Source organism: Rhinichthys klamathensis, unplaced genomic scaffold, assembly GCF_029890125.1.
Source record: "Rhinichthys klamathensis goyatoka isolate OS25496 unplaced genomic scaffold, OSU_Roscu_1.1 h1tg000341l_1, whole genome shotgun sequence".
Taxonomy (NCBI): Eukaryota; Metazoa; Chordata; class Actinopteri; order Cypriniformes; family Leuciscidae; genus Rhinichthys; species Rhinichthys klamathensis.
Window position 1 is genome coordinate 565,761 of NW_026606855.1, and position 264,513 is coordinate 830,273.

Here is a 264,513-nt window from a genome sequence, read left to right on the forward strand (position 1 = left end):
AACTCTCGGGATAGTTTAAGCATGGTATTAAATATGGCAATGTTAATGTATTTGGTCTTGTTGGACTAGATGTGCTACACTGCTGCTGATGCAGAGCAAGTATGCTAACAGATACACAGAAACGCTGCTGTGAGCATGTAAGATTTGCTGCTGCTGCATAAATAGACGTATATAAATCACGTAGCAGATCTAGGCAGGTGGAGGGGTTCAGAGGAACAGACTACTTAAATGTTGAGCAAGCAATCTCATTGGCTGCAGGATCAGCAGAGGCCAATCAGCATGCGCTATACAGTAATGATGTGATTGCTTGGAGATTGCATGTAAAGGACCGATTAGTTGGCGCCCTCTGGAGTTTCATGCATGAACTAGATATTTATGTTAAAACAGACCATGTTTATTATCCTTTGAGAAGACTTTTAGTAGATTATGGAACTGACAGAATGGGAATCTGCCAATGTGCAGTTACTGACAAATTTCGACAGATTAAACGGTCTATCAATATCAGCAATGTAATTATTCCTAGTAATAAACTATTCAGTGATACCACTATCAATCACTAAAATTTTGATATTGACTTCAAACTGCGATTTTTACTGTTTTCTAAGTGGTTGCAATACTAAAAACACATAGTATACTTCTTATTCATTTTTTTTTTTTTACCAGGGTTGATATTATAACTGAAACTGAAAGTGAAACTAAATGTTTATTTTATTTATTTAAATTACTTGAAATAAAATAAACATCTGAAATAAAATGAAATATTTAAATATATATATACATATTTATATATTTTTGAGCTAGTTGCCAAGGCAACATTTCCCATTTTCATTTAGTTTAACTTAATGTACTATTTTTTTCAGTTCACAGATATAAATTATGATCATTTTGACATGTAAGGATGATATACATCTCTATAAATCAAATCCCTTACAAAAAGAAGCACGGGATCAGGTAACGGTAACGTTAGTACTTTACCATCATACAAGATTACCATTTTCATGTAACCATGGTATTTGCAATGCATAGAACTGTGAGGTACTTCATTGAACGCTATGGTACATATCATGTCTGAAATTAATAGTATAACATGACACTTTTGTAAATGATATACGACTTACTCTGTCCAGAGGAGTTTATAACGAGTCATCTCCTCATCAAAGATCAGTGCGCTTCCTGACGCCATTAAAACACTCTGCTCTGGATGATGTTAATAAAAATAACTGATTAATAACTGTATATCATCAGTGTGATTTATAATATTATTCACAGACTCATGAGGAAGCAGGCGTACTTATATCAAAGTCCACTGTTGTTTGCATAGGTTGTTTGTGTCTTTTTCTTCGCTGTATGAACAGCGCGCGGATGTTGAATTACCGCCTCCTACAGGATTATACATTCAATAACAATCTGAGAAACGGGTTCAAATAAAAGACATTTACCTTTAAAAATTGTGATTTAAAAATGTTTAAGTAATAGACAAACTGCTCTGTATGCTACACTTAAATTGATCTACACGTGCATATCCGTCCGGATCTTTCTTACTGACCATTTGATTTGGGGGTTTTCTTTGTTGTTTAAGGATGTACCAGAGAAAGTCTAATATGGGGAGAACTCCATAGGAGAACTCCCACTCACATTAAACTTCCGGGTTCTGAACTGTTGCAGTTCCACTCTGGGTCCATATGAGGGCGCTCACAGGCGGAGTGCAGAATGAATGGAGGTCTATGGAGCAATACCCCTAAAAATCCACTTTTCTCAGGATATAATTTTTTGTCTAGTAATTCGAATGTTGTATTCGAAAGAAGATGCAAAGAAATTACACATTGCTGGGTGTTAGATTTTTTAGAGTCACTTATTTGCTTTAAAAAGTCTTTTAAAATGTCAATGACGTCATACACATCGTACGACCAGAGACCTGCTACGGCAATCCTTGGTGCTTACGCGCATAGACAGACTAGAGAAGCCGCGAAATTTAAAAATACTACTGTTATTGTGTCACGAAATGTAGTTTTAATAGTTTTTCAGTCGACAATGTAGTTGTTGAAAGCTCAAATATGTGGTTTATTTATAAAGATAGCGCTTATTTAAAAATTTTATCTGACGTTTTCGGAGTTGTGATATCCTACCGGGGTCTCAGCGCTCTGCACCCCGCCTGGAACAGCCTTTACTCGGTTAGTGCTTCTGACGTTTGTGGTTAAACATGACATATAATTCGTCTTGTGTATATCTAACGGGCGATCTTTGGTCTCATTAATCTTGTTCCCTGGCAAATCGTTTTGGCTGACGGCAAAGTGAAGTTTCATAACTTTATATTGTGGCTATTTTAACGTTACCTCCCAGCAAACACGTGACGTAACGGCGACCAAAAGTGACGTCAGTATTGGTCGTGGGTTCGTCGCGTCACCAAAAGACTATGCCATGACGTTGTGGCAACTTCATCAGAAGGTAGTCTCGTGACCACAGCGCTTGGTCGCTTCCTTACCTTCCCACAACGTTGTCTAAAGACCAGCTGATGACCAATCATTTTCTAACCTCCTCACCACGTCTTAGCCACGTCATTTCTTGACTTAGAAGCAGATGTACATTTTAATAGAAGAATTTTTTTTCAGATATTTTGTATGTACAGGTGCTGGTCATATAATTAGAATATCATCAAAAAGTTTATTTATATCAGTAATTCCATTCAAAAAGTAAAACTATAATTTAATTTATATATATATATATATATATATATATATATATATATATATATATATATAATTTAAAAATGTTACCCTATTCACCTGTGACAGGGTAACATTACCCTGTAACATTACCCTGACACTTGTTACAGTGTCTTAAGTGAGACACTGTAACAAGTGTCTCACTTAAGACTCATTCAAGTCATACAGATTTCAACAATTTCCCTTCGGTACACTAGGGGGCAGTATATGCAACTCAAACGATTGCAGCGAAGAGCTTCCGCTGCTGGTGTATAGAGTCCCACCTCACGAACCGGAACATGCGTGGATTGTGTTTGAATTTTCACTTTTCGTATCCTTTGACCGTCTTCTAGTTGTTTATTTTACACACTTTCTTATCTTTTTAGTTACCTAACGTTACAGCAGTAGTTTAACTTATCAATCGAAGAAAGAAGAAATACACCATTCCTTCAAGACGAAACAGGTAAGTGTAAAAACAACCCGCCGTAAGGGTCCCACACGTTCTCTAAAGTTTCCTAATTTTACATTTTAACCAAGATCTCTATTTCAAATGTAGTTTAAAATGGCTTTTTAACTAGTTAGGTTTAATTGTTGAGTAGACAGTGTTGCGTCACATTTGCTCAAATAGAACATGTCTGAGTGGGCCTAACGTTACTGTAGGCCTACTGTTGTTGTTTTATATGTACAGATACTGGTCATATAATTAGAATATCATCAAAAAGTTGATTTATATCAGTGGAATTTACTGCTGTAGTCTCTTACTGTGGTAATTTCATTATCCTGGTAAATAGAATAACTTATTTCAGCTTTATTTAATTGTTGTTTTGTATTATTACATATTGTTTTTCTCCCTTCCCAGTTCCTAGAAACCCTGTTTTTGTCTGGAAATGTTGTATTCACACAATAGTGGTGTGGGAAACTATTAAACTCGCATCTAATTTCTTCCATTGCAGCTCTCGGTGATTGTCTTCACTGAAATCGGAAATCACAGAAATCTGCAGTGTTTTTCAGGTAAGCATGTTTTTAAAAAAGTGATAGTATTAAATCCAATATACAAATATTGTTATTGGGGGACTGTAAACTATTCTGTTTTTAGAACTTGACAATCCACTAACTTAAACCTTTTCAGAAACATCAAGTGGCTACCATGTCCTTACTAGGGGTGTAGTTTGATACGATACACTTGTGTCACGGTTCGGTACGTTTTCGATACAGCAAAAATAAAGAAATGCCAGAGAAATGTCCTTGATATAATTTTTTTAATTATATTTTTATTAAAACTAACATCATAAAGTATGATATTTTTTTATCTGCTAAGAAAGCAAAATACATTGCATCATGTAGAATACTTGTAAATGTTTAAACTAATCCTATATTGTTTGTACTTTCCCTAATGTTCACATTTCTTTGTAGCTGACTTTAACCAGGCACTTCGGTGGTTGAGAAAGGCCGAAACATTGTCAAACGTGGAAAGTGCAGATGATGGGGCTGTGCTCTCAAAAAGGACATCAAAAAGGCCAGCAAAATTTGCTTACAGCAGCGATGAGGGTATTTACATTTACATGTAGTTATTTATTACATGCTGTATCTCTGACTGGTTTGTTGACTGGAGTTTATTATATGCTTTTTAGATGAAGACTCTGCAGAACAGGTCCTCCAAACTAATAAGAAATCCAGAGGTATGATATTAAATAACTGTTCAATATTTCTCAAGAGTACCATGCTTCACAAGACTGCCCTCTATAAGAAAATCGCTAGCATGACATTTTTGGAATTCATTAGACAGGGTCCCGTAAATGAATGATTAACCAAAGTATCTTGGTAATATGTATCATCTAGGTTTGTCCCATGGACCACCAGAGGTGCCACTTTCATGGAAATCTTCTGCAGGACCAACACACCCTCCACCTCCCATCTGCATCTTTCCGCAGACAAACACTATGAACAGTAAGTTAACAATTGTTGCATAAGCTTTGTCAAGTTGTGCGGATCTATATTAAAATATACCTTATGTTGATATTTTTTATTTATTTACACAGACCTTGATCCAGTTAGTCCTATTCAGCCTGAGATGTCTGATGGTATGATTATATTTTTATTGTTGGTTTAATGACTTTGAAAATCTTGTTTATTTGTAAAGTGTTACAGTTATCAACATATCAACATATTGACACAAAAAATGTAGCCTGGTGATTTGAACTTTGGTAGTTCTCGTTTTATAACATGCTGAACCTAAGTGTTGAGTTTAATCGCTTGCATTTTGTATTGCATATGTGCACACAGAAACTGCCAGCTGCTCCTCAAGTGTGTCAGACTCTATCTCCGCCTTAACCCAAACGGTTACAGTAATACAAGGTATGTTAATTTTTATTGTGGGTAAATTTCAGTCATGTAATAACTGCAATGTGTTATCTTTGCACTTTGTACGTTTCTGACCTTCATTTTAATGTCTTTGAAACATTTTGTGTTTCTGAAACAGAGACACTTAAGGCAATGTTGACCCGCCAGGATGTGATGGCAAAAAACATCCAGGAGATCCTCCTCCGGTTAAACCAGACTGGAGGGGCCAGCCAGGGTCCGGAGACCCCAATAGAAATCGATGTGGCCCAGTCTTTGGAAGAACTTGCTGTCTTGGAGGCAAAACTGAAAGAGCTTCCAGACTACAAGAAGAGATTGGTGGGTAATGGTTTAAACATAAAGCTATGTTTTATGTAGAGCTAAATATTTACTGCATTACGGATTTTTAATTTTCTGTATTTCCTCTGTGTAGACACACCATCTCAGTCTGATTGGTGGAGCCAACCCGGGAGAAGTTACAAGGCGTATCATGAGGGCTGTAGCTTCTAGCAGTGTCTGGAAGAACTACAGCCTTCATGGGAAGAAGGGAAAAAAAACGTTGCTGCATACAGCAGTGTACCAGGTTATCAAACGTGAGTTTAATATAAGTGTTACTTTTGGTAATAATTGTGTGGATGTTCCACAGCACAAAAAAATGCATTTATGCTTGTCTAAACAATTTCTGCTTTACAATTGGTTCATGTTTCAAAATATAGCTTGCTGTTTTCAAATCTAAAAGACAATATCAAAATGCCCTTCTGCTTCATTTAATATATATTAAATGTGTCCACCACTTGTTTTGTAAAACATTGTAATTACACAAGAAATTTACAAAACATTTACAAATTTTTTTATTCTACACAACAGGGGCTATCATGCTGAGTCGGTCCGGACTACAGGACAAAGCTGTGGAGGAACTCGTCACAAATGTTTTAAAACATGCCCCAGCCCACAGTAAACTACAGGTACAAATATACACTTCTTGTGAGCATTTCACTTAAAAGACTGTGGCAATCGACTATTACTTGTAGGGATGGGCCGATACCACTTTATGGAATGAGTAGCAGTACTTAGTATTTCATTTTTTGCACTTGCCGATACTTACAGTGTACCGATACAAAATCTTGACATTAAATCTTGAAGGTCTGTTCACTTAATTTATTTAAATTGTTTGTCTAGGTGCAGCCAGTCCCAGAAGTGGCAGTCCCACATTAGGACAATAACCAGCAATTCAGATGAAGACCTTTTTAAAGTGTTTTAAATAGTGACATTTATTTTTTTCCTTTTTTGCTTTAATGTATAGTTGTTTTTTCCCCATTTGTTATTTTAGTGTCTGTTAAATTCTGTTAAATAAAATCTGCAAAAACACTTTTCAGTTCTTTCAATTATTCTACAATGTTTTTTAACATGTTTAACATTAACATTAGTGAATGTTTAAACATGTTTTTACCAATTGTTTGAGTAAAATGTCGATTTGAACAGTAATGCTAGTTGAAACAACCAACAAACAAAAAGTTCTGAACAAGAACCACAATTATAGATGTTGCTGTGGCAGGTAAATGCTAGTATAAATGGATGTCAATAAATCCACTGCAGAATGAATATATATATATATATATATATATGAAAAAGTCATCAAATGACCAATTGGCGACCAATAACGCTGCCGCAACGTACTGGCTACGTCGCAGCAACGTCATCCAAAAGACGAATCGGCGACCAAAATTAAATAACGTTTAACATAACGTACTGAAGACGTACTGAAGACGTTGTCACGTTGTCGGTTGGCGACGTCGTAGCGACCTCTTTTGGTGTTTCACTTTGGCGGTTGTGGCGACGTCATATGCTAACGTAAGCGTGACTAAAAATGACCAGCACGTGACGTCGTCACAACGTAATATTGTTTGCTGGGCAGCTGCTGTGTCTGAATCGTTTACTTTATTTATTGTCTTGTATAACTCTTCTTATACCTTTTAGGCTACTTATACTGTTATAATGTCTCTTACTGATCAATAAAACTGAAAAATAGACAGGGTTGTGTCATTTTTTTTATATAGCCTATATTTTATATAGCCTTTTCATTACTATTTTATTTGCTGTACTGTTTGTTTGTTTATTTTATTGACTAAACTATTTACTATTACTTCTCACTTTATCTTATATTTACTATTTGCACTGCACTGTAGTTGTACCATATCGTATTACCATAGATAAAGGATCCATCAGTTATCTTTGTTATTGCTAAAATCGGGTCAATCACAGAAAATGCTTTTTCCACAATAAGAAAACTATCGCAGCAACGCTCCAAAGCGGCCATCAGGGCGTCTATGTATTTATTATGTCTATGCTTTTGCGTTCTGCACTTTCTTTTCTCTCGAGGCATCTACTACACAACTGACACAGGTAAATACATGTGGTCCCGCTTCGGATGCCATCAAGCGGTATCTCTGGTCGTAATCAGTCCTTCACTGACCAATCAGCGTCCATTAGCAGAATGCTAGCGTGTTATGGGCAACAACAACTCAACCTGTAAGAAATCGAAAGGACATAAGTACTCGTTCATTCAACTTTCGACCTATAACCCATGTTGGACTTGCAAAACCTACATTCAAATCTAAGATTTCTCAATGACAATCGGGTGAAAAAGACAAATTTAGCCGTTTAGCCCCATAGACTCCCATTCATTTTGCACTCGGACTATTGCCCCCAGTGGAACTCTGGTGGAACTACAACCAAAAGGTCGGTACCATAGACATAATAAATACATAGACGCCCTATTGGCCGCTTTGGAACGTTGCTCCGATACGTCAACGGGTCCGCCATTTTGCCGAGGGCAAGACTGCGCTGTGAACAAATGTAAGTAAACGGGGGAGCTGCGTTTTTTCTGGATAAAAACAAACTGTTTTTACATTTATCAACCGATTTCAGTGGTTTGTATGTGGTGTACAAAAAGTTCCATCTCTAGTTATTTAAAATCTCGATAGTTAGACTTGTAAAATATTTTTTTAATAAAGAATGGTCAATTAAGCTCAGGCTTGTCATGTATCTGGCTTTTTATTCTTGGATAAGAATGGTGAAGACCCCCATACTGAGATATAATTTAAGTTTTCTTATTGTGGAAAAAGCATTTTCTGTGATTGACCAGATTTTAGCAATAACAAAGATAACTGATGGATCCTTTATAATAATACGTTATGGTTCAACTACAGTGCAATGCAAATAGTAAATATAACATAAAGTGAGAAGTAATAGTAAATAGTTTAGTCAATAAAATAAACAAATAGTATACAGCAAATAAAATAGTAATGATAAGTATAATTATATAATATCATAAGTACAATAATACAATCATAAAAATATTGATAATAGTAGTTTATTAATAATACTATAATAATAGCAATAGAATAAGAAATATCAATTACAGAATATACACAATAAAAAACAAGTTAAATAGTGACTTTAATATTTAATTCTTTTTGTTAAATTTCAGTTTTATTGATCAGTATAACAGAAGTAGCTTCAGTCAAACATACAGCAGGATACAACGTTAAAATAGCCTAAATATAAAGTTATGAAACTTCACTTTGCCCTCAGCCAAAACGATTTACCAGGGACCCATTTATAGATTAATGAGACCAAAGATCGCCCGTTAGATATACACAAGACGAATTATATCTCATGTTTAACCACTAGACTACAGACATCCGAGTCAGCGGCAACACTTCAGAAGCACTGGCCGAGGTACGGCTGTTCCAGGCGGGGTAGACGAGCGCTGAGCGCATCTTACAACTCCGAAAACGTCAGATCAAATTTTTAAATAGGCGCTATCTTTATAAACAAACCACATATTTGAGCTTTAAACAACTACATTGTCGACTGAAAAACTATTTAAACTACATTTCGTGACACAATAACAGTAGTATTTTTAAATGTATCCTCTGAACGTTACTATTACTAATTAAATCATGACCAAATACAACCAAAAACAAACGTTCAGTCTTGCTTGTGAAAGGTAATTCCTCGAAAGCTGTTTTCAATTGTGTGGCGATGTGTACAGCCCCAAACAGCGCAAAAAACAGGCATTTTTCTCAATTCCCGGTATGAGAGGTATGGGAAAGTTGCCATTCCCAACATGGCGGCGCCGTTGACGTACGCTCCAGCGGCCAATAGGGCGTCTATGTATTTATTATGTCTATGGTCGGTACGGCCTATTTCACAAGATGGCCCCCGAGACCGGAAGTAGGGTAAACTCTTTTCCGGTGAAAGCGCTAGCAGTTACAGTCGGAGGACAAATGCGGAAACTATAAGCGGTTTAGTCCTGTTGCTTACCTTTTTTTATGGTGTTTATGTCAACCCAAAGAAGAAACAACCCTATTTATCACTTCACAGCTTTCCGTGTCTTACGGGTTTTCATGGAACAACTGGGGAGACGTTAAATCACGCCAGACACAGACGGCAAAAAGACTTCTGGTCGCGCCGCCCGCCCGAATCTATTCATTTTCAAAATGGACTTTGAACAGCTTGTTTTCTCTCCCAGTCATTCATATAACGTTATCTGACAAAAGTAAGAATATCAGATGTTGTCCGTTTTGTTGATAGTTTTCAGGGAGTTGTGAAAAGATCGAAATTGGACAAATTCTTGACGTTTGCTTAGTGCTTACATAAAAAAAGTTCCATTCATTTTTGGCATGACACTTGATGACTAAGCTCACATTTAACGTTAATATATCGAAAAACAATAAATAAATAAATTGAAATGATGTCTGATTGTAGGCTATGAGTTAAATCTAGTGGCTTTTGTTAAAAAAAAAAATCATGTTATTAAGTGTTAGTCCAGGAGATTGCAGCAATCTTCCACTACTAGATTATGGCTCCTTTTTCATGTTACCATGAATGAAACTAAGAATTGTACATCTTTACAGTGAATTTGACCTAACGTTGCTAGTATGTCTAATAATGAAATTAAGGCAAATAAAAAAATATTTAGACTAAAAACATAAATGAAGTGATTGATTTTACATGTTTAAAAAAAATCATGTTACAAAATAATATTTAACTGTCTGGGGTCCCCTTATGAAAAGAAAATATTCCCTATATGAATGATCAATACATGAAATGGTTTAACAGTATATTTGAAAACATACAGAATAATATATGGTGATAATATATTACAATATATTGAATGAAACATGTCATTCAAGTCACTTTTTGCATAGAAACAAGTCATTTTCATATATTTAAAAATGTGAGAATATATTTACTAATATATAATGTAATTTTATATTCAGTAATACACTAAAATATATACAGGGATTAAAGTTATCCGTCGCTACGACGGACTTCCGTTAATATCAGGTTTCCCCCTGTCCTTATGTCTTAAATCACCCTTTTCATTATTTTAAGGCCGTAAATATGCTTATATTTCTCAAATAGTGTAATAAATGTCTTAATTTTAGTTCGAATGGGTCGGAAGGACGAGGTGTTCACCCGCTTAGGGAGATGTGATCAAAGCCTGGACTGGAGCAAAAGCCCGTTCCTATCTGCACAGAAGCGTTCTATTTTCACTCCGCTCCTGATCCACTCCGGGTTTTCCAGTCCCACTCACGGGAAAAACTGCTCCGTGTTCAAACAACTTTAAAAATGATTCCAATATGTTTATTTTTTTAAACCACAAACGTCTGAATTTATAAGACTATATGTAGCGGTTTGGAAAGTATTTTACACGTTTAATAAATGTCCCAGCTGCCCTTGCTTGCACAAGTAAACAACAGGCCTGGCATAGCGCACCCAGGTAAAAAGGAAAGAAAGTTACAGAAAACAACTTCTACAAACAATTTTAATTTGCCAACAGGTAATAATAATAAATAAAAGTGCATGACGTGCAAATCGGGTAACAATCAAGTGCAATATAAACATGTTTTGTCAGGGCATCAGTCCCGAACCGGCATCAACACTCCATTTCAACATCTGCTTCCTCCTTCACACGCGCCTGGCGTGATTTAACTTCTCCCCGGTTGTTCCATGAAAACCCGCAAAACACGAAAAGCTGTGAAGTGATCAATAGGGTTGTTTCTTCTTTGGGTTGAAACATAAAAAGGTAAGCAACCGCTTTTAGTCTCCGCATTTGTCCTCCGACTGTAACTGCTAGCGCTTTCACCGGAAAAGAGTTTACCCTACTTCCGGTCTCGGCGGCCATTTTTGGACTTAATAGGGAGTGGCCAGGCTTTCCGTAGACGGGCTTTGGATGTACTGTTTTTAACTTGAGCAAGTCCAAAAATAAGTTTTATTTGAAATGTCAGCCTTTTATGGTTTTTATATTCACCAAATTTGGGTGTTTCTGCAACTGCGGCCAGTTTTGATGGGGTGAGCTTTTCGAAAATTAACTCTCTTAAATGTACACTTTCAATAGTAACATTTGTTTATTAACAGTATCCGACAAAGTAGATGGATGCATCAAATGAAAAATTCTGGAATTCTTTTATTTCTGAAAGCCATTACCGGTAATATAATCAACTACAATGTCACAACTTCCAACGCATCTCAAATGACGTGAATTTGAGCAGTAACAATAATATGAAGGCAAAGTGAAAATAGGTTTCCAATGCTGTTTTTAATGCACATTATTTAATTTACACTCATATAACACTGTCACATGGTACCCGTTACATTTATAGTCAGATAGACACTAGTTAGGATGGACCTGAATGGCAAGACACAATGCAAGATCCTTTTTTCTGATGACAGAAAAGCAGAAAGTACCTATAATATACAGTAATCAACATTTGAAGTGGATCAAAACCTTTCATCAAAGTTATACATTGCATTTTTGAACAATACCCGTTCTTGTCTTAGGACAACTTTGATGAACTTTTTTGATCCACTTCAAATGTTGACTACTGTATATATACACACACTGAAACAGTTTGATTTAGTGGACAAAGTAGAGATAAGTGTAAGTCCGTCTAATTCGATCCAATGGCGGCATCGATTAGAGGTGAAGGTATCAACGCGCGTTCCGTCTCTTCCAATGGCAAAGGGATTTTTAATTAAATGCAATACATTCTATCTTATGTATTAACTCGTTTCATCTGACTCCATAAAATGAAAGTGTTTTTCAATGATATCTGTGCATCTTTAAATATACGTTAATGTTTGACTATTCCTTTTAACTCCAATGAAAATAAAGTCAAAGTCTGTTAGAATAATCAAATATAACAATTTATTATGTCAGGTAAATGTATTATAACAATTCCATAATCAATTGAAAGCTAATCAATGCAAATCATCAAATGTTTTAGGATTAGAGAAATAGATGCAAACCCAACATTTACGAACTACATGAGCTAGTCCTCATGGGCTATCTGAAATACAGAAAAAGCCCCGACTCCTTGCTGCATCCCATTAAATAGCTAGAACTTCTTTTCAATGGTAATTTGCATTCAGGTTACACCTTGTTTTGGGGGTAGGGGAGAAAGGCCATTTGTCCACCTTTCTTTGTGTGCCAGTTTCTCTAAACTTCTAAAAAACCTTATTACCTTTTGTTTTACTTATTTGGAATGAGACATCTGAACCAGCCACCCTGAGACCTTTAAAATGATACTAAACACAATAATCATTCACATTAAACCATGTATATACATGTGTGCGTTTTTTAGTGTTACTGACTGAGAGAGAGAGGAAATGTAAATCAGGTGAGATTGCGTGAGGGGGAGGTCGAATGTTAATTTTCAGCAAGTTCCTTTGTTTCAATAGACCATGTGGTCAAGACAGTTTCTCCAACCAGTTTTCCAGTCTTACATAAGTACAGGTAAGTACAAATGTATAGTATTAGAAACAACAATGATAAATAACTGGATGTTTGTTTAAAACAAAGATGCAAAAAGTGCAATAAGTGCTATCTCCATTAAGGCCATTTTTAAATCATTTTGGTTGATTTTGCTGCATTTTGCCTGAATTTATCGTATCATTAATATTTAAAGCTATTACACTGATGAATCTATGCTGTCGACTTGTTAGTTGTCATACTGTTAGTTAGTGTTAGTTGTCAACTTGTTAGTGTTTGTATTATAGCACAGGAAGTAGAAACACTGACGTCTTCAGATTCCCAGAGTCTCTTTGGTCACCTGACATCCGAGCAGGACATTACCCACACACACACACTCGGACAGATCGCCCACTGAAACACACACACACACACACTCATATCATCAGTGTGTGTCAGAACTGCAGATATTTGCTCAAGCGTCTCTTGATGAACGCTGGCTGAGTGAATGTGGTCTGGAACGGAGATCTCACCTTTCTGAGAGCCGATCCATGACGCCGCCTTCATGGCCACAAACTGCCACTCGACCCGCTGGTCTATTTTACAGCCGTATAACCAGATCAGAGCCAGGAGAGTGGCCCATACTGACCCCTCCACCTGTGTACAAACCATCATACACTGCATTAGTTACTGGACACAGTCATCGCTGTCTGATTATTCATCACATCTCTCACCTGTGCTGGTTTCTGATTGGTCAGCTCCTCCTCCGTCTTCCCAAACGCATCAGCCAGTGTGACGTCCAGATCCCAGCAGCCTGACGCCTTTTGGAGAGAAACCAGCTGGAGTAACGGGTCTGCAGTTGTAGTTGCAGTTATATGTGCATTCAGTAACAAGTCTTTCTGGGGATCAGGAGCAGCTGAACACACAAAATGATATTGTTCATATTATGTGCATAAAGAATTTTTAAATAAATCAAATAAAATCGAATGAATTTTTATGACCTAGTACATTTGTCAAAATGTTAGGTATAAAACAGAGCACACGTGCAATATTGTATCATGCAATGTGTTCCATTCCATTTCCAGTGATGTGTGTGTGTGTGTGTGTGTGTGTGTGTGTGTGTGTGTGTGTGTGTGTGTGTGTGTGTGTGTGTGTGTGTGTGTGTGTGTGTGTGTGTGTGTGTGTGTGTGTGTGTGTGTGTGTGTGTGTGTGTGTGTGTGTGTGTGTGTACTGTATATACCATGACTTTGAGAGTTTGTCTGAACAGTCGGGGCGGCTGAAGACTCAGAACCACGGAGGAAGAAATTCCAAACCTCTGCAAATGACAAACAATGATCACTTACCATAAGGTGACGCTCCATTTTTGTTTCACATTTAGTGACACTGTGTATTCATGGTATTACTTGTCATAAATCCTTGTGCAGGTATGTTTCCAGCCACTGAAAAAAAAAAAAGAAGAACTTTTTACCCTCAAGTGAAGAACCAAAAAGCACTTTCCCATGAGTGCATTGGGGCTTTTACTTGTTGAAATGTCACGGTGAGAGATGACCTCCTGTATGCCTGACACACAACCTAAGGCTACGTTCACACTCCAGGCTGAAACGACCCAATTCCGATTTTTTTGCCCCTATGCGACCTGTATCTGATCTTTTCATGACAGTCTGAACGACACAGATCCGATCTTTTCAAATGCGACCCAGGCCACTTGGGTATGTGGTCCAAATCCGATATGTATCCGATCTTTTGAAATGCGACCTCAATCTGAACGGGCAGGTCACATGTATCCGACCCGCACGCCATTGATATGCGACAAACATCATAATTCTGCGTTGAAGTAGGCGGGAATGAGAAGATAAACAAGTTAGCTATCGTACGATAGCACGCACCTGTAGCTAGCCACTACACTCCAACGCGTTGCACTGTTATGGTCCGCCGCAGACGTGTCTCTTCCCGTGACAGAGTTAATCGAAGGTGCTCAAACATAATCGAAGGTGGATCTGGTCATTCGGAAGTTACTGATGAATTCTGTAGCGAAGCCACTCACATCAGTATCCCACCACTCCTGGCTGCGACTCCGCATCCACACAAATAACTTTAATATTGCTAAACGAGCTCCACTGTTGACATTCATGTTTAGCTACTTCCGCAAACAAGTGACGTCGTTGACCGTTGAGTACTCTTCTGCGCATGCGGGTCACTTCTGGGTCATTTCACACAGGAGATCAAAAAAGGTCGCATTTAATTGGAAATGTGAACGCCTTGCAAAAAAATAGATTTTTTTCAAAAAATTCGGATTTGAGCATTAAGCCCCTGCAGTGTGAACGCAGCGGGTAATTCGCGCCCAAAAAGAACAGACAACACACACAAATGTTTGATACATTATTAAATGATTGTTTAAATAAAATCGTAATTTTTATTTGGGGGGGGGGGGGGGGGGGGGGAGGCGGGGGGGAAAAGGTAAAAGAATTACCTTTTATTGTAAGTCCAAAACCGGAATCTGAAAAACATTTGATTTCTCATATTATTGAATATCAAAAATTAATTTGATGATAATAATATTTCTTTACCAAATTAAATCGTGACAAACAAATTCAGTCAAGTGTGGTTAAAGTTCAAGTTCAGTCAACTTTTCATTACATACATATAACAGTTTGAAATAGTCAAGTTACAGTAAAAGCGATTTATACACACACACACACAATAGCTGTTCCACTGCCACTTCCGGGGCTTGATTGGGTTTTTTGGCCCGGCGAATACCTTGGTCCAAAACGGGCCAACTGGGGCTTGAGGAGCGATCATGAATAAAGGCGGAGTTTATTTGAGACAGGAGACGGTCAACACCGCTGCTCATTTCCCATTTTATTATATCAGGCTACCAGCTAACTTCAACATTTAAGACAGTTTGAAATCTTTTCAGCTCAAAACTCACTTTCAGACACCAACGAGTGTTTGAAATGACTTCCTTACGATCTGATGGGGATTCATGCTTTATCTGTCTCTTCCCTGTGCCTTGTCGATACTGGAATAATATGTCTTAAATTACATTATACCACGGGCTGTTTAAATACTCGATTCTGATTGGCTGGAAGGTGTGCAGTAAAACCATTTAATGCACAGGTAGTTCCAGTCAGTTTGATTACAGTTCGAAATTAATCAGCTACTATAAACATTGGTAACCATAGTAACAGAGTTACACTTGCAAAAGAGTGAGAGAGAGACACATATGAAAACGTTAGGTAGGCTCAGAGCCATAGAGAGAGTTGCGACGCTCTTTGATCGCTCGCGATGGCTGTCACGTGGTTCATGTAAAACCCAATAGTTCCAAAACATACGCGGGCTGTCATGTTCTTCTATGGGACAGACAGCAGCGATTGCATTATTGACCGGTAAATATAAAATAAAACACACACCCAAGTACTTTTTCAGCTGTTACTGCATTATTGCATTTTGTTAATGTCAGTTATGCATTTGGAGAGGCAGGGTGACAACGAAATAGCCTACTACTGTATATTACTTAGATACGTTTTAGGCTTTTTTTTTTTTTTTTTTGAGGGAAAAGACAGAGCTAGATAAGATCGAAGACGACAAAGATGAGGTCAATACGAAAAAGACAACTAAATGGGCAGTTAACACTTTCAGTGACTTGTTGCGCCAAAGACAGAACAATTGTGATTTCGAGACCTAACGTTACTCTGCTTCTCTTTTAAATGAGACATTTCGGGAGTTTCGGGAGCCGGACGCGAATACAGTGCTGTTGCAAGTTTGATGCGTCTCAGAGCAGGTATAAACCGTCACATTACAAAATACAACATCATAAGGGATAAAGACTTCAAGTCAAGCAATGCCGTCTTTAAATCAGTTTTAAAGCGCTACAGGAAAAATGGAAAAGACACCAGCGTTCATCATCCGCGTAAGAAAAGTTTGGTTTGACATACAGCTAATTCATTTAAATAAATGACATGATTAGTTCAAATAAAGCTTGCCTTGTCACTGTCAGTGTTGCCTATCATTCATAAATAATTTTAATAAATCCATGAATCATTAAGTTATAGGCCTATGCTTAAGCAACGAGGGGACTGTAGACTTTAAAGAAGAGACGCTCATAGGTAACTCGCGCACGCATCTCTCTCTCTCTCTCTCTTTCAGTTCTCTGTCTCTCTCTCTCTCTCTTTCAGTTCTCTGTCTCTCTCTCTTAATAATGAATTTAAATAAATGTGACAATTCATTCAAATAAAAGCAATCCGATGGCTCTACTTTATTTAAAGCGGACGGAGTCCTAGAACTAACGAGCCGTAACTTAAGAAAATAACCGTAATTTTTACACGTCTGTTAAAAAATTACATTGTAAACATCAGTTACAGCTTTAACTTCTTATTAACTTGGCAAATAACCGAGGTATAAGCGGGATAATCCACGGCTAGCCATGCATTAAAGGATTTTAATGCACGACGTAGAGGCGAAGAACCACCCGACTTACTTCACTCCGGTAAACTCGTATAACTGATAACTCGTGTTTTCTTCTCGTAAAAGGATAAGAGTATAGTGAAACGGGAAAGACCGCTCGAACCTCGTCAGATCGCATCGTTTCGTGGACAATTGATAGAAATGCTCACTCTTTCTAAAGAAATGTGATGTAAAAACGTGATATTTTATCAATATTTTGAAAGCCTTTCGACTTAAAGCCATAAATAAATGAAAGCAGGTGCGTTTTATGTGAAATGGTAAACACCAGTTTGATGATGTGCACTCCTGACACAAATTAATAAATTACTGTCACGGTAACATTTTTTATTGCAAAACATGAAAATCTGACTTTCCCTGTAAGATTCCCTGGGGATTCAACCAAACCCAGAAAACGTGAGTGACACAACCCAGTAACTTTGTTTTGGTCAGCCTTTCTCTGCTAGCATGTCAAAAAAGAAGCCAATCAGATTTCGCTCCCCTTCTGATGTAGGAAGTGGATCTTGTTATAATATTACCAGCCCTTAATCTGCACGTTTACACCCACGCCGCCGCCATTTGGTTTTCAAAAGGACCAACAGTGTAAACAGTTCTAACGCAATGGCAAAAGTTCGAGCAAAGCATGCAAACTGTTCTGTTGTTGCTGCACAGACGACCACAGAACACGATTTGACCAAAAAAAGGTCACAGCTGTCTTATAAAAACCTCTGGGAACCGTGTCAACTTGTGTAAAAGTGACTCCACAAAAACTACATAAATGTATCCACTAACCATTCAGAAACTTCCAGGTGGGTCTAAAAGTTCAACCTCTTCTCTCTTTAAGGCTGCACTGCTACTGGTTATTTCTGAGATTGTGGATGAGTGAGATTCGCATATTGTGTTATTGCCGGAGTATCCGAAGCTCGTGTAAAGGATTGGCAGTCTTCTGGACGGGGGCGGGGAGCAGCAGCTCATTTGCATTTAAAGGGACACACGCGTGTTTCTGCTCACACCCATAAAGGGGCAAATTTGACAAGCTATAAAACATGATCTGGGGGTATTTTGAGCTGAAATTTCACAGACACATTCTGGGTACACAATGGTTTTATATTACATCTTGTGAAAAGGGACAAAATATATCACCTTTAAGCAAACGTTCACTTCTGTCATGCTAGTTTTAGTCAGCTGGTGAAAAGGTGGCATTGTGTAACGTTGTTCTATGGAGTTTGAATTTGAAGTTATTGAAAATATCAGAATTAACTGTGGTTCTCTCTGCATTTGTTTCTGTCTCAGGTTCTGTCGAATAAAGGGTGGGTTTTAGGGTGGTGCTGCGAGGCGACTGCCGACAATGGAAACGCAACATGATTTTGGGCTCAGTGCTTGAGGTCCAAGGCTACTGCCCCCAGCCAGAACATTGAAAAATGACTAATCGTCGCACTAACCGTATGTCGGCACTTTTCTCTGCAGCAGGGGTCCTTTCACAGTCTCTCTGCTGTCTTTATTAATGGCAATGAAGGCTGTATGAACACTGCTCACTCCTGCCTGAACACTGAGCTCCACTATCTTTCTCCTGACGCTTTCAACATCTGAATCACATGACCTCTCCTCCTGCTCCAGAGAACGGATCCGGGTCCGAGCCGCCAGCCGGTGGACGGACAACCTACAATTGCAAGATAGGCAAAAACTGTTTACTGCGGTTCATTATGGACTTAGAAAAGCAAATAGCAGATGCAATTAAATGGTATCAAATTGTCAGTAAATAAACTACTACACAAGTAAAAAAAAGTAACTTTGATAGGGATGCACTAATATCGATTCTGGCCAATACCAATAAGCCAATAATTATTTTAATTGTTATAGCTGAAAAACAATAATTGGCTGATATTTTAAAAAAACTTTAAAAGTTATATTATTGTGTCGAAAAATAAACAAAAACACTACATTGATAAATCAAATGAGGTATCACAATATATATTCTAATGGATTGTTGATTTTGTCAAGAAAAAAGTCTTAATTGTTTTTATTAAATAGAGGTGGGATTTATTTATTTATGATTTCATATTATTATTATTATATTGTGGCGTAAATGTATGTACTTGAAAACTAGCATGTCTTGCATGTAACATGTTACCCCAGCACCTGTTATAAATCTAGTCATTTAAAATGTGTTTTAGAGGCGAGTTGGTCTGAAGCAGGACTGGAGCTGTTTTCAGTGTTTGTGTGTGTTTGTGTGTGTTACCCAGTTTCCTCAGTTGGTTTGAGGCAGAAGTGGAGCTGTTTTTTTACTGGATGATCTTTAAGCCTGTATTTGACTGTCACTGTTCCCTCAGAGTCTCCTGAACTCTATAAGAGAGGGGAAATGCAGATTTCTATCATTTAAACAAATTAAGGTGTGTTTACACTAGTAGTTCGGTTCTCTTAGTCTGGACCTAAAAAGATAATTATAGATTTGGTCCTGATTCGCTTTGCGTTCATATTGTAATTTTTAAAACCGAACCTATAGATACAAAACAAAAGGTTTTTATGATGTATATTTTACAATGGAATTTACCGTAGATCCAAAACAATGCTGTGTTCAGGGATATATGCGCTCATTGTATATGTGTAGCCTACGAATGATAGTATTATTACCAACTGAGAACTCGTGAAGAGCTTATAAAGTGTGTAAAGGAGTCAAAACAGCAGCAGGAATCCCTCCGTCACACACACAAACGAGAGAACAGTTCTGATGCCTGTACTGAAACTGTGATGGGCAACATCGTGACTATGGTTTTGGTTTGTTTAGATGTCTTTGGTCCATGTTGCGTTCATATTTGAACCAGAATTTGTTTGGAAGCAGACTGAGACGGCCCTTTTCAGCGCTTGTTTGTTGAACACCAGGGTTCAGATGGCAGCGTTCACACCAGAGTTCGTTTAAAGCCAACCAAACCTGCCAGGTGTGAACACATCTTAATTCTCATCAAAGAAACACAAAATCATCCCACCTCTCCTTTAAGTTGGGCGTAAATGAGTGCCCTTTGACCCTGGAAGAGCACTTTGATGGGTTGAGACAGTGTGTCAACAGTAATGCCATCTGGAAGGGTCCAATCCACAGAGATATTAAACACAGGGGGCTGCAGCGCAAACCTGAGGGACTGCATCACCTGATATAGTTTGAAGAGAAAGAAAAAACCATTGAGACATTTGACTAGGAAACATTTGTGCCTGTGAAATCCAGTGGAGAGCTTTACTTTGGGCTGCATGCGGTCGGTGCCTGTGATGAACTGAGCGTGACCAGATCCTTCCCTGGCCATTCCTGTGATGAGGGCGCTACTTGCACCCTCACCAATCCCGAATGAGAAACACCTGAACACACAATAAACTCTGTTACCGTAAGTGATGAAGAGATGAATGATGGGAACATCAAACCCAGCAGACCTTTACCTGTGAGAGTGAACATGATGTTTCACCAGGTCCAGCACCTCTTTAGTGTTTCCCACCTCTCCATCAGTGAAGATGAACAGCTGAAGAGAGAAAAACATCTGATTCATAAGCCAAGTTTATATTTTAACACCAATGTCAATGAGTAGTTGAGGTGTTGTTGTACCTGTCTGGGATGGTCAGGGTTACAGCGCTGACTGTAGATGTGTTTTAGAGGCTGTAAAATCTCTGTGCCGCCCAGGTCTGCTTTCATTTCCTTCACACTCTTCATAGCCTGATCCATTGTGTCCTGACTGTACACGACACTCTCACTGCAGTGAAACACACACAGTCATCTACTCTCCTCTCACTTATCAAAATATCATTAGAATATTCTAAATGCAGTTACTAACTGGAAGAAGGACTCAAAACGAGAGCCAAATCCAAAGATATTGAAGTAGCATCCCATGGGCAGACTCTTCAACAGTAACAGCAGAGTGTCCTATAGACAGACATGGAAAGATAATGAAATAATTGTCTTAATAACTAGGCGGTATCAAATCAATCACCATTGAGTATTTCACTTCATCAGCAAAGCAACTCTGTTTCTCTGGTTAGAATGTGAGAGAGAAATTTGGCAGATGAGGTTAGCCTCACTTGGTATATCAACCAAACATGGTAGAGATTTAATTTGCATGATTTTAATTTAAACTGCTTCTGCTGATATTCTAGCAGCTAGAAAGAAATTTCATCACCAACAAATTTACCAAGCTACTACTTAGCTATTTTTTCTTAAAATTTTAAGTGAAATTTCTGTCTAAAAGTAAAAAACATCTGCCTACTCTATTTTAAAACCCATAGAGTTTGAGTACCGGAGTAACTGCTGCATTTCTGCTGTTACATACATCATTATCCTGAGATAGTGTATTACCAAATACTGGCACATGTCTCATATCAAAAGACCCAAAGGCACACTTAAATCTTACCCTTGCGCTTTCTATGCGCCTCTGTGCTCCTTTCCCATGATGCATCATCTGACGCATACTGCCTGATCTGTCCATCACGAAAACAAACTCTCCTTGAGTTGCCAGTGATGACATCACTTTCTCTGGGAATTCTGGGTACAAACTTATCATGACCACTGGGTCCCTCATCAGAGAGCCTGAAATAGAGAGAGAGAGAGAGAGAGAGAGAGAGAGAGAGAGAGAGAGAGAGAGAGAGAGAGAGAGAGAGAGAGAGAGAGAGAGAGAGAGAGAGAGAGAGAGAGAGAGAGAGAGAGAGAGAGAGAGAGAGAGAGAGAGAGAGAGAGAGAGAGAGAGAGAGAGAGAAACCTTGATCAATCAATCCCATAATGCCAGTGAGCTCAGCTGCAGGTCCGACCTGATGGGGCAGTGGCCACTCCTGCCTCCACTATAGCAGAGGGCTGATGGGTCTCCTGATAGTACAGAAACAGCTCAACATCCTTATCAAACATGTGACCAGGACTCAGATTCACCTACACACGTAAAAACACATGCATAACACTACTGTGCTCACACATCCAGATAAACACATGAAGACACACGCAGTACCATAGCCTGAGTGTGATCCGAGTGGAGGAACACTAGAGGATCCAGAGTGCAGTTGGACTCTAGTTTGGAGATGGGCTTTGGAGAGCTCACATGGACACTGAGTGTCAGCGTGTAGGGAACAGCTCCACATACTGATGAAATCTCTGAGACTATACCAGCTCCTGAACCTGACACACACACACACACACACACACACACAGAAAGTGTGTTAAAATCAGCTTGTCTCCGCTAATAAAGTGTGTGTAGCAGCTGCTGCACCTGCTGGTGTGTATCGGGGGTTGAGTACAGCCGGCAGACAGAAGCGCAGCGAGTGGTCGGCCTGCACATCGAGCTCGGTGACGTAGATGATGGTGACGGCAGCGTTCTGACCCGGCGACAGACACCCGACACTCAGTCCGAACACATCAGGACTCTCTGCGCTCTCTTCCAGCAGAAACGCCTGCTGACCCGAACTCACAGCATCATCATACCGATCCCTCGCCTGCAAAACACAATTTTTTTAAGTGGTGCAAAAAATATGCAAATGAATGTCCAGCAGACTTATATTTGGACTCACGGTTTCTCTTTCTTGCACCTCTGCCACAATCTCCTGCTCTCCGATCTTGGCACTGAAGTGGCAGACAGCAGCATCAGCGGGCAGAGGGAACACGAACAAGGCCTCCAGGGGGCGCTCTTCCTCATTCACATACAGCAGAGTGGAGGAGACTGTGGAGACATGATCCTGAACACGAACCTCCACTGAGATGCTCTTCAGAGGCACTGAGTCACACAAACCAACAGAACATCATCACAAATACAACAGAACATCCCAAATACACATCAAATTCAGCAGAACAACATCGCAAATAAACCTTTAAAGCAGAACATAAACCTCAAATAAAACAGAGCATCTCAAATACACCTAAAATACAGCAGAACATCATCACATCTCTCTGAGATAAATAAAGGGTTAATATATAGACTCCATCCCCATAAATAAAAGAATAAAGGTGAACGGGAACAAGTGATAACATGCCCCGCCAGCTGACATTGAAATATACTTGATAAAATAGAAAAACCTAAATTATTTTTTTTAATTTACGGTTATAAAGATAGTTTGCCGTTTCAAATTCAGATTTTTGCTATAAATCCGCAGTGCGCTGTTGTAGACATGTACATAATATGAAATGATTTATTATGTCTGAATTTGTGAAAGACTGAAATCTTGACCCGTTTGATTTGTGGTTGTATTTTTTTTCCACAGCAAAGCTTTTGTTAGCTTTTGAATCCACTAGCTTTTTGAATCCACTAGCTTTTTGAATCCACTAGCTTTTGAATCCACTAGCTTTTTGAATCCACTAGCTTTTTGAATAACGTTAGTCAGGATTCAGGAAAAATAGGCGTTATTCATTTTTATAATTTCCAATAAACACGCAGACCGCGTTAATACAAAAACGCCACATCAACATAAGTGTTAAGTTAGGACACATGTAACAGTAAAAGTAAACAAGTGACAGGGCTGCCAACTTTTGAGTTCAGCTTAGAGTGAGATTTTGGGGGGCGGGGCTTGGGTTATGGGGGAGGGGCTTATTGAGGGGCGTGGCTTGGTGTGGGGAAAAATACAAACACAAAATCCTTGCATTAGCAGAAGTGTATTAAGTATACACTCACCGACCACTTTATTAGGTACACCTGTCCAACTGCTCGTTAACACTTAATTTCTAAGCAGCCAATCACATGGCGGCAACTCAGTGCATTTAGGCATGTAGACATGGTCAAGACAATCTCCTGCAGTTCAAACCGAGCATCAGTATGGGGAAGAAAGTTGATTTGAGTGACTTTGAACGTGGCATGATTGTTGGTGCCAGAAGGGCTGGTCTGAGTATTTCAGAAACTGCTAATCTACTGGGATTTTCACGCACAACCATCTCTAGGGTTTACAGAGAATGGTCCGAAAAAGAAAAAACATCCAGTGAGCGGCAGTTCTGTGGGCGGAAATGCCTTGTTGATGCCAGAGGTCAGAGGAGAATGGCCAGACTGGTTCGAGCTGATAGAAGGGCAACAGTGACTGAAATAACCACTCGTTACAACCGAGGTATGCAGCAAAGCATTTGTGAAGCCACAACACGCACAACCTTGAGGCGGATGGGCTACAACAGCAGAAGACTCCACCGGGTACCACTCATCTCCACTACAAATAGGAAAAAGAGGCTACAATTTGCAAGAGCTCACCAAAATTGGACAGTTGAAGACTGGAAAAATGTTGCCTGGTCTGATGAGTCTCGATTTCTGTTGAGACATTCAGATGTTAGAGTCAGAATTTGGCGTAAACAGAATGAGAACATGGAACCATCATGCCTTGTTACCACTGTGCAGGCTGGTGGTGGTGGTGTAATGGTGTGAGGGATGTTTTCCTGGCACACTTTAGGCCCCTTAGTGCCAATTGGGCATCGTTTAAATGCCACGGCCTACCTGAGCATTGTTTCTGACCATGTCCATCCCTTTATGGCCACCATGTACCCATCCTCTGATGGCTACTTCCACCATGTCACAAAGCTCTAATCATTTCAAATTGGTTTCTTGAACATGACAATGAGTTCACTGTACTAAAATGGCCTCCACAGTCACCAGATCTCAACCCAATAGAGCATCTTTAGGATGTGGTGGAACGGGAGATTCGCATCATGGATGTGCAGCCGACAAATCTGCGGCAACTGTGTGATGCCATCATGTCAATATGGACCAAACTCCCTGAGGAATGCTTCCAGCACCTTGTTGAATCTATGCCACGAAGAATTGAGGCAGTTCTGAAGGCAAAAGGGGGTCCAACCCGTTACTAGCATGGGGTACCTAATAAAGTGGCCGGTGAGTGTATATTGATGGTCAAAGTATTTGGTATCTGACTGTACATAATTTCTTGGGAGATTTACATTACATTTAACATTTTAATTGACATTCTGTTCTTAGAAAACAATAATTAACATTAACTACTAGGCATGTCCATATTTGTCATCTCGAAATGCTTTTGTACTGTTTTTATGATAAAGTTATGTAAAATAACTGCTCAGTGCTGCAAAACAAACAACTCTGCTATTGCTAACTTAATTCTATATAAACTATATAACAGGCCTATTACCAGCCTAAACTGGATGGAGACAAGGAGCGCCCAGTAACTCACTGACCTGCCTGCGTTCACAATTCACACGGTGCAGATGGGAGGGAGAACGGCTGACTATACACAGTTTATGGGAATAAATTGTGTATTTCCCTCACAATTGTCACAAAAAACTGTCCACTGGGTTGTGTTGCGAAAGACACGCAAGCTCGCTTAATCACCTCTGTGTCGTCGTGCGCGTGCGCGGTTAGGAGCACGCCGTTAAGAGCTCAACACATCTGTCTCGCATGCACGCTCGCTCGCTATAGATTACAGGATATTTTAACTAATTTGCGGTAAAACTAGTCGATCACGAATGGCTCAACTGGTAGATCTATAAACTTATCTTTCAGGCATTTGACCGACCGGGTTGACACTTCAGCGTGAGAAATCGGGGGTGTGGAGTGAGAGCGTGAGAATTGGCTCAATTGCGTGAGTCTCACGGTGAATGCGTGAGAGTTGGCAGCCCTGAAGTGAATTCATACCCAGCTCGTTTTTCTCATTCACAAGACCGCAGTTCATCATTCTCACGGAACTGACGATTTTACTTCCAATGGAAAGTGAAACTAAAACAACGAACCTAATGCCTTCAAATCTTCACAGACCGACTTATGTATGAGTAAATCTAATGTTTTTGAACGTTTCTAAAGATGCCAAATGTCTGTCGGGGGTGTTAGACCAGTTCTTATTTGGTTCTGTAGTGTTCGTGGATGGGCCGAGACGACAGCGCCAGCCTGACAGTCTGAGGGCGGAAGTGGGCGCGGCAAGGCATTACGCTACTTCCGTGTTTTGGAATGTTTTAAAGTTTAAAACAACGTTATTTTAAAGACTTTTTTAAACGATTTAATTGAATATATATAAATCAAATTGTAGGTTATAAAAGATAAGAATTTTTTTGTCCTATAACAAAAGACAATATAGTAGCCTACTACATACCTGTCAACATTTGGTTTTCAAAATCCGGGAGATTTCTCCGGCGGGGGGGTGTTGTGGTAAATGTACAACTTGTAACGACTGGAAATAAGGTGTGGCCCCTTTCAGAGCTTTGCGCTCCCTGTTGAACTGTCGGCAGTCTGTATTGTGCGCGTCGAACACCCCTTTTACTGTCTATGCATGCGAACACCCCATGTATGTGGGTAATTTCTGTTTGATGCTAATTTTTATCTTATTTTGTTTATTAAGTAACGATGTGGACGGTAGAACGTGTGACAGGCAGTTAGGCTACACGAGTTCGATTTGGGAATAAAGTGCGAGTTGTGAGATGTCAATCGCCTCCGTGTGTCTGTCTGGCCTCTGCATGCAATAACTTCAGTTGTGAGCTACCCCTAATCTTCCTGAAGCAACGCGTTACAAACTGTACTTCAGTTTCATTGCGGGGACACCACCTTCACCTGCCATCATGTCTATCGGCTCGCTTTCGGGTTAAACTTTCCGCGACTGCGCAACTGGGTTATAGGTTGCCAGGTTGAGGTGACAAACGGGTTGAAATTGTAAATGGTCTGTGGATTGTGTGAATATAATGCATTTAATACAATCTGGCAACTGGTCAACATTAGCAAACATATTGAGTAGGGTATAAACGGAGGTCGGAGCCAGCTGCAAATGGGTGGGTTAGCAGCAAGTAGGTGGAGCTTTAGCCGCAAGTGGGCTGTACAAACTTCCAGAGGATTTTGATTGGTTTATTTAGTATCACCTGTGTGTTGTAGTAGCTATTGGTTTATGCTCCACAGTTGGTGGCGGTAATGTGTAAGTTTTGTTGCGATCCATTAGAAAACAAAGAAGAAAATGTCAGCGTTCACATGTCAGCGTGCCGTTGAGATGAAGGGGTAAGCTTGTTGTACAGTTTTTAGTTTTGTAAAAAAGCATTATAAGTTCTGAAAAAGACCATTTCATTATGGCGTTTGTACACTGTTTAGTCTTGATGTTTTAAAAAAGAATAAGGGTAAAGTGTATCCAAATAAATTTCTGTAGTTTTTATAGTAGCACACAAATTACAAAATCTGTAACGTGCATGATTTCTACAATTTGCTCTCCAGATTATGGATTCTGAAGACCATAATAAGGTATTGTGGCAGTGTAATTTTTGTACGTTTTAGGACTGCATTGATTTTCAAATTGTAAATGTCTTAAACGTTTTGTAAATGGATTTGATATTAGAATACAACTCCTAACTTAATTGTACAATGCATGCAATTCTTTTAAAACTTGTTATCATTGTAGTTATGCTTTTTTCTCTGTAATCCACAATGTAATGTAATGTAATTGAAACATTTGTTTTAATATCATAATTATTTTATAAAATGTATTACTCATATCAATCAGTGAATAAAATGTGAAACGCATCTTATTGTGTTTTAGGTTCACTTATCAGTGAAAGATGTGCAGGACACTCTTGAGGCATACCAGTGGCACCAGAGGCACACACAGTTTCACTGTCCGCTTTGTCCTAAGGACAATATAAAATTTGATGAGAACTTCCAGGCAACAGGTCACCTTCAGTCCCATTTATCTTGAGTGGTAGTACATGGGTGTAAGTTGACCAAAATATTATTGTTATATTCACTATGAATAGGAGATCGTATCCAATCGTAATCAATTGCTGTTACCCATTTAACTTTTTTTGTGTTTCTTTGCATATTATAGTATGCACTGTATGTTGTTCTGGGACAGAAGTTTGACTTCACTGAAGTAAGTATTAATTTTTTTGTAGCTACATGCATTTTAATATAATTGAAAATTATACTAATTCATTACTTTATGTACACAGCTAAACATGAAGAACATAAGAAAATGGTGGTGTGCCATCTTGCTTGAAAATTTCTTTTTAGAGTAAGTGTGAAAAAAATTAGCTGTACTTTTAACACGAAGTGTTTTTAAGAATCCCTTAAAGAAGTGAAGAAATCTTGTTCACTCTGTAAACTGTTTTGGGAAGTCATGGAACGGAATGATTTAGTGACTCGCTCATAACACTACTTTTACTTTCAGTAAAAATATATTCTGCAGACCCTTTGAGTGAAAAGGAGTAGCAAAGTGTTTCAGTGATGATGAAAATCAGCAGGTGTAAACACTACTTGCTCTATCAAACTCATTTAATATCTGTTCTTAATACTATTAGGGGTTGGCAAGATTTTGAAATGTTGTTGTATTCATTGGTGAATACGTTTTTTAAAAAAAATTATATTGGACCATTAATTAGATTAATGGTCTACTTGAAGACCATACTACTTGAAGTTGTTCTTCAAGAAGGAGATGCTGCCTACATGCCCCTGTCATTGGCTTGCTCAAGGTTCAGGGACATAGTTGGGGATGACAATTTCAAGAATCAGGCACACTTCTTATGGCTAGAATGTAAATATTGACATTAAAAAATAAAACGCATAACAAGAACATCATTGATAATGTTAAATGTTATGTTCATTTTTTTCAGCTCAGGTGTTGCATGCTGGAAAAATAAGTCATCTCACTACAAACAGCTCTTCTGGAGAATGTACTCAATCTCCACTTGTTTGGAGTGTGGGTTTGAGTACAAATGCTGCATACCTGGTACGTTTTGTGTAAATTGGTGATGAATAAACTAGTTGTTAGTCTAAAGGAAAACTAAAAATCTAATTTACTTATGTCATCCCTTGGAGTTAAAAAGTTCTGGACACCATTCACTTGCATGGCATGGAGCTACAGAGCTGATAAATTATTCGTAAATGTTCAATGTCAACTATAAACCCTATAGTTCTTATTGTGCTTCTTGTGTATCCACCAGGTTATGCTGGGAAGGGAAAGCAAGGCGAGCTCAAGGGCATTTATTCAGAAACCTTCCACCCTGGATTTTGCAGTTTTCACTGCATGCAGATCAGTTCTAATGAGCTGATATAGTGTACTTACAAATAACAAAAGAAAAAACTAAAAATAATAAAATAAAATAAACACTTTTGCAATCAATTCTGAGTGACTTGTACATGATTTTATTCATTGAAAAAAATAATTTATCCACCCTGAGATTTAAATGTAATACATGTGTAAAACGTTCAGAACAACATTATTCTGTTTTTTTTTTTTTATTATGCAGTAAAGATGGATGGTAACCTTTTTTTTTTTTTTTACATTAGCGAAATGTTTTTCATGTATTTACACATTCACTTCACTGAGTCCAATTGCATCACATTTTAATGTAAATTTACTTGATACTGTAGAATATGTAGCTAATATTCAGAAATATGCTTGAAATAAGGCCTACAGCCTGATGAATTTAAAACACCATCACTTTAAGTATGGTAAAAAGGTGTAAAGACGTGACTTCATCATTGACAGTGAGTGGTATTGGACACACACAATAATAACAAAGCTGTAAGAAATCAGACCATGATGAGGAACGTAATATTTGATCGTTTATTTTCATTACTGTCGCTACTTCCTGCCATTCTCATTCACCGCCGTCCTCGGCAATGACAGCTTGGGGATTTCCGCATAAGCTCCTCCCACTTGCGGCGTAAACTCCTCCTACTTGCACATTTGTGAAATCCCTCCTACTTGCGGCATAAGCTCCTCCCACTTGCGGCGTAAGCTCCTCCCACCTGCAGGTCTCCGGGCTGCAGCGATACATACATGGACATATTGGTCCGATTATTCATAAAGGAGTTTGGGCCATGCAAATTACGGGAGTTTCCCGGGAAAAATAACAAACCGGGAGGGGTCCGGGAGATAGGGCTAAAAAACGGGAGAAACCCGGGAAAAACGGGAGTGTTGACAGGTATGGCCTACTATTACAAATGTTAATAGTTTTTTAAAAGTTAAAATGATACTTTATCCATTTGTTTTGTTGAGTCAAAACTTTTGACTCAACAAAACAAATGGATAAAGTATCATTTTAACTTTTAAAAGATTAACAATATAAATTGAACAAAGCTTAAAAATTTAAAAAAAGAAAAGAAAAGGAAAAATAGAATGAAAACAAAGCTTTCATTTCAAATCATTTTTGTTTTTTCAGTCTGTCATATCATTGTTGTGTATGGTCTATGAAAAAATTGACCATACACAACAATGATATGACAGACTGAAAAAACAAAAATGATTAATTTAAATAAAATGAGTTTTTTCCTCTGATATCAAAAGATCGTTATGTGCTCATAGGTGAAATGAAATACAATTAATGCAATTCTCATGGTCAGAAAATTTAACAAATGCTGTAGCCTTCAATACAATATACGCCAACAACAAATTAAATCTCTGTAGATCTAGCACAAAATAGTGTCATAATTCAGCTTAAGTAAGTTCAGTGTTGATTCATTTCTGATGTAAAAAAGTTATTATTTCAGTTAATTAATCTATATAGCCATTCTGATGTCTTCGTCCAGCTCAGTTCAGTTCTCATATAATGGTTCTCATATTAGCCGCGTTTCCATTATACCCTTCAAATTGCGCAAATTGAAATTGCGAATTGAAAATAGCCTACGCACAATGGAAACACGTCCATTTCGCAAAAACTCTCGTTTATAGTAAACAAGTTTTTACGCTCGCATGAGGTGGTTTTTCAGGCAATTCGTAAAAGGAATATTTCGTAAAACGTACTCGGTTACTAACGTAACCTCGGTTCTCTCTAGAGAGGGAACGAGTACTGCGTAATAGCTTACGCTAGGGGAAAACCTCTTTTCCACGAGATATTGAAGCCAAAAATTATCCTTAATTTTTTATTAATGTAAAACGCTTTGCAGCAGCAAGCAGACACAGGCGATACAGCTCGCGCGCCTATTGGCTGCTCTTGCGGCAAATGCAGCAGCCTATCGAGAGAGACTCTGCGTGACGTAATGACCAATGGGGGCAACTCGCGCCCATATCGTCATGTCCCGCCAGAAAGGGCGTGGTCTCACTCTATAAATATGCTCGTTAGGCTGGTACAAGCTGGTTTTCATCGCCGAAGCGAACCAGAGCGTATTCCAAGCACGGCAAGATACGCAGTACTCGTTCCCTCTCTAGAGAGAACCGAGGTTACGTCAGTAACCGAGTACGTTCTCTTACGAGAGTATCTCTCGTACTGCGTAATAGCTTACGCTAGAGGAACACAATGCAACACGCCGTGCGTACAGGGATCCAACACCAAAGTCCCAGGGGCCGAAGCCCAGGGCTCATATAGTGCATAATCACCATAAACTCACATAGAGTGGAGGAAGAGAGGCTGGAAGCGTCATTCCTTATAAAATAGCACCCAGCGGGGCTATCATATGACAATAAAACGCGCAGCCAGCTTTCAGCCTGATCTGGGTGGCCATACGTGTGTCAACACTCATGGGGCTGCAGTAAACTCAGCATCTGGGCCGCACAGCGGGGCAGATAGCACTGAATTTTTTGACCGCCAAAAGCTTAGCTTGTAAGGCGGGTACCTCCAGGTTAAAGTATTTCATAAATGTAGACGGCGAGGCCCAGCCCGCGGCCGTACAGATATCTTGCAGGGAAACCCCGCTAGACCATGCCCACGAAGAGGCCACGCCTCTCGTGGAGTGCGCTCTGACACCCAAGGGGCACTGCAGGCCCTTTGCAGAGTAAGCGAGCTTAATGGCATCCAATTTTGAGGCGGCAAGTCCCTTGGAGCGCCCGCCAAACAAAACGAAAAGCTGCTCAGTCTGTCTGAAAACAGACGAGCGCGACACATAAGCTCTTAATGCCCTGATGGGGCAAAGGAGACTCGCGTCCTCCTCCTCACTGAGAACCGGAAGGGCGGACAGGGAAATTACCTGGGCCCTAAACGGTGTATTGAGGGATTTCGGCACATACCCGTGCTTAGGTTTGAGAATGACCTTCGAGTCATTAGGCCCAAACTCCATACATGACGCGCTTACTGAAAGCGCCTGCAAGTCCCCTATGCGCTTCACTGAAGCGAGAGCCATGAGAAACACTGTTTTGAACGATAGGCGTTTCATGTCCACCAGCTGGATTGGCTCGAACGGGGCGCCTTTCATGGCCTCCAGGACCGTGGAAAGGTCCCACATCGGGACTGAAGGGGGCCTGGGAGGGTTCAGCCTCCGAGCTCCCCTAAGGAAACGCACGACTAAGTCGTTCTTCCCCAGCGACTGGCCAGACACCGGTTTTGCAAACGTTGCTATGGCCGCCACATCTACTTTGAGCGTGGATGGGGTCCTGCCCTTATCCAGTAGCTCTTGAAGGAAGGAAAGCACTTCCGAAACCCCGCATTCCACAGGTGAAAAGCTCTGGGCTTGACACCATGCAGAGAAAACAGACCATTTCGAGGAGTAGAGCCGCCTGGTAGACGGAGCTCTAGCCTGCGTGATCGTGTTTAACACTCCTTCTGGGAGGCTAGCGGGTACCCGTTGATGGCCCATGGGTGCAGGGACCACAGCTCCGGGCGAGGGTGCCAAATCGAGCCCTCCGCCTGAGAGAGGAGGTCTCTCCTCAATGGTACAGGCCATGGGGCAGTGCTGGTCAGCTGCATCAGGGCAGGGAACCACGTCTGGTTTGTCCAGAGCGAAGCTACGAGCAGCACTGGGCATCCGTTTTCCCTGATTCGTTCCAACACCTGAGGCAGGAGCGAGACAGGAGGAAAAGCATATAGGGGGCAGCGGGGCCAAACATGAGCCAGCGCGTCCTTGCTCTTCGAGAAAAACTTCCGGCAATGAGCGTTTTCGTGGGACGCGAATAGGTCCACCTGTGCTCTGCCGAATGTTTTCCACAGCAGCTGGACCGTCTGCGGGTGCAGCGACCATTCCCCTGCTGGAACATTGTTCCTGGACAGTCTGTCTGGTCCCACATTCAGGTGACCAGGCACGTGCGCTGCTCTCAGTGAGAGCAGGTTGTGTTGAGCCCAGACCAGGAGGCGTTCCGTCAGCCTGTGAAGGTTTCGTGACCTGACGCCGCCCTGGCGATTTATGTATGCCACCACTGACATGTTGTCCGACCGGACCAAGACGTGGTGGCCTGTTACCTGGGGACAAAAACGCCGTAGCGCTTTGTCGACTGCTATCATCTCCAAGCAGTTTATGTGAAGGAGCTTTTCCCGTTCTGACCACAGGCCAGCTAGCGGTCTGCCCTCGAGCAGTGCTCCCCACCCCGAGGTGGAGGCGTCCGTAGACACCACCTTCACACACGAAGCGGTCCCCAGACTCACACCTGACTGATACCAGTCGGTTATTTTCCAAGGTTCCAGAGCTGAAACACACTGTAGGTCGACCCTGAGGCGAAACAGACCCGCTGTCCATGCCCTGGGTGGAACCCGCGCTTTCAGCCACATCTGCAGTGGGCGCATGCGAAGCAAGCCCAACTGGAGTACAGAGGCCGCTGAGGCCATCAGCCCCAGCATTTTCTGAAACCTTTTGAGCGGAACTATCGCGCCGTGGCGGAAGGATTTCGCGACGCGCTGAATATTTAGTCCGCGCTCTGGTGACAGGCGTGCCGTCATGGATAGCGAGTCTAACACTGTTCCCAGAAAGGAAATTTTCTGACTGGGAGACAGTGAGCTCTTCGCCCAATTGACTGTGAGGCCCAGCTCCTCGAGGTGCTCGAGTAATGCGGCCCTGTGTTCTATGAGCTCCGATCGTGATCGAGCTAGAATCGGCCAATCGTCCAAGTAGTTCAGGACTCGCATGCCTTGAAGTCTCAGGGGTGCGAGCGCCGCGTCCATGCACTTCGTGAATGTACGAGGTGCTAGGGACAGGCCGAACGGCAGGACCGTGTATTGATATGCCTGGCCCTCGAAAGCGAATCTCAAGAATTGCCTGTGATGGGACGCTATTTGTATTTGGAAATAGGCGTCTTTCAGATCTATTGACATAAACCAGTCCCCGTGGCGCACTTGCGCGAGGATTTTCCTGGTCGTAAGCATTCTGAACTGGCGTTTCACAAGCGCTCTGTTCAGCTGTCGCAGATCTAAAATGGGTCTGACACCTCCATCTTTTTTCGGTACCAGAAAATATCTGCTGTGTAGGCCCCCTTTGCTCTGAGCTTGAGATAAAGGTTCTATAGCACCTTTGCTCAGTAGTTTCGCTATCTCGGCTTGAAGTAGATGAGATACTTCGTTTTCACCGTCGTCTCGACGCGCGCCGTATAACGGCGGGGAAGTCGAGCGAACTGTAGCGAATAGCCTCTTTTTATAGTGTTCAGCACCCATTCTGATACCCCAGGAAGCTGTGCCCACACTTTCGCGTGAATAGCTAGGGGTAGAATGAGATCTGGGCTCTGGCCGAGACATAGTGACGGCAAGGGAGCTCCGGCGTGCTGTAACGCAGACACTGTGTTTACAGTGTGTGAGGCGGGGGGCGCGCCGATCGCGGCGGGCAGCCTGGCCACGCTCAAAACCCTTATAGCAGTTTGCTGAGGGAGAGAGAGCGGGGTGAGCCCCGTGGGGCTTAACATGTCTGTGAGTGAATGTGGGCGCAGGAGAGCGGGCACATTTACTGCACTGAAAAACACCGTCGGCCTGAGCTGACTGAATGCGTGTTGGTTTCGTTTTTACAGAACCCGTGGGACATGTGGTGTGTAGTGTTTGTGGGCACTGAGACGTAGGCACATTCACTACATTTAGTGCACAATCGACATGAGGCGATTTTGTTTGTGCGAGCCCTGCAACTTTGCGGGCTGTGTTTGTGTGTAGAAATGAGCCCTGGGTTGTAGGCATTTTCAATACACTCATAACACCATCGGCTGTGGCCGGAATACCAGAAAATACACCGTTTATGTGATTTGGGCATGGTACGGTCTTGCTAACTGCAAAATACACTGGAACAGTCACATTTTCTGGAACTGAACGAGCGAAAATTTCAGTGGAAGTCTGGCCACGGCGAGACTGAAACACCGTCGATTTCCTAGGAGGCTAGGAAGACTTGTGTTGGTTTCGTTTTACAGAAACCGTGGTAGTGTTTGTGGGCACTGGGTTGTGGGCACATTCACTACATTTAATGCACAATTGACATGCGTCGATTTAATTTGTGTGAACCCTGTACCGTGGCGGGCTGTGTTTGTGTGTAGAAATGAACACTGGGCTGTGAGCATTTTATTACACTTATAACACCATCGGCTGTGGCCGGAAAACCAGAAATACAATGATTACATGATTTTTCTGGGTCGCCGCGGAAACGGCCTTTATGTGCAGGCAAGCGGGCCGTGGAACCAGCTTGTTTACTGCAAAATACACTGGAACAGTCGCATTTTCTGGAACTGAACGAGCGAAAAGTTTCGGTGGAAGTCTGGCCGCGGCGAGACTAAATTTTTATCTGCTGCGAGAGCCGGGATCGAACACGGGTCTCTCGCGTGAAAGCTCCGGGTTCCGCCACTGGGCCACAGGGAGAACTACATTAACGCAAGCAGATAAGAGAGCGTCATCACAGTTTTGTGTATGTCGGCGTTTGTATGCAGGTGTGCGTGTTATACAACAGGCTCATTGCTGCAATAATGACATTTTCAGCCGCTCAAACTAGGAGCTGAGAAATGTTTGAGAAATGGAGATTAGTCCGGCCTCGGCGGGGACTAAAACACACTCTTTTCTCATTTGCCGGTGACGCACGCCCATGGGGGGCGGGGTAGATTCCTTATAACGTAAAGAAAGCTAGCCGCGGTTTTAGGGCTCGCGGTCTTGATGCTGGCCCGTTTCCCTGACGACTCGCGCGGCGGTTGCGCGGGCGCCTCCCAGTCGAGTCCGATGCTTTCCACGGCCTGAGAGAGCAGACGCATCAGCTCAGTCTCAATGCCGGCTCTCTTACCAGTGGTTTGGCGGGAAACGCTAGCGGAGGGGAGGTCCACGGAGCTCGCCCAATCCTCGCTATCAGATGCCAGAAGAGAACAAGCCTCGGTGGGTTCGTCGAACTCGTGGACGGACGCGGCGGCAGGCGGCGGCCGTTATCCGTCAGTGAGCGACTCGAGCGAAGCCGGCGAAGCTGGCGGGCGAACCGGCGAGCTTAGGCGGGCTGGAGAGAGCTCGGGAGCGCGCTGGGCGCGGCGCTTCTTGCGGCGCGGCACCACGGCGGGCTGTGGTGAAGGCTCGGAGAATGATGCCAGGCGAGTCCTCAGAGTCACCATAAGCAAAAGCTCGCAATGAGGGCATCCGCCGTCAGCGAGCGCGAGAGCCGCGTGATCCTCACCCAGGCAGGACACACAGATGACGTGACGGTCCCCGTCGCTGAGTGGGGCGCGGCACGAGCCACAGGATGGCATCTTTAAAAAGACGCAGCTCTTTTGTGATGAGAAGTGTGAGTCGCGTCAAATAAGCGAGCAAACACTCTCAGCAGAGTAAGGATAAAAAGTGATATAAAAGGATATAGAACGCCGGAAAGCGCAGCAGGTACGGCAGTTGAAGGCGGCGAGGCCAGCGACTCCAGAGCTCGTCCCGCTGAAAAGCTTGCTTCGACGGCGCGGCTTTTCACTCCGGATCCAGCGATGCGTGTGCTTCGCTGAAGAGATGAAAATCAGCTTGTACCAGCCTAACGAGCATATTTATAGAGTGAGACCACGCCCTTTCTGGCGGGACGTGACGATATGGGCGCGAGTTGCCCCCATTGGTCATTACGTCACGCAGAGTCTCTCTCGATAGGCTGCTGCATTTGCCGCAAGAGCAGCCAATAGGCGCGCGAGCTGTATCGCCTGTGTCTGCTTGCTGCTGCAAAGCGTTTTACATTAATAAAAAATTAAGGATAATTTTTGGCTTCAATATCTCGTGGAAAAGAGGTTTTCCCCTAGCGTAAGCTATTACGCAGTACGAGAGATACTCTCTAGAGAGAACTGCAATGGAAACAGGTTTTGCGCATTTACAGTCACCTAGAAGACGCGGTCCGTGTCCGCAAACAATAATAATAATTATCATCATTATTATAACATTTATTAGGCTACATATGTAGAATACGCTTTTATCCAAATAAAAGAACAAAGCAATTCGTGACATCTCATTCATAATACAGGGCTAAGATTATCACAAATAAACACAAGATATTGACGCATATCGCACTTGATGACAGGGAGGCGAGGGCGCGAACACTTGCCTTTTCCTATCAACAGTGGAAACAACTTAAAATACTCTATCATTTCTGGTCATACAGAAAATAATAATACATTATTCGCAACTACTTTTATTTCTGTAAACTCACAATAACAAGAAAACGTTGTGCTTTTTGTAAAATAAAATAAAACCATCAGGCGCGCTTTCATGATCTCCGTGAACTGGAGCGCGAGAACTGAAACAAAATATCGCCTCCGTAGGCTAAAGCTTGAAATGTACACTGATTTAGAAAACAGTTTATTAATAAACAATTTAAATGCCTCGTTATTTTTTCAGACACATTTATTAGGCTATAGCCTATAACTCGCCAATAAATCACCTTTCTGTAGGCTGTGGTTATATGGTTCTTCTCATTCAGCACTGCGGGAAAAACATAATTTCCAGGTTCTAATTTGGCCTTAGAAAACCAGTAAAATCAACAAAAAAAAAAAAAAAAAAAAAAAAAATCATATTTATTTGTGAATATTTTAAATGTTTAACGAATGGGCAAAAAGTCATAAACATTTCTTTTTGCGCCGCATTTGGTGTACAGTTCAAATTAAATTTTGGTGTTCAACTTAGCGTTTTAAAAATACAACAACCGTTAATTTTTCGTTTTGTAATTAAGGGTTAAATGGGTTTAAAGTATATTGCACAAATCTGTAATGGAAATGCGCCCAATGACAGATCAAACGTATTGTTGAATATTAACTTAAAAAATACTTAGAGCCGTTTTGTATAAGCGTATAATGTTAAGTATGTTGCATCCATCAAAGATAGAACTTATTTTCTTCTTTTCCTTGTTCTGTTTATCTATGGTTCTGTGTGCTCCGCGTTAAACATGAACTCCGCCCACTTCCGGCATCAGACGGTTAGGCTGGCGCTGTCGTCCTCACACTGCTATGACGTATGGTTCTGCGGTTCTGCAGTTGGTTAAGGCTACGTTTACACATAGCCGGGTATTTAGAGAAACTACTCGGTTACTATCGTAACCTCAGTTCCCTGAGAGAGGGAACGAGTATTGCGTAGCTATACGCAGTGGGGAAACTCCTTTTCCTCGATTTACTGAAACCTATATGTAAAACGCATTTGCAGCTGCACAGCCAGCACACTGAGCGTCTGGCACGCTCATAGGCTGTGCTGCCGCAACTGCACAACCAATGGCGCGGGCGACTCTGACCTGCAGCCAATGAGCTAGCTCAACGTCAGAGCCCGTCAAGGGGGTGTGGCTTAGCCTACAAAAGACCCCCGAATTCGCCATTATAGCAGGTTTAAACGACTGAAGCGACAACTTCACCAGTTACTAAATGCGGCCGGCTACGCAATACTCGTTCCCTCTCTCAGGGAACTGAGGTTACGATAGTAACCGAGTAGTTCCCTTTCGAACGGTCACTTCGTATTGCGTAGCTATACGCAGTGGGGACGCCCTGTAAAACGCCGCACCCTTAGTAACTGGTTGCACTGCAACTCAGGCCCCCTGAGCTAACACAACAAGCCAGAACCCAATAAATAAATATATATATAACAGACCAGACACTGTCAGGCCTGAATAATATATAAGAGTCAGTAACAACCAACAGAATATGCTAACAAACCCCGACACTGTCGGGATTATTAGTACAATTCATAACCGGCCTAAGCGGGTTTTATATATGTATGTATGTGATTATGCACAGTAATTTTTTGTAGACAAGACCAGACAGCATCGAGTCTTAATCATACTGAAAGAACCTTCGCCTGCAGGGAAGGCACCTCCATATTATAGAACTTCATAAATGTGGAAGGCGAGGACCAGCTGGCCGCATCACAAATATCTTGAATGGGAAACCCAGATGACCACGCCCATGACGAGGCCATGCCTCTAGTCGAATGGGCCCTGACACCTATAGGGCAAACCTGACCCACTGAAGTATAAGCCATAGAAATGGCATCCACTATCCATCTAGACAGTCTTTGCTTGGTAACTGGACCACCCTTAGATCGGCCACCAAAGCAGACAAACAGCTGTTCTGACTGTCTAAAAGACGCAGAACGCTCCAGATAGACTCTCAGCGCCCTAACAGGGCAGAGAAGATTAACCTCCCCATTCTCAGCAGAAGGGGGAAGGGCTAATAGCGTGATAACTTGAGCTCTAAACGGCGTTGAGAGCACCTTGGGTATGTAACCATGCCTGGGTTTGAGAATGACTCTGGAGTCATCCGCTCCAAACTCCAAACATGCCGGACTCACAGAAAGGGCCTGCAGATCTCCCACTCGCTTGATAGATGCCAATGCCAACAGGAGAGCAGTCTTAAGCGAGAGTGGTTTTAGATCCACCGACCGGAGCGGTTCAAAAGGCGGCCCCTTCAGGGCCCTGAGGACCGTGGAGAGGTCCCAGGGAGGTACTGATGGGGGCCTGGAGGGGTTAATTCTCCTAGCGCCCTTCAGAAATCTTACCACCAGGTCATTTCTTCCCAGTGATTGACCAGCCCCCAACGCATGATGCGCTGCGATGGCTGCCACATAAACTTTGAGCGTGGACGGGGTGCGGCCCGCGTCCAGTAGCTCCTGCAGGAAGGAGAGTACCACCGATACCTCACATGACTCTGGGTCAACTCGATTTTTCGAGCACCAGCTGGAAAAACCCGACCACTTCAAAGCATAAAGACGCCTAGTAGACGGGGCCCTTGCTTCAGAGATAGTGCTTAAGACCTTGTCAGGAAGGCCCCCGGGTACCCGTTTAGGGGCCACACATGGAGGGCCCATAAATCGGGTCGGGGGTGCCATATCGTCCCTTTGGCCTGTGTGAGGAGGTCCCTACTCATTGGAACGGGCCAGGGGACCGTGTCTGACAGCTGAACCAGCTCCGGAAACCATGGTCTGGATTTCCAGAGAGGAGCCACCAGAAGGACTGGGCATCCGCTCTCCCTGACCCGTTCGATGACTTGTGGGACCATCGAGATGGGGGGGAAAGCATAAAGGGGGCGGTTGGGCCAGGGATGGGCCAGCGCGTCCCTGTTCTTCGAGAAAAACACCCTGCAGTGGGTGTTGGCTCTCGAGGCGAAAAGGTCGATTTCGGCCTCGCCGAATCTCTCCCATATCAGACTGACCGTCTGAGGGTTCAGAGACCACTCGCTTAGGGGAGTGTTGCCCCGTGAGAGCATATCCGCGCCCAGATTTTGGACGCCCGGGATGTGCGCTGCTCTCAGGGAGCTCAGGTTGGCCTGTGCCCATAGGAGGAGGTCCCTCGCCATAGCATGCAGGTTGCCCGACCTGATGCCACCCTGGCGATTTATGTAGGCCACCACTGACATGTTGTCCGTACGGACCAGGACATGGTGACCCCTGAGGTTTAACAGAAATGCTTTCAGGGCCAAACCAACTGCTTTCATTTCCAGACAGTTGATATGTAAGCTCTGCTCCGTGCTCGACCAGAGGCCGGAGGCAGGCCTGCCCTCGTGCAGCGCTCCCCAACCCAGGTTGGATGCGTCTGTAAAAACCACCTTCCTCCTGGAAACTACCCCCATGGTCACCCCCTCGCGGTACCAGTCCTGAGCCCGCCAGGGAATCAGTGTTCTTAAACACCCGTGATTCACCATAATGCGCAGGCTGCCTGACTGCCATGCATGGGTTGGCACACGGCGTTTCAGCCAGTGCTGCAGCGGGCGCATGCGCAGTAATCCCATGTGGAGTACTGATGATGCGGCTGCCATTAGACCAAGCAGTTTCTGAAACCTCTTCAGAGGCGCGCACTCGCGCGCCCTGAATGCGGCTGCCAGTGTCTGCACAGATAGCGCGCGCTCTTGAGTGAGCCGCGCTTTCATTGTCACCGAGTCCAAAACCGTGCACAGAAAGACCACAGTCTGGCTGGGGTTCAGTTCGCTTTTGGCAACATTGATTGTGAGACCCAGGCATTTTAAATGGCCGAGAATCAAATCCCTGTGAATTATTAGTTCGTCTCTCGACTGCGCTAGCACCAGCCAGTCGTCGAGATAATTCAGCACACGCACTCCCTGGCTTTTTAGCGGGGAGAGCGCTGCATCCATACATTTCGTGAATGTACGGGGTGCCAGACACAGACCGAACGGCAGAACGGTGTATTGATATGCCCTCCCCTCGAAGGCGAATCTCAAGAATGGCCTGTGACGAGGGTCGATCTGAATATGAAAGTATGCATCTTTCAGATCCATTGAAACAAACCAATCCCCCGGGCGAACTTGCGCGAGAATTTGTTTGAGTGTTAACATTCTGAAAGGCCGTCTCATGAGAGCCCTGTTCAAACGTCTCAGATCTAGTATGGGTCTGAGCCCGCCGTCTTTCTTTGGAATTAGAAAATAGCGGCTGTGAAACCCCGAATACATTAGCGCGGGAGGGACTGACTCTATCGCTCCTTTTGCTAATAAATTCTGAACTTCGGTGCGAAGCACGTGACCCACGCCGCTTCTCACCGATGTCTCGATAACCACCTGGAATTTCGGGGGTCTGCGAGCGAATTGGAGCGAGTAGCCTCGCTTTATAGTGTTTATGACCCAACTCGACACACCAGGGATGGCTTGCCAGGCCAACGCCCGTGTGGCTAGGGCTTGACACACTGAATGGGGGGGACCGCCTAACATAGGGGGACCTGATACCCTTACACTGTGATTTGTGCACATACTGAGTGTTTGACTGATTATACCGGCTTTTGCCCGGGGGGATTTCAGTCTTACAACAGGCCGGGGGCCGCCTAGTGAAGGGGGACCGTGAACCCGTGTGATGTGATTGTGAAACATACTCTTTTTGTGCTTTATTTGGGTCGCCGTGAAAACGGCGTTTGTTTGCAAAGACGCGCTCACTGCTGCGGGCCTGTTTACAATAATAAAATCCCCAGCCGCCTGAACTGAACAGGGAGCTGTGGGAAGTTTTGCCGGTTTTTTCGAGGGTGGTCCGGCTAGCGCGAGACACGAGCCCTCTCTCTTTCCTCTCCGTGCTAGGACGACTTCGGAGGCACCTGGTCGGCCGCGGCGCTGGGTCGAGGGCCTTGACGCCTAGGGAGCGGGTAGCGCTTCGCGGGCCTTGGCTGGCGTTGGCTATCAGCCGCAGGGCGGGGCTGAGAGGCCTGTTTCACCGGCTTGGCTGGATGAGGCGAAGGCGGCGGCTTGGGCTTGCTGGTCGCGGAGCTCGAACGTTTCGGCAAGAAGTGTCGCATGGCCTGGGACGCTTTCTGTGCCTCTGTGTACCTCTCCGAGAATCCTTTCACCGCCGGGCCGAAGAGCCCGGAGCTGGACACCGGGGCGTCGAGAAACCTCGTTCTGTCGGCGTCCTTAATCTCGGTGAGGTTAAGCCAAAGATGGCGCTCGAGCACGACCAAGCTCGCCATGTTTCTTCCGATGGCCTGTGCTGTAGCCTTAGTAGCACGCAGCGCTAAGTCTGTAGCACTCCTCAGGTCTCGAAAGGTCTCCGGGTCCGGGCCAGTCTCGTCCATGGACCGGAGGAGTTTGGCCTGGTAGACCTGCAACACGGCCATCGTGTGCAGGGCCGATGCAGCCTGACCGGAGGCGGAGTACGCGCGTCCAGCGAGGGCTGAGGTGTTTCGGCAGGGTTTGTTGGGATGAGCGGCTCTAGCTCGCCAGCTAGCTGCAGTGCTCGGGCAAAGATGAGCTGCCACGGCCTCTTCGAGGGGCGGCAAAGACTCATAACCCTTTTCCGCTGCGCCATCCACGGAGGAGAGCGTCGCGGAAACTGCAGATCCCACACGTGCTGAGTATGGAGCGCGCCAGGCCTTGGTTAGCTCCTCGTGGACCTCGGGGAAAAATGGCGCCGGTTTGTGACGCGGGGCCTGCTGGCGCCCCTCCAGAAACCATCCATCCAGCCGACTACGAGGCGGCTCCTCGGGCGAGGCCCACTCTACCTCGAGGTCCGCGACGGCCTTCGTCAGGATCCGAAGCATTTCGGCGTCGGAGTTTGTCCTGGTCGCTAATCCACTGGCCACAGATTGAGAAGCGGAGACGGGGTCGAGAGAGCCCGGCCATTCGTCCTCAGAAGCGGCGATGGATATGCTGTCGTCGCGCTCGAGAGATCCGCCGAAGGAGACGAGGCCCGCCACGTGTGGGGGGGGGGGCGCTGGTCTCCTGTGAACAGGACCGGTGAAGGCGTTTGAGTCGGAGAAAGTGAAGCACGCGGGGACGCGGCCGGCGTGCGTTCACCAATCTCCATACCCTCCGGTTGCCGTTGGCTGCGACGCTTCTTCTTCCTCGGAATGGGAAGCGTGGTTGAAGCGGCATCGCCGTCTCGAGAGAGAGCTAGCCGATTGCGCAGCACGGAGATAGGCATGCAGTCGCAGGCCGCACATCCGCCGACAGAGAGTGCATTCTCCGCGTGGTCGACACCCAAGCAGGAAACGCAGCTCTCGTGTTGGTCTGCCTCGTGCAGACGGCCTCCGCACGTGGCGCAGGATGAACGAGGCATTCTGAAACAAACACAATAATAGAAAGGATATAGGATGTCGCCGGATAGCCACAGGTGAGACGGCGTCAGGAGACGACGGCTTGCAGGCGAAGTCTGCTGAAGAGAAGCTCGCTCAGGCTGAAAGGCTTGTTCGACGGCGAATTCACAGTAAAAGGCTCAGGGACATGTATACTGTCGCTGAAGGAGTAAAATCTGCTATAATGGCGAATTCGGGGGTCTTTTATAGGCTAAGCCACACCCACTTGACGGGCTCTGACGTTGAGCTAGCTCATTGGCTGCAGGTCAGAGTCGCCCGCGCCATTGGTTGTGCAGTTGCGGCAGCACAGCCTATGAGCGTAAGCCATATTGTGTTTTAATTATACTTCTGTCTTGTTTTGATCTTTTAAAATGTAATTTGATACATTTCTTGAATGTATCTGTGGTGGCGCAATAAAGTTTCCGTGGGGATTATATTTTGTCAGTCCCCATTTGGTAGCCAGAGTAACTTCAACCAGACATTAGTATTCAATCACAATGAGAAATGTTTGTCTTTGACATGCATGAACTAATTGATGTAAACCTTCATCTTTTTCCGCAAAACACACAATTCTCTATACGACAAGAAACATGGGGATTTGATGAAATGAGCAACCCTGCAGCACCTTCACAAGTTTACCACAACAACTAAAATGTTAAAATTGAATTACAAGTGGTTAAATTGAACAACATGCAAACGAGTAAAACTGAAAATATTAGTGCACGCTCCTCAAATCGCAACTGTTAATGGATTATTTTGGAATGGTAATGAAAGTGTCAATGTTAAGCATAAACTGCAACCGTATACATGTTTAAAACAATGCAGTTGTTTTTCATTCAGATAAATAAATAACGGCAGAGCAGACATGAGCAAATAACCAATGCTACTATTACTACATTATTACTTGGCTAATACTCTTAAGAGTGTTGAAATGTTGAAAACCATACAGAACCAACAGGACTCGTCTTTTAAAACACTTTTTTTTAAATCTGATTCAAATTATTTTCAATTTCAAAACTGCAAAAACACAGAACAGAACAGTTTTTATGTGTGACCTGATCCATTTAAATGATTGTATGTTGGGGGGGGGGGATTATATAAGAACAAAGCCAAAACTACTTTTACTTTGGTGCATAAAACTCAAATGATCTTGCAGGTCACTCACATATATTTTTACAAATCGGTGTTGATTTGAACAAATTAAATGGATTAAACCTTAAGGAAACAAGTAAAGGAAAAACAGTAAATGAAACTGTAACAGTTCTTTCGTCTTCTGACGGCACAGGAAGTAGAAACACTGACGTCTTCAGATTCCCAGAGTCTCTTTGGTCACCTGACATCCGAGCAGGACATTACCCACACACACACACTCAGACAGATCGCCCACTGAAACACACACACACACTCATATCATGAGTGTGTTAAAGAACTGCAGATATTTGCTCAAGCGTCTCTTGATGAACGCTGGCTGAGTGAATGTGGTCTGGAACGGAGATCTCACCTTTCTGAGAGCCGATCCACGACGCCGCCTTCATGGCCACAAACTGCCACTCGACCCGCTGGTCTATTTTACAGCCGTATAACCAGATCAGAGCCAGGAGAGTGGCCCATACTGACCCCTCCACCTGTGTACAAACCATCATACACTGCATTAGTTACTGGACACAATCATCGCTGTCTGATTATTCATCACATCTCTCACCTGTGCTGGTTTCTGATTGGTCAGCTCCTCCTCCGTCTTCCCAAACGCATCAGCCAGTGTGACGTCCAGATCCCAGCAGCCTGACGCCTTTTGGAGAGAAACCAGCTGGAGTAACGGGTCTGCAGTTGAACACATATAGAGAAAGATAAGTTATATGTGCATTCAGTAACAAGTCCTTCTGGGGATCAGGTTCTAATAAATTAATATAATATAAAAATTATACAAATATTTATATTAAACACACACACACACACACACGTTCTTACCCAAGTTGTGAGACCAACGTCGCTTACCTAAAAGGCAAACACATTTCAAGATGCATATACTGAATATATACTATTATGCGACGGAAACATTCTGACATTATAATTTGAATAATTTTATACATGTTCTGAACTAATGTAAGTGCTGCTTGGCATGAAAGTGTGTATCCACAATGCTAACATACTGTGGGTGGTTTCTTACCAGCTACCAAATGAACACCCTACATCTGATAGCTTAGAAAATAACAGCACACCTCACCTCAACAAGCCACATGAGTGTAAGGGATTTGTTCATGTCTGTAGCACAAATGGTTCGACACAAGCATTCTGTGCTCTTGTTGAGTGTGGTTTGGTTCTGTAGTAGCAGCTGGACTGCGCTTCAGTCTCGTTCTTCTATTCACTGTGTCTCATTAGGTATTTTTTTTATAAATAAACACATTAAATGTACAGTCTTGATAATTTGAAGAACTAAATTACTCTAATAAAATAATTGCATGAACAAACAATTAAATAAAGCAATAATTAAATGTACAAATTTCACAAAACTAATACTACATTGGGGTGCCATTTACCCAGCCGTGACGTAGACTTGACCCGTGACTGTGCGTCTACTAGAAGAGAAACCACAGGTCAGAACAGATTCAGATCTGGAGAAACAGCCAAGAACAGACACATCCAAAAGAACTAACAAACAAGAAAAGCCTTTGCAATAGGGATGGATTGATATGGCCGTTTTTGACTGAAATGTTTTTTAGTATAATCCTAAAGGCCGAAGCCAATATTTGTTTTTCAAATGTTAATGAATCCTTAAAAAAAAAGCTGTTTTCACCATTCCGTCATTTCCAGTCAATATTACAGAATGGATGCAAGTAGAAAGTTGTGACTCTTGTTTTAGCACACAACACAAATACATTCTTACAGGCACAAAGAGATTGAAGAGAATCACTTACCACATCCTCCCTAAAACAAAAACAAAAATACATTTTACATTGCAAACTGAGAATTGATATGAAAAGCTTTTAAAATCCTTGCTGTCATTCAAACACAAAAAAACACTGCTCGATACACATTCAGAGCACAAAAACATGAGATATGATTTATCTTACCCCTGAAAGCTCCTCATCGCTTTCCTAAAAAACACATTTATTTCACATCTTAAAGGCAACATTGAACTTTCTAAATACATTTCCAAAACTTAATTTGACACATTAATATGGAGAAAACATCACATGTACTGTAGCAAATAGTCAACAGGCAGTAAAAATGATTCATACTCACACAATCCGAGCCGGGACCTCCGCCTCTTAACAATGGTCTGTTTGGAAAATGTCGAAACCCTAAAACAGAAATTGATTGTGATTATCATATGCAATGTATAAGGGAACATTGGATTTAAATTTATAATATGAACAGACACAGACATCCTCACAGGTTCACAATCGTCGCACTAACCGTATGTCTGCACTCTTCTCTTTAACAGGGGTCCTTTCACAGTCTCTCTGCTGTCTTTATTAACGGCAATGAAGGCTGTATGAACACTGCTTACTCCTGCCTGAACACTGAGCTCCACTATCTTTCTCCTGACGCTCTTCAGCCTCGCACTACTAGCCCTTTCTTTCTGCTCCAGAAAACGGATCCGGGTGCGAGCCGCCAGCCGGTGGACGGCCAACCTGCAACAACATGGAGGAAATTTGTTGGATTTGAAAAGCAAACAGTGTATGTCAGTCCAATTGAATGGGCTTCTATGCATGTTTGTGTGTGTTACCCAGTTTCCTCAGTTGGTTTGAGGCAGAAGTGGAGCTGGTTTGTAACCAGTCGATCTTTAAGCCTGTATTTGACTGTCACCATTCCCTCAGAGTCTCCTGAACTCTATGAGACAGTAAAAGTATAAAGATTGATTAATAGCAAATAAAGCTCTAAAATATATGCGCTACAAGGAGTTTTCTGGCCTCTTTTCAAAGCATTTAAATATAATAGGTAAGTAGTTAAACCTTCAGGCTTTAAAAAGGGTCACAAAAGCACCATAAACACATCATGGTTGAAATGACTCGTGAATTGTATTATAGGTCTCCTCTAGGGTTGGGTATTGTTTGAACTATAACAAATCCAATTCTCGATTTTCCTAATTTCGATTCCAAAAAGGTAATAAAAAAACTAACTTGGATGTCATTCACATTCATTCTAAGTCTTAATGCAAACCTTTTCATTGTAGCTGAATACCATGAACAAAAATGAACAGGCTAACACTAATAAAAGGCCTAACTAATATAAATTTCAAGCAATTTTAAAGACAAGTAAACACTCAGTAATTAAAAAAAGCACAAAAAAACAAATTATCAATCACACAAATGAACACAACTGAACCAAGATACAACTGGAAAACAACTGTTTTAAGATTTTCAGGTATTCATTTACAGAAACTGTAATCAAATGTAAAATAACACTGCTTTTTATAAATAAAATATACATGACAAATATAGTAACAAAAGTTATTCAATCAAGAACAGCGAGTGAATTTTCTGTCTTTTGTTGTTTGATTAACACCATTATAGAGATGGCAGCAAGAATTTTAGGCTGCTGTCACTTTAAAAGCTGGACAAACCCAATATATTGATAAACATGTTTAACCGACTGCGCTTACGAGGATATTTTTTTATATTTTGTGTGTATTTATCCATTCAAATTCAAAAAGACGTGGAAGAGAACTCATGCAACATTCAGTAAGATGTTGTGCGCACACTTTGGATGAACAGTACACGGGTCTTCTTGCACTTCAATCACATTAAAATGCACACGATAAGCGGAATCAAAATGCATGTTTCTTTTCGAATCACCAGTTCTTGTAAATTTAAAACCGGTTCTCGATACCCATCCCTAGTCTCCTCAAGTCAAACAATAGCTTTGTTTGTGAAAAAGACAAACATTTAAGTTCTTATTCTTGTTTGTCTGCCACAACGCCAATTAATCAGTTAAAAAAAATAAGCATATGTTCAGAAATTCAGAAATGATTCTAATTCATGCATCTAATTAATACATGAAAAATACATGCAATATCATCCTACCTCTCCTTTAAGTTGGGCGTAAATGAGTGCCCTTTGACCCTGGAAGAGCACTTTGATGGGTTGAGACAGTTTTTCAACCTTAATGCCATCTGGAAGGGTCCAGCGCAAAGAGATTTTAAACACAGGGGGCTGCAGCGCAAACCTGAGGGACTGCATCACCTGATATAGTTTGAAGAGAAAGAGAAACCATTGAGACATTTGACTAGGAAACATTTGTGCCTGTGAAATCCAGTGGAGAGCTTTACTTTGGGCTGCATGCGGTCGGTGCCTGTGATGAACTGAGCGTGACCAGATCCTTCCCTGGCCATTCCTGTGATGAGGGCGCTACTTGCACCCTCACCAATCCCGAATGAGAAACACCTGAACACACAATAAACTCTGTTACCGTAAGTGATGAAGAGATGAATGATGGGAACATCAAAACCAGCAGACCTTTACCTGTGAGAGTGAACATGATGTTTCACCAGGTCCAGCACCTCTTTAGTGTTTTCCACCTCTCCATCAGTGAAGATGAACAGCTGAAGAGAGAAAAACTTATATCAGACATGGGAAATCCTTTGGCAGCACCTTTGGACAAAATTTGAAAATCAGAAAAAATGTTAACCAATATCTTGCAATAGCAGCTCATCAGAGGAGGTTAGGAAGGCACAGCTTAATTAAAATTGAGGAGAAAAATCAAACAATTTACTGTTAATAAAATTCACAGTAATTAATTTCATGACTTCAGAATGTGTATTTCACCATTGTACTCCTTGAAATACTACAGTCATCAGAACCCCCAGTGGTAATGCAGCTCATTCGTGTAAACGTGCCGAATGTGTTATGTACAGTATATGTGTAATGTCATATAATTTTTCCTCTCAAAACGCAATTTTATACGATTATATCACCTATTTTTTTAACCATGCAGCAAACATTTTAAAAGTTTTTCCTTTCGTTGAATATATTTGGACAACATCTTGATATAAAAGCTGATGTTGTATTGGCTATGAGTAAAGAAAACAGCACACACAAAAAAAAAATAGAATAAAAGAAAATTGAAGCCCGTTAAAAGCTGATAGCCAGGCGTACTGCGCAAGGTCAAACTGAGCCTGTCACGTGAGCAACCTGTATGTCTTCTAGTAGCTGTGCCGAGTGAAATCTGAATAATTCCCTTCCGAATCTCACAGAGACAGAGAGAGTGAGTATTAGCTGTCCATGAGCTCGCAGCAGGATCAACTTTATGACTCTCTATGGGCTTCTCCCTCGACTTTATGCCTCCACGTCCCCCCGATTGCCTGCGAGCTTCTCCTCCGGTCTATACGGTAATTTCTCTACTGTGCGACGGAGAGTCGATTCGTTATGACGCAATCGTTAGCCTATTTTTACAAAAATGGCTTCTACGGGGCCACAACGTAAGATACAAGGTAATGGAGCCTTTTATACATTGTCGTGTTTCTTTAGAAATAAATAATGGACAAATGGAGTTTTTGGACGTCTTAGATGTAAAGTTATTCGCTGTCAAAGTGACGCCAAAATGAATGGTAGTCAATGGAATGCTAAGAGCAGGTGATGGTCTGCTACAATGGCGGTTCCCGCGAGGCTTCAACTTCCGGCTTATGGATTACCCCCTTGGTTTAAATAAAGTGTCCATGACAGATTTAATATAAAATTACTGCACTTCCTTTATCTGTCACTCTACATCTTTTTAACACATACAATGGAGCATTGATGTTCAGGGGAAGAAAATCCTTTTAAAATTTGAGCTGTATCACTTTAAAAGTCATTAATGTACATACAGTGATTTAATCAATTCATTCACTCATGCATGTTGAGGTGTTGTTGTACCTGTCTGGGGTGGTTGGGCTTACAGCGCTGACTGTAGATGTATTTTAGAGGCTGTAAAATCTCTGTGCCGCCCAGGTCTGCTTTCATTCTCTTCACACTCTTCATAGCCTGATCCATTGTGTCCTGATTGTACTCGACACTCTCACTGCAGTGAAACACACAAACATTACTCCTGACAGATTTAAAAATTGAATATCTGAATATATATGAATGGAGATATAGTTACTAGAAAGAGAAGGCCTCAAAACGAGAGCCAAATCCAAAGATATTGAAGTAGCATCCCATGGGCAGACTCTTCAACAGTAACAGCAGAGTATCCTATAGACAGACATGGAAAGGCATTCTAGTGTGTCTCATCTGAATACGTGTCAACAGACCCAAATGCACATTTAAATCTTACCTTTGCACTTTCTATGCGCGTCTGTGCTCCTTTTCCATGATGCATCACATCGCCCATACTGCCTGATCTGTCCATCACGAAAATAAACTCTCCTTGTGTTGCCAGTGATGACATCACTTCCTCTGGGAATTCTGGGTACAAACTTATCATGACCACTGGGTCCCTCATCAGAGAGCCTGAAATAGAGAGAGAGAGTCAGTGAAACCTTGATCACTCAATCCCATAATGCCAGTGAGCTCAGCTGCAGGTCCGACCTGATGGGGCAGTGGCCACTCCTGCCTCCACTATAGCAGAGGGCTGATGGGTATCCTGATAGTACAGAAACAGCTCAACGTCCTTATCAAACATGTGACCAGGACTCAGATTCACCTACACACATAAAAACACATGCATAACACTGCTGTGCTCACACATCCAGATAAACACATGAAGACACACGCAGTACCGTAGCCTGAGTGTGATCCGAGTGGAGGAACACTAGAGGATCCAGAGTGCAGTTGGACTCTAATTTGGAGATGGGCTTTGGAGAGCTCACATGGACACTGAGTGTCAGCGTGTAGGGAACGGCTCCACATACTGATGAAATCTCTGAGACTATACCAGCTCCTGAACCTGACACACACACACACACAAAGAGAGAGTGCGTGTTAGAATCAGCTTGTCTCCACTAATAAAGTGTGTGTAGCAGCTGTAGCACCTGCTGGTGTGTATCGGGGGTTGAGTACAGCCGGCAGACAGAAGCGCAGCGAGTGGTCGGCCTGCACATCGAGCTCGGTGACGTAGATGATGGTGACGGCAGCGTTCTGACCCGGCGACAGACACCCGACACTCAGTCCGAACACATCAGGACTCTCTGCACTCTCTTCCAGCAGAAACGCCTGCTGACCCGAACTCACAGCATCATCATACCGATCCCTCGCCTGCAAAACACAATTTTGTTAAGTGGTGCAAAAAATATGCAAATGAATGTCCAGCAGACTTATATTTGGACTCACGGTTTCTCTTTCTTGCACCTCTGCCACAATCTCCTGCTCTCCGATCTTGGCACTGAAGTGGCAGACAGCAGCATCAGCGGGCAGAGGGAACACGAACAAGGCCTCCAGGGGGCGCTCTTCCTCATTCACATACAGCAGAGTGGAGGAGACTGTGGAGACATGATCCTGAACACGGACCTCCACTGAGATGCTCTTCAGAGGCACTGAGTCACACAGTCCAACAGAACAACATCACAAATAACGTTACACCTTATATACAGCTCTCTGAGAGATAAATAAAAGGTATATATTCAACATTAATAGTTGAATAAATGAGAACGTAACATGTGACAACAGGCCCCAGTTACCATTTTTAAAATGTAACAACTTGTCCCAGTTGACCGTTGAATTTATATATATAATTAGAGAATAATCTGTCGGTTAAAATCTACATTCGTCCCATATTATAGTAATACTAAATAAAACCCTCGCGACAAACGTGTGTGGAAAAACACCTCAGCCGTCGAACATGTTAAAAACTAAAGTTTAAATTCAAGTTACAGTAAACAGAATTCATAACTTACCTGGCACATTTTTCTGAGTCACAAGACCGCAGTTCACCATTTTGACGCTCCGTTAAACGAAATGACGATTTTACTTCAAATCGAAGGAGAAACTCAAACACCGAAACTACCTTTAAATGTGCCTCAAATCTTCATAGATCTACTCATTCATTAGTAAATCTGTGGTTCTGAACGTTTCTAAAAAGCGACCAAACGTTTGGGAAAGTGAATTGATTTCACCGAGTAACCACCGCTGTTTTGCTCATGAATATTAATTAGGCTACGTCGGAAGGCAGGAGTGATATCACGTGCCCGTTTAACTCTCCTCGGGTCATTTTGACCCGAAACTCAGTTTTATTTTATCTTTAAAATGAGTTCATCGAAGTACTTAGCACTTTTGTCGCACTTGAACTTGAAAATCACAAAAGAAAATTTACTGGATTCGAGTAGTTTATGTTTTTCTTTTTTCAAATTTTTTCCAAATAAAAATCAATCAGTCACATAATGCAGACCACACATATATGAAATGGTTAGACTTGAACACATTTAGGCCTACAAACAACCACCCCACCCCCCACATAAATGCAAAATAAATGGTGAAGTTATAAAAACATTTTTTGATTCTGAATTAAAATCAGCATTTTCAAATAAATATTATTCAAGGTTGTAGGCCTACTTGTTTTTTTTCCTCCTGCTGTCCACCTAACTTGAAGTATTATAATATTTGGCACTTCATTATAAACAGAAGAACCTAAAAATCGCTTAAAATTAAAACTAAAAATGCTAAAACTAAAAATATTTTATAATGTCTAAATATACTTGAAGAAATACTGAAGAGAAAAACTGAAGTAACTGACTTTAGGCCCCAAAGGAACAGTTCATTATTTGCTCCATATAGAGCTATAAGGCCATCTAGTGGCAAGAGTCATTAAATTTCATGAATTTACTTAAATTATATTAGTTAATGATAAAATCTAATAATTTTATGGTAAACAAAATAAACTTTAAAAAAACATCTCCAAAGAATTGCATTAAAAATGAAAAAAAAATATATCAAAATGAAATGATAAGATTTCTGGACAAGGAGAAGATGAGGGTTAAACTGAGTCATAAGTTTGGCTCATGAATATTATTTAGGTTATATTCAAAAACGCCTCCCCCTCAAACTTCTGAGCCAATGGAAAATTCCAGACAACTTCAATACGGGTGATTTATCAGTTATTTGTACTTTACAAATAGAATTTGTTCTTTAGAAACTTTTTTTTAATTGTAGCCCTTTCATTTTTTGTAATTTTAAGGGTGTTGAAATGTTATATACTTTTGGTTATTGAATGCAATTTGTGACTATTTGTCTTAACCAATTTGTGTTTAAACATAATAAGTCTGCTGCTGTGTGAAAGTATCCTCAGTGATTGAGGTCCGGTCCAACGGCTCTAGTAAATCACTGACAAGACCTTTTGATTCAGATGTCCATTTAAATGATTATATATTGGAAACATAATTATATTATTAAAAAGCTGAGGCTTTATGTTTTATTATACAACTCAAAATATGTTTCTAAGGCCAAAGTGACTAAAAAATATAGCACAGGTCACATGGTCACAGTTTGTTTATTAAGCGTGCAGGGCAACCACCCAGTAGAGTAGAGCATTATAATAATCTAGTTTTGAGCTCATGAATGCATGAAATACATTTTCTGCATTTGTCATTGAGAGCTTGTCGTAATTTAGATATATTTTTAAGATGGAAAAATGCAGTAAGCATAGGTGAGCCATACCTGGGTAATTTATCTCAGACACGAGATCAACATTATCAAGCTCTTTTAAAGGAAATTACATTTTACTGTGAGGTGTTTGTGCTGTTGACCCATTTACACTCTTTTAAAGGAAATTACATTTTACTGTGAGGGGTTTGTGCTGTTGACCCATTTACACTCTTTTAAAGGAAATTACATTTTACTGTGAGGGGTTTGTGCTGTTGACCCATTTACACTCGCTGTATCAAGTTACATATTGATAAGCAATACAGTGACAACTCATGACAAGTAATAAACAATGGGGGGGGGGGGGGGGGGGGGGGGCTGTGAAATGACATCAAATGTATCAGAATTACTTCGCAATTCTTATATTTACTTGCATAGTGAGATTGTCAGTCAAGATGGAGTCAGAAAGCCTGGTTTTACACAGTAGTAGGTTTTGTGATTTATCTCAGTCAGTCGAAGGATTTTAATCTGTTTATTAAAAATAATCATTAAAGTTCTTTCAGTGGAGTTAATTTTGTCAATAACTTTTGTCAAAGTGTATACAGGCAACAACACTAGCCTAAATAGACCGTAAATTGAATCTGAATTAAAATAAAGTCTGAAATTACAATTAGTCATTTATCAGATGCTTTAATCCAAAGATAGAAGTAAAAATGCAGGTGTTTTAAAAATAATGTATTTACAGGAAGTGCCTTGTGACTTTGTATCTTATTGCGAAGAAACCACCAGATGCTGCTCGCTCATGAAGCATCGGGGAATGGAGAGAACATGATATCAAATTTGTACTCAACAAGTTGTGAAATGAAATGTATGTTGAAATGAAGGGACTTCATGTGTGGAATTCAAACATAGTAACGTATTAAATGGCTTCAATGTACTGTATGGACTTTTTTATGGTATTTTTTACTTTCATTACATGAAAAAGAATGACAGAGATTATTAAGATATTTTATTACTTTAATAGTAGTCTTTGCTGCCATAATTCAACATTAACATGTTTGTGTGAACATAATCATTTTAGTACCTAAACACGATTCTGTTGCTTTGTATATACTCAGTGATTGAGGACTCATCCAATGAATCTGATTAAAAATATTTTCAATTTCAAAACAGCAAAAACATTATCATGAGAGTTTTAAAATATTTTACATAAAATATGCTGTTGATTTAAGCTAATAAAGAACTAAATTCTAATGAAACACTAACATATACAGTAACAGTAAATGAAATTGTAACAGTTCTTTCGTCTTCTGACGGCACAGGAAGTAGAAACACTGACGTCTTCAGATTCCCAGAGTCTCTTTGGTCACCTGACATCCGAGCAGGACATTACCCACACACACACACTCAGACAGATCGCCCACTGAAACACACACACACACACTCATATCATGAGTGTGTTAAAGAACTGCAGATATTTGCTCAAGCGTCTCTTGATGAACGCTGGCTGAGTGAATGTGGTCTGGAACGGAGATCTCACCTTTCTGAGAGCCGATCCACGACGCCGCCTTCATGGCCACAAACTGCCACTCGACCCGCTGGTCTATTTTACAGCCGTATAACCAGATCAGAGCCAGGAGAGTGGCCCATACTGACCCCTCCACCTGTGTACAAACCATCATACACTGCATTAGTTACTGGACACAATCATCACTGTCTGATTATTCATCACATCTCTCACCTGAGCTGGTTTCTGATTGGTCAGCTCCTCCTCCGTCTTCCCAAATGCATCAGCCAGTGTGACGTCCAGATCCCAGCAGCCTGACGCCTTTTGGAGAGAAACCAGCTGGAGTAACGGGTCTGCAGTTGAACACATATAGAGAAAGAGAGAGAAAATAAGATCCAGGTGCAATCATGGAAAATCTGTTCAACAAAAATCTGGAAATTTCTTGCCTCTTTGTCCTTGTTGGTTAATTCGACTCAAAATATTGGACTATGTTAGGAATTAGATAATAGCATAACATTCTTGATCGGTTCTTTGACTCGTTTAATCTTCCTACCAAAATTTAAGGCAATTATAGACAAACTTGAAAAAAAAAAAAAAGGGAAAATAAAATGTATTTCCAAGATTATAAAAAGACTCTTCATTTCAATGCTATATTTTATAAATGTCATAGTCATTTGTTAACAAACAAGTGTTTATTACTTCAATAAGCTCATTGTTTCTGCATTAAATTTTACATTGTTTAAATTAATAAATTTTTTCGCTAACTGTGACTTTGTATATGTACATTTCTGAAATGCATAACTTTGATGTGTATTGTGAAAAGTCCTATGGATATAAACGTGAACTGAACTGATTAGAAGTTAGTGTGTGGTAAACCCAAAAAATGGGACCAAATGTCCCAGTAATAACCTTTTTTTATAGTCCTTTTTGACATTGTGGGGACATTTTTAGGTCCCCATGAGAAAACAAGCTTATATATCATAGTAAGAAAGTTTTAGAAAGATTTTTTTTTCTGTTATGGTTGCGTTTAGGGGTATAGAATATATCGTTTTGCAGTATAAATATAATTATGTCTATGGAAAGTCCCCATAAAACATCAAAACCCAATGTGTGTGTGTGTGTGTGTGTGGCTGTGTGTGTGTGTGTGTTAGTATACCCCTTTGTCTGCCTAGGGAGTCTGCTTGATAAGAGTCTCTAGAATCTCTGAAACTGACAACAACAATCATTGACCATAAGGTGACTTTGCATTAGAGGTTCACACAGAGTTTGAAATAAAACTCACACACACTCATATCACAAAAACATGTTAATCACTTTAGATTCATTGTCTTACTTTCCAATAGACAGAGGTATTGTCTCTGAAAAGAAAGAAAACAAGAGAATTAATGTCTTTAGTTAATCTGAAGAAATATATTTTCACTAACAATCAACAAGTTCTCTAAAATGAATGTATGTTTCTCGTTTCAGTAGAAAAATTCAAAGTGAAAGACTAAAAAATGAGGCATGAACACATTTATGATCAGCACAAATTCAACACATTTGTTTAGTAATCTCTGAATGATAAATGATGATGTACATCACAATGTCGGAGCCCTGACAGATGTTTGTGAAATGGCCTTCGGTGTGTGTGTTCACTTACTAGAAAGTAAACACATAGAAACTGGTGAAACACAACTGCCAATCCTCTGCCTCTTTGACTGTATTTCCTGTTGGGAATCTGCCAACACATTAAGATGAAAGTGAACAAACAGGAACAATATATAAACATTTATTTTTCTTGCAGAACCACATTAGGATAATGGAAAGTCCCCATAAAACATCAAAACCCAACATGTATGTGTGTGTGTGTGTGTGTGTGTGTGTGTGTGTGTGTGTGTGTGTGTGTGTGTGTGTGTGTGTGTGTGTGTGTGTGTGTGTGTGTGTGTGTGTTAGTATACCACTTTGTTTGCCTAGGGAGTCTGCTTGATAAGAGTCTCTAGAATCTCTGAAACTGACAACAACAATCATTGACCATAAGGTGAATTTGCATTAGAGGTTCACATAGAGTTTGAAATAAAACTCACACACACTCATATCACAAAAACATGTCAATCACTGTGGATTCATTGTCTTACTTTTTGTTAGGCCAAGCTGTTCCTGTTCAAATGGAAAATGAATGTCTTTAGTAAATATGAAAAAATATATTTTCACTAACAATCAACAAGTTCTCTAAAATGACTGTATGTTTCTCGTTTCAGTAGAAAAACTCAAAGTAACAGACTAAAAAAATGAGGCATGAACACATTTATGATCAGCACAAATTAAACACATTTGTTTAGTTATCTCTAAATGAATGATAAATGATGATGTACATCACAATGTCGGAGCCCTGACAGAAGTTTGTGAAATGGCCTTCGGTGTGTGTGTTCACTTACCAGAAACTGGTGAAACACAACTGCCAGTCTTCAGCATCTTTGACAGTATTTGCTGCTGGGAATCTGCTATGCCAACACGTTCAGACGAAAGTGAACACCTCATAGAAAGTGGTGAATAGAGCTGGATACATGACTGTGGCTGCTGCTGGGCATCTGCCAACACATTCAGACAAAAGTGAACAAACAGGAATAATATATAAACATTTATTTTTCTTGCAGAACCACATTAGGATCTCGCCATCTTTATAGAAAAACAAACATGCACAGACACCATATGTAAAGCTATATATTTGAATGAATGCAAAACTAATTTCTTGGTCTATCACTTACGCACCACCACAACAAAAACGAATCAAAACAATTTTTTTTTTTTTTTTTTTACTGAATGAGTAATAATAAAAATCTGTCCTCAGATGCAGTCTTATGTACAAACATATAGGCCTCTAACTGTGTTTCCTGTCGCAGACGAGGAGCCCGGACTGGCTCGAGCTGGGGCGGACTGGTGGTGTCTGTGCTCTCACTGTGCGCTTACGGAGACTTGGTGTGAAATGAATTTCAAGCTGTGGTGGTGGCTACCCTTGTAGACGGAAGAGTGATTTCTCTTACCTCATAGGCGAGAGTGGCTTTTGGAGCTGTGCAATGTGGTGCATTGTGGGAGTTGTTGTCTTCCATACAAATACGCCCTAAAGTTACTTTCTGTCTTTCCTCAGTCAAGAAGGCACCAATTTCAAAATGTATGTTACATTTCAACTACACATATGACACACTTTCAATAAAGATTGATGGGTGAATTTCCCATGGGTGAAAAGCTCCTTCAAACAGCACTGATATGAGACTGAAAAGAAGAGTCAATATATTATCTTACAAGCCAAGGCTCCAGAAGGCAAGGCTCCAAAATTCCGGCTTAAAGGGAAGGCTCTAAAATTCAGGCCTAAAACACAAATTAATTTCACATTAAAATGAGTTGTTAAGTGACAAAGAATTATAGCATGTTTAAATCATCATTTCAACTAGAAAATGTGAGTGGAGCTTGGCATTTAAAAAGTTGTGATTTTTGACTAATTCATTCATAATGACAAAGGATGAGACATTTTTACATTAAAAAAGCCAAATTAATGTTTTTGGTTCCAATATGGTAACTACACGCCCTTCACATGCAGCCTGATGAAGTTATATGTACAGGGTACATCCAGATACAGTTCTGACATACCGTGACTGTGTGTCTGCACTCTTCTCCGAAGCAGGGGTCCTTTCACAGTCTGTCTGCTGTCTTTATTAACGGCAATGAAGGCTGTATGAACACTGCTCACTCCTGCCTGAACACTGAGCTCCACTATCTTTCTCCTGATGCCCTCAACATTTGCACCACGTGACCTTTCCTCCTGCTCCAGAGAACGGATCCGGGTGCGAGCCGCCAGCCGGTGGACGGACAACCTACAAAAACATGAAGGAAATTTGTTGGATTTGAAAAGCTGAGTTTATGTCATCCAATACAATGTCTTTCTGCGTGTTTGTGTGTGTTACCCAGTTTCCTCAGTTGGTTTGAGGCAAAAGTGGAGCTGGTTTGTTACTGGTTGATCTTCAAGCCTGTATTTGACTGTCACTTTTCCCTCGAAACCTCCTGAACTCTATAAAAGAGGGGCAGATATTTTATCATCTGAACAAATGAGAGACACCGGTCTCCAATTCTCATTAAAGAAACACATGCTAAATTATCCCACCTCTCCTTTAAGTTGGGCGTAAATGAGTGCCCTTTGACCCTGGAAGAGCACTTTGATGGGTTGAGACAGTGTGTCAACAGTAATGCCATCTGGAAGGGTCCAATCCACAGAGATATTAAACACAGGCGGCTGCAGCGCAAACCCGAGGGACTGCATCACCTGATATAGTTTGAAGAGAAAGAAAAACCATTGAGACATTTGACTAGGAAACATTTGTGCCTGTGAAATCCGGTGTAGAGCTTTACTTTGGGCTGCATGCGGTCGGTGCCTGTGATGAACTGAGCGTGACCAGATCCTTCCCTGGCCATTCCTGTGATGAGGGCGCTACTTGCACCCTCACCAATCCCGAATGAGAAACACCTGAACACACAATAAACTCTGTTACTGTAAATGATGAAGAGATGAATGATGGGAACATCAAACCCAGCAGACCTTTACCTGTGAGAGTGAACATGATGTTTCACCAGGTCCAGCACCTCTTTAGTGTTTCCCACTTCTCCATCAGTGAAGATGAACAGCTGAAGAGAGAAAAACATCTTAGAATTAAAGGGATAGTTCATGCAAAAATGATTTGTTTATCTTTGATGCACAAATGAAACAATTTTTTATGAAACCTGTGATTTCTGTCCAGGCATTGAAAGATTTACCTAAAACTTTGACACTTAAAAAAGTTCATAAAACATAAGTAGTGTGTAATCCATATGAATCGAGCAGTTTAATCCAAGTCTTCTGAAGAGACACGATTGCTGTGTATTATGAACATATTCAATTTAGGATTTGATTCACATCTAAACTTGGTAAACAGAGAGATTCAAAGGTGTGTGCTTAATACACAAGTACCAATAAGGTTTGTTCTGGTGCTGTCATGAGCTGGGTTTGTTCTCACTCTCTCTTTATCTCTGTCTCTCTCTCTTTATCTTTTTTTCCTCTCTCGATCTGGCCCTGTCTGTCTATTTTTCCAACTGTTCATCGTTGCAATTAGCCTTCGCACTGCTTCTCTGTGACACCTGTTCTCACTTTAGTCTCATTACTTCCTCTCTACTTCTAGCGTATGTTCCCCTTGTTCTTTGTCAGTTATTACGTGTGTAAGTGAGTCATGCCTGTGTGATATGTTATCGCCATGAAGATTTACCTTTTATTATCTTGTCTAGCCTAGAGGAGTTGTGCTAGTCTTGTGTGCTTTCTCAGCCCTGTCATCCTCCCCCTGGTGGCCTTCTACAGTCTTCTCTCTGCAGCTTTGTAACCACTTACAAGGACTGTTTTGCTGCCACGTGAATTACCAGCTCTGCAAACTATTACAAAGAATGGAGTATTCCAATTTTGCTGATCTTCTGCAAAGAACACTATCTTTGAATTTATTCCAGTTGTGTGCCATTGCTCGACAGACTGTCCAAATAAAAACGAGGTTAGGACGTTTGGTGTATACCGCCTTCAAAATATAGGGGGTGAGGGGAGATTTATCACCACAAGAGTTGTTTAATGCTTGAGTTTTGAGTTGAGTTAACTTTATTGTCCCCGAGGGGAAATTTTGCTTGGGCACAGTGCAGAGTTGTTTCATAAAATAAACATCATACAAGACATCACAAAACACATCAACAGAAACAGAAGCAAATATAGACACAGAAGAAAAAGGGATATAATTGACAGCACAATTCCATGGATTAAAGTGCAAGTGCTTAAGTGCTAGTGTGGTTGTTGCACATTACTCTATTGTATTGAAGTTTATGTAAAGTGCATATGCTAAGGTGCTAGTATATATATTGCACGTTGCCCTATTGCACCGAGATCACAAGTAAAGTGCTGAAGTGCTCACACAGTTTTCTTTCACATCGTTCAGCAACTTAATAGAGACTGGCACAAATGACAATTTTAAGCGATTAGTTTTGCATTTTGGTACACGGAGTCTTCTTCCTGATGGCAGGCTTTCATATTCAGGAAAGAGGGGATGTTGAGGGTCTGATTTAATTTTCATAGCCTGTTTCATAACTGCCTGACCATACAGGCTCTGTATAGGCTCATATTCTCTCCTCCCTATAATTTTCATGGCTATTTTGTGCATGTTGGCAAGCTTATTTTTCACCTTAACTGTCAGGTTGCCAAACCATGCAGTAATTCCATATTGGATGACACTCTCTAAGATTGCATGATAGAAGATCATCATGATATGACTACTCACACCACACAACCTTAGGCGCCTTAAAAAAATATAGCCTCTGCTGCAGTTTGTTACACAGGTTATCAACATGTGTATTCCAACAAAGAAGACAGTCAATATGGACACCTAAATATTTGTATGAGGACACCTGAGTTTCTTCCTGGTTTTTAATGACCACTGGTTTGTGGTCTGTAACTTGCCTCGGGTGGAAGACCATCTCCTTTGTTTTTTGGATGTTTAAAATTAGTTGGTTGGTGTCACACCACTTCAATTTTAAACCATGCCGAGAAAATTGTTGAAGACGATACTCATATCCTGAATGCCCACTTTAAATTATTACCATCAGGAAGGAGGTATAGGGTCTTGATGTGCAGGTCCAACTGAAAAATTCCTTTGTTCCTATTGCAATCAAAGCGTTAAATAGAGATAAAATACTGTGAATTGCCATTGTGTCTTACATGTATTTTAACTGTGTTTTGTATAATTCCACTTGTTTCTACTCACTTTTAATGTATGTTGTTTGTATTTACGGACTTTGCATGTCGTCCAAGACAAATTTCCTAACGATGGGACTAAATAAAAGTATAAACTAAAAAAAATAAACTAGACTGCCTATGTTAATTCTTCATTAAAGACTATTCCAAGAACTTGCCTTTGCACTTTGATCCTCTGTTTCTTCTGACAGAATAATCCGACCACACAATGGATCCAGCAAAGGAAGAACCTTTCCACTCGGTGGTCGTGTTGCAGGGGGCTTTTCTCGGTAGTCATGAGGAGTTGTCTGCCTCCAGACACGCTGTGGAGAGTTTAGCAGATCAAGTGTCTGACTTATCTGCCCAACTTCTTCACCTTCATCATGAGTCGTCATCACAGAATCGTCTTCATTCACCTGAACCGAGAATAAATAATCCTCCTTGCTATGCGGGTGAGCCCACTGAATGTAGAGCATTTTTAACCCAATGCGAGGTGGTTTTTTTGCCTTTAGCCTCAGACTTATGTAGGAGATTGTGCTTGGATCGCCTGTGTGGTCTCTTTGCTGACTGGCCGTGGAACAGCTGCTTGGGAGGCACAGGCTTCCTGCTATGGTCGCTACGAGTTGTTCAAGGAGGAGATGATCAAGATCTTCGATCATTCTGTGTTTGGACGCGAAGCCTCATGCCTTCTTGCTGTGCTGCACCAGGGGGAGAGATCCGTTTCAGATCGAGTTCCAGACTCTGGCTACCACTTCTGAGTTCAACATGTGCGTCGCGTGCTGCAACGTTTGCTTGAAAAATCGCATTTTTGTTTAGGCTGAGAAGTGTATGTTCCACTCCACATGATTGGTAATCTTCCTCGAATCCGTTGTGTTGGCAGATGGGATCAGCATGGACCCCGACAAGGTATGAGCGGCCATTTGTTACAAGAACTGCCTTTTTCCACCTTAGAAACATTGCTAAATTACGTAATATGCTATCTGTTTCTGATGCAGAAAAGTTAGTTCATGCATTCATGACCTCGAGACTAGATTACTGTAATGCTTTATTAGCTGGTTGTCCTGCATCCTCAATAAACAAGCTACAGTTGTGCAAAATGCAGCCGCTAGAGTTCTTACTAGGTCAAGAAAATATGATCATATAACACCAATTTTATCATCTCTACACTGGTTACCTATTAAGTTCCGTATCAATTACAAAAAGTACTACTACTGACCTATAAAGCCCTAAATGGTTTAGCTCCTGTGTATTTAATGGACCTTCTATCGCCCTACAATCCATCGCGTTCTTTAAGATCACTAAATTCGAGGCTTCTGGTCTATCCTAGGATATCTAAGTCGACTAAAGGAGGGAGGGCGTTCTCACATTTAGCTCCTAAACTCTGGAATAGCCTTCCTGATATTGTTCGTTGCTCAGACTCGCTCTCCCAGTTCAAAACTAGATTAAAGACGCATCTCTTCAGCCAAGCATTCACATAATGCTTATCTTTTGTACTACTGTTGAATCAGATCAAATGCATTAATATCATGAACAGCAGCTACGCTAATTATTTCCCATCTGCTTTTCTGCTGTTATCTCGGGACGCTAGTCCCGAGGTAAATAGCGTTCGTCAGCTCCAGTTTGTATCCAGCCTCTCACGGAGACTTCAGATGCCCCAACACCTGCGATGAGACGACTCGACGCCTGTGAAGAGACGACTCAACGCCGGCGATATGTTATGCCCTAAATTAATACATGATGATTGACTAACTCTATTCTTCTATGTACATTTCTGAAATGCACTTTCTGTAAAGCTGCTTTGAAACAATATGTATTGTGAAAAGCGCTATACAAATAAATTTGAATTGAATTGAATAATGGCCCGCTCTGGACTCTCGCGTTGCACTCCAACATTTTTGGGGGTTTGCTAATTTATACTGTCAGTTTATCCGCAATTTTAGCCAGGTTGCAGCCCCGCTGACAGCCCACACCTCGACCAGGTCTCATTTTACCTGGTCCGAGGTGGTTCAGAACGCGTTCGATCACCTCAAGAGGTTGTTAACCTCCGCTCCCTTTTTAATCACTCCGGATCCCACGAGATAGTTCATCGTATAGGTCGATGCCTCTGAAGTAGGGGTGGGGGCAATACTTTCCCAACACTCCTCGTGGGATTACAAGGTTCATCCATGTGGGGGTTTTTCCGCATCGCCGCTTTTCTCATCAAACTTCGATCCGTTTAGCTCTGGGGGAGTGGCGTAACTGGTTGGAGGGTGCCAGTGCTCCCTTCATTGTTCGGACCGATCAATATAATTTAGAGTATTCGTGTTGCAAAGACGTTGAACGCTCGACAAGCCAACCGGGCGCTATTCTTTGGTTGATTCGAGTTCTCCATCTTCTACAGACCCAGTTCAAAGAATAGTAAGCCTGATGCTCTCTCAAGTCAGTTCGGCTCGTCTGAAGGGGCTTCTTCCAAAAAGGGTATCCTACCACACCATTGTGTGGTTGGGGCTGCTGTCTGGGGAGTCAGACTGAAAAGAGCTCTTTCGCACATCACAAGATCACCTGAAGTTCCTGAGGGAACTTTGTTTGTTCCAGAAGCCACTCGCTCGGCCCTTCTCCGGTGGGGTCTTTCCTCCAAATTAGCCATCCATCCTGGTCTAAGAGGAACGCTGGCCATTCGCCAAATATTTTGGTGGTCTACTAGAGAGCGTGATATATGTCATTTTGTAGATTCATGTCCTGTCTGCACCCAGACTAAGAAGATTCATTTTCCACCCGTGGGTCTCCTTAGACCACTTCCCATTCCTTCTCGTCCGTGGCCGCACATCGCTCTGGACTTTGTAATGGGTCTTCCGCCGTCAGCGGGGAACATGGTAATCTTGATAGTGGCAGATCAATTTTCTAAGGCGGCTTATTTTATCTCGCGTCCCAAATTACCGTCAGCTAGAAAAAACGCACAGGTGACGGTCGAACACGTTTTTTAAGATCCATGGGCTTCCGACAGACGTCATTTCGAATAGGGGGCCACAGTTTGTCTCCCAATTCTGGGGGGAATTCTGTCAACTGATTGGGGCATCCTCCAGTCTGTCGTCAGGGTTCCATCCCCAGACCAACGGGCAAGCTGAGCGTACCAACCAGATTCTTGGTCGCATGTTGCTTAGTCTGACTTCTCAAGAGTCCTGCTTCCTGGTGCAACCAACTTTCCTGGGCTGAATATGCTCACAATTCGCTCCCGTCGTCCGCCACGGGGTTATTCCCATTCCATGCTTGCCTCGGTTACCAGCCCCCGTTATTCACTTCCCAAGAGACCGAGTCCTCCTTAAGTGTTATTTTATGTTTTTCAGTAAAGGGGAAGATGACATTTAGAGGAGTTTCTGTTATTGAATGTTGTGTTTACCATTGTGGCAAAGAGTAGCTCAGTCAATTGTTGTTTTCACCTTGATGCAAGTTAATGTGTTTAATAATCCCAAATCACATTTTTTAACTGATTGAAGTAGGTTATTACAATGAAAAAATTAGAACTGTGGTAGAATCAGGTAGAAATACCTCCTTAAAGCAACAACTGAAAATGTTCACTTTTAGAGTGTATGTCTGTTTATAAGTTTGAAAAAATCTTTTGAAAACTTAGATTAAACTGCTTGATTCATATGTATTATGTTCACTTGCGTTCTAAGAACTTTTTGAGGCTACGTCCACAATCATTTACATTTGAAAACGGCATTTTTGTTTAAAAACGCTCTCCGTCCACACTAGCGTTTTCCGACGTTTCAGTGTGGATGAGAAACTTCTAAATTCACCATACTGCGCATGCCTGAAAACTCAACGAGACGAAACAGATGGAAAAAAATAAAATAAAGTTATCGCGCAATTCTTCTAACAGGATAATTTTATTTAGCAAAATATCTCACCATCACTGATGCGTCCAGGTCGCACTCAGTCACCATATGTTTGGTCTAAAACGCTAAAACTGCTCTCCTGTATTGCCGCACGACAGCAAATGTGAGTACATTTTCTGTCATCTTTGCAGTACTGTGATATGAAGAATGTGCAAAGTAACATATTTTAGCAACAGTGTAAAAGTGAATAGCACATAACAGGCACTATACCGGTAAACATGAATATCTATTGGTACAACACGGATCACATGACTAAACTTACATCATCGTTTTCAAATACCTCCGGCTTCACTGTCACAGTGTCTGGTTGTGTTCCCTTGTTTGTCACTAGAGGTCCTCGTTATCACGGTGTCCTTCACTATTGACTTCATTTCCCAGCATTCTGTCTGTCACTGTCACTCATCAGTTCATTGCACTCAGCTGTTCCCCGTCATCATTGTTCCCAGCTGTTCATTGTTAGTCTTGTTAGATCTGTGTATATATGCCCTGTCTGTGTTTGTATGTGTACGGATTCGTTGTATAATGTCACACCACTTCCTGGTCTGCTTTCGTGTTGCTGGTTTGGTGCTTGTGCTTGTGTTTGGATTGTTTGGATTACTGACCCCTGCCTGGATGACTATGAGTTTGGATTGCCCTTTAAATTAAAATTACTGCACTTGGATTTTCAGCCTCCTGTGTGTGTTCCGTGACAGAACGAATCCGTCATCCCTTAAATCCAGCGGTAATTTTCATTTTTTATTATTTTTTGTAAGATCTCGTCCCCAGTCACTATGTGGATTCCACGTAGCGAACTTTCTCCTGCAGAGAGAGAGAATGGAATCTCTTTACTAGAATACTTTTCTAGATGTGCACAAAGGCACGAGGAGATCAGGACAGCTGAAGCCTCACCACGGGTCTCATCGAGCGCTGGGACTTCGTCGATGGTTTCGTCCAGTGCAGAGTCGGCACACATCCGTCAGAAAGGACGGAGGAGGAGGAGACTTCCGGCTGCCCAGCCAGAGACTGTTCACATTCCGTCTGCCCAGTCAGAAATTGTTCACGTCACGTCTGCCCAGTCAGAGGTTGTTCACATCTCGTCTGCCCAGCAAGAGACTGCTCACGTCCCGTCTGCCCAGCGAGAGACTGTTCCCGTCCCGTCTGCCCAGCGAGAGACTGTTCACGTCCCGTCTGCCCAGCGAGAGACTGTTCACGTCCCGTCTGCCCAGCGAGAGACTGTTCACGTCCCGTCTGCCCAGCGAGAGACTGTTCACGTCCCGTCTGCCCAGCGAGAGACTGTCCCCGTCCAGTCTGCCCAGTGAGAGACTGTCCCTGTTTCCTCTGCCTTCCTGAACTGGGACTACCTGGAGCGTCTGGCTCGGATATTGGATATGCCAGTCACTGCTGTTCCTGAGCCGGAGGCAGAGCCAGTGTCTGCGGGTTCTGACCCGGAGGCAGAGCCAGTGCCCGTTTCCGAGCCGGAGGCTGAGCCAGTGGAACAGTCAGTGCCCGTTCCTGAGCCGGAGGCGGAGCCGGTGCTCGTTCCAGAGCCGGAGGCAGAGCCAGTGCCTGTTCCTGAGCCTGACCCAGTTTTTGTGTCTGTCTTTGTGACTGTTTTTGTTCTAGTGTCTGTTCCCGAGCCGGTGTCTGTTCCCGAGCCGGTGCCTGCTGCTGCTCCCGAGCCGGTGCCTGCTGCTGCTCCCGAGCCGGTGTCTGTTCCCGAGCCGGTGCCTGCTGCTGCTCCCGAGCCGGTGCCTGCTGCTGCTCCCGAGCCGGTGCCTGCTGCTGCTCCCGAGCCGGTGCCTGCTGCTGCTCCCGAGCCGGTGCCTGCTGCTGCTCCCGAGCCGGTGCCTGCTGCAGTTCCCGAGCCGGTGCCTGCTGCAGTTCCCGAGCCGGTGCCTGCTGCAGTTCCCGAGCCGGTGCCTGCTGCAGTTCCCGAGCCGGTGCCTGCTGCAGTTCCCGAGCCGGTGCCTGCTGCAGTTCCTGAGCCGGTGGTTGCTCCTGTTCCACCGCCCTGGCCGCTCGAGGGGTCTTCACCGCCCTGGCCGCCCGATGGGCCGTCTCCGCCCTGGCCACCCGAGGGGTCCTCACCGCCCTGGCCGCCCGAAGGGTCTTCACCGCCCTGGCCGCCCGAAGGGTCTTCACCGCCCTGGCCGCCCGAAGGGTCTTCACCGCCCTGGCCGCCCGAGGGGTCTTCACCGCCCTGGCCGCCCGAAGGGTCTTCACCGCCCTGGCCGCCCGAAGGGTCTTCACCGCCCTGGCCGCCCGAAGGGTCTTCACCGCCCTGGCCGCCCGAAGGGTCTTCACCGCCCTGGCCGCCCGAGGGGTCTTCACCGCCCTGGCCGCCCGAGGGGTCTTCACCGCCCTGGCCGCCCGAGGGGTCTTCACCGCCCTGGCCGCCCGAGGGGTCTTCACCGCCCTGGCCGCCCGAAGGGTCTTCACCGCCCTGGCCGCCCGAAGGGTCTTCACCGCCCTGGCCGCCCGAAGGGTCTTCACCGCCCTGGCCGCCCGAAGGGTCTTCACCGCCCTGGCCATCTGGTGGACTGTTTGCTTCGCCCTGGTCGCCCGATGGACTCTCTGTTTCGCCCTGGTCGCCCGATGGACTCTCTGTTTTACCCTGGTCCCCGGTTAAACCCTCACCCCCTGTTCCTGTTTCCCTTCATGGACCTGGCCCACCATCCCTCCCCCTGATCCTCCACCGTTCCACCTCCCTCCTGAAGTTTTGTGTTATCTTGTACTATGTCTTGGAGCGTCTGGTAGCCGCTCCGTAGAGGGGGGGTTATGTCACAGTGTCTGGTTGTGTTCCCTTGTTTGTCACTAGAGGTCCTCGTTATCACGGTGTCCTTCACTATTGACTTCATTTCCCAGCATTCTGTCTGTCACTGTCACTCATCAGTTCATTGCACTCAGCTGTTCCCCGTCATCATTGTTCCCAGCTGTTCATTGTTAGTCTTGTTAGATCTGTGTATATATGCCCTGTCTGTGTTTGTATGTGTACGGATTCGTTGTATAATGTCACACCACTTCCTGGTCTGCTTTCGTGTTGCTGGTTTAGTGCTTGTGCTTGTGTTTGGATTGTTTGGATTACTGACCCCTGCCTGGATGACTATGAGTTTGGATTGCCCTTTAAATTAAAATTACTGCACTTGGATTTTCAGCCTCCTGTGTGTGTTCCGTGACATTCACAGTCCACACTACAACGCGAAAACGGCGTTTTCAAATTTATCCGCTTTGGAGAGCGTTTTCCAAAAGATACGTTTTCGTTGACTTAAAACGCCGTCTCAGTGTGGACGGATGGCCAAAACGGAGAGAAAAATATGTTTTCAAATGAAAACGTATTAGTGTGAACATGTCCTGAAGCATCAAAGTATTAGGTGAATGGACTTCAAATGGAGGAACAGAAACCTCTCAGATTTCATTAAAAAATATCTTCAGTTTAAAGATGAAGTCTTAAGGGTTTGGAACGACATGAGGGTGAGAAAAAAGTGGCAGAAATTTAATTTTTTGGTGAACTAACTTTTTAGTTTATAGTCATTCAGATGCATGTTGAGGTGTTGTTGTACCTGTCTGGGATGGTCAGGGTTACAGGGCTGACTGTAGATGTGTTTTAGAGGCTGTAAAATCTCTGTGCCGCCCAGGTCTGTTTTAATTCTCTTCACACTCTTCATAGCCTGATCCATTGTGTCCTGATTGTACACGACACTCTGACTGCAAAGGCACACAAAAACATCTCCTCATCTCCTCTCTGACAGATTTCAAAACTGAATATCAATGAATGAAGATCTAGTTACTAACGGGAAGAAAGACTCAAAACGAGAGCCAAATCCATAGATATTGAAGTAGCATCCCATGGGCAGACTCTTCAACAGTAACAGCAGAGTGTCCTATAGAGAGACATGGACAGATATTTAAACTCAACATGACATCATAACTGATTCTATTTGTGATGCACACCATCAGAATGAGCAGAAATCAAAATGAGCAGTTTTTAGAAAAACATGAATTTTGGTCAAACACTGAAATGTTTTCAAATGTTGTAAAATTCCAACTAAAAATTCTGCCCCAAAAAAGTCTGAAAATTTAACAAATCAGTGTATTTTGAACAGCGTTCTTGTTCACTTTCATACACTGACTGTTTTTTATTGTACACTGAAGTACCTCCGTTTTGAAATCAAGAGAGAAAAAAATCTGTTTTGAAACTACATTTTGAACTGTGCGGTGTGACTATAGCCACTTGCATTTGAGTGGGTTGTGAAGGAGCATTTGACCTACTGAACGAATAAACCCCTTTACTGAACGAGAGACAATCTGTTCATGAATCTAATTCTTGAACAAAATGAGGGATTTTTCATCAAAGCGACTACAATGCAAAAAAAAAGTGTAGCAATATTATAAATATGCACAAAATGTACAAATTAAATTTGACCTCCACTTAAAAAGCAGAATCTTAAATCTTGCCTTTGCGCTTTCTATGCGCCTCTGTGCTCCTGTCCCATGATGCATCACATCACACATACTGCCTGATCTGTCCATCACGAAAACAAACTCTCCTTGTGTTGCCAGTGATGACATCACTTCCTCTGGGAATTCTGGGTACAAACTTATCATGATCACTGGGTCCCTCATCAGAGAGCCTGAAATAGAGAGAGAGAGAGAGAGAGAGAGAGAGAGAGAGAGAGAGAGAGAGAGAGAGAGAGAGAGAGTCAGTGAAACCTTGATCACTCAATCCCATAATGCCAGTGAGCTCAGCTGCAGGTCCGACCTGATGGGGCAGTGGCCACTCCTGCCTCCACTATAGCAGAGGGCTGATGGGTCTCCTGATAGTACAGAAACAGCTCAACGTCCTTATCAAACATGTGACCAGGACTCAGATTCACCTACACACATAAAAACACATGCATAACACTACTGTGCTCACACATCCAGATAAACACATGAAGACACACACAGTACCGTAGCCTGAGTGTGATCGGAGTGGAGGAACACTAGAGGATCCAGAGTGCAGTTGGACTCTAGTTTGGAGATGGGCTTTGGAGAGCTCACATGGACACTGAGTGTCAGCGTGTAGGGAACAGCTCCACATACTGATGAAATCTCTGAGACCATACAAGCTCCTGAACCTGACACACACAGAGAGAGAGAGAGAGTGTGTTAGAATCAGCTTGTCTCCGCTAATAAAGTGTGTGTCAGCAGCTGCTGCACCTGCTGGTGTGTATCGGGGGTTGAGTACAGCCGGCAGACAGAAGCGCAGCGAGTGGTCGGCCTGCACATCGAGCTCGGTGACGTAGATGATGGTGACGGCAGCGTTCTGACCCGGCGACAGACACCCGACACTCAGTCTGAACACATCAGGACTCTCTGCGCTCTCTTCCAGCAGAAACGCCTGCTGACCCGAACTCAAAGCGTCATCATACCGATCCCTCGCCTGCAAGACACAATTATATTACATGATGCACAGTAAACATTATATGCAAATACGCTTCCTACAGACTTATATTTGGACTCACGGTTTCTCTTTCTTGCACCTCTGCCACAATCTCCTGCTCTCCGATCTTGGCACTGAAGTGGCAGACAGCAGCATCAGCGGGCAGAGGGAACACGAACAAGGCCTCCAGGGGGCGCTCTTCCTCATTCACATACAGCAGAGTGGAGGAGACTGTGGAGACATGATCCTGAACACGGACCTCCACTGAGATGCTCTTCAGAGGCACTGAGTCACACAAAGCAACAGAACAAGAACAACATCACAAAACGTGACTATTAGACTCTCTAAATTAGCATAAAAACAATAACGTTTTGATAAAAAAATTCCGAACATATGGCATTTGTGAAAAATATTTCGGTTAAAATCTACCTTCACTATAAAATAATACTAGCAAGCAACTTTATTTATATAGCACATTTTCAAACAACAGACGTTGCCCCAACATTAAAATCGTGCAACAAAACAAAACATAATTTATTCAAAAGCTAAAGAAAATAAATGCGTTTTTTAAATAAGACTTAAAAGTGGTAATTAATGGAGCTGACCTCACGTGGAATGGTAAACTATTCCAAAGTTTGGGACATACCACAGAAAAAGCACGATCTCCTTTTGATTTTAAATGACAACGAGGGACCTTTAAAAGCCTTTGATTGGAGGACCGAAGAACTCTAGAAGGAGAGTAGGGAATAATAAGATCACTGTACTGGGGGGCAAGGCCTGATAGGGCTTTGTAGACAAACAAGAGGACTTTAAAATAAATCCTGAATTTAACCGGAAGCCAATGTAAGGATTGCAGTACAGGAGTGATATGGTCTCTCTTTCTCACACCCGTTAAAAGCCTTGCCGCTGCATTTTGCACTAACTGTAGGCGGACTAGCATAGTCTGGGGGAGACCAATATATAAAGAATTGCAGTAGTCAATCTTTGATGAAATAAAAGAGTGAACCACAATTTCCAAATCCTTAATAGATAGAAAATGCTTTACTTTAGCAATTGATCTCAGGTTAAAAAAGCTACCTTTCACAACAGCACCAATTTGTCTATTAAAATTTAGTGATGAGTCCATGATCAGCCCTAAACACTTAACATGATCTTCAATCTTTAGGGACAAGGAACCTAAATGATCAGGAAAGGTAGGTGAGATGGGAGAGCCTACACAGTTTTACTCTCATTTAATTGGTGAAAGTTGCTAGAAAGCCAAAGTTTTATGTCGCTGTAACATTCCTGTGCTTTGTCCAGTGAACATGTTTGATGATCTAAGCTTACAGGAAAGTAAAACTGGAGATCGTCGGCATAACAGTGGTATGAAATACTTTACTTCTGAAAAATAGTGCTAAGAGGAAGCATATACAGAGAGAACAGCAATGGTCCCAAAATCCATATAAAGCCCCCCTCGCGACAAACTTCATTGTTTAAAAAACACAAGCTCTACCACATATTAATAAATGATAGGCTAAATAAATTTAGAAACAATAAATGTAAACAGGTGAATTCATACCCGGTAACCCAGATCATTTTTCTCAGTCACAAGACCGCAGTTCATCATTCTCAAGCTGCGTTAGAGGAAATTACTAGTAAGATGACCTACTTTAAAGTAAGCGAAAGTGACAATCAAAAACCGAAAATACACATTTTAAATGTGCCTTAAATCCCCACATAAGACTCAATTAACAAGTAAATACGTGTTTCTGAGAGTTTCTAGAGTCACACAAACCAACAGAACAACCACACATCACAAAACGTCTATACATTAGCATAAAAACAAGAGCGAACAAGAGCTTTTTGATATATAATAAAAAAATATGAATTTAAGAAGAGCATGTGGCATTTGTGAAAAATATTTCGGTTAAAATCTATCTTCACTAAAATAATACTGAGATAAAGCCGACAAACTTCACTGTTTGAAAAACACATAAGCTCTCCAACATATTAATAAATAAATAAATTTAGAAACAATAAAAGTAAACAGGTGAATTCATACCCAGATCATTTTTCTCAGTCACAAGACCGCAGTTCATCATTCTTCTCACGCTCATGATGAACTGACTAGATGACCGACCTACTTTAAAAGTGAGCGAAAGTGTGAAACCGAAAAAAAAAAACCGAAAATACAAATACAAAAATAAATCTTCACAGAATACTCAATTAATGAGTAAACAAGTGTTTCTGAGAGTTTCTAGCGCGACCGTTTGGGGAAGAGAAAAGATGATTTCTGGAAGTCGTTGAAACGCTCCGCAGTTTCAGTCAGAGTCAGAAGACCGTTAAACTCTGCGCGAGATCAGTGATCCTGCTATTTAAACAGGTTTGGCTCATGAATATTAATTATCTGCAGAAGAGACGTAAAGCTGAGATTTTTATTCCAAACAAATTTTCTATACAGGAGTTTATAAACATATGGCTGATTCTTACATCAGGGGTGATAATTCCAGATACTTTAATAACTTTTTCCTAATTTAAGAGTGTCTTCCGCACCCGAAGTGGAGGTTTACGGATTCCAAGTTGGAAGTTTCTTCAACTTCCAAGAAACTGCTATCAAATCTGAACATATTACTCGTTAGTTAGATGTCATCTACTTCTTGTTGACAAGATTTTGTAACAACCCCATGTAGGAATATCACTGCAAACATATTTATTGAATTAGCCTACCGTTTCAACAGACAAAAACAACAGCTATCAATAATAAAAATGTCATATACAACAATTCATGTAAAACGGGAGATGTTTAGAAAAAATACAATTTGCTTATATTTTAAAATTATAAGAGAAAACATTGAGATAAAGCAGATTATATGTGTTGGTGACTCTAATGATGTCATAAACAAAGTGGAATCGAACGCGCGGGTTTTACTGTATAAGCGCGTCACAGACTTACACACTTTGTGGGTTTGTTGTAGTGGTCGACAGAGAGTGAGTGTTTTTTTCACAGCGATGGGACAGCGAGGTTGTAAAGTGAGTCCAATTATTGGCGAGGTGTGCGATCAACATCAAAGCACACCCCTAAAACCCAGCACCAACACGGCGGTTCAGCATCCTCATCCTCGCGATGAGACTGAGACCCCTGTTGATGATGCTGGTGTGGGAAAGAGCCAAGAGAGGAGGGTGATATTAGTGAGAGGAGGAGGAGAGGAAGAAAGTGAGGAGGAGTTGAGGAGGTTGATGGAGAGAGGAGATGATGAGGAGGAGAGGAGTGTGATGGAGAGAGGAGGAGAGGAAGAAATTGATGAGGAGTTGAGGAGGTTGATGGACAGAGTAGGAGAAGGAGGAGGCGATGAGGAGGAGAGGAAGGAGTCAGGGAGAGTGCTGAAGAGAAAGAGGAAGTGGTGGAGGAGGCTGGTCTCTTTCCTCAGAGCTGACAGAAAACAGGCTCCAGAGATCAGCTCAGGTCAGGGAGAGGAGGAGCAGAGGGATGAGGGAGAGAAGAGGAAGGTAGCATGGCCAGGAAGAAGTAGTGATGGTAAATTACACCAGACCATCTTATGAGAATATAAATGACTAGATCTCTGTTTTGACCTCGTAAAAACTTATACTGTATCACACACAATATCAAATACACGTCAGTACAAATCATACCAAAATCCACATCAATGCCATGAGATCTTTATTATATGATACAACATTACACTATATATACTGATGTTAAAACTGTAAATATTCAATATAGTCTGTTAAAGCTGCAGTCCGGAACTTTTCCTCTTTGTCGCCATCTCTCTGTTCGAAATCTGTAACTGCAGTGATTCGCGGAATTATCATCTTTACGTGGGTTGTAAATCGGCATGAAACAGCGCGGATGAACACAGTGCTTTGAGGCGAGTGCTGCTGTCAGTCACCGCGCTGTGTGGATACTGTCATACAGAATCACAGATTCACTTTTTGAAAGTTTGACCAACATAATAATTTTCATAAGAAAATGTCTTCTGAACAAGTAAGTAAAATCCATTTTTGTTCTGACCAACTAAGGGGGAAAAAGCATTCGACATGATAAGCTTCGTTAGATTTAATCAACGTGATTTACAGCAACCGTGCAAATTATAGCCTACTTTGTTCTCAAATTGTTCATGTTAACAACATCAGCATTGCGTGACTAATGTTAAATTTAATGTGTTTTATGGTTAGCAGCTACCTGTGTAGTTCAGAATTCATATTCTCCATAAAGCAAAACGAGAAAGGCACAAGGAAACTCCATAACTGTGTGAATTAAGAAAACGTACTGTTACACGATTGAACTATTGAAATGTCTTACTTGTTCAGCAGAAAAAAGCCATCTCTTCTTCCGTTTCGAACCCCTTCAAAACACGGAGTTCACGCACTTTTCAAAAGCCCCGCCGATGTTTAAATCCTTGTGTTCGCATGAGACGGTTTCTTTCTCTTTCTCTAGCCACCTTAAATCCGAAGTACGAAGTCTTTTGGGTTTTATAACTGCTGAATCTCCAGTTGACACTGATGATTGTTGTTTGGATCTTTCTGGATGCCATAAGTTTAATTATGTAAAGTGCTGCGAGAAAAGCCTATACATCTAAACATCTCGTCATGCGCAGTATAGCCGGCTAGCCGAAACTCTTCTTTATGTGTACGGGTGTGACGTCATTACGCAAAGACATGCTCGAATTTCCCGCGGAAACCCACCAGTACCACTGGAATTAAAATCATTATTACAAGCTAACCGTTTTGAATCTAGCTATGGCAAGCAGATAGTTTTGACCACTGGCAGAATAAGTTTTTTTTTAATATAATTATTTTGGATTATTTTTAACTTAAAAAAGTTACGGACTGGAGCTTTAATTATTTAAAATACAGTCAAATGAAAAAACTATATACATCATGTTATTTTGTCTTTTAATAGACTACATCTTCAGTCACTATACTATTGGTGATCAGCTGGGGAAAGGTGGTTTTGGTGTGGTGTACGAAGGGAGACGTCTGGAGGATGATCTTAAAGTAAGTCAAAATAAATCAAACATGATCTAGATTGTGACTCAATCTCATCCTTTGAAAGTGTATTTTATGGCTTCTACACACAAATGAATTGTTTGTTTTGTTCATCAGGTGGCCGTGAAATACGTCACAAAGACGAAAGACGCTAAATGTATATTCATTGTAAGTAGGCTGCACAATATAAAACATCTCATATTAACATTTATCACAGACAGATATTTGATTGTTTATTCAACTAACAAACTGGTCCAAGACTGAGCTAAATCTTTATTTGCAAACCAAATTCTTCTAGCCTGATCATCCAAAGCCCCTTCCTAAAGAGATCGCCCTCACCATCCTGGCGAGTAAAGGTCCCAGCGTGCCGGGGATCATCCGGCTGCTGGACTGGCAGGACCACCCTGACCACTTCGTTATGGTCCTCGAATGTCCCTCTCCCTGTGAGGATCTGGCCCGGTTCATGAGGCGTCACGGTGGAAGACTGGATGAGGAGAAGGTCCGGCACATCATGAGGCAGGCGGCTCACGCTGCCAACATGTGCTGCGATCGCAGAGTCCTCCACCGTGACATCAAACTGGAAAATCTCCTGATTAACAGTGAGACGTCTGAAGTCAAGCTGATTGACTTCGGGTGTGGGGACATTCTGAGGAGTTCGGCGTACAGGTCATACTCCGGTATGTATTGTAACTCAAAACTCCAGTTATGCTGTAATGCATTGCAAATGTACACATCAGACAAAACCTCTTTCCTCAGGCACATCAGCGTACTGTCCTCCCGAGTACCATGCCAAGGGGAAGTACTACGGCAGGCAGGCGACGGCATGGTCACTAGGGATTCTGATGTTCGTGATGTTGTGTGGACATTTCCCTAGTGACTATGACCTGATGCTGCTGAAACAGAAGCTCTGGTCCAAACCCAACCTGTCAACAGGTGAGATCTAGAATTAATAATTCACTATCATACAAAACATGATGTAAAGTTTAAGGTAATAATCAGACGTCTTCTTGCACAGAATGCTGTCGCCTCCTCAGGTCTCTGCTAAAGGAGCAGCCAAGCCGGAGACTTAGTCTGGGGAGAATCCTGTCCCACAACTGGTTTAAGGTAGTGAACCTAAGATCGGCTAAAAATCATTTTATTTTCTCATAGGAAGAATTTGCTAAGTCAAATCTGTTATTTTTTCTCTGTTTTGTTTCAGGTCGTCACATAAGCCCCTTTTTTGTTTTGGTTTGCACCATCCTGAGTCCAAGAGGTTTCCATCATGGCCTCTGAATGCCAGAGCTTTCTGCCTCCACCTGTGCCTCTCCGATGACAGAGCTCCCTTTCCTGGTCACACCCGGTAACAAGGGTCCTGATATGACTGATATATGATTATATATGACTGCCTCCTCAATACCAGTGCTCCCAGTCATGGCTGCCCCAGTGATTCCTGTTCTTGCCACAAGGTCAGCACTCACGACCATTTCAGCCACAACGGTATCCAAGCTCCTAGTTATTTCCGTCCCAGAAGTTCCCATCATTACCGCCTCACAGGCAGTAAATAATTCTTGCCACTGCCGGCCCAGAGGTTTATGTCTCTCTGTTTCTGTTTAAAGCTCCCTACCCTGTCTGTCCAGGACCAGGGGTTCCCGTCATGGCTGTATGGTCCTAGAAGTTCTTGCCATGGACGCCTCAGAGGTTCAAATGCCAGAACTCATCCACCAGAGAATGATGTTCTGGTCTTCAGGCTTCCCGTCACGTCTCAGAGGTTCCTGCCACAGCTGTCCGGGGATCTGAGCTCCTTGTCTCGACCGTCCTGATGTCAGAGCTCCATTTGTTTCATTCTGGGTGTCCATCCAGCCATTAAAGGGTAACTAAACCCTAAAACAACTTTTTTTAGTTAATGATCTGTAAGACTGGGGCTTTATTAATGCCGTTTCAGTGATTCGAGTAAGTTTTTTGACATTTGGGTATAAAGTGTTTTAATTCTACAATATATGGTGTATAAACGTCTGAGTGCTGCCCTCTTCAGGTTGAACGGTGGATACTGCAGTTGAATTTTCCTATTGGATGTTGTGGTACTGCGTGACGTAAGCAGGCACCAGCTCACCACGGCCTTGAGAGAGTCGTTGAAGAGTCGTTGAAGTCCTTGACAGAGAGAGAGAGACGCCCCCCCTCCGCTGGGCTTTGCCCACTTTTCCAGCATTTTTCAAACATTGCCAGTGGGTGGAGTCAGGCTCTGACCAGGGGTTGAGTTACTTTTTAAAAGCAAATCTGAAATAAAATAAAAAAGTCTGAAATTAATATTTACATTTAGTCATTTATCAGATTCTTTAACCCAAAGCAACTCACTGTACAAATGGGGAACATCACAAGCAATTTATCATACGACTCTCAACAATACTCTCAAAAAGTATCACACAATTTCAAACTTTCGATAGTTAGAGTAGATCATCATCATCAACATAATCATCATCATTCATCGCCTTGAAATCAGAATCTTTTTAAGGAAAGAAAACTACAATGTGCAAGTCAATGTACAATTTTTATAAGGATCAGCATATGTGAAAATTCACTGCATGAAATTGACTGATTTGTGTCATCTCGTTTATTTTTTTTATTTACAATTTGTAATATTTGCTTGTTTTTTAAGTTAGTATTTACATTTTTGTTTTTAGTATTTAGTAGGGGTGTAACGGTACACAAAAATCACGGTTCGGTACGTACCTCGGTTTTAAAGTCACGGTTCGGTACGTTTTCGATACAGCAAAAAGTAAGAAATGCCAGAGAAATTTCCTATTTGTTAAAAGAAAAAATATTTTTTAAATAATTGTGAGTTTTCCTACATCTTGAAACTTTCAGGTTTATAAATGGGTGTCATCTTTGAAGGATGAACAAATAATGTTTTGGTCATCACATTAAAAATAACATTTAAATATATGAAGAGTTCATTTTCTTTATTTTTATCAAGCTTGTATATTTAAGTTCAGTAATTTCACTTAAATGGCGATGAAGATTACCTATTAATTGTCATTTGAGTGAAATTACTGAACTTAAATATACAAGCTTCATAAAAATGATCATTCTAGAAGAAAATTTCAAAGGCTTTTGCATCTGAACTCTTCAAATATTTATTTATATAATATTTGAGTTTTGAAGTGCTGGAAAAAGATGTGTGAAGTACTTGAAAGCATTTCACTATTCCAGCCAAACTGATTACAGTTATGGTGAATGTTGCTGGTCTGTGGACGTAAAGTATTACTAACTTAGTTCATTCACGGCACAATATTTCTCCTGGTGTCCACGTCAGCGCTGTTTGATCTAATAGAGATCTACGGTTAATAACGGAGAAATGTGAATGCTTCTCACTAGATCTCGCAGCGATGTTATTACTTCAGTGGCGAATTCAAATGTTTTCTTCACTTGATCTTAGCGCTGTGTAGTGACAGTGTCGCTTGATCGAGATCGGCTCGCGCTGCACAGATGTTGCTGGTCCGAACTCCGAACTGATAAACGATCCGTGAAGCACATAATGAGTAGCGCAGTTTCGTTCCGCTTTCTTTACGCTTGCCATTTGATGTTGCGCAACGTTGTGGTGGTCGCGCCAGCGCGAATTTTGTCGGTAGGAAAAATGGTCCAAGGAATCGTTCGGTTTGTATGCGTACCGAACCGGAAGCCTCGAACCGAAACGGTTCAATACGAATACATGTACCGTTACACCCCTAGTATTTAGTGTTTTTAATTAGTTTAAATTTTCAAATACCCTCCTCACCTGGTGGTGCGTAATCAACGTCATCATCATCCATCAAACAGCAATACAATTCCTTTCAAGGAAAGAAAACTAAAGTTATTGGCATATATTTATGATCTGCAGTTTTTTGGTGGATCTGACTCATAAAAAATGTAATTGACTGTAATGCTAATTGCTCGGTTTCACACAAAAAACAACAGACACTATATTTTTAAAACTGCACAGAAAATGTAAATAAAACAACTTTCCTTACACATTTGGACACAATCTAACATAATGTAAAGATGTAGTCTTCCACTTGTGCTTGTATTAACATTTCTGTGAATATTTCTCCAGGTTACATCACTGGTGTCTGATTCTTATTAAAGAAACACATTAAATCATCTCACCTCTCCTTTAAGTTGGGCGTAAATGAGTGCCCTTTGACCCTGGAAGAGCACTTTGATGGGTTGAGACAGTGTGTCAACAGTAATGCCATCTGGAAGGGTCCAATCCACAGAGATATTAAACACAGGCGGCTGCAGCGCAAACCTGAGGGACTGCATCACCTGATATAGTTTGAAGAGAAAGAAAAAACCATTGAGACATTTGACTAGGAAACATTTGTGCCTGTGAAATCCAGTGGAGAGCTTTACTTTGGGCTGCATGCGGTCGGTGCCTGTGATGAACTGAGCGTGACCAGATCCTTCCCTGGCCATTCCTGTGATGAGGGCGCTACTTGCACCCTCACCAATCCCGAATGAGAAACACCTGAACACACAATAAACTCTGTTACTGTAAATGATGAAGAGATGAATGATGGGAACATCAAACCCAGCAGACCTTTACCTGTGAGAGTGAACATGATGTTTCACCAGGTCCAGCACCTCTTTAGTGTTTCCCACCTCTCCATCAGTGAAGATGAACAGCTGAAGAGAAAACAATAGAGATACTCATTATGGATGGGTCACAATGGTTCAACAGGTCGACTAGCCTGTTTGACATTTAAATGTAAGATTGACACTTCTGATTCTGATAATTGTGCTTCAAATTAAGTTGTGAGAAAGTGGTAAAACACTTTCATATAATGTAAGTTTTTAATTAATTACCTTTAAAAACAAACACACACTTTTAGAAAGATTTCTTTGGCCATTATGTGGCATATCACTGTTTTGGGGCATCTCTAGTCAAGATGGTTGCATTTGATCAAGTTAAAAATACACCACCTATCTTGAGGCCCCTGCTTCTAAACCAAAACATAAATACAAATTCTTCATTAAAAATGATTCAGGAAACCCACTGTAATTCTGTACATCCCAGGCACTGAAGACATCTAACCAGTAGTTCAGATGCATGTTGAGGTGTTGTTGTACCTGTCTGGGATGGTCAGGGTTACAGGGCTGACTGTAGATGTATTTTAGAGGCAGTAAAATCTCTGTGCCGCCCAGGTCTGCTTGCATTCTCTTCATCTATGGAGAAACCATAGATATTGAAGTAGCATCCCATGGGCAGACTCTTCAACAGTAACATCAGAGTGTCCTATAGACAGACATGGACAAATACTACTTAAACTCAACATGATTCTATGGACTTAATGCTCATTCCTGGGGCCTCATTTCTAAAGACGTGGATAGATTGATCCTCTATATGAATGTATGACAGTTTCCAAAATCCTCAGTGTTAGAATCAGCTTGTCTCCGCTAATAAAGTGTGTGTCAGCAGCTGCTGCACCTGCTGGTGTGTATCGGGGGTTGAGTACAGCCGGCAGACAGAAGCGCAGCGAGTGGTCGGCCTGCACATCGAGCTCGGTGACGTAGATGATGGTGACGGCAGCGTTCTGACCCGGCGACAGACACCCGACACTCAGTCCGAACACATCAGGACTCTCTGCGCTCTCTTCCAGCAGAAACGCCTGCTGACCCGAACTCAAAGCGTCATCATACCGATCCCTCGCCTGCAAAACACAATTATATTACATGATGCACAGTAAACATTATATGCAAATACGCTTCCTACAGACTTATATTTGGACTCACGGTTTCTCTTTCTTGCACCTCTGCCACAATCTCCTGCTCTCCGATCTTGGCACTGAAGTGGCAGACAGCAGCATCAGCGGGCAGAGGGAACACGAACAAGGCCTCCAGGGGGCGCTCTTCCTCATTCACATACAGCAGAGTGGAGGAGACTGTGGAGACATGATCCTGAACACGGACCTCCACTGAGATGCTCTTCAGAGGCACTGAGTCACACAGGGAAATAGCTCAATGGCCCATGCAAAATAATGCATGAGCCGGAAGTTATGGAGGTAAGACTAGACAAAAGTTTTCTTTTCTTTGTCTTACGTGGAGTTTGCGTTGGGGTTTGGAATGAACTACAAGCCGGTCTCTTTGAATCCATCTTCTATTTTTGTCGAAAGTTGACTAAAGTTTTGTCGCTCGAGTTGTCTTCGCTGATACGGAGAATGGCGGCGAATACACAAACCTGCCAGACATAGCCAGGTGAGCGTGAACGCACATGACGTCACGCCCAGTCTCAAATTCCATCCCAAATCCCTCTTATTTATTTTATTTACTGTACAGGATTATAGAGGCAGTCGCAGTGATCAGAGAAGGGCTCATTCAGCCCATCAGGCAATTGTTTAACCCTCAGACGGTCTTCCTTTCGGAGTCACATCCTGGGCCTACCCGGTCAGAAGTGACCGGAGACCTAAAAATGAAACTTCCTCCATCCCAGTAAAACCAATGCAATTTATTTTTGTTCTATAATATTTATTCTTTTTTAGGTTAGTTTTTGCATTATGATTACAGTCAAACCTAAACATTGTGTTAGAAAGAGAAGCTTGTGTTGACAAGAAGCACATTTTATACCCATTTTTTTTTATTCAGAATTTGTAACAAAAAATTATTCATTATTATAAATTATTCAAGCAATTCATTCAATTATAACACTATGTAAAATAACATTTAATGAACAAGTCTATATAATGAACATTTGTGTAAGTCACTGAAAGTAACAAAACAGTGAACAAGGTTCATACACATTTTAACCAATACATAGTCATGTCCTCAGCCGTCTAGACTTCGCCTCAGGCAACATCGCAACAAGTGAGTGAATCGGAAAGTGAACTGAACGTTATGCCGGCCGAATATAAGGAAGTTAAGACAAGGCGAAATATTTTTTTTTTATTAAACAGTTTTTGTATTAATCACATATTATGCTGTGTTAAAAATGAATTAAAAAAAAAAAAAATTCAATGACTTTTCCAAAACTTTCTAGGTCTTTTTATTTTTTCAAAACCTTTTCAGGCCTGGGATTTGCATTTTTCAAATTCCATAACTTTTCCAGGTTTTTTTTCAAAACGTACGAACCCTGAATGAACAGTAAAAAAGAAAACAGCAATAATGAATAAGCTAAAGAAAGATGAAAAAAATATAAACTACTATATTAAAAAAAAAATGGGGGTCATTTTTGACCGAAGCCGAAGTGTGACAATTTTTTTACGACCACTTAGCATGCTCGGATCATGACCTCAATTTTTTTTGTATTCACATACATAATGCCATAAAAGTCACCAGGTTTCATAACATTCCGATGAAGCTGTGATTTTTAGAAATTCAAAACAGAAGATGTTTCGGTTAGAAATGACCGAGGACCGTCTGAGGGTTAAGCATGTATGTATTAGAAAAACGGGTATTTTTAACATGAAATGTTGCGCAATGCACCTTTAAGAAAACAAGTAAAGGAAAAACAGTAAATGAAACTGTGTGACAGTTCTTTCGTCTTCTGACGGCACAGGAAGTAGAAACACTGACTTCTTTAGATTCCCAGAGTCTCTTTGGTCACCTGACATCCGAGCAGGACATTACCCACACACACACACTCGGACAGATCGCCCACTGAAACACACACACACACACATATCATCAGTGTGTGTCAAAGAACTGCAGATATTTGCTCAAGCGTCTCTTGATGAACGCTGGCTGAGTGAATGTGGTCTGGAACGGAGATCTCACCTTTCTGAGAGCCGATCCACGACGCCGCCTTCATGGCCACAAACTGCCACTCGACCCGCTGGTCTATTTTACAGCCGTATAACCAGATCAGAGCCAGGAGAGTGGCCCATACTGACCCCTCCACCTGTGTACAAACCATCATACACTGCATTAGTTACTGGACACAATCATCACTGTCTGATTATTCATCACATCTCTCACCTGAGCTGGTTTCTGATTGGTCAGCTCCTCCTCCGTCTTCCCAAACGCATCAGCCAGTGTGACGTCCAGATCCCAGCAGCCTGACGCCTTTTGGAGAGAAACCAGCTGGAGTAACGGGTCTGCAGTTGAACACATATAGAGAAAGAGAGAGAAAATAAGATCCAGGTGCAATCATGGAAAATCTGTTCAACAAAAATCTGGAAATTTATTGCCTCTTTGTCCTTGTTGGTTGTTTGACCTCCATTTTGGACTATGTTAGGAATTACATAATAGCATAACATTCTAGATCGGTTCTTTGACTCATTTAATCGTCCTACCAAAAGTTGAGGCAATTATAGATCAATTTGAAGAGGCAAAAAAGGGAAAATAACATTTATTTCCAAGATGATAAGATGATAAAAAGACTCATCTCTTGTTTAGGAGTTAGTGTGTGGTAAACCCGTAAATGGGACCAAATGTCCAAGTAATATATATATATATATTTTTTTTTTTTAAATAGTCATTTTTTACCTTGTGGGGACATTTTTAGGTCCCCATGAAGAAAAGAGCCTATAAATCATAGTAAATGAAGTTTTAGAAATGTAATAATTTTTCTGTGATGGTTGCGTTTAGGGGATAGAATATATAGTTTTTACAGTATAAATGTCATTATGTCTATGGAAAGTCCCCATAAAACATCAAAACTCAATGTACAGTGTGTGTGTGTGTGTGTGTGTGTGTGTGTGTGTGTGCGTTAGTATACCCCTTTGTTTGCCTAGAGATTTTGCTTCATGAGACAGTGGAATAGGATCTCTGCAACTGACAACAACAATCATTGACCATAAGGTGACTTTTCATTAGAGTTTCACAGAGTTTGAAATAAAACTCACACACACTCATATCACAAAAACATGTTAATCACTGTGGATTCATTGACTTACTTTTCGTTAGGCAGAGCTGTTCCTGTTCAAGTGGAAAATTCATGTATTTAGTCAATATGAAGAAATATATTTTCACTAACAATCAACAAGTTCTCTAAAATGACTGTATGTTTCTCGTTTCAGTAGAAAAACTCAAAGTAACAGACTAAAAAAATGAGGCATGAACACATTTATGATCAGCTCAAATTAAACACATTTGTTTAGTAATCTCTAAATGATCAATGATGATGTAAATCACAATGTCGGAGCCCTGACAGAAGTTTGTGAAATGGCTTTTGTTGTGTGTGTTCACTTACTCTCCATAGAAAGTGTTGAATAACAATCGACCGTCTTCTCTATGCGTTGGATATTCCCTATGCGTTCGATATTCTGGGAATTTGCTACAACTGTCAGATAATAAATAAAATCATTTCTTTGATATATATATACTCTGGGACTGGGACAGAGGATTGAAGTGTGTTCTCGTCTCACCTTTCTTTCCTTTTTTTCCTTTGTTAACTCCCCTCCCGACCCCTAGACAGTTAGGGGAACGTAACAGAACAAACAGGAATAATATATAAACATTTATTTTTCTTGCAGAACCACATTAGGATCTCGCCATCTATAAAGAAAAACCAACGTGCACAAACACCATATGTGAAGCTATATATTTGAATGAATGCAACACTAATTTCTTGGTCTAACACACACACACACACACACCACCACCACAACAACTCTTTTTTTTTTTAAACTGCATCAGCAATAATAAAAAATCTTTCCTCACATGCAGTCTTATGTACTTTGTGTTTCCATTAACAAATGTTAAACAGTTAAATCACACGCATTAATAGGTTTAATTTGATAGCCCAAATATTTATACACTACTAGTTAAAAGTTTGAACATCTCCTTTAATAGTAAAGTCATTAGGAAGCTGGCGTGATACTGACTGGGGACACCTGCGCAACGCACCGGTCTCGTATCTCTCACGGAGGAGCTTCAGAAGCATAAAAGGAGGAGTGACGACAGTGAAAGACGAGAGAGTGTGTGTGTGTGTGTGTGTGTGCACGCGTGCAGAGCCGATCCTGACCTCCCTGTGGCCCTAAGCAAAATGAAGGGGCCCTCCTACCTGACCCATGATGAGCCATGTAAACCATTTGCCATTGCCACACAGTCACACCTGAGTCTGACACCCCAGTGCTCCCATGCACTACAATCCTCCCTCCTTTAACTAGTACCAAAGAAAATATAATCCCTGATATCAGAAATAGACATTGTTACTAGAAAAAGTACATTCTTAATATCAACAATTCACATTTTAAATAGTACAAATTTAATTACTGATATCAAAAATGCAGCCTGTGAATGAATAAAAGCCAAAATGGCTTGCCATAGCATGTCCTGTGTTTTAAATGATAAAAGCAATACTTGATGGTTATTATTTACTGAGGGATGTGCATCCATATTGACCAGTATGTCCAGCCAATCAACATTTTAAATAATGTTGAAATTATTTAAAAAATATAGCCTATAAATCAAGTCAATGTCAATATTGCTTTCCATCTTGCTTTATAGTTGTAACTAAACTGACTTGGAGACAAGATAATCATTGTCTTGTTTTAAAATTATGTGCGCCTATAATGAGGAGTGCAATCACGCCCATATCGGACTAGTCCCCACAGATGTTTCTGCTGGAAACTGCGAGTTTCATTTCGTGCACACGCATATAAACGCATGTTAACGCGCGACGCGTTATCTTTTCCGAGCTGCAGTTTATAAACAAACACAGTTGCCCTTTGTCGTTTATCAAACGTAATAAATAGTTATATTTCACGCAAACTTTTTTTTGTCAGGCACAAAGTCACAAAACACAGCCCTGGAAGACGCCGCCATTAGCAAGCAAGACACAAAAAGACCAAAAGATGCACTTCCCAGCTGGGTTAGACAGACAGACAGACTAGAGAGAGATGCACATCAACTTAACTTTACTGTTCTTTGCTGACCTCAAACTTGGAGAGGAGAGAACACAAGTCTGCCTGATTGCTGTTCCCGCAATTCACAAGTCTCATGGTGTTTTCTCTCTCTCTTTTCGTGACCAGAAGGATAGTTCTGCTTAATCTTCTCATCAATGTTGTAAACTTTGATTGACGTGCTTTGAAACGAGGCCTTGAGTAATTTGCGGGGCCCTACGCAACTTGCGTAGTGTGCATATAGGGCTGATCGGCTCTGTGTGTGTCTGTGTGTGTGTCTGTGTGTAGCACCATTCTGACCATAAAACATACATATGATTTTTTTTTTTTTTATGTTCACATGAAACCTGCATAACAAAAACACCTCAACACAAAACCACAACAGAAGATTAGTCAATATGATTTATCTTACCTTGATTTTTAAACAGGGCTTGAGATAGTCTCCCTGAAAACAAATTAATTTTACATCTTGGTAACTGTTATGTGACAGGAAATCATTTATTGCTCTCCTTTTTGTGCTGTGGTTTGGTGAGGCTTATAAACCAATGATTAACAGGTCAATATTTCTTTCGTAAAAGTTTCTTTCATAAAAATAATATTACATTGAAGTGCACTTACCCATCAGTGACTTAGACTCAGCATCCCTACATTTACCGGCCAGGAACGGAGCAGGTTGTATCGCTATACAGGCAGAAAAACCAAAGGTCAGAACAGATTCAGATCTGGAGAAACAACCAAGAACAGACACATCCAAAAGAACAAAAGCTTTGGAATAGGGATGGATTGATATGGACATTTCTGGCCCAAAACAATCTTGCAATTACCCTTTGTATTGTTTTGTTTGTCAATGAACCCATAAAAACAGGTACAAGAGCTATTTTTAGCACTCAGTCATTTCCAGTGAACGTTACTGAATTGATGTTATGTTGGGAGCTTACCTTTGCAAATACCACAAACACATTCTTGCAAGCACAAGAAACCCCCACAGACTGAAAAGAAACACTGACCACATCCTCCCTAAACCTGAACATTTTATATCTTATCATTTGAAGAAAATGTGATTGGTGCTTGCCATGCAAAAGCCACTGTCACATACTGGCATCCTGGGACTTTCTGTATCCAGTAAATATCTAAAACATTTGTTTTCACATCCTAATGAGATTAACACATAAAAATATAATATACTATAGTATATAGTCAAGTCACTTTTACACATACAATCAAAGCAATAATCATCTGTCGTAAAACTTAGTTTACAAACACAAGTTTGACTTGACATTCAGTATTGGCCATAAATTACACTGCTATGACCCTAAAATAGCATTTGATTTCGATTACTTGAACACACCAAATGTAAAATATGTAACAAGAATATGTTAATAATAATAAAAAAGACACAAATATCCTCACAAGTTTACAATCCTCGCACTAACCGCGTATTCTTCTCTGAAGCAAAAATCGAGACAATTGCGCCGGCGCGATAGCCGACCCCAGAGGGTTAAACACATTTATGATCAGCACAAATAAAACACATTTGTTTAGTAATCTCTGAATAAATGATGATGTACATCACAATGTCGGAGCCCTGACAGAAGTTTGTGAAATGGCTTTCGTTGTGTATGTTCACTTACTCGTCATAGAAAGTGTTGAACAATAATCCTCCATCATCTCTGAAATAAAGTGAACAAACAGGAATAATATATAATTATTTATTTTTCTTGCAGAACCACATTAGGATCTCGCCATCTCTAAAGAAAAACCAACGTGCACAAACACTATATGTGAAGCTATATATTTGAATGAATGCAACACTAATTTCTTGGTCTAACACACACACACACACACACACACACACACACACACACACAACTCTTTTTTTTTTAACTGCATCAGCAATAATAAAAAATCTTTCCTTACAGGCAGTCTTATGTACTGTACAAACACGTAGGCCTCTAACTGTGTTTCCATTAACAAATGTTAAACAGTTAACCCTTTATGACCTGCCATAGAACAATTCCACCAGAGTATATCTTTGTATTTTTACATGCTGTGCTGTCATTCTTTTGAGCATTTTCATATGCCATACATCAAAATAATCCTTACTCTCCCAATTTGAAGGCTATGTTTGTAAAAAATCAATAGTAACTAGATAAATATCTCAAAAGTGCAATAAACAAAAAGAAAAACAATTTTAATTATTTATTTTTTACATATTTTATTCAATACAAAAAATGGATAAATGTCAACCTCAAACTTGTCAATGTGAAAAACGTGCATAAAACAATTTAAAACTACACAGAATTGATTTGAACTGTTTACATAAATTAGTTTTGAAGATACACTCATTTTTACACTCATTCAAAAAAAGGGAGGGGAAATGCCATGTAAAATATTCAATTACATTTGTGGTCAAACAGATAACATTTTGCTTTTGAATATTGATTGAACATTGAATTGGTTAAAATATAAAATAAATAGATGAGCAGACGTATAGTTCATCGTCATCGGACGCAATATGTATTTCCAAAACCTCCGCGTCCGTGTACTTTCGTTTAGACATAACGTTGCGTGCGTGCGCGCACGCGTGTGTGTGTGTGTGTGTGTGTGTGTGTGTGTGAATGTGCTTGTATTTGTGAGTGTCTAAAGGAGAAAGAAATGATAAAATAAAGCAATGGTAAAAAGACAATAACGATAAGAAGGAACATATAGCAAATGGGAGTCAAACGGGAGTCAAACGTGTGATTTTTTTTTCCCCCAAACCACTTTAGCGGAAATCCCGCCCTGCAGCCGATTTCATTGGTTTAGGTTACAGTGACGGGTAGGTTTAGGGATCAGTGTTTGGTGTAGGCAATCTGTACAGTGATTGACATGAGCAATGAAAACTTTAGAATCGGCTGCAGGGCGGGATTTCCGCTGAAGTGGTTTGGGGAAAAAAAATCACGCGAGTCAAACGCATGGTCAAATGACGCAGCTTGTGACGTCACAATATGCGACACACCCGGGGGTCATAGTGCACAGAACGTGATACGTCAATGAGCCATCGGAAGACGTAACTATCAATCGCAGATCTACAGAACATGTGTGCAAAGACGTGCAATGCATTTTTGTGTTGTTTTTTTGTAAACGCATATTACGCAGTTTGTACAGACTGATTAGAGGGTGAAAACAACGCAACATGGGCATGTTGGAGGCTTGATCTGAACATGTTACATCTCTGGTTTTGTATGCAAAAAGAATGATTGAGCTAGCAATTTGGTTTCAGTTTCTATAGGCGTTTAAACAGACACACGCAAACGGGAGCGCCGGCGCTCCCGTCGGTCTTAAAGGGTTAAATCACACGCATGAATAGGTTTAATTTGATAGCCCAAATATTTATACACTACAAGTTAAAAGTAAGTATAAAATAAGTATAACAAGGCTTAATGTTGAGATGTGTCTGTGTGTGTGTGTGTGTGTGTGTGTGTGTGTGTGTGTGTGCAGAGCCCATATATAAATAAATTATTATTTAATAATAATAAAAAAGACACAAACATCCTCACAAGTTCACAATCGTCGCACTAACCGTATGTCTGCACTCTTCTCTGCAGCAGGGGTCCTTTCACAGTCTCTCTGCTGTCTTTATTAATGGCAATGAAGGCTGTATGAACACTGCTCACTCCTGCCTGAACACTGAGCTCCACTATCTTTCTCCTGATGCTTTCAACATCTGAATCACATGACCTCTCCTCCTGCTCCAGAGAACGGATCCGGGTGCGAGCCGCCAGCCGGTGGACGGACAACCTACAAAAACACGGAGGAAATTTGTTAGATTTCAAAAGCAAAGAATGGATGTCATACAGTTCAATGTGTTTCTATGTGTGTTTGTGTGTGTTACCCAGTTTCCTCATTTGGTTTGAGGCAAAAGTGGAGCTGGTTTTTTACTGGATGATCTTTAAGCCTGTATTTGACGGTCACTGTTCCCTCAAAACCTCCTGAACTCTATAAGAGAGGGGAAATGCAGATTTTGTTATCATCTAAACAAAGGAGAGACACTGGTCTCTTATTCTTATATAAAAAAAAAAACACATGCTACATCATCTCACCTCTCCTTTAAGTTGGGCGTAAATGAGTGCCCTTTGACCCTGGAAGAGCACTTTGATGGGTTGAGACAGTGTGTCAACAGTAATGCCATCTGGAAGGGTCCAATCCACAAAGATATTAAACACAGGGGGCTGCAGCGCAAACCTGAGGGACTGCATCACCTGATATAGTTTGAAGAGAAAGAAAAAACCATTGAGACATTTGACTAGGAAACATTTGTGGCTGTGAAATCCGGTGTAGAGCTTTACTTTGGGCTGCATGCGGTCGGTGCCTGTGATGAACTGAGCGTGACCAGATCCTTCCCTGGCCATTCCTGTGATGAGGGCGCTACTTGCACCCTCACCAATCCCGAATGAGAAACACCTGAACACACAATAAACTCTGTTACCGTAAGTGATGAAGAGATGAATGATGGGAACATCAAACCCAGCAGACCTTTACCTGTGAGAGTGAACATGATGTTTCACCAGGTCCAGCACCTCTTTAGTGTTTTCCACCTCTCCATCAGTGAAGATGAACAGCTGAAGAGAAAAAAAGCATCTTAGTCGACTTAAAGGGATAGTTCACCCAAAAATGACAATTCTGTCATGTCTTTCCAAATCTGTAAAACTTTTGTTTATCTTTGATTTCTGTTCCGACATTGAAAGTAGATTTACCAAAAACTTTGACACTTAAAAAAAGTTCATAAAACATTAGTATACGTATAATCCATATGAATCGATCAGTTCAATCCAAGTCTTCTGAAGAGTTTAGATGAGTTTACTCACATCTAAACTTGGTAAACACAGAGATTCAACACTGACATTTAGAGGAGTTTCTGTTATTGAATGTTGTGTTTACCATTGTGGCCAAGAGTAGCACGGTCAATTGTGGTTTTCACTTTGATGCAAGTTAATGTGTTTTATAATCCCAAATCACAATTTTTCATTGAGGCAAAATTCACCAAGGAGCAGGTGAGCATGTGTGGAGGAACAGAAACCTCACAGATTTCATAAAAAATATCTTCAGTTTTGTTTTGAAGATAAACAAAAGTCTTATGGGTTTGGAATGACATGAGGGTGAGAAAATAATGGCAGAATTTATATTTTTTGGTGAACTAACGCTCTTTTAGCCTAGTTGATACTTCACATGAATGTCAGTGTGTCGTTCAGATGCATGTTGAGGTGTTGTTGTACCTGTCTGGGATGGTCAGGGTTACAGGGCTGACTGTAGATGTGTTTTAGAGGCTGTAAAATCTCTGTGCCGCCCAGGTCTGCTTTCATTCTCTTCACACTCTTCATAGCCTGATCCATTGTGTCCTGATTGTACACGACACTCTGACTGCAAAGACACACAAAAACATCTCCTCATCTCCTCTCTGACAGATTTCAAAACTGAATACCTACAGTATGAATGAAGATATAGTTACTAACGGGAAGAAGGACTCAAAACGAGAGCCAAATCCATAGATATTGAAGTAGCATCCCATGGGCAGACTCTTCAACAGTAACAGCAGAGTGTCCTATAGCAGAGAGACATGGACAGATATTTAAACTCAACATGTCATCAAAACCAGGGTTACCACCAGATGCCAGCAAGATTTTCCATCCCAAAACCTCGTCAAAAACCGCGAGAATGCACAAAAAAACGGCCAAAATTGTTTTGGTTTTTGGAAAAACATGAATTTTGCACAAAAAAACGGCCAAAATAGTTTGGGGTTTTGGAAAAACATGAATTTTGGTCAAAAACTGAAAGTTTTCCATTTTTTGTTGTTTTCAAATGTTATAAAATTCCAACTAAAAATTCTGGAAAAAAAAGGCTGAAAATTTAACGAATCAGAATTTTCTTAACAAATCGTTCTTGTTCACTTTCATACACTGACTGTTATTTATTGTACACTGAAGTCCCTCTTTTTTGAAAAAGTGAACTATATTTTGAACCGTGTGACTATAGCCAATAGCATTCTAGTGGGTTGTGAAGGAGCATTCGACCTACTGAACGAATAACCCCTTTACTGAACGAGACTCAGTGATTTGAGTCTGAACAAGAGACAATCTGTTCATGAATCTAACTCATGAACAAAATGAGCGATCGTTCATCTCAACGAGGATCGACAGAAGAGAGAGGGCAAGTCATTCTTTCAGTTCAACAAGGAAAGAAAGTGGTTCTATGTTTATAAATCTATGTTTAACCTCCACTTATAAAGCATAATGTTTTGAATCTGAAATCTTGCCTTTGCGCTTTCTATGCGCGTCTGTGCTCCTTTCTCATGATGCATCACATCACACATACTGCCTGACCTGTCCACCACGAAAACAAACTCTCCTTGAGTTGCTAGTGATGACATCACTTTCTCTGGGAATTCTGGGTACAAACTTATCATGACCACTGGGTCCCTCATCAGAGAGCCTGAAATAGAGAGAGAGAGAGAGAGAGAGAGAGAGAGAGAGAGAGAGAGAGAGAGAGAGAGAGAGAGAGAGAGAGAGAGAGAGAGAGAGAGAGTGAAACCTTGATCAATCAATCCCATAATGCCAGTGAGCTCAGCTGCAGGTCCGACCTGATGGGGCAGTGGCCACTCCTGCCTCCACTATAGCAGAGGGCTGATGGGTATCCTGATAGTACAGAAACAGCTCAACGTCCTTATCAAACATGTGACCAGGACTCAGATTCACCTACACACATAAAAACACATGCATAACACTACTGTGCTCACACATCCAGATAAACACATGAAGACACACGCAGTACCGTAGCCTGAGTGTGATCCGAGTGGAGGAACACTAGAGGATCCAGAGTGCAGTTGGACTCTAGTTTGGAGATGGGCTTTGGAGAGCTCACATGGACACTGAGTGTCAGCGTGTAGGGAACAGCTCCACATACTGATGAAATCTCTGAGACTATACCAGCTCCTGAACCTGACACACACACACAAAGAGAGAGAGAGTGTGTTAGAATCAGCTTGTCTCCGCTAATAAAGTGTGTGTCAGCAGCTGCTGCACCTGCTGGTGTGTATCGGGGGTTGAGTACAGCCGGCAGACAGAAGCGCAGCGAGTGGTCGGCCTGCACATCGAGCTCGGTGACGTAGATGATGGTGACGGCAGCGTTCTGACCCGGCGACAGACACCCGACACTCAGTTTGAACACATCAGGACTCTCTGCACTCTCTTCCAGCAGAAACGCCTGCTGACCCGAACTCAAAGCGTCATCATACCGATCCCTCGCCTGCAAAACACAATTATATTACGTGCTGCACACAGTAAACATTATGCAAATACGCTTCCTACAGACTTATATTTGGACTCACGGTTTCTCTTTCTTGCACCTCTGCCACAATCTCCTGCTCTCCGATCTTGGCACTGAAGTGGCAGACAGCAGCATCAGCGGGCAGAGGGAACACGAACAAGGCCTCCAGGGGGCGCTCTTCCTCATTCACATACAGCAGAGTGGAGGAGACTGTGGAGACATGATCCTGAACACGAACCTCCACTGAGATGCTCTTCAGAGGCACTGAGTCACACAGACCAACAGAATAACAACATCACATCACAAAACGTCTATTAGACTTTCTAAATTAGCATAAAAACAAGAGCGTTTTGATATATAATTTTAAAAAAATCTGAGTTTAAGAAGAACATATGGCATTTGTGAAAAATATTTCGGTTAAAATCTACCTTCACTATAAAACAATACTGAGATAAAGCCCTCCTCAAGACAAACTTCACTGTTTGAAAAACACATAAGCTCTCCCACATATTAATAAATAAATACATTTAGAAACAGTAAAAGTAAACAGGTCAATTCATACCCAGATCATTTTTCTCAGTCACAAGACCGCAGTTCATCATTCTCACGCAGAGGAACTGACTGACCTACTTTAAAAGTGAGCGAAAGTGGAAATCAAAAAACTTTTAAATGTGCCTTAATTCTTCACAGAAGACTCGATTAATGAGTAAACAATGGTAAACAAGTGTTTCTGAGAGTTTCTAGCGCGACGAATGTTTGGAAAAGAGAAGAGATGATTTCTGGAAGTCGTTGAAACGCTCCGCAGTTTCAGTCAGAGTCAGAAGACCGTTAAACTCTGCGCGAGATCAGAGATCCTGCTATTTAAACAGGTCTGGCTCATGTTTGGCTCATGAATATTAATTAACTGCAGAATCGACGTAACGCTGAGATTTTTATTCCAAACGAATTTTCCATACAGCAGTTTATAAATATATGGCTGATTCTTACATCAGTGGTTATAATTCCAGATACTTAAGAAACTTTTAATTGTATCTTTAATAACTTTTTCCTAATTTATAGTGTCTTCCGCACGCGAAGCGGAGGTTTACGTCCTCTTCAACTTCCAAAACTGCCATCAAATCAGAACATATTACAGGTTAATTAGACGTCATCTACTTCTTGTTGACTAAAGATTTTGTAACAACCACTTGTAGGAATATCACTGCAAACATATTTTTTGAATTAGCTTATTGGTTTTCAGACAAAAACAACAGAGCACATGGAAATGTCACATACAGCAATTAATGTAAAATAGTAGGGAGATCCACGGGAGGATCAAGGAGGAGATAAAATCAAGATTTCCGAAATCAAGCAGAACAGATGAGAATGGGACAAGATTTCAGTTAAAATATATCGTCATTACATAGTCTAACGTTAGTAATACTGAGGTAAGGCCCTCGCGACGACTTGAGTGAAATAGACCTTATTCGCAAACACCGGAAGTAGCTAACCGCGGCCATATTGTTGACATGACATCTGTCCTGCTGCCCCTAACCGCGCGCAGATTTGAGTTGAGGGGAGCAGTAGCCTGGCTTCATCTCGTCGGTATCAAGAGAAGATAATGCTATTATTTGATGTGGGTCCACACCAATCAAGCTTAAGTAAAGATCCGTCCTTATTGCCACTTTGCAAGCCGTAACTTATCCGGATATTTATAACGATCTCGTTCATACAGTATCCGTATACAAACTACAATGCACCTCAACACAAGGCAACATAATGAATGACACTCGTCTCATTCGTGGAGGTGGAAAAACAAGTTCTTTGTGACATGCAAGATTTGTTGTATTAAAATGTAAATGCAAAAGAAAAGGTATGAGAGTCGGTTGTTTTTGTCAATTTTAAGTTTTCATTTAAAATGTTTGCGATTTTAATATAAGTACATGGTTACATATTTGACCAATTGCTTGAGCAACTTAATATATAGAAGTAATGCATGGAATAATTGGCTTACGTTGTTGAAATAGCGAGTATGTGTTAAAATAAAAATAGTGAGTACCGGGGTGTTTGTGGTAACGTTACAGCCGCGGATCAGTTAGCTACGCACTGCAAACGCAGCATATAGCACTAACACCGCCTTCACACTGGCAGTTGAAATCATCTCCGATACGGCTCCGAAACGACCGGAAGTCATTCATTTCCTATGGAGATTCGCAGACCGCATGCGAATGGGTCCGAAACGGGTCCGACCGAGTGCGGTGCGAAGGAAATCGTGTCCGTTGGTCATCCGGATGCGTTCAAAAAATTGAACTCTTGCGAAAAGCTACGGACGGTTCCTATCCGACAATTTCAGCGGAAGTTAGCGTTGCTATGATACTGATAAACAAACCTGAATTCTTATCCTTATAAAATCATTATTTATTTTATTAAAAGTTAAGTTGTCATGTCATTTTTTATTTTCATGATTTGCTAACGTTATTAGGGCAGTTAATACAATTAAATTGTAGGCAGACATCGAACTAAATATGATATAGTGGTATAAATTATACCACTATATCACATTTTTAGCCGACCTGACATGTCAACGTCCTGAGCAACTTTCCTCACGCAGCAGCCTTCCTATTAATATCTCTATAACCCTCATCAGAGAGATCATACAGAACTGACAGAATCAAACTATCTAATCTCTCCGCCATTTTTGTTCTACCCGCTTCCGACGCTTTTCACTGTGTAGTACGACGTCCGTTGGGGGCGTATTGCGTACTACGGAGCTGATTTCAACTGCCAGTGTGAAGGCGGCGTAAAGCACTGTAGCGCGTCCTGCTTCTGTCCCGTATACGCACCGCACACGCATTCCACACAGATTATGTGTGAAACCTGTGGTAAAAGGATGGGAACAGACTTTTCTGTGGTGAGTTGGCTGAAAGTTTAGCCTATTTATCCTAGCTAGCCTCTCCTGCGCTGGCTCAACTCTGTCTCCTTCCCTTCACGCTTTCTGACAGTCGATAACTTATCGAAATCATAAAAACTAACCCCGGGGTTCTTATTGCTGTTGTTAGAACAGACGTGTATTACACAACACACCATCACGCTGTTTAAAAAAAAAAATACAGTGATAATACCATGGATAATACCTATGGAACGATATTCCGGACATTATTCAAAAGGAATTGCAAATTGTATTTGCAATTGCATTTTCAATTTGTGGACGCATATAATGTGACATAATCCAAACGCAATTGCAAATCGCGCATTACCGTTTGCATTTTCGTTTAAGCGAACGCACACTGACTGCCAAATTTCAAATGGAAAAGCAAAGTCCGTTTGCAACTGTGTTTCCCATATCTTACGAGATTTGACCCTGTCATATTTAAATAGCAATTTCAATTACCACGTCTGCTTTTTCACTTTCTCAGTGTAGCGTATGTAGCCAGCCAAAACTCAAATGGAATCGCAATTCCCTTAGTATTTGCATTTCCGATGCCTACACGGAAATCTGTCAATCAGTGTCGAGGGTGGGGTTATGCTATGGGGCGTGTTTGTGTTGGGAAGTGACGTCACTCACAGTTGACGGTCAAGAGGTGTTGCCCTGAACAGACGCCTTCATCATCTGATCAAGACATTTTTTTATTGAATACAAAATTATACATACAACCAAGGCAAATGTATTCATCTACAGTGTCTAATAAGAACGAATAAAAGGCTCAACACAGTTTAAAGGAACACTCCACCGTTTTTTGAAATTGGAGTTATTCACTGTCTCCCCTACATTTAGATATGTGGGCAAATACATATCTTCATTTTAATCAATGTTTCATCAACAAATTGACTGTATTAATAAATAAGAAGCAAATATAGTAGACAATATACCGGTAATTAGGACACGGAGGCGCCGGCGCGTGAACTGGAGCGTCTCATAAATGAACCGAAACTCAGCGTTTAAGATAGGCCTACTTGTCTCGCATACCTGAGAAGTATAGAACGATTGAAATGTCTACTTTTAAACCAAATAATTAAAAACTAAAAGAAAGTGTCTGCTCTCTGCTTATGTAGGCTAATTCATATGAAGTGTGCATTTCTCTCTATAGGCGCGTTCACTACTGCGAAGGTGGCGAGTCTGCATCTCAACTTTATCTTTGCTGCCACAGACATAGAAAACTATGTTGAACAGAACACTGCCAGGCTAAGACAATGCATGCACTGAGACAAAAATGTATTTGCCCACATATCTAAATGTAGGGGAGACAGTGAATAACTCCAATTTCAAAAAACGGTGGAGTGTTCCTTTAAACTGTGTTGAGCCTTTTATTCGTTCTTATTAGACACTGTAGATGAATACGTTTGCCTTGGTTGTATGTATAATTTTGTATTCAATAAAAAAAATGTCTTGATCAGATGATGAAGGCGTCTGTTCAGGGCATCACCTCATAGTCTCAGCCTCAGACGTCACGCCCACGGAACGTTGGCTAAACGTCTGATGCATATGGTACACTTAACTGGAAACACTTCAGGAATGTCGAAGTCATCATCTGATTGGTTGAATTTTATCGGATTTCCGGGGGGCGCGAGTGTCGCGTTTATTTTCGGTCCGCCGGGAAACAAAGCGCAGACGTGTGATTGCGGAAGAAAAACTGTTGTGTTTACATGAGTGACAATGAGCATTTATCAAGATCAGCTAAACGTAGGATTCTCAAAAGTATGCGAGGTTCACGGCATAGACTCTTGAAGTTTTCTTCTCCTTCTTTGATTTTCTATGCTGACTGACTTGTTGCACGCAGGTCTGTTGTTGTGGGGACATTTCCACGCCCCGAAACTTGACGCTGAACGAAACGAACTGTAATTGGTTGTTTGACATGTCGGTCAAACGGCCTTATGGGCGGGCCTTGGCCAAAGAAAGCTGCTATGAATTCCAGGGGTGCTTCTCATTTCTTATTTGTGCATCCTCGTTTCCTTTCCTCGCTTCCTTTCCTCGCGTCTCAGCTCCACCCCCTGTATGACGCGAGGGAAGGCTGCAAGGAAAAAAAATGAGGACGGAGGAATTGAATGAAAGCTTTTTTATACATTGGAATACTTGATCACTCGAGCGTCACTTCACTGCGTCATCGGCAGTGCTCAAAGGATCTGCCCTTATGTTGTTAAAGTTTGTTTATTTAAGAAATTCATAATAAATAATAATAAAGCAAGATACCTTGTTGAAATATGTGAGTTGTGTGGTTTATGTAAACTACAAAAGTAAAGTATAAATCCAAATGATTGTGACCGACGTGAAGGGGGAGGAGAATTGATACGTGCGTCACGTTAAGTCGATAAAACTCTTCCGCAAAGGGTACACCTGTGTATCCTCGCTCATAGCTCCTCTGGAAGCCTCCTCGCTCCTCGATCCTCGCCTCCTCGCGGTGCAATTAGAGAATTGAGATGTCCTTTAAGATGGCTGAGCTCGATTGGTTTCCGGGTCATAGGATGGAGGACGGAGGAGCGAGGAGACGAGGAGGGATATTGAAAAGCACCCTAATCACCTCATGACCGTCGGCGTCGACTGTGAGTGACGTCACTTCCCAACACAAACACGCCCCGTAGCATAACCCCACCCTCGACACTGATTGACAGATTTACGTGTAGGCATCGGAAATGCAAATACTAAGGGAATTGCGATTCCCTTTGAGTTTTGGCTGGCTACATACGCAACACTGAGAAAGTGAAAAAGCAGACGTGGTAATTGAAATTGCTATTTAAATATGACAGGGCCAAAACTCGTCAGATATGGGAAACACAGTTGCAAACGGACTTTGCTTTTCCATTTGAAATTTGGCAGTCAGTGTGCGTTCGCTTAAACGAAAATGCAAACGGTAATGCGCGATTTGCAATTGCGTTTGGATTATGTCACATTTTATGCGTCCACAAATTGAAAACGCAATTGCAAATTCAATTTGCAATTCCTTTTGAATAATGTCCGGAATATCGTTCCATAAATACCGACGCTGCCTCGTTTGTCAATTGACAGACTGACAGTTGCCGTGATTTCTATGTCAACAATATGGCCGCCGCAAACATTGATGACGCAGATCGAATAACATCTATAGGCTCCAGCTCTACATATTAAAAATGTTTTTAGTAAGAAAATAGTAAACAGGTTAATTCACACCTGGCTCATTTTTCTCAGACAGAAGTCCGCAGTTCACCATTACACGAAATGACAGTTTACTTCCAATCGAAAGTGAAACTGCTGCCTTAAATCACCGACTCATTTGAGTAAATCAGTGATTTTGATCAGTGGTTTCTAATGCGGCCAAATATTTATGGAAGTGCTGAGGTGGTTTACCGACTCCGAGGGCGTTGTATAACCACTGCTATGAGTCATGCCCAAGCGTGCCGCACAAGCCCTCAAAAGTGAAGCCAAAACGTCTCGATCGCCCCCCGGTGACCGGTCCTAGTATAGGTCATAAACCCCGCCTCCCCATGTTATTCAACGGGACGTGAGACCAACTAAATAATTAAATTACACTTCACATATCTTTTTGCTAAAGATAATTTCTGTCATTTACTGTAGTTTCTATCACGTTGATGTAATTTCAAGTGTTTGTTTTTAAAATAAGTTAGTTTTTAGTTAGTTATTTGATGCTATAAAAACGGTGCTGTGACATCATGATTGACAGCTGTGATTGACAGCTTCTCTGTGCGAAGTAGTCACTGAAGTACTAACGGACTTTTTTTCATAATGTTGACTATGTGGTTAGTAGTTGTATTTACCTTATTTTAACGAGGTACTGCAATCAGCAGACATCATTGGAGAGGAACGGAGCAGACAAGGCCACTTAAGAAAAGTGCAGGGCGTGTGCTTGCGATTGATTCAACGAGAGTGAGGGCGGGGCCTTGATTTCGCGGCTTTACTTCCTGCTCACGACTGCGCATGACTGGTCCCGAAAACGCTACTGCGCAGACTCAAGTTCCAATATGTCAGCGCCATATCGGGACTCTGGCGGGTTCAGTCGTCCATCTTTTTTTACAGTCTATGGTCATGCCCTGTCCCAAATGGAACCCTAAGCACTCGCGGTCTTCCTCTGAGTCCGCACTTTCGCGACGTAACGCCGCTTTGAATGTCGGGAAGAAGTCTGCTGTGGAGTCCGCATCAGCGCGGGCTCGGCAAAAGTGCGCATCAAGGGCGCAAATCGACCGCAGAGCACCCTTCTGAGATCTAAAAATGACAAATGGGACACACTGCGGTCTCACGGACTTAACGGACACGCGCACGCGGCAGCCATTGTAAGTCCACAAGACCGAAAGTGCACATGAAGTGTGCCATTTGGGACAGGGCCTCAGAAGACTATAGAGGGAATGCATTAACGTCACTTCCCCGCCGGAACACGCCCCCCTCAGCGGGACTGAGTGGCAGAAGAGCTGCTGCGTGACTGGAGTCAGAGCCGGTGTTACACCAGAATCTGTGACCGTCATAGTCTGTGACCGTATATGGGCGCGGTTGTCACTGTGCTGCGTGATCTACGCAAACAGCGTAACTTCTGACTATAAGCCAAAGGTAAGGTATTTACGAAACGTTTGTTTAGAAATGATGGTTATTTACACAATAAATGATTATTTGCTTGCCCAGATTGAGCTCAATGTGTTTTTCTTTTTTTCAGAGTAGCCGACTACGTGTGTTTCCGTGTTCATTAATGTTTATGTTCTCACGCGAGAAGAGAACGTGCACGTTTAGGAAAAGTTTTTTTCTCAGTGTGTTTTGCTATTCAGAATAATATGTTATATTGGATATTATTTATTAGGATATATATTTAATTTGTGGAACCAGTAGTCAATGAAAGACATGTATGGCACAAAAAGATTATTTTTGTGTAAATTATTATATTAATGCACAGAATAATAATACAAAAAATCACTCAAAATTGCTGTAACAAGTTGTAAAGGTCACCGAATTGTATGTCGCAGACATACAGTAGGGTCACCAAATATGATAAGGTTATTTTAATTGTCACCGCATTCTGTTACCCTCCTCTATTTCACTCATAATGAATGTGACACACTCCAAATTCACTCTGATGATGTGTGAACTCTCCAGCTTCTTACAGTAGAAATCATTTTGGGCTGACATGAACAGAAGCAGACATACAGTAGGGTCACCAAATATGATAAGGCTATTTTAATGGTCACCGAATTCTGTTACCCTCCTCTATTTCACTCATAATGAATGTGACACACTCCAAATTCACTCTGATGATGTGTGAACTCTTCAGCTTCTTACAGTAGAAATCATTTTGGGCTGACATGAGCAGAAGCAGACATACAGTAGGGTCACCAAATATGATAAGGCTATTTTAATGGTCACCGCATTCTGTTACCGTCCTCTATTTCACTCATAATGAATGTGACACACTCCAAATTCACTCTGATGATGTGTGAACTCTTCAGCTTCTTACAGTAGAAATCATTTTGGGCTGACATGAACAGAAGCAGACATACAGTAGGGTCACCAAATATGATAAGGCTATTTTAATGGTCACCGCATTCTGTTACCGTCCTCTATTTCACTCATAATGAATGTGACACACTCCAAATTCACTCTGATGATGTGTGAACTCTTCAGCTTCTTACAGTAGAAATCATTTTGGGCTGACATGAACAGAAGCAGACATACAGTAGGGTCACCAAATATGATAAGGCTATTTTAATGGTCACCGAATTCTGTTACCCTCCTCTATTTCACTCATAATGAATGTGACACACTCCAAATTCACTCTGATGATGTGTGAACTCTCCAGCTTCTTACAGTAGAAATCATTTTGGGCTGACATGAACAGAAGCAGACATACAGTAGGGTCACCAAATATGATAAGGCTATTTTAATGGTCACCGCATTCTGTTACCGTCCTCTATTTCACTCATAATGAATGTGACACACTCCAAATTCACTCTGATGATGTGTGAACTCTTCAGCTTCTTACAGTAGAAATCATTTTGGGCTGACATGAACAGAAGCAGACATACAGTAGGGTCACCAAATATGATAAGGCTATTTTAATGGTCACCGAATTCTGTTACCCTCCTCTATTTCACTCATAATGAATGTGACACACTCCAAATTCACTCTGATGATGTGTGAACTCTCCAGCTTCTTACAGTAGAAATCATTTTGGGCTGACATGAACAGAAGCAGACATACAGTAGGGTCACCAAATATGATAAGGCTATTTTAATGGTCACCGCATTCTGTTACCGTCCTCTATTTCACTCATAATGAATGTGAACAGAATTCGGTGACCATTAAAATAGCCTTATCATATTTGGTGACCCTACTGTATGTCTGCTTCTGTTCATGTCAGCCCAAAATGATTTCTACTGTAAGAAGCTGGAGAGTTCACACATCATCAGAGTGAATTTGGAGTGTGTCACATTCATTATGAGTGAAATAGAGGAGGGTAACAGAATGCGGTGACAATTAAAATAACCTTATCATATTTGGTGACCCTACTGTATGTCTGCGACATACAATTCGGTGACCTTTACAACTTGTTACAGCAATTTTGAGTGATTTTTTGTATTATTATTCTGTGCATTAATATAATAATTTACACAAAAATAATCTTTTTGTGCCATACATGTCTTTCATTGACTACTGGTTCCACAAATTAAATATATATCCTAATAAATAATATCCAATATAACATATTATTCTGAATAGCAAAACACACTGAGAAAAAAACTTTTCCTAAACGTGCACGTTCTCTTCTCGCGTGAGAACATAAACATTAATGAACACGGAAACACACGTAGTCGGCTACTCTGAAAAAAAAGAAAAACACATTGAGCTCAATCTGGGCAAGCAAATAATCATTTATTGTGTAAAAATAACCATCATTTCTAAACAAACGTTTCGTAAATACCTTACCTTTGGCTTATAGTCAGAAGTTACGCTGTTTGCGTAGATCACGCAGCACAGTGACAACCGCGCCCATATACGGTCACAGACTATGACGGTCACAGATTCTGGTGTAACACCTGATTATCCATAAGGGCACTTGGGCCAGTGCCCAGGGGCACCAACCATTCACAACCACTAGGGGGGCACCACATGAGTCAAGCTTTAAAAAAATTTTTCGTAAATTGTTATATTATTAACTTGAAATTCTTGACAGACCATAAATAAATCGTTTATGAACACTAATTTAACAATAATAATAACAATAATGATTTAATAATAAATTATAAATAAATAAAGATTACATGACCACTATCACTCCCCCCTCCCCAATCTGTCAGAGTTGCGTTGGTCCACAACAAATACGTGCAAATGTGTCATTTTTTTAACGGCTACAAAAAAATGAATTAAAATCAAAACTGGACAGACGTCAATTGAGTGGTTTTGCAAAAAGAAAGTTAAAGAAAGACAAGGACGCTAGACGTAGCTACAATTCACAATGTTCCAGGTATCGAAAGATTTTTTGTGAGAACATCACGGGAATTGCGATCACTAGCAGCGCGTTACATAAAAGCTTTTATGTAAGTATAAATAAATAGTAGTATACATTTATACAAGTATACATGTATACATAAAAGACATTATTCGTTATTGAAATAGTGGTCAAGAACCCCCCCCCCCCCCCCCCCCCCCCCCCAAACAAAAATGGTTTGGCCACTGATCGAAATATGATGTTGTCATTTGATTTGAAGTTCAGTAGGCTAACGTTACGCTCAAAATGTCAGCACAAGTCCGGTGCTCAGAAAAGAAAAGAGCAGAAGAAAATAGAGGCCTTCGAGATGCCCTAAACAAATATTTTTAAAAAGGTGGTGACGGTGAAGCTGGAACTAACGTTAGTAAAGTCAACGTTGAGCAAGGTAAGAAACAGCGCAGCCAACGTTTATGAGTGTTGTCAAAGACCCGGCACTTCGGTACCAAGTCGGTACAAATTTCTTTTTAAACGTCACGCCACGGTACCAGGTTTTCTCAAACCCGGGATGCGCGTGCATGCCCAAAGCGCGTGCAGTTGCGTCCTCTTCATAAAAGCGCTGAGACATGGCGACCGGGGGTGCTGCTGCTGTGGTGGCTGTATGCTGTAAATCCACTTGTTGATAAGAAAGGAGGAAAGAGCCACATATGGAAATATTTTGGATATTAGCTCATAATAGCGACGCGGCGCGCTCGTTTTTACAGGCGCGCCTAAGTTCATTGTTGCATAGCAACGACAGACGCCACGGGAGAGCAAACGCTTGTGGAAAGGAGAAAGCGGTGCGAACTGCGCTCTCCATGATGACGAGGAAGTATTAGCAAAGAATTCATTGATTTCTAGCCCTTGGATTAGCTTTACTACTATTTATGGAGATGAGAAATAAAAAGCCGGCTGAAATGCATCACTGTCATCATCGGTGAACAGATAATGGGTCAGATCCGAGTCTATTTTTGCTGCGCTGCTCATGCTTAAAAGTGAAAGCACACTTTTGATGGACAAAAAATAAATATGATTTCACACAAAAAGTGCCCAAAATGCACAGATTATGCATGTCTAGTGTGTTTTAACAAGAACTGCAGTAGGCTATGTCAGAAAAGAAGATGAAGACATTTATTGAAAATGTACCCATTTAAACGTGTTTTTATTATTCATTTTGGGTAAAAGTAAATGGTGTTTTATAAAAAATAAAAAAAATCGGGGGGGGGGGGGGGGGGGGTGGGGGGCCCCATCTAAGATTATCTTGTCCCGGGCCCAGGCAAGACTGTCAGCTGGCCTGACTGGTATATAAATCATTCAATGGCCTAGGACCTCACTACATTGCAGATATGCTCACTGAATATAAACCCAACAGATCACTCAGATCATTAGGATCACATCAGCTTGAAATACCAAGGGTTCCCTCTAAGCATGGCGAGTCCGCTTTTAGCTACTATGCTGGAACCAGCTTCCAGAAGAGATCAGATGTGCTCCTTGTCATATTCAAATCCAGACTCAAAACACTTCTGTTTAGCTGTGCATTTACTGAATGAGCACTGTGCCACTGTTCATCCGACTGTTTGTACTGTACTGTATTTTATTTTTATTCTAAACTGTTTTAATTATTTATTTTGATTATTTTAATTCATTTTATGTAAAGCACTTTGAATTACCATTGTGTATGAAATGTGCTATATAAATAAACTTGCCTTGCCTTGCCTAGTCAATTTTATCCATTAAAACTCATCTTTGATCACCAAAATAACACATTTAAACTAGGGCTGTCAAACGATTAATCGCATCCAAAATAAAAGTTTGTGTTTACATAATATATGTGTGTGTACTGTGTATAATTATTTTTAATACATAAACACCCACACATGCATGTGTATTTAAGAAATATTTGCATGTATATACTGTATATAGACTGAATGTAGCCTTTATACAATGTATATTTTATATAAATATAAACATTTTATATAAATAACATATTTTTCTTAACCCTCTGGGGTTCTTCATTTTAGACCCACACTCAGGACCTTCGGGTCAAAAATGACCCGGAGGGCGGCATTAAGATACATTTTATTTGAGTAAAATCAATGTAATAATTATTTTAGTTCAATAATGTTTTTTCTTTTCTTTTTTGGTGTTTTGAGATAATTTTATGATTTATAATTAATATTTATGCAATAATTAAGACCCATTTTTTCCCATTGAAAAATAATAGAAAATTTATATATATATATATAATTAAAAACAATTTTTTATTAAAGCTGTATTTCATTTTAGAGTCAAGTCTAGGCCTCATGAAAGCAATTTTTGAAATGAGATCGGAGCCATCTGGTGGACACACTGAGCATTTTTATTACGCAATAGCACATTTTTACCACTAGTGGATTTACAGCTCTCTGTAGAAACCTATGGTAGAAACACTCTAGTGATTTTTTCACATATTGTTTAATTTTTTTTAGGTTGTTTTATTTTGGATGCGATTAATCATTAATCGTGATTAATCGTTTGACAGCCCTAATTTAAACGTTTTGTTCCAGTGGAAAAAAATATATACACTACCGTTCAAAAGTTTGGGGTCAGTGAGATTTTTTTTTATTTTTTTTTGGAGGAGAGAAATCAATACTTTTATTTATCAAGGAATAATTAATTTGATCGAAAGTGACAGTAAAGACATTTATAATGTTACAAAAGATTCTAACCCTAACCCTATTCATCAAAGAATCCAAAAAAAACTGTACAAGTGACAGACCAACAACTGTTTCAACATTGATAATAATAATAAATGTTTCTTGAGCATCAAATCCTCATATTATACTGATTTGTGAAGGATCATTTGACACTGAAGACACTGACACTGGTGATGCTGAAAATTCAGCTTTGATCACAGGAATAAATTACACTTTACTATATATTCACTCAGAAAACAGCTGATTTACACTGGAATAATATTTAATACTATAACTGATTTTTGTTGTATTTTTAATCAAATAAGCGCAGCCATGGTTAGCAGAAGAGAATTCTTTTAAAAGTATTTAAAATCGTACTGACCCCAAACTTTTGAACGGTAGTGTATGTCAGCAGCCATATCACCCTGTAGCCCAAGACTGGTTGCCCACTGAAGCTAAGCAAGGCTGAGCCTGGTTACCTGGATGGGAGACCTCCTGAGAACACCAGGTTTCTGCTGGAAGAGGTGTTAGTGAGGCCAGCAGGGGGCGCATAAGAGACAGTTCAGCCCGCGGCAAACAATTGAGTTATGATCACAGTCTATGGTTATGATCATGATGAGCCATTACATACTTTTGATCTTGGTAGCGCCACCATCAGGTCGATTGGGGCGAGCCTTAGTGACAGTGTAGACGTTGTGAGTAGGCTATACAATCCCTCAAAGTTTCAAGTCTTACAGTTTGGTCTGCCCGATCAATTTTAGAAAAGATAGCTGATCCTTGGAAATTGTAACAATTACAATAGGGTTTCTACCACTTGAACCCCTAAAACCCACCTTTTTTTTCAGGAGGGGCCTTGATACAAAAAAGCTGCCTAAAAAGTCTAATTTAATTTAATTTTGAATCTCAGGGTAACTGGATTGTTATTGGTTACAGATTTCCACAGGACCAAAGCCTATGCTTCAATCATCAGCTATTTTGTTTATTTGCCAAACTCCTCAGATTATTATTTTTTTGACAAGTATTTTCTTGGACTATAGAGAACTGGTATTACCTGATCTTGCTCATAGTGATCTCGAATGATCTAACATCCTCTGTAATGCAACAGGTTTCTCTTTTTTATTGACAGCATTGCAATTTTATCTGCCATAACATGCTAAACTATAATTGCTACAACAAAGACTTTCCATATATTGTCAAAGTATGCACTGATTCCATATGAATTTGATACACGTAGATAAAGATTAACCTTTGTGCTTCCACAAAATGCGCAAAAAAAATATTAAATGAACATAAGGATTTTTAAAACCTGATAATTTTGATCATTTATTTGAGCTGTCTCGCCTTTGTATATTTCAATCTGTCTGCAGACTCTGCACTAAGCCAAGAGAAAACTTGTCTTCGTGTCCAAACATCTGATCATATGTCTGCATACTTGTGCAGTCACTGAATGAGTGAGTAAGAGCAGTATCCTGTTCCTTTGGTGTCAAATCCTTGTTCAAATGAACACACTCCTACGGTAAGCAAAGCGTCACGAGACTCGCTCGCGCTATGAGAAGCAGTCAAAGTTCGCGACACCCGAGCCGCACTATGGAGAAGGATTGTCTCATGAATATTAAATAGGTTTATATCCTATAGGCTATTCATATTACATGTTATATTAAGCCGCGTGCAACACTGTGGTTTAACAACATTTATATTTTTCTTTAAGAAATGTTTAATCACTAGTATCTTTTCATCATTTTATAATATTTTCTCTTTCCATCCATCTTCCTTTTCATAATAATTCCTGTCATTTCCAGCCTACCTTATTTTATTGATTTTTAACTCTATTTTCATAATCAGTAATTAAATCTAAAGTGCAATGAATTTATTATTAGTTGTCATTTTGAGTTTATTTAGACAAATAAACTTTTGTCATTGTTATTTAGACAAATAAACTTATTTATGAACGTATAAACTTAACATTTCGAATGAACTTTTATGAATATTTATAATTGGTCCGTGAATCTCATGAATATTAAGCAGCACAAGCCTTCGCCATAGTAGGACTTGTAGTTTCGCCGGTGATCGCAGGTGAGCGAGGAAGTTCCCATCGTCATTCCCAGACTTTTAGCAGGTGTCGTGACTAAAAAGTTAGTCGTATGAATATTACTTTCACTTGTAATTTTTATCATGAGAAAGTGGTTTAATGTTAAATAAATCGGAAGAGACACCTGTTGCCATGGCTCTGTCGGAGTTGTATACAAAGGTATGAGGAACAAATCCCTTTTAAGAAGTGTTTAGCAAGTTTAGTTACATGATATTTTAGTCTAGCATGTGTGCATTTGAGAAGATATTGATCTTGTCAAAGACTTTATTTACGAAATGATTGAGTCAAACTTTAAAAGTTAGTTATAGTTGTGTGGCATATGGTCAGTAGTAGTTTTGTTATTGTTGGAAGCGCAGTGCAAGCACAAAAAACACAAGCCATACAAAATCTCTTCCAAAGCACAATCTTCTAAAATCGCAGTGTAATGCGAGGTTTCTGTTGTAGTATAACAGGGTGTGGATCCCCGACTCAGAACATGTTTGGAAATCTGCGGAGATTCTGACAGATTTCAATCCTGGAGAAACTGAGCTGGAACTACAGCTGGAGGATGGGACGGTAAGAGCTTTGTATTAGAGCTTTAAATCTGAAAACTGAGCAGCTGTTTATAGAATTATTTTCTTAATTTAATGAATTAGCATTTTCACGCATAAAAGTTTGCACTATAAAGGTTCTTAATGGGTTATTTTCAGCACCTTCAATGTTCAAGAACCTTCTTATTGAGTTTGTGTTTTCCTTATGGTTTTATGGATTTTTTTTTTTAAAATTATGGTTAAAGAAAGGGTTTGTTTACCCCCAAAATTAAAATTATTATCCCATAATTTACTTACCCTTAAAGGGATAGTTCACCCAAAAATGAAAATTCTGTCAGTAATTACTCGCCCTCATGTTGTTCCAACCCGTAAGACTTTCGTTCATCTTCGGAACACAAATTAAGATATTTCTGATTAAATCTGAGAGCTGGATCACTCCTCCATAGGCTTCTATGGGATTGAAACTTGCCGGCCCAGAAAAGTTATTTAAGACATCGTTAAAGTAGTCCAAGTGACTACAGTGGCTCAATCTTAAGTTTATCAAGCGACGAGAATACTTTTTGTGCGCAAAAAATAAAATAAAATAACGACTTTATTTATTTATTTACAACTTTTTAAAAATGTAAAAAAAAAAGAAGTTTATTATTTACGACTTTACAGCGCAGCGCTTCTGTGTTGTATGTCACACGCATCACACACATGACCAGCGTCGGCCAATAGTGAGCCTACGTGTAACGTACAACCCAGAGCCATAGAGAGAAAGAGTTGCGACACTCCCATAGACCGCCATAGGAACTTTGGAATGCGGAAGTAACGCGTGTCGTGGAGCGGCCAATAGTTCCAAACACTGATAGTTTCTCCATTGAACCCCATTCATTTTCAGTGCTTCAGAAGTACGTTCGCTGGTAAATTAATGAAATTACTGTATTTTTTTTACTTTTACACACATTAGCCGACCTCTCGTGAATCTAGTCTGTAGTTATATTTTATGTAGCCAGTTTTAGTAAATGTTTATTGGAAGATAATAGGTTAATTGCAGCGATAGCTTACGTGACCAACACTTCATTAACGTTAGCTAACTGGTAACCTGATGTATATAATATATAATATTTTTAATAATATTTTATATGTATATATATATATATATACACTCACCGGCCACTTTATTAGGTACCCCATGCTAGTAACGGGTTGGACCCCCTTTTGCCTTCAGAACTGCCTCAATTCTTCGTGGCATAGATTCAACAAGGTGCTGGAAGCATTCCTCAGGGAGTTTGGTCCATATTGACATGATGGCATCACACAGTTGCCGCAGATTTGTCGGCTGCACATCCATGATGCGAATCTCCCGTTCCACCACATCCCAAAGATGCTCTATTGGGTTGAGATCTGGTGACTGTGGAGGCCATTTTAGTACAGTGAACTCATTGTCATGTTCAAGAAACCAATTTGAAATGATTAGAGCTTTGTGACATGGTGGAAGTAGCCATCAGAGGATGGGTACATGGTGGCCATAAAGGGATGGACATGATCAGAAACAATGCTCAGGTAGGCCGTGGCATTTAAACGATGCCCAATTGGCACTAAGGGGCCTAAAGTGTGCCAGGAAAACATCCCCCACACCATTACACCACCACCACCAGCCTGCACAGTGGTAACAAGGCATGATGGTTCCATGTTCTCATTCTGTTTACGCCAAATTCTGACTCTAACATCTGAATGTCTCAACAGAAATCGAGACTCATCAGACCAGGAAACATTTCTCCAGTCTTCAACTGTTCAATTTTGGTGAGCTCTTGCAAATTGTAGCCTCTTTTTCCTATTTGTAGTGGAGATGAGTGGTACCCGGTGGAGTCTTCTGCTGTTGCAGCCCATCCGCCTCAAGGTTGTGCGTGTTGTGGCTTCACAAATGCTTTGCTGCATACCTCGGTTGTAACGAGTGGTTATTTCAGTCACTGTTGCCCTTCTATCAGCTCGAACCAGTCTGGCCATTCTCCTCTGACCTCTGGCATCAACAAGGCATTTCCGCCCACAGAACTGCCGCTCACTGGATGTTTTTTCTTTTTCGGACCATTCTCTGTAAACCCTAGAGATGGTTGTGCGTGAAAATCCCAGTAGATTAGCAGTTTCTGAAATACTCAGACCAGCCCTTCTGGCACCAACAATCATGCCACTTTCAAAGTCACTCAAATCACCTTTCTTCCCCATACTGATGCTTGGTTTGAACGGCAGGAGATTGTCTTGACCATGTCTACATGCCTAAATGCACTGAGTTGCCGCCATGTGATTGGCTGCTTAGAAATTAAGTGTTAACGAGCAGTTGGACAGGTGTACCTAATAAAGTGGCCGGTGAGTGTATAGCCTATATATAATATTATATACATACACACACACACACACACACACACACACAATTCATTTATTTAAATGGGTTAGGGCTATGCATGTGCTTATATGTATTTAGGAACATAGTTAATTCACTCATTAACTATCTCTCCGGTTTAATTTTATGAAGAATATTTTTCGGTTGAATATTTAGCGAACATTGCTGTATATAGTCGTTGCTTTCTACGTTATGGGAGCAGTCTATTTCCCTCCTAAATCATTCATTTGTACATGCACAGCGTAATTATTTATATTTTATGTTGGTTGGAGTTCTGAACGGACTGCAGACCTCTTTGCGTGATCACGAAGGTAGGCTAATGGCTGAATCGGAATTTATAAGCAAGATCACGGGAATAAATAGCCTAATACAGCCCAGTTGTGCCAAAATAAATATCATGAGACGTCCATCATCAGATGAATGACATGGAAAAGTTAAGTTAGACCCGCTAAAGCCAGTGCTACTACCCATGCGAACATGAACAGTAAGCTTTTCCCTCCAAAAATATAGCCTAAAACTTATCTAAGTTGTCACCCTGCCTCTCCAAATGCAAAACTGACATTAACAAAACGCAATAACAGCTTAAAAAGTACTTGGGTGTGTGTTTTATTTTATATTTACCGTTTAATAATGCAATCGCTGCTGTCTGTCCATAGAAGAACATGACAGCCCGCGTACGTTTTGGAACTTTTGGGGCTTACATGAACCACGTGACAGCCGTCGCGGAGACATCAAAGAGTGTCGCAACTCTTTCTCTCTATGGCTCTGGTACAACCCAGAAGCACTGCGCTGTTACACTACGTGAACTGACTCAAGGCCCACAGAGAAGGAAATTAATAGTTGAATAAAGTCGTTATTTTTGGGGGGTTTTGCGCACAAAAAGTATTCTCGTCGCTTGATAAACTTATGGTTGAGCCACTGTAGTCACCTGGACTATTTTAACGATGTCTTTAATAACTTTTCGGGGCCGGCCAGTTTCAATCCCATAGAAGCCTATGGAGGAGTGATCCAGCTCTCAGATTTAATAAAAAATATCTTAATTTGTTGTTCTGAAGATGAACGAAAGTGTTACGGGGTTGAACAACATGAGGGTGAGTAATTACTGACAGAATTTTTTATTTTGGGGTGAACTAACCCTTTAAGCCATCCTAGGTGTATATGACTTTCTTCTTTCAGCCAAACACAATCGGAGTTATATTAAATAATATCCTGGTTCTTCCAAGCTTTATAATGGGAGCGAATGGTACCTGAGGGTAAAAATTCTCGTTGATTTTCATAATGAAAGTCATTATAAATTTAACAGTTTAATCACCGTATTAAAAACTTTGACTTTAATAGAACCTGCCCTGAGTTGTGAATCTCTCTTGCAGGAGTTGCAGTATCCTCTGGAAGGGGGTGAGACGTTGCCACCCCTCCGTAACCCGGATATCCTGGTGGGAGAGAATGACCTCACGGCCCTCAGCTACCTTCACGAGCCGGCCGTGCTACACAACCTCAAAGTCCGATTCGTCGAGTCCAAAATCATCTATACATACTGTGGTAGGTTGGCTGGCTGTAGAATGGCTTTCTTGATGTGAACCCCTTTCTTTAATGTGAGAACATCACCATGATTTTTACCATCTCAGGAATTATCCTGGTGGCAATCAACCCATACAAGCAGCTTCCCATCTATGGAGATGCAGTCATCCATGCGTACTCTGGCCAAAACATGGGTGACCTGGACCCTCATATATTTGCTGTGGCTGAAGAGGCCTACAAACAAATGGCCAGGTGAAGCGCCATGTCTTAAACTATCCCTTTAATCCGTGGTTGATTCAGAAAGACTTTGTGTTTTTTTGCTGAATAACCAACTGTGCAGGTTTTACAGGCTGAGCTCAAACTGAGATATTTTATCTTCAAACTGCAGGAATAACAAGAATCAGTCCATCATTGTGAGCGGTGAGTCCGGGGCCGGAAAGACCGTATCAGCTCGGTATGCTATGAGATACTTTGCTATGGTCAGCAAATCCGGTAGCAAAACTCGGGTGGAGGACAAAGTTTTGGCATCCAACCCGATCACTGAGGTAAAACTGTGTTTTTTAACCAAACCAACACTTTTCTACGAGCAGGATAAGATCACATAATAATCCGATGTGTTTGCAGGCCATTGGAAATGCAAAAACAACCAGAAATGACAACAGCAGTCGATTCGGGAAGTACACTGAGATCAGCTTCGACAAAAGATACCAGATCATTGGTGCCAACATGAGGACGTACCTTCTGGAAAAGTCAAGGGTTGTGTTTCAGGTGAAAGCAGTTTTTTTTTACTTTTTGTTGACTTTTTAGCAACAGATTAACTAAATGATAAAGGCGCAAAACTCATAATGTCTCATTTGTTCCCCCTGCAGTCAGAGAATGAGAGAAATTATCACATCTTCTACCAAATGTGTGCGTGTGCAAATCAACCGGAGTTCAAAGGCTTGAGACTCTGTGAGTGTCTCTGTACATGTCATATGATTTTATTACTAATCACAGAAATGGGAATAGCTACAAAAGATGAAATTATAAGAGAATTGTGTCGACTCCAGGAAGCGACAAAGACTTCATAATTGCACTACTTGTAATTGTACTATTTTTGCGGTTTGTATACTGTATATTTTACGTAAATTTTCTAAAAAAATAGATACTTATATAATATAACTTATATAACTCTTGACTTTACATTGTAATTCAGTATCTGATTTTACTGCCAAAAAGTAAGACCTTTTTTAAACAAAGATAGATAGATGGATAATAATGCATTATAATTTATGATTGCATAATGAATGCTTAAAAAATACTTAAAAATGTATAAGAAAATACCTTAAGTCTGTATCATGATTGTAGACTGGTTAAATTAAAGGGATAGTTCACCTAAAAATGAAAATTCTGTCATAATTGATTCATCCTCAAGTTGTTCCAAACAAATTAAGATATTTTGAAGAATATGTTAATAATATATCATGTCTAGAATGTATACTCTGTCATCAAACAGTTGATGGGCCCATTGACTTCCAAAAAAGGTTTGGAACTTGAGGGTGAGTAAATGATGGCAGAATTTACATTTTTGGGTGAACTATCCCTTTAAGTTAATACTTTACTCTTTAAAATATATAAAGGACAGCTTTCAGTTCTTATAAGCAAAATGAGATTAATCATGTAGAGTGTAAATTCAGTCTGTAATGCTAGCATGTTCTTCATCTGTTGATTAGTGGGTGCAGAGAAGTTTAATTACACTCGTCTGGGTGGGGAGACCGAGATCGAGGGTGTGGACGACCAGGCTGATATGGCAGAAACACTCAGAACCTTCAATCTACTGGGTATTTACAAAAACGTCTAACATCTGATTCAATTTAGCAATTTATTAAGACCGTGGTTGTCAATCCATGAACTTCATCTGGTCTTCCTCTGGCTGCCTTGTTTCTCTACAGGTCTTAAGGACAGTTTTCAGGCGGATGTGTTTAAGGTCCTCGCTGCAATCCTGCATTTAGGAAACGTAGTCATCAAGGCGAACAGCCCTGAAAAATCCTCCATCGGTGTAAGATATTATTTCTGTGTGGTTTTAGACAATCTTGATATTTTTTTTCAATTGGTAATTGCCATTTTGTAATACTTTCTGCTTTCTCTCCAGTCCAGAGACCCTCACTTGGCCATATTCTGTGACCTGATGAGCGTCAGCATGGACAATATGAGCCGCTGGCTGTGTCACAGACGGATAGTCTTGTCAGCGGAGACGGTGGTGAAACCGCAGCCCAAGGAACGTGCCGTCAACGCCCGCGATGCCCTGGCCAAACACATCTACGCCCATCTTTTCGACTGGGTCATCCACAAGATCAACCAGGCACTAATGGTCCCTGGGAAACAACATTCATTTATTGGGGTGTTGGATATTTATGGGTACGTTGAATTCACGCTACCAGCTGCTCTTTCTCTCATCTCTCCGTCAGCGAGTGACACAAACCCACCTTCTTTCACTCACTCGTTTTATTTGCTCCGGATGAATATTGTTGGTGTTACAGGGCTTGAATTTCAGCGTGGGATTGCATGTACATAATTTTACTCATTCAATTGTACTCATGATTTTGTGTTCACACCCAAAGTGTGGCACATAAAGCCGCCTCTCAGCACTAAATTGAGTTCTTTTTTGCTGCTTATTGCACTTAAACAGTCAAATACACACAAAATAATGTCAAAACACAGTCAGTTAATGTATGTTTTAAGTGAATGTAAACATTTGAGAAAGAAAACTTTTGCAAGTGTAACAGTTTAATGGATCTGTGCCTCATGTGTTAAAGTGACAGCAGCCTAATATACCTGCTGAAATTATGAGATAATATTAAAATCTCTATATGGGAGTTTTTCCCCATGGTATCGATGTCAAAATTGTGGCTTGTGAAAGTGCTGAGTGGCTTGTAACTTTGGAAAACCACTGGCTACAGTGACTGGTGAGCAAAAAATGTCAAGTCCTATAGCATTTCTATGATTTTACAAATGAGGAGAAAACAGAAGTATGGAGAGATTCAGACATTGGTCAGAAAAGAGAAAGATGTTCAATTCATGATATGATGTCACTCACATAGCAGTAGTTCTGTAATTTAAATTTGGCATGAAACATTGTGACGTATATCTGAGTAAAACGGTTTCTTGAACATGAAAGTACAATATGTAGGGCGGGGCTTGATTTTGTCCATGGGGAATTGATTGGATGGTTGTGGTTTGCTATTGGTGGATCTCATGTGAGAGACATGTTGCCCCGCCCTCATGACAGTAAACGCATCATCAGAGAAGAGATGTCGCTGCAAGAGGGAGGGGAAGTTAGTTTGATTAAAGATTATGAGGCACATGAATTAAAAAAAAAATGATATGCACAGATAAATCATTTATAATGAATACTGCAATATTGCATAAATCAAGAATTGTCCATTTTGATTTCATGGTGACTTTAATGCCTAGGCAATACAACACAAAATACAGTGTTATAAATGCACATACATTTTTTTATATAAATATATAATAAAATACTTTGCTAAATTACAATGTTAATAACTTGAAATCTGTGTCATCACAGTCTGAAAACTAAGGGTCCATTAGTGTAGCTTTTTCTAATGTTGTTCTGTCTTTCGGCCTCTAGATTTGAGACATTTGAAGTTAACAGTTTCGAGCAGTTCTGCATCAACTACGCCAACGAGAAGCTGCAACAGCAGTTCAACCTGGTGCGTTCCTTTTTATTTTATTTAGCAAGAAATCAATCTGATTTGAAGTGGAACTATTGATAAAAACACATCTCTGATCGTCCCATCAGCACGTGTTTAAACTGGAGCAGGAGGAGTACATGAAAGAGGACATCCCGTGGACGCTGATCGATTTCTACGACAATCAGCCCGTTATTGATCTCATCGAGTCTAAGATGGGCATCCTGGACCTTTTGGATGAGGAGTGTCTGGTGAGAATAACACGGATGTGAAAGTTTTACTGTCCTAACCAGCGTAAATCGCAGCATGCTACAAGAAAGTGGCCATTTTTTATTTCTTATGCTGCTTGCTGTGGAGCTCCGCCCACACTGAAATCTCATTGGTTGCACATAGCTGAATATTAAGCTTGTGATATGTTCTGATTGGCTGTTATTTTTTACAGTATCAAGAACAGAAAAATAACCTGGTTAGGACAAAAATTGTTATATGCGTATGACTTCATAATGAAATTCCAATTCCAAACTCGATTTGATCCAAAGTTTCCACTTGTTCTCTATTTAATGTCATTGATTTTTCAGAGAAGCATATATATATATATATACATATTTAATGATTTTTTTACTAACTGAATGATCTCCCACAGTTCCCACAGGGCACTGATAAAAACTGGCTGCAAAAGCTGTACAATTTTCTAGGTTCAAAGCCGCTGTTTGAGAAACCTCGTTTGTCTAATGACTCTTTTATGATCCAGCATTTTGCCGATAAGGTGAGTGACTATTACTTCTCTATATTGTCTTAAAAAATACAGTGGAAATGATACATAAAGAACTGGAACTGTTTTCCTTAGGTAGAATACCAGTGTAAAGGTTTTTTGGAGAAGAACAGAGACACGCTTTATCAAGAGCTAGTCGACGTCCTGCGCACTAGTCAGGTATCAACCTAATGTTTTCCTTTATGATCTTTGAATCTGTGTCTGTGAGTTTAATGTCATTATAATGTTGTTTATCTATTTTCTATGCTGTTAGTTTGCTCTCTTGGCAGATTTTTTTAAAGAGGAGGAACCAAATTCTGGCCACAAAATGATCAAAGTTAAACCAGCACAACCCCGAGTTAAAGCTTCAAACAAGCAGCTGAGAACCACTGTAGGAGACAAGGTACAAAATCACAGACAATACTGTTCTAGTGGTAAAGATAATGACCGATTAACTTGTTTTAAAAGATTTAAATTTATTGAAAAAGATATATATTGTTTTTTACAAGTTACATTATTACACCAGTAGGTGGCAACAAGTGACTGTCTTTATGACTTTTATACTCTATTGGCAACAAGTAACTGTCTTTATGACTTTTATACTCTATTAGTGAGTATTTTTTTATACTCTATAGTATTTTTTTATACTCTATTGGCAACAAGTGACTGTCTTTATGACTTTTACACTCTTATTAGTGAGTATAAAAGTCATAAAGACCGCCACCTACTGGTGTAATAATGTAACTTGCGAAAAGAGCCCTGTGCTCAGCCATGTTTGTTTACATTGAAATACAGCATGTGAAAGCAGCAAAGATCTTTCCAAAAAACCAGACCATCTGCTGTGTTTAGATCCAATCTATAAACTTTTATCCTATTGATTATTTGAATGCTTGTAACACACAAATAAATGAAATTGAGTGGTTTAAAAAGACTTTGTGAAGTTCTTTCATGCATATGACAACAGCTCATTCTGGGTCATCACGAACACGGTGTGATCATAAACTCGATCAATTCATTGAGACAAAAAACAATGGCGTTCTCTATAGGATATGTATCATCTTTAACATCTTTATCTTCTGTCTGATCACAGTTTCGAAGTTCCTTGTCCCTGTTAATGGAGACGCTGAACGCTACTACACCTCATTATGTGCGCTGTATTAAACCCAATGAGGAGAAAATGCCATTTGAGTAAGTGATAAGCCTGAATGATTTTATTTGGGACTTTCTGTTGGTTGTATAGAGTAAATGAAACTGTGTGTGTGTGCGTTTGCTCAGGTACGACTCAAAGCGTGTGGTGCAGCAGCTGAGGGCCTGTGGTGTGCTGGAGACCATCCGCATCAGTGCCCAGAGTTACCCATCCAGGTGACCGGCATTAACTCAAGTTCAGGCCACACCGCGCCGACCGACGGCAACAGACTCTTCGTCGAGTTTTGTCGGATCGGTGTGTTACTCCTGTGAGAAGTGACGTGCTGTAATCTGGTGACTGTCGGCGTTGGTCTGTCTGTCGGTTCAGTGTGAATTGGCAGAACTTATATGTGAAGTTCTCAGAAATCTTCTACCATCTCACAAGTTTTAGTTCAGCCTAAACTCTCAATGCAACATCAAAACATCACTATGTGGCCTTTTAAACTTCATTCTCTGTGAAGACTCTGTGATCTTCATACTGTATGTGTGTGTTATCACATGACTGAATGACACAAAACAGAAATATTTAGGAAGGCATATCTATAGTCATATATATTTAGGACAGAATATCAGTGTTTTCATTTTCATCATTAAGTAAAACTATAAAAGTATAAAAATTTCATTGAAATAAAGCTAAAATAAAAATGAAATAAAACGTTTCCTTGGCAGCTAACTGAAATTAAATAGTTTTAGGTTGAAGCTGAAATAAAATATTTTATTTATATATATATATATATATATATATATATATATATATATATATATATATTTAAAAAAAAAAAATATATATATATATAATGTATTCGTTTTTTAATATTTATATCTAGCATTAATAAATGAATGCTGAATATACCGGTAAATATTAAAAACGGATAAAATAACATAAAGCACATAACAAAATGACTAAAACTAAATTAAATCTAAATAGAAATATAAAAATGACAAGCACATAACAAATTTACTAAAACTGAAATAAAATGTTTTAAATGTAGTTTTTATAAATTTAAACTACACAGAAATATAAAAAACTAATAATGACAAAAGCACATAACAAAATTACTAAAACTTGAACTAAAATTAAAATTAAAACATAAAAATAAAACCTAGTTCAAAACATTAATAAATACTATAATATTTATTGGTTTGTTTATACACATTTTTTTAAACCGTATAATTTGAAAACCAATTACTGTAAGGTGAAAGAAATATTCATGTAATATTTAAAAAATATATTGTATTTTGAATTGTGTTTAATTGCAAAAACAATGTCACAGTGTTATCATTAGAATAATTTTCCTTAAAAATATATATTTATTGTTTGTTTGTTTTGTTTTTTTTCTTATTATCTTTGTGTGAAATGTGACCCGGACATGTTTTTGTGAGAGTTATGCATATTTTAATACAACAAAAATCCAACCAAATCTCAAGACACATTATGAGATCCAACCAAGCAAGCTTAAAACGCCACAGAGCAGCATCTTGGTACAGATTAGCAATGTTTGACTGGCCTCTCTCTTTTCTGTAAAGTCTCATCCTCTCTGTCTATCCTTACAGGTGGACGTATATCGAGTTTTACAGCCGTTACAGTATCTTGATGAGCCAGTCAGAGCTGAAGCTGGGAGAGAAGAAGCAGACGTGCAGGACGGTCCTGCAGAAACTCATTCCTGTAAGAGAACTGCACTGTGGTTCATCAGAGAGCTTGTGATCTTCAACCATGTTCTGAAAAGTGTCATCTTTGGTGCATTGCAGGATTCCAACCAGTACAAGTTTGGTCGGACGAAGATCTTCTTCCGGGCGGGACAGGTGGCGTACCTGGAGAAGCTGCGCTTGGATCATCTGCGTGCGGCTTGCGTGACCGTTCAGAAGCACGTGAGGGGCTGGAGGCAGAGACGCAGGTTCCTGCACATGAGACAAGCTGCCATCACTATACAACAGTACGTGCGTGGAAAGAAACAGATCAGGTGAGTGTTTCCAGAGCACTAGCGATCCAAAACAGTATTTTAAAACTTGACCTTCTTAAATCTTTCTTGATAATACTGCAAAAATACAGTAATATTGTGAAATATTATTACAATTTAACGTAATTTATTCCTGTGATGCAAAGCTGAATTTACTCCAGTCTTCAGTGTCACATGATCCTTCAGAAATCATTCTAATATGCTGATTTGCTGCTCAAGAAACATTTCAGATTATTATCAATGTTGAAAACAGTTGTGCTGCTTTATATTTTTGTGGAAAATATATATATTTTTGGATTCTTTGATGACTAGAAGATTCAAAAGAGCAGCATTTATTTGAAATAGAAATCTTTTGTAACATTATACATGCCTTTACTGTCACTTTTGATCAATTTAATGCATCCTTAATGATTAAAGGTATTAACTAAATATTACTGACCCTAAACATTTAAATGGTCATGTTAACGGATGGTTTTAAAACGGCTAGAAATTAGCACAAAAGAATGGAGCAGAACACATGCATCTTGAGATGCTTAAAACCCTCATGTCATTGCAAACCCATGTTATGTAAATGCTAAGTATGTTAGATGTTACAAGCCAAACTCCAAAAAAGGACAAATTCCGTAGAAGGGTTCCGTATCCGCTGGAAAGCTTTTCTAATATTAACACAGGTCCTCAAGCTCTAGCCTGATCATAACCCTTCTTTTTCCAGTGATATTCCTGTGACCATTTCTCTTTTGTAATGTCTCTCAGCCATTTCTCTTCAAATCTCCCTCTTTCTCACTCTCTCTCCTCCCCCATCATGAGTGGACACGCCCCCTACTGCTGATTGTCTCACTCGCTCTCCTCCCCCATAATGAGTGGATACGCCCCCTACTGCTGATTGGCTCACTCGCTCTCCTCCCCCATAATGAGTGGACACGCCCCCTACTGCTGATTGGCTCACTCTCCTCCCCCATCATGAGTGGACACGCCCCCTACTGCTGATTGGCTTACTCACTCTCCTCCCCATCATGAGTGGACACGCCCCCTACTGCTGATTGGCTCACTCACTCACCCCCCCCATCATGAGTGGACACACCTCCTACTGCTGATTGGCTCACTCGCTCTCCTCCCCCATCATGAGTGGACACGCCCCCTACTGCTGATTGGCTCATTTGCTCGCCTCCCCCATCATGAGTGGACACGCCCCCTACTGCTGATTGGCTCACTCGCTCTCCCCCATAATGAGTGGACACGCCCCCTACTGCTGATTGGCTCACTCACTCTCCTTCCCCATAATGAGTGGACGCGCCCCCTACTGCTGATTGGCTCACTCGCTCTCCTCCCCCATCATGAGTGGACGCGCCCCCTACTGCTGATTTGCTCTCCTCCCCCATAATGAGTGGACACGCCCCCTACTGCTGATTGGCTCACTCACTCTCCTCCCCCATAATGAGTGGACGCGCCCCCTACTGCTGGTTGGCTCACTCGCTCTCCTCCCCCATCATGAGTGGACGCGCCCCCTACTGCTGATTTGCACTCCTCCCCCATAATGAGTGGACACGCCCCCTACTGCTGATTGGCTCACTCGCTCTCCTCCCCCATCATGAGTGGACGCGTCCCCTACTGCTGATTTGCTCTCCTCCCCCATCATGAGTGGACACGCCCCCTACTGCTGATTGGCTCACTCGCTCTCCTCCCCCATCATGAGTGGACATGCCCCCTACTGCTGATTGGCTCATTTGCTCGCCTCCCCCATCATGAGTGGACACGCCCCCTACTGCTGATTGGCTCACTCGCTCTCCCCCATAATGAGTGGACACGCCCCCTACTGCTGATTGGCTCACTCACTCTCCTCCCCCATAATGAGTGGACGCGCCCCCTACTGCTGATTGGCTCACTCGCTCTCCTCCCCATCATGAGTGGACGCGCCCCCTACTGCTGATTGGCTCATTTGCTCGCCTCCCCCATCAAGAGTGGACACGCCCCCTACTGCTGATTGGCTCACTCGCTCTCCCCCATAATGAGTGGACACGCCCCCTACTGCTGATTGGCTCACTTACTCTCCTCCCCCATAATGAGTGGACGCGCCCCCTACTGCTGATTTGCTCACTCGCTCTCCTCCCCCATCATGAGTGGACGCGCCCCCTACTGCTGATTTGCTCTCCTCCCCCATAATGAGTGGACACGCCCCCTACTGCTGATTGGCTCACTCACTCTCCTCCCCCATCATGAGTGGACACGCCCCCTACTGCTGATTGGCTCACTCACTCTCCTCCCCCATCATGAGTGGACACGCCCCCTATTGCTGATTGGCTCACTCGCTCTCCTCCCCCATAATGAGTGGACACGCCCCCTACTGCTGATTGGTCACAAGTGTGTTGTGCAGACCGAATCACTTTCAACAGCGTTTCTCAGAAATCGCTTACTGCTCCTTTAAACTGTTATTCACTTGTTCACACTTATTTTCAGTTCAAAAGGCGATTGTCAAGACATGTCAAGCTGATGTGATATATAGTTGATGTGACGCAACTGACATTGATCTGTTGTATTGTTTAATTGTCTATACATAGACAACTAAAAAATAGCACAGAACTTTCCGTTATATGCTACTTTTGGAGAACATTACAGTTAGGATGATCACAGAAATGAATTTATCCTGAAAACCGTTGCTTTCCTGTCTCAGACGCACGGTGACAGCTCTGGCGCTGAAGCAGGGCTGGGCCGCTGTGGTGATTCAGAGACACTGTCGTGGGTATCTGGTGCGGAAGATTTACCAGCTCGTCCTGAGGGCTGCAGTCATCATACAGGCCTACACCAGAGGATGGATGGCCCGCAAACGCTACAGAAAGGCAAAGCAACCAGTCTCATCGTTTGTCATTTTGTTGATCAAACTTGTGACCTGCATGGTCAAAAATGCTGCATGTCAATTCAATCGCTTGTGTGTGCTTATAGATGGTGGCGGAGCACAAGGCTCTGGTTCTGCAGAAGTACGCTCGAGCTTGGCTGGTGCGCCGGCGATTTCAAACCATGCGACGGCTGGTCATCAACGTTCAGCTTTCCTACAGAGTCCAGCAGCTGCGCAAGAAAGTGGAAGAGCAGGTACGATCAGACAGAAAAGGTTATTGATCAAGGATGTTTCAGGGAGAATTAATTATGAACTTTGTCTCAGATGTTTCTTATAAAATAATTTTTGTTTAAATGAAAATAGACACAAACGGGAGTAGTAGTCGATATACAGTAAGTATATAGAGCTATAAAATTATTGTGGAGTGCAGCTTTCATATCTCTTGTTGAGAAGTGCTCATATTGAGATCTCCCACTTTGGTATCTTGGCAAATTTGACCAAAGTTTGATACATTGTTGAGATTTTTTTTTTTTTGAAACTCTAGAAGAGACATGGGCTCTTCACTGGGCTCTTTTTTCTGGAGACTTCAACCAAAGTCTCTATTTGATCTCCATTTAATCATATTGCTATTTGTGTCACAGGCTCAGCTAGTTGTGTTTATTTGTATTTAGAGACTTGAAATTATCCGGACTCTTTAAATATGTCATTTTCTGCAGTGTGTCTGAAATACAAGCCCTTTCTCTCTTTTCCTCAAGAATAAAGAGAACCGTGGCCTCATGGAGAGACTCGCCAGCTTGTCTAATGCACGAGCTCACGGACTAGAAAAGATTCAGGCTCTGGAGGTCGAGCTTGGAAAGCTAACCAATGAGATGACAGCTTTAGAGGAGAGAGCGAGAACACACTCGGAAGAGTCCAATCAGGTAATAGACACACTGATTTGTACAATATCTTTGTAGTATAGATACAGTATTGAATATAATTATGAGGTTGTTCACTTTGTTCTCTCCTCTAAGGCAATCGCTCTGCTTCAGAATGATAAAGAGAAACTGGTTCAGGTGAATAAAGCTTTGGAGCAGAAACTGAAAGACACGACCCTGCAGATGCAAGGTGAAGAGTGAGCTGTTTTTAAAACCGTGATAATGAAGAGTATGTGACTGTAACTTACGAAACATTTGTTTTCCAGATCAATTTGAGGATGTAAAGAGAAAGCTGATGGATGATCTGGAAAGAGAGGAGAGGTTTAGAAAGTAAGAGCGCTTTCTTAATGGGATAGTTTCTCCAAAAATCATTTACTCGCTCTCATCTCATTCCAAACACGTTTGAGTTAATTTCCTCAGTGAATCTCAAAGTTGCTCAAAAAAACACCATAAAAATGGTCCAAAAGTGGGCGTCTTGATAACTTTGTGAGGAACAGACCCAACTTTGAGTTGTTGGACATTTCCCGTTTCCTTTTGTTTGGCTATCAATCAGACCTTTGTCCAAATCCGTCCTGTTCTGTCAGGGTGGCGGAGCACAACGGTGAACTCCAGAAGGAAGACTCGGATAAAGAGATCGTAGCACTGAAAGAGGAAAGCCGTAGACTGAGAGAGGAGCGAATCAGACTCCAGACGCAAGTGGAGGACGACATGAAGGTCAACGCAGAACTGCAAGAACAACTGCTGCAGCTCACCAAACACGTCAAGGTGAATCACAACTCCAACTCTGCCTTTCTCTTTTTTTCTTACATTTTTCCCCCATTTTTTTAAGAACAGGTACAAATGGCTGTTTTATTACAGCGCTTCCAAGGCATTTACAGTAAACCGAAGCCTAATATTGACTATTGACAATGAAACCTGCAAAAATAAATCAAATGTGCATGGAAATATACAAATAATTGATTAAATTCCCAGCAATGCTAAAATAATACAATATAAATGAAATGTTTGGGGAAATGTTAATGTAAATTTTGCGAAAAATGTTAAAGGAAATGCCAAATTTCCAAACTATGTATTTAATAAAAATAATAATTCCAATAATTGTCTTCGATTTTTAATCTCTAATGTTTTTTTTTAGTTCTTCATAGTAATTCTCCAATTTCTTTTATTATTATTTAATTAATTGTATATCTCCTTATATTTTTTGATATTGAATATTATTGAATATTTTATTATTTACAAATATTATACAGTATACATTATTTACATTTGATTATTTATATATTTGAATGTGTGGTTCGTGCATATTTATTTGTATCTTTACTTATTTATTGTTTTTTCAGATTTTGTCCTCTATAGCCTGAAACCTGAACTTCTCTAAAACTTTCTTCTTTTCCTGATTTTGAAGCACTAGTTTTCCTTTCTGCAAATGCAAATCTAGTGTTAACCAAGGAGGATAACCATAAAGTTTTTTCCCAGCTGCTAAATTATAAAAAAAATTGACAGCCAATCAGAATCCACCTGTCTTTATAGTTACTGTTCTTGGTGTAAACGGGCCTTTATACATTGGTTATTAATATGGACCTTAATGTATAGGGTTTTTCTCTGTCAGTCACACACACAATGACTTTTTTGTGACATTTGAAGGTCATACCAGATTTACGGAAAGAAATCAACAGCCTGCAGATGCAACGAGCTGAAGCTGATAAAACCAAGAGAGCTCAAAGTCTTCAAGCCAGAGGTATAAAACATACTATAAAATAATGAACAATACATGTAAAACTATAAAACGCTGAGCTGTCTTTCTCCATCAGCTAAGATGAGTTTAATCACGAGGCAGCTGCTCGGTCACACTGCAGAGGAAGATCTCATCCACAGGTGCGTCAGAGTATTGGGATTGTCAGCGCTGATTGTTATCTGGATTAGCTTGATTCAGATTGTCTCTTTTACTCCAGGCTGAATAAAGAAGCCTCAGAGAATGATGATGGAGCTGATCTTCTCACTGCTTTTGACGGCGTGGAGAAAGCTGCAAAGTATGACCTCTAAAGGTTTTCAGTTTAATCCATAAGTGTTTGTTTTCTCATCAAAAAGAAAAAAAAAATTGCTTAAAGGGACAATGTGTACTTTTTTAGGTATTTTATTATCTAAAATCAATATTTTTATTCATAAATATGTCCTCAATGGTGTACAAATACCTCTGCCAATTATCTGACTTATCCTCGTAAACGAAGAATTTATTATCTTTATATACATGGGACGGGTAGGTCCACGAGAGGCTTCCATGTAGTTCCACCATCTTGAAAAGATGTTTCCACAACGCGTTTTCGTTCAGAGCCAGTAACTGAAAGCAGCAGAAACGGAGGAGCAGAGCAGTGAGAGGCGCTTGTCACTGCCCCGGCAAGTTTAAAAGGCTGCATTGCACTGTTATTTTTAATGGCGGACCATACATATGCCGAGCCACAGGAGAAGAAATCCTCGTCGCCAAAAAAGTCCAAAATAGAACGTAAAAGATTACAAAAAACAAGAGTTACTCGACGAAGTGCTATTAGAAGACATCCTGTCATAGCTTTTTGGTACATAACGGCTACCGTAGATGCAACGCGGATTTGAAAAAGCGAGGCGCTGGAGAGCACAATTCGCTTGAATGCAAAATACAATTTCACCGCTAGATGGGAGAAATTCCTACACAATGTCCCTTTAAAGAAAAGTAAACATGCTTTTGCAACTATTTCATTTATATAAATAATATATATTATTTATGTATATATACATATAATATGTATTATACATCAAAATAGATGACCATATCATCAAATGAGCAAATTTACTGTCCTCCTTTCTCAGGGTGATGGAAACTCAGCAGCGGGAGCTGAAAGAGGCTTATGAGAGTCAACTGGAAGCTCTGGTCTTCAAAAACGAACATTTGAACCGAGAGAACGAGCAGCATAAAGCTCTCTTTCAGGAGAAAAGTACCGTCAACCAAAGCATCGGGCAGGAAGTGGCCCGCCTCGCTGCTGAGAACATGGTAGAGTGTATTTATGTAGCTTCTATGTTTATTTAGAGTCATAGTTTAACCCTTAAAAATAAGTACTGTTCTTAAATGTTTAATAACTTTAATAACCGTTTTAAAAAGTCTTGTAAAGAGGAGATTCTCGGCTTTTCTGTGGTATTGCGTTTGTCTCAGTTGGACATTCAAAGGCTCCGTAGTGAACGTGATTGCGTCATCAAGTTTTGATCAGCATTGATTGTTTTAAAGAAACCCGTGCGGTTTGTTCCTCTGAGCCAAACAGGAACGATTGTTGAAGCTTAGTCCCACCCCACTCCCCAGATTGGTTAAAACTATCATCTACTCCAGCAATAAACAGTCACCTGGTGATGACGGTGACTTCCTGTGTGCAGGTGATTCCAGAGCTGAAGCAGCAGGTGTCGGAACTGAACCGCCACAAACACGAGCTGGAGACCCAGTTGCAAGATCAGAGCGCTGAGATGAGCGGTAAGCCAACCAGATTTGAAATACATTAGGTTTTATGCATGCGGAAAAATATTTTGGACAGATCTGGACTGCAGGATATGATGTTACACAATTTTTTAAAGTGCCCCCTATTATGCTTTTTCGGATATTGCTTTCATGTAGTGTAATTGAATGTAAAAGGTCTGCAAAGTTTCAAAGATCAAAGTGCAGATAAATGGAGTTATTGTGTCCTAAAAGAAAGAACCGATTCTGAACCGCCTGAAACGAGTCGTCAGTGATTCCAGTCTTACTTCCTGCACAAACCTACGTAGGTTTGTAACAAATTTGCATAATGCCTGCAAACAACGTCTACTTTGACCTGCCCTCAAACACAACAGACTGAGACATCTGACCAATTACAACAGACTGAGACATCTGACCAATTAGAGTAGAGTAGACCAATTACAACAGACTGAGACATCTGACCAATCAGAGCAGAGTAGACCAATTACAACAGACTGAGACATCTGACCAATCAGAGTAGAGTAGACCAATTACAACAGACTGAGACATCTGACCAATCAGAGTAGAGTAGACCAATCACAACAGACTGAGACATCTGACCAATCAGAGTAGAGTAGACCAATCACAACAGACTGAGACATCTGACCAATCAGAGCAGAGTAGACCAATTACAACAGACTGAGACATCTGACCAATCAGAGCAGAGTAGACCAATTACAACAGACTGAGACATCTGACCAATCAGAGCAGAGTAGACCAATTACAACAGACTGAGACATCTGACCAATCAGAGCAGAGTAGACCAATCACAACAGACTGAGACATCTGACCAATCAGAGCAGAGTAGACCAATTACAACAGACTGAGACATCTGACCAATCAGAGCAGAGTAGACCAATTACAACAGACTGAGACATCTGACCAATCAGAGCAGAGTAGACCAATTACAACAGACTGAGACATCTGACCAATCAGAGCAGAGTAGACCAATCACAACAGACTGAGACATCTGACCAATCAGAGTAGAGTAGACCAATCACAACAGACTGAAACATCTGACCAATCAGCAGAGTAGACCAATCACTACAGACTGAGACATCTGACCAATCAGAGTAGAGTAGACCAATTACAACAGACTGAGACATCTGACCAATCAGAGCAGAGTAGACCAATCACAACAGACTGAGACATCTGACCAATCAGAGCAGAGTAGACCAATTACAACAGACTGAGACATCTGACCAATCAGAGTAGAGTAGACCAATCACAACAGACTGAGCCATCTGACCAATCAGCAGAGTAGACCAATCACAACAGACTGAGACATCTGACCAATCAGCAGAGTAGACCAATCACTACAGACTGAGCCATCTGACCAATCAGCAGAGTAGACCAATCACTACAGACTGAGCCATCTGACCAATCAGCAGAGTAGACCAATCACTACAGACTGAGCCATCTGACCAATCAGAGCAGAGTAGACCAATCACAACAGACTGAGCCATCTGACCAATCAGCAGAGTAGACCAATCACAACAGACTGAGACATCTGACCAATCAGTAGAGAAGACCAATCACTACAGACTGAGCCATCTGACCAATCAGAGTAGAGTAGACCAATCACTACAGACTGAGACATCTGACCAATCAGCAGAGTAGACCAATCACTACAGACTGAGCCATCTGACCAATCAGAGTAGAGTAGACCAATCACTACAGACTGAGCTATCTGTTTATTCAGTTGTGGTAGGCCTTAATATGAAAATGTTTTATCTGTTGGCACTTCTTTACAACTTAAATTTTATGTTGCAGCAAAAATAAAGGAGTTATCAAAAGAGATTCAGCACACTGTTGAAGAGGAGCAATCACAACGCAGGTGAGGCGTTTATTACCCTCAAACTGTATTTACACTACAGACTGTGGCACAAGGCTGAAGGAGCAGGTGTTGTGCTTCTGTTCATAGGCACCTGGAGGAGAAGATTACAGAGAGCGAGAGAAGAAGAGAAGAGATGGAGGGACAGATGGCTGACCTCCAGGAGGAGAACCAGCAGCTTCAGAAAGCTCAGCTCTCAGAGAGCGAAGCCAAGAACAAACTCAGACAGGAGACGTCCCGCCTCACAGCTGAGAATATGTTGTGTGTGTGTGTGTGTGTGTGAGATCTCGCTCATGATTGCATTTGTGCTTACATGCATTCATTTAGCCTTTTTTTCCAAAGCATACATGCATAATAAATAAAAGCACCCCCTCATAGCAAAAACAGTACAATAATACAATATATACTGTATATATTTTATTAATGCATGAATGTGTGGATTTATTTATTTATTTTATCTATTTATTTATTTATTTATGCATATATTTAAAATTTAGACTGTTAGTGCCACAAAAATCTGTCTTCCTGAAGGACATTTAGGTATTTGGCGAACCAAAAAGTCAATTTGTTAATCTTAATCTAATGTTAAGATGATTTTCTTCTTGTTTCAGGACTTTGAGGAGCAGTCAGACATGAAGGACAGATTGATAAAACGACTTCAAGACCAAATCAAAGCTCTTCAAACACATGTGACAGGTAAAACTCCCTTCATTTACCTGCTTTCACATTTAGTCAATCCGGTCTCATCCTCTGCATGTTTCATATTCTCATCAGCCAATCAGAAAGCAGTACCGGCCGTGCCCAAAGAGTACTTGGGCATGTTGGAGTACAAGAAGGAGGATGAAAGCAGGCTGATCCGGACGCTCATACTCGGTAAATCTATATTGTGAAGCCTGTGTAAGTTCAAATCATAACTCATAACTTAATCAGTGGTTTGTAATCTGCAGAGCTGAAACCTCGCGGTGTGGGTGTGCAAATGATCCCCGGTCTGGCTGCACATCTCCTCTTCATGTGTGTGAGACACTCCGATTACCTCAACGATGGAAACAAGCTCAAGTCCCTCATGCACGGCATCATTACAGCCATTAAAGAGATCATCTCAGTAAGGGACTTTTTTCTGTTTACTTTCGGGTGAAGTATGAATTACTTCTAACACACGCTGCATTATGTTTTAATTTCAAGCAAACTAATGCTATTCAAACAAAACTGGCATGACCAAAATAGATGACTATATCATCAAACTAACAGCTTGCATGTATTCTGCCTCTTTCAAACACACTCTTGTGAATCCTCTGACATGGGGCTTTGCTGCTGCATGTCGCTAGAGTTTCCTTAATGATGATGATTATGATGATGACTATGATTTTAGGGCCACCAGGAGAATTTTGAAGTTCTGTCCTTCTGGCTCTCCAACACATATCACTTCCTCAACTGTCTCAAACAGTACAGCGGGGACGAGGTAAAGCCTTTTTCTGTGTGTTTCTCCTTCACTATTAAAGACCCAATAAAATGTACATTCAATAGATACATTTAACTCTTCAATAGAGTATGGAGTTTTTTTAATATGTGTTTTACTGCATTTATTGTATTGTATTATGTCTGTAGTTTCTGTATTTTACTTCCATTTCTTGTTTTGTAGCACTTTGGGTGTGAGAAAAGCACATTATAAATACAATCAGGGCTTGAGATTAACAGCCACCAACCCTCCAAACGAGTGTGTATTTCAGCAGTGGCGTGTAACGCTGTCACTCCTACTAGAAACTTTGACGGGTTGAATTTTATATATACGTTTTTTAATTGTAGTCTTTTTAAAAGGCATCTGAAATAGTAAACTGGCTGCAATGTAGTGTTGTCAAAAATATAGATTTTTCAATACATATCGATACTGAAATATCTGAAACTCTTCCAAAACTTATTTTCCGCAGAATAGATACAGGATACCAGCTGCTCTCTCTCTCTTTCTCTCTCATTTCTCCGAGAGCGAGTGACACACAAACCAGCCTCTCCTCACTCACTCGTTTCATTTGCTCCGGATGAATATTGTTGGTGTTGCAGGCCTTGAATTTCGACGTGGAATTCATTGACTTGAGTCAATGAATGAGTCAAATTATTTGCAATACCCGCAAGTATTGCAAATAATTTGACTCATTCATTGACTCAAGTCATTCATTTGACTTATTGCGCTGAAACAATCAAATACACAAAATATAATGTCAAAAATGCTGGTCTTCATTTAGACCATTCTCGAGTATTCATTTAAACAGTCAGTTACTGTATGTATAGTGTATGTTTTAAGTGAACGTAAACAGTTGAGAACATTTGACTCATTCCTTCAGATTTTGTGTTCACACCCAAAGTGTGGCACATAAAGCCGCCTCTCAGCACTAAATTGAGTTCTTTTTCACTGCTTATTGCACGTAAATAGTCAAATACACAAAATAATGTCAAAATGCCGGTCTTGGCAAGTATTCACCTAAACACAGTCAGTTATGTTTTTAGTGAACGTAAACAGTTGAGAAAGAAAATGCTTGTGTAACAGTGTAATGGATCTGTGCATCAGGTCTTAAAGTGACAGCAGCCTAATATACCTGCTGGCAAATATTAAGAGAATATTAAAAATATCTAAATGGCAGTTTTTCCCCATGGTATCGATGTTGAAATTGTGGCCAGTGAAAATGCTGAGTGGCTAGAAACATTGGAAAAGCACTAGCCACTGTGGCTGGTGAGCAAAAAAGTCAATGTCAAGCCCTAAATGCAATGTATTATTATTAATAGATCAACACATGATTTCAAAGGGTCTAAGATATCTTATTTATATAATGCCTGAAACCAACCAATGAGATTCCTTGATTTCCCTCCATCAACAGGAGTTCATGAAGCACAACACGCCTCGCCAGAACAAGAACTGCCTGAAGAACTTCGACCTGTCAGAGCACCGGCAGATTCTCAGCGACCTCGCCATCAACATCTACCATCAGTTCATCAGCGTGATGGAGGACGCGCTCTTTCCCATGATCAGTATGGAAATGAAGTTGATACATTGGCGTTTACATGATAATGCATATTTCTTGTTAAACAGTCCCCTCTCTCTGTTCAGTCCCCGGGATGCTGGAGCACGAGAGCCTGCAGGGAATCTCCAGCATGAAGCCCACCGGTGTCCGCAAGCGCTCGAATAGCGTGTACGAGGATGGCGGGGACCTCAGCGGGACTGAGGCGTTCAGCGTGAGCTCGATCCTGCAGCAGCTCGGCTCGTTCCACACCAGCATGGCTCAGCAGGGCATGGAGACGCAGCTGCAGGGCCAGGTCATAAGACAGCTCTTCTACCTCATCGGATCCAACTCGGTGAACAGCATTCTGCTCCGGAAGGACCTGTGCTCCTGCCGTAAGGGCATGCAGATCAGGTGTGTGTGTAAGCGCTACTGTTATTCAGCGAGGATGCGTTAAATTGACACAGAGTTACAAATAAATGCTGCTCTTTTGAACTTTGTTTATCAAAGAAATGTATCATGGTTCCCACAAACATGAAGCAGCACAACTGTTTTCAACATTGATAATAATCAGAAATGTTTATTGATCCGCAAATCAGTTTATTAGAATGATTTCTGAAGGATCATGTAATGCTGAAGACTGGAGTTATGATGCTGAAAATAAGGGTTATTATAGTTATCTAAAAGAATTAAAAAAAAACATTTAAAAAAAAACTAAATTTAAGGTTTGAAGGTTAAAAAAAAATCTTAAATAATATAAAATTAATGTATATTAATATTTAAATTAAATAATAACATTTATTTTCGCTAAATGTCAAGGTAAAATTTCTCATTTTAATGTAGTTTAACTTGATGTACTAAAATAACTAAAACTAAAACTTAAATAAAAAATGAAAATGGAAAATATGAAAACTAATTCAAAATATATTAAAAAACACTCTTAATAGTAGCTCACTGATACTAAGACAGCACTGCTGAAAATTCAGCTTTGATCACTGGAATAAATTACATTTTAAAATATAATCAAATAAAAAAAGTTATTTTTATTTCACAATATTACTGTTTTTACTGTATTTTTGACCAAATAAATGCAGCCTTAGTCTTTTATTTCATCTTTTAAAAATCTTACCAACCCCAAATGTTTGAATAGTAGTGAATACTGTATATTGCATACTGTTTTTTTTAAACTGCACATGACCTCAATATGTTGCATGTTATTTTTTTATTAGTTTCCAAGATGTTGCATGTTATTTAGTTTTTAATTAGAGTTTGCATTCAAATTTCTTAACTTGGCAGACCAATCAAACAGTGAGTAAAGAAAGAGATATCTTTTTCTGTTTGACTTTATTCATCACAGAGGAAATGAAGTTGAGATCTAGTATGGGTAGGATGGTAGTTTGCCTTTCTGAACGTCCTCAGAAATAGAGTTTAATGGGCATCTTTCTTTTACAGGTGTAACATCAGTTACCTAGAGGAGTGGCTGCGAGAGAAGGGTCTGCAGAGCAGCTGTGCCATGGAAACGCTGGGGCCGCTGTCTCAGGTTGCCTGGCTTCTTCAGGTCAACAAGACCACCGATGAAGACGCAGCCGAGATCAAGCAGAGGTGCTCCGAGCTCTCGTCCGTGCAGGTGCCGCTTTACATATGCCGTTTGCCCACTAATTCATTTTAGAGGAACTTAAAGGTAGGGTATGGGATTTGCAAAACGGCCGGCAGATTTTGAAAAAACACAACTCAAAAGGTCCTACCTTCTTTCCTCCAACACTGGCCCTGACTCCACCCATTCGAAGAACATGGACGCGCGATCATGCATCTGCAAAACTCAGATGCGCGAGATTGCACTTACACTCTCTCTCTCTGTACCGGGGCGACTTGCATTTACTGTGACGGGGTCACGAGCTTTGAGTATGCGCACGAAGGGGACACGCGCGTGAGGGGGATGGGGGAGGGGGTGTTACAACCGTTTGATTGACGCACTGACTGTCCAATGATTCTAGGTGGTCTTGGAAATGATTGGCTGGAGTTTTTCGAGTTCTGCCCGTTCCACAGATGATTAAATTGCTTAAGGCGAGACACGGCAGGCAAAAACAGTTTTTTTTTCACTGGTCAATTTTGAGATTTTGGGCTATTTGTCTTCAATAACATTCCTTCTTTCAGACTTGTGGTGAAAAAATTTCCAAAATACACATTTAGGTCTTTATTTTACTACACTTTGTCTGTTTGCGTCTGTAGATTTCTCCTAAATTCAACAAAAAGTTGTCGTTCTAAATCAACATGCTCTGCGATCGCGCACATACACCGTTGGAAAGCTCTCTCTCTCTTGCACATTGTTGTCGGATCCAAATATGGTCATTTCCTTTTTATCAGCCACCAATCGTGAAAGTACAATGGGCTTTTAACTCTAAAACCGAAATCTCATTGGCTGATGTCAATTTCTGGCAACGTGATTCGTTCAGATGCATCACGTGACGTGCTCTGACATTTAGATGTGTGTTTTTGACACTTTTTCTGTTCAGTTGAAGGCCATAAATGCTGTGTTATAAGTTGTAATGTGATTTAGGTGGTTTGTATTGTTGTTGCTAATGATTTGATGAGATATTGTGTCTGTAAATAGTTGTTTCCACTAAAAAAAGTATGAATTTTTACATTACAAATCTTTAAATTCTCCAGTAGAAACATCTCAGCCTGTGTAGCACCTATGTACACCAAACTTTCCAGTTATACTCGTAGCAGTATTCTGAAGATATTTTCAGAGGGATTTGTTTATAAATCATTCCTGGCCTGATTTATGTGACATTTTAATAATAAAAAAATGGCGAGAATTGATTTTTTAAGGCTATGGACAGTATATTTTGATTTCCTAGGTAATGAAAGCATATATCCTGAAATCCCTCTGAAATTATTTTTTCATCTTGTGTGTAAACAAAATAAAAAAATAATTTTGCACCTGGCTTTATCATATGTTCAGATCTATCTACCAAAAATATATGCAAAATTATGCATATTTAATGAGATAATGCCTAATTTGCATAATTAAACATAAAAATTTCAAAAACTTGTAATACATTTTTTTTATATACTTTTGTAAATAATCAACTGAGAAAGTTTCATGGTGATATCTATTATTTAAAACTTTTACCCTATTCACCTGTAGTGTCTCGCCTTAATTTTCATTTGAGTGCTTCTAACTCAGTGGCTGTAAGTGGGTTAGGAATAGGATTTCAATTGATTTTGAAAAAATGGTCAAAAAAGAAAATCACATACCCCATCTTTAAATTGTGCCAACATGCCCGTAGAATGTCAATTCTTTGTCTTGATTTATAAAAATCTGGTTGTTTTGTGTTTTTGTAGATTGTGAAGATCCTAAACTCCTACACACCCATTGATGATTTCGAAAAGCGAGTGGCTCCGTCCTTTGTCCGCAAAGTGCAGGTACGATTTTTTTTTCTGTTTTTTAAGCAGGTATGTTACCGTTTCAAAGTTTGGGATCGGTATAATTTTTTAAAGGATTAAAAATAGAGTGAAAATTGTGCAATAATATTTCAGTTTTAAATAACTGTTTTCTATTCGAATATATGTTAAATGTAATTTATTCCTGTGATGCAAAGCTGAATTTACTCCAGTCTTCAGTGTCACATGATCCTTCAGAAATTATTCTAATATGCTGATTCGCTGCTCAAGAGACATTTCTAATTGTTATCAATGTTGAAAACAGTTGTGATGCTTCATATTTTTGTGGAAACTATGATACATGCTTTCTTTGATGAATAGAAAGCAGCATTTACAGCATTTATTTAAAATATAAATCATTTGTAACATTACGAATGTCTTTAGTGTCAATTTTGATTCTTTGCTGAATAAAAGTATTTTATTATAATTATATTATAGTATAATTCCTTTTAAAAAGTAATATAAAGATAAATGATCACAAATCAATAAAGCGCAACAGTCAGGTTCAGGAAGTAAAAAAAACAAGGAAATTGATTTTGAAAGATAACTTATAAACCTTTAGAGACAGCTTTTCCGTGAGCTACGAGGTTGTTAATGTTTATTTCAGCCTATTTTTAAAATGATCATATTTAACAGCAGAATTACTAGTGGAAAAACTACATTACACATGATGATGCTGTGCAGAAATTCCACCAATCAGTGATTAGAAAAAAAGCAACACAAGCCTAAATTGCTCTTTAGCTCCACCCACTCACATTAACCCCTGCGAATGTGATCGAGTTGATCTCTAAGCTCTTAAAATACTCAAATGTTTGTATATATATATTTTGCAATAAACTTAAAATATATTGTTTTTATATAGATAATCAACATTTGTGCATGAGAAGTTTACTATTTCTCCATTGTTTTAAATTAGAGAATGCTGTTTGCATTGCTTCATGGGATTGTAGTTCTTTCCCTCACTAAAGCCGTTAAGTACACAGTCTTGTCCTTTGTTATTTTGTCCGCTTTTCAAATACTTTAGCTTCGAATCAATGTTTGTAATGTTGTGAATCACCTCGTAGCTGATTGGCTTGGTTCATGGCTTTAACACTTTGATAAATACTTTTTTTTTAATCTCTATGGGAAAAAATACTTCCGGAACCAGCGCTGCTGAAAAAGGGGGCGGAACTAATGCACTCTGTTGTAGTATTGAGCATCAAGCATCTCCTAGACTTCTGATTGGCCTTTGTTTTTGTCTCCATGGCAACAGGCATTGCTGCAGGAGCGCGAGGGCTCGTCTCAGCTCATGATGGATTCACAGTATCGTTTCCAGGTCACCTTTCCCTTTTGCTCCTCGCCACAAGCACTGGAACTCCTACAGGTGCCCAGCAGCCTCCGCCTGGGCTTCACCACTCGTATTTGACCTTTAACCTCTGACCTTAGTGATATTAAAACCAGGGGCCAGTTGCATAAAATGTTCAGACATCTAAATTTTTTCTGTAAGACTAGTCTTAGTCAGTTACATAAAAACGTAGATTTGTATAATTTGAACCTGAAAATTAAGACTAATAACCCTTTAACAAACTGCTAGTTGGTCAGACTAGTTCTTAAGACCGTTTTAACTTTGTTTATGCAACTGACACCAGTACGTATGATCAAGATGTGTCTATGCTGACCTGAATGCATTATGAAGTAACTGCTAACATTTGTATATTTTAGATTTATTTATAAATATTTTAATCAAATGTTCTCTAAATAGTATATTTTAGAATAGTTTTTTACAAGATCAACCATGAATAAACACTGTAACATAGATTTTAATAACCCAAACCAACCTCAAATGTTCTGCTTCATTTTGTAAATCCTAAATAATTACTGTCACAAATTGCTCTTCTGTTGAATTTTTTATACACCAGAAATAAATCAATAAACACAACTGCCAAATGAGTCCTTTCTTCTTCTCTCTCCGCCATCCACCATAGCTCTCACAATGTGCAGTGGAAATGCAATATTTATGATGGGTAACTCTCTGAGGACTAGAGAAGAAAACCCCAAGAACTTATCTAGCAATTAGTAAACCTCACAGGGTGCATTTCACTAATATATATATATATATATATATATGTAAGTGCTGTCAATTCGGTTACACACATCTAATATGTGTGTGTGTGTGTATATATATGTATATACATATATACATACACACACACACACATATTTATATCACACATATATAAACAAACTTTTTATGTTAGATGCAATTAATCGATTTGATAGCACTTATATATATATATATATATATTACAAAAATTAAGACTATATTTATGATATGCAGTTTTCCCCCATTATTCATTGCTGTAGTTTTAATTTTCAATGATCATTTGCATATTTTCCATACTCTAAGGAAATGAAAATCATCAGGACACTTTTTTTTTAAATCAACCCATTAAAAACAGTACATAAAATTCTACCAGGAATACATCATTATTTTTTTTATATTAGTGTTACTTTAATTGTCATAAAAAATGTCACATAACAATATGGCCCTATACACAATACACATAGGTTTCACTATTTTTAAACAAAAATGTTAAGAATATAATAAAACATTTAAATTATACATACATTATTGTAAAGTTAGTTTATTTAAGTTAAAAATTAGGTAAACCCTGAGATTGTTAAAATGAAGTAGGGAATTTATAGGGAATATATTTTCCAGTCAGGGATTTGAGAAGCCCTTCCAGATGTAGAAAGCGCAAATATTGATCATCATCAGGAGGATATAATATATAACGCACATCCGAGTGACTCTCTGGGGGTTCAGGCGGATGCGCGAGAGCGTGCGCGCGCCCCTCATGACGTCACGCCAGCTGCATCATCCATCAACCGTGCGCTCCGTCTCCAGGCTCTCCTCCGTGTCCCTGCTCTCCTCTCCCCGACAAAACACTCCTCACCTCCGCGAAACTTGTGTTTTCTCGTGGCAATGGCCGCGCAGGAGGTGGTAGAGCAGCCTAGCGACACTCTGTCTACGCTCAAAACCGAATCTGAGACGCTGAAGACGAAGCTGGAGGATGAGAGAGCCAAACTGCACGATGTCGAGCGTAAGAACCGTTAAACCGCCGTATGTGTGTTTAATGAAGACGTATGGCAGGAGCTTAATGATCATATAATAATAATCATAGCTGCCGCTATGTGTCTGGATGTGTTCCGTGAATCAGACTCAAGAGGAAATCAGAGCAATCAGTCTTTTCGATAAAGTGATTAGTGTTCAGAAAGGTGATGAGGATGATAATGGTGGAGGTGGCGAGGGAGCGCTTTATTTTCCGTTCAGCATCACATTAGGATATTCTGAGAAAAACAGGCCAGCCATTACTAAGAAACCGTGTTCTTTTAGTTTTATTATATACTAGTGTTTATATTTTGAATTAGCCTTTATTTTTATATATTTGGTTTAAGTTTTATACATTTTATTATGTGCTTTTTTATCCTTTTTAATTCGTTTTTGATGTTTTCTGTTTAAATATTCTATTTAGCTTTCATTTACAGTATTATTTTTTTCAAACTAAAACACGTATAAAAAACCTAAATAGTAGCAACATTTCTAGTTCTAAGTTTAAGCTTTTAACCTAATATTTTCTTTTATTTCAGCTTTATTTCAATGGCCGCAAACGTTTTTTAATAGTTTGTTTGTTACACAATAACAACACTGCTAAGAATGACTTTATTAGGAGAACTTTCATTCAGCTTTTAAGCTTTTAAAATGTATTTGTTTGTTTTTATTTAGTTATTTTGTGTTATATATTTATTATTTTTATTTTATTTCTTTATACATTTTTATTGATGTATTACATTTAGTGCTGTCAAATTGATTTATTGCGATTAATCACATCTAACATAAGTTTGTAAATCGTATATTTACACAGACACACATATATATTTATAAACTATTATGTTAGATGCAATTAATTGATTTGACAGTACTAATTACTCTATTTGTTTGTTCATTTATTATTGATCTTTTTTATTTTTTGTAAGGCTTGGTCACTAATGGTTTGATAAGAGGCAGTTTGTGATGTATGATTATGCAGGCATGTTCATTAATAATAAAAACAGGAAATAAACAAAATGGCTTTAATATTGTGACTTTTTCAATCAGTACATCAAGTGGCAGAGAAGATTGAGGCTTTGGGTCAGTTTGTCATGAAAACCAGACGGACGCTGAAAGGCCATGGAAATAAAGTCTTGTGTATGGACTGGTGTAAAGACAGGAGGAGAATCGTCAGCTCGTCTCAGGTCAGTCTATGAACATAACAAATACATCAAGGAGGGCCTATTTTTACATGCAATTATATTTTATTAAATTATCATTATTTCATTTTCTCCTGCATTTTAGGATGGAAAGGTGATTGTATGGGATGCGTTTACAACAAATAAGGTGAAAAGAGACTGCTAATGACTAATTTTGATTAAAAGGGTGGTTCAATTTTTAATATAATATTATTCAACTTCTGTTATATTGTTTTTTAATTGTATATTTTACAGCTCCATTCTCATTATTTCAAATGTTTTGATAGGAGCATGCAGTGACTATGCCCTGTACGTGGGTCATGGCCTGCGCTTACGCCCCGTCTGGATGTGCAGTGGCTTGTGGGTGAGTCTCTGGCTCCTTTCTAAATCAAGAGCAGTAGCGGCCTTTGCTATGTTTCAAATAAAGAAAATAGTTCCAAACAGTAGAGCCATTGCGCATCTCCGAGCAACACTTTTTCAGTTTCGTTACCGAATGAATCTGTGTTTTTGAACGAATCCTTCAAATGAATGACTCGCTCACTCACTTCTGCTTTGTCCTTGAATGAATCAGCCGTTTTGAACAAATCGCTTGACTGAATGATTCACTGACTAACTCGTTAAGACAATGATTTGCTGCCACCTACTGGCGGTTTTGAGTATCATTTAATTTTAGCTGAGGGACGATTGAATGATTGGCGATTGTTTTCGGCTGTGATTATAACAATAGTTCTGGTTAAAGAGATAGAATATGTTTATAAATAGACTATTCTAAAATTGTAAATATGACAGATAAAGTAATTGTAGTCGCATTGCATACAGTGTTTTTGTCTGTCTTTTTTCAGTTGTGGGGAATACTAAATAATACTAAAATAACTCACAGTGGCAAAAGAGGCTTTTAGGAAACATGTTTGGAAACAATATTTTATGCAGTTCCATTTGGTGCCACTAGTTGTTACACACTTCTTTCTTTCTTTCTTTTTTTACACAATTTGAGTAAATACAAAATATCCTTGCTTGAAAAAAACAATATGAAGCTATAATTTGCTTGCTATCTTCAGCAGAAGAATGGTTTAGTAACTTATCTGTTGTTTTTCTCAGTGGGTTGGACAATAAGTGCTCTGTGTACCCTCTATCCCTGGACAAGAATGAAAACCTTGCCGCCAAGAAGAAATCAGTGGCCATGCACACCAACTACCTGTCTGCATGCTGCTTTACAAACTCAGATATGCAGGTATGCTTCAATGAAGGATGAAATAATGAAACGGTGTCTTGCATTGTGCCGACTGCCGTGTGTTTTGTGTTTGCGGTAGATCCTGACGTCCAGCGGCGATGGCACGTGTGCTCTCTGGGATGTAGAGAGCGGTCAGATGCTGCAGAGTTTCCATGGACACGCGGCTGATGTGCTGTGTCTGGACCTTGCCCCCTCTGAGACCGGAAACACGTTCGTGTCAGGGGTGGGAACAGCACTGCTCATGCCAAACACTGGCCCTCGCCATGAATGTCACACGTTACCTTACATAATCTTGAAGACACGAGATCAAGGCTTAAACCTAGTCCCAGACTAAAATGCATGTTTGATCTGTCCTAACCGAAAGCAACTTGCACTGACAAATCTTAAAATATGTCAGTGCCATTGTTTTGTCTCAAGATGCACACCAGCAGGGCTTGACATTAACACCCGCCAACCTGCCAAATGTGTGTGTATTTCAGCAGTGGTGTGTAACACAGTCACTCCTACTAGCCACTTTGGGGGGTTGAATTTTATATATAATATTTTTATTATTATTATTCTAGTCTTTTTAAAAAGGCATCTGAAATAATAGGCTAAGTGCAATATTACTGTTGTCAAAAATATAGCTTTTTCGATATATATCGATACAAAAATTTCTGAAACTCTTCCAGGACTCATTTTCCGCAGAATAGATACAGGATATCAGCTGCTCTTTCTCTCTCTCTCTCATCTCTCCGACAGCGAGTGACACACAAACAATGAATATTGTTGCTGTTACAGGCCTTGAATTTCAGTGAGGATTGCGTGTATTGTGCATGATTTGACTCATTCCTTCAGATTTTGTGTTCACACCCAAAGTGCGCCACATAAAGCCGCCTCTCAGCACTAAATTGAGCTCTTTTTCACTGCTTATTGCACGTAAACAGTCAAATACACACAAAATAATGTCAAAATGCCGGTCTTGGCAAGTATTCACCTAAACACAGTCAGTTATGTTTTAAGTGAACGTAAACAGTTGAGAAGGAAAATGCATGTTTAACAGTGTAATGGATCAGTGCATCAGGTCTTAAAGTGACAGCAGCCTAATAAACCTGCTGCCATATTATAAGTTAATGTTACAAATATTTATATGGCAGTTTTTCCCCATGGTATCAATGTCAAAAATTGTGGCCAGTGAAAATGCTGAGTGGCAACTTTGAAAAACCACTAGCCACTGTGGCTGGTGAGCAAAAAAGTCAATGTCAAGCCCTGTACACCAGTAATGTTTTTTCTAAGTCATGTTTATAAAAGTTACTTAAATGTCCTAATTGAAAAGGCCTAATCTTGTCTGTGAAATCAGGCCTGGGTCTTTTTGAATTATTGGGTAGATGATGGGTATTTTTAAAACATAAACCAGAGCTAAGCCTTTTTTCTGGTCATCCCCTCGAGGAGGTTTTGTCTGGTTTTGGTGTTCATCTGGGGACATTCTGGTGCCCACAAGAGTAGCAGAACAAGCCCACACACAGCATTCATTCACACACAGACACATGAGCACAATGGAGCTGTTAGCATGCCTGTGCAGTGACCTGTATGTTCTCGCCTCTCTCAGGGCTGCGATAAGAAGGCTTGCGTGTGGGACTTGCGCACGGGACAGTGTGTCCAGTCTTTTGAGACTCATGAATCAGACATCAACAGTGTGCGGTAAGTGTCCTCAGGCCTGTTTTCCCCCCTTCAGGTTTTGTCATAGAGCATAATAAACAAAGTAGACTCAGGGCTTTACAATGCTGGTCAATATTTATAGTCTGTATACCCTCAAAATGTTATGACCATGTAAAGGCAATGGCCGTCGACTGATCTGACTTGTCTTTGGCTGCACCTTCGAGTGTTGTTGAATGTTTACCGAGCGAGAGGGTCACATGACTGCTCGTATTTTATTATCACTGCAGGTACTATCCAAGCGGAGATGCTTTCGCTTCAGGCTCAGATGACGCTACTGTGAGTCTGTTCTCTCCTTTTGTTTTTTCATACTTCCTGTGTTGAAATAATAAAAAATGCAGTTAATCTTGTCCTTATTGTATGTGTTTATAGTGTCGTCTCTATGACTTGAGGGCAGACAGAGAGGTGGCCATTTATTCCAAAGAGAGCATCATATTTGGAGCCTCTAGTGTGGATTTCTCTCTCAGCGGTGAGCAGTGACACTGTTTAAACTATCATATAACCATCACTGGTAATATTTTATGTAAACTGCATACAGGTGAAACTCGAAAAATTTGAATATCGTGCATAAGTTATAATTTTGATGATTATGGCTTACAGCTTCTAAAAACCCCAAATTCAAGATCTCAGAAAATTAGAATATTACATGAAATCAATAAAAAAAAGGATTTTAAATACAGAAATGTCTGCCCTCTGAAAAGTATAATCATGCATATGTATATAGTTATATATACTAAATATATTAGTGTCACCTTTTAATTTGAATTACTGAAATACATGAACTGTTGCACGATATTCAAATTGTTCGAGTTTCACCTGTACTCACAGAATCTATTGCTTTTATAAAATGTGCAGTGCTTATCCAGAACAAACTGTAGTGTACCGTATCCCACAATTCAGTGCACTCGACCTCCCTTTTTCAGTGTGATTAATGAAAGTAATATCAACCACAATTTGTAATATCTCCTTCTCAACTCACTATTTGATTGGTCTGATAACAGTATTGCTATATATATATATATATATATATATATATATACACATATATAAAACATTATCTGGGGTTTTTTAATTGTTAAAATATTCATTATTATTAATATTTATGATCTATTATATTTTATAGTATATTGACCATATTTTTCTGCCATCATTAGATTTTTTTCTAACTTTCTTTTTGTAATATATATACACACACATACATATAAATTATGCATACATTGAATAAATAAAAAAATATGTAAAATGTATATGTAAAAATATATTAATATTATATATAAAATTGTACATATTTTTTAATGCCTTATTATTCTTTGATAAATTGTTTGTTTGTTTGTTTATTTATTTATTTGCTCCAGTTTGAAAACCCCTTGCATGGTGCATGCTTGTTCAGATTATATATATTTTTTTTAATTGTATTCAGAATATTTACTGTAAAGTGTGCAAATATGCTGTTAATCCATCCCAAAAATGCCCAAATTCCATTTAGAAAAAAGTTTTGTTTCTTCACACATAGTTGATCTTCTAAAGCTGTAGTCAACAAAAATATCACATAACAAAGCACATTTTATAAAGCAAACACATATATTTATTAATGTCTCTAGCAAAATGACCAAGATTCATTTTCTTTTTGAAGGAGTTTGCTGTTTATGCTATGCTAATATCTTTATGCAGGGAGACTGCTGTTTGGTGGTTACAATGACTACACAATCAATGTATGGGACGTTTTAAAGGGCACCCGTGTGTCCATCTTGTTCGGACATGAAAACAGAGTTAGCACCCTCCGCGTCTCTCCGGACGGAACATCGTTCTGTTCGGGATCTTGGGATCACACATTACGGGTCAGTGGAAAACATTTCTTAATACAGTCAGTCTAAGTGTATTAAGCATTGTGATGAAAGTCTCAGAGTTTGTCTTTCTTTCTTTCTTTCTTTTTTTTAGATCTGGGCCTGAATGTTGCCTGAACCTCAGACTGGTTGGGTTTCACATTTCTCACTCTTTTATCAGGAATCAAGGATAACCGCAGACTCTAATAGTGTGTTGAGTGCAGTAGAGTAAATAATACAGACAGACTGTAGTGCATCCACTTCAACTCTAATCAACACAGTCACTCCGTTCACACCACGCTTGATATTATGGGATGGCCTTGGATGGTTTCTATGGTAATGCTGTTCTAGTTTGTGTGTATGAATGTATGTGAACACATTCCAACTTTGATCCAAGAAATAATTTATCTTAAACATAAATCCAAAAAATACAAATGTAATCTATGTTGTTTAGGTCTGTGCATGAGGTTGAGGCTCAACAAAGATTATTTACCAGATTGACGACTTGAATTATTGTTAATGAGTGAAACGGGAAATATTGTTTAGCTGATATGCAAGATAACAGATTTACCAGTAGTTATGAGCTCTTACTCATAATGGTCATGAGTCATTTAATTATTATGCCACTATAGTTGTTCTTTCTTACTGTAGCAAAGTGTATATACCATAATATATAGGTTGTCATATCGACACAGTTATCAATATACATAAAATAAATAAATGGATTTTAAACACCGAAAGCCATGTGGTGTCTCTTTATTTCATGGTTAATGTTCGTTTAATGAAGTGCCTGTTCTTGATATTAGATCAGTTTTATTTATTTTTTAATTATTCATTGATATGGAATGTTAACATAACTGTTCAGTAAAACATAAAGGTTAAAGTGAGTTTAGAGTTAATAGAAAGTAATTCATCTAAAAATGAAAAGTCCATCATCATTGAGACCCATTATTTTTCATTCACCCTTTTCCATTATTTAGCTTTAATAAATGAATTTGATTTTTTTTTTACATTCACCAAATTTCATTATATTGCTATTTCATTCTGCTTAAACATCTGCATATAGTTTTGTAAAAAAAAAAGAAGAAAAAAAAGTTTATTTAACAGTGAAAGTATTAAAAAAATTATTCATAATTTAATTAAAAAAGAATCACACTTATTATTATTATTATTATTATTACTTTTATTATGGTGAAATATCCCTTTAACAGTAAAAGCACTCGTGGGACTTTTATTATGAATAAACAGCAGCGCACTTCCTGTAGGCGGCGAGAAAGTCTAGTCATGATGGTTTGTGTTTTCATACAGTGTGTTATGACTGTAGTGTAGGTCTTGTATGGGTATTTCTCCTGCTGTAGTGCGCTTATCTTTATGTAGGGTCTCGGCTGTGTGTTATAATCTGATTGTCTGTTTTGTCGTGCTGAAATGAGTGATGTTGTGGAGAAAACTCTCTCTGCTCTGCCGGGTTTATTTGATACTCAAACTGGAGCCGCAAAAATCACCAGCGGATTAAAACAACTCATCAGGAGCATCACAGAACTGACATCTAAACATGTGAGTAAAATAAATACTTATAACAGACATAAGCATGAATATAGATAGTGATATGTCATTTCTTTGAGGGTATTTGACGTGTTAAGCAGTGACTAGTGTTTTGCAGTGTGACATGTATGTTAAATCTAAAAAGTATAAACATTTTATAACTCTTTTAAAATGATTTAATGATCAGATTAATTGATTTTACTCAATATTTGTATTTTTACTGGTATATATATATATATATGTGTGTGTGTGTGTGTGTGTATTATATATATATATATATATGAATGTATCTATATGTGTGTGTATGTGTGTGTATATATATATATATGTATATACTATTTAATTCATTCATATTTTTGCTAATTAAAAAATTATTTACTAAATAATAATATTATAGTTAATAATAAATAGTAAAAAAAAACAATCAATAGTAAAATATTTACAAAATAAATATTGTAAAACACTGTATTTTAAAACAATTGCAAAAAGGTCACCAGGTTCAAAGAGATGAAGTACCATATACAAATGCAATGCAGTGTTTTGTTATTGTAAAGCGTGTTGCTGATGTGCATTTGTAGGAGGAGGAGAAGCTCATGAAACAGGAGCTGTCTGCCATGAAAGAGCAGGTTTCGTCTCCCAACACCAGCATGGTGAGCCGTACAGACATCAGCGTCATCATCGCTGTCCTTCAGAAGCTGCTTATTTGAGCTCTCTGTGTGTGTGTGTGTGTGTGTGTGTGTGGTGCTTACAGAAGCAGATGAGAGAGGTCATGGTGCGAGCCATGTACTGTGAGATGCTGGGCTACGAAGCCTCCTTCACCTACATTCATGCCATCAAACTGGCCCAGCAGGGCAGCGTCCTGGAGAAGAGAGTGGGTACGGTCACTTTACCTTCAGTTCAGTCACTGGACAGTTTATACTGGGTCCAGAAATTGTCTTAGTGGAATATTTACCAATTTTAACAAAATATAATAATAATAATATAATATTATTATTAATATTATTATTAAAAATAATAACATTTATGTATAATACATTATTACATATACCGGTATATATATAAAACACAATATATACAGTAAAAACAGTAATATTGTGAAATATTATTACAATTTAAAATAAAGAATATAATGAATATTTTTTTTTATGTAATTTATTCCTGTGATCAAAGCTGAATTTTCAGCATCATTACTCCAGTCTTCAGTGTCACATGATCCTTCAGAAATCACTCTAATATGCTGATTTGCTGCTCAAGAAACATTTGTTATTATTAATGTTGAAAACTGTTGTGCTGCTTCATATTTTTGTGGAAACCGTGATACACTACCATTCAAAAGTTTGAGGTAAGAAAGATTAAAAAAAAAAATCAAATTAAAACGTTTATTGAAGGATGCATTCAATTGATCAATAAAGACATTTATAATATTACAAAATATTAATATTTCAAATAAAGGCTGTTCTTTTGAACTTTATTCATCAAAGAATTCTGAACAAATGTGCCAGTTTCCACAAAATATTAAGCAGCTCAACCGTTTTCAACATTGATAATAATAAGAACTATTATAGATAATTGAGCACCAGTAATAATTGAGCAGCAAATATTTAGCATATTAGAATGATTTCTGAAGGATCATGTGACACTGAAGACTGGAGTAATGATGTAGCTTTGATTACAGGAATAAATTACATTTTTAAAACATATTCAAAAAGAAAACAGTTTTAATTTGCGATAATATTTCACAATATTACTGTTTTTTTTTTTTGCTGTATTTATGATTAAATAAATTCAGCCTTAGTGAGCAGAAGAGACTTCTTTTAAAAACATTTAAAAATTATTCTAAACTTTTGACTGCCAGTGTATTAGAATATAAAAAATATTAAAATATATACACATCTACAGTTATTAATTTCTATATTAAAACAAATAAATTATACAAATCTACTTCTACTATTATTATAATTCCAGATCTCCATGTGGAGATTCTTTATGAAAAAAAAAAAACAAATCAGTTTTGGTCCCTGAATGTGTGTGATTTTAACCCTTAAGTAGATTGTGTTGTACTCTTGTGTGGTCTCAGGGTACCTCGCCGTGTCTCTCTTCCTCAGTGAGGGCCATGAGTTGCTGTTGCTGCTGGTAAACACAGTATTAAAGGTGAGCTTGTGTCTTATTACTTTTGATTGAACATATTACTTGAAGTGTATGACTGAACGTGTCATACATATGTGGCAGGATCTTCAGAGCACTAACCTCATTGAAGTGTGCATGGCGTTGACTGTTGTAGCTCAGGTTTTCCCTAAAGACATGATCCCTGCCGTCCTTCCTCTGGTAGAAGACAAGCTGTCACATCCGAAGTAAGCCAGCGAGAGTCTTTCCTCTGAAATACACCAAATCATAGAGTTATTTCTTATTTGAACACTGGAAAATATCTAAAAGCCATCAATAAGACTTTTAGATAATATCAAATGTGGCTGATGTTGTTCATTTAAAAGTAGTGTAATTTTAGTATTTTTATACACTATTAAAATAGTTATTCATATTTTCAACTAGCTTTTTATATTTTTAGTTTTCATTTTAATGTTAGTAATTTATGTGCTTTTTTGTCATTTAGCTTTAATTTATTTTTATTTCTGTTTTAGTTTAGCTTTTATTTTTGTATTTTTAGTTTTCATTTTAATTGTAGTAAATTTATGTGCTTCTCTTTTGTCATCTTTGGGTTTTTTATATATATTTCTATGTAGCTTTAATTTATTTTTATTTCAGTTTTAGTTTAGCTTTTATATTTGTATTTTTAGTTTTCATTGTAATTTCTTATGTCACTTTATTGTCTTTTAAAAAAATATATTTCTATATAGCTTTAATTTATTTTAATTTCAGTTTTATTTGAGCTTTTTTTAAATATATTTTTAGCTTTCATTTTAATTTTGGTAATTTTTAATGTGCTTCTTTTTTGTCATCTTTGTTATTTTCTGCAAAATATATTTCTATATAGCTTTATTTTTATTTCAGGTTTAGTTTATCTTTTATTTTTATATTTTTCATTTTTAGTAATTTTTGTCATTTTTATTGTCATTTAATTTATATATATATATATATTTCTATATAGATTTAATTTATTTTTATTTCAGTTTCAGTTTTAGTAATTTAGTACTACAACTTAAACTTGCCACGGCAACATTACTAATTTAATAATAACTCATATTCTTGTCTTTCTTTCCTCTCCAAGGGAGATCATTCGGAGGAAAGCCGTCCTGGCGTTGTACAAGTTTTATCTTATCGCACCGAATCAAGTCCAGCACATTCACGCCAAGTTTCGTAAAGCCCTGTGTGACAAAGATCCCGGCGTCATGACATCATCACTACACATTTACCTACAGCTGATCAGGGTTGGTCTTTCAATTTCAGTATTTATGAAACCAAGCCAACATCTTTATCCATTATAATACAGTCAATATAAAGTAACATCCAATTCATAGTTAAATATTATTTCTTCCGTATTAATCAGAGGTTTTTCATAACCCATCCAGTTACAACCTCATATTTACGGAGGTTTGTTTCCGTCACGGAATAAGAAAATAAAAAAGTGATTGGAACTTTATATCTCACAGCTCTGACTTTTATATCTTAAAAATTGCAATTCTCAAAGTCAATTGCAAAATATAAAGTCAGAATTGTGAGATATAAACCCGACTTCTGACTTTATATTTCGCAATTGCGAGTTTTCTGCGAGATCTTACAATCCTGACTTTTTCTCGCAATTGCGAATTTATATCTCGCTATTCTGACTATTTCACGCAATTGAGTTTATATCTTGCAATTCTCTCTTTATTTCTGGCAAATTGTGAATTTATATCTCACAATTCTCAATTTATTTCTCAATATTGCGAGGTTATATCTCGCAATTCTGACTTTATTTCTCGCAATTGTGAGTTATAAAATCCGAATTGTGAGATTTTTTTTTTTTTTTTTTTTAATGATGGAAACAAGCTTCTGTATGTTTAATTGGCTTAAGCATCCAAATAGTTTTTCGGGTTGCTACATCTGTATAGTAAACATTAAATATGTTCTAATTGGCTGTAATTTGTGTCCCGTCATGCAGTATTCCGCTAAACATCGGATGTTTTTCTCTTTATCAGGAGAGTCCAGACGGCTATAAAGATCTGACCGGCAGTTTCGTGGCCATCATGAAGCAGGTGGTGGGTGGGAAACTCCCGATGGACTTTTACTACCACAACGTTCCTGCGCCGTGGCTGCAGATCCAGCTGCTCAGGATCCTCTCGCTGCTCGGGAGAGAAGACCAAAGGTACTCGCATTATGCACTGAAAGTGTGTATTAAACCGGGAAAGTACATACTGTATCTGAAATTCGAATGTAAAATGTGTCTTCATTTCCCAGCACCAGTGAGCTGATGTATGAAGTTCTGGATGAGTCTCTGCGCAGAGCGGAAATGAACCACAACATCACTTACGGTAAAATCATCTTTTCTAATGGACCCAACAGTAATTCGTCAGCAGAATGAGTCCAACTAACACATAATGTGTGTTTCAGCAATCCTGTATGAGTGTGTGAAGGCCATTTACACCATACACCCCAAAGCTGAGCTGCTGGAAAAAGCAGCGAGATGCATCGGGAATTTTGTGCTGTCTCCAAAGATCAACCTCAAATATCTCGGTAAAATGATTTCTTTTGATTTTCACTTGTTGGTTAACCTCTCCTCGCGTTAACTGCTCACACACTGGTGTGTTTTCAGGTTTGAAAGCCTTGACGTACGTCGTCCAGCACGATGCCAAACTGGCCCTGCAGCATCAGATGACCATTATTGAGTGTTTGGATCACTCTGATTTCACTATTAAGAGAGAGGTAACAAACAGACCATTCTCAGACCCCAAAACAAACCAAACGTTTTGTTCATCTCTTCCACTCTCTTCTCTCTCAGACTCTTGAATTGCTGTTCAGGATCACAAACGCTCAGAACGTGACCGTGATCGCTGAGAAGATGCTGGACTTCCTGCGCGGCTGCGACGACGAGCACACCATCATCCATCTGGTTGGAAAAGTCGCAGAGCTCGCTGAAAAATATCCTTTTAATTAAAGTCACCATGAAATCAAAATTGACAGTTACTGGTTTGTTTAATGGAATTATTGCAGCATTTATTATAAATGATTTATCCGTGCACATCATTATTTTTTTTTATTCATCTTTAATCAAACCTGAGTGACCTTTAATCAACCTGTCATTCACATGAAATTGACAAATAGCAAACCACATATATCCAATCATTTCCAGATTTTCCCGCCCTACATTTGTTCTTGTTTGAGAAGCGGTTTCACTCAAATATGCATCACAATAGGGAAGAAAAGACTATTTAACTTGAGTTTATAAAAAAATATACTAGTTTCTATGAAATTAACTCAAATTTGTTGAATGTCAGCTTTTCTATCTCGTCTTATGTTCCTATAAAAAGCCTTACGTTTGCTCCAGATAACTCGTGGTTCATTCAGACTATGAATGATGTTTTTTCCATCGGTGGAGATTCGCTGCAACAGGACGTCCCAAACAACTTCCTGCGATTGCTGGCGGAGGGTAAACGAGAAGTGTAGGCGATCTGAAGAGCTGTGAACTGTAGTAGAAGGAGCCTTGTTTAATACCCCTGCTGGTTTTTTTGTGTTTTTGCCTCAGGCTCAGAGTGTAAAGAGGAAGATGATGAGTTACGGCTGTTTGCTGTCGACTCTTATCTGACTGTGCTGAAGGGGGACGCTTCTCATCTGCCCCAACACTTCCTTCAGGTCATGAGCTGGGTGTGTACAAATTAAGATACTCTCCTTAATTTGAAGGTGTCTGTGTTACAGTGTAATTATACATTGAAGTACTGAGTAATATTAATTTACTACATGTGCTTACTATAGGGTTAGGATTAGGTTTGTTTTAGGGTTAGTTGCATGAAATTATGCATAATTTATAGTTATCACTATAGTTACTACATGTAACATGTGTAACAAAGACACTGTAAAATAATATAGCGTCACCAGAAAGAATATTCCAAAAATAATTTGACGTATTAAATAAATACATTCATGTATAAAATGTAAAAAAAAAAAAAAAATCCTCCTATTTGGAGGATGAAAAAAGATTAGAATTAAACCTCTGAAGGTGAATTTTCTGATGAAAGAAAGACTTGCAAGTTACGACAGATGTATTATACAATTTGCTGTTTTATTTACCCACAAAATCCTGTTTGTACTATTATTTGGTGCTTAATAAGTGTTATTTGTGGACATTTTTCTCACTTATTTAATATTAAACAATTAGGACACATTTTTTACTAAGTCAAATCACATTTATTTTAGTGCTGTCAAATCGATTGATCACATCTAACATAAAAGTTTGTGTTTATATAATATATGCGATTAATGGATTCGACAGGACTAATTTATTTATATTGCACCTTATTAGGAAATGTAATTAATTTTAAGAAATTACTAAAATGTAACAATGGATTTATTAACTTTTTTACAATTCAGCATCAATTCATATTAACTAAATAATTGAAAGTTGCAAACATAATATATAAGATAATTATTTTAATGCTATTATTATAGATATTATATATATAAAAGAATGTCTTCATAAATATATATATTATATATAGGAACTTCAGGTGTCAGTTTCCTTGAATGAATGATAAAAGATGAATCCGTGTTCTTCTGGAAACTCACAAGATGCTGTGTGTGTGTGTGTGTGTGTGTGTGTGTGTGTGTGTGTGTCTGTGTGTGTGTATTCAGGTTCTTGGAGAATACTCTCACCTCCAAGAGTGTGTGGACCAGCGCGAGGTCATCCGACTCCTGGTGAAGCTGCTGGATCAGAGAAGCGTGAGCTCAGAGACGCGGGTCTGGATTCTTTCTGCCCTGACCAAGATCTCCGAGGGCCAGACAGACCTGATCCTGGAGCTGTCCGAGAGCCTTTCGTCCTCCCAGGACACGGTGCTCCGTCAGCAGGCGCAGGAGCTGCGTCACCTCAGCCAGGACTCACAGCTCCAGGAGTGTGTGCTGCCCCGAGGAGCGCCCTGGGACAGCATGGAGGTAACAGGCATGATCACACGTTCCTCTTGTTAAGAGTCTTCTCACACTTAAAACCGCCAGATTTAGAGCACTCTTAAGTTCAATTCAATTCACATTTATTTGTATAGTGCTTTTCACAATACACATCATTTCAAAGCAGCTTTACAGAAAGTACACTGTCCACATTACAATATAGAGTGATGTGTTATCAGAGGTAACTGTCTAAGTTATGTATTTCAGAAATGTACATATACCAAATCACAGTTAGCGAAAAATGTATTAATTTAAACAATGTAGTAATTTAATGCAGATATAATGAGCTCATTGAAGTAATACATAATTGTTTGTTAACAAATGATTATGACAAGTGAAGATTAAGCGAATTAAATGAACATTAAGACACTAAACCAAGACCATTTCTGACCGTATGTCCTTATTGTAAATTGATTATACATATTACTGTGGTTGTGGATATTATCATTCAAAAGTTTGGGATTGGTAAGTTTTTGAAGGAAGTCTCTTCTGCTCAGGCTGCATTCATTTGCTCAAAAATAAATGGTAATATTGTGAAATATTTAAAATACCTGTTTTCTATTTGAATAAACTAATTTATTCCTGTGATCAAAGCTGAATTTTCAGCATCATTACTCCAGTCTTCAGTGTCACATGATCCTTCAGAAATCACTCTAATATGATGATTTTCTGCTCAAGAAACATTTCTGATTATTATCATTGTTAAAAACAGTTTAATATTTTTGTGGAAAGTGATACATTTTGTTGAGGATCCTTTAATGAAAAGAGTTCAAAAGAACAGCATTTATTGGAAATAGAAATATTTTGTAACAATATAAATGTCACTTTTGGTCAATTTAATGCGATCCATGCTGAATAAAAGTTTTAATAAAAAATAAATAAAAAGTCATACCGACCCCAAACTTTTGAAGGGCAGTTTTTGTTCAAAAGGCACGTTTTGAGCATTCACGTTTCTACACAGGTGGACTCTTCTCTGTCATTTCTGGATGGTTTTGTGTCGGAGGCTTTGGCCGCAGGAGCCGCACCTTATAAACCTCCTCATCAGAGACAAGAAGAGCTTTCTGAGGAGAGAGGTACAGACATTACGAACCCTCATCCATATGCTCATGGATATTTACACTAAAGTAAACTCTATACATGTTTGTTTATCCTGCCCTTAAAGGGATAGTTCACCCAAGAATTCACATTTTATTGTCATTTACTCATCCTTATGTCATCCCAAACTTGTATGACTGACCTTTTTTTTCAGCACTGAATCTGGAGCCGTACAGTTTTTCTCTGCCTGTAAGTTTATCATCATGTAGCATCACTGATAGACAGTCTCCGCCGCTACTGTCCGTCAGTTCAGGACTTTCGGGCAACAGCACTGAACTCTCTCAGAAGGAAGGGTGGGTATCTGAGTGGCACGCTGTCTTTGGTTGTTCACAACTGCTGAAAAGTATGGAGACAGTAAATTATTATTATTATTATTATTATTTTTTATTTTTATTTTGAAAGAGATACTTTTATTCAGCAGCAAGGATGCATGAAATTGATCAAAAGTGACAGTAAAGACATTTGACTATTTCAAATAAATGTTGTTCTTTTGCAACTTTCTATGCATCAAAGAATCCTGAAATATCACTGTTTCCACAAAAATATGAAAATATGATTCCTAAGCAGAAATTCATCATATTAGAGTGATTTCTGAAGGATCATGTGACATTGAAGACTGGAGTAATGATGCTGAAAATTCAGCTTTGCATCACAGGAATAAATTACATTTTACAATATATTCCAGTTGAAAACGGTTATTTTAAATTGTAATAATATCTCATAATATTACGGTTTGATTCAGTTCCAGCACTCTGATTCTTGAGGGTGTGAAGAGAGTTTGGGGGAAAGATGGGTATCTTCCACAAAAAGAAACCGCAGCAACAGCCCCTCCAGTGGACGAACCCAGCATTGCAGTTCATCCCTCCAGCCAGCAGGAGGCAGCAGAGCGAATAGAGCCGCAACCGGAGCCATCAACGCAAAACCAGGACAAACAGCAGCTGGCTTCCTCTTTGTTTGTTGGTTTGGGAACCCAAAGCTCCATATCTCTGGTGAGAAAATTATTTTATGAAAGATTTTATCTTGTAATACAAGTACGCAGGTCTAAGTCAACTCAAACCACACTCAGAAGTAGTCAGAAATGTTTTGCATTTGTAGTGTAAATGCTAATTGTTTCGTTTCCTCTCAGCTGGGAAAATCCGAAGCCCCGCCCCCTCGCTTTCGGAAAAAGCCCCGCCCACATGAGTCATCATCATCATCATCATCAGGCACCAGCGAGAGATCCTCAGACGACTCCTCCCGCTCCTCGCATAGCAAGACTGACAGCTTCTTGTATGGCAGTTTGCTGGAGGAGGAGGAGCCTGTCACATCCACATCCACAACAACCAATGGCCTGAGTCAGAGCAAACACACGGAAGGAGAGCGCCGCGCAAACACGTCTCAGATACTGGGCAGCGATATGGTTATAGTGCGGCCCAACACGATACAGGACAGACATCCTCCGTCTGTGTCTTCAGATCTGACCGCGCTGTTACCCTCTGAAATCAAAGACCTACCTCACTCTGATGTCATCAGCCTGACCTCTGACCCCAGCCTGTCTCTGGCCTCCTGCCGTATGTTCAGAGATGAAGCTTTGCTGCTCGTCATCTTCATATGTAACTGCACGGAAACTGTAATAAAAGATGTTGCAGTGCAGCTGACCTGTGAGGAGCTGGAGGTGTGTAATATGTGTGTGTGTGTGTGTATATTAGGGGTGGAACGGTACACAGAAGTCACGGTTCGGTTCATACCTCGGTTCAGACATCACGGTTCGGTACGATTTCGGTACAATGGAGGGAAAAGCAAAACAAAAATGCAGAAGGCATTGTATTTTTTAAATAAGTTTTATTAATAAAGGCATAGAACCAGTTTATTTGTAGTGCACTGACAATAGTTTTATATAATTCGTTTATTAATTAAATTAATAAAAAGACAAAAAGACCTTGCGATATGCTTGGTAATTGATATAATAATTTGGTATAATGAATTATAAATAATTGATTTCTGTATAAAATAATATTACCATTAAAAACGCATTCGATTTTCTTTTTTAATCAATGTAGAATGTGTAAGATTAGCGCTCCGAGGACGAGAAATGAAAACCAATGCAATATGACGAATGTCCAAAAGATGGGACCCACAGACTGTTTTGAAATGGAGTTGGATAAATATGTTTTGCTTTTAAAACAGTGTGTGTGTGTGAGAGAGAAAGAGAGAGAGAGAGAGAGAGAGAGAGAGAGAGAGAGAGAGAGAGAGAGAGAGAGAGAGAGAGAGAGAGAGAGAGAGAGAGAGAGAGAGAGAGAGAGAGAGAGAGAGAGAGAGAGAGAGAGAGAGAGAGAGAGAGAGAGATTGGGTGACAGTTGTAGGTTACAGTGTGACAAAAGCACAATGTTGTGTTTTATTGCGAGTGTACACAAATATAAGTAAACACTTTGCAGGTTTAATGATCTGTATGAACAAAATGACAGAGTATGTTTTTTATGTTTCCACTGTTCAATCGCGGCCGCGCCTCTCTCTCTCACACACAAACACACACACTCCAGCATTGCAATCTTGACATCGCAGCCTGTTCATTATGCGGTCACACCAAACGCGAATAGAGCGTTAAATTCGCGTCTAGTTCGACGCTAGTCCAAAGCGAATAGGACGCGCGTATAAAGCCAACGTTTGAAGTGAACGCGCGTTCAGAGCTAAGCCGATGGTACAGATTATGTGTCCCTAAAGAACCCGCGTATCTAATGGTGTGTTCACACCGAACGTGAATAGAGCGTCAAATACGCGTCTATCGCGTCTAGTTAGACGCTTGAACATTCGCTCGAGTTCAAATTTTTCAACTTGCGCGGAAGACATTCGCGTCAAACGCGTCGCCCAATTCGCGTCATTCGCAACGCCCGGCGCGAATGATGCGTCTATTCGCGTCTTTGCATTGACTTTGTTTGTAATCTACTCGCGCAAATAATTAAATTCGCGTTCGGTGTGAACACACCATAACAGTAGTTCCGCATTACATTAATTAATTTTCACGCGAGTTTTATTTATTTTTATACCGTGTATTCTCCGTGTAAATTCGTGCACCGAACCGTGACGCCCGTACCGGTTCGGTACGAATACATGTACCGTTCCACCCCTAGTGTATATATACAGTATATATATAATGACAGCATATGAGATTTAATGCAAAATGTCAATCTTCTGTCCTAGACGGCCAGTTTGAGAGGGAATGTCGTAGACTGTCTGGAGGGCAAGAGTACGTCTGTGTGTCATTATGCTCTGCTGATGGACGAGCCTCACACACACGTGTCCTTTACCGGGACCGTCTCTTATCAAACACAGCCAGGACACACAAACACACTCCCTTTCTCTGGGACACTGTCCACAACGGACTTTATCAGGTAACGTGTGTCTGAAAATACATGCCTTACTGTAGTTTTCTCACTTATTTATTATTAAACAATTAAGACACATTGGTTATTTTTGTATTAAATAATTTAGAAATGATTACTAACAAAAAATGGAGTAAGTGATTTGATTAACTTTGTAGAATTTAATTAGCATAAATAAATGTAATTAAATTTTGGCCAATACTAATACTAGATAATTATTGAGCTAAGAGCTAAAAATTACCTTTGTAGAATTTAATTAAAATTTTGTCTAAATCCATGGTCTAAATGCTAAATGACACTTGTAAGTTTTTCAATAAAATAACTAATAATTAAAATAAAAAAGATGTAATTATAATAAATACATTAATTAATAAATAACGTAATGAGATATTAAAATAATTAATAAGGAACTATTATAATTTTTGTAAATACTTTGCATTAGTTACTTAGATTTTTTTTATTTACATTTTACATATACTGTTTAGACAAAGATTTAGTAATTTTGTTGTGTTTTTATCACATTTTTAATAACATTAGTTTTAGTCATTTTAGCACATCTAGTTAAACTAAATTAAAATAAGAAACGGTTTTAGTTATCTATAATAATCTTAATATATACACAATTGTACCTGCTTAATGTAAAGTGTAGAAGAAATATGTCATCCTTCATAAACTTCTGTGGGTGAGGCTAAAGACATGCAAATTGCTATGTTCTTTCTGTTTTATGAGATTGTACTGGTTTTATACAATTTTACTCAGTTAGGATTTTTTTTAGCAAACAATAAATTGTAAAAACCTGATATAGTTTTACCATACATTTTTCTCGCCATATAAAATAGCCACAGAAGCTGGCACGGCGTTAAAAAAGATCAAATAAATGTGCAAATTGCGACAGATTTCAGGATGCCGTTTTTAATCAAGTTTTTTTTTTTTCTCCACTAAATATAAAATGAAAGTGAAATACAAATGACATCAAATCACTCCAGTGTATTTTAGTTTTGTTTGCAGCTTTGTGGCTGTGACTTGTTTTAATGAACTAATTTCTCTCTGCCACACACAGGCCTTTGGTTGTAACCACAGAGGAATATGGGAAACTCTGGCTGTCTCTGTCTCATGACGTCAAACAGAATCTGAAACTGCTCACAGATGCTGGTGGTGACCCGCTCGAAACCACCCTGAACGCTCTCAAAGACGCCCTACAGCTACATGTAGTGGACATCATCGGTAAACACAACAATAGCTTCCATTCCACAGTTATTTTACCCCCTTTCACATTACATTTTGAACATGCACCATAATTGACTGTAATTTACACTCTCTTTAAACATGCAGCCGGTCAATTGTGTAATTGCGTGTGGCTCTTTCAGGCTCCGAGGGAATCGTAGCGTGCCGTCTGCTCAGTGGCGCCCCCTGTCTCCTGCACTGCAGAGTGAACGGCTCGGCTCTGGCCGTGTGGCTGCGCTCTCCTCATCCTTCTCTCCCAGACTGCATCATGTACCACTGCCAGAGAGCTCTCGCAGAACACTAACACAGAAACACCCGGCCAAACGTCCAGGGAAGCTCCCGGACTAAATGCTTTCAGGTGTCGTGCAATGACTGTTTGAAAGCAATACCTGTGTATTGCGTGTCTTATGCTCTGACTAATCATTTTAATGATATATATTTTTTTGTACACACTTACAAGTACATATAGTAAAAAGTATTTATTGATTTTAAACATTTCCAGCCTGTGGTTTGGTCTGTTCTGGTTGGTATACTCATTCTTTAGTGTTTATTTGTTCGAGGGGGAAAAAAAGAAATATGGCTTTCAGATTGTTTTCAAAGTGTCATTTTATTGACTTGACAATTTGTTAGAGCAGAAAAAGTAGTTTTGCATATTCTAAAAAAAGCAGTGCATACATGGCCATCAAATACTTTTGTTATTATCTTTATAATAATGGAAATATTGCATGTGTCTATTAAATATTTATACTATTTGTTCTATTAAATATTTTCTTAATATTTAATAGATCCTCCTCAGTGATGCATAATATAATCAACCTCAAACAATGATTACTGTAGGTTATTTTTATAAAACAATATGAAATAAAAATTGACCATTTACTTTCTCAACTCATGGCACTTTTCGTATTTTAAATGGTTAATTGAACATTATTCGTAAAGTCATCATAATCTTTCATAAAAATGTACTTCCTTCATCTCTAGAGCATCTTCCTTTTTGATTGACGTTACCAAGCCCTCATTTTCAGCCCCTTCCTTCGTTCTTTTATCTAACACCCACTTTTCACCCTCCAATCAATTGCTTTTCTCATTGAATCTACTGTTTAACTCAGAAATGCATCACATTATGGAAGTAAAATAGGATGTGATTGCCATTTCATGTTGACCTTTTACATGGTTAGCTTGGATGCAGCACTACAGATGTATACAGACTATACATTTACTACAGTAAATAAGATACTAGAACTATTTCCTATAATCACTTAACACACGTGTTAAAGTTCTGTACAGTAGATTAGTACAACGTAAAGATCAGTACACATGATAAAGCAGATCATTCAAATGGTTTTGTTGTCTTTGCCATTGCCAAACTACTTTTCTTGTTTGCTTTTTTAAACTATCTAGAACACTTTAAAGGTGCACAAAGTCATTATATCTATGTTGACATCCATATATTACCTGTGTGTGACTTTACCGCAGGCCTACTTGTTTCCGACATTAAGTTTGAGGTAAGTTCAACTGAAGTTTGTGTTTATTAAGTCAAATTCCCTAAAAAAAAAATAGTAACGTGATCTTAATGTGACGACCCAGTGTAAAGCTTTTAGGTAAAAGGAAATTACTTTTTTTCTTCGGTATATCAAAATAGTAAATGGAAGAAATGACTAGTATGTGATTTGCGTCTGTCGCTTTCAGGTTTGGCTGTCCGTTGTTTCTCCGCTGATGTTCGGAGCTCGTGGGATGAAGCGCATGGCCAGGCAGTCGGGATCCTCTTCTACGGGCTGCATGGAGAGGTTGTTGGTCTGTTTGATGGTGCTGATGGTGCAGCCGTGACGAGGACAAACCGTGAACCTCGACAACAGAGTCACCAGGATGGCCTTCGTCATAGCCATGGCTATGTGCTTCCCAACACAGGCCCGCGGGCCGCAGCCGAACGGCTGGAAGTAACGACTGGGAACCTGAGAGAGAAGTAGAGTAATGGTACCATAGTAAAGTTAATGGTATTATATGGTAATAACCATTTTCATATATAAAGGTATTTACTTTAAGGAAAACTATAAGGTATCACCATAGTACATATTTATAAAAAAATATATAAAAAACCTATATGATGACTGCATTCATATGTAAGGACATTTACATGGTATCAAAAGGTACATCGTTCAAATAATACCATATCATTGCCATGGTATGTCTCAGGGTTATTATCATTAACGAAAACAAACAATAAAAAAAAAACATTTTCATTACTTGAAATATAATATTTGTTAACTGAAGTAAAATAAAATATAAAGCAACTTAAACTTGTTTTATTTGAGCTAGTTCCCAAGGCAAAACTAAAAAAAAGATAGATAGATAGATAGAGTCAAAAAAACATTGTAATACCATGGTACTTTTTTGAAGGATATTTGAGATTTCACTTATATTTTCACTTTCCCTCCAGAATATGCTTATTTCCTGGTTTCACAGATCAGTATTGTTCACTCTGTTATTGGAAAAATGTACAGCATATTTGGATAATTGTGAAAGAATATGAATAATTGGTATAAAATCTACAAATGCACCAATTTATGCAGACAAAAACCCTTTATGTATGATCTTATTTGATCTTAAACATCTGATTCTCCCAGTACTTACGCTGTTCTCAAAGTTCTCCAAGTTGAATTCATTGGGTTTTTTGAAGAACTCAGACTTGTGCATGCGTCCGATGTTCAGGATGAGGTTTGTCCCCTTTGCCACCCGGTAGCCATCGATGTGGTCATCCTCCAGAGCCCGTCTCATGATGAAGTCCACCACCGGATGGAACCTCAGAGACTCCTTGATGAAGCGCTCTAGTACGTTCAGGTTCTGCAGGTCGGCCGACTGTACGTCCCGCTCACCTGAGAGGACAAGAAAGACGAGTCGTAGTGATGTACATCTTTTATCATGCACAAAGTATCACTTCTTATGGAAAATCCAGTTAAAACCAGTTTCTGGTGGTTTCTAGCTGGTCCAATTGGTCTAGATTGGACTACTAGCTGTTGGGGCCAAGACTGACCTGGTAGAACATCTTGGGCCTAGCTACCATGTTCCAATCACCATGTTGACCACCTTAAACCTGCATTAGGTTGAAAGGTTTACTGTACCTATCTGAGACCGTATCTCCTGTACTATCTGCTCTTCCACGGCAGAGTTCTGCTTCAGTAGCAGAAGCATGAAGAACAGACTGATGGAGAGCGTGTCTGGAGCGGCGATCACCATCTCCAGCACACACTGCCTCACGTCATCCGCACACAGCTCGCCGTGGTTCTACAGACACAGTTAACACGTTCTGTTGCTTTAATGTAAGAGATGGTACATAAATGAAGAGGTCGTGTTTGTGAACACACCTGAGCAAATATAAGCTCCGTTGCGAAGTCCGTCTCATCCAGCTTCTCCGTGTTATTGATGGCCTGTCGCTTCTGCTCCACAAGCTTTTCCATTTCATCCTGCAGCTCTTTTCTGCAAGAAAATACTTCTTAAAGGGGATGCATGAAAAAAAGAAGATTAATCTAGATATATAAGTAAAAGATTTCATGGTGCTTTTAGTGATTTCTGGATTTCTGCCACCAAATTAGACCACCCAATCCTTTCAACCACATGCCCTTTTTCAAAATGGCCTCCAAATCATTTTCAAATGTGCGAAATTCTTGATAAAATAACTTTTTTGCTGTTACCAGAATACATGCAAAAAATTCCTCACAGGACCTTTAACTGTAAACATTCACTTGTCGAAAATGACCATTCGTTCAAACTACGATCTACATCAGGGGTTCTCAAATCTGGTCCTCGAGGTCCACTTTCCTGCTGAGTTTAGCACTAACCTTGATCAAACTCTTCTACCTGTAACGTTCTAGTAATCCTGAAGACCTTGGTTAGCTTGTTAAGGTATGTTTGATTAGGATTGGAGCAAAACTCTGCAGGAAAATGGATCTCGAGGGCCAGAGTTGAGAACCCCTGATCTACACAAATCTGAGCAGTGCCAATATGGACCCAACAGCAAACCCACAAGCTGTAAGTAATTGTTTTTGCTCATTTCACATAGAAAAATCTCCACCAATCAAAGTAGAGATTATTTGCATAATCCTTAAAGGTGCAGTAGCAAAAATTGCAAAAGGTCGCTTCTACAGGTCAGAGAGAGAGTGTAAAATGGTTGTTTTTGGTTAAAAAAAAACCTTGACACAGCATATACAAAGGATAAATTCAGTTAAGTCTGAGGTGGACTCACGCTGCCAGGTGGTGTTTTTTGTACACAAAGTCCAGTCTGAAGAAAACATCTGGCTGTATGAGAACTGTCTGCCAGGTACTGAAATACCGATGGATCTTTATCAGCAAGTCTTTCTCTGCATTGAACACGTATAAAGAGAGAAGTCAGTGATCTTACATTCTTTAAATAATGCTTCCAAAAGGGTTTTTTTCTCTCTCAGTGATGCCATAAAATAATCATTTTTGGTTCCCCAAAGAACCTTTCAATGGACCTTCTTAAAAGAACCGTCTTTCCTTAGTGTGAAGAACATTTTAATGCTCAAAAAGGTTCTTTATAGTGGAAAAAGGTTATTTAGAGGAATGGAAAGATTTGATGGACGTTAAAGGCTGTTAATGGAACCATAGATGCTAATAAAAAACATTTATTTTTAAGAGTCTACTGTGAAATATTAAAATCTATAACTTTCTAAGGTCATCCACATTGATCTTAAGTATCAAGGTTATATATTTCACATCATAATCAAGGGTTTTACAGCCTTCTCCTCTGGTAATAGATATAATAGACCAATCAGATCGAAAGAATAATAATAACAATCAAATGCTTTTATTGCAGGCTGACCGCTCAGTGGGATTTTTAGGAAGAGTCTATTGGAAACGTCCACCACAATACAGCGCAGAAGATTGAGCACGTCCACGTGTCCCGAGCAGTCCGTGAACTCCTGCAGGACGTCGAGCTGTTTGTTGGTGGCGCTGACACACACATCTACTGACTTCTGGAGACCTGGACCTGTAAGAGCTACACAAATACATAAACAATAGATTCTGCATGATTCTCTGTAGGAACTAATCTGAGACCAGTGAATAACACCCACCTTTGGTGAAATATGTTCTCACTTTCTTCCACAGTGTGATGTTGCTGTTGAAGATGATGCCTTGTTCAAACATGCCAATGCACTGCAGACCTTTAGTACTGGCAAACCTCCCGATGTAATTATTGCTCTTCAGAACATGATACACGGCGGAGGACCTGAAACAGTTTTAGTTTTTTTACACTAAAATTTGACCCCATCCAATTCCAAAATTGTGCCCTCATGCATGGCACGGCACTCCTCATTTGAGTCAACCCTTAGTGACATAATTGGGCATTATGGACTGGAGTAGCAGACTGTACCAGAAAACTATTTGTCTACCCCATAGGGTGCGCTCTTGAGAATTTTTTTTAATTATGAAATGAACAACAAATTTCAAGACCAGTTCAGATCTGGACAGGACTTCTTTTCATGAAATCAATCAATATCTAACGCAAAATATAGGCTATATAAATATAAAGAGTCTAAATCTGCAATAATTTGTTAGACAGATGAGATTTTGAGAACTTGCTTGCTGAGTATAACGGTCTCTTCTCCATTGATCCAAACCCGAGCAATGCTGCCATATTTTTCGTTGTAGTAGTTGCATGCAGTGCCAATCCCCATCCACAGGAACCTACTGTAGCTCAGAACCGGGCCGAGACCCAACCACCAGCCAGGACCTGACAAACACCAAGCACATCACACCTAGTGGAACCAGTTGGTAGGTTGCTCCCAGTGAATCTAATTGGTTTGAACTCACCTGGGACTGCTGATTGGTTCTTCCAGTTCTTGGCTCTAAATATTCTGTGCAGCAGAATCAGCAGTAACGTTCCCATCAGCACCAGTAACGTTCCCTGCACCGCAGCGGCGATGTTTACCGTTCCCTCCATGACCTGCTCCATCATCAAGTCATCTACAGGTGCACCTAAATATATATTAAAGTATCTTAAAATATTGGAAACTAGTTTGCTGTGAGCATGTTGCTAAGCTGATGATGTAATAGTCTTAACTATAAAATGAAATGGCATGATGTTTGTGTCAAATATGCTTTTTTTAACTATATTAATTTATACTATGTATTGAATGATATCAACATTTCTCTATGCATTGAATGATATCAACATTTCTCTAAGTTTTATCCGCCATCTTGGATATATTTTGTCCACAGAGCTTGTTGTGGTGCATTCTGGAGATCTTCTCTCTTCAAAGGATACATGCTACTGTAGAACTTTGCCAAAACAAGGTATTCTGGGTATTTTAGTTGTTAATCACTGACGTCACGTAAACCATGTGGGTCAGTGAAGCGTCTAGGCAGACGTCACTCGTCATTCAAGTGTTGCAATGGAGTGATTAGTGTTCCTTTTTCTTTCTTTTTTTTTTACACTCATTGCAACACGGTATATTTAGTGGTATTTTAATGGTGTTAACCATTTTAATTACAAATCACTGGGCAGGAAATTAGCAAGAATTGCACAAATACTGTAGATAAAGTAACTTGGCACTGAATAGACTTCCCCTTTGTTTTCTTTAAATGTTAAAGCCGTGTGGGTAAAATTGCAGACAGCATTTTTACAGGAAGAAGAGTCAGTGTTGTTCCACTCAATGTTAATGGCTTCAAAACAGTTAATGAGTAGCTGAAGAATGTCTCGCCATTCGTTTGAGTTTAATGTGAGACCATTCTGTCTTTCTCTACCTTTCTCACACAGAACAACCTCCTGGATAACAACCAGTCTGGTTTCAAAAGTGGCCACTCAACTGAGACTGCCCAAGCTCTGAGTCTGGCAAGAGCAGCTTCCAAATCCTCAGTACTCATCTTTCTGAATCTGTCTTTTGACACAGTTAACCACAAGATCCTCCTGTAAAACCCTAATGACAAAGGGCATCTTCAAAACCACACTCCAGTGGTTCAAGTCTTTCCTCTCAGGTCCTTTAGGGTGTCGTGGAGGGGTGAGGTGTCTAAGTGGAAATATATCTAGCTACTTGGGTGCCTCAGGGCTCAGTGCTTGGACCACTTCTCTTCTCCATCTGCATGTCGTCACTAGGTCATGTCATTCTCAAACATGTTTATTCCCATTACTGTTATGCTGACGACACACAACTCTACCTTTCATTCCAGCCAGAGGATCCGACGGTAGCTGCTTGCATCTAGGACTGACTGACAGACATTTCTTGCTGGATGAAGGACCACCACCTTCAACTCAACCTTGTGTGGTGCTGGTTGTGGTCTCAGCCAACCCAACACTTCATCACAACTTCTCAATTGAGCTAGGTTCATCATCCATAACTCCATCAAGGACAGTCAGAAACCTCGATGATCAGTTAAATTTCACAGACCATATTCCTAGAGTTGCCCGGTTCTATTAAGTCTTGCATTGTCAATATCTTGACCAAAATTTGATGCTCCTCTTGATGGAAATAACATCGCGACATTTATTTCCATCAAGAGGAGCATCGGTTTTTGGTCTAGATCTTGTATTGATAATGCAAGAGTCCAGCGCTCTGTAGAGTCTCCTCCAGCACATCCCAAAGACATTCAGTGAATTTAAGATCTGGACTCAGAGGAGACGATTCATGTGTGAAAACGATTCTTCAAGCTCCTCACAACCATTCTTTCACAGTTTGAGCCTGATGAATCTTGACATTGTCATCCTGGAATATGATCATGTTGTGTCTTCCTACATGGTTGTTTTTGAAATTAAAAGCTACACACTCCATTAATTAGGGATAGAAGAACTGTTGCCAAACATATAACATGCTAGAAACATAATAATCACTGCAATAATAATCCAATCTTAAGCATTTGCCTGTTTAAATCCAAACAGCGACTTTTTTTTCTGGCCGGGCAGTGTATATCCACAGAAGAAACGACAAAGTACATTATTAAATTTTATAAGCTGAAAAACGTAATAAAACATTCTTCATGTCCTTGAATTGGTTTCGAAAGTCATTATGTAAGAGCTTTTATGTGTCCTGTACTTCAATAAACCATATGAAAACTTGATTTGATTTCAGAGAAACCATCAGTCCAGCAGAGAAATTCCAGCTCACCCTATTAAATTAGCATCAACTGAATAAATTGAGTTCCATTGGAGTAATATAACAAACACACTCACCTCTTTAGATCGGCATCCGTTTCATTTCTAAATGTGCCGTTCAGTAGCTCAGTCTTGCCGTTTGCATGCTCCCATCATTCCGAAGTTCAGTAGCTTTACCCCAATATATATTCTTTCCCCAAGTTTTAAAGCTGTTTAAAATCCCCAGTTGCCAGGATACACCCTTGATTTTGCTTGTAAAGTGCCATTGAAAGCCCAAAGCAGTCCACCGGACATGTCCAGACCCGAACAATGAAACAATTATGGAGCCTTTCTTACTCTCCAGAATAAAACCGCATCAAATGGGCAATGTTAGATCTTTCATGCCAAACACACATCTTTTCCCCCAGCTTGTTATTTTTTCAGAGGTTTATTGACCTTTTGTCTTGGTTCCAAATCCGCTGTCATTCATTCTCTGAAGGGCCTTTAATAAAAGCAGGTCAGATTGACCCAGAACTACAGGAGTGAATGAGCTTTTATCTACCAAAGATGTGACACATTGTTGCCTAAGATATGTGAGCGCTCATTCAGCTTCTTAAAGTTCGTAAGAATACATTTTATAACGTGAACCTCACGAACTTGCTTCCATTTAAACTAGAATCTAATCGAGATGTTTTTTGCAAGTGCAGTGCAAGATTGAGTTCACAATAAGACATGCTGTCTACTTTAATGTTCATTAAAATCTCTTATGTAATGTTCTGAATAATTAAATGTCTCTCTGGAATACCAATTTTGATTGGTCACATTATATTTTTGTATATTTCACTGGTGTTTGTGGAAACATACATTCTCAGCAGTCAATTCTTGTAAGTTGTGGCTTCTCTCTTTTCATAGAAACACAAGAAAAACCTGCAGTGACACAAATGATCTCAGAGGATTTTGGTATTAATTTTTGATAAAACTTCCTGTCACTCTGGAGTCCTTGCAATATTGAACCAGTAAGAGAATATTTAAATTAAAAATTGTTTATTGCTTTTGACTGGATTTTATTCACACGCATCACACACATGACCAGCATCGGCCAATAGTGAGCCTACGTTCTGACGTACAACACAGAAGCGCTGCGCTGTTACACTAACTTATGTGAACTCAGAGGCCCACAGAGAAGAAAATGAATAGTTTAATAAAGTCGTTATTTTTGTTTGTTTTTAAGCACAAAAAGTATTCTTGTCGCTTGATAAACTTATGGTTGAGCCACTGTAGTCACTTGGACTATTGTAACAATGTTTTTACTAACCTTTCTAGGCCGGCAAGTTTCAATAACATAGAAGCCAATGGAGGAGTGAGACAGCTCTCAGATTTAATCAAAAATATCTTAATTTGTGTTCCGAAGATGAACGAAAGTCTTACGGGGTTGGAACAACATGGCGGTGAGTAATTACTGACAGAATTTTAATTTTTTGGGTGAACTATCCCTTTAAGGATGGCAAATTATCGGATTCACCACAGAAGAAAACTGTTGTTTTGGCAGCTAGTTTACGGTAATAAAGTTTAGGGTTTTTTTATTTATTTATTTCATTTCAGTAAACAAAACTGTTTATGGTTTTAGTTAACTATAAAATGCATATAGGCCTACCTCCATTCCATGTCGGAATTACCGAATTAGTAAAAAAGCGTTCATGTCCTCGTAGAACTCGTAACTACACATTTTCTACACATTTTCTGAGAGCTCTGACTTGTACCACCTGACTGCACAGTTGATAGTGTTGCCATAGAAATGCATAATTCAACTCAGAGTAGAACGAATCGGTTACCTAACGTAACCTCGATTCTCTCTAGATGAGGGAACGAGTATTGCGTAAGCTAGCTTACGCTACGGGAAAGATTAATCTTTTCTGAAATATTGAAGCCAAAATATTATCCTTAATTTTGTATCCATTGTCAACGCAGTGCAGCAGCTGCAGACCTTGAGCGGGCTATCTAGCGAGCTCATTGGTTGCTCTGCGGCAACTGCTGCAGCCTATAGACGAACTGAATGAACTCGCGTCCAATGAAAGGTGCTCGCGCCTTCATCGCGTCACAGCCCGCCAAACTGGGCGTGGCTAGAGTGTATATAAGCGAGGTTCGTAGGCTGCATCCCTGGTTTTCATAGAATGAAGCGAAAAACGCTCGTGGCGCCAGCACGGCCGGCTACGCAATACTCGTTCCCTCATCTAGAGAGAACCGAGGTTACGTTAGGTAACCGATTCGTTCTCTTACGAGAGGTTCTCTCGTATTGCGTAAGCTAGCTTACGCTACGGGAACCCATTGTCAACGCCGTGCGCGCCAAGCATCCACAGCATGAGCCCAGGGGGAGAACCCCGGGGAGCCCTATGAGTGGGGAAAAGCATTTTGGCCAACAAGAGTGCGGACCAGTGTGTATGTAATACATAAGCACGTAGTGGGAAGAGAGACAGAGTGGCAGTGTCGGTCTGTGGAAAGTTTCCCATCAGTGCAGCTCACCAGGAGAGCTGTAGCGTATTAGACCGCTAGTAATTTTGCCTGCAGGGCGGGCACTTCCAGATTGTAAAATCTGACAAAGGTGGAGGGGGAAGCCCAGCCCGCTGCCACACATGTCGTGAATGGAAATCCCGCTGGACCACGCCCACGAGGAGGCCATGCCTCTAGTGGAGTGAGCCCTAATGCCTAACGGGCATGGCAGGTCTTTTGACGCGTACGCAGCAGCAATAGCGTCCACTATCCATCTAGACAGTGTCTGTTTCGAGGCAGCGAGACCCTTGGTGCGCCCTCCGAACGAAACGAAAAGCTGCTCAGAGCGTCTGAAAGAGGCAGAGCGCGCAGTAAACAATCTCAGTGCTCTCACAGGCCAGAGGAGATTGGCGTCACATTCGCTATCGGATGTTGGCAGAGCCGATAGGGAAATGATCTGCGCTCTGAAAGGAGTACCGATCACCTTGGGGACAAAAATTAAAATTACCTTGGAGTCATTTGGTCCGAGACGGGAGGGAAGGCGTAAAGCGGGCGGTTGGGCCAGGCCTGGGCCAGCACGTCCTCGCTTTTCGAGAAAAATACTGGGCAGTGAGAGTTCTCCTCTGACGCAAAGAGGTCTATCTCTGCTCTGCCGAATAGGCGCCATAACATCTGGACTGTTAGCGCGTGCAGGGACCATTCCCTTGGGGGAATATTGTCTCTGGACTGTCTGTCTGGGCCGTCGTTCAGGTGGCCCGGCACATGCGTCGCTCTCAGCGAGCGCAGATGGCACTGGGACCAACTCAGTATGCGTTCTGTCAGATGGAAGAGGTTCATGGACCTGACACCGCCTTGACGGTTTAGATAGGATACCACAGATCTGTTGTCCGAGCGGACCAGGACGTGGTGACCCTGAATGATCGGGAGGAAGCGCACGAGCGCATACTCGACCGCTATCATTTCCAGACAATTTATGTGAAGGAGCTTTTCCTGAACTGACCATAGGCCAAAAACCGGTGAGCCCTCGCAAGACCGCGCCCCAACCCGTGTTCGACGCGTCTGTCGAGATGACTTTTCGGCAAGATACAGCTCCTATCATCACTCCCCGCTAATACCATTCGGCCACTGTCCAGGGCTGCAGAGCTGAGATACAGGTCTGAGTCACTCTGATCGGCTGGCGGCCTGTGCCCCAAGCCTGGCGAAATGCGCGGGTGTTTAGCCAATGTTGAAGCGGGCGCAAGCGCAGTAAACCCAGCTGGAGTACTGCTGAGGCTGAGGCCATGTAACCTAGCATTTTCTGAAATAGTTTCAGAGGCGTGAGGTTGTTCATTTGAAAAGATGCGGCTAGTCGCTGAACACGGCGCGCGCTGTGTTGATAAGCGAGCCATCATAGCCACGGAATCTAGTTGTATTCCAAGGAAGGAAATCGCTCGACTGGGCTGTAGTGAGCTCTTGGTCCAATTGATTGTGAGACCCAAGCTGTTCAGATGACTGAGGAGAACTGTCCTGTGAGACAGCAGCTCCGTGTGTGATTGTGCCAAAATCAGCCAATCGTCCAAATAGTTCAATATTCGCAAGCCCTGGCTCCGCAGGGGTGCGAGCGCCGCATCCATGCCCTTCGTGAAAGTACGGGGTGCTAGGGACAGGCCGAACGGAAGGACGGTGTGTTGATAAACCTGACCGTCGAAGGCGAATCTCAAGAATGGCCTGTGACAGGGATTTATCTGAATCTGAAAGTAGGCACTTTCAGACCGAGAGAAATAAACCAGTCCCCCTGGAGCACGTGAACAAGAAAATAACGGCTGTAAAACCCCGACTCGCTCAGAGAAGGCGGCACTCTCTCTATGGGCCTTTTGCACAGAAGGTTTGCTATTTCTGAACGAAGCATGCAGGCTGCTGCCGTGTTCACAGTCGTTTCGAGCCGCGCTCGGAAGCGGGGAGGGCGGTGATCGAACTGTAGCAAATAACCTTGTGTTATCGTGCTTAACACCCATTTGGATATTCCTGGGATAGCTTCCCACGCTTTGAAGCGTAGCGCCAGAGGGTGAATGGCCAAATCGCCCTGATTGCCGCACACAGCGAGCTGAACAGAATGTGTGAGCGCGCTTACTGTGCTTATGCATGACGGCTCGCAAACAGCAGGAACAGGCTGTTCTGTGAGTGACTTCCCGATTGAGGTGAATGGGGAAAGAGTCACATTTGTTAAGTGATGCGCGAGCATAGTCACGGGCACGGGACTTACATACAGAGGGGTGATGGCTGGCCGTGTGACAGACCGGGCAGAGAGGGGGGCGCGCGCACGGGCTCGTGGGCGCATTTATTGACTCTAACACTCGAGCGGGCTGTGCCCGCTTTATGGGAGTGGGCTCTGATAGGGACACGGGTAGTGTAATGCTTGTGTGTAGGGGTTAACACTGGGTTGTGGGCACATTTTCTACACATAAGGCATGTTTGCTCTTTAAGAGATTTCCCTGGGTGGCCGTAAAAACGGCGTTTGGGTGCAGGCAAGCGGGTAGTATCACCGGCTTGTTGGCTGCTGTTTACACCACTGCAGTAGCCTGAGAGAAGGGGACTGACAGGGGGCGAAGCTTCGACGGTGGTCCGGCCGCGGCGGGACTGAGCCGTCGTTTTCTCAACGTAGCTAGGAAGATTTCGGTTTCTCAGGTTTCAGCGCGATCCGAGGCCGAGGCCCGCGGGGGGGGGGTCGGCGGTCTGCGGCGGCTGTCTGAGCGCGATCAAAGGCGCCCTGTCGACGCTGAGAAGTCTGGCTGTGCTGAGCTGGGCGCTGTCAAGGGGGTCGTGCAGGAGGCTGGTCACGTGGGCGGCCTGCAGAGGAGCTAGCGCGACGAGGCAGGAAAAGGTTCATGGCTTGGGTGGCTTTCTGGACTTCCGAGAAGCGATCAATAATGCCACTCACCGCGGAACCGAAGAGACCGGAAGGAGAGAGCGGCGCGTTGAGGAACGTGGCGCGTTCAGTTTCTCCCATGTCGGCAAGCGTTAGCCACAGATGTCTCTCGGTCACAGTCAGCGAGGCCATGCACTTTCCCAGGGCTTGAGCTGCAGCTTTTGTGGCGCGAAGGGAGAGATCCGTTGCGCTCCTTAGGTCTGACACAGCCTCTGGGTGCCTGTTTTTCTCATCCCACTCCCGAAGAAGGTCCGCTTGGAGGATCTGCAAGACGGCCATGGAATGCAGAGGGGATCCGGCTTGGCCGGCGGCGGCATAGGCGTGGCCAACACAAGCGGAAGTAGTTCTGCAGGCCTTAGACGGGAGCGCGGGCTTAGACCGCCATCTTGCGGAGGGCGGGCAAAGGTGCGCTGCAACCGAATCCTCGACCGGGGGGATGGAAGAATAGCCCTTCTCGGCGGCAGAATAGCCCAGTTTGGCAGGTTGTGACGCGATGAAGGCGCGAGCGCCTCTCATTGGACGCGAGTTCATTCAGTTCATCTATAGGCTGCAGCAGTTGCCGCAGAGCAACCAATGAGCTCGCTAGCTAGCCCGCTCAAGGTCTGCAGCTGCTGCACTGCGTTGACAATGGATACAAAATTAAGGATAATTTTTTGGCTTCAATATTTCAGAAAGGATTAATCTTTCCCGTAGCGTAAGCTAGCTTACGCAATTCGAGAGAACCTCTCGTAAGAGAACGTTATGTTGTCATCTCGTTAATTGACATGCCGTCAACGCAACATAACCCTTTAATTACTATTAATTAAACCCTAGCGCATTCTTACTGTCAAGGTAATTTAATTAGTGCACTTCGTTCTTGAAGGATTTTCTTTCTCATCACTTTTTTTTATCAGATGAGCTTTTGTTCTTTGTTTTGAGACAGTTGTCCCTGAAGATGGATCTGTTCTCCCTTACAAAAACTTACTATGACTTGATACCATTGTACTTCAAACTATACTATGGTATCACTGTGGTACATCCAAAACAAGGCTCATTTTGGGATATAGCTATCAGTGAACAATCAAGTTGAGCCTCTTTAGATTCACTTTCATTAGTCTGAGATCTAATTAACCAGTGCAATACGAAAACGTATTGGTCCAAAAAAAGAACAAGTAACTATTTTGTCAGATTAACTTGTATAGATCTGTTTCAGTGTGTTTGTTTGACGTATAGATTATATAACGGCATGCAAACTAACAATATAGCATTTACAGGCGCATCAGCTGTGACAGTTCTCAAGTTAATCATTAAAGCTTATCTAAGTTATTATAAAACATAATTTATGATCAGTGTTATGTGAAAGGGCAGCAGTCCACTGCAATGTCACAAACACACAAATAAAACAGTTTACGTCAAAATGTTTTTATAGCAATTGTCTCGCCACCTGGCCACAGATTTGATTATCAGTGTAGTGAATTCATAAATGCTTTCGCCAGTGCAGTCAACTAAAGATAAACTCATTATTTGGCATTTGGTAATACCTGTGGTGTAAAAATGACAAATGACTCTGGCTGTAAGTAAATATAGAGTTTATTCTATTATTATTCAAATTTTTTTTGTTCATGTTTTGAAAGTAATTTCTACAAAGAACTAACATCAAACAATTTACAGTGAAAGAAAAAAACTTTTTAGTAGACATTCTACTAATTATAAATAACTTTGCAATTACATGTCAACTAGAGTATTAGACTGTCTGCTTAACATCTGCTAACACTTTATTCTGATGCTCCATAACAGACCTTCTACTGACAATAAGTAACTTCACAAGTACGTCAACTTATTCTTCTAACCTATCAGTCTACTAATACTCTAATGAGAGTTACATGAGAGTACATGAAACATTTCACACCCCATTTTACTTCCATAATTCAATGTATTTCTGATTGATATTAAGTTATTATATTCTTGAGAATAATGTGCTCTGATGAATCATTCACACAAAAAAACAGGAACATATAGTGCTGTCAAATTGATGAATCCCGATTAAACGCATCTTCCATAAAAGTTTGTAAATATAAAATATATGTGTGTATATATATATAAAGCAAACAGGGTCTGTTTTGATTTCATGTTGACTTCGTTTTGCTAGATACTGAAAATTATGTTCATTTTGTGAAACATATTTACAGACTTATTAACAGAAAGGAATATGAAAAAGGAAAGCATCCATGTCAAAGTTCCTCATCTTCCGAATCTACATCAGTCAGTATGTTGTCCTCATCCTCGCTGTCGTCATCTTCCTCCTGGTCTCCCTCCGGCTCACCAGTGTCGGGAATGATGACCACGTCCTCTTTGGTGTTGGGGTCGATGTCTTGCTTAAACCACACCGCTTTGTAGCCCTCCTCAGAGCGCCGCTCTTTGGTCAGGATCGGTTTGACTTCCTTCTCGCCGTCGACGGTTTCTGAATCAGCCAGGCTGCTGGAGTCGGGTGGAGTACTGGTGCTGGTGTGGGGAACGGGGGCGGCGCTGCGGGTCATGTTCTCCTGCGCTGGCCCGCTTCTCAGCCCAGACTCCAGTTTATTCTCCAGGTGTGCAGCTAACTTCGAGTTCACACTTCCAGAATCCCCGTCATGCTGGAAGCCCTCGTTGCTGTACTGCATACCCTCCTTAGGACCACCTGAACCCCCACCAAGCTGCGAAAACAAAACATACTATAAATAAATATGCTCTAGAAGTATTATCATTAACATTTAGACTCTAGAACAAATTACAAATATATTTACATTTGAAAATTCATATTGGAATTCAAGCCGGTTCAAACTGGTCTAAACCAGCGGGACAGTTCTCGTAAAAATTGTCTTCATAAAGTTTGATGTAACGCAATTGCAGTTTTATGAACGTTGAATGTGACCAATTATATATATATAACTTTCTTTTTTTTTTATTCTCGTGTTTGATTATTTTGTTCTGTTCATGTTGTAGCGCTTTGAGACTGAGAAAGGCGCATTACAAATAAAATGTATTATTATTATTATATGAGAATTTGATTACATTTACATGAGAATACATTTATTTACTATTTTTGCAATTCAATCTGGAAATGTAAGGATAGGTTTGTGAACGATTTAATTTAATTTGACAATTAACGTGAAAATGCTTCTACGAACTGTTCAATTCTATCTGAAAATGAACGAAAGAATGGTTTTATGAACATTGGAATGAGACAATTAGAATGGGTCGATTAACTATTCAATTCAATCTGAATTCAATTAACGTAAGAGCAAATTACGAGAATGCTTTTATATAACTTTTAGGAACGGTTCAGATTTATCCAAGATTTTACACAAGAATGGTTTTATGAGCATTGAATGTTACCAATTATGTTAGAATTTGATTCAGTTTGTATTTACATCAATACATTTATGAACTATTTTTGCAATTCAAACCGAAAATACATTTACTTAAGAGCGATTTTATGAACATTTGAAAATTTCAGTTTATGTTTAGAAGGGTTTTACAACTGATTTGATTCAATGTGGCAGGGGGGAAAAAACTTGCTGCCTTAAATTAAGCACAATCAACTTGAATTTTTAACTTAAATTCCATTAAACTGACTTTAAAAAATTGAGTTGAATCTTGTATGACTTGTAAATTTTATGAACTTATTTTGATGAGTTAAAGCAATGTAAAAACATATGTTGTCATAACTTATTGATCATATATTGCTTTACAGTGTAGAATGCTTTTATGAACTATTCAATTCAATCAGAAAAATGTATGTTAGAATATTTATCATTATCTATCATATAGTTTATGCTCTGACCAACTAACTAATCAGTACGACATTTTACGTAAGATGGGTTTTACAGATGTTTCAATTCAATGCGAATACATTCGATTTTACTATTCAATCTGACAATTCAGTATGACAATTTACATTAATGATGACATTAATCAACAATCATTCTAAACAGAACATTCCTAAAATGTCTTTGTGTTTTGATTAAAGAGAATGGAAACTCACTGAGCTACGGAAGATGCTAGCCTCGGAAAGCTTCTTCCAGTCTGCGTTATGGCCCTTGATGCGATGCGCCATCACTCCAATGCCAACCAAGCAGAGAAGGAGAACCACAGCCAAACTCGCCCCTACAGCCGCCATTTCCCCAGCACTGTACTCTCCTGCTTTCCCCTGCTGTCCTCCTGAGCACAAGAGCACAGAAACACTGCTTTTGGCATGATTACGGTAAACATTTATTTGGTTTTCAAGAATGGTAGACAAACTGCTTTAGCTTAATTTAGCTGGAATTTCAATCATTTTGAATTGCATGCTTTATGTTTTTTTCGCACACCCTTAATAGCCAGCATCCAAAAGTGTCCAACAGCATAAAACATGCAAACTTGATTCAGTAAATTTCATGTGATTTGCACCGGCATACATTCATGAATATTTTAAATCAGTTTTATTATGTGCAAATGTGATGGCACCAGTGGATAAAATGCTTCTAGAATTCTTACAAGTTAGTCATCACGTTTTTTTTCTTTAAGATTGTAATTGTTCTTACTAAGAACAATAAGATTGTTCTTATTTAAGATTTTTAAGTCAGTTACATAAAAAAGTAAATAGCCTAGGTCTAATATGAATTTGAAAATAGTTCGAACTAATGCTGCTTTCACGCCATGTCGTAATAACATGACGTTCTACTCAGAGCTGTTCACATCCTCAGGCCCTGTAAAGCTGGTATAAAGATGTGTTTTGGTTGATTGGATCACAAGTAGACGAGGGAGACACATTCCCGTTTACACCTGCTGTTTTAATCCGTCACTTTTGTCCACTTTCAACCACTTCTGTCCTGATTTCTTCAAGGGGAGGGTCTGTGGGCGGGTAAATTAATGTACATTTTACGTCTGGCTAGAATTCTTACCATAATGTTTACTCATTAGATCAGTAGACGGAGAGAAGACGGTCTTTTGTGGCTGTTTGAACACATTCGACCACATGAGCGTTTACACTACGAAAGCAATCCGGTCTAATGCGTTTTCAACTACCTCTGAAAGTGGTCAAAAGTGGACAAGCTCAAAATAGTGTAACTCTACAAGTTGCAATTACGAGTTGTAAGAGGACGTGAACGCTTGTAATTGAGGTAAGTCTGACATGGAGTGAACTCTCCTTAAGTTTATGCAACTGACCATAGAAGATTTAGCAAAGCTAGTTAGATTAGCATAAGTGTACCTGTGCTGGGGGGCAAAGTTGTGTTAGGACCAGGGTGAGAGGTGGAGGTGGCGGTGGAGGGGATGGCTGTTAGCTGTGTGTCAGTGGTCTGATCTGTTGTTATGATGGACGAAGTCATGATAGTAGTGACCGGTGTGGTAGTGGGAACCCCTGTAGAAAAAAGAGTGTCACTATCTATTCAAGAGGTTTGCTGTTGACTGATTCAAGTGAATCTTTGAAATTCAATTTATGGACCAAATCAATCGCATGAAACTATTTATTGATGTTTCTCTTCAATGGATTGAGCTGAACTCTAGAAAGAGATATCCACACAAGCCAGGAGCTCCAAGAAGCACCATGATTAGCCCACACCCTGCTAGCCACGGTCAGTTATCCCTGTTATAATGAGGTGTTGTCTTGATAACATGCTGGTCTTACCTTGCGTGACCTCAACCGTAAGAGAAGCGGTGCTGGATTCATCATTGTTTGTGTCAAACACCCTCATCTGAGTCACATTGAATCATAGTCATATATATTACAAATCTCACACAAACGATTAGCAAATGTCAATTGTATGAAATATTAAGTTCTTACTTGTAAATTCACAGTGCCAGGGGTAACCGTCTTGGCCATGAGTATGAAACCCTCTGGTGTGATTGAAAAATCAGTACCGTCTACAACCTCAAATTTGATGTCAGGATTATAGCCCTACAAAGACAGAAATCCAGCTGTTTACACCAGAAATATGACCACACTGGGCATCATTAATAAAACCTGAGCAGAAAACGTGTGTGAATCAATCGAAAACCATTCTTAAGTGAATTGTAACATCGAATTGAATGCAACAATTTAGTCAAGAGTGGGTTTACGAATCATTTAATTCAATGCGACTGAGAATGGTTTTATGAATCAAGAATTTATGTAAGAATTGTTTTACAAACATTTAAATTAATGCAACAGTAATGAGACAGTTTTACAAACAATGTAATATTAAGTGCAACAATTTGTTAGAATTGTTTTAGAAACTATTCAGTTCAGTCTAAGAATTGAAAAACTGAACTGAATGAGACGATTCAATAAAATTCTTCTTTTCTTTTTTTTACAATAATTAATGGCAACATGACAATGATTCAATGAAATGTGTTTTGAAATTTAACTATTCAATGCAATCCAAGAATTTTCATAAGAATGGTTTTATGAATACCAATGTATGAATGGTTTTGGAATGATTTACAAAAATTAATTATTCTCATGTTTTACTATTGATGCTGTGTTTTCTATTATCTAGACCAGGGGTGCCCAATCCTGCTCCTGCCGATCGACTGTCCTGCACAGTTCATCTCTAACCCTAATCAAACACACCTGCCTTTAATTTTCAAGTGATCCTGAATATCCATAATAAAGGCTAGATGTCTTACGGCGAAGTCTCTATCGTCATCACCGGCGGCCATCTTGTCACAGGCAAGCTTTCTGGCGGGCTCTCTGATGTAAGATGAGTGATCAGCACGAACACAAATACTCTTATCTCGTTGAAATCTTGACGGATTTACAAACGGTTTGGTTTTTTACAAACGTTATTAACGTGGCTATACTTCTGGATGATTATTTATTGATACACTTATTATTCATAAGTGTGCAGTGTCATAACTACATCTCTGAAAAGTACAAAGTTTAAAAAGTACATGCACCATTAAAACACAATGTTACGAGTGAGCGAGCTGCCTGTGACAAGATGGCCGCCAGGTGCGGACGTCGACCTCCATTGGCCAGCAGCGCGGACGAGACATCTAGCCTTTATTATGGATATCTATGATCCTGAAGACCTTAATTGGTTGCTTCAGGTGTGTTTGATTAGGGTTGGAGATGAACTGTGCAGGACAGTCGATCGGCAGGAGCAGGATTGGGCACCCCTGATCTGGACTAACTTCCCAAACACATGCACAGACCAGAATGCTGTTTGTCTCTGAGTTCTTACATTAGAAAAGTCTTCATCGGTAGCCTGGACTCGGAGGGGTCTGTTGGATGTTTTGCTCTCCAGCACAAGGCTGTCCACACCTGCGTCCTCTGAGATAAAGCCTTCGTAACTTGGCTTCACAAATTTCGGAGGGTAGTTGCTGGATATCACCACCTTCAGGATGACTGTGGTGGTGGAAAACTGATCAGGGTTCTCCTTCTGATATGCCTAAGGAAACCAGGGAAATTTGGTTTGGAAAGCAACTGCAATCTTAAAAATAAAGGTTCCCAAAAGATTTTCCCAGTGATTCCATTGAAGAACCATTTTGGTTCCCCAAAGAACATTTCAGTGAGCATTGAACCTTTTTTCTCTCTCTTAGTGTGAAGAACAATTTAATAATTTAGAGAAACTTTTTTTACTATGAAAAAAGGTTCTTCATGGAACCATTAATGCCAATAAAGAACTGAGTGTACAGAAGATATACTGCGGTTCCTAAATTAAGTTTTTGATTGCATGTAACATTCAAAACACCATTTTTTAATCTCACCATGACTGTAAGAACAATCGGTCCTGCCTCCCCAACTGGTTTCAGCATCGTGATGCTCCCGGTGTCAATGTTGATTTGAAATATAGGATCAGCAGTGTCTAAACAATGAAAAGTCACTGATTAAAACCTGTCGACTCTTCCCGGAGTGACATACATTATTTTTTTCAACCCATGAGGACTTTAAACTCACCTTCAAGAAACGTGTAACGAATGACCTCGTTCTTGCCTTTGTCTCCATCAATGGCCACGACTGGACCTGGCTTCAAGGACAAAGGACCTGCCTGTGGTGTACAAAAACATTCATATGCTCATCTAACTCAAGATCAGTCCACCACTTTAGGCTAAATCACAATGCCCCAATGAATATTGACTTTTTTGTATAAAGTTTCCAACTTTATAAAGTGTGACGTGTTGGTGTTTGTTGGGGCAGTTTGAATTGGCCTTGAGAAACTCACTGATACCCACCTCTTGCTCATTTAAGTTGACTGTCCCTTCATAACCAGAGTTCATGCACACTTTGCTTGTGGCAAAATCTATTTCTGTACAGGGCTGGAACCACGGTGGACGATTGTCAATGTCTACGATATTGACCTCAATGGTGGTTGAGGCCGTGTGGGAGACTTCTGCTGTAGATCCAATCTGCGTGTCCTGAAATATCATCAAATGAAAGTTGTTTGTACAAAAACAAGCATCTTTGGAAATTAAACCTAGGTCAAACCAACTCACCTGTGCATATAGCGTCATTGTGATTTTTTTTACTTTGTCGTAATCCAGAAGTTTTTTCACCAGAATGTTGGGATTGAAATCAGCCTGGAGGCCGAATTCTCCCTGAGAGAGAACAAAGGCCTTGTTTCAGAGAGAATCGCTCGTTTTTGACTAGACAGATTTGACCGTGAAAAGGATTCCTAGTGGAATTTCAATAATAATTTGGAACCAACATTTTCAAAATGTAGATATTTCAGAACACATAGTTCCCAACCGGACAGTTGTGATTACCATGAAAAACAATCTATACAAACTCTATACACATTCTTTGGGATTTTTTGTTGCGTACCTCAGGAGAATCTAGACGGTAGTAAAGTCTATCAGTTTCATCAGGATCGGTTGCTGTGATTAGGCCAACACTGGTATCCAATTTTAATAGCTACAAAAATCATTAAAAGGTTTCAGATTTTGAAAAGGGTCATGAGATAAAAGCAGATAAAAAACATGATTAAAGTAAATTGTACAACAAAGGCAGGATTAAAAGTTCATCAGCAAAGGATGTATAACAGGATCGTGACATTGTACCTCATCGACGTTTAGTGAGTACTGACTCTCTGCAAACGCTGGTGGATTATCATTCACATCCTCAACGATTATTTTCAGAGTCAGTGTAGTCTACAAGATACAGATTTGACATGCAGGAGTTTACTTCAAGAGCAAACATTTGAAAGAAGGAATTTTCTAGGTTAATTTAAATAAAACACCATTACTTACAGAAGGAGAATCAACTTTTGTACACTCAACACGCACCTCATGAGGTCTGTCTTTGTCAAATGTCTACGAAAATCACATAACATAAAAAGTCTGTTAATTTGAGTACTTTAGGCAAATTGGTTCCTTTTAAATGTAAATGAGGACACAGGTAGCATAATGCCTGAGAATATTATGAGAAAATGAAACTGTTTTTTTTTACTTTTGATGGATGAAAACCTGTTGTAGGAGACTCCAAAACAAAATTAGGAAACTTTAAAATAGCATAATAGGGGCACTTTAAGTGAGAAAACAACCAAAACACAACAGTTTAGCTCAAAGTCTCTGATTCCGGTGAGTGCAAAGACATTTCTTCATGAGAATTAAGTACATTTTTAAATGAAAAGTATTTCACTGGCTGTTAAAAAGGTATAAAAGGTGATTTGAGTAGTACGTACTTTTGTACTTTACACCCCTGAAAACAATTATTGTAAATGATACATTTAGAGTGTAATGGTGGAACACAACAACAGACTCTTCATATTAACCTCAAAGTCCAGCACAGTAACAGCAATGAGATTGTTTCCGTCAAGGCTGAAGAGACCCTCTGGAACTTGACTAGTGATTCTGACCGCCACACCGTCCTCAACGGTGATTGGTGTAACTATGGCATTAACAGGGTTGTTTTCCTTAATAAAACTTACGGGACCTGCCGAGCAAAGGCCTGTACCATTCAGAGAAAAGGAAATTCAGAATTAATAGTCATGAATAGCCTAGTGAAAAATAAATATACTAAAATGTATTTGAAATACATTTACTTTATGTTACGTATACTATACATATTTATGTACTTAATATAAATAACCTGCAATTGTACTTACTAAATTGGTATACTTATAGTCAGCGGAATTGGAACTAATTTAGTACTTAATGTACTTTAGTTATCCGGAAATAGTGCTGAAGTCCAACTTAAGATATACTTAAGTTTATTTGATTGTGCTAAAGTGGAACTAGTATGCTTTAGGTACACTTTAAATCTCTTGCATTTAAAGACTGATATTATACAGAAATCATACTGTCCTTACTAATAGTGATATTAAAACACATTTTAGGCTTACTATTAAGAAATGTGTATTGTGCAATAAAGAATTACTCCAATTAAAGTTTAATTCTAATATTTATATCAGTAAGTCTCAAGCGATGTCAGTAAATTAAGTTGTAGTATACTTAGTATGAAATAACTTTTCAAATTGTGTCTATAATAAGAGTAATTTTAGTTTAAGAATTTGCAAAGCATTTTTAAATGTATCGATAGTAACACATATGCAGATAAAACATCACTACTGTTATTAAAATGTGTAAAAGATTTAGGATTGATGCTATTTGATCACTCAGTATGATTGTAAATTGTTATAATAAAATCGACAAATTTCCTGAATCAAGTCTTGTTCTTAAAAAATAAAATTGCCTTGATGTTCAATTAACCATAACTAGCACAGCTTGAAACGAATTCTTACAACTTGAAATATTAGCCTAACATTTTCTTTATAACAAGAATAGTCTTCTTCATTCCAGTTTTGGAAATAATCTTCATATCTGATCCTAAACCTACATGTTTTTCCGCAGTGTACTTGTCGTCTCTCAAATCAATCACTGGGGATTTTTATGTTTTTAACTGTTTTATTTTATACAAAAGATCTGATTATGTCATATTTTTCAGTTAAAAATGTTCATCACTTACTTTGTGCTTCACTGATCTTGCTGAGTGTGAAAATAAGCAGGAGAAAGAAAACAGCAGAAGATTCTTTAGGCCTAAAATCCATTTTTTTTGTTAGATGATGGATCAATAAAGGAATATCGAAGACGACTCCCTTTGTTCTGACTGAATCAAATTCCCATCAGGCATTAGTGAGCGATAGCTAATGTGCGAAAATAGACCTTTGAGACGGACGCTTATCTCATGCCGTTTTATTGGCTATAAAGATGAGCACAGGTGGACTTTTGCCTCATAGAAATTCACACTGCTTCATATGTAGATGTACTTCATAAACCATGAACACGAGGATGTTTACAAAATAATATTTTTAGTTGTGTGCTGATGGTTACCATCAGCGCGGTTTCCAAAATGTTATTCAATTTCAAATGTGAAGTTATCACATCCATTGTAAAACACAACTTAAATTAAAAGTATAAAGAATTATATCGGACATTTTTGGCGATATGAATGTTGAAGATGTTTTTAACTCTAATGTTATTCAGGAACTACTATTCCTCAATGAAAAAGTGCCATAAATTATTGGAAACGTTGTCAACAGAGGGATGTTGATCGATCCGCACTAGAAAACAAACTCAAGTGCGCATGAGCGAATAAACTAAGCTAACAGCGTGACGACGATGCTAGTGTCTTCAATGGGCAGGTTGCACTAGGTAATATTCCAGCAATCTCGCTCTCACATTTACTGTAATATGTACTATCTTGTTATATTATTGCGCACGACTGACATACACGATAAGGAAGAGAAATGCTTTGCTTGACAGCCTAGGCTACTCATATTTCTTCTTTCAAAAACAAATGACCACCGCACATTAGCATAACGAACAACATAGTGTGCTTATAAACAATAAACTAAGTTTGAGGGTATAAAACCAATGCTTTGAAAGGTTGGTTTTCCCTCACAATTTGCTTGCAATAATTGTGATGGTCTCAGATGATACTGCGGTCACGCCATCTGTGCTTCAGAAAAGCGCGGTCACGCCATCTACGCTTAAAAATATATTGCGCGTCTACACGAGGTTGCGTGGTAGGCTCAAGGTGTATGCGCTTGGTGTCGGCAGACTTTAAAAAAAATATTCATAATAAAATAAATAAAATCAAATTGTTTTCTGCAAATTCCACCAGATTATTGTTCTACATCTCACTGACTACAACTGTGGTGATTTTCATGTTGATCTACTGTTTTATTATTTAATAATTAACTGCCAAAGTCCTATACTGTATACCTGGCTATATAGGCATATTTGATAAATTCATAAAAAATTAAAATCAAATTGTTTTCTGCAAATTCCACCAGAATATTGTTCTTCATCTCACTGACTACAACTGTGGTGATTTTCATGTTGATCTACTGTTTTATTATTTAATAATTAACTGGCAAAATCCTAGACTGTATACCTTTTTATAAAGCAATATTTAATAAATTCATAAACATTTTAAATCAAATTGTTTTCTGCAAATTCCACCAGAATCTTGTTCTTCATCTCACTGTCTACCACTGTGGTGATTTTCATGTTGATCTACTGTTTTATTATTTAATAATTGTCTGTCAAAGTCCTGTACTGTATACCTTGTTATAAAGCAATATTTAATAAATTCATAAAAAAATGCTAATCAAATTGTTTTCTGCAAACTCCACCAGATTATTGTTCTACATCTCACTGTCTACCACTGTGGTGATTTTCATATTGCTTTACTGTTTTATTCTTTAATAATTGTCTGCCAAACTCATGAATATTTACATTGCTATACAGCAATATTTAATAAATTAATAAAAATGCAAATCAAATTGTTTTCTGCAAACTCCACCAGATTATTGTTCTACATCTCACTGACTACCACTGAGGTGATTTTCATGTTGTTTTACTGTTTTATTATTCAATAATTACCTGCCAAAATCCTATACTGTATACCTTGTTATACAGCAATATTTAATAAATTCATAAAAAATGCAAATCAAATTGTTTTCTGCAAACTCCACCAGATTATTGTTCTACATCTCACTGAATACCACTGTGGTGATTTTCATGTTGATCTACTGTTTTATTATTTAATAATTAACTGCCAAAGTCCTATACTGTATACCTTGTTATACAGCAACATTTAATAAATTCATAAAAAATGCTAATCAAATTGTTTTCTGCAAACTCCACCAGATTATTGTTCTACATCTCACTGACTACCACTGTGGTGATTTTCATGTTGTTTTACTGTTTTATTCTTTAATAATTGTCTGCCTCCATTTCCTGTTCAGCTACTGTTCGGACGCTCTTGCTTACTGCTCCGCGCTTTGCTCTATCGCTTTTTTATTTTTTAATCGCTCTATTGCTTCTATATTTTTAAATTTTATCTCCTTTTATCACCTAATTTTAACTTCAACAAATCAGCACAGTGCTCAAACGCTTGATTACTACAAAAAAGCAGAATTCTTTTCTCCGACCAGCCTCCCACTGAAAGCTTACATTCCGGGGAAGGGAAAACACAACTGCAAAAGGATAAGAGAAAATGCCTCTTCTGGAATCTACTTGCTGCACTAACTGCCAGAGACTTTCACAAAGGATTGCAGTTCTTGAAACAAAGTTATTTGTGGGACCACCAAACCAGACGGAACACACAACAGAGCTTCGTCATGGACGCCCTCAGCATACAGCCGGTGAGTCCCATGAATCTAGTGCTCCAATACTGCATACTGAGTGTCGAGAAACAAGCCGATCGACTTACAAATCGATGGCACAAACAGGGAGCGAGACCCAAAGGCACTCGAGACATCAGATTGTCACGAGCATCACATATTGCTGCAGTAGCATCCTCTACCCCAGATACGGCTCTGACAAGGATTGCAAACACTGGTCTCCTACCACCGCCTATACATCTTGAGAACAGATTTGAAATATTAATGAATGAGGAATCCCTGAATGTGATGAATGTGATCGAACACAGACTGAATCAGCCAGTTACCAACACTGCTAACTGGCGCTCAAGGTCGAGCAGACAGCGGCACTCAGCTCAGAGCGCAGCCGAGCCCAGGACTCTGATAGTGGGTGACTCCATAATCAGAAACATTATTAGCAGGGATACAACTACGTGCTGCCTTCCACAAGCAACAACTTCTGATGTAAATAGGGAACTTCAGAACATTCTGATGAAACATAAGACTGCAAATCGACTCATCATTCATGTGGGGAAAAATGATATTCATAAAGAGCAGTCAGAACTCCTTAAGAAGGATTTCAAGGAACTTTTTGAAACACTTAAAAGACAGAAAGTTCAGCCATTCATCAGTGGACCACTCCCAGCAAGAGGAACAAACAGGTTTTCACGGTTGCTTGGGCTCAACACATGGCTGCAGAAAACCTGCAATATAAAAGGAGTGAACTTCATTGACAACTTCAATCTTTTCTGGAGTCAGAGGCAACTGTTTCAACAGGATGGGCTCCACCCAAACAAACTTGGTTCAAGAGTGCTAAAGGACAACATCTACTTCTCTCTCAATCATCCTTCTGCAGTGTGTGCCAATCCACTCAACCTGAATGGCACACACACACCTGGACACAGTATGAATGACCACAGGACTTCACTTCAGCACCTGAATGGACATGCGGTTGACATATCACACAAGGACAACGATAACACCATGCAGCCACAACAACTTCTGCTCACGGACACAATCTCAGCAGAGCCCCGCCCACAGAGCTCTCCACAGACAGACCGGGACATATCAGAACTGCTCCAAGATTCAGCTCCCAAGGACACTTTTCTGGAAAACAGCGAGGGAAACCAGGACAGCATATTACAGCAACAGCCCCTCTCCCCAGACACGTTATCCCTCTCTCCAGCATCTCCACTTCTGTGCTTCTCAGAGAAAATGGAAAAACTGGTGTATGCTGGAACCAAACTATCGCACTCTTTTGCTGCAAGTCCCCAGATGTCAACCAAAAAACGGCAGGGCCCACAACCACCAAAGCCTGCGGGCCCAGCTCGCCCTCCCCCTCCTCCTCCTCCTCCTGTGAGAGCTCTTCGGCCTCTGCCACAGCGCCAGGGCTCACACCCTCCTCCAGCGGCTCGAGGTGAACCAAAAACAACTGATACCAGCTCTCAGTGATATGTGTCGGGTCCCCGCTATGAAAACAGTAACTTTCTTAAATGTTTACAAAACAAGCGGGAACCCAGTGTGCCTGAATCTTTCTCTATTGCCGTTCAATTACATGATAGAAAATCTAAGGCCTTCAAAAGCCGTACAGCAAACCCATCTTATCTGGTGCCTATTACGCACCAAACTAAGATCGCTGTGGGGACAAAAAGTAAGACTGTTAAGTTAGCACTTTTAAACATCCGCTCACTTAAAAATAAATCACTTCTAGTCAACGATTTAATAACCACATACAACCTGGACTTCATGTTTCTAAATGAAACTTGGTTAGAAGACAGCTGCAGTGGAACAGTCCTCAATGAATCATCCCCTCCTAACTTTACTTTTATGAGTGTCTGCAGAGCGGGTAAGAGAGGCGGGGGAGTAGCTGCTCTTTTTAAAGATGTCTATCAATGTAAGCAAATATCATTTGGGAATTACCCGTCTTTCGAATATCTGGGTATTGTGTTAAAAGGTGCTCCACGTATTTTACTTATCATTATTTACAGGCCTCCAAAATACTCTCCAGCCTTTGCTGAGGACTTTACAGAACTGCTATCAACAATTTCCTCAGAGTTTGACTGTTTTGCCATTGCTGGAGATTTTAACATTCACATAGATAATGCAGAAAACAATATGGCAAAAGAAATCAAAACTGTTTTAAAAACGTTTGATCTGACTCAGCATGTACATGGTCCCACACACAATCATGGACACACTCTAGATTTACTTATCAGTAAGGGTTTAAACATCTCATCGATTGTTATTAAGGATGTAGCACTGTCTGATCATTTCTGTATTTTCTTTGATATATTGATCTCTCCTGCCATTGAAGCTAGATCTGTGTCTGTCAAGAAGAGATGCTTAAATGAGAACACTAGTGTGCTATTTATGAAGGCCATATCTTTAAAACCAAGCATATCTGCTGACTCTGTTGATTGTCTCCTTGATTCTTTTAACTCAAAAGTTAAAAGTGTAATTGATGATATTGCTCCTGTGAAAGTCAGGAAGAATAGTGGTAGACAAAAAGCACCTTGGAGAAACTCAACAGCTGTGCAAAATATGAAAAGACAATGCAGAAGAGCAGAGCGCATGTGGCGGAAGACAAAACTTGTAGTCCATTATAACATCTACAAAGACAGCATCCATGCTTTTAATATTGAACTAGGCAAAGCTAGACAGACCTTCTTCTCGAATATTATAAACAGAAACTTAAACAACACACGCACACTTTTTGCTACTATAGAGACACTGACAAACCCCCCAAGCCAGATTCACAGTGAAATGCTCTCAGACAGCAAGTGCAGTGAGTTCTTCTCTGAGAAAATCAATAATATCAGAAAGGTGATCAGCTCATCCTTGAGTTGCGCTGGGGTCAGACAGATCAGACCACAACCTGAGAAAGTAGTTACTTTGTCTGTTTTCGAAGAAATTGAAGGCACAATTTTGGAAGAAACCGTACAGCACCTTAAAACATCAACCTGCGCCCTTGACGCACTTCCCACATCTTTTTTCAAAAGTGTGTTAAACAGCTTAGAAGCAGATCTCCTAGAAGTGGTAAATGCCTCACTTCTCTCTGGTAGTTTTCCAAACTCCCTGAAAACTGCAGTTGTCAAGCCCCTCCTGAAAAAGAGCAATCTGGATAAGACCATCTTGAGCAACTATAGACCGATCTCAAATCTTCCTTTCATAGGCAAGATCATTGAAAAAGTTGTCTTCAATCAGCTGAACAAATTCTTAATCTCGAATGGATACTTTGACAATTTTCAATCTGGTTTCCGATCGCATCACAGCACAGAGACAGCGCTCATAAAGATAATAAACGATATTCGCTTAAATACTGATACAGGCAAATTATCAGTGCTGGTACTACTCGACCTCAGTGCTGCATTTGACACTGTCGATCACGACATACTTCTTGACAGGCTGGAAAACTGGGTGGGGCTTTCTGGGATAGTCCTAAAATGGTTCAGGTCATACTTAGAAGGGAGAGGTTATTATGTGAGTATAGGAGACCATAAGTCTGAGTGGACATCCATGACTTGCGGAGTCCCTCAAGGCTCAATTCTTGCACCACTCCTATTCAACCTGTACATGCTCCCAATGAGCCAAATAATGAGAAAGAACAAAATTGCTTACCACAGCTATGCAGACGACACACAGCTCTACTTAGCCCTATCGCCTAACGACTACAGCCCCATTGACTCCCTGTGCCAATGCATTGATGAAGTCAACGGTTGGATGTGCCAAAACTTTCTTCAGTTAAACAAAGACAAAACTGAAGTCATTGCGTTTGGAAACAAAGATGAAGTTCTCAAGGTGAATGCATACCTTGACGCTAGGGGTCTAACAACTAAAAATCAAGTCAGGAATCTTGGTGTGTCTCTAGAGTCAGACCTTAGTTTCAGTAGTCATGTCAAAGCAATAACTAAATCAGCATACTATCATCTGAAAAATATTGCAAGAATTAGATGCTTTGTTTCCAATCAAGACTTAGAGAAACTTGTGCATGCTTTTATCACCAGCAGGGTGGATTATTGTAATGGACTCCTCACTGGCCTTCCCAGAAAGACCATAAGACAGTTGCAGCTCATACAGAACGCTGCTGCCAGGATTCTGAGCAGAACCAGAAAATATGAACATATCACACCAGTGATATGATATGAAGAACAATAATCTGGGGGAATTTGCAGAAAACAGTTTGATTTAAATGTTTTATGAATTTATTAAATATTGCTTTATAACAAGGTACACAGTACAGGACTTTGACAGACAATTATTAAATAATAAAACAGTAGATCAACATGAAAATCACCACAGTGGTAGACAGTGAGATGAAGAAAAATATTCTGGTGGAATTTGCAGAAAACAATTTGATTTAAATGTTTTATGAATTTATTAAATATTGCTTTATAACAAGGTATACAGTACAGGACTTTGACAGACAATTATTAAATAATAAAACAGTAGATCAACATGAAAATCACCACAGTGGTAGACAGTGAGATGAAGAACAATATTCTGGTGGAATTTGCAGAAAACAATTTGATTTAAAAAAAATTATGAATTTATTAAATATTGCTTTATAACAAGGTATAAAGTACAGGACTTTGACAGACAATTATTAAATAATAAAACAGTAGATCAACATGAAAATCACCACAGTGGTAGTCAGTGAGATGTAGAACAATATTCTGGTGGAATTTGCAGAAAACAATTTGATTTAAATGTTTTATGAATTTATTAAATATTGCTTTATAACAAGGTATACAGTACAGGACTTTGACAGACAATTATTAAATAATAAAACAGTAGAACAACATGAAAATCACCACAGTGGTAGTCAGTGAGATGTAGAACAATAATCTGGTGGAATTTGCAGAAAACAATTTGATTTAAAATGTTTATGAATTTATGAAATATTGCTGTATAACAAGGTATACAGTATAGGACTTTGGCAGTTAATTATTAAATAATAAAACAGTAGAACAACATGAAAATCACCACAGTGGTAGTCAGTGAGATGCAGAACAATAATCTGTTGGAGTTTGCAGAAAACAATTTGATTTCGATTTTTTATTAATTTATTAAATATTGCTGTATAGCAATGTAAATATTCATGAGTTTGGCAGACAATTATTAAAGAATAAAACAGTAAAACAACATGAAAATCACCACAGTGGTAGACACTGATATGTAGAACAATAATCTGGTGGAGTTTGCAGAAAACAATTTGATTTAAAATGTTTATGAATTTATCAAATATTGCTGTATAACAAGGTATACAGTATAGGACTTTGGCAGTTAATTATTAAATAATAAAACAGTAGATCAACATGAAAATCACTTCAGTCGTAGTCTGTGATATGTAGAACAAGAATCTGGTGGAGTTTGCTAAAAACAATTTGATTTTATTTATTTTATTATGAATATATTTTCAAAAGTCAGCCGACAGCAACCGCATACACCTTGAGCCTACCACGCAACCTCGTGTAGACGTGCAATATATTTTTAAGCGTAGATGGCGTGACCGCGCTTTTCTGAAGCACAGATGGCGTGACCGCAGTCAGATGATACCATGATACTGACCTCACTTCGATTGCATGTACCATTAACAGCTTCTTAATAGAAGGATTAACAGCTTCTTAATTATAAGATTTTAATGTTTTTTTTTTTCCGGTTAAAATCACCACACCTCATGCTGTGATTGGTGGTAGGCCTATATTAAATTATATTAAATGATCTTGTGAGTCACATGCGAAAGCTTTACATAAAGCTCTTATGAAGGGTCATTAAGTTGTAGTGTTAAAGGGTTAGTTCACCCAAAAATGACAATTCTGTCAGTAATTACTCACCCTCATGTTGTTCCAACCCCGTAAGACTTTCGTTCATCTTCGGAACACAAATTAAGATATTTTTGATTAAATCTGAGAGCTGGATCACTCCTCCATAGCCTTCTTAAGGGATCGAAACTGACCGGCCCAAAAGTTATGAAAGACATCGTTAAAATAGTCCGAGTGACTACAGTGGCTCAATCTTAAGTTTATCGAGCGACGAGAATACTTTTTGTGCGCAAAAAACAACGACTTTATTCAACTAATCATTCCTTCTCTGTACTGCCGTGATATTTCACGTAATGATATTGCGCAAAGCTTCTAGGTTGTACGTCACACGTAGGCTCACTATTGGCCGACGCTGGTCATGTGTGTGATGCGTGACGTACAACCTAGAAGCTTTGCGCAATATCACTACGTGAAATATCACGGCCCACAGAGAAGGAAATGAAGTTGAACGAAGTCGTTATTTTTGTTTGTTTGTTGCGCACAAAAAATATTCTCGTCGCTTGATAAACTTAAGGTTGAGCCACTGTAGTCACTTGGACTATTTTAACGATGTCTTTCATAACTTTTGGGCCGGCCAGTTTCAATCCCCTAAAAAGCCTATGGAGGAGTGATCCAGCTCTCAGATTTAATCAAAAATATCTTAATTTGTGTTCCGAAGATGAAGGAAAGTCTTACGGGGTTGAACAACATGAGGGTGAGTAATTACTGACAGAATTGTCATTTTTGGGTGAACTAACCCTTTAAATTCATAAACCAGTATGTGCGTCTGAAGAGCTAAAGCTGTGGTTTTTAATAAACAAGACATGAAGCGGTTCTCAAATCCAGAGTTTAATTTGTAATCTGAAAAGTCATTGGGTTTTATGACTACATTTCAATCTGTAGTTTTTGTGACACATTTGGAAGGGGAAAAAATGTATTATTTATTCAAATATATACAAACAGTTTGTTTCAAACATTTTAAAACTGATAAGACATGGTGAAGTTGTTGTCTTCAGGTTTCTTTGGACATGAAGCCACAGTCTTCACTGGTACAGGTTTGGACATGAATACTGTCTCATCAGGAAAATCAATCTGTCCGAATCTCCACCGACGCCGCTGCAAAGAGAGAGAACATGCATCATGAACACTATACGCTCAAGCTTGAAATTACATTCATGCTGGAATATTTCATTTGAGTGCATTCATAGCTTAATGTTAAAAGAAAAATATAGATATATAGATGGATATAATATAGATGTTATGTATTGAATGTGTAAAGTGCAGATATATCAATGCATTTTGCATCAACATTAAAATGCATAACAATAACTGAGTTTGTTAAATGTTTAGAGAAAATTGGGGATATTTACCTTTTCTTGCTGCTCTGCATGCGTTTCAGGAAGGCGCAGATGGATGTGATTTTAGCTTTAGATTTTAAGAGTTCAGCATATCTGTTTGTGAACTCAATGTCGCCCAACTGCCTCGTCTGAAGCCCAGATCTCCTGGAGATACAGGCCAGATACAATGTCAAAGTGTTGACAAATGACTCAACTACATCTGTTTCTTCCAGAAAAGGCTCTAGTATTTCATTTCAAATGTGTTTATCAATTGATACTCCATTTCAAAAGAAGCTGTCTGAGAAGAACTCCACTAGAGGGCGGCCTGCACTTAACTACACATGACAAGACCACGAAATGAACTTATTTATTAACAATCAAAGTTTATGACACCCACCCGCCTTGGAGTGCAACAAACATATCTGCATCATCTCTGGGAAACAACACCTTTCTGGGAGAAAAGATGTCTGTACTTGAGATGCTGTCCTCTCCTCCGAGATACCTGCGATGATAAAAGCCAAAACAGAAATGAGTCGATACATCAACTGAATCTCCAGCAGTTTTATCAACGCACACAAGCTTATTTGGTATGTGTGTTTCAGAAAATAAAAAAAACATAAGGTAATTGGAAATCTTATCACCTCCAGACAGAATTGGAGAGAGTGGAACGAAGAAGCAAGAAGAAGATCAACCAAGGACAAAGATACACATCTAACAAGAGTTGACAGGTCTAAAAATACAGTTAGGAACCTGGCTTTCATTTTTATTTTCACTAACAAAAGATCAGAGGTTGAATATTCAGCAAGTTTTTGAAGTTGAACGTAACCTGACCTGCCCAGAACTGGAAGGCTGGTCGCGCACTGAAAGAGAAATATGGCAAGGATGGACACCTGCATCAGACTTGTGAGAACAGACATTTCCACACCTTAAAAAGACACAAAAGAGGATTTTTAGGGTGAAAGACAAACCAGTTTTCCTGCCAGATGAACATTAGCCTGTATGGCGAAATCTGGCACATTTACATGATGGATTTGAATCCTCATGTTAATTAATGTGCATTGTCCCAATTACAATAAAATAAAGAATAAAGCTCAGTCAGAAACTTGACTCACCCTCGGTTTGAAGCTCTGGTGGCGGTGTAGCAGTCGTCCAACGGTTCTTGTCTGTTTTTTTTATTCCCATCCTTTTTGTACCCCCAAAATCATTGATCATGAAACGTCACCACTCATAAAGTCTTATTCCAAGTGAGTTTTATTGGCATTACTATTTGCTTGTTCATTAGCTATTTGCCAAGGTTTCCTACACTTGATTTGACACGTGCACTCATGCTAAAATATATAAATATGATTAACAGTGTTGACTTCCTAAATTGGTGGTAAACCGGTTGATGAGTCAAAGGAATTGGTTTACTCACTTGTTTGATATTGTTGCGATTGCTAATAAATCAATGAGGAAGGAAAGACTGTGTGTTAAAGAGAAAGGAGATTATGGGTGGTCATACAAACACAAGCATTAGTGAATGAATGACAGTAGTAAATATCATGATTATGGTTTCAATGGACTATTCAGTAACTAAGAATCAGCCAGACACATTTCTAACACACACACGACAAACATCGCTTTTGCTCACACTTATTAAGGATTTAAACAACCCCAAATTAAACACTGGCACAAAACCAATCCAACCATTTGTGCTACAAGTATACTTTAAATCAAGAGGTCTGCTATTACTCGAAGCAAGTATAATTTTCTCCTGGCGGATATTAAAACTGGACCTGAAAGGACTATAGAGACCAGAATATGAGAGACGTAGCACATTACAACACATTAAAAATAATACTCAGAACAGCAACAAACATCTTCAAATAAGAAAAGTTAGTGTATATCTAGGTAAAGTTCACCCAAAAAATAAAGTTCTGGCAGAATCTACTCAATCTTAGGCTATATTGTTCAAGACATGTGATGTTATTTTGTCTGTGGAAAACAAAAGGATGAGGACGTTAGCTAGGCAAACCTGATGTTTTCCATTCAATGAAAGTGGCAGTGTCACGTAGTGTCCTGGTTTAAGTGTCATAAAAAGTGATCCATATAACTATTGCAGTATTCAAAGTCTTTAAGTCGTTTTATAGCTTTTTGTGAGAGAAACCGACTAAAGTCATTTCCCACTGAAAATCTTTGTTTTCCTCTTTAGCTCTAGCAGTGTTCATGCTCGTTCATCTATCGTGTTTATAATACACACAAAATATCACAATACACACAAAATTAACATAAAAGTCGAGAATATTTTTTTGGGGGGGGGGGGGGGAGCCCGATTTTGACACATGCAGTATCTTATGTCCACCAGTAGTGAGCGCTGTGGAGTCATATATTGAGGAAGTGCAGAGTTTTTAATTAGCCTAATCAATAATGAAGCGCTTTGAAACCAAAACCCATTTCTCTGCATTTGACAAAAGCATAGTGAGCATCATGAAAACCCAAACGAGATCGCAACTCATTTATGAGTTTGGATTTCGCACGTTTTCACATTAAGCCGGGTCCTATGGGTTTTCAATCTTTGAACCCCCAAATATGATCGTCCTGGTGCACTGCAAGTGCGGCCCATCCTAAAATGTAAAAGGTTTTTAGTCCACTGTTAAAATTAATATTATAATATATGCATAAAATAGTTTTGGGAAAATATTTTGTTTTATAAAAAATAATTCTACTGACTTCAGTTGAGTATGCATTATTTATTTAGATATACTAAAATGTTTTAATCTATTTATTTGAATCAACGTATTAATCATTTCATAATCATGAATCATTTTTCATTTTATTTATTTAGTTAGTTTAATCTTATTTATTTATTCAGTTTTTTCTTTAGGCTTTTCCATGGACCCCTGCCCTTGGAACCGCCCCTGCCCGGACCCCAGTTTGAAAAACATCGCCTTTGACTCAATAAAACCTCTCATTAAAGCCTGTAATGCGTATGCACGTTAAAAAAAAGTGTCTTTTTAATTGTCCACGAGTAGTTTAGTGTGAAGATGAGGACATTCAGGAACAGATTATTCAAATCATCCTCTCGTTTCTCTTTTACAGACGCGACTTCAACTCTTATCTCTCCAACTGCAGTGAATCACAGCCACATGCGTTCCTAGGCATCACAATTGACTCTAATTTGAGGGTTTAGACTTTTACTAGTTTTTTTTTATGAGGGAATAATGAGAGCTAAAGCTTTCTCAGAGGTTATTGAACACATTCGTTTCTGTTAAGGATGAGATGGTGAAGAGCAGAGACAGCTGGCACGACCTATTTTTATAGATCTTTAGACATATTTTATAATAATACACAATTAGGTGGAGATAAAATGCGGTTAGTGAACCGGGGAAGACTGCGGTAATTACAACACTGGTATGATTGAAATTGCCACGTACTGAATATCCGCGAGGGTTTAAATGACACGTGGGTTGATGACTGATATGTTGAAGACTGAGAGATGAAAAGGAAAGGGCAGCTTGAAAGGACATTTAGAGAATAATTCAGAATATTTGTTGAATGTAATTTTGGGCTGGTGTCTTTAAAAAATATATATTTCCTACCCGCTGAGCTCAGTTAATTTAGATTAAATTAAGATTTTGCGGAAGTTACATAATAAATGTATGGGACATTAAAGGGATAGTTCACCCAAAAATGAAACTCATGAACTCTCATGTCGTTTCAAACCCGTAAGACTATCGTTGCATCTTCAAAACAACAATTGAAGATCTTTTTGATGAAATCTGAGAGGTTTCTGTCCCTCCATTGACTGCTACGCAACTACCGCTTTGACGCTTCAAAAAGTTCAGATTGTACAACTAATCCATATGAATTGAGCGGGTTAGTCCAAATTTTCTGAAGAGACTCGATCACTTTATATGATGAACATTGAAATTAGGCTTTTATTCACATATAAACATTCATCAACTCTCACATCAGTAAACAGAAGCTCAACTCTTGTTCGCTTGACATCAGAGAACCAATAAGGTTCTTTCTCGCGTTACGCAGCAAACTTTTATGTTAGATGCAATTCATCGATTTCGATTTGACACCACTAGCTTTTATGTAAATGACTTAAAAGTTATGATCAGTCTTAGATGTTTCTCCTGAGAAAAAGACATGTCTCCTCTCCTGGAGATCTCAACGATGTCTCAAACTGTGCTCAGATTTGCCAAAATAGTGAGAAAAAACTTTACATTTTCAGATAATATTTTTGTGTTCAGTTCAAAGAATCCAAAAATACTTTTCTTGATCATATTGTTAATGCTGAAGACCTTCAAATCAGATAGGCTACCAATAGAGGGAGTCAAGTGCCTTTGAAACAATTGAAAGTAGCCAAAATGTTTGTAATTTTTTATAATTAATAGCCTAAAATTAGGCAAAAATCTGCAATATTCAACTTTGCACTTACATTTTTCATAAAATGAAAAGCATTACAAATTCTCAACATTTCCATCCCAAATTTTGTGATTGTGTAAATGCCTCTGCTAGATCAGCAGTGACAGTTTTCAGTGAGTTTCAATGCTTTTTTCCCTCAGTCGTTTGTGGATGGCTGGAGAAGGTTAAAAATATACATTTTATACAATGAGTTTTAAAAAAGGACGGTTTAAAGTCACTTTTTTGCTAAACAACAATAACCTGCTTGAATTGTTTGACGCTGGTCTACTTATCAAATAAGGATTTCTATCACAATTTTTTTTTTTAAACGATTAAAATCTTAATTATGATTTGCCTACAACTCAATCTCATGAGAAAATATAACTATTTTACAAGGTGGTGATTTAATATGAATACATGCTTATTTGTTCAAACATGTACAATTTAGCATTAAATGCCACCCCTAAAGCAGATTGCATGAAAACGTACAAATGGGATACAAATAAGATGTCCCCAAAATGTAAAATTGTTATGAATTCCAGTGAAATTGTGTTGTTTGCATAAAATGAACATCAACAGATTGTGACTGAATATTTTCTTAAAATCCCCTTTAAAAGGTCAACCACTTCTGCCTTTATTTATCATGTATCCTACATAACCCTGTTTTAATTAACTGAAGTTGGAAATCAATATTATAATTAATCATTAATCATGCGTTTAGATGAGTAAGCTGATGGGTAAGACCTATTTTGTGTGTGTGTGTGTGTGTGTGTGCGTGTGTGTGTGTGTGTATGTGTGTGTTATCAAAATCTACACCATGACACAGAGGTAAACAAACACCCTCACTGTGAAAGATGTTCATGTAACAGATCACACCACATGACCATTTACCCATAATGCCCTCCTGCTGTCGTATAACTGCCCCGGCTGAGCCAAAACCAATCTCCGTAAGAGTAGACATGGCAGACGCGCGCAGCAGCTGCACCGCTTCCGTCCGCCAACTGTGATCAAACACACACAAACACACTTCACCATGTATTGCTTATTTACAGCTGGAGGGTTCGATGTTATTTTCACAGTGTTTTTTTATGCATGGCATAACACTAACCTCAACAATACGCGAAACTCTCCGATATAATATCACAAAGGGGATTATGATCATTTTTTTAAATGGATAAATGTCAGCAGAAGTTACCAGCCTGACACATCAAACTAACACTAAGCTAAATATTGTATTATTATAATAGCAATATTAACAGTGATTGAAAAATATGCCTTTGAAATTGCAACAAGAAAATGATATGGGATTAATTTTAGTTGAAAAATTGTTTGCTTTGATGAAATTATAGTTGCATATTAGTACCTGGCTTTTTTCGACCCAATCAGAACAGACCTTCAACCACCACAGATTTAGGGAACCGGGTCTGATGCTTTTATATTCAGTTTTCCTCTGACGTTTAGATTTACTGTCACTGTCCCGTCACTTTAACCAAAGCTTACACATTAGAGTAAATTACTGTCTAACACTTCCATTCAAATAGGATTTAATAACGTTTAATGCTGACAGTAAGTGTTTTATTAGAATACTATTTAAGGTTTAATCTGACAATAATGAGAAGGGAATGGGATGAGACACGCACAAGTGATGAAATGGTTTTATGTCATATAACAACACAGCAATTTATGATGCAGTTTCTTAAATTAAAAGCACAAATCAAAATGAAACCGCCAGGTGTTTACTTTTACTCTTCTGTCTAGCGAATGAAAGATTACTAAAAATATCAAAAAAAAACTGACAATCGATACTTTAATCAGGACACAAACGCACAGAAACTGTTTAACTTTCATAAACTGGAAATGATTGATCTATTCTCTATATCGGAGCTAAAATAGCTGCAATATGTGCAGAAATATTTTAAGGAGGAAAACACAAAACTTTGTTTACAGTGCTGCAATTACAATGGAAGTCTATGGGCCAGGACATTATAGTTTAAAATACACCCTTTTTTAAAAGTAACATACACCCAATAAAATTAAAATGAAATTTTAGACAAATTTGCAGCACTGGTTTACTAAAAAATTATTGTACACACCAAAATACAAATACATTTCTGAGCTTCTAAATTTAAACCTTTCAGATAGACTCCCATTGTGTGCGCATTAATTTAACAAAACAGTTTTGTTTGTTTATACAAACTAGTGAGATCAAATCATTTTCTGTGGTAATAATCAACCGACACTGATGCTGTCCATAGAAACTAACTTGCTTTTTTGTTTTTAAAATCAGGATATTCCTATAGGTCACAGTTGAAATAAAGTTGTTCACCTTACCAGTTTGATGGATAGCTGGTTCAGTCTCCTCCAACATTATATACCTCTCTAAAATTAATAATTATAATATCAATAATAAAAATAAATCATTCAGAAAAGGTCAAGGGTGCAGATATTGCTCTTTAAAAAGTATAGGCCTAACTGGCGGTTAGCCACAAAATATAATTGAGACAAAATCTATGAAAGAGTAACGAATTAATTCATCTTTAATATTTTAATCAATATATATAAATATACAGTACATGTCACATTACATTTACCGAATTAATGAGTTTTACTCACAATTTGGCAGAACAAATCAGCAGGCTTTTTACATCAACTTCATTCGTCTTTACAACCTGGAAAGGTTAAATCATTTATTAAAATGCAGATGAAACCTACACAGAGAATCCATATAGCAAAACAGATTATGGCACACAGGCCGGTCACTCTCACTGGCTGCGGACTGGACGGATTTCGAGTGTGCTACAAACACTCTTTGAAAACAGCAAACTTGAATTAGCAAACATGACAACAAATGACTATCATTTAGTTGTTTGTGAGTGAGATTTGAAAGGTTAGACAAGCGTCTTTCCCCAGTCCAACGACCCACGTCTGGATCAAAGCAGCTTATAGACCCAATCAAACATTTCTGCTCCCCACGGTGGAGTAAACACTAATCATGAGGACAATGTTGATGATGATTATGATAATGATGTCATCAGTGACTACTAAGCTTCCTCAGTGGAATGGATTATAGAGGGATGCCAATCATAATAAAGATGGCTAGAAAAGTATTCATATTATTTTATTTCATGTATTATTATTATCATTATCACAAACTGTTATTTTATTATTTGTAACCAAAACACTGTTGATTTATTGTAGCTGAGCCATGCACTGTGTCTAATGAATGGCACCGAATGGATCTCGGACACAAAGAGACATCTGCGTGAACTTCTACACACAACAGCCCAAATGAAAGCAGCGCTAATTTGTTTTGACAAATGTTTAACTGGCCATTTTACAAACTACTAACACACAATCCATTGTTTAAGCCCTGTTCTACTGGCATAACATATGTATCCTGCAGTGCGACATGCAAAACGCTGTCGAAAATTATTTTAAACTATTTCCGTATATTCTATTATTATTATTATTGCCTATTATTATTATTATATACGCAAGCTAGAACTCATATTAAAGGGACCATTGAAGTGCCTTGAAACGCGCAGCATTATTCAAAGTGTTGATGTAATTTCCACTGAAACAGGAAGACAGGGCGGGACATATTGAACAGCTCCTCCCCTTTTTAAAATAGCCAATAGCATTTCGTTTATATCACGGCTCGGCCAGAGCTGTTGAGCTCGATAAAGCCGCAGTTTCCTCCTAATCTCTAATGTTTCTCCTCCTAATCTCCTCTATATCGCTTTAAAACACTGCATTCTGTGGTCAGCGTTGACTCGCACATATGATCCGCTCTGTGCCGGAGCTGCGGCGGTTTGCGTGACATAATGTGAAACCAGACTTCATTCGCATATTTACACTGTGTGTATGTACGAAAGCCTGTCCTAGGAATCAAAGTTGTTTGCCACACGGACCGAATATAGTGGTACACACAGGAAGACTGTCTTGGGGAATGTTCACCTCTTCACGCTTATTTATGTTTGTTTAATGCGTTTATGCCTTGATACCATTAATACAGACATCATTGCCAATGAATAACTAATCCAGATAACCACCCAAAGACTGTACAATAAAACATCTCTGTGAAGAATCTTCTCTCCGCTCCCTGATTCTCTGACCGGAATCCAGTCCATATTTGGCCGCCTCAATCAGCGTATTATTATAGTAGGCACGCCTCAGCTACATAAGTGGTCCTTCGAGCCGGATTGAGAGCAAACCGAACCAATTTGGACAAAGCAGAAAGTGACCTATCTGAGGCAACGTCCAGACCTCGACGCAAGATTAAACTGCCCACACATCTGGATGATTATGATGTTGCATACCACCCTGCTGGGGACCTTCCTCCAAAGGCTTCCTCTCACTGTCCTAGTCAGCCCCGAAGCAGCTCGAGGAAAACGTCTCGCAGTGGTATCAGCGCTCAATCCAGGACCAGTAGGCGTTCCATTACGTCCGCTGGCGTTTACGTCCCACCAGAGCTCTCTAGCGTCCAAACTGCTATGTTGGAGGAGAAGATCAAACAGAGACAGTATGACAGTCTAAAGCAGCAAGTAGTAGAGGACTCGCTGATTGATCTGGAATACCAAAGACTGCAGGTACAAGCTAAAGAAGCTCAGCGCATGCAAGAGGAAGCGCTAGCCACAAAGGAGGCTCTGTTGAAACAACTAGAACGACAGCGCAAGCTTCAAGAAGCAGAGACTGAACTCGAAGTAGCTAAGCTTGTATCCTCTATGCTCTCTGTAGACTCTAGATCGACCACTCCAGTCCCTACAGACTCTGGTTCTCCAAATGTTCAACAGCTTGCATCAGAGCGGAGCCAGGCTTGTTCACCACAGCTTATGTCTTTCGAACCTCACCAGCTCCCCTTCCAGTCACCCGCTGTGACGTCAACGCTGCTGCCCTGTCTTACAGCACTGCCTGATCCTGAGGTCTCTGCAGCGAAACCTAGACCGCCATATTTGGCCTCACCTGCTCCGCACTCATCGGATGCACCCATGCCCACTGCACGTGACCCAGGGCCACAAGCATTCTCATCGCTAGTCCCTGACGTTGCACCATTGCCTTCTACTGCCGTGCCAGTACACTGTGTGTCATTACCGTCGAATGTGGCCCCTCAATCTTCAGGAGTGTTCACCATCCCGACGTCCACTGCGTACCCCATGAGTAGCGGCATGCAGCGTGTGACACAGCAGCCTGTTACTGCCACATTACCTACCCATCGCTACAGGCTACAACAGACAGCAACAGCGCCGGTGACAACACTTCCAGGTCCATCGCAGCTCCCTGTCTTCAGCCACCAAGCATCGGCGACGGCACTTCATGCTCCTGGTTATGTCAAAGCATCTGTGCCTCTCCCCCCTACTGCCTACTCACCTCAATCGAGTCCAGAGCTTCTGATCGCATCAGCCTATGGCATTCCACGACCCACGTTACCCGTTTTCGAGAGTGGTGCTGAGAGTGACTTTGCTTTGTTTAAGTTAGCATTGGACAATTTGTTGAGTAATCACCATCATATCAGTGAACAGTATAAATACCATGTTCTCTTAAGTCATTTGGAACTTCCTAGTGCACATCAGCTAGCTAAATCCTTCATGTATCATCCACAGCCTTACACTGCTGCTCTGCAGGCACTTCAAGACAAGTATGGACAACCACGACAGCTTGTTCAGTCCGAGTTGGGCGCCATCTTGAGCACCCCACCTCTTAAGTTTGGTGATGCTAATGCCTTTGACTCATTTGCATTGTCATTACAGTCTTTAGTGGGTATGCTGAGAACTCTTGAAGGCCCGAATGGTTACGAGCTTTTGTGTGGCTCGCATGTAGATCGTCTCTTGAGTAAATTGCCACCAGCCTATCGCGACAGTTTTGTTGAATACTGCCTAAATCGAGGTATTCTCCAGACCGGCACCGACAAGACTTACACATTACCTGATTTCGCAGACTGGCTCCAGATCAAGTCCCAAGCGAAACGCATCTCTAGCAGAGCAGTGGCTATGTTCCAGAGTGAAACTCCGAAGCCCTTTGGTAGAGCTAGAGGAGCACTTTATCCAAGAGGGCAGCCAAGGCCAGTTCTCCTGACACGTGAGAGTGTAGCTAAGACTCCTGAGTCGACAGCCCCTAAGTCCAGCTCCAAGCCCAAGCCATACTGTCCCCATTGTGACAACAGTGATCACTATCTCAACTCTTGTGAGGCATTCAAGAAGTTGACTACTTCCCAGATTGCATCTTGGATTAAAGATTGTAAACGATTTTGGAGATGTGGACGGTCCCATGCTGTAGAGTCTTGCAACCTCAAACGTCCATGTAGAATCTGTAAAGAGCTACATCTCACAGTTCTTCACGATTCCATCAAAGACACTACTAGTGCTGTCCTCACCATCAGCCTCCCATCGACCCGGGTTTACTTGGACAGACCGAACCGTACACCCAGAGTCATGCTGAAGGTCATCAAGGTCCTACTTCACAATGGACACCACACAATGGAGGCACATGCAGTTCTTGACGATGGGTCAGAGAGAACACTCGTGCTTTCCCCAGTCGTGCAGCAGCTCAAGCTTACCTGTACCCCAGAGTTACTTCATTTACAGACTGTTCAGCAATCTCACACAGAACTCGAAGGTTCGTCCGTTTCCTTCGAGGTCTCAGCAGTCACCAAACCCATGCAGAGGTTCACTATCCCCAATGCCTTTACTGCGACTGGTTTGAGTCTTGCGGAACATAACTATCCAGTGGCTGCGCTCCAACGAGCTTATCGTCATCTGAGAGATCTTCCTCTTCCCCCTGTTGACAGAGTCAAACCACTACTCCTTATTGGTTCTGACATGCCGCACCTCTTAATGCCGATACAGCCTGCATGCAGAGGACCAGACGGAGGTCCAATAGCCATCAGAACACAGCTGGGATGGTCTCTTCAGGGTCCCATGAGCCCCAAGCAGCCCTCACGGTGTTATCAGCAGTGCCTTCATATCACCACCACTCCGCTTCAGGATGATCTGATTCGGCACGTCGAACGTCTCTGGCAAGTCGACACCTTCCCATACAATGAGAAGATGGTCACCAGGTCCAAGCAGGACAAAGACGCTCTCGCTATGCTCCAGAACGCCACAACCAGTGCGAACGTAGATGGCATTCAACGTTATGCCACACCATTGCTCCGACGCATGCCCATGCCCATATTCCATACAGACAAGAGTGCTGTTCTTCCTAGTCTTCGAAGTACCGAGCGCAGACTGGCACGAGATCCTGAATTAGCAAAAGCCTACTGCACTGAAATCCGCAAGTTGGAATCTGCTGGATATGTAGCCAAAATAACTGCAGAAGAAGCAGACAATACCTCGGAGTCCTGGTTCATTCCACACCATATCGTACAACACAATGGAAAGAACAGGATCGTCTTTAACTGTTCATTCCAACATCAGGGCCAGTCCTTGAACAGTCAGCTGCTTCCTGGTCCGATGCTGGGATCCTCTTTGTTAGGTGTGCTTCTGCGGTTCCGACAACACACAGTAGCCATGAGTGGGGACATAAAAGCTATGTTCCATCAGGTACGCTTGTTGCCCAAGGACAAGCCAGTGTTGCGGTTTCTTTGGAGGGACATGTGCAGAGACCAGGAGCCTGAGATATATGAATGGCAAGTGCTTCCGTTCGGAACTACATGCAGCCCGTGTTGCCATCCGGGAACTTCACATATTCTGCGACGCATCAGAAAGAGCATACGGCTCAGTGGCCTATTTGCGTACTACTGATGATCAAGGCCACATCCATGTTGCCTTTGTTCTGGCCAGATCCAGAGTGGCTCCCAGAAAATGCCTCTCCATGCCTCGTTTGGAACTGAGTGCAGCCCTGACTGGCGCCCAGTTAGCGACAGTGATCCAGACTGAGTTGCCTCATAAATTCCAGACAGTCACCCTCTGGTCTGACTCAACAACTGTGCTGAACTGGCTAACCTCTGAGTCCTGTCGCTACAAGGTATTTGTAGGGACGCGCATAGCAGAAATCCAGACCCTTACAGACACGGCTGAATGGCGATATGTTGATTCAGCTCAAAATCCTGCTGACCACATCACAAGAGGCCTGACACTGACCCAGATAGCAGGACCTCACCCGTGGAGTTCAGGACCCGACTTCCTCCTTCAACCTTCTGATCAGTGGCCATCTACACCCGTCACTAAGGTAGAATCTGAGATCAGCGAGTTGAGGAAAACTGCATTCATCGGCACTGTCAAAGTTACCAATCAGTTACTTGTAGACCCCGATCAATTTCGCACATGGCTAGAGCTTATTGAGGCAACTGTCAGGTCCCTACACGGGGCGGCTGCTGCAAACAGTGACTCTTTACTGCAAGCTGATGACTATGTTGAAGCAGAGAAGCTTATTCTGGCCCAAGCTCAACAGGACTCATTCCCACTAGAAGTTCAAGCTTTGAAGACTGGACAGCTGATTCCAGCTACCAGCCGTTTGGCATCCCTTGCACCAGAGTACGATAAAGACACAGGTCTTATCAGAGTAGGGGGACGGTTACGTAGAGCTATTGACCTTGACCTTGATGCTATTCACCCTATACTGTTAGACCCTGGTCATTCTACAACGAAGCTGTTAATTAAAGAAATGGACAGCCGACTTCTGCATCCTGGTTCTGAAAGGGTGCTAGCGGAATTGCGTCGCCAATATTGGAGACTTCGGGGTCGGGAAGCCGTCCGTAAGCATCAACGCAAATGCCCAGATTGTCAGTTCTGGCGAGCCAAGCCTGAAGTTCCCCAAATGGCCGATCTTCCATCCTGCAGGCTGCAACTTCACCAACCACCGTTCTATTTTACTGGAGTGGATTGTTTCGGCCCCCTTTCAGTCAAGATTGGTCGTCGCCATGAAAAAAGATGGGGTATCCTTTATAAGTGCATGACAACCCGATGTGTGCACCTAGATCTGTTGGAGCACCTTGACACTGATGCATTCCTGCTCTCTTTGCGTCGCTTTATAGCAAGACGAGGTAAGCCCATGGAATTGCTATGTGACAACGGCACCAACTTTGTAGGAGGAGACCGCGAACTGCGTGACACTTTTGATGCCATGGCACCCAAGCTTCAGGAGCTGCTTGCTCCACAGAAGATCAGATTCCGCCACATTCCACCTAATGCTCCTCATTTCGGAGGAACCTGGGAGCGTGAAGTTAAATCTGTAAAGACTGCACTACGGGTTATTCTGCGAGAGCAAACGGTGCCAGAGCCAGTGCTGCGGAAGTTGTTAGCGGAGGTTGAGGGTATTCTAAATGCCAAGCCTCTCGGCTATGTATCCTCCGATGTAGCAGACGTTGACCCAGTGACGCCAAACCTGCTCCTTATGGGCCGTCGTGATGCCTCCCTACCTCAAGTCTTTTTCGACTCTACCAACCTGCTCGGAAGACGCAGATGGAGACATAGCCAGGTGTTGGCGGATCAGTTCTGGACTGCCTTTATCAGAGATTACCTCCCAAGTTTACAGGAGCGGCAGAAGTGGAGAAAGGATGGCAAAGAGCTAACTGTGGGCGAAGTCGTTCTCATTGTTGATCCCCAACTTCCTCGTACCTTGTGGCCTGTGGGCACGGTGTCTGAGACATTGGCTGGACCTGATGGGAAAGTTCGCGCTGCTCGCGTCAGTGTTAATGGGAAATCCTACACTCGTCCAGTTGTTAGGTTGATTCTACTTCCGCCTTTTGAGGAGGATCATTAGATACTGTAGACAGACTTTCTGTGTTTTCAATTCTCCAGTCAGATAATTGGGGGCGGCTGTGTACGAAAGCCTGTCCTAGGAATCAAAGTTGTTTGCCACACGGACCGAATATAGTGGTACACACAGGAAGACTGTCTTGGGGAATGTTCACCTCTTCACGCTTATTTATGTTTGTTTAATGCGTTTATGCCTTGATACCATTAATACAGACATCATTGCCAATGAATAACTAATCCAGATAACCACCCAAAGACTGTACAATAAAACATCTCTGTGAAGAATCTTCTCTCCGCTCCCTGATTCTCTGACCGGAATCCAGTCCATATTTGGCCGCCTCAATCAGCGTATTATTATAGTAGTAGCACGCCTCAGCTACAGTGTATCCTTCCCTATATAGTGCACTATGTGCCATTCACCATGTAGAAAACAGTAAATGTGTGAACAAGTGATTGATTTTAGCGCAGCTAAATGTAGGGGGCGGAGCTGCAGATTCTATAGAGAGCATTTGATTGGACAGAATCTGAAGTGCAGAGTGATGTCATCAAAATCCTTGATCATATTGGCGAAAGTGAGAGATTGTAAGTTTTAAATGCTTATATCTTCTAAATGCACATTTTGTCATTGTTTTGGAGCACACTATAACATACACTCACCTAAAGGATTATTAGGAACACCTGTTCAATTCCAATAATAAACTATTTTATTGGTAGCGGTGTAGCATGACACTGACAGAACTCGACATCTCCACTTCAAACGTCACACTGTATTTAACAAGCTGAGATAAGGCCGGTTCACACCAAGAGCAATAACTACACTCACCTAAAGGATTATTAGGAACACCTGTTCAATTTCACATTAATGCAATTATCTAATCAACCAATCACATGGCAGTTGCTTCAATGCATTTAGGGGTGTGGTCCTGGTCAAGACAATCTCCTGAACTCCAAACTGAATGTCAGGTGAGAAAGAAAGGTGATTTAAGCAATTTTGAGAGTGGCATGGTTGTTAGTGCCAGACGGGCCGGTCTGAGTATTTCACAATCTGGTCAGTTACTGGGATTTTCATGGCCAACCATTTCTAGTATTTACAAAGAATGGTGTGAAAAGGGAAAAACATCCAGTATGCGGCAGTCCTCTGTGCAAAAATGCCTTGTTGATGCTAGAGGTCAGAGGAGAATGGGCCGACTGATTCAAGCTGATAGAAGAGCAACTTTGACTGAAATAACCACTTGTTACAACCGAGGTATGCAGCAAAGCATTTGTGAAGCCACAACACGCACAACCTTGAGGCAGATGGGCTACAACAGCAGAAGATCCCACCGGGTACCACTCATCTCCACTACAAATAGGAAAAAGAGGCTACAATTTGCAAGAGCTCACCAAAATTGGACAGTTAAAGACTGGAAAAATGTTGCCTGGTCTGATGAGTCTCCATTTCTGTTGAGACATTCAGATGGTAGTCAGAATTTGGCGTAAACAGAATGAGAACATGGATCCATCATGACTTGTTACCACTGTGCAGGCTGGTGGTGGTGGTGTAATGGTGTGGGGGATGTTTTCTTGGCACACTTTAGCCCCCTTAGTGCCAATTGGGCATCGTTTAAATGCCACTGCCTACCTGAGCATTGTTTCTGACCATGTCCATCCCTTTATGGCCCCCATGAACCCATCCTCTAATGGCTACTTCAAGCAGGATAATGCACCATGTCACAAAGCTTAAATCATTTCAAATTGGTTTCTTGATAATGAGTTCACTGTACTAAAATGGCCCCCACAGTCACCAGATCTCAACCCAATAGAGCATCTTTGGGATGTGGTGGAACGGGAGCTTCGTGCCCTGGATGTGCATCCCACAAATCTCCATCAACTGAAAGATGCTATCCTATCAATATGAGCCAACATTTCTAAAGAATGCTTTCAGCACCTTGTTGAATCAATACCACGTAGAATTAAGGCAGTTCTGAAGGCGAAAGGGGGTCAAACACAGTATTAGTATGGTGTTCCTAATAATCCTTTAGGTGAGTGTAGATAACAATAGGACTTTAACGTGTCCTCATACATACAACAATCATAAACTTTAATTCAAAATCTTGAAAAAATAAGATAATACAAGGAGAGAAAAAATATAGTGAAAACAAATCAGACCCTTTTCCAAGACTGTGATGACTATTTTTAACGGTCATCAGCATCGTAAATCCACGTTTTTTTTTCTCACGTTTTCATTTTTTTTTTTAAATGTAGGCTATGTACATTTATAACACTATACTTAGTATTATACTACCTTTGCATCAAAAAAAAAAAACCTAGTTAACGCTGCTGTGAGGAAAAGGTTCTAAAAAGTTAATTTTCTACAGGCTTGGCGCAAATCATAGACTGTAAAAAAATGCGTTCGACTAAGGAAGTAACCATAGCAACAGTAGACAGCGCGACCACTTTGCTTAGGATCGTATCAGACGATAGACCAAAACAAGCTGTCGTTATAACATAAAACTTGAAACACAAAACGTAAAGTCTACAGTTGGACTACACATTGGACTAAAAGTAATAAAGTGATTATTTAGTGTTGTAAGAACCCAAGATTTGGCCTAAACCTCCATCCTTAAGCCACTCGGGGGAAATGTCACACCCCACTCGTCACAGATGACGAGATTATCACTCCCGTGGATCGTTCCGGTCAAACTAAAGCGGAGAGACACCGGACGGTCAACCGGTGAAACGCGGGACGGAGAGGCTTTATTTACAGCCCTATTCACTAACTTTAACAAGTGATGCTATTATAAAGATAAGCGTTTTCAATAACCTCGCGTCATTATAATGAACCGCCTCAGATATTAACAGCGCGACGCTAAGCCGCTTTAAGACGCGCGCGCAGGTGGATGGAAATAGCGCGAGCTCGGGCTGTGAACCTGACAGAAAACTTTTGCGTCAAACAACGAAGAATGAACAGCGATGATCTTAGAGCTTACTGGGACTCTCAGCGTCTTCTTTCCTTTAAAGACAAAAAATAATGGGACGCAGGTCGAAGTTTTCAGGAGCGCTCAAATAATGGCTAAGAAGAAACGGGTTTTAACGGTCAGTTTTATCAAAGGATTCCCAGATGACAGGTTATTATAGAGGCAGACATGCCAGCCAACCTCACCATCTCCAGCCACACCACGAACTACAACTTCCCAGCGCTCATTTTCGGGGTATTATTGATCATTATCATCATATGTGGGAACGTGCTGGTGTGTCTGAGCGTTTACACGGAGAAAGCGCTGAAAACCACAACTAACTACTTCATAGTCAGCTTAGCTGTTGCTGATTTGCTGCTGGCTGTTCTGGTATTACCGCTGTTCGTGTATACAGAGGTGAGTTAAGATAATTCATTACCTAGATAATGTAATCACAATATTGTGTATTTGCAAGGTGACCAGAAAACAAACAGGTTTGTAAAACCCCGCTAAGCTGGTTTACCTGGTGATCATCTTAAATGACCCATAAAACCCACTGTAAGAATTGGCCATTTCATGCTGGTTTTAACATGTCTGTACTTGTAAACCAAGTTCATTTTAAGTCAGAAATGTACATAAATAAACTGTATAAAGAATTGCTGAAATAAAATAAGTTGATATCATGCTATATTTATACAATATATTTATTATATTTTAATAATTTAATATTGAATGTGTGTGTATATATAAGTCTGTGAACGTAAAACGTAGTAGTTGATACGTGCTATTTTTATGCAATATTTTTTTTTATATTTAATATTAAGTGTGTGTGTATATTTATATATATATATACACATGAACGTAAAACTTAGCTAAAACGGTTTTCTTGTAGCAACAGTAGCTGTAGTAACTTGCCATTAACTATGGTTAACAATGATAACAGTAATCTTTCATCTATTGACTAGAGATCATCTAAGATATATCGATCTGATCACCTGACACTGTTCCATAAAAGCGCAAGACGAACTTAGCATCAATGATCAATTGTTACCCTTGCGTGAAAAACTTTGCAGACTTGCATTCATCCGGCCTGCAACGGCCCCCTGCTGCTGAGATTGTCTGTCTCAACCAGAGCGGACATCATGAACACACATCACACAACACACATTGTCTGTCACCCCGGGATGTGGGCGCGAGGTCCGAGACGCTTCCACTTATGAGGCCTCCAAAATAACTACCGATCGGACATGCCATTCGTGGCCATGCTAGTTACCGTGTTCCCTAGACTGGATTCTGAGGGCCCCAGACAGCGGAGACAAGGTCACCAGGAGCGAAGCAATGACTCTGTTTGGCTGGCTCTTCAGTACAAGGACACGGAGAAAATAAGCTCCAGTGAGTCAGCCGTGGCTTAATTACAATTTTACATGAGTCCCCTCACCACGATCTCATGGCTTCCTCTTGTAGGGGGAACGTTGCTCGTTGGCATGGGAGAGAGGCCATTACCAAAAAGCAATTAGGAATCTGTCCTCATCTCCTGGCCAATAATTAAAATGCCATTAAATCCTCTTCTCTGCTGTTTTATCTCTTTTTTTTTAGAACACATGATGCTCATCAGGTACTAAATTACCATCAGCCTGAGAGCATGTGGTGTGTGTGTGTGTGTTGTGACAAGGCCAAACGGATAATAAGGAAATTAAGGTTTCACACAGTCGCTCCGCTGTGAACAGGAGGTTAGGGGAAGGTGAAAGAGGTCAGAGAGCCATAGGAATGAAATGATAGGAAAACATGGCATGTATGAGAGAAGCAACAAATTGGTAAAGAGTAAAAGACAGTGATGATTTTTTTCTCCCTCTCAGTTCCAGGATGGAGTTTGGTCCCTTAATATGACCCTTTGTGATGGACTGATGACGATGGACGTGATGCTTTGCACCGCCTCCATATTTAACCTCTGTGCCATCAGCATTGACAGGTGGGTCTGACATCGAGCTGTTGCACATGTTGTGTCTGTGCGTTAATATCGTTAACTAAAATGAAAAACTGAAACCATTAAAACGATTGACCCTTCGCAGGGAGTTTGATTGACAGGCGATCTGACCAATCATAATCCACCGAATCCACCATTTTTGTCCAACAAAGCGGTCAGGAGAGTTATTAGATTAACGTTGGAGGATTTGAACTTGAAAAACGTCTTTCTAAGGTTAAAACAACATTCCTTCTGTTCTTTCATGTTTATTTGATGCTATAAATGAACTAGAAGGAAGAGATGATCGGTTCACGAGCAGCTTTAACTGAGGCTCTTCAGCGATCTGACACATTAAACAGCCACAAAACGGTATTTACTGTTTCAATTTCTTTAAGAAATTACCAAATTTGAAAGTTGAGACTTTGTCACCTGGTGTAAACGCTCATGTGATCGAATGTGTTGTTCAAACAGCCACAAAAGACCGTCTTCTCTCCGTCTACTGATCTAATGAGTAACATTATGAGAAGAGCTCGAGCCAGACGGGATTTAAACTTTATCGGCTGGAGACCCAAGTTTGGTTTGAAGATGAAAAACGTACCAAGCACAATGTTCTCTCTCCATTCCTGATTTCTAACACACACTCACAGCGTTCGGCTGGTCTTGCGCCTGTCAGAGCAGAAACTAAAGCTGATGCTCTCTGTGTTTTTCCATCGTCTCTGGTCGCGTTCATATTTTTATTTCATTCATTAGATCGAAAGATCTGAAAATCCCATACATTTATCAGCCCACAGACCCTCCCCTCAAAGAAATCAGGACATAAGTGGTCAAAAGAGACTAAATAAAGAGACTAAATACAGATTAAAACACCAGGTGTAAATGGGAATGTCTCCCTCATCTTCTTGGATCCGATCGACCAAAACGCATCTTTATACCAGGTATAAAAAACTGGTATATCTTTGTGTAAACAGAAACTTAGAGAAAATGCATTACCATTTGTATGCAAGCATGTTTTCCATCCTAATGCAAATTAGATAGCATGCTGAAATAGTTTGCACCCACTTTCAAAAAACATTTTATTTATTTATAGTCGTTATCAAAGGAAAAAGTCACTGTGGTAATCCAGAAGACACTTTATTTGGGGTACAGAGTTGTAGAAATGTTGTGTGAAAGCTTAAAGTATGTGCGCAGCTGCGGTTACTGTATGTAGACACGAAATGCGTAAAACATGCCAAACTTAAAGTCTGACGCCTGAACTAGGGCGAGGATCGATGAATCAAATTCACGCAGTGCACTGATTTTGCACAGCTAGTTATATTTTGGAAGCGATAAGGGTCACAGCAGGTTACCTTCCTAATTGTGGTTCTGTTTGAAGACACGATGAAATGGCATTTATAATAAAATTTCATAGCTTCCTGCTATGATTAAAAGAAGAGAGACTGGTAGAGAGATACAAGCAGATAAGATGTGTTCAGAATAACTAAATGGCATTAAGTTGCCAAGTACCTTGGAATTACACCGGATTCATCATTAGACTGTCCCGCCGTCGCTGGCCTGGCGTTTCGAGTCAACCAGAGGGTCATTATCATCCCTCCTGCCATTCGATGTGGCTCAGCAGACGGCGTTTTGAGAGATTAATGAGATATATGCTCAGGCCGGCACTCAGGAGATACAACAGCATGAAACTTGTTATGCAAGGAAAGGCTGCAAACACGCCACTTGGCAGAAGTCGCCACTGAATCAGCATGAAAAAGCAATGTGTTGAGAACTGATACACGGACACCGCTGCGTTTGATTTGTGTAACAGCCACATGCGTCCAGAGCCGTGAGATGCCTCAGGGTTCACACTCCTGTTTAGAAATGTACTCGCTCAATAATAGAGGTCATGGCTTCATCTATCACTGATATGGAGATGATATGCAGCTTTGAGACTCATAGAGAACAGTTATTAAATAAAACTATGACATATATGTGTATCTCACATATCATACTTAACACTTCACCCCCTCAAATATTTTTTTTCATTTAGCATAAAATACATATTTTAAGAAAATGATTATTAAATAATGTATATATATGACATTTAAACACTTTAGCCCCGTATTTTTGGTGTATTCTTGTAGTTTTTTTTAAGTGGTAGTTTCCAGATTTTTTTATAATAGGCATACAGTAATAATGATTTTTTTATATATGATCATATATGATAAATGATCATTTATTTTTATGACATTTAAGGACTTTTTACCCCAAATTATGGTACCAAAAGTGGTAGTTTTCTTTTTCTTTTTTACTATAGGCATACAAAAATAATAATGAAAAATGTTTGCAATATGCTCATGAGAATTTTGGCGTGAAAATTATGACCTGGACATACACACGTTGTATATGAGTGATATTAGGAGGGTTCAGGGAAATATCAACACACAATTGGGTCAACTCAATTAGCCAATAAGAGATTCGACCAGCTAGCATTTGATGATGAAAGGAAGGTGTTGATCAGGGTCAAGAAAGTTTCTTAAATAGTTTTGCATGGACTGAATTATAATACCTCAACAGGTTCATCGCAGTCTTTGTCCCTCTTAACTACAACCGCCAACATGTGGACCAGCGACAGATTGTCCTGCTTTCCGCCACATGGATCCTGGCCTTAGCCGTGGCCTCCCCTGTGATGTTCGGCATCAACAACGTCCCCGACCGGGACAACAGCGAATGCAAGCTGGAGGACAACAACTACGTGGTCTATTCCTCCGTCTGTTCGTTTTTCGTGCCGTGCCCCATCATGCTGTTGCTGTACTGCGGGATGTTCCGGGGCCTGAGGAATTGGGAAGAGGCGCGCAAGGCCCGGCTGAGGAACAGCATGCAGACATGCCGAAAGCTTCAGGAGGCCGCCGCCTCGCTCCCGCCCCTGTCTGGCCTGCCCCCCCCTCTGCCGCCTGTGATCGAGAAAGACCTCACTGACACAGAGGAGCTGGACCACGATCACTACCCCGATCCTGACAGCCCAGATCCGGTGTCCATGCTCGCCTACCCTGCTGGGAACTACAAAGATCAAAACCAGAACCGGCAGAGGAAGGGGGCGAAAATAAACAGGAGGGAGAGGAAAGCAATGAGGGTGCTTCCCGTTGTAGTAGGTAAGTCAGTTGATGTGATATACGGAATTTGACACGTCTTACTATACTCTAGTTTTTATGACACTGTATTATTTCAGAGACTACATGAATTCATTTATTAAACTTAAAATGGATACCTCGGGTGTTTGTCGACCCGGGACGTGATTCACTTCCTCCCACTCATAAATTTTGTAAGGTTACACATCAATCTTCTTAGTATTCCTCAATCTATTCATTCTGAACAATATAACAAGAAAAAATATTTTTTTGTAAAAAGTGAGTAGGGTCACTAGCGACCTGAGGTATGTAATAGTGTAAGTATATTATTATTTATTTAAATTAGTTTTTATAGACATCAATTTGCAGATTGAAAATTAACTTTATCATTAAAAAAACAATTGGCGGATCATTTATTATTAAACTAGCCATTTGTTCTAAATACTGTTTAAAGTAAATGTTTAATTTCGGATAAAAAATTAGGAGGACTGAGCCGTTGCAGTTAGCAAAGAAACAACGTTTCTGCCTAATTTATTTATTTAGGGAATAAATAAAAAAATATGTTTTCTTTATAAGGAATGAGGAATGTCTTAGATTTATTTTCAAATAGCTTTGATTTAACCATAAAATGCACCATAATCTCAGTTTGGAGGCGTTTGTGAGTTCAGATAAAACAAAGAGAAAAAAAAAAAGTCTCTCACTATTAAAATGGGCATAGAGTGATTAAAAACACCCTGTCCACATTTGCTGAAACGAGGAACTCCTTTGGCCCTCATTGGCTAATCATTCCTCAGCAATCCTCCAATCCGATTATGATGTAAGCCTCACTTTAGTCCAGCAGGCAGAGTGGGGGCAGCCGTGTCACATTAAGACATGCACTTATCCTCTTCACGGGTTCATGGGACGTGCCAGTGCTGTACCTGTGCCGTGCTCTGTACAGTACTTGGCAATCCCTTTCGCTCCTTGTCAACCTGAGTACAGGCGAGAAAAAGGAGGTAAAAGAGTGAGAGAGACTGTTAAAGGTCAGGGTAGGGTCGCGCCACCAACTGTTCAGAAGTCCACACTAGAAGCTTAGTAACTGCTAGCTAGTTTAGTACTCACTGTCCTTTATTTGGTTGCAGCATTTACCCTCAATGATCCAATAGTTGGAATGCATGAATTTTAGTTGATCCTTTATTCTAACATTTGCCTCACGTGACTTGAAAAAAAAGTTTCCACTGAAATACGATACTACTTAGTCATTAATAACATAATAGGGATTTTTAAATTGCATTTATTTAATTATGATTATTTTATTTGATATGTATAACACGTGTGCTGTTTAGCTCAGGTTTGAAAAGGTGCTAACGAAGTAATATATTCACATAATGTTTTCTCTTAAAATCTAAAGGAGTGTAAATGTCATCATTATCGTATACTGTATGTATGTATGTATGTCTAAAGGATTTAAGGTTTTTGATGCAATTTTATTTCAACCGTTACTCTTGGTCAGAGGCTTCTGTAAATATTTATTTTATATGTAGAATTACGTTTCAAATAAGTTTAATATGTACAAATATTATAAGTTTAATGTGTTCAAAAATTCCTGTTTACTTTAAAACTAGGCTAAGTTGTAAGTTGCACAATATCAGAAGAGCCACAATGCAAATGGCCAGTCATGTTCAAAAGATAATTATTCTTTTAAAATATATAAAACAAAGCATAAAAGCCAAAGTACTCCAGGGATAAACGCAACGTCCTTTACAGTGACTTTCAGCCATTCTACCTGTCCTCTCCGTCCTCTCACTTCTGACGGATGATAGATCTGTGGCTCCTAGTGGGAGCGGGAAAGACAGATCGAAAGGTCATATTTCATATCCCTCTGACGAGAGCGACCCTCTGTTAGTCCTGTGTTTCTGTCTGGAATCCCACATTTTCACACACCAGACATTTTCACTGTCATAATGGATGACCGTGTTCCGCCCAGAGCCAACCTGTATAACCTGTAACAGAGAACACTCTCTCTGCATCTGCACTGGAGTGGGGAAGAATTAAAACCAGTTTGGCAATCTTTGACAGCCGTCCAAATCGGAAGCCTTCAATTCATGTAGCTTTAAAGGGTTCGTTCACCCAAAAATGAAAATATTGTCATTAATGACTCTCCCTCATGTCGTTCCAAGCCCGTAAGACCTCCGTTCATCTTCAGAACACAGTTTAAGATATTTCAGATTTAGTCCGAGAGCTTTCTGTCCCTCCATTGTAAATGTATGTACGGTATACTGTCCTTGTACAGAAAGGGAATAAAGACATCATCAAAGTAGTCCATGTGACATCAGTGGGTTAGTCCATGTGACATCAGTGGGTTAGTTAGAATGTGTTGAAGCATCGAAAATACATTTTGGTCCAAAAATAACCAAAACTAGGACTTTATTCAGCATTGTATTGTGTTCCGGTTCTGTTGTGGATCCGCGTTCAGTGCCGCTGCTGACGTAAGACGCTGCTGACGTGTGTCTGGTGTGTGTGTGTGTGTGTATTCTGGTTCTGTTGTGGATCCGCGTTCAGTGCCGCCGCTGACGTAAGACGCCGCTGACGTGTGTCTGGTGTGTGTGTGTATTCTGGTTCTGTTGTGGATCCGCGTTCAGTGCCGCCGCTGACGTAAGACGCTGCTGACGTGTGTCTGGTGTGTGTGTGTGTGTGTGTGTGTATTCTGGTTCTGTTGTGGATCCGCGTTCAGTGCCGCCGCTGACGTAAGACGCTGCTGACGTGTGTCTGGTGTGTGTGTGTGTGTGTGTGTGTGTATTCTGGTTCTGTTGTGGATCCGCGTTCAGTGCCGCTGCTGACGTAAGACGCTGCTGACGTGTGTCTGGTGTGTGTGTGTGTGTGTGTGTGTGTGTATTCTGGTTCTGTTGTGGATCCGCGTTCAGTGCCGCTGCTGACGTAAGACGCTGCTGACGTGTGTCTGGTGTGTGTGTGTGTGTGTGTGTGTGTGTCTGGTGCGCCCGAGCTTCGTTTACAGTCTGAGGGAGACGCACGCTGGAAACAAAACAATCTTCACAAACATGTCTAAGGATTTCCACACAGAGGAAGACTTGCATTTTTTGCCCAGCCATATTTATTTGAACCCGAATACACGGACGCACCAGACACACACACACACACACACACCAGACACACGTCAGCAGCGTCTTACGTCAGCAGCGGCACTGAACGCGGATCCACAACAGAACCAGAATACACACACACACACACACACCAGACACACGTCAGCAGCGTCTTACGTCAGCGGCGGCACTGAACGCGGATCCACAACAGAACCAGAATACACACACACACACACACACCAGACACACGTCAGCAGCGTCTTACGTCAGCGGCGGCACTGAACGCGGATCCACAACAGAACCGGAAGACAATACAATAGTAAATAAAGTCATCGTTTTTGTTATTTTTGGACCAAAATGTATTTTCGATGCTTCAAAACACTCTAACTAACCCACTGATGTCACATGGACTACTTTGATGATGTCTTTATTTCCTTTCTGGACAAGGACAGTATACCGTACACACATTTACAATGGAGGGACAGAAAGCTCTCGGACTAAATCTAAAATATCTTAAACTGTGTTCTGAAGATGAACGGAGGTCTTACGGGCTTGGAACGGCATGAGGGAGAGTCATTAATGACATAATTTTCATTTTTGGGTGAACTAACCCTTTAATGTAACTAGAAAGACTATTAATACAGTATAATATATAATTTAAAATAAAATGAAGAAATACATCTTCATTCCTTCCCATACCCACTAACACTTCCCTTATAGTTTCAGATAACGTAAGCTAGCCAAACTGAGCCAAAGCGTCTGGCCTGGTTGCAAAGTAATTGTAGAGTTTTTGACTGCATCAATAATAATGTATACAATGGGCTATATATTAAATGTTCTAGCTTAAAAATGTTAGACGAGCTTTCTTCCAACTTAACTTCTCCATCACCACGTGTGTTCGCGCAATGTTGTTGGTTACCTAGTAACGAGCGTACGGTGGCCGAGAATGTTCCGTCAACTTCCGTGTGTTCGCGCATCTATGTTGCCTAGTAACGAACGCAATCTGGCCGAGATACGTGCTGACCTATTTTTTTACAGTCTATGGTGCTGACGGCAGGAAAGTTCACTTTGTGTGCCTACGCCTCGTATACAACATTATATATAAAGCTTGCAGGACAACTTGGTTGGCATTGCCTTTTCAGCGTGAGAAACACACGGTGTGACGTGTGAACTGGCTGAATTGTGTGTGTCTCACGGCCAATGCGTGAGACTTGAGAACCCTGGTTGTGGTGAGGACAAACTTATTCTCACAGAATTAGAACGATTATTAAAACATTATAGTTATCGTCCATAGTGTGAACGGGCCTTATCGCACTTAATCAGTGGAATTACAGCAAAAAATAACAATATCGTTCCTCTGTAGTGTTATAGTCATATTTGCGGTGTGGACTTGTGGCGTTTCCTTCCAGTGTTAAAGGACAACAATATGTTTATGTGTCCATAGCAGGGTTTCCGTTGTCCGGTAATTACCGGACATTAGCCGGGAAAAAAATGAAATGTCCGACAAAATTAAATCTCTCCGGTCAAATTGTCCGATTAAAATTGCGTAATAATCCCGTCCCCCTAACACAATATGAATTTGAGAATAAGCCTAAAATGTATAAAGCAAAAATACACCGACCTATGTTATAAAGGAACAGGCTCTACCGTTTGAAAGTTATTAAACAACATCGCATGCTGCATTTCAAATAAAGCGCACGCCTAGAACGGCTGTAATATAGACCTAAACAACGAACGATTGAGTGAGACGTTTCAAATATGGCCAGGCCCAGGCAGGCTAGCCTGATAAATTGTATCTTCATTTTAATCAATGTTTCATCAACAAATTTGCTTGGATTAATAAATAAGAAGCAAATATAGTGGACATTATAATCAGGACACGGAGGCGCCGGCGCGTGCACACTTCTCTCTATAGGCGCGTTCACTACTGCGAAGATGGCGAGTCTGCATCGTCAACTTTATCAATTTATCAACAATTCAAATGTTTCATGCATAATCATTACTTTCGCCGGTTCTTTGTAGCAAGCTTTATTTCAGGTGTTGCGTGATATCTCTGCGCCCAAGTAGCAGTGCTTTGCCTGTGTAGAGTCTCCGCAACGGCGATAGATTGAAACGCGCGTCCGAGTGAAGATTGCGCAACTCGCGCAGCGCGTCGTCCATGCAACTGATAGCAGCGGAAATGTTTTATTTATTTGTATTAGGTACATCCGTGCCTCAATGTTTCAAAAAGTGAATGTGTGTGAAACTATAGTAAAAAACAATTGGTGTTGATTGACGCCAATCGGACGTTCATGGTTTTTTCCGTCTATTTGAAAGTTAGGCTAATAATAACAACATGTTGCGTTCTATACGGCCTGATTATGTCATTTTTTAAGTTACATAGCCTGCCTCCAGTTTCCTCAACTTGACTAATTAATAGGCGATATTTGACCGGCATATCATCAAAATGTCCGTTAAACGAAACCTCTTTTCGAAACCATTTTTTTCTAGCGGAAACTCTGGTCCATAGAATAATTTTTCACCTGACATTCGTCCATCCACAGGTGCCTTCCTGTTCTGCTGGACGCCGTTCTTCGTAGTGCACACGATGAGGGCTCTTTGCGAGGAGTGTGAAATCCCTGGCTTTGTCATTAGTATCGTGACCTGGTTGGGCTATGTCAACAGCGCCCTCAACCCCATCATCTACACCGTCTTCAACACAGAGTTCAGGAAGTTCTTCCGGAAGTTCCTCCCGACTCTGCCCAACTGCTGCTAGCCTGAACACGTTCTCTGCTAACGGTTTACGAACATAACATACCCAGAAGTATAAATAATGCTTGCATGTAAATTCAGCATGTTGTATGACACAAATATGAAAGTATGGTTAAAATGCACTACAATGTTTGCTGCCATTACATTTTTACTTTACATTTTTATTTTGTATGTTTACATTTTGAAAGCTGACATCAAAGGGCCTCATTCATGAAATGCAAGCCGAATGAATTTGTTTGTAAAATCATTTTATGTAAACTGTCATTTTTTATACTGTCACGTTTATGCAAGCAGAAAGAACGTCTGTATAACACAGAACGCGTTTTTCCATTGCACTCCGCTATTTTTCCATAATTTTTCCATGTAAACACGCGCTAGACGGACGTGTTTGACCGTTGCGCTCCCGTCTTGCATCTTTCGTTGCATCTTACGCATGACAAGTTAAAATATGTCTTTTAAAAGACACATCTCGAGAACTTTTTGGGGTTTTCCCCCATTCCACCCCCAAAAACACGTTCTGTGTGAACCAGCCCTTCTAATGGAAATTGCATTTTATTTATTTCTCTGTAAATTGTTCGTAAAACATTTTTAATGTAAATTTTGGTTGTTGTAATACATGACTTCCATGTAAATATTACATAAAACGTGAGATACATATAGTTGCTTGCAATCACGAAAATACATGCATGTAAATTATTCCTGAAATCGAGTAATGAAAAAATAACTAGAGAGCGGAACAAATCAGGAAGACCTTGACAAAATTATGCAAAAATGGCTTTCATACAAATGACACATTTGGTTCTGCTTGTGTTTGATGGACGAGGCCCAGTTTATGCTTTGAAGCTTCTATGACAGGAATGTCTGTGAACGGTCTGCCGTCTACGATGACCTCTCTTTGCTTTACAGTTCTCATGTGATGTGCGAAGGAGCTCATCCCGTAAGTTAGGGCGTTCATTTTGTATCTGATTGCACTGACTTTCATCTGAGTAATAAATGTTTTTCACAGACAACAACTTCTTTGTGCTGATGTCCAGAAGAGGAGTTAAAGACATTGAGGTTGTACAGTAGACGCCTTTTTTTTGTGAGCCTCGTATCCAAATATCTGTTCATTTCATGCATTCACCTACAGTAGCGAAAATCATTAATTAGATAAAATGCAACTAAGAAGATTGTGGCCGAAAGTTTGACTATTGATGTGATGTTATAAATATAACAGTTAAGGTTATGTATGCTGTGTTTGACAGTTTTAGAAAGCAATAAATGAATGATCAGGCATTAGTGGAGCGCAGGAATTCATCTCCAGTGTGGAAACCAGTGGTGGATCTGCGAACTAAAACAGCTTTGGACCTGTACTGATGACATTTTTGTGTGTTTTTAAATGGAATTCACTGTCAACCTGTTTGAATGCTGAGGCAGATGTAAGTTAGAAGTTCATTGTGGATTGTTTTCATGCCTTTCACGTTATTTGTACTCTTCAAGTCATGCAGTGTTCATTAAAAGCTGAGTGACATCATGTGTAAACACTGGAAGTGAGCGGTGATTCCAGTGCATACTGTGCTAGAATCTTAAAGCAATATGATTTTTTTTTTTTTTTATGGATTTGAGTTATCAATTTCACCGCCGAGCCCACGTTATAAATGGTATGCTTGCTGCTTTTGATGAATTAAAACATTAATTTTGAAATGCAATTGAGAGTTAAACAGAAGGAGGAGCCATCGATATTTTCCCAGATGTACTGGGGGACTGTAGGTTTTTTAAAGGGATAGTTCACCCTGAAATGAAAATGAAAATAGTCACTCGGACTATTTTAACGATGTCTTCCATAACTTTTGGGCCGGCAAGTTTCGATCCCTTAAGAAGCCTATGGAGGAGTGATCCAGCTCTCAGATTTAATCAAAAATATCTTAATTTGTGTTCCGAAGATGAACGAAAGTCTTACGGGGTTGGAACAACATGAGGGTGAGTAATTACTGACAGAATTTAAATTTTTGGGTGAACTAACCAAATTACTCACCCTGCTGTTGTTTTAATGCTATATGTCCTTCTTTCTTTTATGGACCACAAAAGGAGATTTTTTTTCAAATGTCCCGCTCGCCAATAATGGCAGTGAATAGCGACCAGAATCAAGCTTTTTTAAAAATGACGCAAAAGTATCACAGAATGATCCCATGAGACATTTCATATATTCTAAGTGTTCAGGAGGAATACGACATAAAATGTATATATTATTTAACAAAAGTCCTGACCTTGGCCGTTGGTCCTCTGTGCGTGTTAGTGTGACTGTTAGCGCCACGGTTTACTTCGACTCGCCCAGAAAAAGCACAATAGTTGAGAGAAATCTAGATTTAAAAAATCCAATTTCTCTTGATTTGAAGAGAAATTGAGTGAAGAGAATATCTCAGGCGCTAATAGAGTCACACGAACATGCACAGAGGGCCAAGGTCAATACATTAAATTAATATTGATGAACGTACTAAATGTTTCACATGGGATCATTCTGTGATGCTTTTGCTTTAAAAATTATCCTTTTTTGGTCCATAAAAGGAAAAAGGGAATACGGTATTGAAACAACACCAGGGTGACTTGATTTTTATTTTAGGGTGAACTGTCCCTTTAAGTTTCGGAACCCCTGACCTAAAAAGAAAAACAAGACCGCAGGCGATTAGGCAGACGTGTATTATTAAAGCAGAATATTCCCTCACTATTCATTATTTAGAGTCTGTCAGATTTACATAATACAGGTTTTTCCCACATGCTGATGACTAAGAAGGTATTTTTGATAAAATGTCATCAACCTCTTCTGTCATCCGTCTAATGTTTCCTCCGGCTTCATTCTTTATGCGATTGCGAGGACGTTTTTTTTTTTTTATTCTAAAAACATTAAAATGTAATTACCTTAAAAGTAAAGCCAAGAGTGATATCAAGGTCAAACAGAGATGGTGACGCATGCCCTTCTGTGGTGCAGGGGGGAGAATGTGTCCTGATGCTTTTAAAACGAGGCACGTCGAAATGTATTATGCACAGAAAACTACAGCGACAGCCTGTCCGGGTTCATCCCACCCACTCTCTCCTCATGCGAAAGACGGAGACCTGTCAAACAACACCTGAGACAGCTGAGAGACATCACGCAGGGCAAGAATGACCACAACACGGGCGCAAATGCAGCTTATGGAGCCGGGCCTCTTGATACCCTTTCAAAGTTCACGAGGTCTCGATTGACTATTTACTTTAGCTATAAAATAAAAATGCACAGCAGCATAGATGATTTGATGGGAATATTTGAGTTCATATTGAGATCTCTGACTTGATCTAATAGCAGACTTGGTAGAAAGGAGCAGTTCGAACACATGAGATAACTTAATCCCTGAGGAGAAATATCTGAGAAGCAGGAGACTTCAGTTTTCCATTTGATTTAATTTCACTACTGTCTAGGTAGGAGACACAATTGAGATATGCTGAGGTGTTCTGATTGGTTGTTTATGTTGCTGTTACTGGGGTGTTCTAGGTGGTTGCCAGGGCGTTGCTATGCAGTTACTGAGGTGTTCTGACTGGTTGTTTGTGTTGCTATGTACTTATTGAGGTGTTTTAAGTGGTTGCCAGGGTGTTTATATGCAGTTATTGAGGTGTTCTGAAAGGTTGTTTATGTTGCTATGATGATACTGAGGTGTTTCGGGTGGTTGCCAGGGCGTTTATATGCGGTTACGGAGGTGTTCTGATTGGTTGTTTGTGTTGCTATGCAGTTTCTGGGGTGTTCTGGGTGGTTGCCAGACCGTTGCTATGTTCTATTTTGACGGTGTACATCTTTCGAGACAAACGTTGCCAGGGCGTTTATATGCGGTTACTGAGGTGTTCTGATTGGTTGTTTGTGTTGCTATGCAGTTTCTGGGGTGTTCTGGGTGGTGGCCAGACCGTTGCTATGTTCTATTTTGACGGCGTACATCTTTCAAGACAAACGTTGCTAGGGCGTTTATATGCGGTTACTGAGGTGTTCTGATTGGTTGTTTGTGTTGCTATGCAGTTTCTGGGGTGTTCTGGGTGGCCAGACCGTTGCTATGTTCTATTTTGACGGCGTACATCTTTCGAGATAAACGTTGCCAGGCCGTTTATATGCGGTTACTGAGGTGTTCTGATTGGTTGTTTGTGTTGCTATGCAGTTTCTGGGGTGTTCTGGGTGGTTGCCAGACCGTTGCTATGTTCTATTTTGATGGCGTACATCTTTCGAGACAAACGTTGCCAGGGCGTTTATATGCGGTTACGGAGGTGTTCTGATTGGTTGTTTGTGTTGCTATGCAGTTTCTGGGGTGTTCTGGGTGGCCAGACCGTTGCTATGTTCTATTTTGACGGCGTACATCTTTCGAGACAAACGTTGCCAGGCCGTTTATATGCGGTTACTGAGGTGTTCTGATTGGTTGTTTGTGTTGCTATGCAGTTTCTGGGGTGTTCTGGGTGGTTGCCAGACCGTTGCTATGTTCTATTTTGACGGCGTACATCTTTCAAGACAAACGTTGCCAGGGCGTTTATATGCGGTTACTGAGGTGTTCTGATTGGTTGTTTGTGTTGCTATGCAGTTTCTGGGGTGTTCTGGGTGGTGGCCAGACCGTTGCTATGTTCTATTTTGACGGCGTACATCTTTCGAGACAAACGTTGCCAGGGCGTTTATATGCGGTTACTGAGGTGTTCTGATTGGTTGTTTGTGTTGCTATGCAGTTTCTGGGGTGTTCTGGGTGGTGGCCAGACCGTTGCTATGTTCTATTTTGACGGCGTACATCTTTCAAGACAAACGTTGCTAGGGCGTTTATATGCGGTTACTGAGGTGTTCTGATTGGTTGTTTGTGTTGCTATGCAGTTTCTGGGGTGTTCTGGGTGGTTGCCAGACCGTTGCTATGTTCTATTTTGACGGCGTACATCTTTCGAGATAAACGTTGCCAGGCCGTTTATATGCGGTTACTGAGGTGTTCTGATTGGTTGTTTGTGTTGCTATGCAGTTTCTGGGGTGTTCTGGGTGGTTGCCAGACCGTTGCTATGTTCTATTTTGACGGCGTACATCTTTCGAGACAAACGTTGCCAGGGCGTTTATATGCGGTTACGGAGGTGTTCAGATTGGTTGTTTGTGTTGCTATGCAGTTTCTGGGGTGTTCTGGGTGGCCAGACCGTTGCTATGTTCTATTTTGACGGCGTACATCTTTCGAGACAAACGTTGCCAGGCCATTTATATGCGGTTACTGAGGTGTTCTGATTGGTTGTTTGTGTTGCTATGCAGTTTCTGGGGTGTTCTGGGTGGTTGCCAGACCGTTGCTATGTTCTATTTTGACGGCGTACATCTTTCGAGACAAACGTTGCCAGGGCGTTTATATGCGGTTACTGAGGTGTTCTGATTGGTTGTTTGTGTTGCTATGCAGTTTCTGGGGTGTTCTGGGTGGTGGCCAGACCGTTGCTATGTTCTATTTTGACGGCGTACATCTTTCAAGACAAACGTTGCTAGGGCGTTTATATGCGGTTACTGAGGTGTTCTGATTGGTTGTTTGTGTTGCTATGCAGTTTCTGGGGTGTTCTGGGTGGTTGCCAGACCGTTGCTATGTTCTATTTTGACGGCGTACATCTTTCGAGATAAACGTTGCCAGGCCGTTTATATGCGGTTACTGAGGTGTTCTGATTGGTTGTTTGTGTTGCTATGCAGTTTCTGGGGTGTTCTGGGTGGTTGCCAGACCGTTGCTATGTTCTATTTTGACGGCGTACATCTTTCGAGACAAACGTTGCCAGGGCGTTTATATGCGGTTACGGAGGTGTTCAGATTGGTTGTTTGTGTTGCTATGCAGTTTCTGGGGTGTTCTGGGTGGCCAAACCGTTGCTATGTTCTATTTTGACGGCGTACATCTTTCGAGACAAACGTTGCCAGGCCATTTATATGCGGTTACTGAGGTGTTCTGATTGGTTGTTTGTGTTGCTATGCAGTTTCTGGGGTGTTCTGGGTGGTTGCCAGACCGTTGCTATGTTCTATTTTGACGGCGTACATCTTTCAAGACAAACGTTGCCAGGGCGTTTATATGCGGTTACTGAGGTGTTCTGATTGGTTGTTTGTGTTGCTATGCAGTTTCTGGGGTGTTCTGGGTGGCCAGACCGTTGCTATGTTCTATTTTGACGGCGTACATCTTTCAAGACAAACCTCAGGTTCTCCGAGTTCTCCCGCTGGGGTAAGAAAATAAAATAGATCCGGTGGATTATAAAGATACACACACAGGAGGGTGTTTACTAGTTTACTTACAAGGAGATAAAAAATAATTAATGAGTAATATATTTTAAACACAACATAAACGTAATATTTCAACGTGACAAAAATGACGTGTAAAAGTTAACTTGAACTAACTAAGCTACATGCTAGTCTGATTGTGTCGCGTTGTGGATGTACTCGTACAATGAGTAACTGTAACAAAATAATAACTCTATTAAGTTTAATTTAGTACTTTATTGTCAACTAAAATGTTCTTTCCGATTAAATTAGATGTAATTTTATTCAGAATGAACTTTACTAATATTAACGAATGAGAAGGGTGAGTAATGATGACATATTTTCTCTTCTTGTCCGGAATATGCAACTTGAAACGCCTCAAAACACGAAGTAACTCCTGCAAGGTCCTTAAATTGCTCAGTTTCTCCTAGACGGTCATAAATTCTCACGAGGGTTTTTTGGTTACCAGGTTTTTAAGAGAGCAATATAACAGATCTGACCTTGATATGAGAACACATACTGTATAAAGAAATGATGAGAGGCAGATGGAAAGAAAGAGAGTGTGAGAGAGTGAGTGAAAGGAGGAAGATTTGAAATGAAAACCCTGGAGAATCTCCCTTCATCCAGCACTTCTGCTGAAGACAGCTGTTCCGGCTTTAATACAGGTTAAGCTCTACTGACAGCATTTGTCCATTACCACAGAAGCTGAATTATAATGATAACTCTGATTATTTGGCTCTATTTCAACAGTAAACTTTTAAGCCATAGAATGGCTTTTTTTTTTTTTTTTTTTTTTAAACAGTGCTCAAACTCACAGCAAATTGAGGTCAGAGTGTCAGAAACAAACCCTATTCGGTAGGTAAAAAGTAATCTAAATGTCTATAAACCTGTTTTCCCTGACACAACCTCATTAAAAATGATGGAGCAAATTATCAGCCGACATGAAAAATCGAATTCCGTCCGAATGTATTGTCACAAAGCTTTGTTGAAAATTAATTTTCTCAATTTAAGCCCTAAGGTAAAAGAGGCCTTCAACCATGACTATAATCACAGTGTTTATCATAAACCCTATTGCTTTTAGAAAATTGTAAATACATTTTAAAAGAAAAATATGAATAAAGCAAAGCATCCATTACGAATCTATTCTAGTTCTGCTAAAACACAACCTTTTTACCAACTTTCTGGGTCGAATTTCACCAAGAAGTCCTTAGACGGTATCAAAACAATCCCGCATGTGTCATAAAACTCAGTGTTGTATTTGTTCTGTGTAGCATCCATTACTTCACCGACCTGCGTAATGGAAAACTCGTTCGGTTTGGATGATTCTGGCATCACTGACTGGCAATACTTCGGCTGAAACCCTTGAGCGCCCTTCCCATAACTCCCCCAACAATTTTCAATCCTCGTTGTATTGATTCACATTTGGGCACTTGAAGTACAAATGGGAGGTAATAAAAACACAGTCCTGCAGCAAACTATCAACCAAGGGTGCTCATGGGAAATCTGAAGTGGAGGCTGTGTATTGTATTCAGATGCACTCCAAAATTGAGGTAGAAACCTCTAAAGAAACTCACTCAATACATATTGGCACAAGCAATAAAGTGTCTGAACCCTTTTAGTGCCACAGATTAGAATCAGACACTTTAAACGGGTCATCATAAAATGCCAATCGAAGGAAGTAAAAGCCATGCCCTGTCTACTTTGCTTTAGAGTCTGTTGTTGGCCTATAAATACTTATTTCACAGGCAAAGAGACTAGCCATTCAGAGCAAAGGTAATTTGCATATAGAGGTTGAACAACTACACCAGCAAAAAGTGCTAACAGCCAGAAATAGGGTGTGAAAATGGTCATGAAAAGCTAAATTATGATTGTTTTTGGACACACAAAAAAACTAAATTATGCATTAGGTGAACAAATTTGAGAAAAACATGGAACATGGTGAATGTGAATGTTGCTTTCCTTTCACTCATGTGTGTTCAGGTTAGCTTTGCGCAGCTTTAGGTCTGGATTATTTCCGAGGGGTCAGTTGTGTGTCAGTTCACAGCGCTCACAGAGAAAAGCTCAGCTAATCTCTGCAATGTGCCATATCTATTAAAAAAGGTTATCATGATAATGCACTTTAAATGTGTGTACTCGCCTCAAATCCAGTGAATAAAGAGGCAGAAAAAACTCTGATTTTCCCATTTATTTATTGTTTTGTTTCGAAAACACTGTAAAAATGCAATCCTTCATTAGAATTAGATTCTGAAATTATATTATTGTCTTAATTAAATTAATAATTCACCTAAAATAACAGTTCTGTCATCATTTACTCACCCTAGTGTTGTTCCAAACCCGTTTGACTGACTTTCTTCAGTAAGACGCAAAATAATACGCTTTGAAGAATGTCCGAGCTGCTCTTTTTCATACAGTGAAATTGGACGAGGACAAGGGCTGTCTACCTAAAAAAGTGCAATAGAAATATCATAAAAGTTTTCATTATGACTTCGTTCTGCTCTCCCGATACAATATACGCACAAAAACAACACATGAGTATGTACAAATGAGATTTAGGAGTTAAGCAGAGTTAAACAGAGTTGAGCTTCATTGTATGAAAATAATTTTGTGTTTATAAAACAAAGTCATACAGGTTTGGAACGACATGCGGGTGAGTAAATCATGTTTGGTGAACTATCCCTTTAAGGATTATTCTCACAAACAAAATCCATAGTGAGAGGGCGAAACCGTTCACATGGTACAGAAAGCACCGACGCCATCCGCGTATGATTAATATTTCACAGTGTGTAAGAGAGCTGCTAAACTAAAGCACGAACGGAAGCGATCACCCATCTAAACGTCACGTGGTCCTGCGGTGAGGAGCGCTAGGCCTTCCCTTTCTCCAGCTCCACACCTCCACACATGTGTGTGTCCTCCTGAAGGCCCACGACTGTGCTCGGCTGACAGCAGATCAGCTGATGCTCTTTCCAGTCCTGCAGAAAGGCGGATCTGAAGATAAAGAGGCTCTAGCTGGTGTGGTAAACCACGAGTGCTCGTGTTGGACTCACCTTCCTCTGGCAGAAGCCGGAGCAGTAATGGACTTTATGGCAGCCGGCACACTCACTGGACGCCTCTCGACCACAGTTCACACACGTGTGCTGAAACACAGAAGAAAACACACTAGTGTTACTAGAGTAGATCTGTCCGTCTGTCTATCTATCTATCTGTCTGTCTGTCTTTCTATCTACACTCACCGGCCACTTTATTAGGTACCCCATGCTAGTAACGGGTTGGACCCCCTTTTGCCTTCAGAACTGCCTCAATTCTTCGTGGCATAGATTCAACAAGGTGCTGGAAGCATTCCTCAGGGAGTTTGGTCCATATTGACATGATGGCATCACACAGTTGCCGCAGATTTGTCGGCTGCACATCCATGATGCGAATCTCCCGTTCCACCACATCCCAAAGATGCTCTATTGGGTTGAGATCTGGTGACTGTGGAGGCCATTTTAGTACAGTGAACTCATTGTCATGTTCAAGAAACCAATTTGAAATGATTAGAGCTTTGTGACATGGTGGAAGTAGCCATCAGAGGATGGGTACATGGTGGCCATAAAGGGATGGACATGGTCAGAAACAATGCTCAGGTAGGCCGTGGCATTTAAACGATGCCCAATTGGCACTAAGGGGCCTAAAGTGTGCCAGGAAAACATCCCCCACACCATTACACCACCACCACCAGCCTGCACAGTGGTAACAAGGCATGATGGTTCCATGTTCTCATTCTGTTTACGCCAAATTCTGACTCTAACATCTGAATGTCTCAACAGAAATCGAGACTCATCAGACCAGGCAACATTTTTCCAGTCTTCAACTGTTCAATTTTGGTGAGCTCTTGCAAATTGTAGCCTCTTTTTCCTATTTGTAGTGGAGATGAGTGGTACCCGGTGGAGTCTTCTGCTGTTGTAGCCCATCCGCCTCAAGGTTGTGCGTGTTGTGGCTTCACAAATGCTTTGCTGCATACCTCGGTTGTAACGAGTGGTTATTTCAGTCACTGTTGCCCTTCTATCAGCTCGAACCAGTCTGGCCATTCTCCTCTGACCTCTGGCATCAACAAGGCATTTCCGCCCACAGAACTGCCGCTCACTGGATGTTTTTTCTTTTTCGGACCATTCTCTGTAAACCCTAGAGATGGTTGTGTGTGAAAATCCCAGTAGATTAGCAGTTTCTGAAATACTCAGACCAGCCCTTCTGGCACCAACAATCATGTCACGTTCAAAGTCACTCAAATCAACTTTCTTCCCCATACTGATGCTTGGTTTGAACTGCAGGAGAATGTCTTGACCATGTTTACATGCCTAAATGCACTGAGTTGCCGCCATGTGATTGGCTGCTTAGAAATTAAGTGTTAACGAGCAGTTGGACAGGTGTACCTAATAAAGTGGCCGGTGATCTATCTATCTATATATCTATCTGTCTGTCTATCTATCTATCTATATATCTATCTATCTGTCTGCCTATCAATCTATCTATCTATCTATCTATCTATCTATCTATCTATCTATCTATCTATCTATCTATCTATCTATCTATCTATCTATCTATCTGTCTGTCTGTCTGTCTATCTATCTATCTATCTATCTATCTATCTATCTATCTATCTATCTATCTATCTATCTATCTATCTATCTATCTATCTATCTATCTGTCTATCTATCTATCTATCTATCTATCTATCTATCTATCTATCTATCTATCTATCTATCTATCTATCTATCTATCTGTCTATCTATCTATCTATCTATCTATCTATCTATCTATCTATCTGTCTGTCTATCTATCTATCTATCTATCTGTCTGTCTATCTGTCTATCTATCTATCTGTCTATCTATCTATCTGTCTGTCTATCTATCTGTCTATCTATCTATCTGTCTGTCTATCTGTCTATCTATCTATCTGTCTATCTTTGTTATTTAAAGAGCGCGTTAGTAATGTGCGCCTATAGGCGCGTACACTCTGTTTATTACACACACAGGGACGCGCAGCAGCACACAAACTAGCCAAATATTAAAAATAAAAGGATTACAATGTAAAAGATTATTATTGTGTACATAAAGATATGGTGAATCCGGCTTGTCCCGTAGATTTAACCTCGCGCACGAGCAGATCCGTTTCCTCGCTAGAGAAGCGTTCAGTTTTTACTCTTGCAAATGCAAATAGCGAATCCGCCATGGCGCGAGCGCAACTGGCTTTTAAAGGGAATGGGAAATTACACTCTGAATTTTACGCCCAAAAGACACCCATTACTCATTAAGAGAATAGAGATAACCCTTTTAGACCATGCACTGGGTGCGCCGACCATTTTTTTCCTCGCTAAACTAGCAAAATTGGATTCTAAAATAGGGCTCTATGAATATTAAAGCACATATTTCATCCAAGCGAATAAAGAACAGTCTGGACATTCTGCAAAATATCCTCTTTTGTTTTCCATAAAAAAAAAAAAAAAAAGAGGTTTGGTACGATACATACAAGGATGAGTAAATAATGCCAGAATGTTTTTTTTTTAGCCTTTAAACAAGGAAAGACAGTTCTTCATTCTCTGGGATCTGTTGGCCTTTTCCAGCGGAGCATCTGTGTGTTTCCAGCCCTCCTGCTTTGCAGCTGCAGATTCTGATAGTCCTGCTTCACTCTCATCACATCTGAACCAAACCACCTGCCAAACACAGCAGGCGACTGTGTGTGACCGTCACGAGTGTGTTTCTAAGCCTGGCCCTTCGATACACACATCTGAGAACGCCGACTACATCAGCAGAGCATGACATGAGCCACTGTCAACTCTGATGAGCCACATTCAATACCGTGGAAAAATATCCAATATACTTTTGACTGCATATCTGTGGCTAAGGCTGCCTGGCAAGTGTAAACATATAACTTAACTATATTACTTGAAAAATGCAATAAACCACCAAGATGCCCAGCCAGCCTCAGCCTTGGTCAGTAAGTAACCTTAAACCTTAACCCATGTAACCCTAGACAGACCTGGACTCAGTGTCTGGCGGCACGGTGAATACGGCCACGGCTGCCAAACCGTAAATGCTTGTTGTGATGGAATGATTGGTTTGTCAGCATGAATTTGCACGCTTACAAAAAATGCAGACAGAAACTAAACTAGGAGAAAAAAACTCCAGCTTTTGGCCAGGATTATTATTTTTGACTAGTTTAAGTTCTAAAATAAGTACTAAAACAAAAGAAAATATAAAAATAAAATGTAATTAAAAATATTATCAGAAACTATAATAGTATATCTATGATACTAAAATAACACTGGTTTTAAAACTTGATATGATATAAGAGAGAGAGAGAGAGAGAGAGAGAGAGAGAGAGAGAGAGAGAGAGAGAGAGAGAGAGAGAGAGAGACTTACCTTAATGATAATTTCAGTGATTTTCCCCTCAGGTTCTTCACTGAGTGACAACTGACTCTGAAAGGACTGAGAAAGAAAAACATGAATATATGATCTTTCTTCAGAGGATTAATAAGATGAACTTTTCCCCTCAGATCCAATTGTAATGTCTGTAATCGTTTCTTAGACCTTTATCTAAATTAGGCAGCCATAATTTAGTTTTTCATGATCATTTTTCACACTTTTGTGGCCATTTTGCTACTGCACATGTATAACAGCTAACAGGGAACGTTCTGGCAAGGTTCTCTCAAAGTTATAAACCAACTTTCTTCCAGTAACGTTAATAGAACATTCATTCAAAGCCATCTGGTCTTTAATAATGCTCTTTAAAACATTAACATAAAAACATTATACATCGGTCACGGAACGTTTTTGTTTTCTGAAATGTTTTAGTTGGACGTTCATTAAACATTTTTTTTAATGTCACAACTAGAATCTTTAGAGAACATTCAAAAGTAACAATCCCATAATGTTTGCAAAATGGAATGTTCTCTAGCGTTAGCATAACCAAAAAAAAACTTTTTTTTTTTTTTAAACTGGATGTTTTAAACTAATGGGAACGTTAGCAAAAACTGGTTGAATACTTGATTCTGATTGGCTGGAAGGCCACGCAGAAGCATTCAGGAGCACAGAAACTTGTTATCGGTGCTTCCACGTTACTTTGACTAATTAAATAGCTTTGCTACTAAATCGCTAAATTATATGTCTCAGCAATAAGGGGGTTAAACCGCTGGTTTTGAAGTTAAAACGCTGAACAGACGCAGGTAATTCACACACGCAACTCTAATCTCTCTTACTAATTAATTCAAATAAATGCTTTATTAGTTCATTCAAATCAATGTAATCTTACCGCACTACTACATATCTGTTGTGTCTGATTTAAAGAGGGCAGAATGCGAGATCTAACTGACAAATATAACCGTTATTTTTATCCATCCGGTCAAATATTTCCCTGCAAACATCAATGACAGCTTTAACTTGTCAGTGCTGGCACATGACCATGGTAAAAGCGGGATAATCCATGGCTAGCTGTGCATTAAACCATTTGAATGCTTCGCATTGGGTGGTTCTTTTCCTCCATCATCATTTAATGCACAACTATAGCCGTGGATTATCACTTACGCAGCTGGGTATAAACACCCTCTGTTATGCCTGTTATAAGATGTTTGGAGTTTGATATGACCTCATGAACACTGATCTGAGAGCAGTTTTGTGTTTGGATATCACCTCTTTTCTGACGCTGTTGTTCTTCTCTGGGCTGATGCCGACATGCTCTCCGCTCTGACTGGCTTGTTTGGCTTGTGCGATGAGGACTTTGAGTTGCTGGACGTTGCTGAGCAGTGTGTTGGCCATCTCTTCCAGGTAAAGCCAGGTGCGCTGCTCGCCCGTCTCCAGCCCGTTCATCAGCGTCCCGGCCGGAGGGGGTTTAGCCTGAACCAGCGCCTGCTGAGGGACCACTGTCAGCGCAGGAAGGGTGGTCAACACTGAGGAGAAACACACATTTGAGCTAGAGCTGATGCTAGAAGCCTAACCTACGTGTCATGAGCGGTTAAAACGCTCCTCAGGGACGGCTGGTTTTGTAGAGGTGAACCAGCGTTCTGACAGGTACGTGTCCTTGGCGAGTACCTTTACGGTCCGTCCTCGTCTGATCTCACTTTAACCCTGACCCAGATTTCATTTATAAGCTTGTTGTTCTAAAAAAGGCCGGACAATGTGGGCCGGACAGACAGGAGAGGACATGCTCTGTGTCCAAGTGTGTTTTTGTAACGTCCCGGACTCGACCGAGACAAACACATTTCATGTTGACTACACTTGCTCTCTATTGAATCTCAATGCGGTCTTTTATGAAACATACTCTAGCCACATGTTGGAATAATCAAACATCAGTCTGTGTGTTTTCACAAGTTCACACATACAAATAATTGGATAAAGTAAAAGAGTTTGCATATTTGGCGTGCTGTCCGGCGGGTTCTTGTGGTAATTACCGTATGTCAGCCAGGAAATCCAAACGTTCGCTTTCATCCATCGACCTCAAATATGGCTTATCATTTGAAACATGTAAGCAACGTTACATGGCCACTCGCTCTAACGTTAACCTAGATAAATGTGTGCTATTATTAGGCGCATATCCATGTGTTTGTGCGGAGTGAGGAAACTAAAGTATAGCGCACTTCATGAAATGGAGGCGCCGGCGCGATCACTTGCATTATTTTCTAGACAACAGCGGAAAAATTCTCCATCATTTTTGGTCAAACAGACAAGAGTAAATATCATTCGAAACGGTAAAGGGTTGTAAAGGGTCCAAATGCTTAATGCTTTTTATTTTTGGCCTTTTTGTCACTTTTATTAAAAGGGACAGTGAAATAATGAGTAGAAGAGGGTGAAACTGGATCGTGAAATGGCACAAAGCCCAAAGTTTCCCACATCTTATCAATAAATGGCCATGATTTTACCAGTCATTTGTGATAAGGATTATGGTTAAAAAAAAAATCACTTTAAAGAGTCTGCAATCCAGGGTTATTATAGTAAAACTAAAACCATACTTTTTTTTTTTTACTTGAAATAACATAAATGTTAACTGAAATAAAATATAAAAGATGATCTTTTTTTTCAAGGCAATATTTTAGTTTAACTTTATGTACTGAAATATAAAAAAAAATCAATACAATTTTTTAAATGACAAATTGAACTAAATTTCAAATTAAATTAATAACTTCACCAATTGTTTGTTTCAAATAAATAATTTTGGGAAATAAAAAAATATATATAAAAAATACATTTATGAAAAAAAAAAGGATTTTAGAGCTGAGTTGGAACTAGAAAAATGTATATTCACAGTAGAATCATACACTGTTTAATTTTTCCTTGACTAAAGGAATCCTGTGAGGTGGATTTGATCTTACGCTGGCCACATGAGCACCACAGCTCAATGTGTCTGAGGTTGTTCACTAACCACTAGGCCACTGCCTCTACATCAACACTTCGTAGATGTGGGAATATTTATATAACACCATTTTCCAGTGGGAGAAATGAATTTTTCTGTAATATCACGGTCCAGGGCTGTGGACACACTTATTTTACGGTTATTTTCTTTTATCTGTCTGAGCGAGTCGAGGTCAGGATGCTTTCAAAGGAAAGTGCTGAAGCATTTCAAGTCTATTCCAGCACACAGAAGCTGACAGAGATAAAAAAAGAAGGAGAGAAGGATCATTTCCTGAGACACTGATCACAGTGGTCCGTCAGTGACACTGAGCCGCTTTGAACTGGAGGTCACACTCCCTGGAGCGAAACATCTACACTGGACGACTGCCCTCCACTTCCAAAATAACCCTCAGATGGAATTCAAACCATGATCCTTTCACTTGAAAAGAGAGAACGAGAATCTAAAGATGTTGACGGATGGATGTAAAGCAAAAATTATTTGTAAATATTAAAGGTGAGAAATTAATTGTGAATATTTTTTTGGGTCGTTCCGTGTCAACTTAACCAGATATCCCTGGCTAAAAATTTCAGATTTTTTTTTTTTATCTGGGGAAAGAAATACATTAATGCGGAAGAAAGCTAAAAAATGAAATGTAATGGATGAATATCTTTTGAATAATCCACTGTTTTGTGGATTGGGGCGCAGAAACGACTTTAGAAAGATGGCAGCATCATTATTTTATTTTTACACAAAGATTGGTAGATCTTTATGGTAGAACTTTAGCAATCTTTGCTGCATTATATGCCAACAGTGACAGATGGGAAACGGGCCGTTCGGAGGGGAGAACATCCCGATGGTAATGGCTGAAATGGGAAAAAGCATTGTGTTTGCATGTTTCATTCTTCCGCGAGATGACTGATGCGCCAGCTGTTAGTGGTTGCCTTGCACAGCGTGTTTGTTATTTTGGAGGCGGTGAAATGAATGGAGGGTTGTGTTTGTTTGGGTGCCGATTTCAATTTTCAACAGTGTTTCTCAGAAATCACTTACTGCACCTTTAAAAAGATTTAAAAATAAAACTTCACAGAATGAAATGGTCTTAATGTCAAATTAGCTGCATGTGCTAACAGCATTAAGTGCATTTAAGAGCAATAACCATTTAATTAATCTAACATGCATTAACTTCAGCAGTGCAGATAAAGATGAACTAAAATGCACAAATCTAATGCACAAAGATGGTACTGTTCAAGCATGACCCATATCAGGACTGACCCGATGTACGTACCCCGTCCTACAAATGTGCCATTTAACAGAAGTCACTCCAACTGGAAAGGTTTTCAAAAACGCACAACAACTCATTATCCGAGACTTACAATGGGGTCAAAACGGTCTCCATCTCGCACAAAGAGGCCTAAAAATAACAGGCCTTTTGTTTCCAGCTAAAAAAGGATCAGAAAGAGGCCAATCCTGGGTTTCAGAGTCTCAACCTCGGATCACACACGATCACAGGCCGCCGACAGACCAGTCACTGACCCTCTCATGCAAATTACACACACAAGAGAAGAGCAACAACTCTGGCAGAGCTTCAATCTGATTGGCTGTCTTTACTCAGCCAGTGTACAAGTGGAACCCAGTTATCATTTCAAGAAATAAAAAACGTATTTGTTATATTAATTTTATTGCAAAACCTACCGATTTATTTTCTGCATCTGACTGAAATAAAATATGCAATTAATGATTTTTTTTTTTAATGTTTAGTCAGGTGCTGAAAATAATTATTTAATTATTAATAATTTATTTACTTATTTTTTAAATTTTGTACAAAAAAAATTGCGTATTCTAAAAAAATAAAAAAAATAAAAAATCTGCATACTGTGCACAGAACCCATACTGCATATTTTCATAATAGTAGTATGCAAGTATGTGGTTTTGGTTGTAAAAACACACTCTATTATTTACATTTACATGTATGCATATGGCAGACGCTTTTATCCAAAGCGACTTACATTGCATTTCAAGGTACACATTTACATTCTTATTAGGGCTGTCAAATGATTAATCGTGATTAATCACATCCAAAATAAAAGTTTTTTTTACATAATATATGTGGGTGCACTGTGTATAATTATTTTATATATATAAATACACACACATGCTTGTATATATTTAAGAAATATTTTCATGTATATACTGTATATAGATTTATATATAATTTATATTATATATAAATATAAATATTTTATATATAAATAATATTTTTTTCTTAAATATACATGCATGTGTGTGTATTTATATATATACAAAATAATTATACACAGTGCACCCACATATATTATGTAAAAAAAACTTTTATTTTGGATGTGATTAATCGTGATTAATCATTTGACAGCCCTAATTCTTATCAGATCTTACTTTCCCTGGGAACCGAACCCATGACCTTGGCGCGCTACAGTTTGAGCCACAGGAAAGCTGTATGAGCTACAGTATGAGTGTGTGCACCGCTCACCAGTTGTGTTGGTGAAGACGTCAGCGGGCGCAGGGCTGTCGGAGAGGATGGCCGCCGTCTCTCCTGACGCCGTTCGGTCAAAGGTCAGCGTGCCTGAAGTGGTGATCTGTCCTGATGGAGTCACTGTAACTGAGAGCAGGCAGACAGTCGTGAGCCACTTCCAGTGTCTCCTGGGAGAATTACTCCCTTTCCTGATCTTTAGGAGAGACGTCAGACGGTTTAGTATCAGAAAACTCAACGGAAAAACACCTGAGAGTAATAACCGCCAATATTGTATGTTTGGATACTGGAACTGATAATAAGAAATCGATTTATCAATGATATAAATTCTATACAATACTGATATGGTCACAAACCAACTGAAACTGAAAGGACAATTTATTTTTCTGCATCTGACTGAAATAATATATGCAATTAATAATATGGACCAAAAAAAAGATATTTCAGTTAGATACAAAATAATAATACATTTATGGTGTTTTTAATATGCTTTAAGACGAACCATGTGCAAATTCACACCATTGCTGAGCATTTTCTCTTTAAAACTGCAGTTTAAAAATCGGCATTGTTCTCTACATCACAAACTACCTTGTAACCAATCACGTCAAAGTGTGGGCGGGCTTTAGCATATCATTAACTATAACGGGTAAGCAGGGGAGTCTCAAGAGAAGCCAGATTGTCCCTGTATATTTTTCTGTTGATATAAAAAATCGGGTATATTTAGCAATATAGCGGGTGTATGATGTATATTACGATGTTATGATGAACTACACGCCTTTCTCCACTGACGTTCTGAGTGGTTTTAAGCATTTGTAAGGATGCTAATTGTTAGAAGGCAGACTGAGATGGGGAAACGTGAACATGGTTTATATAACATTAGCATCACATTATTAGCTGTTTGATAACGTAGTCAAGCAATAGGCTAATCATATTAATTACCGCTACGTGTCCGATATTGTAATGAGCGAAACAAACAATGCATTACCATTCTGATACATCGACTTGTAGACGAACCTGTATAATTCCCTCTTCCACTTCCACTTGGTTCAAACACATGTGGCTGAATAAAACCAGCATTTCCACTTGTCATTGTGCAGCATTTACTACAGTAAAGTTGACCGAGTGAGCTGGTGTGAGTGAGTGGAGGCGGGGCTAATTTGCATATTAATCGATCCGCGTATACTTGCGTTCAAGTTATTTAAAGGCATGAAGATTTTTTTTTTCACAGGAAAAAGGTTTAAATATGTCATTTTGGTGATCAAAGACAGATACTATGATTAGATTATGGGATTATGGACCCGAGATGGATCTTAATATTGTGTGTAAGTGCACAGGGGAACGAGGCTCTTACATGTTGCTCCTGGAGCCAGGGTGATGTTCTTTGTAGACTGAACTTCCTTCTTCTCAGGAGAAGCCGACCGCTCATTGTCCTTCTTCCTTCTTTTATACGGGACGAAGAGCCTGACGGGGCCCGTCTGCAGGGCACCAGAACACAGCATGAGTCTCTAGAGCGATATAACATCACAACTGAGATTTCAGACGTAACTAATTACCATCGTGATGTTCTCCCCTCCGAACGGCCCGTCTTTGGCACACTGGAGGACGAGTGAACAAATGAACGAGAGATTTGAGTTATAAAGGATAAAAGAAATAAGCAACACTTTTGAATTTGAGATCGTCAAAAAAACAACATAAATTGCTTAAAAAAGAAAGAGAAGCCTTTTTTTTGCACAGATTCAAATGCAATATCTATATGCTGTTTTTTTCATATTATTAGTATATATATATATTTAATCATCTTTATAAAATTGTATACTATTATTATTATATTATTAATATAATTTAAATATATACAGTATATATATATAATATATGTATATGTATACATATAAAACTACTATTATATAAATATTATTAATATTACATAATAATAATACATAAAATCTAATAAAGATTATGAGATTGAGTCACTCACTGTAGACAAATCATATCATTTATTAGTATTACATTTTAAATATTAAACAAATATATGCTTTTCTATAATATACACTACCGTTCAAAAGTTTGGGGTCAGTGAGAATTTTATTTTTATTTTTTGGAGGAAAGAAATGAATACTTTTATTTATCAAGGAATAATTAATTTGATCGAAAGTGACAGTAAAGACATTTATAATGTTACAAAAGATTCTAACCCTAACCCTATTCATCAAAGAATCCTAAAAAAAAAAAAAAAAAATGTACAACTGACAGACCAACAACTGTTTCAACATTGATAATAATAATAAATGTTTCTTGAGCATCAAATCCTCATATTATACTGATTTGTGAAGGATCATTTGACACTGAAGACGCTGACACTGGTGATGCTGAAAATTCAGCTTTGATCACAGGAATAAATTACAATTTACTATATATTCACACAGAAAACAGCTGATTTACACTGGAATAATATATTTAATACTATAACTGATTTTTGTTGTATTTTTAATCAAATAAGCGCAGCCATGGTTAGCAGAAGAGAATTCTTTTAAAAGTATTTAAAATCGTACCGACCCCAAACTTTTGAACGGTAGTGTATAAACATATAAATATATTTCTTGTTTAAATAAATAGCTTTATACATTTTTTATATTGTTATTATTAATATTATAATACTAGTATATATATATATATATATATATATATATATATATATATATATATATATAATAATAATTCATAACATTTATATAGCGCTTTTCTCTGCACTCAAAACGCTTTACATAGAAGGGAGGAATCTCCTCGACCACCACCAATATATATTGAAACACAACCATAAAAAAATTGTCATTTAAAAAACAAAAATATTTTTCATCATTAGACTAGTGTATGATAACCCTGGTCAGCAGTGTGTTAAAGATTTATGAGATTGAGTCACCATGTCACTCACTGAAGACAGATCGTCACAGCAGGCCGCACACGTACAGGACGCTGCATGAGGGTTCAGGATACGCTCCTGTCAAAACACACACACACACACACACACACACACACACACACACACACACACACACACACACACGCACACACACACACACACACACCAGTCAGGCTGTTCTGCTGAACGAGACACTGGGGGATTTTTTGGAAAGAGTACGTACTGTGAGCTGTGTGTGTGTGTGTGTGTGTGTCTCCAAAGGCCGGTCTGACCTGAATGAGACACTGTAGAGGTCGGCCAGCGTAGCGGATGCTTCTCTTCCAGTCTTTGCTGCTCGCTCGACCCGACATACTCTCAAACTCCGTCGGGGTGAACCAGTTATTATTGTGTCTGATACAGCGACCTTTGCCCCCTGCCATCACAGGTTAAAGGTCAGTCATCATGTTAAAACATTTTGGCTGCATTCCACTTCTTTTATTATTCATCCTAAATTGTAATTAGTGTGTATTAAATCATGGTACATAGAAAATAGAGGATTCCTATAGTTGGCATGATTTTTTGGGATTATATCACCCAGAACCCCTCGTGCTAAAAAAAAGTTTGCAATGTTTCTCGTGTGACTTTTTGAGCTGTAGAAAAATTAGTCACAAATTCAATATGGCGATACCCTGGCTATGTCCTAAATCGCCCCCTATACCCTTAAATATGGCACTATTTGATGGATCAGCCAGTTGTAGTGGTGTCTGAAACCATAGTGGACGTTATCTAGCGCACTCATTCAATCCCATAATGCAACCGATGTATGCTCAACGGCTAGAGAATACCCATAATGCACTGTGACGGTCGCGCCGAATGAATTCCCACGTCTGACCAGAAGTTGGCGCCACATCTGAATCATCCATCCATCCGATTTCCAAACCGCTGGTCCAATGTGGGTACAGCGTAATATCATGAAAGTTTAAATTCCTTCTTAATTGATTATTAAATTGTTTAATAAGGTTTATACATGCTAAAGAGAAAGTTCAAGATTAATCTTTTCATTACTACTCGAGCTGCCAGTTTCCTAAACCTCAAATTGATTATTAAACAGCAGAAACTATGCAAAAGCGGCAGCCCTTCCGACACACTCAGTGTTTTGAATTCACTCACTCGTTTTCAATCACTTCCTTAAGTGGACTATATTAGTGGAGTAAAGCAGGGAATAGTGAACGAGTGTTTAGCTGGTGATTTCGGACACAGCCCCTGAATAAGGTCTACAGACACACATGTATGTGTGTGTGTTTCAGCAGTCGTGTGACGCCCTCGTGTGGCGTACCTGATCCCAGCCTGTTTTTGTACAGAATCCCACTGGTGTTCCTGCAGCGCACCGGAAGCTCGTTGTCGTAAACCGACGGATCCCAGTTGTACTTCGAGCCGTCTTTATCGTGTCCAGATGTCAGAGGGGTGTTCGGGGTTTGGGGACCTGAACGGCAAAACAGACACACATAAAGAAATACTGCAATCCATGTAATTTAAGATTTACAATTTAGTTCCTAAAACTGAAACGTACCAGGTGTCATTGGTGTCGCGGTGCCTTTCAGCCCTGTGGCGTCGACGATGCTCCCATCCGTGTGCACCACGATCAGTGTGGCCTTCTGGGTACTCAGACTGTCTCCAATCTGAAGCGTGGTTCTGCCCGTCTGCATGAATCCGTGGAGAAATATAACATTTGACGTTATTATTTTGATCCAAAACAAATCTGTTCTTACGTTTACTTCACCCATTAACTAAAAATGAATGTACTATGGTATTACCATGATTTGTTTAGGATATGTAATATGGTTTTATCATATATGAATAGGGTAAATAAATATAGGAATCAAACAGTACCACAGTTTGGTTTATCTGAAGAGGTTCAATAAAGGTAAAAAAAAAAATAAAAAAAAACTTTAAAAAGTGAAAAAGCTAAATATATTCAGCCAGAAGAAAACTACAAAAATATAGTAAAATGCATAATTTTGATATGTATACATTTTTAGATTAATAAAACATTACAATATGGTTATAAATATTACTAAATACCTTTTCTTTACATTTAGTATACAAGTTGTTGGCGGAAATTATCATAAAATCAACCATGTTTGGACATCTAAGATGGTTTTATTGTGGTATATGAATATATGATTTTTTTTAAGACATTTAATTGGGGTTAAAAACGTCAAATGATATTTTATAGCCAGAAGAGAACTACAAAAATATAGTTAAATGAATCGTTTTTATATGTTTATTTTATTCTTGGCATATAAATATAGTAATTACACAGTACTGTGGATTGGTTTATTTGAAGAGGTTCAATAAAAGCAAGACAAAAAATACTTCAAATAGTGGAAAAGCAATAAATAAAAATGCACGTATTTTCAGATGAATAATACATTTCAATAAAGTTATCAATATTATTAAAACAAAACATTTTTGGACATCTAAGATGGTTTTATCATGGTAGATATAGTAATCATACAGAACCATGGTTTTGGTTTATATCAAAGTACCATAGTATTATCATCAGACGCCATCATAAAATCTGGGTTTTCTTCTATTTTAGTATTTTACAGGATTTCATGTATTTTTCGTCAATTTCCTGACCTTTTAACTTGAAATCAGTCAATCAATTCAATGAAAGTTAGAGCACGATTACACGACAACGATGTAAACAGTTTTTCCTTTGCGTTTATCGCGTAGTCAAAACGACCCGATTCACACGGATCCGCGAAAACGATTAAAAGCGCTGTGTTCTGCTGCTAGGTAATAATAATGTCTGCTGTCACTTTGTAAATAAACACTAAGCATCTTTATTTTGTGTGTGTGTGTGTGTTTAGTGAGTTTTTTAACACTACGCATCTATGGACTGAACACGTAATACGGATGACGTCACCGTTTTCACAAATTCACGTTTTTGTAGTTTTATGGGGATGATAACCGTAACATTTAAAAAAAAACGTGCACTTTGAATCTCGTTTTCAAAAGTTTGTGTTTTCACACTAAATGCCACCGTCATGTAAATGAATGACCAAAACGCATGAAATGTTTCCGTTTTAGTTGACAACGATGTCTTGTTAACGCCTCTTAGGGCCTGAAAACGCAAACTTTTGAAAACGGGTTTCAAAGTGCAAGTTTTTTAAAACTATACCGTTATCATCTCCGTGTAAACAAAAAAAATCTGAATTTGTGAAAACAGTGACGTTATGCGCATGCGTATTACCAGGGCTTTGGTATTACATAGGCGCGTAGTGTTTCTTTAGTTTACATAAAGTGACATCGCCACCTACTGGCCTGACATGAATAATACAGCGTTTTTAGTCGTTCTCGTGGATCTGTGTTTTTTACAGTCTATGCTGTGAACAAGGATTCGTTTAGACTGCGCTTTCGTCTGTACGCGAAAAACACAGAGGAAAAACTGTTCTGTTTTCAGTGCATCTTCGTCATGTAAATGTCCTCTGAGAGGAGACTCTTACGAGCATGTGTTCAGGGATGGACGCTGCTGTGGAGACTGTGGATGTGTAAACGGTTTCGTCTGAACTCTGAACGTGAACGTCCCCAACAGTGACGGCTGTGACCTCTGCAGAAAAAACAGAAGCCGTTTCAAACTTTATATTACTTTGGGTAGATGACAATGCGGAACCACATACTACACACTACACATACGTTCAGAATTAGGATTTTTAAATATTTCTCTAAAGTTTCTCTAAATATTTCTATTTCTCAAAACAGTGAAATATTATTACAATATAAAATAAATGTTTTCTGTTTGAATGTATTTTAAAATGTAATTTATTCCTGTGATGCAAAGCTGAATTTTCAGCATCATTACTCCAGTCTTCAGTGTCACAGTGTAATATGATGATTTGCAGCTCAATTATTATTGGTTCTTATTACAAAAACTATTAATTATGGTCCTTATTATGATCAATGTTGAAAACAGTTTTTGCTGCTTAGTATTTTTGTTGGAAACCGTGATACATAAAGTTTAAAAGAACAGCATTTATTTGAAATAGAAATCTTTTGTAACATTACAAATGTCTTTACTGTCATTTATTTTTTAAATAATTAATTTAATGCGTCCTTGCTGAATTAAAGTATTAATTTCTTGTGATTTCATGTGATACTGAAGACAGGAGTAACGATGCTGAAAATTCAGCTTTACCATCACAGGAATAAATTACATTTTAAAATAAAATATTTCACAATATTACAGTTTTTAATGTATATTTTTTGATCAAATAAATGTAGTCTTGGTGAGCAGAAGATTTTTCTTTTAATAACATTAAAAAAAAACATAATAAATTTTTTTTTACTGGTATTATTTAATCAGTAAATTATATTTAGTATAAAGAAAATTAAGTCTTTATTAAGATTCTCAGTAACATAATGCATATTCATAATGGTGGAAAAAAATAGCACAAAGGAAATGCAACTACCATGATGTATGAATACTTTATAGTTTAATTAAAATAATAAAAGTCACAATGTTATAATCTTAATGGCCCTAAAAATAAAATGTATTTTCTTGCAAACTGCTTATTCGTTCACCCTGTATTAAAACAAAATACCATTGTAGGCTACTTTTAAGCTGCTGCTTCCCCAACAGTTATTTATAATAATAATATTAACGTTGGTTAAACCAGTCTTATGCTGATCATCAGATAATTAATGTAATTAAATCTATCGTGGGTTAAAAAAAAACGTATAATGTGCACTCAAATGGATTTTCATTGTAATCGATAATCAGCTGATGCGCATGCGCACACTGACCCGCAAAAGCCGCTTCGGCATCGTCTGGGTTCGGCAGTGATTCGTCGATGTCGATGTTTCCCGCTTCTCCCATCACAGTCATCGTGGCGACTTCGCCCTCCGATTCGGTATCCGAACCCACAGCCTCTCCCGCAGACGCGCTGTCGGACGCGTCGCGCAACGCGAGCTTCGCCGCCGGTTCATTCGCGTCCATTTCAAAACAGCGGCGCACGAAAGCAGCCGAAATTATCCGAAGGATTGTCGAGAGGCGCACGTCCCTCGCTATTTGTAAATGCTCAGGTATCCAAGAAGCGCTTAGTCAACTTGTACGAATAGATTATTGATTTATTAAAACGATTTTATCTTCGTGTATAAAAGAAAAGAAAATGGTTGCAGGATAATGGCTTCCGAGTGCCTTTACTGGGGACGGGGATCAACACAGGAAGGAGAGCAAGCGGAAATTACCGAATCAAAACGGAAATTACCGAAAGAACACGACGTAGCACGAAACGACGATTGACAACAACGTGATTTGCAGCGACACAAATGTAGTTCTTAAAGTTGCTCCAAGTTTTCTGTATTTAAAAACAATGATTTGAAAAATGTTATTTCAAATCCTTTAAACCTTTGAAAAAAAAAATCCTTAATTTCTAAATTACTTGCAATATCAATGTATGCTGCTTGGGTTTGTTGTGTTTGTGTTATTTCAAGATATATATATATATATTTTTAAAAAACAAACATCAAATGCTGTGCCCAAAAGTACAAAAAATATAGTAAAATCAATCATTTTGATATGAATAAAAACAATTGAATTAATCAGTATATTACTGAATATATTACCTTATAGATCTTGTTGTTTGTTTGTTGCTATTTATTATAAGTGTTATTATAAGTGTTTGGTGGAAATCACCCAAATAAAACTACAAACTATGAGATTGCACTTGTGAACAAAGCAAAGGAAGACTTGATTTTCAATTCAACTTATTGATTTGGGTCAAATAAAAAATTGACAAAAACCATATTAACAGTTTTATTGTAAATATTTGTCAGTATTTCCAGAGTATACTGTGATTCATGTTACAATAATAATATACTTGAAATATTTGGCATTATCACACGGCGTTATTAAAGTAAAATGTGGTATTTATTGAACATACCATATACAAGTGTACACATGTTTTATTCAAGTTTTGGTAAAGTGTTTATAAAAAAAGTATGAACTCTTCCAAAACTTGGAAACCCAAACACCAGACAGCCGTTTGCGATGTGGATCATCAGACCGGCCAGCAGTAAAAACCGGGATTCACTTTACGGATCTGACCGGGCTGCCGTAGAAACGTCACTGTTTCTCCTGTGGACAAGTCAAATACATTTAATTTATTCTAAATAGCAAACACCATTCGTCATATATTGTTGGTCAGTTTACTTCTGTTAGTTTATTACCTGGAATAAGTGGGATTGTAGTTCCAGTATTCAGGACAAGTTCAAGAGCGAACGGCTCCTTATTCCCAGACTTCCTCACTGAAACACTCACCTCCGCACTCTTTACCAACCAATCCATCTCGTTGCCGAGATAACTCACACCGGTCACGCGGAGAGCATCGATGCCCGGTGGGAGCAGCGGAGCAAAGGCAAGATGCTCCTTCTGCACTCTGTGTGACACAGGACAGGGACAACACAGATGTGTGTGTGATCAAGACACTTTCTCTGTCTCTCTCGTCAAGCTCGGAGTGATTTTGTCACCTGAAGCCAGTGTAGCCAAACAGCAGCGCCTGCAGAAAGCCGCCCATACCGGTGAGGAAGTTCACACACCCGGAGCCATCCGCCGACTCACTCCACACCTGCACACACACAGAGACTCACTGTACAGTCCTAGAGGACTGCTTCATAGATACTGTGTAAAGCATACTGCCTATTATTATTATTTTTTTAATATTGCTGTATGTATCAATAAATGTTTCAGTGTTGTCACATAAACTCATTATACTGTATTGCATATTTAATTCTGTAATCATGCTTGTTTCTGCTACAGAATAAAAAAACTAAAAAGGTAATTGCATTAAAACAGTTAGAATTGTGAGATTAAAAAGTCAAATGAGATGAAAGTTTTTATTTTTGTTATTCTGTGGCAGAAACAACAATCTCTCGAAAATAAATACATTTAATGAGCAGTTTTGATTCCATTTGTGTAAAATGTATCATTTTTATTTAAATTTAATCAAGTAGTGTGTGGGATTTTATAGTTTATATTTTACTTTAATGCAACGCAGAATGATTTGGGTGTGCGAGGCACTATATTTTTTCATTGAAATTAAATTTAACATCGATTCTTTTAATTTAATGATTTTTTTCAGAAATATCGTAAAATATTATTACAATTTAAAATAGATTTTATTAATATATTATAAAATGTAATTTATTCCTGTGATCAAAGCTGAATTTTCAGCATCATTACTCCAGTCTTCAGTGTCACATGATCCTTCAGAAATCATTCTAATATGATGAATTGCTGCTCAAGAAACATTTCTGATTATTATTATCATCAGTGTTGAAAAACGTTGTGCTGCTTCATATTTTGTGGAATCAAGTAATGAATTTAAATTTGTAGAAATCATGTTTGATAAGGTTTCGGGTTGATTCATCGCACTGAAAAAAAGAAGGATAAGTTTCCATAAAATGTGCTCTGCTTGCATACTTACATATTGCATGTAGCAAAAATAAGGTAAATAGTATGCAAATATAGTATGAGACACGCTGGCCTCTGCAGAGAGAGAGGTGGGACGTACCTGAAAGGGTTTCTGGATATTTTTGAAGCATTTCTGCAGAAGCTTTTGGGCTTTTTCAGCCTCTCCAAGTTCAAGCCAACCTAAAGCAAACATGCCCTACAAACAGACACACACACACATATTTACACAAATATACCGTGCAGAAAAAAACAGATAATCATAGGCTTTATGTCGAAGGTCACATGAACAAACAGGAAAACAATCTGATTGGATCCGCTTGTCTCAGATTTCATTAAAACATCTTCATTTGTGTTGTAAATAATGACAGAATTGACATTTTTGTGTGAGCTATCAGCAAACCTAGCCAGTTATGTCATGGTTGGCATTTCATTCGATGTAAACATCTAAATGATAGTGAGAAAACAAAAAATAAAAAACTTTTGAATATCAATCTTTGCTCGCTCCTTTGAAGGCACCTCGAGTTAAACGGTTCTATATTTAACGAAGCACATACAAAAGACCAGGAGCTATGCAACCGGTTTTACAGAATAACCCCCATGCAAACACGCACCCCACACAAAGCATGATGGGTAAAGCATAGCGTGTGACTTACCCATGTCATGGCCGGTCCGAGCGGATCTGTGACGGCCTCGTATGCGTCCAGATCGTTGCGTCTGACCTCGGGGGTCATGGGGAGGGTCAGCGGGTATCCCAGCAACACCGCGTCCGCCTGCTTGACTCGACTTCCTGGGGAAAATGTCAAATGTAAACTTTTGCAAGAAATAATATTCAGAAATGGTGTTACATGTATAGAGTGCTGCGGTGATGATGTATTTCGGCTCACAAGATTGGATTATTGCAGAAAATAAGCTCTGTGCGCAACAAAAGTTGTTGATTCAATTTCTTACACGTTTTGTCCATTGGGATAATATTCACAACTTTTATGAATTTTGAAGCCTATATACAATCAGCAGAACAAAAAAGCTAAAGTTAACCTATAAAGGAAGGAACGTACACCACAGTTGCGAGACTTCAACGTCTCCACCATTTCACACCTTTTCAGTGAGTCTATTACAAAACATTTTCCTTGAAAGTTTGAACTATAATAGTTTGCAAGGCTGTGAAAGCGGACTAGTGTGTGTGTGTAGATGAGTTTCCCTGTTCGTCTGACAACCTCTGTAGTCTCATTTAGCCACTTGTTAGCAACCGGCTTTTTTCAAGACAAGTATTACCATGTGTTTTATATTGTCGAATGAAACATGAAAATGTCTTGAGCTTGTGTACTTTTGACCACAGACCCTATGTCAAGCATTTTACAAAATAATTAAATCATTCAAAAACCCATTGACTTTGAGACAAGGAAACAGGAAGTTCAAAAATGAACTAATTTCTGGGTTTAAAGACTCATTCCCGCCGCACTCAATTTCTGAGGTGTCCTTGTTGAGAAAGGTGAATCTGGCGTATATGATTACTACAACATGAACATGATGCTGATGAGGGCATCTTACCCTGCGTGTAGCCGTCAAACTCTGGGTGATACTTCAGTTCTGGGTCAAAGGGAATCTTGATCTTATCAGCGACGTCCTGCCATGCGGGAGGAGGCGTCTGCGCTAACAGGACACACAACTCCACGGCAAACCGAAGACTACACAACACAGAGAACGAAAGAGAAATATCTCCAATCGGCTCATTCTAAAAATAAAAAAACCCTCAATAATTCAGCGTAAGTCTGTGGGATTTGCTGGTTGATTTATCGTACACTGGCTGAAAATCATAAGATTGATTGCCTAGAAAAGTAACAGCTCATCTATCACACGATTCGAGGCATCATTCATGTGTGTAGCATTAAAGGTTCAGGATCAGTGCTCTGAGGTTTAGCACTGAGAGTTAGGGGTTTATTCGAAAAGTATGAGTGATTATGTACACACACACACACACACCTGCTTTGGGCGACAGCATTGGTGAACACTGAGTTGTCAACAGTAAAGTAGTATTCATCAGGAGGAATCACACCTAATGTACAAACAAAACAAAACCCCATAAAGAAGCTTTCATAACCATATCAAAACACGACTTGAGTTGGCAAGTTTACACTGGTTCTAATGTGTAATTTCACTTTGTTCATATTTATTCATTAATTAATTAGTATTTATTTTATGCATTATACTAATATATATATTAAAGTATAATAAAAAAGTTAATATAATTGAATAATATTCATTTTATGTATTATATAATTTTTATTTTATTTTTAATTAATACAAAAAATTAAAACCCTGAATGTACCATAAAAAAATTATACATCATGAAAAACTGTAACATGGTGTAATATGATATAAATACAAAATGTTTTAGTATTATTTATTCACTATTATGTACTATACTATACTGTATAATATACTATTATATACACTATATGAGAATTTTAAATTAGCTTTTATTTTTATATTTTCAGTTTTCATTGTCTATTTTAGTAATTTTAAATGAGTAATTTTGGCATGTGCTTTTGCCAATTTATTAAGTTTTGCTCTTTATAAATATTATTGCTAAGGTTTCATTTATTTTTATTTCAGTTCTAGTTTTTATTTATTTCCATTTAGTAATTTCAATGCTTCTACTTACACTTATTTCAGTTATATAAATTAGTTTAGTTTTAGTTAGAGGTAATAACCCTGGTCATCATGACTGATGATGTCACGGTTTACCTTTGATATGGTACTGCTGGTCAGTAGGGTCCCATGTGACCCGTGAGACCCAGTAGTCCGCCACGCCCCACACCACCTCACTGCCCCGCCCTTCTTTGAACATCTCCAGGTCCTGTGATGGATGACAAACGGAAGATGCATTTCTGGTACAGGTGGAGGAGTGTTTATGAGTGTGTCCTCTTTACCTGTGTGAGGTAGAAGTACTGCTGGAAAGCCAGAACCACGTCTCCATTGATGTGGACCTCCTGCTGTGCATAAATCTCCTCTGGACAAAGGTCCCGGCCCGATAACACACTCTCCCACGCAAACTTCAATCCCTGATTAAATGGGCAGGAGGAAAACTGTATATAAGAGTGCATAAAGCTACAGATAAATCAAAAACAACGCCCGATTACCAACTGCACCTTGTAGCCCATCTGCTGGGCGTTTGCTCGAGCACCTTCTACTGTTCCCACACGGTACTCCAGTACAGCCCTGGCCAGACTGGGGTAAAACAGAGCAACACTGGGGAACATCCACGTGTCCTGCAGGGGGAGCCAGAGAGACAAAGTCAAAATCTTCATAAATCTTAAAACGGGACCCAGTTGGCTCTGGCTGGGGGTCCATGCAAAATTTAAGAAGTTTAATAGAGTAAGTAAATGTGTTAACATAAGATATTTGATAGTAATAATTTGATATGACTTCTAATTCACTTTATTTCTAAAGAATGGTCAGATTAATATATATATTATAACTCATGAGATATACAAATATATTTAAAATGCAATAATATTTCACAATATTACTGATTTGACTGTTTTTATGAAATAGAATATTTTAATTATTTCGTTTAATAATTAATAATTATGTTTTTGTATTGTAAACAACATGCTGTCTTTACAATAAACCTGTAATGTTTTTCCCACACAGTAAATGCATTTTTATGCACAAATATATGTTGTTTTCTTTATTTTTTAGGAAGGGGATAATCATTTCTCAAGGGGTTCCATAGAAGTTCAGTTCTGCTGACAGCATTTGTATAATATTATCAATTATCATAAAAACAATTACAACTCGTTTAATTTTTTTTTTTTAAATTACTAATTTTATGAGGAACATCATAATGTAATGTAAAGTGACATTCCCAATGCTGTACCTGATGAATTGTATTAAAGTCATTCTGAAATCAAAATTGACAATTCATATTTTTTTATGGCATATTGCTAGCCTGGGAAAACCCAGACAACTTCCGGCAAATTTAGATTTGCTCTGAAAGTTAGTCTGGCAAAGAGCTCATTCAAGCCCATTTCCAATCCGCCTAAATCGCGGCACCAATCAGAAACGTTGGGGTGGGCTTTACACGATGACGACAGTGCTGGGATTTTGAAGCAGATTTTGTAGCCTACATTACAAAGATGGATGCCGCCGTCGAACATCACTCGTTCCAATCAGCTATCGCGTCTGTTTTAAGCGATTTGAACGTTTCCTTTTAGTTAAAAACCGAGCAAAGAACAACACTCGGAGATGTTTCTCCACCGCTCTGCATACGTCATCTCCTTCATCGCTCTGATTGGGTTTAGGTCTATCCGCGACGTCCGTTGGTGACGCCCCTCTGGAAATGATTTGTCTATGACGCTTTGCCAGACCATAACTCAGTTACAACTGAGAATGGTCTGGTTTCAACCAGGCTAGCATATTGCAGTATTTATTAAAAACGATTAATCCATGCACATCTTTTTATTTTTAAATTCAGGTTCCCTGGTAAACTTAAATCAAAATAACTTCCCATTCATCTTCATATCTCCTCTTCTCTGATGAATAGCAGACCACAACCATCCAATCCATTCCCCACAGACAAAATCAAGCCCCGCCCTACATTTGTTCTTGTTCTAGAAGCCGTTTCACTTATACGTCACGAATCACGATACAGAAGAAAAGTCTCTCAACTTCCGTCTCATGCTGACTTTAAATTCACCTGGTCCCAGAACACATGCCCGTGGTAATCCTCATCTTTGCTCCCGTTTGACAAACCCCCCGGACTGATCCCTCCGAACACAGACGCTCCGCTTGACTCCTCAATTGAAGATGGGAATGAACTGAGAAGATAAAACATGCAGCCAATCAGAGCCCGGTTCAGGGTCTCATCTCCCATCACCTCGATGCTGCTCCCCTTCCAGAGCTCCGCCCAACTCCTCAGGTGGGAGGGGCATAAGTCACCAGTATCGATAAGCCCCAAACCAGTATCAAAACACGATTTGGCGCTCCTGTCACTCCCAGCGAGGGCAACCAGGAAAACCCAGCTGGACTGGCTCTGGTCGGGTGGGAGGGTAAGAGTAGATGCGGTGGGCGTCCAGATCAGGTGCACAAATGGACGGACTCCTCCAGGAATCTCTGAAGAGACGGTCTGTCCAAAAATATGCCTGAAGAGAAGACACATGTAGTGTTTATGTGTGTTTGACTTCATGCAGCGCTGCACAGACCGATCAGTTTTATAACGTGAATCAGTACATGGAAATCTGATCGACTGCACAAGCTCTGATGACGACACAGCTGCTGTTTCACGTTTGGCCGGATTCATAGACGACAATGACGAAGTGTGTTTCGTGTTTATTCTGACACAATGGCTGTGTCTGAAATCGCCCCCTATACCCTTAAATATGGCACTATTTGAGGGGATAGCAGTGTAGTGGTGTCCGAAACCATAGTGGATGTTATCGAGTGCACTCATTCAATCCCATAATGCACCGCAATGACGAGTGTACAACCGATGTACGCTCAACGGCTAGAGAATACCCATAATGCACTGTGACGGTCGTGCTGAATGAATTCCTGTGTCTGACCAGAAGATGGCGCCGCATCTGAATCATCCATCCATCCGTTTTCCAAACCGCTGGTCCAATGTGGGTACAGCGTAATATCACACAGGTATAAATTCCTATTTATTTTTTATTAAACGGTTTAATTAAGGTTTATACATGCTAGATTCCATGACAGAGCTCAAGATTAATCTTTTCATAAGTACTGGAGCTGCCAGTTTGCTAAACCTCAAGTTGATTATTTAACAGCAGGAACTATACAAAAGCGGCAGCCCTTCCGACACACTCAGTGTCTGAATTCACACACTCGTTTTCAATCACTCCTTCAAATGGATTAAGTTAGTGTACTGATGAAGGGAATAGTGCATGAGGGTATAGGGGGTGATTTCGAACACAGCCAATCACCGCATCCGTAATCGAATACTTCCCAACTAAAGCAGTGCACCAACAGAGTAGTGTCTCCAAATACATAGTAGTACTCGAAAAACGGGTACTATGTAGAAAGTAGGCGAAGGGTACCCAGATGACCTTCTACTTCCAGCGAGATTCTGAAGTGCGCATTCAATGGACACTTTACTATCCCATGAGGCCACGGGAGAGGAGGTGTGAATAGTCTATTAGTGCCTGCCAACTTCTTCAGTGGCGTTGGTTCCAGAGGTATTATTTATTTATATAATTTTTTTCAAAATTAATTTTAAAAAAAGTCTTAATTAAAGCCATAAGCCATAAAACAAGCCAACTAGCAACGAGGTGAATCACAACATTACAAAGTTTTATTTGAAGCAAAAATATATTTGAAGATCGGACTAAAAAAAATGAAGGTACAAGCCTGTGTACTTAACGGCTTTAATGAGAAAAAGAACAACAATCCCATGAACCATTGCATACAACATTATCGAATTAAAAGCAATGGAGAAATATAAAACCCTACATTTAAAGTTATTGATTGTAAATAATATATTTTAAGTTTATTGTGAAATATGCATTTTTATATATCCAAATATGTATTTTGAGAATGTAGAGAGATCGACTCGATTACGTCATTTGCCGTGCATCAATGGAGTGGGCGGAGCTAAAGAGCTCTTTTTGAGTGATTTGTTCCCTGCAACTCTGATTGGTGGAATTTTTGTACAGCATTATGGGTAATGTAGTTTTCCATTTTCCGCTGTTAAACCATTATTTTTAAAATAAGTTGAAATAATGCAAACAGATGGCATCAAACAAAGCATATACCATTGATTAAAAACCTCTGAACTCACAGTAGGTCTATCTTTAAACATTTTAAAGTTATAGTTAAAAATCAATTTCCCTTTAGAGAAAATGAAATCACGTCACTATGAGAAGCAGAGAGCATGCATCTACACGGCTCCGTTTTTAAACTCTTCCAAGACTGCAAATCTTGTTGATCGGTTAAATCCAGCCACAGCCGAAGTTGAACACACCAATTGCAATTAGGCATGCAAATAAATACAAAAAAAGAAGTCCAATTACCATTCAGAATGCAAATATTATAAAGCGGATGTACCTCCCACTCTTGTAGTCTGGTGCATTCTGGAAATCAATGTCATCACTTTGGGGTTTGAAAGAACTCTCTAGCTGAATCGTGATTGGTTCAGCACTGGTTTCAAAGCGCTTAAGGAGAACTTCCGTGACCAGAAGATTTGATTGCTGTCGGTGAGCGTACAAAACCTGAGTGGCCTCGAAACAAGGAGTGACCACAGTATGAGAGAAAATACCTGATACAGAGAGAGAGAGAGTCTTGTAGTATATGTTTAAATGCAGTATTACATGTGTGTGTGTGTGTTCTAACCTGTGTGCATGTCTAACTTGTACGTGTGTCGTCCCACTTCTGCCGTCTTCATTTGAACTGCTAGTGGACATGGAATGTTGCCACGGTGACAAGTCCCGCCTTCACCATTATAAACCCCGCCCATATGCATAATTGAATCAAACACTCTCCATCCCAGCAGCCCGTTGACCAGCGGTGGCATGAAGCGAGGGTCAGAGGGCAGAGAGTCAGAGGTGAAGATGTACGGGTCCACGGGGTCAGAGGTCATTTTGGGGCAATTCTGACGTCTGTCAAAAGAAAAACATATGGAAAAGATGGAATGTGTAACCTAGATGCAGGAAGCCATTTGACATCATGTGACACAAACCATAACATAACAGTAAAACGGACAATTATATCACAAACAGAACCTCATCACTATATCAAGTTCAGCAAATCTCTTAAAATATTCTCATTATTATGGTAATTTTCCACTCAACATATAGACATAATTATTAAAATGATGCACAGAAATCTATGCAAAAGGCATTCTTTCAGAATTATTTGGGGTCTTTTTCTTCTTCTTTTTACATAATTATGTGAGTTTTTTACCCCTATACTTTTACTGTAGGTGCCTTTTAAACCCGTGACAACTGCATTTTGATCACCGTGAACAAAATAAAAGTTTTACCAATGCAAACAGAAAGCTGAGAGATCTCACTCTATCCTTTCAAATTACTCACTTTGACTAACCATCAAAAGAACGATGCTACTCATTTAACAGAAACAAGTTTTATGATAAAACTTTAGTACTTACTGATGTATCAAACATTAGTTGTGCGTCTCTAATCTCATTCATCGAAGCGGACGTACAAAAAGAAGAGGCGGAGCAACAGTAACGTCACTAGAAAGGGCGGGGCGTTGCGCTCGATCAGCGTCTCTGATTGGTCAGGTACGTCACGTGGCTCTAAATAATAATTCCCTTTTTAAAATACAAAAGGGTGAATATTAGAAATGGCTTTCTAGTGAAGAAAAGTCTCCGAAGAATCCTGCGATATAATACAAAGGCTGCCTTACTAAAGCGATTTGCTTTTAAATGCGTCGTATGACATCATAGTTTTATGATAAGTTGTTTTTCATTATTTTTTGCTACGGTTCTTTTAAATTGTTAGTCACGCTCTCTTGTACTAAAGACTTGACTACAGTCGTAGTTTAGTTCTGCATGACTACAGAGCTGTTTCATTTGTTGTCTGAAACCCCAGGAGGTAAGAAGCCAGTGTTGCTTCTGGAGTGAAAAGCATCTTTTAAATTTCACAGACCCCCAAATATGATAAAATTTAAAAGGCATCTTTTATAAACACTCAATTTATATACAGAGAAAAATGTATATTATACATCTAATGTTAGTTTCTATTAAGTTACATTATTATATTTTTCTACTCACTTTAGTAAATCACTGTTAAATGTGTTATTTAATTTTAATCTAATTTATATATATATATATCAATTTTGTATTTTTTGTATTTTAATCTAATTTCATATATTTAATAGATTAATAAATAATAATATTTTTTATTTTAATCTCATTTTTGTTCATTTATTTACAGTTTCTCTCTAGACTTTCCCATGGACATCCGTCACTCCCTTTCCAGTTTAAAAAACACTGACTTAAAGATCACAACGGTTTCAAAATTCATAAGGTATGACCATTATTTATGTTGTAAAAACAAAACATGAGAGTGCTTCAAGTAAATGTTGACATAAGGGATGAAATGGAACTCTTGCAACGGACCTTTTAGAAACAGACCGTGATGACGCGTTTTAACCACGACGGTAAGGTTTTAACGGTCATCAGCATCGTAAATCCTGCTAAAAAGTTTTTTATATTTATTAATTTAAAAAAAAAGTGTACATTTATAACACTATACTTTGTATTATATTACCATTGCATCAAAAAAACTAAAAACTAAATAAATAGTTGACGCTGTTTCTAATACAGTGGCTGTGGGAGTGACGGTAAAATTGACATATTTTTCTCTTCTGACTGCCGTTATCAATTTCTCTCTATTTTTCTCCTCCTTGGCAAGTTGTGAAAACGAACCACTATAGAAGTTTGCCCAACTATATGACGACTTCCGCTTCTGAACAAAAATGTGAAAAGGGTCCATTTATTTCGCAGAACAAAACGTTGAAATGTTGAGATGACGAATGGAACTCTTGCAACTCTTGGTCATGACGTCATGACACTACTCGGGCTCTAGATGGCGCCAAACCCTGTTCCGTTTCCCTTTGGCAGCTTGCCGGAGTTTGGGGTTCCAGACCCTGGGAAAAGAGCAGCTTTACCCTTATAAGGCCGCAATCCATCCGCTCCAGACTTTTCCTCCCCGCCCTCCCTTCCTCTTTCTCTCCCTCAGGCCGCGGGGATATTTACAGCAAGACTGGCTCTGCGTACCTTATTAGGAACTGTCCTTGTTGTCAGTGTATATGTAGATGAGACAAACAGATGAGAGGATGGCATTCATTCTCAAGGGTCATTCAGTGTTTTGCCAAAGGTAACGAGAGGCAAATGTCTGATCCGTGCAGCACTTGTCTAAAGTTCATTTTAATGTTTTCTCCCCCTCATGTTTCTCCGTTATCCTCTAATTGTTCTCCGACTTTCTAAACAAGGTGAAGAAGTAGAGGCCGAATGGATAATTTTGCCTTTCGCTCTCACACTGTCCAGTGTTACTGTAACTTCCTGTCCTTCTCTCTGTGGGAATGTTAGATCTATTATTCCAGCTGTTCTTCTTCTCTCTCTCTCTCTCTCTGATGATGATGAGGGACATCTGGTAGACAGGCACACAGGCATTAGGGAGAACTGGTGAATGATGAGAAGGACCGAAAGACTGACAACTTAAAGGCAGGGAGGGCGATTTGTTCCAGAAACATTTTTTGTTATGCTTGTTGAAAGTCTCTTCACATCCTGATAGCAATCACTTAGTTAAGTGGTCTAGATGCATTTATATGTATATATCGTCTGTGGAAGCCATAGGACCAAAAAATGTTCGTCCAATCATTGCATTCGGTCCGAAAGCAATGATAGGATGTCCTACCTGCCTGTCTATGTATGTATTTTCATACCTACACACACCATAACTACTGTAATTTATGAAGAGATGGAAACCTGTGACGTTATTCTCGGAGCAGATCGTAACTCGAATTTATGCGTTTCAATGGCAACACTATCAACGGGAAATGAACCTTCAGCAGTCAGGTGGTACAGCTCAGAGCTCTTTAAGTTGTTTATGTTCATTATTATTGTAATGTTATGTGCTGTGAGACATGAGGTAGTTTAACGCCGTCTCTCGTCACGTGGGTTTGGAGACGCTCTGAAGGAAGGGTGGGATCTTGTGCTTTTAAAGCTAACTCGCTATCGCTAGCCGCTCAGAATTTGACATACCTTACCTATAATAACTTCCGCTAAAAATTAACTTTTGAATGATGGGCTGAATTGATTCTTCTAATCAAACTTTCAAATGCTGAATTAGACCTTCAAATAAACTATTGGATGTCCAGATATGATACTGAACTGGAAGTTCGAATGAACCATATGCAGGCTGGTCAAATAATGCAATACATTCATTATAGAATGTTCAAATAACACCCCAAAAATTTCGAATTGGAAACTTCTTACACAGATATGGTTTAAAAAATGATAAATCAAATGTTCAAATGTGTGAATGATCTAAATAGAATGTTTAGTTTAAACTTTTGAACACGTTTTATGGCCTAAAAAGCTTCAAATCAAACGCGCTTATTACGAATAATTTGAATCAAAGTTCGAACACAGATATGATGCCCAAAATTGAGGAATTGAAACTTCAAATCAAACGTATGCAAGTATGTTGGTCAATAACTCAGAATTAAATGTTCAGATATGCAGATTATGATAAATATGCCAAACGTTACGTTCTAATCAAATGTTTATCAGCTGTGATACTCAATAGTCAAATGTTCAGATCAAACTAGATTGCATTTATGTTTACCAAAAATCCTAAAATTTCCAAATCTGCACATACCCCAAAATACTGAACTGAAAATTCTCTGAAAGAATTATATGCAGGATGTGATCAAAAATATGCATTATTACATTGTCCAGAAATGCTAAACAGAATCTTCAATTCAAATGTTAAAGTAGTGCTGTCAAAATCTACCATAAAAGTTTGAAATATACAGGTCCTTCTCAAAAAATTAGCATATTGTGATAAAGTTCATTATTTTCCATAATGTAATGATAAAAATTAAACTTTCATATATTTTAGATTCATTGCACACCAACTGAAATATTTCAGGTCTTTTATTGTTTTAATACTGATGATTTTGGCATACAGATCATGAAAACCCAAAATTCCTGTCTCAAAAAATTAGCATATTTCATCCGACCAATAAAAGAAGTGTTTTTAATTTAAAAAAAAAAAGTCAACCTTCAAATAATTATGTTCAGTTATGCACTCAATCCTTGGTCGGAAATCCTTTTGCAGAAATGACTGCTTCAATGCGGCGTGGCATGGAGGCAATCAGCCTGTGGCACTGCTGAGGTGTTATGGAGGCCCAGGATGCTTCGATAGCGGCCTTAAGCTCATCCAGAGTGTTGGGTCTGGCGTCTCTCAACTTTCTCTTCACAATATCCCACAGATTCTCTATGGGGTTCAGGTCAGGAGAGCTGGCAGGCCAATTGAGCACAGTAATACCATGGTCAGTAAACCATTTATTGATGTTTTATTAACAAGGTTCGGGAGGAACACGTTCTAATGATCAAACAATCAAGTCAGCCAGCTGTCAGCAATCAGTAATCAACTGGTCCACTCAATCAGCACAAATAAAGCCTATAAATACACACAGTCAACCCACCCATATTCCTCGACAGTTTTCAGCATCCCTCCACCACCCCATCTCCTCACACTTGCCTAGTTATCTTCCTAAACAGAGATACGGGGGAGTACTCTGGGTTCGGGCCCAATTTCCGAGCTCGGAGCCCTCCCCCCGGACAGCACGCCAAATACGCATAACCATTTTTATTCTCTGATCATTGGTAAGTGTGAACTCGTGAACCAGTGGTTTTGGCACTGTGAACAGGTGCCAGGTCGTGCTGAAAAATGAAATCTTCATCTCCATAAAGCTTTTCAGCAGATGGAAGCATGAAGTGCTCCAAAATCTCCTGATAGCTAGCTGCATTGACCCTGCCCTTGATAAAACACAATGCACCAACACCAGCAGCTGACATGGCACCCCAGACCATCACTGACTGTGGGTACTTGACACTGGACTTCAGGCATTTTGGCATTTCCTTCTCCCCAGTCTTCCTCCAGACTCTGGCACCTTGATTTCCAAATGACATGCAAAACTGAGCAACAGTCCAGTGCTGCTTCTCTGTAGCCCAGGTCAGGCGCTTCTGCCACTGTTTCTGGTTCAAAAGTGGCTTGACCTGGGGAATGCGGCACCTGTAGCCCATTTCCTGCACACACCTGTGCACGGTGGCTCTGGATGTTTCTACTCCAGACTCAGTCCACTGCTTCCGCAGGTCCCCCAAGGTCTGGAATCGGTCCTTCTCCACAATCTTCCTCAGGGTCCGGTCACCTCTTCTCGTTGTGCAGCGTTTTTTGCCACACTTTTTCCTTCCCACAGACTTCCCACTGAGGTGCCTTGATACAGCACTCTGGGAACAGCCTATTAGTTCAGAAATT

General features: G+C 40.0%; 15 protein-coding genes across 19 annotated transcripts in view; 5 read left to right on the plus strand and 10 right to left on the minus strand.

Moving 5' to 3' along the window:
• hdac10 (histone deacetylase 10) overlaps window positions 1–1,300 on the minus strand; it is a 13,640-nt gene extending 12,340 nt beyond the window's left edge. Inside the window, exon 1 of the mRNA XM_056272585.1 lies at window positions 1,119–1,300. Coding sequence (XP_056128560.1) covers window positions 1,119–1,183 — 65 coding nt within the window. The 5' untranslated portion in view covers window positions 1,184–1,300. The remainder of the gene's footprint in view (window positions 1–1,118) is intronic.
• An 11,633-nt stretch (window positions 1,301–12,933) lies between these two features.
• On the minus strand, window positions 12,934–25,869 carry LOC130106467 (von Willebrand factor A domain-containing protein 5A-like). The gene is made up of 17 exons (XM_056272598.1): window positions 25,830–25,869; window positions 22,768–22,970; window positions 22,470–22,692; window positions 22,212–22,378; window positions 22,021–22,135; window positions 21,627–21,802; window positions 21,054–21,142; window positions 20,828–20,972; window positions 20,665–20,744; window positions 20,472–20,586; window positions 20,226–20,384; window positions 19,481–19,584; window positions 18,680–18,901; window positions 14,042–14,184; window positions 13,536–13,717; window positions 13,335–13,458; window positions 12,934–13,215 (listed from the first exon to the last, which is right to left on the minus strand). The coding sequence occupies exons 1-17, from the start codon at window positions 25,867–25,869 to the stop codon at window positions 13,136–13,138; spliced, it is 2,367 nt and encodes a 788-aa protein (XP_056128573.1). The 3' UTR covers window positions 12,934–13,135.
• An 18,990-nt stretch (window positions 25,870–44,859) lies between these two features.
• LOC130106468 (von Willebrand factor A domain-containing protein 5A-like) lies at window positions 44,860–52,635 on the minus strand. The gene is made up of 20 exons (XM_056272599.1): window positions 52,564–52,635; window positions 52,001–52,203; window positions 51,703–51,925; window positions 51,451–51,617; window positions 51,260–51,374; window positions 51,006–51,181; window positions 50,832–50,923; window positions 50,606–50,750; window positions 49,217–49,296; window positions 49,024–49,138; window positions 48,779–48,937; window positions 47,482–47,585; window positions 47,169–47,386; window positions 46,995–47,053; window positions 46,823–46,846; window positions 46,667–46,676; window positions 45,720–45,746; window positions 45,454–45,572; window positions 45,253–45,376; window positions 44,860–45,137 (listed from the first exon to the last, which is right to left on the minus strand). The coding sequence occupies exons 1-20, from the start codon at window positions 52,601–52,603 to the stop codon at window positions 45,058–45,060; spliced, it is 2,280 nt and encodes a 759-aa protein (XP_056128574.1). The 5' UTR covers window positions 52,604–52,635; the 3' UTR covers window positions 44,860–45,057.
• A 2,605-nt stretch (window positions 52,636–55,240) lies between these two features.
• On the minus strand, window positions 55,241–104,092 carry LOC130106469 (von Willebrand factor A domain-containing protein 5A-like). Its single transcript, XM_056272600.1, has 29 exons — window positions 104,074–104,092; window positions 103,899–103,994; window positions 103,724–103,819; window positions 103,549–103,644; window positions 103,374–103,469; window positions 103,199–103,294; window positions 103,024–103,119; window positions 102,849–102,944; window positions 94,933–95,165; window positions 94,628–94,850; window positions 82,522–82,724; window positions 82,217–82,439; window positions 71,873–72,075; window positions 71,497–71,790; window positions 71,319–71,459; window positions 71,128–71,242; window positions 70,824–70,999; window positions 70,161–70,249; window positions 69,929–70,073; window positions 60,325–60,404; window positions 60,132–60,246; window positions 59,887–60,045; window positions 59,690–59,793; window positions 59,313–59,599; window positions 59,031–59,096; window positions 58,166–58,318; window positions 55,986–56,158; window positions 55,785–55,908; window positions 55,241–55,667 (listed from the first exon to the last, which is right to left on the minus strand). The coding sequence occupies exons 1-29, from the start codon at window positions 104,090–104,092 to the stop codon at window positions 55,588–55,590; spliced, it is 4,077 nt and encodes a 1,358-aa protein (XP_056128575.1). The 3' UTR covers window positions 55,241–55,587.
• LOC130106513 (serine/threonine-protein kinase pim-1-like) lies at window positions 76,654–78,202 on the plus strand. 2 transcript variants are annotated; one of them, XM_056272663.1, is made up of 6 exons: window positions 76,654–76,785; window positions 76,894–76,944; window positions 77,075–77,453; window positions 77,533–77,709; window positions 77,792–77,880; window positions 77,975–78,202. In XM_056272663.1, the coding sequence occupies exons 1-6, from the start codon at window positions 76,669–76,671 to the stop codon at window positions 77,984–77,986; spliced, it is 825 nt and encodes a 274-aa protein (XP_056128638.1). In that variant the 5' UTR covers window positions 76,654–76,668; the 3' UTR covers window positions 77,987–78,202. The 2 variants fall into 2 exon arrangements, with proteins under 2 accessions (XP_056128638.1, XP_056128637.1); XM_056272662.1 differs by having other exon boundaries at window positions 77,792–78,202.
• LOC130106514 (von Willebrand factor A domain-containing protein 5A-like) lies at window positions 84,259–85,081 on the minus strand. Its single transcript, XM_056272665.1, has 3 exons — window positions 84,700–85,081; window positions 84,499–84,622; window positions 84,259–84,381 (listed from the first exon to the last, which is right to left on the minus strand). The coding sequence occupies exons 1-3, from the start codon at window positions 84,832–84,834 to the stop codon at window positions 84,302–84,304; spliced, it is 339 nt and encodes a 112-aa protein (XP_056128640.1). The 5' UTR covers window positions 84,835–85,081; the 3' UTR covers window positions 84,259–84,301.
• On the minus strand, window positions 91,097–93,168 carry LOC130106512 (von Willebrand factor A domain-containing protein 5A-like). The gene is made up of 7 exons (XM_056272661.1): window positions 93,062–93,168; window positions 92,825–92,969; window positions 92,091–92,170; window positions 91,898–92,012; window positions 91,652–91,810; window positions 91,444–91,547; window positions 91,097–91,349 (listed from the first exon to the last, which is right to left on the minus strand). The coding sequence occupies exons 1-7, from the start codon at window positions 93,115–93,117 to the stop codon at window positions 91,127–91,129; spliced, it is 882 nt and encodes a 293-aa protein (XP_056128636.1). The 5' UTR covers window positions 93,118–93,168; the 3' UTR covers window positions 91,097–91,126.
• A 5,934-nt stretch (window positions 104,093–110,026) lies between the features above and the next one.
• On the plus strand, window positions 110,027–139,070 carry myo5c (myosin VC). Its single transcript, XM_056272575.1, has 41 exons — window positions 110,027–110,206; window positions 110,492–110,602; window positions 114,331–114,499; window positions 114,586–114,730; window positions 114,867–115,023; window positions 115,103–115,246; window positions 115,348–115,429; window positions 116,191–116,298; window positions 116,410–116,516; window positions 116,610–116,875; window positions 118,110–118,191; window positions 118,281–118,421; window positions 118,814–118,936; window positions 119,018–119,101; window positions 119,196–119,324; window positions 120,012–120,109; window positions 120,197–120,283; window positions 121,661–121,772; window positions 121,856–122,067; window positions 124,733–124,898; window positions 125,002–125,148; window positions 125,650–125,814; window positions 125,908–126,001; window positions 126,078–126,141; window positions 126,396–126,576; window positions 127,456–127,549; window positions 127,623–127,686; window positions 127,764–127,841; window positions 128,653–128,833; window positions 129,208–129,301; window positions 131,096–131,159; window positions 131,247–131,414; window positions 131,767–131,852; window positions 131,931–132,029; window positions 132,104–132,258; window positions 132,526–132,615; window positions 134,024–134,174; window positions 134,254–134,557; window positions 135,596–135,770; window positions 137,492–137,572; window positions 138,843–139,070. Exons 1-41 carry the CDS (start codon window positions 110,147–110,149, stop codon window positions 138,993–138,995), a joined length of 5,271 nt encoding a protein of 1,756 aa, XP_056128550.1. The 5' UTR covers window positions 110,027–110,146; the 3' UTR covers window positions 138,996–139,070.
• A 1,350-nt stretch (window positions 139,071–140,420) lies between these two features.
• On the plus strand, window positions 140,421–147,348 carry gnb5a (guanine nucleotide binding protein (G protein), beta 5a). The gene is made up of 11 exons (XM_056272612.1): window positions 140,421–140,673; window positions 141,729–141,865; window positions 141,966–142,007; window positions 142,147–142,223; window positions 142,958–143,090; window positions 143,170–143,313; window positions 144,679–144,770; window positions 145,016–145,064; window positions 145,158–145,254; window positions 146,457–146,623; window positions 146,724–147,348. Exons 1-11 carry the CDS (start codon window positions 140,556–140,558, stop codon window positions 146,733–146,735), a joined length of 1,068 nt encoding a protein of 355 aa, XP_056128587.1. The 5' UTR covers window positions 140,421–140,555; the 3' UTR covers window positions 146,736–147,348.
• A 517-nt stretch (window positions 147,349–147,865) lies between these two features.
• Window positions 147,866–161,412, plus strand: ap4e1 (adaptor related protein complex 4 subunit epsilon 1). Its single transcript, XM_056272547.1, has 21 exons — window positions 147,866–148,162; window positions 148,729–148,800; window positions 148,902–149,025; window positions 150,228–150,301; window positions 150,380–150,501; window positions 151,374–151,533; window positions 152,284–152,450; window positions 152,543–152,616; window positions 152,696–152,818; window positions 152,898–153,007; window positions 153,084–153,223; window positions 153,619–153,731; window positions 153,828–153,946; window positions 154,931–155,227; window positions 156,201–156,312; window positions 156,489–156,627; window positions 157,077–157,323; window positions 157,461–157,988; window positions 159,512–159,702; window positions 160,754–160,917; window positions 161,061–161,412. The coding sequence occupies exons 1-21, from the start codon at window positions 148,034–148,036 to the stop codon at window positions 161,219–161,221; spliced, it is 3,366 nt and encodes a 1,121-aa protein (XP_056128522.1). The 5' UTR covers window positions 147,866–148,033; the 3' UTR covers window positions 161,222–161,412.
• Window positions 161,413–162,335: 923 nt separating this feature from the next.
• LOC130106434 (brain aromatase) lies at window positions 162,336–169,208 on the minus strand. 2 transcript variants are annotated; one of them, XM_056272549.1, is made up of 10 exons: window positions 169,100–169,208; window positions 166,747–166,911; window positions 166,516–166,666; window positions 166,008–166,162; window positions 165,755–165,931; window positions 165,158–165,272; window positions 164,280–164,391; window positions 164,037–164,199; window positions 163,549–163,790; window positions 162,336–162,869 (listed from the first exon to the last, which is right to left on the minus strand). In XM_056272549.1, the coding sequence occupies exons 2-10, from the start codon at window positions 166,889–166,891 to the stop codon at window positions 162,603–162,605; spliced, it is 1,527 nt and encodes a 508-aa protein (XP_056128524.1). In that variant the 5' UTR covers window positions 166,892–166,911; window positions 169,100–169,208; the 3' UTR covers window positions 162,336–162,602. The 2 variants fall into 2 exon arrangements, with proteins under 2 accessions (XP_056128524.1, XP_056128525.1); XM_056272550.1 differs by lacking the exons at window positions 166,516–166,666; window positions 169,100–169,208 and having other exon boundaries at window positions 166,747–166,836.
• A 7,076-nt stretch (window positions 169,209–176,284) lies between these two features.
• cdhr5b (cadherin-related family member 5b) lies at window positions 176,285–185,458 on the minus strand. 2 transcript variants are annotated; one of them, XM_056272653.1, is made up of 15 exons: window positions 185,278–185,458; window positions 184,085–184,260; window positions 183,561–183,623; window positions 183,372–183,461; window positions 183,136–183,225; window positions 182,808–182,909; window positions 182,547–182,729; window positions 182,272–182,362; window positions 182,082–182,179; window positions 181,556–181,762; window positions 180,175–180,288; window positions 180,019–180,085; window positions 179,602–179,751; window positions 178,396–178,571; window positions 176,285–177,064 (listed from the first exon to the last, which is right to left on the minus strand). In XM_056272653.1, exons 1-15 carry the CDS (start codon window positions 185,357–185,359, stop codon window positions 176,603–176,605), a joined length of 2,151 nt encoding a protein of 716 aa, XP_056128628.1. In that variant the 5' UTR covers window positions 185,360–185,458; the 3' UTR covers window positions 176,285–176,602. The 2 variants fall into 2 exon arrangements, with proteins under 2 accessions (XP_056128628.1, XP_056128629.1); XM_056272654.1 differs by lacking the exon at window positions 179,602–179,751.
• Window positions 185,459–211,831: 26,373 nt separating this feature from the next.
• On the plus strand, window positions 211,832–223,075 carry drd4a (dopamine receptor D4a). Its single transcript, XM_056272657.1, has 4 exons — window positions 211,832–212,538; window positions 213,978–214,090; window positions 216,638–217,212; window positions 222,812–223,075. Exons 1-4 carry the CDS (start codon window positions 212,311–212,313, stop codon window positions 223,021–223,023), a joined length of 1,128 nt encoding a protein of 375 aa, XP_056128632.1. The 5' UTR covers window positions 211,832–212,310; the 3' UTR covers window positions 223,024–223,075.
• An 8,342-nt stretch (window positions 223,076–231,417) lies between these two features.
• On the minus strand, window positions 231,418–249,336 carry deaf1 (DEAF1 transcription factor). 2 transcript variants are annotated; one of them, XM_056272578.1, is made up of 13 exons: window positions 248,815–249,336; window positions 247,518–247,621; window positions 245,576–245,705; window positions 245,342–245,488; window positions 244,299–244,438; window positions 244,027–244,104; window positions 242,663–242,704; window positions 242,461–242,584; window positions 241,110–241,238; window positions 236,911–237,167; window positions 235,645–235,710; window positions 232,290–232,379; window positions 231,418–232,214 (listed from the first exon to the last, which is right to left on the minus strand). In XM_056272578.1, the coding sequence occupies exons 1-13, from the start codon at window positions 249,005–249,007 to the stop codon at window positions 232,107–232,109; spliced, it is 1,608 nt and encodes a 535-aa protein (XP_056128553.1). In that variant the 5' UTR covers window positions 249,008–249,336; the 3' UTR covers window positions 231,418–232,106. The 2 variants fall into 2 exon arrangements, with proteins under 2 accessions (XP_056128553.1, XP_056128554.1); XM_056272579.1 differs by having other exon boundaries at window positions 244,039–244,104; window positions 248,815–249,335.
• A 697-nt stretch (window positions 249,337–250,033) lies between these two features.
• On the minus strand, window positions 250,034–259,669 carry pgghg (protein-glucosylgalactosylhydroxylysine glucosidase). The gene is made up of 14 exons (XM_056272592.1): window positions 259,608–259,669; window positions 258,833–259,098; window positions 258,548–258,758; window positions 256,182–256,626; window positions 254,632–254,751; window positions 254,413–254,544; window positions 254,228–254,339; window positions 253,463–253,535; window positions 253,031–253,167; window positions 252,136–252,269; window positions 251,583–251,678; window positions 250,540–250,637; window positions 250,240–250,448; window positions 250,034–250,147 (listed from the first exon to the last, which is right to left on the minus strand). The coding sequence occupies exons 2-14, from the start codon at window positions 259,077–259,079 to the stop codon at window positions 250,071–250,073; spliced, it is 2,091 nt and encodes a 696-aa protein (XP_056128567.1). The 5' UTR covers window positions 259,080–259,098; window positions 259,608–259,669; the 3' UTR covers window positions 250,034–250,070.
• Between the last annotated feature and the right edge of the window lie 4,844 nt (window positions 259,670–264,513).

Excerpts from the sequence above, each read along its gene's own strand:
- LOC130106468 (XM_056272599.1), bottom strand. The coding sequence starts at position 52,603 with ATGGTGAACTGCGGTCTTGTGACTCAGAAAAATGTGCCAG. Across the intron at positions 52,204-52,563 it reads GACTCAGAAAAATGTGCCAG|TGCCTCTGAAGAGCATCTCA; the intron begins GTAAGTTATGAA and ends TGTGTGACTCAG. Across the intron at positions 49,139-49,216 it reads CATCATGTTCACTCTCACAG|GTGTTTCTCATTCGGGATTG; the intron begins GTAAAGGTCTGC and ends TTGTGTGTTCAG.
- gnb5a (XM_056272612.1), top strand. The coding sequence starts at position 140,556 with ATGGCCGCGCAGGAGGTGGTAGAGCAGCCTAGCGACACTCTGTCTACG. Across the intron at positions 145,065-145,157 it reads CAGGCTCAGATGACGCTACT|TGTCGTCTCTATGACTTGAG; the intron begins GTGAGTCTGTTC and ends ATGTGTTTATAG. Across the intron at positions 145,255-146,456 it reads TGTGGATTTCTCTCTCAGCG|GGAGACTGCTGTTTGGTGGT; the intron begins GTGAGCAGTGAC and ends ATCTTTATGCAG.
- LOC130106467 (XM_056272598.1), bottom strand. The coding sequence starts at position 25,869 with ATGATGAACTGCGGTCTTGTGAATGAGAAAAACGAGCTGG. Across the intron at positions 21,803-22,020 it reads AGTGGCCACTGCCCCATCAG|GCTCTCTGATGAGGGACCCA; the intron begins GTCGGACCTGCA and ends TCTCTATTTCAG. Across the intron at positions 21,143-21,626 it reads GGCGCATAGAAAGCGCAAGG|GACACTCTGCTGTTACTGTT; the intron begins GTAAGATTTAAG and ends GTCTGTCTATAG.
- LOC130106469 (XM_056272600.1), bottom strand. Across the intron at positions 103,645-103,723 it reads TATGAGTGAAATAGAGGACG|CCCAAAATGATTTCTACTGT; the intron begins GTAACAGAATGC and ends TGTTCATGTCAG. Across the intron at positions 60,405-69,928 it reads ACCCTGACCATCCCAGACAG|CTGTTCATCTTCACTGATGG; the intron begins GTACAACAACAC and ends TTCTCTCTTCAG.
- LOC130106434 (XM_056272549.1), bottom strand. The coding sequence starts at position 166,891 with ATGATGGAGCAGGTCATGGAGGGAACGGTAAACATCGCCGCTGCGGTG. Across the intron at positions 166,163-166,515 it reads GAGACCGTTATACTCAGCAA|GTCCTCCGCCGTGTATCATG; the intron begins GCAAGTTCTCAA and ends AAACTGTTTCAG. Across the intron at positions 163,791-164,036 it reads GGAGATACGGTCTCAGATAG|GTGAGCGGGACGTACAGTCG; the intron begins GTACAGTAAACC and ends TTGTCCTCTCAG.
- myo5c (XM_056272575.1), top strand. The coding sequence starts at position 110,147 with ATGTTAAATAAATCGGAAGAGACACCTGTTGCCATGGCTCTGTCGGAG. Across the intron at positions 110,207-110,491 it reads TGTCGGAGTTGTATACAAAG|TATAACAGGGTGTGGATCCC; the intron begins GTATGAGGAACA and ends TTTCTGTTGTAG. Across the intron at positions 125,815-125,907 it reads ACTCGGAAGAGTCCAATCAG|GCAATCGCTCTGCTTCAGAA; the intron begins GTAATAGACACA and ends CTCTCCTCTAAG.
- ap4e1 (XM_056272547.1), top strand. The coding sequence starts at position 148,034 with ATGAGTGATGTTGTGGAGAAAACTCTCTCTGCTCTGCCGGGTTTATTT. Across the intron at positions 156,313-156,488 it reads AGAGCTTTCTGAGGAGAGAG|CACTGAATCTGGAGCCGTAC; the intron begins GTACAGACATTA and ends CTTTTTTTTCAG. Across the intron at positions 160,918-161,060 it reads ACATGTAGTGGACATCATCG|GCTCCGAGGGAATCGTAGCG; the intron begins GTAAACACAACA and ends TGGCTCTTTCAG.
- LOC130106514 (XM_056272665.1), bottom strand. The coding sequence starts at position 84,834 with ATGTGTTCAACTGCAGACCCGTTACTCCAGCTGGTTTCTCTCCAAAAG. Across the intron at positions 84,623-84,699 it reads CCAATCAGAAACCAGCTCAG|GTGGAGGGGTCAGTATGGGC; the intron begins GTGAGAGATGTG and ends GTTTGTACACAG. Across the intron at positions 84,382-84,498 it reads GTGGATCGGCTCTCAGAAAG|TGGGCGATCTGTCCGAGTGT; the intron begins GTGAGATCTCCG and ends TGTGTGTTTCAG.
- drd4a (XM_056272657.1), top strand. The coding sequence starts at position 212,311 with ATGCCAGCCAACCTCACCATCTCCAGCCACACCACGAACTACAACTTC. Across the intron at positions 212,539-213,977 it reads CGCTGTTCGTGTATACAGAG|TTCCAGGATGGAGTTTGGTC; the intron begins GTGAGTTAAGAT and ends TCTCCCTCTCAG. Across the intron at positions 217,213-222,811 it reads GGTGCTTCCCGTTGTAGTAG|GTGCCTTCCTGTTCTGCTGG; the intron begins GTAAGTCAGTTG and ends GTCCATCCACAG.
- deaf1 (XM_056272578.1), bottom strand. The coding sequence starts at position 249,007 with ATGGACGCGAATGAACCGGCGGCGAAGCTCGCGTTGCGCGACGCGTCC. Across the intron at positions 244,439-245,341 it reads CAAAAACAGGCTGGGATCAG|GGGGCAAAGGTCGCTGTATC; the intron begins GTACGCCACACG and ends CTGTGATGGCAG. Across the intron at positions 242,705-244,026 it reads TGTCTTCAGTGAGTGACATG|TGTGCCAAAGACGGGCCGTT; the intron begins GTGACTCAATCT and ends CTCGTCCTCCAG.
- pgghg (XM_056272592.1), bottom strand. The coding sequence starts at position 259,079 with ATGACCTCTGACCCCGTGGACCCGTACATCTTCACCTCTGACTCTCTG. Across the intron at positions 254,545-254,631 it reads CCCAGCAGATGGGCTACAAG|GGATTGAAGTTTGCGTGGGA; the intron begins GTGCAGTTGGTA and ends CCATTTAATCAG. Across the intron at positions 253,536-254,227 it reads CCAGCAGTACCATATCAAAG|GTGTGATTCCTCCTGATGAA; the intron begins GTAAACCGTGAC and ends TTTGTACATTAG.
- LOC130106513 (XM_056272662.1), top strand. The coding sequence starts at position 76,669 with ATGTTATTTTGTCTTTTAATAGACTACATCTTCAGTCACTATACTATT. Across the intron at positions 76,786-76,893 it reads GTCTGGAGGATGATCTTAAA|GTGGCCGTGAAATACGTCAC; the intron begins GTAAGTCAAAAT and ends TTTGTTCATCAG. Across the intron at positions 77,454-77,532 it reads GGCGTACAGGTCATACTCCG|GCACATCAGCGTACTGTCCT; the intron begins GTATGTATTGTA and ends CTCTTTCCTCAG.
- LOC130106512 (XM_056272661.1), bottom strand. The coding sequence starts at position 93,117 with ATGGGATGCTACTTCAATATCTATGGATTTGGCTCTCGTTTTGAGTCC. Across the intron at positions 91,811-91,897 it reads CCGACCGCATGCAGCCCAAA|GTGATGCAGTCCCTCAGGTT; the intron begins GTAAAGCTCTAC and ends AAACTATATCAG. Across the intron at positions 91,350-91,443 it reads AAACCAAATGAGGAAACTGG|GTTGTCCGTCCACCGGCTGG; the intron begins GTAACACACACA and ends GTGTTTTTGTAG.
- cdhr5b (XM_056272653.1), bottom strand. The coding sequence starts at position 185,359 with ATGGATTTTAGGCCTAAAGAATCTTCTGCTGTTTTCTTTCTCCTGCTT. Across the intron at positions 182,910-183,135 it reads ACCGTCTAGATTCTCCTGAG|GGAGAATTCGGCCTCCAGGC; the intron begins GTACGCAACAAA and ends GTTCTCTCTCAG. Across the intron at positions 177,065-178,395 it reads CTAGCATCTTCCGTAGCTCA|CTTGGTGGGGGTTCAGGTGG; the intron begins GTGAGTTTCCAT and ends TTGTTTTCGCAG.